The sequence below is a fragment of the Lepidochelys olivacea genome, assembly GCF_965140295.1.
Source record: "Lepidochelys olivacea isolate rLepOli2 genome assembly, chromosome: 2".
Lineage (NCBI taxonomy): Eukaryota > Metazoa > Chordata > Testudines > Cheloniidae > Lepidochelys > Lepidochelys olivacea.
This window is the reverse complement of record NC_140412.1, coordinates 266,893,799-267,176,383: the sequence shown is the minus strand read 5'-3', so window position 1 is coordinate 267,176,383 and position 282,585 is coordinate 266,893,799. Positions and strand designations below refer to the sequence as shown.

The window sequence follows — 282,585 nt, the reverse complement described above, 5'->3', positions numbered from 1 at the left end:
TGCAGTAAGCAAGGAGGTGGCTGCGTGGCTACAATCCAGCAAAGGATAAACGATGGGAGACAGAGGTGCAGGAGAGCCGAGAGGTAATGCTGCGTCTGAGACCACACACGGGACAGGAAGGGGACAGACCTTTCCCCCAACGGAAACCCCCTCGGGAGAGCAGAGACCTTCAACAGACAATATTATTCCAAGCCTGGCTGAAATCCTGCCAATGAGCCGGCTGATAGGGTTAGAATGAGGCTCGGCAGAATTTGATTGTTGTTTTTTATCATTTTGATGGATAATATCAGTGTTTGATTTTAAGCATTTTGTTGTATTGATTTAAATGTTCACAGCTGTGGGAAATTGCGAGGGAGGATCAGGCAAAGGGGGGGTCTAGACAATAATTGGTTAATGACTGTAGGTGCTGAGATTCAAAACATTCAAGTTCTATAACCATTCAAACACAACCTGTCAACATCACACGCCAAAATATACCAAGTAAAAACCCTTAAATCAAACCCTGCTCAGTTCTCCAGCAGATTTTTCTTACTTTGCCTACTATTACCAATGGAAAGATTTTGGACGTTGGCTTGTGTGTTTTACGGTGAAATGGACACATACCAATAAAAATCTAACCCTCCCAAGCCTGGTTATAATGTACAAAGATCTTATGATTCCAAAATCCCCACGGGAAACAGATTATAACTTTATCTGTGTGACAAAGTGGGACTGTTCTTAATGTTTTCTCTGAATACTGTATGGGTGCCTCAGTTTCCCCTCTGCATTTCTTAAGTCTCTAGGTGGTGGGATAAGCTGTGTGATTGTTGCAGAGCCTTACAGGGAAGTGTGAGGCTGTCTAGGGAGAAAATGGCTGACACCCTGCCTCCTGGCAACTGATGGCCTGAGCCCCTCCTCTGCAAAGGTGAGAGCTAAAGGATTGGAGAACAAAGGAATCAGATGACCTCCTGATCTGGGAAAGGGACAAAGCCCAGAGGAGGAGGGGCTGGAGGGTGAGTCAGTTTGGGCTGGCTGGGGACGAGGAGTGAAGGGCAGATGTGGCTGTCTGGCTCATGGCTCCCCAAATGGACCCGGCTGAGGGGTCCTGTTCTCTGTACCTACAAGCTCTGGTTTAGACCATGTTCCTGTTGTCTAATAAACCTTCTGTGTTACTGGCTGGCTGAGAGTCACGTCTGACTGCGAAGTTGGGAAGCAGGATCCTCTGGGTTCCCCAGGACCCCGCCTGGGCGGACTTGCTGTGGGAAGCGCACAGAGGGGCAGAGGATGATGAATGCTCCGAGGTCAGACCCAGGAAGGTGGAAGCTGTGTGAGCTGTTTGCCCTGGAGACAGGCTGCTCACAGAGAGGAGACTTCCCCAGGGTCCTGACTGGCTTTGTAGGGAGCAATTCCAGAGCTTCGCCCGGGGACACCGTGACAATCTGTTCCTGTACTTATGTCCCAATAATTACTGCAAAAATAAAGCTGTTTACAGCCTTTCACAGCTGTATCGTCAGGCCTCTACAATGGGTAGAGCCGCCACAGTGCTATGCAGCCAGTCCGTAATGAAGGACAAACCCAGCTTGGCATGAGGAGATGCACTGGGAACTCCACCCTTCCTTTCCTGGGAAAGAATCAGAACCCCCTGACCTCTCATGTGCTCCTGCTCATGTAACGGTAGAATTTCTCTGGGATGTTTTGAGAAAAACACATCTGAAAGGGGGTGGGGTGTGTGTGTGTGTCTAAGAAAGAGTGATCATAGCTCCACAACAGCCTGGCCTCCAGGGCTGGCTGGTTTTTTTGGCCTTGCTGCAAAGCAATGGCCTTTTAGTGGGTTTGCTGGGGCTAGCATGACGAATACGTCTCCTACCCCTCATCAGAGCAGGGGTATGAGAGGAGGCGTGTGAGCCTGGCCCCTCCACTCTGGCACAAGGAAGACCTGGCCAATTGAGCATGTTACTGTCCCAGCAGCATACAGCTCCCAGCGGACTCTGGCAGAGGGAAGCAGGCAAGGGAGCATGGAGGGGAGGCAGTGGACTGCCAAGAATGGGGAAGGGAGGGCATGGTGCAGTACAGGCTACCAAGGAAGGCACAGGGGGTTGGGGAAGGGTAGGCACAGATGGGTGGGGGGTACGTCCCACGGCACCGGGTCTCAGAGCACAGCCCAACTGACTCAGGCTCGCGGGGCTAAGACTAGCCGTACAGACGGCTGGAGCCTGGCCTCTGAGACCCGCCCCCACAGGGGGTTTCAGAGCCCAGGCTCTAGTCTGAGCTCCCTCCTGCAACCCTTCCGCCCCAAGCCCAGCTAGGCCCCTGGCTCGCCTTCAAGAACCAGGGGTGACCCACAGGAAGCCGAGTCCGTAGGAAGAGCGTCCGTGGAGCCCAGCTCTCCCCGAAAAGACACAGGGCCTGAGTGTGTCTTTGCTGAGTTGGTGGAGCACCACTGACGGCCAGGGCGCCCCACCTGAGTTCGAGTGGATGGAGGCCCCGCGGTCCTAGAGCACAAGCCCCCCGTGGGAGCGAGGGCGTCCGTGTCTGGCTGCCAGAGAGCTCCGCACGTACAGGCCAACTGACAGCCCCTGACACAAACCCTCCAGCACCCTCACCTCACCATGTTTCGCAACCCCCAACCGCATCCAGGCGGCTGCTTTGACTCCCCCTCGCCTGGGGAGCAGCTGCAGGGAGCTCTGGCCAGACTCGGTGCAGGACTGCAAGCCTCGAGGGGCCATCGGCGCCACCCTGGCAGGGCGTGAGGGCCGCTCATGGTGACAGGCCCCGGCGGGGAGCGGAGCAGCGTGTGGCCTGCCTGGAGCACCGGGCAGTGACTCCGTGCTCGTTACTCGCGCGAGCTAGCTCTGGTGTGTCTACACAAGCTGCAATCACGCCCCGGGACTGCAGTCTAGACGTGCCCTTCCAAACCAGGTGACGCACTCAGGGCCAGATAAACCACCTGGAAGGATCTCTTAGGCCTTGTGTACATGGGGCAGCCAAGGCACCGTGAGCTAAACCCGAAAGGCCCCAGTTACGCCGCCTGGGCCCGGAAGCGTCCCAAGCAGCACGACGGCACCGTGCCCCGTGCAGACGACGGGCCCCCACTCTCCATGTGGGCCCGAGACGGGACTGTTCTGACCATCTAGTGAGGGGCTGGTGGGGAGAGGAGCGGTTGGGCTCGGGGCTTTGAGTCACTCATCCATCTCGGAGCACGTTCCCCGGGGCCAGGCCTTGCCTCTCCCCACCCCGCCGTGCAAGCCGGCCTGACAGCTGTCGCTTTTGTGAGCCCACATGCTGCCACCTGGAGAACAACCCTGGACCCCGGCGTGACCCGCAGGTCGAGTGTGTCCTTTCAGAGCGGGGAACCAAGCCCTGGCACCAATAGCTATGCCAAGGCCCCTTCTGGCTGGCTGGGATCGGACGAGGGGCTAGGAACTGTGGGGGAAGGGCTCCTGTCCCACGCCTTTGATCCCGAGAGCCAGAGTGCCGGGGCACTGTCCCTGGGGCAATGGCTCACGACGGCATCAGCTCAGCGGGGGCAGGAAAGGGCTAATCGACACTGGCCCCTGCGGGATGTCCCCCGGCGTTCCCCTAGGGCAGTGCCAGCCCCCTCATCACAGGCGTCGCCTGGATATCAGGCCCCCCCAAATCTCCCTGGGTTCTTAGCTCCGCATTCCTCCCCGCCCCGTCTTGGGAGTGCCATGGCTTCCTGCCCCCTCTCTCTGGCCTGGCAGCCCCTCCAGGGAGCAGGGCAGGAAGCCATGAGCTGGTGCCATGGAGGCCATTGCCCCGGGCGGCTCACATGGCTACTCACTGGCACTGGGGGAGCTGGCTGGGAAACAAAGGGGCCGTTTCTTCGACGCTGCGGGGACAGGGCAGCTGGTCGGGCGGCTGCCGAGGCAGCCCTATTTATAACCCAGCCAGCGGAGGGAGGAAAGGCAGCTCGCAGCAGTCTCCCCGGGGCGAGCTGCGGCTTCAGGGATCGGGTTGCACCCAGGGGCGCGCTCGGCCAGGGATCTGGAAAACAGCTGTCGGTACGGATGCAGCACCCCCCTGACCTCAGCTTGCTGGGCAGGGGTTAGCTGATCCGAGAGGGGAATTGTTTCCAGGGGGGAACCAGCTCTGGTCCCAGGGAACAGATCTACTAAAGGGTCATCTCCCTGCTCCTCCCAATGTCCACTCACGGCCAACACCACATTCCCCCTGGCATAATATGGCTTCATCATATTCACATGGTACACCCGGCGGTGGTGCGCCCGGTTCGACAGCTCCACCACATAGTTTACCTCGTTTAGCTGCTTGACAACCTTGAAAGGGCCCTCCCAGGCGGCCTGTAGTTTGTTCTTTCTCACAGGGATGAGAACCATCACCTGATCCCCAGTGGTGTAGGTGCGGGCCCGCACCGTGTGATCATACCAGACCTCCTGCTTCCTCTGGGCTCTGGCCAGATTCTCCTTGGCCAGCCCCATGAGTTCAGCCAGTCTCTCTTGGAAGATCAGGACATACTCCACCACTGACTCTCCATCGGGAGTGGCCTTCCCCTCCAATTCGTCTCTCATTAGGTCCAGGGGGCTCCTCACCCTCCTTCCATATAACAGTTCGAAAGGTGAAAATCCGGTAGACTCCTGGGGCACCTCCCTGTACGCAAACAGCAGATGAGGTAAGTACTTGTCCCAATCCTGTGGGTGCTGGTTCATAAAGGTTTTCAGCATCATCTTTAGCGTCCCATTGAACCTCTCCACCAGCCCATTGGACTGGGGGTGATAAGCTGAGGCCCAGTTGTGCTGCACCCCACATTTCTCCCACAAGCACCGGAGCAGGGCCGACGTGAAGTTGGACCCTTGGTCTGTCAAGGCTTCCTTGGGGAACCCCATTCGGCTGAAAATAGTCAGGAGCGCATCGGCCACGGTGTCGGCTTCAATGGAAGCTAAGGGCACTGCCTCGGGGTAGTGGGTGGCAAAATCTACCACCACCAGAATGTATTTCTTCCCCGACCGGGTCGTCTTGCTGAGAGGCCCCACGATGTCCATGGCCACCTTCTGGAAAGGCTCCTCTATGATGGGCAAAGGTCTCAAAGCCGCTTTCCCCTTGTCCCGGGCCTTCCCCACCCTCTGACAGGGGTCACAGGATCGGCAATACTGCTGGACTGTGGTAAAGACCCCAGGCCAGTAAAAGTTCTGTAGCAACCTCTGCCGGGTGTGCCGGATTCCCTGGTGCCCTGAGAGGGGGATGTCATGGGCCAGGTACAGTAGCTTGCGGCGATACTTCTGGGGGACCCCCAGCTGCCTCCTGATCCCACAGGACTCTACTTCCCTTGTGGGAGCCCATTCTCGGTACAGGAACCCCTTCTCCCACAGGAACCTCTCCTGGCAACCTCTCCTCATGGTCTGTACCGCACTGAGGTCAGCCAGGTCCCTGAGCTTCTGCAAGGAGGGATCTTTCTGCAACTCGGCCTGGAACTCAGCGGCTGCGAAAGGGATGGGGCCCGGTTCCCTCTCACTGGCTGGGTCTGATGCCATAGCCTCTCTGAGCCGTGCCCCTCGGCGCTCCCTCCCCACCAGGGTAGAGTCCTGCGCCTCTGGTGTGGTACCCTCCCCAAGGTCAGGGCGCAGTGCCCCTCACCAGCTCTGGCTATGGGTCACAACCAGGGTGGTCTGGGGGTTGCTTGGCCAGTCCTCTAGGTCCCCCCCCATCAAAACCTCAGTAGGCAAATGGTGGTGCACCCCCACATCCTTGGGCCCCTCCTTGGCCCCCCATTTCAGGTGTACCCTTGCCACGGGTACCTTGAATGGGGTCCCGCCCACCCCTGTCAGGGTCACGTAGGTGTTGGGCACCACTCGATCTGGGGCCACCACCTCGGGCCGGGCCAGCGTCACCTCCGCGCCTATATCCCAGTATCCACTGACTTTCCTCCCATCCACCTCCAGGGGAACAAGGCACTCCCTCCGGAGGGACAACCCTGCGCCCACCCTGTAAACCGAGAACCCTGAGTCCAGAGCCTCCAGCCCTCTGGAGGAGCTGGCCTGGGGTACTCTTCCCTCCTGAGCAGGTGGTAAGCTGGCAGCCCCCCTTGCCTGGGCCGTCTGCCCCTTGTCAGGCTGGGTCCCTACCCAGTTAACCCTGGGTAGGTTGGGTCTGCTCAGTCTGTCCCTGAGCCTGGGGCACTGGGTCCGTACGTGGCCTCTCTGGCCACAGTGATAGCAGCTCAGGTCACGTTGGTCCCCTCGAGCGGGTCGGATGGTCCGGACGCCAGGCGTTCCCCTTGGGAGGGGGTTCTCCATATTTCCCTACTGGGAGGTCCCATGGTGACTCTCTCTCTGCATTGTGGGGGGCCTGTTCTTTTGGGACTCCTCCCTGCTACCCCCTGACCGACTGTTCACAGACTCGTCGGCCAGCTGCCCTGCGTGCTGGGGGTTCTCTAGCTTTTTGTCCACTAACCACAGCCTCAGGTCGGAAGGGCACCGTTCATACAGTTGCTCCAGTACGATTAGGTCAAGCAGGTCCTCTCTAGCTTGGGCCCCAGCTGTCCACTTGCGGGCATATCCCTGCATTCGGTTGACTAGTTGTAGGTAGGTGACCTCAGGCGTTTTACGCTGACTCCGGAACCTTTTCTGGTACATCTCGGGGGTCAGCCCAAACTCACGGAGCAGGGCCTTTTTGAACAGTTCGTAGTCCCCTGCCTCCGCCCCTGTCATTCGGCTGTACACCTCCACGGCTTTGGGGTCCAGTAAGGGGGTGAGAAACTGGAGCCTGTCTGCAGGGTCAACCTGGTGCACCTCACAGGCATTCTCAAAGGCCGTCAGGAAGCTATCTATGTCCTCCCCCTCCTTACGCTGGGCCAGGAAGCACTTATCAAAGCTCCTTGCAGTCTTGAGTCCCCCGTCACTCACCACAGCCGGGGCCCCACTGCTCCTCAGCCTGGCCAGCTCCAGTTCATGCTGACGTTGCCTCTCCTTCTCCGCCCGCTCATGCTGTCTCTGTTTCTCCTTCTCCTCCTGCTCATGCTGACGTCGCTTTTCATTATCCTCCAGCTCCCTCATTTTCATCTCCCTCTCCCATTCCAGCTGCCTCCACTTCAGGGATGGGGAGCTCCGCCGGGAGGATCCCCTGCTGGCTGCTGGGGTCAGGATGCCCTCAGTATTCGCTGGGTTTCCCTTAACCCCTTCCCTAGGCATAGGTAGGAAGGGTCTTGGGATGTCCTCGGCAGCAGTCTGACCCCTCCCAGCCCGGTCAGGCCCCAGGGCCCACGCTGCATCCATTGGGCGGCTTCCCTCAGGGACGGGGATCGGGTCATCCAAGCGATCCCTCTCCTCCAACTGGGCAATCAGCTGTTCCTTGGTGGACCTCCTGATGCGCAGCCCCCTCTGCCTGCACAGCTCCACCAGGTCACTCTTAAGGCGTTTAGCGTACATCTCCCTGCTGGCCACTCACAGGCCTGGGCAGCTTTCCACGGTTTCCAGGAAGAACCCCTAGTGTGCCAGTCCTTCTTGAGGTCACACCTCTTTGCCAGGGTCGAGCTGCAGACTCCTCTGGCCCTGGGACAGCTCGCTGCAATCCCCTGGGGCACCCTGCTACTGCAAAAGTCCTTCTCTCTGGTCACACACTCCCAGGGGTTAACCGCCCCCTGAAACCGTCTCTCTCTGAATCTTCAGCACGCCTGGTCCCCGTCAATCCCCCTTCGTTTTACTGCTCCCCAGTCACTTACTGCAGGAAGCGCCGTCCATGGGGTGCAGTAGATCCCACCTCTGCCACCAGTTGTCACGGAGTGTGGGGGAGTCCGGGCCCTGAACCCCTCTTCCTGGGATTCACTGAGACTCTCAGCCAGCCAGTAAAACAGAAGGTTTATTGGACAATAGGAACACAGCCTAAAACAGAGCTTGTGGGTACAACCAGGACCCCTCAGTCAAGTCCTTCTGGGGGGCAGGGAGATTAGGCCCCAGCCCTGGGGTTCCCTGCGTTCCACCACGCAGCACAAAACTGAAACCAACCCCCGCCCCCCCCTCCCCAGCAGGCTCTCTCCTGCAGCCTTTGTCCACATTCCTGGGCAGAGGTGTTACCTCCCACTCCCCTTCCCGGCTCAGGTTACAGGCTCTCAGGTCTCCCATCCCCAGTGAAAAAAGAAAAGGAGTACTTGTGGCACCTTAGAGACTAACCAATTTATTAGAGCATAAGCTTTCGTGAGCTACAGCTCACTTCCTCAGATGCATATCGTGGAAACTGCAGCAGGCTTTATATATACACAGAGAATATGAAACAATACCTCCTCCCACCCCACTGTCCTGCTGGTAATAGCTTCTAAGCTTCTACGGAGCCACCTTTTCTCCTCTCCAACTCCTGCGCCTTTGCAAGGGACTGAGCAATAACAGAGGCAAGGGCAGCCCGCCAGCGTGGCAGGCTGTTGGCTCCCAGCCTTCACCGTTCCCACCTCCCCCCAGGGCTGGCACCTCCTCCTCCCTCGGGCTGCCCGGCTGGCTCAGGGGTTACCCCTGGAGCTTGGCTGCTCTGGGGGTGCTTGTCCAGGGGAAGGGGACTGGCAGGGGGGTTTCCAGCAGCTGAGAGGTGAAGCAGGCTGGGATTTTTGTCCTCCCCCAGACTGCCTACCAGGAACCCTTCCTGAGTTCTGAGACCCCCCCCCACCTGAAAGCCCCCCCCCGTGGATCCCTCCCTGAGCATGACCCTCTCCCCAGCTGCCTGTTCTATCTCTCCAGGTCCTCATCACCATGGTAACTAAGCCCCTCCCACAATCCCTCCAGAAGGTAGTGCATTCAGATCCCCATCTTACAGAGGGGAAACTGAGGCACAGGCTAGGTTAAGTGACTTCATTGTATGGCGTGTGCGGCTAAGCCAGGAACTGAACCCTGGTCTCCCCACTCTTCCATGCACTAGTCCTAGCGCCCACCTCTCTGAGCCTGACCTGTCTGCCAACACAACCCTCCCCCCCTTGCTCTGGGGGCTGCTGTTCCTGTCAGCAGAGTCCCAAGGCTCGTCTGGGGGGTGCGAGCAGTGGTGTCCTCTGCTAGCTTGCTGGCCGAGGGATGACCAAGTTGGGGTTTGCCCGCTCTCGTGCCCCTAGGCATCCGTGACTGCAATGTGTCTGTGTGTGCGAGAGACGGGGGAAGGCGTTTGTTGCCCCCTAGAGGCCATCCCGCAAAGGGGAAAACAGCCTTACCACTCGCAGCAGCTGAGGGAGATTCTCTCCCCTAGCTCCTGCGGCAGAGACCTGTGCTGTCGGAGCAGACGGCCCCATGTCCTCTCCCAGGGGCTGTCTGTGTGTGCGTTGCCGAGTGGACAGGTGCGGGGGCTGTTTCTGTACGGGCTGTGCTCACGGATTCCTTACCAACACTTGGCACCCGAGGCACGGTTGCCCTCTGCCTCCAATCCCCACAGGGCCAGCATCAGACCCTGGGGGGGGGGCCTGACCAGGGCTGCTCCGCCAATTCCCCCTGACGCAAGCCCTAGAGGGGCTAGGGCAGCACGTACACTGGGGGTCACATCAGCCCCTGAATAGGGGAGATGCAGGCTGGCTGTCCCCTCCCTGCGCCAGCCCTAGGGCTGGGGCAGTGTGATTTCCCCCTCGCTCTCTGGAAATGCTGGAGGGTCGTGCTCACAGCCCAGCCAGGAATAAATCATCACTCTGGCTCGGTCTGCGTCAGCACCACTCGCACTGCGGTAAAATATTAATAAAAGCCAGACAGATCTGGGGCAAAGCAGCCCTGTGGAAGTGATTATCTGCGACGAGGGAGCCTCGCGCCCCTGCCCGCTCTGCCCAGGGGGCTGGGATTCGCCCTTCACCCTCGCACAGACATGCCCGTCCCTGACCCCTGCCTGTCCTTGATCCGTGCCCAAGAGTGCAGCGCGCGGGCATCAGCAGCTCTGAGGATGCCGAGCAGCAGCCAGCCGGCTCTGCACAGATGCCTGGCCCCTGTTGCCATGTCCGAACCCCACTCGCCGGAGCCGAGAGACGCAGGGCAATTGCCACAGAGAGTGGACCAGGCTGGGCCTGGGGCCGAGGACATGGTCTGGAAAAGGGGATGGGGACCTGGCTCCAGGCAAAGAAGAGAAACTGGTCTCCACTGGTGGGACAGGCCCCAGGTGCTGACCTCCCACTGAGGAAGTGCACCCTGGGCACAAGCTCTGAGCTCCAATCCCCACCGAGGTATCAATGTCTAGCAGAGAGATTGGCATCAGAGCCGAGATCCTGAACCCCATCCATGGCACCAATCCGCAGGCTCAGGGGAACGAGCCCCACAGCAGGCCAGGCATCTGGCCTGCAGGTATACCACCCTTCAGCAATGGGGGGCCCATGATGGGCTGGTCACCTTACAGCTCCAAGGCCTATGGGAAGGAATCACTAGGGTGGGGGGCATCCTCCCCATGGGATCACAGCATACTGCCCTTAGGGTTCTCATGCAACAGCGCCGCATGGTGGCATAGCTGCAAAATGCCCCCGGCAGACTCCTATGCATCATATGGTCTCCCTTTGCCTTTCTTTCCCTGACACGAGGAAGCCAGCCAGAGTCAGACGTAGCCCCTTTGTAGAGGTCAGAACCATCTCTCCCTGAGCTTTGCCCCCATGCCTGGCCGTTCCCGGCAGGACCCCCCACTCTCTACCGCAGAGCCCTCTAGGCCATGCCCACCTCTCTCGCGCCTGGCTGAGTTCGGGAGCTGTGCCTTCCACAATGAGTCCACAGAAGTTACTTGGCGGCTATAAGCAGGGTCCCAGTCCAACTAACAGGGTGGCTCACTGGATCCCTCCGGGGGTCACTGATCCTGTTTCCATAGCGCTTTGTACTGTCCAGACGCTGCCCTGTGTACCCACCATTGTCCTATGGAACTCTCTGCCACAAGACACCTTCCAGGCCAAGAATGTAGCAGCACCCATACAAGGGCTGGCCGTTTATATGGGTAATAAGAGCATTCACAAGTCAATGAGACTGATTACAAGGGATATTGACCCTCCTGCTTCAGGGCAAGCCAAGCACTAACTGGCTGGGGTTAGGCAGAAACTCCCTCAGAGGTATGAAGTTCTGGCCCCGCCAGAGGCAGGACGAGGGGATAGAAATCTCCTCCACTGGAGGTGCTGCATCTCCTGCCAAGAGGGCTATCGACACTCAGACAAGTGTGGAAATCAAAAGTGGCAGCGACCGGGGACGGGGCCAGGAACAGGAACAGACTGCGTCAGCATCGCTGCACTTGGCATCAATGCCCGTGCCGCTGTCACCCTGCAACCGCTCAGCCAGGAGCCCCGGCGCTGCCGGCGGCACTCCTAGACCGCCACTGCGATGGACGGAGGCCTGGCCGGGTGGCAGGGCTCGCAATGGGCACAGATGGGAGCCGTCTGGGACACGTCTGCACCAGACAGCGAAACACCCCAGGTACGTCCACCCAGACGGTCTCCTGAGGGCAATGCAGGACCGCCAGGGCCTGGCCTGATTCAGCGTGAATGTGGCTCCCGCCGGTTCCCCCGATCTACCCCACTGGATCAAGCCACTTCCCCTCCCCCCTCAGGAATGAGCATCATCTCCTCCTGCTGCACCGCCAGCCCTGGTGAACTCTGGATTACACCTGCCATGGGTTTGGGCCATCTAGCTCGGTCCCTTGAGCGGGTTCGTTGCATTTCTCTGAATCCCTTCCAGCCTCTTGGTGCAGCGCTGGCTGGAGCTGGATGCAAGGGGGCCAAGGAGCCAGGTCCCTAGCGCCACACCTTGGCCACTCACAGCCTCAGGGAAGGCTCCCTGCCACCCCCAGCCCTGGGGGCCCCCTGTTCCCAGAGCTCCACGCTGATATCATCACAGGTCAGAGCCAGGTCTGATCCCGCTGCCCTTGAAAGCTCCCGGCGGTGGGACCTGGAGCGGGCCCCAGAACCAACGCCGGGGCCCATGGCAGAGGAGGGGTGCAGCGGCAGCAGGTGCAATGCCCGGCTCTGCCAAGTTGCCACACAAACACGGTCCCTGCAACAGCCAGCCTGTGCCTCACAGCTTGTCTGCCTGCTCCCCCGCCCCTGCCTTCCAGCTAGTGGCATCCCAGCAGGAGACAGGCTCGGGGCTTCTCAGGGCTCTTCCCAGCCAGTGCTGATGGCACCAGCCCCCACCTCTGCAGCCAGCAACAGGTGAACCCCTGGAGGGGGGCACGCCATGACCAGGTGGGAGGGGAGCACAGGCTTCCTGGGTGAGCCCTTGGCCTTGCTGCCAGGTTGCCAACCTGGGCTGGGACCTGCCTGACTCCGCCCTGAGCCTCTGGCTCGCCTGGGCAGTCTGGCTGTGCCCATCACGATGGCCTCTGAAGCCTCTTTACTCCTGCGTCCCCAGTGGCGTTTCCCTGCACCCCGCGAGTGACAGCGCCAAGCTGGGAGAGCGGCTCCTGTGCTGGGCTGCAAACTGGGCCAAGCTGGCAGTGCCACCCGTGGCGTTCTCCCCTCTCCTCTCACCTTGACACCCTCCCGCTCTCCCTGCTTTTTTCTTCCCCAGCTCATTAGTTAGTCTCAGCTGTTAATGAGCTTTCCTGCAGTTACCTAGCAACCATCGCTGGGCTCAGAGCCATCTGCAAAGTGGGACACCAGCTAGGCTCCTTCTGCTGAGTGTGCAGGGTGCCAGTCTGGCCCACCCGGCTGGATCTCGCTGCAGCCACATTCTGCTCTGACAGGTTCCTCTTCCCTGCCCTGCGGGGTGCAAAGCCGTTGAGCCCCGATGCACCGAGCACCCGAAGTGCTTCTCAGCCATTTCTGTACCAGGATCCCACATTCACCGCGGTGGGAAACCTGAAACCTGTTCACGACCCCAGGTTGAGAATCCTGGGCTCGGGCCTCCCGGGAGACCCCAAGGCCAACATGGGGCTGGGGTGCAGTGCTGGGTGAGCAAGCGATCCCCGTGGCCTCTGGCCTCTGGGAAATACCCTCCTTGCTGTGGAACATCTCCGGCATGTGGGGGCTGTACCACGCAGAGCAGAGAGTGTGTGGCCGGGAGGTGATGGCTGGTACAGGCCAGATACGGGGAGCCAGTGGACTGGGATACAGGGCCCTGGGTTCTGTTCCCAACTCTGCTATCAACATGATCTGGAGCTTTGGGCAAGCCACTTGGCTGCTCCCTGCCTCAGTTTCCCCATCTGCTCAAAGGGGAGCCTGAGACCTGCCCTCACAGAGGTGCACTGAGGCTTAGCTGGGGCGCCATACAGTGCTCTGCAATCTTCGGATGGGAGGAGCTGCGTTTCTCAGACTGTGGGTCCGGACTCCGAAGTGGGTCATGACCCCATTTGAATGGGGTCGCTAGGCCCAGCATTAGACTTGCAGGCACCCAGGGCTGAGGGTGAAGCCCCAACTCCACCCCTACCCGAGGTGGCGGGGCTCGGGCTGCGGCCCCCTCTCCCCTCACTGGGGGCAGCGGGGCTCGGGCTCTGCCCACCCCCACCAGAGTCATGTGATAACTTTGTTGTCAGAAGGGGGTTGCGATGCAGCGAAGTTTGAGAACCCCCGAGCTAGAGGAATGCGCCGCGTGAGTTCTCCAGCCAGCCAGGACAGCAGCAAGCATGCTCTGCCGCCTGAGGGCCAGACGGAGGCTTGTGACACTGGCAGCGCCAGGGAAAGCGTGCCGGGGTTTGCAGGTCGGTTAGTGAGCTCCTCAGAGCAAGCTGCTCATCATTTCAGGCAGCAGCCACACGGACTCCCAGCCACCAGGCCAAAATCATCTCAGCAAGGATGCTAGCGCCACACTGCTGCCCCCTGCACTCCCCCGCCCTGCAGAGTTTACGGATCCTGCCATGCTGGGCACTGCTCCCTGGGGGACCCTGCCTTGGCCTTACGGTGGGGTTGCTGGCGTCTGTAATGGCGACCTGGCCTGGAACCAGCCCGAGTTGGCACTGCTGTGGGGTGCGGATCAGGGGAGCCCGGCCTGGGGCAGACACCTACAGCGGGCTAGTGCTAATCACAGAGTGTGTGGGGAGACGCATGGAGACGGGTGAGAGCACTCTGGAAGGGGCTGTTTCTCTGACCCATCTAGCTTTGCAGGGTTCCCCGCAGTGACAGAAGGCCGCAGTTCCCCCACCCCAGCCGAGTGCCCTGCCGTCACACCGGAGTTTGCTTCCCTCTGGGACTGGCTGGCTTGGGCCCTGCAGTGCTCTGGGAGCCAGCAGGCCTGGAAGCCCAGCATGTTGTTTATGGCTAAATGTCTTGGCTCGGGGTTGGAATAAAACCGGCTGAGGATGCTCAGGGCTCAAGCACTCCCCAGCTATAAATCTGGTGGAGCTGGGAGGTGCAAATTCCCTGTGCTCCGTCTCCCAGACATCCAGCGAGGAGAGCGGGTGATGGACGCTGCTGGGGCTGTCCTCCTGTGAGCACCTAGGGGCCAGTGGGTTGGGTGAGGGGCAGTGGGGGAGGGAAACCAGTTACAAAGAGAAGATAATAAGAGTAGTAGCTTGTGTCTCCATAGCCCCTTTAATCCCAGGGTGCTTTACAGACGGGTATACGAGGCTGAAATGCAGCCACCTCTGGGGTGGAGGATGACAAGCAAGCAATAGAGCATGCTGCACGACAGCTGGGAGCGGGCACTTTGAGCCAAGGGCGCTGGGGCAAACCCCAACTCAGCTGCAAAGGGCCAGGGCCTTCCTCTGCCTGCATGGTAGAGGCATGTGAGGTCTTGTGGCTAGTCAGTGGGGTGGCTAGTAGCACGGTGCTCATTTCAGACAGCAAGTCAGAGGCAGGGCCAGGAAGAGAACCCAGGAGTCCTGACACTGTCTCCAACACTCAGAATAAAAGGGCCATGGGAGCTTTAACTTCCAGCCCAATAGTCATGCCCAGCTTGAAGGGGCCTTGTTCTGTCATCGGACCTGAAGGCCTAAAGGAGTGTGGCATAGTGGCTGGAGCATGGGGCTGGGATTTAGGAGACCTATGGTCAAACCCTGGTTCGGCCGCTGGCCTGCTGGATGACCCTGGACAAATCACAGCCCCTCTGTGCCTCAATTTCCCCACCTGCAAAATGGGTTTAATGACACTGCCCTCATTTGAGCAGCGCTTTGAGATCTGAGCAGGGCATTACTAATTATGCCCATCAGGGAGGGAGCCCTTGTGGAGGGATCGAACTCCAGCGGGAGCTGCAGTGGGGATCCAAAGAGACGGGAGGCAGTGGGACACTCGTATACCGACGGCGAGGATTATTATGGGACACACGGCAATTCTGTGTGTGCCTGTGTCTGGGGTGGGGGGGGCAGGGGCAGTGAATGGAGCAGCAGCTGTCGCTGGGTTAAGAAGACATGAGCGTGGGGCAGGATCAGCCCGTTGCATTGAGCAGGGAAGGCTGCTAGGTAGCTATTAAGACAGGACAAAAGAGAGCCAGGACTGAAATGCAAATGAGAGCCAGGAGCGGAGCAGCTGTGGGGATTCTTAAAGGGGCAGCCACCTTCTCGGGGCGGGGGAAGGGGAATACTGGGGCCTGGGGAAAGATCTGGCTCTGCACACCCCCGTCTATGGGGAGCCTAGTGCAATGTCAGTCCAGTTGGACAGTTATTTCCTAACCCCCCCCCCCAGCACCACACATGCAGCCAGGCAGGGGCTGTGGTAGAATGAGAGTTCCCTGCCCGGGAGCAGAGATCACCAAGGATGCTTCACATTCCGCCAACCTTGAGGCCTTGGCTGGGCTGGGACCGAAGCCGGTGGTGTGGCTGCTCTGGTGAAAACCCCTCGTGTTGACATGATGAACACATGCCCCGTTTGATTTGCACTAGTGCCGCTCTGGGGTTAGCTACACCAGTGTGCATAGCGCCTTCCCTAGGGGCTGGCACCAGTGGCTAAAATCCCACTGGGCACATGGCCTGAGATTGCTCAGACTGTGGAAGGGACTGGAGGGAAGAATAACCCTGGGACCCATAACCCTAGACTGTCCTGTAGGGCACAGTCCTGCACTGGACTCCTGGGCATGGCCTGGAGGGTCTAACAGACCCCTCCTATGGTGATGCTATAAACAACAACTAGCTACATTCCCATTTCACAGATGGAGAAACTGAGGCACCAAGCAATTAAAATGGCTGGTCCAAAGCTACAGAGGAGAATAGGTGTCAGAGCTGGGGACAGAAGCCAGACAACCCCGGCTCCCAGTCCTACACTCACCCCACACTGGCAGGGGGTGGTTTAGCCACTGCAGTCTTCAGAGCATCCCGTTTTCTTGGGAGACAAGGCAAATATTTAGCCATTCTCCCCCCAAACTGGGATTAGGAGGAAGGATGCTTCGTTCAGGGGCAACCCTCCCACTGCTAGCCAGGCACAGTCATGGTAAGAACGTACACAGTCCCTTTCTTCTGGGGATCTCAAAGCCGTTCACAAAGAGGGAGGGAATGGAGGTCTGTAAATTAAGTGACTTGGCCAAGTCTATGGTCCCAGCTCCAAGCCTGGTGCCCTGTCATCCATCCCACCGTCTGTCCATCCATCCTGTAAAGCCCCAGGCAGGAGGGGGATCATGCAGGGAGAGGCAAGGGGGGAGTGAGAGAGGCACTTCAGACTGGAGAGGAGGTAAGCCAGGGAGGGAGACCTCAGCCTGGGGAATGGGCTCTCCAAAGGGGTGGAAGCACCTTCGACAGAGCGGGGCTGTAGGGAATAGTCCAGCCGTGGACCCCACGCACATGGGCTAGCCGGGGCCAGTGCGACATTTCCATGCCCTGCTGCTGGTCCCTCTGGACCACATCGACCTGCTGGCTCTAAGGGGGCACACCCGGGACAAGTCTGTGCCAAGGCAGCTACAATTCCCTGCTGCCACCCTTCAGCACCACGGCCAGCTCCTCAGCCACCAGCTGATCCCAGAGCACAAGGCTTCCCAGGAGGAACCCCCAGCTCTGCCCAGCCCTGCCTGCCCTTCCCCAAGGCCCCAGCGCCCCAGGGAGCTGACAGATCCCTGCCCGGAGGCCAGCTCCTGGGTGAAGGCCCCACCAGTTCCAGCACAGAAACCAGGCTGGGGGTCCCCTGGTCTCCGCCAGCATGTTACCGGCTGAGCTCTTGACCCACCCAATGACAGCTCGGCTCACTGGGAGCTGCCAGTGAGCTGTGTGCGTGCGTGTACGCGTGTGCATGTATGTGTGTGTACACATGCACGTGTGGGGAACTTTCCCCTTCTCCCAGCCCTGCCGTGGGGGCAGACTCATGCCCGCTCTCCAGTGTGCCATGCCACATCGCTCTGGACGGGGCCAACTGGGCCTGCGGTGGAACTCACACCCAGGGACCAGAAAAGCCACTGGCTCCTGGGCCAGCTGCTCCAGGAAGGTCTCTGGGTTACAGGGCATGTAAGGGGGGTGCGATGGGCAAGAGCTGAGTTCCGGCGGGGCGGGGCAGCCCAATCCTGGGCACACGTCTGTCCCAACCTGCACCAACCGAGCCGGGGAGGGAGAGGGAGCGGCTGGGTGCTCTGGGAGTGGGGCAGGGGCGGGCTGGGGATCTGCCCTGCTCACACTACGTCAGTCTGTCTGCGTCCGTGCGAGTTCGACAGCATCCGTCATTCTGACCCGTCTGTGTCTATCTCCCTGCAAAGGGCGGTCGCTGGCCCTTTAAGAGGGCCCCACCCTGGGAGGGGCGTTACCATCTGGGGGCTCATGTGTGGGGCGGTAATGCCCTACAATCCACTTTGTGACAGTGCTCCGGGAAGAGGGGGGGCCAGCGTACAGCCCCTCTCCCCCCCATCCCCAGCTCTTTTCTTCCCTGCGTCTGGGCAGACCTGTGCCAGCAGCTGCCGAGAGCAGATGGCGCTGGCTCGCCCCAGATCCCTCTCTCCTCCCTCGGTCAATCCTTCAGGGGCTCCGGCAGACAGACATCCATCTGGCACCTGCTGCTCCGCAGGGACTGCCGGCGCAGAGCCAGCCCTGTGGGGGTCAGCAATGCCCTGTCCACCAGGCTCGCCCTGCAGCGGGCACCGTGCTGCCCTCACCTGCACACGCTGCGCCCTCTCCCGCCTCCGCCCCACGGCCCGGCCCCCACGCATGCTACCGACCTCTTTTGCAGCGACACAAAGCCCCTGTCCGTGGCACCGGGCACAGAACGTTGCCCTGCCAGTACTGGGCAAAGGGCGAACCAGATCCAAAGCCCCTGCCTGCCCCTGGGCTCCTCACTCAGCTCAGCTGGGGTGTGCCGCACAAAGGGGGCGAGCTTCCTCTCACGACCCCCCCAGGCATGTACACACCTACACACCCCTGCCCTCCCCCACCCACACATGGCTGTGTTCTGTCCCCGCCCCGGTGCACACCCTCACCCAGCCGCTCTGCAGCATGGCCACACAAACGCACCCGCTTGTGGAGACCCACTCTCCACGCTCGGGCCCTTGTGTTCCCTGGAGGCCAGGGCGGGGAGCAGCCCGCAGCCTTGGCGAAGGCTCGCTAGCACCCCTGGCTGTAACCTGCCGAGCCTGGGAGCTCTGGAGCTGGCTTCATGCCCCCAGATCTGGGCTCAGCCCCCTCCCAGCCAGCTCCCACACCTGCTTTGCATCACAGTGGCAGGGGAAGCAGCAGGGTCAGGAAGAACTCTCTAATCCGGCCCAACCCCCCACCCCAGATGGGAGCTCGTGGGCAGGCGCCCCTGGCCTTGAGGCTTGCTGCCGTGACAGCTGGAGGCTGCAATGGGCCCGCGTGCCTTTGCACAATGCCTGATTAGGAGATTAGGCTGCGAACGAGCCTTCCCGGCCGCACGGCTGGTTCTTTCTTGGCCTGCACGCCCCCCGCCTGCCCCCAGCCAGGAACCAGCGCCAGCAGCATCCTCAGCTCTCCACTGCCCAGGATCAATACCCAGCATCCCTGCCAATGCAGCTTCTCCAGATTGGCACAGGCTCCTCTCCCTGCCAGTGCAGACACACTCCCTCTTGTACGGGTGGTAATGGGCCGTGGAGCCTTTCGACTCCTGTTTGTGGGGTTGAATCCATCCCAGGCGCCGCCGGTGTCTGAGAGCGGGTCGTAGACTACAAAGCCAGAAGGGACTGTTGGGATCCTCTCCTCTGACAGCCTTTATAATACAGGCTCAACCCACTAGGAGCAGGGTTTGAATGCGTGGGGGGGGAACCCTGGTGGATTTCAAGCCCAACACCTTAACCGCTGAGCCACCATAGCCGGATAATTCGCAGGCGTGGCTCAATCCACTAGCCACAGCCGGTCACCTCGAGCCGCCTAGTGACAGTGACCAGTTGATAGTTGTCTGGTGGCCTTTGTCTGGGGAGCCAGAGTCTGAACGGGCCAGTTGGGCCAGAGCTCCTGTCACCCAGCCCATCAAGAAAGATGCCACAGGAACAGCCCCCCTGACCCACCACTGTCTCGTGCAGGCCCTTAGTACTCGGGAAGAGGCTCAGGCTGATCAGTTCCTTCTTCCAAGGGAAGCTGCTATCAACTGCAGGCTTCTTCAGGGCTGAACCAAGTACTAACCCCTGCCCTAGCTGCCGTTATCCTCTGCAAGGGCTACGCCCCAAAACTGGAGTCATGCCACTCCACTCAGAGCTGAAATGCTGCCACCTCTGGGGTGGAACACAGCAGCTGCTCAACAGCACACAGTAACAGCTACACTGGAGTTTAGGAGAGAAAATCTGGACTATAGCATTCAGATGATACCTCAAGGGAAATGTAATTATTTGGCTGGACTGTGGGGGACAGAGCCCTAAAACACCACAAGATCTGTAATGGTCGCAAACAGTCAAGGTCGCACTTTACAGCCGATCTGCAGGACAGCACCTCCCTCAGCACCATGCCAAAGCCTTGGGTTCATCTCTGACTCCCAGGGAAGAACACCAGCACCACCATGGTTTTCCCATCCACACCCTGACCCAGCTGTGCCCGGACCCCTTGCCCCGTCCCTTCTTGTGTCTTGCACCAATGCCATCACTCACGTTTTGAAGTGGTCCACCAGCACCCCCACCAGCTCCCCAACTCGGTTGTCCTCTTCCGGCTGCATCTTATGGAAGCAGATGACCAGGTCGTCATGGGTCTGGGTGTGAAACACCACCAGCTGGTCTTGGCAGCTGGTCACGCTCACCCCCGTCACCTGTACAGCACAAACACACTCCGGGTTAGTGACACGCCAGGCCCCCTAGCTGAGGCAGGGTGCGATTCCCCACATGGCCACCAGGGGGCAAAAGGCAGGGCGGTAGCTGGGCGTCTACGGTCTATTGCTATTGGTCTTTCATTTTCTAAGCCCACCCACAACCAGACGCCACATCAGCCAATGAGATGGCAAATTGGCTAGTGTTTGTTCAGCACGGAGATGATTCTGTATTCTGATTGGCTGACGGGAGGAGATGTGGCGGGTCCAGGTGATGTCATCCCCGCCAGATCACATGTTCCTCACTGCCATGGGCCAAGGGGTCCATCATGCCCAGAGACTAGGCATCTCCCCTCAGATCTGCCCCCTGCGCGGCACCAGCTGCTTTCCCGGAGCGCCACAGAGAGGGGAATTTCCTCCAGGGCACAGGAGTTAAAAGGCCCAGGCGATCTAACCAGTCTCCCTGCAAGTTCAGGACTATTCCCTGCCCCAGCATTGCCAGCTCTTGTGCCTTTATCATTAACTTTGCGGTACCTGGTGTTTCTATAAATCCCCAGCTCCCGGAGTCATGTGATTATGCAGAGAAGAGGAGGGGCTGAGGTCCCTGCGATGGCAGGGAATTGATTTGGTGAGCGATGCCTAGATGATCCTGCCAAGCGACCCATGCCCCAAGCTGCAGAGCAAGGCAGGTGTTTGACGCCTGTCTCGTGATTTTTGACCGTTTGGGGTGGTGACGCTGTTGCTGCTGCGTCCTGTCCAGGTTTAATGCTGTAGTAGCATGGTGCCCTCTGCCCCTCAGTGCTATTCACTGTAACACCACAGAGGTGGCTGCGGGAAGGAGCAGCAGCTAATGGTTAGAGCAGAGGATGAGGCATTGGGAGTCCTGGGTTTAGTTCCTGGCTCTGTGGGCAAGTCACTGCATCTCAGCTTGCTGCTCTGTTCAGCGCTCCTTAGAAGAGCACCGGGGTGTTATGGGATCGCAGTCAGGCGGGACATGGACTCTGAAGAAAAGGACCTTCAGAGATGCTGTGCTGAATATCTTGGGAAGGGCATTTGGGATTCTGCCTCATTACCCAGGTCTTGGTTTTCCCCATGAAAGGACATTTTCCAGCTGCTTCGGGATCAACTTCCAGCAACGCTGCCCCTAACCACCCTGCTTGTCTGCACTGGGGTTCAGGAGTCTCAAGAAATCCCACTACTGCCCCCAGCCAGCACTGGAAGGGGGACAGAGCAGCTGAGCCTGGTCTTCTCCATCTCTGCTGTGCCCACTTGGCTTCGATCAGGGCTGCTGGCCGTGGTACCCAGCCTGCTGATGATCCACCAGAGGAGATGGGAGGGCTCAAGCCGCCCCACGAGCTGTGTGCTGGTATAACAGACCCCATGCTCTCCCAGCGTCATCCATGCCTTCCTTGGGGGGAGATCCCATGGGCACCCCCTGCTACTGCTGTCTTCTCCCTTGCATGACTGACATAAAGATCCCATTGTTCTTGTTTCCACATTCAAGTGTCCACGCCTGTGAGACACTCCCTGTCCCCTGGCCGGCAGCCTTGGCAGAGAGCCCCAGGACTGAGTGGGTCACGGAGGCTCAGCTCCCCTCTCGGCCTGGCAGGGGTCCCGGCAGGGCACAGCTGTGGGCTGTATCAGGGACCCTTGCCCTGCTGTCCCCGCTATGCAGACAGGGGCCTTGCTGTCAGAGCAGCCCCTTGCATCGGACCAGTCCCTGAGGGTTACGGCACCCCCTGGCCCAGCTCATGGGGCACTCACCATGCTCAGAGGCAGGGTCCGCATCACCTTGTACTCCTTCTTGGGCTCCAGCTTGTAGAGGTGCTGGTCCGTGACGAGAATGGCCCGGTCCCTGCTCTTGTTAAAGCGGTTGATCTGCATGGCAGGGGAGACAAAGTTACCTGGAGTTGGGGGAGAAACACAGCCAGGGCCCTGAGTAAGAGGCAGGCAGCCAGGCCAGCCTGCAGGCAGGACTTTGCCCAGGGGTCCCCAGCTCCCTGCCCGCTCCCATGTGCCCCAACCCTGCTGGGGAGGGGGGCTCCCTCCTACCCTCCCAGGAGCAGCCACTCAGTGCTCCACTCTCACGGACACCCGATCCCAAACCTTCCTCACCCCTGGCTGCTTGGAGAAACAAGGGTGCTGAGGACCAGGCAGAATGGGGTCCCCATGTGTGTGTGTGTGTGTGTGGGGAAACGGCCCATCAGCACTATGGATGCAGGTGGGCCCAGAACTCCTGCTGGATCCTGCCATTCTCCGGGCCGGCGGAGAGGGGGTCTCCCCAGGCTGGAGGGGCTGAGGCAGGCAGTGTCCAGCACACAGTGCAGGCCATGGCAGGAGGGAGGGGGGCCCAGCCCCCCAGGGGGCCCTGCTGCACCAGGCTCCTCACCTTGCGGACATGGCAGGAGAACAGCACCGAGCCAAAGTGCACTTTGTCCTTCAGGGCCTTCACCCTCCTGGCGAACTGGGTGGCCATGACAGGGTTTTCAGCCACCTGGAGAGCAGAACAGAACCGGGGAGAGGCTCCGTCAGGCAGAGAGGGATCTCCCCATGCCGAGGGGGAGGCAGAGCTACCTGTGCAGGAGGCGGGCTGATTTGGCACGGAGCAGGAAGGGGCTTTCGCTAGCTTGAGCGCGACTCTGCCGGTAGCACGGCGTGCTGCGCGCTCAGCGGCTCCCTGGAGCTAAGCAGGGCAGGAGCTGCTCGGCACTCGACTGGGAGACCCGCGCAGGGGGAGCCGAGGAGTCAGCTGCTGATGCTCTTCCCTGTTGGTCAGCACTGAAGTGATACCCGTGGGGAGGAGAAAATCCCACAGCAGGCCCACTCAGTCTCCAGCCCTTTGCCCAACCATGCCCAGCTGGGATCTGTTGCCCCGTGGTAGCACTCTCCGGGCCCATTCCCACGGCCTTGATGCCTCCCCAGCCCTGAGCTCACTCCTCTCCCCCAGCCTGATAGGCCCCTGGATGGCCCTGGCTCCGTGCCGTGCTTTACAAGCCCTTTGAGTTAAACTGGTACCCCCACCCCATGTGTTCACTCTCCATGCCCAATGGGCAGCTGGGATGAGAAGGCCCCCGTGCCTTGCTCCCATACCGGTTTGGAGCCGGTTTTGTCGGGTTAGCTGGCACTTCTGAGCTCACTAAAGCCAAACAGGTTTAAATCCAAGTGCCGGTGTCCACCCTGGGAGCCTAGAAACTGGGTCAGGCCAAGGACAGTCTAGTCCGGCCTGCTGGCTCTCCTAGGGGCCAGTGCTAGGTGCTCTGGAGGGGAAGGATTCGGAACCCACAGGAGCAGATGTGCTCCCCACAGTAGGTCTCACCCTGATCACTAAACACAAGAGGTTGGTTCGAGCCCCAAAGCAGGAGTGTGTTAGCATTAACAATGGTCACTCTGGATAGTCCTGTTAGCCAGATAAACAGCCTTTTGGAATCTTGCTCAGTTCTTGATGTCAGTATCATCCTGTGGCAGTGAGTTCCACAGGCTGATTACAACTTAAGTGAAAGTGTTAGCTCAGCAGGTGCAGCTCTGTATGTAGAGCCAGGCTATGCATCCAGTCTGTGGGCCTGGCTACTCCCTTTGCCTCAGAGCCCACCGACACATTTAACAGCCAGCTTCCTTGGCTTCCTCTCCTCCAACTCATTCCTAAAGGTCCCAGAGGATACAGGATCCTTCACGGCCTGACCTAAATTACGCAGCTGCGTGTTATTACAGTGGCTGCATTCTAGCGGTGTGCACGGAATTTGTGGAGCACTCTGGATTGACGGGCCCAATCAAAGAGCTGTTATGATCCAGTCCTATGGCAAACTAGCATGAAACCATAAACAGCAGCAGCCACCCGCAGAGGCGTTTACTCTCGGCTCAGACACAAGGGCCTGATCCTGCTGCTAGCCACAGCAGTGTAAATCAGGAGGGACGGCGAAGCAGACAGCGTGAGATCAGAATCAGGCCCAAATCAAACTCACACACGCTCCTCTCCTGGCATGAAATGACCGGAAGGGGTTTGCAGGGTATCTGCTCCGCTGCCTTGTGCTTCCTTGTGGGGACCATCCCAGTGTTCAGAGCCCTGCCGGGGTGAATTCACTGGTGGGGCCGGGAGATTTCCACCACACAGGCCCTGTTTGACCAGCAAGTGCCATGTGGCCATGGCGGGGCCAGCTGTGGGGTTAATTCAGCCCCCATGGGCAGGGTCCCGTACAGCCAACGCTTTCAGCCGGCAGCAGCGTGGGGCTTTGTCGGCTGGAGAGGAACAATCTAGCCTCTCCGAGTGCCCGAGCGAGAGCTACTAGAGACAACCTCCCATTCCTGGCGAAAGGCAGGTGCATCTGGAGATGTGGATGCCCGCTGTTCAGGGAGACGCAGCACTCAGAGTGCGGGACTTGGAGAGCCAGGCACAGCCCCAACTCCCCGCCCCATGCACCCCCGGACACGAGTGGCGCACATGGGCCCAGACACACCCAGAACATGCCCCGCACGCTCCCACGGAGCCACACACTACACGCACAGAGACGCACACAGGCATAGACAGACGCCCAGCATATGCACACAGGCAAACACAGAACTCCTGCTCTCACTCACACAGACACACACAATGCCTGCCCAAAGCACACCGGGCAGACATCCCCCACAGATGAACACACAGCCAGCTAGTGTAGGTCTCTGGCCACACACAAACACAGCCAGACCCGTGCCCCCCCCTCCCCCCATTGAGTTCCCTGGAAACATGCTGGCTTGGATCCTCCCGGGGGAAAGGAACACTGGGGCCCCTCTGGGGAGCTGAGCCACAGCCCAGGGAACAGCTGCCAGAGCAGGAAGTAGGCAGCAAAAGGCCTCTCAGTGTAGCAAGGAGGCACCTGCTCCTGGCAGGCTGCTGAGCCAGAGGAGAACAAGAGGCCAGTCAATGCCCAGCGTGGGCAGCGTGGTGGTGGGCAGCTCTTGGTCCAGGTTGGCATAATTGAAGGGATGACCCTGATCCCCAGGGGAGACCTGTCACCCCACTGCAGCCTAGTTGCCAACTAGCCTGGTACATGACCCTACCAAGGAGGGATGGGGAGTTTTGTTTCCAGATCCAGACAAGTGGGGGGCGGGTGAACCCCCCCACACACTCTGCCCACAACCCAGTGACTGAGAGACACTGGAGCTCAGAGTCACCCTGGCAGTACCAACCGGGGAGGCAAAGAGAAGGACTTGCACACTGGCACTCAGCCTGGCACTAGGCAGAAGGGAGCCGCACCACACAGTGGGCTGAGGCGGAATGGAGATGGAGTAGCACAAAAATGCGGCCACTTCTGGGGTGGGACGCAGCTGCCGTTTAACATTCCGCAGCAACGTGGCCAAAAAAAAAAAAAAAATCAAAGAAAACGTTGCATCTAGCTGAAGCCACAATGGGTGCCAGAACGTACCTCAAAGCTGGAATCTGGCCGGGACCCCTGATAGTTACAGGAGCGCCCAGGCTCCTCAGTGTCAGATGGGCACCACCTGCGGGCGGCCCCGCGCCCCCTGCACTGTACAGGGGTACAGACTCACAGAGAGGAACGCTGTCACTGGTACCGCTCCTGGGGTCTCCTCCCAGCCACACGCTGCTTGGCTTGCGCGAGCCGAGGGACCCCCAGCCATTCCTTCTCAGCTTGGGCATGGGAGGGGCGAGGGGGCAGAGCCAGGAGAGCCCAGAGGAGGAGGGGCACAGGGGACCAGCCCGGGAGAAACAAAGAGAGAAACGGGGCTGTAACGAGAGCCTGTCGCTATGGCAACTGGAGCCTGGCAGCAGAAAGCACCTGTGGGCGTCGAGAGCAGATGCTCGGGCGGGCAGCTGCCTCCCCCGCCCCTCGCCCAGCTGGGAAGCCCTCTGAGCACAGCACCCACCTCCCCCAGTGCTGCTTTCACAGCATGGGAGCAGGAGGATGCCCTGCCCCCTTCCAAGAGAGCAGCGCCCCCTGCTGGATCACCGAGGCCACGCCAATTCCCCACCTGCCTCCCATCCCGAGCCCACTCTGCCAGCGTCACTGGCCCAGCAGCTCCCCGGGCCAAAGACTCACCGACGACAGGTAATCCCGGCCCCAGTTCCTCTGGCAACCCCAGTCTTTGCGCAAGCCCTGCAGCACTTCCATGGCCGCCACCTTGGCCTGGATCTGCGCCATGTCCGAGGGAGGGATGTTCTTCACGATCTGTCTGGCTCGCCACCTGCAGCGAGGGGAGGGGGCTCAGGGATCCTGGCTGCCCTGCTAGGCTCCTGGTCCACCCCTGAGCGCAGCGCCCTAGCCTCTAGGGGGCAGCCTCGCGCACAGCATCCCCCCCGGGCAGGCTGCGAGCCGGGGGCCTGCATTTGCTCTCCTCGGCTTATCGTAAAGCATCGTGCCCGGCTGCCACTGGGCATATCCCGTGGGGATGAAGCAATCACTGCCTACTAGTCAGCTGGGCACGGGCCGAGGCGTGGGGTAGCCAGGGGGCTGTGGGTCAGGAGCGAGGGGCATGGGCTGAGCTGGGGTGGCGGGGGACGGTTGCCAGGCTGCACTGTGGCTGATTCTAGCCTCGTCAGCGAGGGGCCCAGGGGGAGCAGGGCGTGCGTCCAGGGTGCCACCCCCCGGCGTTACCTGCGGAAGAGCAGCTTGCTGTTCTCCTGGAACTGCATCAGCACCGCCGGTGGGTCGGGCCACTCCACGCTCTTGCCATAGTCGGCCATGCTGCGCACCGCCTGGAAGCGGTGCACCAGCTCCAGCAGGTATGTCTTCACCTTGAGCCGCTTGTAGTAACCCATGATGGTGTAGATGGCACGCAGGTACCGGCAGCGCCGCCGGGCCAGGGCCCCCCGCCACGCCTGGGACAGACACACAGACCCAGTCACAGCTCTGCTGGCAGGGCCTCACATGCCAGCCCCCAGGACCCCACACCCAGTGCCCTGCGGCCATCAGGAGAAAACCCCACGGCCAGCCACTCTTGCGTTCAGAGCCACACAAACCATGGGGCCATCTCCAGCCCCACACCATGTCTCCTCTCTCTGCCGCAGGAGGATTCCAGAGCCCTTTACAAACCAGGCACATGGGGATCCCTCCACCCACCACCAAAGGGCAGCCACCTCTGGGGTGGGATGCAGCAGCTGTTTCGCACGTGGCAATGTCGCACAACCATTTAGAGCAGGAAGTGAAGGAGCTGTTGGCATTGATGTGAAAACGCAGAGGGAATGACAGCAGGAAAAAGGCAGCCCATAGCACAGTGGCTCTAGGGCCTGGGAGCCCAGCCTGGGCTGGCTGAAGAGTTTTGAACCAAACCTTCTACTATCAGAACCACAGGTGGCTCAGTCATGGGGAGAGGCTGTGGTGCATCATGGGAGATGTAGTCCGGGCAGAGGCACGGTCTGTGGAGTGGGGCAAGCACAGTCAGGGGACTGCACCCACAGGGCACAGCGAGCACCTGGGGCCCAACCTCAGCACTGCGCCCCTTCATCGGACCTTGCCTGCCAGCAACCCAGCTCCATTAGGTACCTGCCGGATCACGGGCAGTGCCCGCCCTTCCCTGCCCTCCCCTGTGCCCATGTCCTGTCTCCCCCTGCTCTAACTCCCTCACACACACGGAGGGGATCACTTCTCTTTGCCTGGGGGGGGCGGGTAGAGCAGCTCAGCAACACCCCTCCAGCACCCCCTCACCTTCTGCAGCAGGAGCACGATGATGGGGATGAGCTGGGCCCGCTCCTGCTCCAGGCAGAAGAGGGTCTGGGGCATGCGGATGAAGAGCTTGGTGTGACCATAGGCCACGTCATCCTGGAAGCCGTGCTGGTTGATGAGGGCCTGTGTGGCCTCCTGGTCCGTGGGCATGAGGTGGTTGGGCCACGTGTACTCGCAGGTCATCTTATACCTGAGCATTGAGACAGCAAGGTCCTGAGCACAGAGAGCAGCCGGGCTGGCCTCCGGGGAAGGGGCAGCTCTGACCCATGGTGGGGACCGGGGTCAGGACAGAGCGGGAAGGGGAGGTGCAGCACAGGGCAGCAGGATCATAGAAGATCGGGGTTGGAAGGGACCTCAGGAGGTCATCTAGTCCAACCCCCTGCTCAAAGCAGGACCAATCCCCAACTAAATCATCCCAGCCAGGGCTTTGTCAAGCCTGACCTTAAAAACCTCTAAGGAAGGAGATTCTACCACCTCCCTAGGTAACGCATTCCAGTGTTTCACCACCCTCCTAGTGAAAAAGTTTTTCCTAATATCCAACCTAAACCTCCCCCACTGCAACTTGAGACCATTACTCCTTGTTCTGTCATCTGCTACCACTGAAAACAGTCTAGAGCCATCCTCTTTGGAACCCCCTTTCAGGTAGTTGAAAGCAGCTATCAAATCCCCCCTCATTCTTCTCTTCTGCAGACTAAACAATCCCAGTTCCCTCAGTCTCTCCTCATAAGTCATGTGTTCCAGTCCCCTAATCATTTTTGTTGCCCTCCACTGGACTCTTTCCAATTTTTCCACATCCTTCTTGTAGTGGGGGCCCCAAAACTGGACACAGTACTCCAGATGAGGCCTCACCAACGTCGAATCGAGGGGAACGATCACGTCCCTCGATCTGCTGGCAATGCCCCTACTTATGCAGCCCCAAATCAGGATGGGGTGGGATAGCCAGGAGCCGATGGTGGCAGGACGGGGAGGTGCAGCTGGGCCAGCTGGAGCGGGAAGGGGAGGCTCCGCAGAGGGCAGCAGGGAGCTATGGTGTGGGGCCAGGGTGGCTGGGCCAGGGGAAGCAGGATGGGGCGGGCGGGCCAGCGGGGGCAGGCCGGGGCGGGCGGGCCAGTGGGGGCAGGTACCTGAGCAGGAAGCGGCCGTAGGGCTGCCGGTAGGCGAAGCCGGCCCGCCGGACCCGCACGTTCTCCAGCAGGCCCAGATACTCCACCTGGTGGCGGCAGCGCTCGGCGTCGAAGAGCAGCGGCGACTTCTGGTCGTTGGGCTTGATGCAGCGCACGTAGTACGGCTCCTGGGGGGAGAGGGGGGGTGCCACTGAAACCGTGGGAGGGGCCCTCGAGCGGCTGCTGGGACCGTGGCTCTGGGGCAAGGGACTGAGGCTCTGGAGAGGGGATGCCAGTGCAGGGGGTGTCGGGAGGAGCCCCCAGGATGGCTGGGTAGGGAGCGGGGGGAGCGGTGCCAGGCCAGGTCGTATGTGGGGACGAGTGGGGAAGGACCCCAGGGCTGGCGGGAGGGGAGAGGAGGGGTCACCTGCTTTGGGAATGAGTGGGTGCCCCTCGAGGCCTCTGTCTCCAGAGACCCACCCACGAGAAGCCTGGGAAAGGCAGGGCGGCCCCAGGGGATCCCCCCGCTGCAGGGTGAGCCGAGGGGCGCTGACGGGGCTGGCTGCCCAGGGCCAGCCAAAGAGTGGGGCAGGGGGCTGGACTTGGGGTCTGCCAGGCGCTGGGAAGTGGAGGTGCAGGCGGAAGCCCCGCAGGGCTGGGACAGCGGCAGGGTGCGCTTGGTGCCTGGGTGTGAGCCTTGCCGCCCCAGAGGGGAAACGTGCCCCTCCAAGGGGAGCGACAGGGTGAGCCCAATGGCTCTGTGGCTCCACAAAGAGCGCCTGGCCTGGGCTCTGCCGGCCACACCGCCAAGCCCAGGGCCAATCGTGTGCCGCAGCACACACACTATCCAGCAGGGGGCGGTGACGCTCACCCCCCCACACCCCCACATGTCTCTTCACAGGGGCACAGCGCAGGCAGCATCTATCTGGGGTCTGGGCAGCCGGGTAATTTCAGAGCTTTGGGGCCTGAGAAACAACTATCACTGCTGAGGCTGCAGTTTGGCTCCAATAAGAGAACCAGCCAGGCCTGGCCCATCCCCGCCCCCTCAGCATGGTCCATCCCTGTCCCCTTGGCATGCCTGGGCCACGTGTGAGCAGGGAAAAGGGATGAAATGGGAATTTTCTGTAATATTTTTATGATGCCACTGCGTGCCTCAGTTTCCCCTATAGCTTGCGCAGTTACCTAGTGGGCAGAAGGGACTGTGTGCTCTCAGGACAGGCCGGCAGATAGAGGTATGACCGTCACGCAGCTGTCTGAGCCGGGCTGGGGCGTTAAAAACGACTGGCCAAGGCTGACCGATGGAAAATCTGAGAAGACGACGGCAAAGCCAATCACCGGGCTACTGAGGCCTGGTGACCAAGGACCCAGACGGAGTGGGATTTCCCCACCTCTCCACAGGGAAGCTGGAGAACAAGGCCCGGGAAGGTGTGAGCTGGAAGGCCTCGGTGATCTCAGCTGGGAGCTGACCATGGCGGGCAGATGGAGACAGAGCCGGGGCTCAGCACTGGGCTGACCAAACTGGTCTAGGCTTTAACCTGCAGCTCTCTGGGCTGAGCTAAGGGTTGCTAGGCTGCATGCCAGGCGACCAGTGCCCGTTCTGACAGCGCCATGTAAACGGCACTGCCCGCGCTTGGCCAGGCATGTTAGCCCCTGCAGAGTGGGCAGGTCTCCCTCAGTTCAGCTTGGCTGGACTCACTGAGCAGAGCTCATGGGGGTGCTGGAGTCTCAGAGGTTCAGGCTCGAAGGGGCTGAGGGTGCATGACCAACCCTGGCGGAAGAGCGAGAGCCCCGGGGTGCGGCACACTGAAGGGTTCCTCCTAGACACCGCTCCAAAGCTAGGGGTGTAGCCCCGACCCCGTGGATACAGGCCCCGGGGACTGTCACAGCCCCAGCCCCACTCAGCTCCCCACGAGCATGGTTCAGAACTCACTGAGGGGGAGGGGGTAACCAGAGGAAACTCATGAACCTGGCCGTGGGCAACCAGGGGCAGTCCCAGGGAAGCCGCAGGCAGTGCCTCACCTGTGTTCCCCAACTGAAGTGCAGCCCCCCACTCTCAAAGCAGCCAGGTGGTGCCAAGAGAGATCTGGAGAGGACGGGTGCCCGTGAGGGACAACACTCCCGTCCCTAGGGCAGTCAGGGCCGGGGGAGAGTGTCTCCCCTAGCCTTTCGGGGTGCTGCTGCAGGGAGAAGAGGGGCCAGCTGAGGGCACTGTGAGCTCCTGCGAGCCCTGCCCACCCCACCGCTCCGGTCCTGCCCTGGATGCACAGTGCCAACCTGCTCCGAATGTCCCATGGGAGCTCCCTGGGCAGGGCGGTGGGGGCATCGTCTTGGGGCAGGCTGTGCTGTACGCGGCTGGCCAGTGTGTGTCACCACTGCCCTCTGCTAGACAGATCAGAACTGCTCAGCTGTGTGTCATAAGCCCCACACTGCTGGAAGGGATTCTCCTGTAGCTCAGATGGTAGGGGCTGTGTTATGGGAGCAGGGGGGCCACTTCACAGCTGTCCCCATGGTGCTCTCATGGCTTACAGTGTGCAGCCCAGTGCAACATGCTGTTACAGTATCAGCCGGGACAGTGTTTCGTTCTGGCCCGATGGATGGGAGAAGTGCTGCAGCCATGGGACAGGGACAGGCGGCTCCTCCGCTCCAGCTGGGTCGATCCAGGAGACATAATCACGGCTCTGAGCCTCGCTGCAGCTCACACAGGAGCTAAATTTGGTTGAGACATCAGCTTGCCAGTGACAGCATCAGCAGCAGGTGCCCAGGCAGAGCTAATGAGCAGCTAGAGAAGCGGGGAGTGAGGAACACTCAACCCAGCACCGCCCAGGGCTTGTGTTCTCCAGTGCCAGGCTCAGCCCAGCCCTCCTCCCACACCTGTGCCACAAGCCCGAGCCAAGTCCCATCCCCACGGCCAGCCCAGCAGCCAAACAAGTGCCGGCTAGCTAGGGGTGTCTCCATGCATGTGTGGTCTGCTTTAGTGTGCGTACATGGATAGTGTGCGTCCCTGTGTGCATCCATCGCACATATACACCTCCATGGCTGTGTGTCTCTCGCTCTAAGTCTGCGTGGATCCATGCAGGTATGGCTGGGTGGCCACGTGTCTACATGTCACGTCTATGCATACATCTCCGCCTGCCTGGCCATGGCTGGCTGGGGATGCATCCAGGCATGTGCCTCTCTCTGCATGCCTCTGCCCATGGGTGTCTGGGTGGCTCTGCGCCAGCCTGGATCCACGTGCACGTCTGTCTGGTCCAGCGACACACATCTGGGCTCCCCGCCCCCAACTCTCTCCTTGGCTCCCTCCCCCACCTCTCACTACTTCTCTTCCTACCTAGGGCTAATTTTAGCTGCTGCAGCTTCTGGGAGCAGGTTCCCGATCAGAAATGGGAGCAAATGCCAAATGATTCATGGGTATTATTCACTGCTGCCCGTTGCCAAGGCAGCTGGGGTCTCCGCGTGTCTCCACTCAGCCAGACACACGCGCTCCCCTTTAAATCAGTTCTTTATCCTTGCGGTGAAACAACCAAAGGAAACAGCTAATTGAATGGAGCGTGTGCAGGCTGTGGCCGGGGCAGAGGGTCGGTGGAGGGCAGGACCGGGTCAGGGCTGGGGGATGCTGCTGTTCAGAATTGGCTACACTGGCCAATCTGCCACTTGGCTTTGGCTAAGAACCAGCAGGCAGCCTCTGTCGGGGCCTCTCAGGGGCCCTCAGCTGCTGAGTGAGCCAGGATTCGCACTCAGACCTGGTTGACCTGCAGGAATCAAACCCACAGGTGGCTACACTCCAGGGGCTAACAGTGCCCTCTTAGGAGCTGGCCCTTTAAGAAGCCCGGGTGGAGCTACTCATCAGTTAGCCAATCAAATGACCCTCAGGAGCAGCGGGCCAATCCGGGGAGGGAAGGGAGCAGCCTCAGAGGGCAGAGACAGGTGGAGGACCTGGTTCCTGGGAAGGGAGGCCCTCGTGGCACTCAACAGCTCCCCCTCTGGCAGGAGCAAGCATGGCATGCTCCCAGACCTCATCCATCCGGGGCTCTCCCACCGTCACACGGGGACGAGGGCAGAAGGATGGGGGGAACCATACAGCTGTCTCGCCCCTGCCCAATCACCACAGCACCCAGCCACCAAGCAAGCTCACAGGCTGCCGGGGAGCAGAGCGGGTGGGAGATGTATGGCTGGGTGTCCTGCCGGCCAGCCATGCTGCCACCCGTGGGGGGTGGCTTAGAGAAGCTGGGCAGGGAGGGGGCCGCGAGGTGGCGGCTCTGTGACTGGAGGGGTCAGTGCAGGACGGGCGAGGAGCAGGGCCTTGGAGGTGCACTAGGGGCAGCCTAGGCGTGTGGGGCTGGAAATGCCAGGAGGCCTGCCCCTCTCCTGGGATTTGGGCCCTTCGGGGACAGGGCACTCCAGGAAGCGCCCAGGTGGCAGACATATTTGGGAAGGGAGGTGCAGGGACACTGTTACAGCATAACCCCAAATGCCAAGCCTGGATCCAGGTTCTGGCCTGAGAGCCGGAGCCTTCCCCTCCGAACGGCTGTTCAGAACTCCCTGAGATCTGGGAGAGGCTGGATCCCGAACCTCAGCCTGCCTGGGCTTGACTCTGCCTGCTAAGGGACACAGAATCCAGCCTGGAACCGGGGGGAGGCCCCGGGCCCAGACCTATCTCGGGGTATCCCACCTTTGCCAATCTCCCATCCCTACATGCAGCCAGTGGCCACCATGGACTTAGGCAAGCTCTGTGGCTGTGTAGGGCCCTGCTTGCCGCATGACACTGGCCCCAGGAGCCGAGCGCCCCGACTCCCCTGGGAAGGTCCTTCCAGGCTCCCAGTCCAGACACAGGAGGCAGCTAGAGGCCAAGGAGCATCTCCTGTGGGTGTACGGCAGGAGGTGGGAGGAGGCAGCCCAGGGAGGGCGTTGGGGGGGGAACCCCCTTGCAGGTGGGGTATCCTATTGTTCAGTCACATTGGACACTGTGGGACCTCTGGCCAGCCCTGCTCACTGCCAGCAGCAGCCAGAGGGGTCCTGGTGAAGCAGATGACCAAGGAGGAGCCGGGGTGGGGTGGGGGGTTACCTTGGAGGCCAGGTTCTCCACCAGTGCCACCATGGAGTTCTTGAAGAGGGTGGCAGCCGTCAGGGGGCGCTTGGTCACCTCGGTGATGCTGACCTCGCCCTCTGGCCACATGTCCCTTAGGACAGGGTCTGTGCTGGGGAGAGATCGTCAAGGAGCATGAGGGGCCGGGAAGCCGACGGTCAAGGACGGGGACACCAGGGTGAGGGGAGAGCACGGGCCCCGTTCGTCTCTGCTGTCCAGGGAGTTACTGCAGGCAGAAGACTTTTGTGGGGAGCTCCCCTCCCGTCCCCTATATTCCCTCCAGCCTCCTGGGCCTTTGCCTGGACCCAGAGCAGGGGTCCCTGGTGCCAGGAGAGACACAGGGGGAGCAGGATCCTGAGATGGAAACGGGCCACAGGGCCCAGATCCTGATCCAAGGCTCCCCAGGTAGAGCCACTGAGGTGGTTCGTTTAAAGGAAGGGCGCCACCCGGTGGCACAGAGGAAGGTGCAGCGCTGCCCAGGAGTTAGGAAGCTCCATAAGGCTGCTGTTGCCCTGTGCAAAATTGGCCTCCCATGTACGGCTATCAACGGCGAGGGAACCCAGCCAGGGTTTGGATCCTGTCCCAACTGCCCCCAGGCTGTTCCGGCTCCAGGAGCTCCCAGCCCATTATTGCTCCCCTCTGCCTCCTGGATTCAGTCAAGGGAACAGGACTCAGAGCCCCTCCCGCTGGACAAAGCCGGCCCACTGCTTGCCAATGGGTGGCCTGCGGGAGACGAGTCAGGGCTGTTCCTGGCTCCGGTGCCCATCCTCACAGTTAGCCCCCTCGTTGGGAGCCTCGGCAGGGAGCCTGAGGGCTAACTGGCCTCGAGACCGAGGTCCCCGCTAGGTCATGGCCGAGACACCCTGGTGGGGGCAGCTGCCTGCACCGTACCTGCTCTGTGGCTCGACAGGGGAGGCATGTCTCAGGGCAGCCAGGCTGAGCCCCTTCTGCAGCACCAGACCCCCTGATCCCGCAGAATCTCTCCTGCTGCGGCTCTCGCTCCCTCTCCAGAGCTGAGGCTCGGAGGCCAGCCCCATGTGCCCGGTGAGGCTCAGCCCCCTGGGCGTGCAGCAGGCCTCCGGAGCCCTCACCTGTTGTACATCAGCCGCTTGAAATCTTGGAAGAGGGTGTCCTTGTTCTTGTCGATAAACCCCTCCACCGAGTACCTGCAATTCAGAGCAATGGGGGCACGGTCACCTCCAACCCCAGCTGCTCCCCTGTGCTATGGGGAGGCAGGTGCTGTCCCTCCACTCGGACCCCTCAGCCCAGGATGGGCTGCAGCTGGGATCCTGCTAGGGCAGACACGGGGAGGGGAGGAAGGGGCTGGTGGTTATCGCATCATGGGGGTTTTGCCACTAAAAATTATTGTGGCATCCTTAAGGCTTAAAAGGAGCAGTGTCCTCACAGGCACATTTTGAAACGGTGGCACCTGGGTCACCTGGTCATGCAGGGAGCGTCCGGTTTTGCATCCTGCCACACTTGGTGTCCTGAGCATGCACCCATAACCCCCTTGGTCCACACTGCAGCCTCCCCCCACACACACACCCTGGGGATGGGGAGGAGGCTGCCCTCACCCTAGAGAGGTGGCTGACTCGAGCTGCCCAAACGGACGCTAAAGTCCCCGTGGGAGGTCTGCAAAGAGTCAGAGAGGACCCCGGCGTCCTGGAAGCCGTTCCCTCCCCCCGACCGAGCAGGTTCCAGCAACCCAGGGCCGTGCATGAACGATTGCTGATTGCCTTTGCCCACGCAGAGTCAGAGCTCCGGGGAAGAGCTGGACGGGGCTGGAGAGAGGGTGACGTGACGGGACTGACACTCCCCAATGGCCGAGGGATTCCCCTGAGACCCTCCTCTCCTTTACCCTCCCACTGCATACACACACGCACACTCACCCACGTACAAACACACACACACACTCCTTCCAGATCCCCCCCGATGTGCAATCGCGCACACACATGTGCACATGCATAACCCCCTCAGGGAGACACTCGTGCCCACACGCACACCCCCAACATATCACACATATGCGTGTGCACAAGCACGGCCCCTAGGGAGACGCACTCCCCACAGGTGCACAGCCAGCGATGCCCGCTCCTGCCCAGCCCTGCGTTCCCACCCCCAGGGAGCCAAGCGCACATGGCCCGGGGCCTGTGCTTGCTCCCCGTACCAAAGCTGTGGGCTTGACTCCTCTGCCTGACTCAAGATCCCCTGACACAGGGTGCAGGCCTCCCCCCTGCCCAGCTAACAATGAGCCTTGAAATCTCTGAGCAAGCAGCCCTGCGGAGGCGGCTCTCCTTGTGAACGGCAATGCAGCTCCGCAAGGGGCTGTGGGGGCAGCCTCCCCCATGTGCCTGCGTCAGGAGGCTCCTGTGCCCCAGCCGGCTCCTCGCACACTCATCTCCCCTTCTAGGCTCGGAGTTGAAGTCCACCCGGGCACCCCTCTCCCCGAGAGACGCCTGGTCCGGGCTAGGAGGAGGCTGGACTGTGAGGGCCCCTGGGATCAGCGGCGGGAGGCATTTGGGATCTGCCCAGAATTTCACAGGACAGTCCCTCGCCCGGCCAGCCTAGCTCCGGGCCCAGAGCCCAGCACATCCTGGCACAGGGAGGGGAGAGGCCCGGGGAGCCTGCCCCCAGAGCAGCACACTGGGCCAGAGACAAGACCAATTTCAGTGGGGCCTGGAAAAGAGCCGCACACGAGCTGGGGAACGCGGGCCTGGGGGAAAGGGGCTGAGAACTAGCTGCAGAGCGTGGCGAGGGGCTAGCGGCGGGGTCTGCTAGCGAGGGAAAGCCACGAACCTGCCGAGAGGGTCATGTAGCTGCCGAGAGCCGTGGAGAGAAAGAGCAGAACATGTCAGCGCTTGCTGCCTGTGAGCCCAGCCAAGCTGGGGGGAAGTCTCCTGAGGGGGCAGGGGGAGCCCCTGGCTTTTACTGGAGGATACAGGCCAAAAGCTTGCCAAGGGGCCGCGGATCTGAGCTTTGCCTGGAGAGGCCTCAGAGGGGCCAAATCTGGCCTGGTTTCCAAGAGGGCTGAGCAGTCACCTGCTGAGAAACCAACCCCTTGGGGGCGTCTGCAGGTGGAAATCCTGTCCAGTGTGCAGGGCACAATCCTACCCACCTGCCCGAGTGGGGTCCCTCCTCGGCCTGCCCGGCTCAGTCTCTCACCCCCTGCAGACAGGTACTAAGCCACCAGCCCTCTGGGTCAGCAGGGAGTCCCCTGCCTCTCCAGACAGGGCCCCTATTGGACAGAGATGCCAGGCCGCCAGGTGGGACCCCGCTGGGCGTCACCCTGACCCCGGGGGTCAGGGGCAGGACTCACGTGACGTTCCCGGCGTAGTGTTTGATGCGGAAATCCCGGCCGAACTCCATGGATTTGTCGGTGGTGCAGAGCTGCGAACACACGGTGGGCTGAGCCGGAGGGCACAGGCAGCCAGCGTCGGGTGCCCACACATCGGCGGGAGGGGGGTAACCCACCACCCCCCTGGGCACCACTGCAGACACAGGCCCTGTCCCCAGTGCAGGCCAGTACCCCATACTCTGGTATGCCTGCCCTGGCATGGGGAAACAGCCCCCGTCCTCATGCCCTGCACCCCCCCTTCTCCCCTGCCCCAGCAATCCCCCCCTCCCAACTTCACTCCCACCCAGTGCCAGGCCAACGAACCGGGCAGCCCCACGAGGTGCCAGCATACCCAGAATGCACCAGTGAGCGACCCTCTGGCCCCCACTCAGAGGAGAGGAACCTCCCACCCCTCCAGCCAGAAGCGCTGGGGATTGTGGGGGGTGTGTGTGTGTGTTAAGGTTACAGGGAGGGTAAATTTGTCCCGCTCCTGCAGAAGCCAAGGAGCTCCCTGAGACAGCGCCCCCCTCCCCCAAAGGGCCTTTCCCACCTAGCAGGACCCAGTCTCCCTCCCACTCCTGAGCCCTTTGTCTTCCCCACAGTGGGTGGCCTAGCCCCCGCCCACCTAGCCGGTGGGGCTCAGCCCTGACCCCATCTGAGCCCGGGCCCTGAGGTGCCCGTGTGTGGGGCGTTACCTTGCGGCTGGCGTAGTGCGGGTGCTTGCCCAGCTTGGTGTTCATGGACTCTAGGAACATGGCGTCGGTGACCTGGCCCCCGGTCAGGCAGGCCTCATCCAGGATGGAGATGATGCCCTTGTGCGGCTGCTCCACCAGGTCCACGATGATCTGGTTGTTGAAGTACTCGATCTGGGGGGGCAGGGCAGAGGTTACCGGGCACGGCCCTGGGGGAGCTCTGGGGTTGACCCCCACGCTGGGGGTGGTCACAGCCTGGCCTAGGGTCCCTCCGTGAACAATGGAACCCCTGAGCCGGGCGCGGGAGAAGCCTGTGTCGGGCCCCTCGGGAGACAACGTCGCTGGCTCAGAGCAAGGGCCGCAGCAGGCGGGAGTTGATTCCCCAGCAGGCGAGAGCTCCCTGGGGCAGAGCTCCTGGCCCAGTGCCCCAGCAGGAGCGGCTCTCGCTGTCCTGCTCCTGGGGGAGCTGTCTGCCCCTAGCCCTGGGTGAGGGTCACACAGATCGCTGGGAGGAGCCCTTCCGCATGGCCCTCTGGGCAGGGACCCCTCGCCCTTCCCCATCACGTGGGGTGCTTCCGCCCCCACGCTGCCCTCCGGGCAGGGACCCCTCACCCTTCCCCATCACGTGGGGTGCTTCCGCCCCCACGCTGCCCTCCGGGCGGGGACCCCTCGCCCTTCCCCATCACGTGGGGTGCTTCCGCCCCCACGCTGCCCTCTGGGTGGGGAACTCCCACCCCAATGGGACACTGGCACCCCCACGCTGCCCCCTGAGCAGGCGCCACCCCCCCATGGGGCTCTGCACTCACATGCTGCCACTCAATGCCTTCCCGCTGATACTCCTCCTGCTCCTGCCTCAGGATCAGCTCGATGAACAGCTGCTGCAGCTTCTCGTTACAGTAATTGATGCAAAACTGCTCAAAGCTGCAAACCAGCAAAGTGCACAAGTCTCACGGTCTGCACCCCTCACTCCATACCCCCTTCCCCATCCCTCCACCCTACTGTACGCAGCACCCCACCTCGCACTCTGGAGAACACACTGGGCTCCCGGGCCAGGGGTGGCTGGATGTGCTGGCTACCCCATGCCCAGAGCCAAGGAAGGATTCAGTTCATGGGGGCTGGACTGAAGGATCCACTCCACGCTAACCCCCCGTGCTGCACCTTCCGAACAAAGCACTTTGCATGCCGTGACATGTGAAGAGTCACTGCAATGCAGCCGCCTCTGGGCTGGAATGCAGCAGCTGCTGCCCAGCGCACAGAAACGCGTTGCAGGAGTTTAGGGGAGCAGTGAAGAAGCAGCCACAGCAAATCAAAACGCGCAGGAAACGTCTGGAGGCTACATCGCGACCCCGGCTGAAACTGGGTCCATGTGAACACCTCAGCTCTCACCAGGAGTGCCCCGGGCCCTGGGTGGGCAGCACCTCTGCATTAGCCCCCCCCCAGGAGGCACAGCAGCCCCCAGCCCCACCCACTCAGATCAGCACAGCCCCTGACCCACCGACACCTGCCATCCAGTGACCCAGCCCGATATGGCCTTGCATTGGGGGGAAGGAGAGGGGGCCAAGCCTGTGATCAAGCTGTCAGTGGAGTGCACAGTCCGCGGCTGTCCCCTGAACCGGGCCTGGGAGCAGCAGGCAGTCGGAGCCACCATCCAGCCCAGCGGATTGGTCCCTTGGCCTGAACCCCTGCGGCCAGCGACCCGCCCTCGCTCTCCCTCTCCTCCACGCATGTCCCCAAGGCCCTCTGCACATCAACAGCTGCGTGCTACCTGGAGCCACTGGCCCTGGCAACCTGCCCTCCTCCCCCTTCCCCACCGTTCCAGGGTCGAGCCCCAGCAAATCAGCCCCAGGCGTGACCCCAGCCCTGGTGCATGCTGGGAGAGGAGGCGGTGGGTAGGTCTGGGTCCTGCTGGGCAGGCCTCCGGCTGGGCTGGCTGCATTGCCCGAGGTGGCTGGCTGGGCTCTACCTGTTGCTTTTGAAGATCTCGAAGCCGTAGATGTCCAGCACAGCGATGACGGTGTTCTTGCCGTGGAGCCGGGCGTCATAGTTCTTCACCTCGATGACGGTGTTGATGCGCCCCACGATCCAGCAGAAAAGCCGCTCGTAGATGGCCTGGGGGAGGGGCGGGGGGAGACGCCATGAAGCGGAAGGTTCCCCCTGGCAGCTAGTCCCAGGGACTGGTAAGGGTGAAACTCTTTCCACCAGGTGTGGGGCATTGTACCTTTCGGAAGCAGGCGATGCTTAAGCCACGCCCTCCGGGGGCGGGGACAAGTTTTTGGCACTGGGACATGTGGGGCAGGCTGATGTGCAGGTTTCACTGCTGCCCCCTGCTGGATGAAATGTCATGGCTGTGCAACTCTACTGCCACCTAGTGGCTGCTGTGGATCTAAGCCTTAACCCTACTGCAGGATGGGGTGCACCCCTTTAGCACAGGGGCTGCGGGGTTTTTGCAGCTGAAGGCTCTGGGTTTGATCCCCACCGGTGCCCCAGCGTGGTATAACCAGCCACGTCCACATGGCTGCAGCCATGGTGCTGTCTGGAGCGGCTGACCCCAGGAAGGGCTTTGAGCAGCTCCTGGCCTGTGACCCTGGCCTGTTTCTATCCATACTCTTCCTCCCAGGCTCCCTGACACGGCAGCGTGGGTGCCTTGGATGGAGACGGATGTGGGGCACGTCAGAACAGCCCCACTCCAGGCTGCGGGGCTGGCTGCTGCCAGTTTAGTGACCTAATTTAACGCATGCATAGTCCCCATCAGCACGGGATGGCAAACTAGCCGGGGTGCCACAGGCCCAGGGCAGAGCAGCCAGAGATGCCCAGTCTCTTGTGGGCAGGGTGACCGTCACAGCACAGGGTGAAGCCTGCCCCACAGCTGCCTGGCCTGGAGAGAGAGAGAATCCAATATGTAGCTGGGGGCGAGCTGGAGGTCACAAAGGGGCACTGCCCTGCTAAAGGATGGTTCCTGCAGCGGCTCAGCATGGGGGCTCGGCAGGGCCCAGCTCCCAGGTCCTCTACCCCTTTACCTTGGCGCAGGCGTCCCTGGCATAGTTGGCTTCCTTGGCACTGTGACCCTTCTCGATGACCTCCCCGCCGCCCGTGGCCACTGCACGGTACAGCAGGGTTCTCAGCAGGCTCTCCGGCCGGGTGGAGGTCAGCTCCGCCAGCTGGGAGACCAGCTCCCTGTTCTCTATCTCCACGGCATCTCCCTCGGCGACGAAGCTCACGTTGCCCTGGAAATCCAGCGAGAGAGACGCAATCAGCAGGGAGAGGGCACTGGCTTCCCACTGCACGGGCCTGAGCTGGGGGAAGCCACCGGTGCCCCATGGACACTGGGACATAGAATCATTGAATCATAGAACTGGAAGGGACCTTGAGAGGTCATCTAGTCCAGTGCCTTGTGCTTGTAGCAGGACTAAGTATTATCTAGACCATTCCTGACAGGTGTTTGTCTAACCTGCTCTTAAAAATCCCTCATGATGGAGATTCCACAACCTCCCTGGGCAATTTATTCCAGTGTTTAACCACCCTGACAGGTAGGAAGTTTTTCCTAATGTCCAACCTAAACTTCCCTTGCTGCAGTTTAAGCCTATTGTTGCTTGTCCTCTCCTCAGAGGTTAAGAAGAACAATTCTTCTCCCTCCTCTTTGTAACAACCTTTTATGTACATATCTGCTCTAAGCCTTGCGAACGGTCCTGAGTGGGCATAGAAAACACACCGTGTGCAGAGACGCTAATGCACACACCCCGCACGAGGACACACAATGGACAGACGTCAGACAAACATGCACAGACCTGATGCCTAGAAACGCAGGGCCCGATTCTCCGCTCCCTTATGCCTCGTGTTGTCCATCCCGAGGGTTAACCACGAGGGTGGTTCACACCGACCAGTACAGGTGTGACCGGTGCCTGGGTACCAGGCTCAGGGCCCACAGAGGGGCAGCCACAGGAGTGGACCCAGCATGTTGTAGGGCAGGCAGGTGACGAGCCCGCCCTGTGTCATGTCAGAAGTGGCACAAACTTCACCCCTTGCTGCAAGTCAGCTCAATTTCCCTGCCCAGGGTCAGCCGGCACCAGCCTGCCCGGACGCAGTCACAGGCTAGAAGGGTGCACGGGGCCACATGGAGGTGCACGGGGCCTGGCTCTGCAGACTGAGAGTGAAGGCCCCATCGCCAGGACTTGGTCCTATGAGTGGCCACTTTTAAGGCGGGTCAGGTCACTGCACTGCCCGAGGCTAGGGTGACCAGGTGTCGGGTTTTTGACCAGAAAGTCCGGTCGAAAAGGAGACCTGACAGCATCCGGTCAGATCTATGGACCGGACACTCAACATCTGGTTACAGCGGGTGGGGGAGGTGCCAGGTCATCACCAGCCATCCCCTACTCAGCTGGGGCTGCCTCCTACCTGCGTCAGGGGCTGCAGCTCCCAATCCCAACTCTGCAGGCGGGTCCTTCCTGACCCAGGTGCGGGGCGGGGTGGAGGGGGAGAGCAGCGAGTGACAGGGAGAGGACGAAATGGGGAGGGGCCTCGGGGAAGAGGCGGGGCAGGGGCAGTTCCTCGGGGGGACATGTGGCACCATACGTCTGCGGGCCCGTGTCTGCGTGCAATCAGGTTGGCAGCTGGACCCACCCCTCATCTCTGCTATGGGCCCCACCAGCACCCTACCCCAAATTGACCCCACCACTATCTGTGCTAGCCGGGCCGGACACGGCACAGGGGAAGGGATGTATCCGCCGACCAGGCCATCACTTACCAGGTGTAAAATAGTAGCTAGGATCTTGTAGACCGAGTCAATCTCCTCCGGGCTGAAGCCGATCACCTTCATGGCATCTGCCACAGCCTTGAAGTTGGACTGATCACTGGCCAGCAGCTGGAAGAAGCCGGGGGGTGGGGGGGAAGAGCAGCAGAGAGAGATGAGCCAACGGTTTCCAGCCCTGGGGAAGGTGCCAGCTGCATGGCCCTGGAGTCCTCCATCTGGCCACAGTTCACACTGGGCCTGGGGAGCTGCAGGGCGAGCATCCTGCACCCACAGCCCCTCCCCGGGGCCTGCCCCTGCCCCAGAGAGACCATCTCTACCAGCAAGGGGATCACTCAGGCGTCTTGGCCCACTCAGTCCTTGCCAGCAGCTAGTGCCCACGGGTACAGAGCCCCTGGATCCACTGAGAACTGGGCTGAGAGCCAGCAAACTCATTTCACAGTGGCCACCAGGCAGCCAGGAGGTGAGAGTGGAACTGATGATCTACCTAGCGCCCATCACTGCAGTGTCTGGCCTGGAGGTGAAAGGCTCGGTGGCCCTCTGCCTGGCACCCGGGGCCCCCTCTGAGCTGTGTGCAGCAGAAGCCATGTCCAGCTGGATTTCTCCAAGTCCTTCCTGTCCGCCTGCCCTGTGGCTCCTCTGTGCGATGGGGGAACGGGACGCAGAGAGGCGCCCAGCGAGGGGCATGGCCCACATTCAAGGCAGGGGCTGCAAGAACTGTGCTTAGCACTTAAGACAGGGCTTTCTCCCTTCATAGTGCTGGATGCACACAAACCCTTCACAGGAACCATGATTAGCCCCCCATGGGGAATGGGACTTCAGCCTAATGGGAGCCCTGGTGGAAACTGTGTGGGTGCATTAGACAGCAGGTGGCTGCAGCTCCCACTGAAGTCAACGGGATTTGTGCCTGGTTACACCAGGGATACGTTTGGTCCCGGAGCACCCCAGCAGCTCCCTCCCTGCAGAGTGTCGAAGCTGCACCCTGCCCGGGCCAAGGGAAGCCCACTGATCCGATCGCCCAGCCGTGAGGCGCCTGTCGGGAAGCCAGGGCTTTGCTGCACTGACAGCTGGCTCCGCCCGTTCCCGTTCCTGTTCCCCATGGCGAGCCGCCCACCCAGCCCCTGCCTTCCCCATCCCAATGCTCAGGCACAGGAAGATCCCTGGGCCCAGGTTTCCAAGGGACCAGTGATTTGGGGGGCCCCAACTTGAGACCCGTAGAAGGGCCTGATTCTCAGGGTGGGGGCTCAGCACTTTCCACAAACCGGGCCCGGGTCTCTGGGTGGGTGCCCCCAATCACCAGTCACCCAGGGAACCCTGAGGAGCCTGGCGTGGTCCCCCCGGGCGTGGAACCGGGACTCACGTTGTTGCTGGCGCCCTCGCTGGTGAAGCGGTAGGCTGCAGGGTCTCTGCAGAGATGGAGGGAGGCCAGCTGAGCGTCCGAGGTCCCGAGAAGCAGCTGAGGGGGAGAGACAGGGATGAGACCCCCTTGTACCTGGGGCATGTGACATTGCGCCCCCAAGCTCTGGGGGATAGCGAAGACCTGGCACTTGCTGCCCGGCAGCTGGGCTCTGGCTGGCCTCTGAAGGCAAGGGAGCTCGCCCAGCAGAGCCCGGGCAAGTGGGTGTTCCCAGGGAAGGGGCAGCCGGAGAGGAGGCAGGGAGCTGAGACCCAGCGAAAGGACGGGGGGTCAGGGTAGTGAGGTGTTGGCTGGCGAGGAGGAGGAGCAGGACTGTGGTGCTGAAAGTGGGAGGAAACTGGCCTAGCAGTCGGGTGACCAGATGTCCCAATTTCATAGGGACAGTCCCGATATTTGGGGCTTTTTCTTATACAGGAGCCTGTTACCCCCCACCCCATCCTGATTTTTCACACTTGCTGTCTGGTCACCCTACCTAGCAGCCTCAGCTCTGCCCTCCCAGCCCAACCTGTGCGGGGGAGCCAGGAACGGCTGGGCCCCATCCTCAGGGCGGCCGACTAACGTGCTTCCTACTGGGCCAGGGCTGAGCGAGAGCCAAAGGAGGCGGGCGGCTGCAGCGTGCCACAGAGAGTGTGGCTCAGCAAGGTGACGGCACTCACTTCCCTGGCTCCTCTGAGTCAACGGCCTGCGGTTACCCGCCTGGGGCCCGGCGCGCTATAAATAAGGGACACGCAGCAGCAGCGGAAGCCGCCGGGGCATCGCCGGCAAGTCCCTGCACCCAGCACAGCCCCGTTCTGCACTGAGGCCTCTGCAGCACCCAATTCCCCGGGCGAGCGGGATCCTCCTCTGCCCCCAGCCGGGCGGCAGCCGGGGGCCTGAGCGCATAGGACTGGGGCTGACCTGGGAGCAAAGCTTCCTGCCTGGGCACAGTCGGCAGGAAACCCACAGGATGTGCCTCTGTGGCTGGTGGGGTGGGAGCCCATGAACCTTCCCCACTTCCCCCTTGTTCTCCCTCCCTCTCTTTACTGCGGCTGGCTGGGCTGCTGCCAATGAACTCATCGCAGGCTGGCTCTGCCTGGGCACCACCCCCAGCCGCTCCCTTCTGCCTTGGCACCTGCAGCACACCCGGCCAGCTCTGCCAGGGCATCCTGACATTCCTGCAGCTTGCGCCCAAGTTTACTGCTGGGGGCGGGAAGCCTAGAGGCCCTGGCTGAAACCAGACTGGCATCGGGCCCCACTAGAGAGACCTGGGTGGGTTCTGGGGGGCATTTCCCTGTTCTACTGATGAGCGCACTTCCCATCCATCAGTCATCTTTATTTAGTCACCTCCTTATCCCCTCCCCTTCCCCTAGGGAGCCAAGCCCTGCAGCCTCCCGGGGATCCCCCCGCACCACGGACTGCACCGTTGCCCCAGGATTCCCCCCCCGGTTCACCTGGTAGAAGGAGTGGAAGTTCCTCTCGCCTGGCTGCTGGTGGAGGATGCGAGACTGCAAGGGAAAGCCCAGAGGAAGTCAGTGCCTGCGGGGGCCGTGTCTCGCAGCCCCAGGCCGGTCCTTGCCACGCACCATCACTGTGGGTCCCATGCTGGCACACATAGCCCAGCCCCGGTTGCTAAAGAGTCACCACCAGCTGCCAGATTTGCTCCAATCAGAGACAATGGGCTGGTGAGACCAGAGAAATCCCCTTGTCTCAACGGACACACCAGTCCCTGGTAAAGGAAACTCCACACCCAGAGCGCTGGCAGCTGGAACAGGGTCGGTCACTCCCTATGCCTCAGGGAGCCTCTCCGGCAGGACGGCCATTGTCTGCCCTGGGCTTCCCACCTAGCCCCCTTATTTTGCTGCAGGATGAAACCAGCCCTTCGAGGTTCATGCAGCAATGTAGCAGCCATCCTGGCCTTCTGGGTGGGAGGCCCTGCTGAGGTCCTGGCCACCGGGGACTGTTCAAGAGCTGGTCCTCTTTTTCAAGAGAGCAGAGGCGTTAACTCCAGTGTCCTGGCTAAACGCCAGTAAGTTGCTACAGCCTGTCCGCCTCAACTCTCCCTGCAGCATGGATCCAATGGCCGTCTTCCCTTCCTGCCCTAAGCTGGGGGGTACACTAGTAAACAGCTGCTGCGTTGCCCCCAGAGGTGGCTGCATCCCAGTGAGGGGTGAGACGATTTCTGTGTGTGCAGTGCTTCGGGATGAAAGGCATCCTGGGAATGTCAGAGACTAAGGGCAGGCCTGGGAGGCAGTGGACCAGAACTGAGCCTGTCACTGAGAGGGGCAGAAGAACCAAACAGGAGACTCGCGAGCCAGCTCCAGGAGAGCTCACCAGAAGGGCTTGTTGCCCTTCGGAATGCACGGGGTCTAGGATACTTCGCACTCGGGGAGCGCATTTCCTGGGGGGATCTCAAAGCACGTGACAAAGGCGGGTCAGCGTCCTTCTCTCCAGAGGGGGAAGTGAGGCCCGGACATGATAGGGTACCACAGCACCCCAGCGCCAGGGCCTGCCTCCTGACCCCCAGCCCACACCACTAGACGACACTATCTCTAGCGTGAGATCCCCTAGGAGGGCCGCACGACCTCCAGGCCATTGGATGCTTAGAGGTGATGGCCACTGGGCTGTCTCCCAGCCCAGCAAGGACTGGTACCACGCCTGGATGCAAGGCCCAAAGGCCACTCCTCCTGACCACAGCAGGCCGCAGGCCCCAGATGCCTTTCCCCTGCCATCTCTTCCCTTGCTCCGGGGCCAGTCACAGGAGCTAGCCTCCCTTCCGGCAGCCTCCTCCATCTGAGATGTCAGAGCCCTCCTCCATCTGAGATGTCAGAGCCCAGATGTCAGAGCCCTTTCCAGCCGGGTCTGATAACTGAACAGGGCTGCCCTGCCCGGAAAGGGGCAGGCCGCCCTGTGACGGGAGGGCACAGGGACCACGCTAGCACACCGCGATTTCTAGGGTTTATCAGAGCCGACTCAGGCCAGGCGGGAGCTCTCAGCCAGTCCAGAGAGGAAAGCCCAGCTAATGCCCCCCAGGGTAGAGCTGTGGAGTACCAAGGTCCCTGCTCTCCTTCAAATACAAACAAATGACAGAGGAGTTGCTTGCTCAGGAAGACGTGCTGAGGAATCTAGGGAGGGTCCCCGTGTTCCTGAGGCCTGGCCCTGCCTGCTAGGTACTTTCCAGCACAGCTAGAAGAGGGCCGATCTGCTTGGAAAACATCCAATTATCTCCCCAGAAGGCACCTCTGGAAGGCCACGTTCTGCGTCTGCTCCCCAGACATGGACCTGCCCCGGGCACAGCCCACTGGGCCTCTCAACCCTGCAACGTTTCTGTCCCCCACCAGGGGGGGGAGGGGTGATTTGATCCCAGCTTCTAAGTCCCAGCATGGGGAACAGGTATTTAGCAATGGGCTCTGCAGTCTAGCAGGCAAAGGTCTCACGCCATCGGATGGCTGGAAGTTGAAGCTAGACACAGTCAGATTGGGAAGAAGGTATCAGTTTTGGACGGTGAGAGTAATTAGCTATTGGAACAATCTACCAAAGGCCGGGGTGGAGTCTCCATCACCAACAATCTTTCAGCCAAGAATGGAGGTCTTTCTAAACCATCTGCTCTAGGAATGATTGTGGGGCAGTCTCTGGCCTGGGCTAGACAGGAAGTCAGACCAGATGATCATGATGGTCCCTTCTGGCCCTGGGATCTATGAAGGACACTGAGCAAATGGTGCTTCATTTAAGGAGGAACTGAGTCCTTCCTCCCCTTACCACAGCCCGGGTTAAAAGGAAAGGGGCTGCCGGAGAGGGGCTCTTCCAGCCCAGGGTGAAGGTGCCTTTCTAGCGAGGGAGGAGGGGGCTCGAGGCTCATACCCCATCTGGAGGCATGGCAGGGTGAATTATGGCAAAGCCCGAGCTTTCCATAGCCACGACTTCTCAGCCTCTTCCACCCAGACCCCGCGACCTTCCTTAGAGGTTTTTAAGGTCAGGCTTGACAAAGCCCTGGCTGGGATGATTTAACTGGGAATTGGTCCTGCTTTGAGCAGGGGGTTGGACTAGATGACCTTCTGGGGTCCCTTCCAACCCTGATATTCTATGATTCTATGATTCTATGACCTGACCCGCACGCGAACCAGCCAGATGCCGTGCCGCAGGGGTACTGCTCTGAGCACTGGGCCCGTGGTGCCCACCACCATCCTCTTCACCCGGGAGTGTACATTACCCGTCCCCCTGCTTCCCTTCCCCTCCGCAGCCCCAGAGGCAGGCCCAAGGCCGTACCTTCTCCAGGAGGTAGTTGTTGATATGGCCACCGGTGGGGTCCCCCTTGAAGTCGAAGTTGATGTCCATATATTTGCCGAAGCGGCTGGAGTTGTCGTTGCGGTTGGTCTTGGCATTGCCGAAGGCCTCCAGGACGCAGTTGGACTTGAGCAGCACGTTCTTCACCCTGGGCCAGGCGGGAAGCAATGAAGGGAACGTCACAGGGGGCCAGGCTGCGTTACCCCCCAGAATCGGGATTGGCACGTCCATAGGCTTGCAATGAATGAGCCCCCCCGCTCCTATTTGCACCCAGGGACAATCCGCAGCACTTGCCACCTCCTGAGGGTGGTGGCAGCTGTTCACAGGGAGGAAGGGACTTGACCAAGATCACCCAATAGGTCATGGGTAGAGCTGGGAACAGAACCCATGTCTCCTGAGTCCCAGCCCAGTGCACTGGCCACAGCCTCCCAACCGTGCCAGGATGCTGCTGTGACCTCTCACCTCTCCACCTCTTCCCTCTGGCTGGGGTTAGTGATGGCCGCAATGTACTGCATGATGTATTTACTGGCTTCCGTCTTCCCAGCACCACTCTCCCCTGCAAGACAAACAGACAGGATGGGAAGAGGACAGCAGGACGGGCGAGGCTTTGCTGCCCTAGGTTACTGCCCACCTCCCCTGGCACACGTCTAGGAGGTCAGAGGCCACTTGTTAGCTCCCAGGCACCATGTTGGTGGTGGTGGTGGGGGGTTATGACCCCGGCGGTTGGTGAGCTCAGGGCTGTAGCACAGAGCCTTCGGTACCAGCACAGCCTGCAGGAGGACAAGCCTCTACCAGCCGTCCCTTGTGGCCAGCCCTGGCCGGGCAGGGCCCTCTCCACCAGGCCGGTTCAGTCCTTGTTCTCATGCAGATTTGCTGGTGATGGGCTGTCAATATTATGGACATTAGGAACTGCCCTGAGGCTGCTGAACTCAGCTCTCGGATGGCCAGGCATGGCCATAATTGAACCGCTGATCTCGCAGGGAAAGGCTCTGGCCCCCAGCTGAGCAGGCAGGGTGGGAGCAAGGTGACGCCTGGGGGAGGAGGGTGGGCAATGCCATCTCTGCACTGCTGGCTTCCAAGGTGCCCTGTGGGCAAGGAGGAGCGGGTGCAGCGCTGCCAGCCCGATCCCAAGGGGACGTTTGTTCACAGCCTGAAGCCCCAGATGACTCCAGCTACTTGGGGGTTCCAGCTCAGGAGGGACCCAAGACTAGAATTACAGGAGCACGTGGGGTCAAGGGCTGGTCTAGCTGGGGCTGCTGCAGAATGGGCATCAAATCACACCAGGACAGGGGCAGCAGGGGGCTGTGGACCGGGACGGAGGTGCCTCGGCAGAGCTGGGTGGGAGCCCAGCATGTCGGAGTGATGCTCCATGGGGTGGCGCTGACAAAAATCAGAGGAGGAGCCGGGGTACTTGCTCCTCTTCCCCTTCTACGTGAGTCCGTGTGTGGGACGGACAGACAGACAGACAGACAGAGGGGTTCTGGCTGCCACTGCCCACTCCAACCTGAGATGACGATGCAGGTGTCTTTGGCTCGGCGTTTCATGGCCTTGTAGGCGGCGTCGGCCACGGCATAGAGGTGCGGCGGCCGCTCGTACAGCTCCCGGCCCTGGTACTGCTCGATCACGTCCTTCCCGTAGAGCTGCGTCTGCTTGTAGGGGTTCATGGAGACCACCACCTCACCGATGTAGGTGTAAATTCGCCCCATCTCGAATCTGCAGGGACCAAACCCGCTCAGGCTACAATGGAAACGCGGCAGCCACATGGCCTCACGCATCGCCCCCGAACAAGGACTGTCCCTGGAGCTTTGCCTTCCAACAGTCCATACCCCCACGGAGCGGCACTGCCTGCCAGACTATGGAGCAGGACCCCTACGACACAGCCACCCCGCAGGGCGCTGCCCGTCTGATCCGCAGAGCAGCCACCCCTATGGCACAGCCACCCCGCAGGGCGCTGCCCGTCTGATCCACGGAGCAGGGCCCCTACGACACAGCCCCCCCGCAGGGCACTGCCCGTCTGATCCACGGAGCAGGGCCCCCTACGACACAGCCCCCCCGCAGGGCACTGCCCATCTGATCCACGGAGCAGGGCCCCTACGGCACAGCCACCCCGCAGGGCACTGCCCGTCTGATCCACGGAGCAGCCACCCCTATGACACAGCCCCCCGCAGGGCGCTGCCCGTCTGATCCGCGGAGCAGGGCCCCCTACGGCACAGCCCCCGCAGGGCACTGCCCGTCTGATCCGCGGAGCAGGGCCCCCTACGACACAGCCCCCGCAGGGCACTGCCCGTCTGATCCGAGGAGCAGGGCCCCCTACGGCACAGCCCCCCGCAGGGCACTGCCCGTCTGATCCGCGGAGCAGGGCCCCCTACGACACAGCCCCCCGCAGGGCACTGCCCGTCTGATCCGCGGAGCAGGGCCCCCTACGACACAGCCCCCCCGCAGGGCACTGCCCGTCTGATCCGAGGAGCAGGGCCCCCTACGACACAGCCACCCCGCAGGGCGCTGCCCGTCTGATCCGCGGAGCAGGGCCCCCTACGGCACAGCCCCCCGCAGGGCGCTGCCCGTCTGATCCGCGGAGCAGGGCCCCCTACGACACAGCCCCCCCGCTTGGCACTGCCCGTCTGATCCACGGAGCAGGGCCCCCTACGACACAGCCCCCGCAGGGCACTGCCCGTCTGATCCGAGGAGCAGGGCCCCCTACGGCACAGCCCCCCCGCAGGGCACTGCCCGTCTGATCCACGGAGCAGGGCCCCCTACGACACAGCCCCCCCGCAGGGCGCTGCCCGTCTGATCCGCGGAGCAGGGCCCCCTACGGCACAGCCCCCCGCAGGGCACTGCCCGTCTGATCCACGGAGCAGGGCCCCCTACGACACAGCCCCCGCAGGGCGCTGCCCGTCTGATCCGAGGAGCAGGGCCCCCTACGGCACAGCCCCCGCAGGGCACTGCCCGTCTGATCCGCGGAGCAGGGCCCCCTATGGCACAGCCCCCGCAGGGCGCTGCCCGTCTGATCCTAGGAGCAGGGCCCCCTACGACACAGCCCCCCCGCAGGGCGCTGCCCGTCTGATCCACGGAGCAGGGCCCCCTACGGCACAGCCCCCGCAGGGCGCTGCCCGTCTGATCCGCGGAGCAGGGCCCCCTATGGCACAGCCCCCGCAGGGCGCTGCCCGTCTGATCCGAGGAGCTGGGCCCCCTACGGCACAGCCCCCGCAGGGCGCTGCCCGTCTGATCCGAGGAGCAGGGCCCCCTACGGCACAGCCCCCGCAGGGCGCTGCCCGTCTGATCCGCGGAGCAGGGCCCCCTACGACACAGCCCCCGCAGGGCGCTGCCCGTCTGATCCGCGGAGCAGGGCCCCCTACGACACAGCCCCCGCAGGGCACTGCCCGTCTGATCCGCGGAGCAGGGCCCCCTACGGCACAGCCCCCCGCAGGGCGCTGCCCGTCTGATCCGCGGAGCAGGGCCCCCTACGGCACAGCCCCCGCAGGGCGCTGCCCGTCTGATCCGCGGAGCAGGGCCCCCTACGGCACAGCCCCCCCGCAGGGCACTGCCCGTCTGATCCGAGGAGCAGCCACCCCTATGACACAGCCCCCCGCAGGGCGCTGCCCGTCTGATCCGAGGAGCAGGGCCCCCTACGGCACAGCCCCCGCAGGGCACTGCCCGTCTGATCCGCGGAGCAGGACCCCTACGGCACAGCCCCCCCGCAGGGCACTGCCCGTCTGATCCGCGGAGCAGGACCCCTACGGCACAGCCCCCCCGCAGGGCACTGCCCGTCTGATCCGAGGAGCAGGGCCCCCTATGACACAGCCCCCGCAGGGCACTGCCCGTCTGATCCGAGGAGCAGGGCCCCCTATGACACAGCCCCCGCAGGGCACTGCCCGTCTGATCCGAGGAGCAGGGCCCCCTATGACACAGCCCCCGCAGGGCACTGCCCGTCTGATCCACGGAGCAGGGCCCCCTACGACACAGCCCCCGCAGGGCACTGCCCGTCTGATCCACGGAGCAGGGCCCCCTACGACACAGCCCCCGCAGGGCGCTGCCCGTCTGATCCGCGGAGCAGGGCCCCCTACGACACAGCCCCCGCAGGGCACTGCCCGTCTGATCCGAGGAGCAGGGCCCCCTACGGCACAGCCCCCCGCAGGGCACTGCCCGTCTGATCCGAGGAGCAGGGCCCCCTACGGCACAGCCCCCCGCAGGGCACTGCCCGTCTGATCCGAGGAGCAGGGCCCCCTACGACACAGCCCCCCGCAGGGCACTGCCCGTCTGATCCGCGGAGCAGGGCCCCCTACGACACAGCCCCCCGCAGGGCACTGCCCGTCTGATCCGCGGAGCAGGGCCCCCTACGACACAGCCCCCCCGCAGGGCACTGCCCGTCTGATCCGAGGAGCAGGGCCCCCTACGACACAGCCACCCCGCAGGGCGCTGCCCGTCTGATCCGCGGAGCAGGGCCCCCTACGGCACAGCCCCCCGCAGGGCGCTGCCCGTCTGATCCGCGGAGCAGGGCCCCCTACGACACAGCCCCCCCGCAGGGCACTGCCCGTCTGATCCACGGAGCAGGGCCCCCTACGACACAGCCCCCGCAGGGCACTGCCCGTCTGATCCGAGGAGCAGGGCCCCCTACGGCACAGCCCCCCCGCAGGGCACTGCCCGTCTGATCCACGGAGCAGGGCCCCCTACGACACAGCCCCCCCGCAGGGCACTGCCCGTCTGATCCACGGAGCAGGGCCCCCTACGACACAGCCCCCCCGCAGGGCGCTGCCCGTCTGATCCGCGGAGCAGGGCCCCCTACGGCACAGCCCCCCGCAGGGCACTGCCCGTCTGATCCACGGAGCAGGGCCCCCTACGACACAGCCCCCGCAGGGCGCTGCCCGTCTGATCCGAGGAGCAGGGCCCCCTACGGCACAGCCCCCGCAGGGCACTGCCCGTCTGATCCGCGGAGCAGGGCCCCCTACGGCACAGCCCCCGCAGGGCGCTGCCCGTCTGATCCGAGGAGCAGGGCCCCCTACGACACAGCCCCCCCGCAGGGCGCTGCCCGTCTGATCCACGGAGCAGGGCCCCCTACGGCACAGCCCCCGCAGGGCGCTGCCCGTCTGATCCGCGGAGCAGGGCCCCCTACGGCACAGCCCCCGCAGGGCACTGCCCGTCTGATCCGAGGAGCAGGGCCCCCTACGGCACAGCCCCCGCAGGGCACTGCCCGTCTGATCCGAGGAGCAGGGCCCCCTACGGCACAGCCCCCGCAGGGCGCTGCCCGTCTGATCCGCGGAGCAGGGCCCCCTACGACACAGCCCCCGCAGGGCGCTGCCCGTCTGATCCGCGGAGCAGGGCCCCCTACGGCACAGCCCCCGCAGGGCGCTGCCCGTCTGATCCGCGGAGCAGGGCCCCCTACGGCACAGCCCCCCCGCAGGGCACTGCCCGTCTGATCCGAGGAGCAGCCACCCCTATGACACAGCCCCCCGCAGGGCGCTGCCCGTCTGATCCGAGGAGCAGGGCCCCCTACGGCACAGCCCCCGCAGGGCACTGCCCGTCTGATCCGCGGAGCAGGACCCCTACGGTACAGCCCCCCCGCAGGGCACTGCCCGTCTGATCCGCGGAGCAGGGCCCCCTACGGCACAGCCCCCGCAGGGCACTGCCCGTCTGATCCGCGGAGCAGGACCCCTACGGCACAGCCCCCCCGCAGGGCACTGCCCGTCTGATCCGCGGAGCAGGGCCCCCTACGGCACAGCCCCCGCAGGGCACTGCCCGTCTGATCCGCGGAGCAGGACCCCTACGGCACAGCCCCCGCAGGGCACTGCCCGTCTGATCCGCGGAGCAGCCACCCCTACGGCACAGCCCCCGCAGGGCACTGCCCGTCTGATCCGCGGAGCAGCCACCCCTACGGCACAGCCCCCGCAGGGCACTGCCCGTCTGATCCGCGGAGCAGCCACCCCTACGGCACAGCCCCCGCAGGGCACTGCCCGTCTGATCCGCGGAGCAGCCACCCCTACGGCACAGCCCCCGCAGGGCACTGCCCGTCTGATCCACGGAGCAGGGCCCCCTACGACACAGCCACCCCGCAGGGCGCTGCCCGTCTGATCCGCGGAGCAGGGCCCCCTACGGCACAGCCCCCGCAGGGTGCTGCCCGTCTGATCCGAGGAGCAGGGCCCCCTACGGCACAGCCCCCCCGCAGGGCACTGCCCGTCTGATCCACAGAGCAGGGCCCCCTACGGCACAGCCCCCGCAGGGCACTGCCCGTCTGATCCGCGGAGCAGGGCCCCCTACGGCACAGCCCCCGCAGGGCACTGCCCGTCTGATCCGCGGAGCAGCCACCCCTACGGCACAGCCCCCGCAGGGCACTGCCCGTCTGATCCGCGGAGCAGCCACCCCTACGGCACAGCCCCCGCAGGGCACTGCCCGTCTGATCCGCGGAGCAGGGCCCCCTACGGCACAGCCCCCGCAGGGCGCTGCCCGTCTGATCCGCGGAGCAGGGCCCCCTACGGCACAGCCTCCGCAGGGCGCTGCCCGTCTGATCCGCGGAGCAGGGCCCCCTACGGCACAGCCCCCGCAGGGCGCTGCCCGTCTGATCCGCGGAGCAGGGCCCCCTACGGCACAGCCCCCGCAGGGCGCTGCCCGTCTGATCCGCGGAGCAGGGCCCCCTACGGCACAGCCCCCGCAGGGCGCTGCCCGTCTGATCCGCGGAGCAGGGCCCCCTACGGCACAGCCCCCGCAGGGCACTGCCCATCTGATCCGCGGAGCAGGGCCCCCTACGGCACAGCCCCCCGCAGGGCGCTGCCCGTCTGATCCGCGGAGCAGGGCCCCCTACGGCACAGCCCCCGCAGGGCGCTGCCCGTCTGATCCGCGGAGCAGCCACCGCTACGGCACAGCCCCCGCAGGGCGCTGCCCGTCTGATCCGAGGAGCAGGACCCCTATGACACAGGCCCCCGCAGGGCACTGCCCGTCTGATCCGCGGAGCAGGGCCCCCTACGGCACAGCCCCCGCAGGGCACTGCCCGTCTGATCCGCGGAGCAGGACCCCTACGGCACAGCCCCCCCGCAGGGCACTGCCCGTCTGATCCGCGGAGCAGGGCCCCCTACGGCACAGCCCCCGCAGGGCACTGCCCGTCTGATCCGCGGAGCAGGACCCCTACGGCACAGCCCCCGCAGGGCACTGCCCGTCTGATCCGCGGAGCAGCCACCCCTACGGCACAGCCCCCGCAGGGCACTGCCCGTCTGATCCGCGGAGCAGCCACCCCTACGGCACAGCCCCCGCAGGGCACTGCCCGTCTGATCCGCGGAGCAGCCACCCCTACGGCACAGCCCCCGCAGGGCACTGCCCGTCTGATCCGCGGAGCAGCCACCCCTACGGCACAGCCCCCGCAGGGCACTGCCCGTCTGATCCACGGAGCAGGGCCCCCTACGACACAGCCACCCCGCAGGGCGCTGCCCGTCTGATCCGCGGAGCAGGGCCCCCTACGGCACAGCCCCCGCAGGGTGCTGCCCGTCTGATCCGAGGAGCAGGGCCCCCTACGGCACAGCCCCCCCGCAGGGCACTGCCCGTCTGATCCACAGAGCAGGGCCCCCTACGGCACAGCCCCCGCAGGGCACTGCCCGTCTGATCCGCGGAGCAGGGCCCCCTACGGCACAGCCCCCGCAGGGCACTGCCCGTCTGATCCGCGGAGCAGCCACCCCTACGGCACAGCCCCCGCAGGGCACTGCCCGTCTGATCCGCGGAGCAGCCACCCCTACGGCACAGCCCCCGCAGGGCACTGCCCGTCTGATCCGCGGAGCAGGGCCCCCTACGGCACAGCCCCCGCAGGGCGCTGCCCGTCTGATCCGCGGAGCAGGGCCCCCTACGGCACAGCCCCCGCAGGGCGCTGCCCGTCTGATCCGCGGAGCAGGGCCCCCTACGGTACAGCCCCCGCAGGGCGCTGCCCGTCTGATCCGCGGAGCAGGGCCCCCTACGGCACAGCCCCCGCAGGGCGCTGCCCGTCTGATCCGAGGAGCAGCCACCCCTATGACACAGCCCCCCGCAGGGCGCTGCCCGTCTGATCCGAGGAGCAGGGCCCCCTACGGCACAGCCCCCGCAGGGCACTGCCCGTCTGATCCGCGGAGCAGGGCCCCCTACGGCACAGCCCCCCGCAGGGTGCTGCCCGTCTGATCCGCGGAGCAGGGCCCCCTACGGCACAGCCCCCGCAGGGCGCTGCCCGTCTGATCCGCGGAGCAGCCACCCCTACGGCACAGCCCCCGCAGGGCGCTGCCCGTCTGATCCGAGGAGCAGGACCCCTATGACACAGGCCCCCGCAGGGCACTGCCCATCTGATCCGCGGAGCAGCCACCCCTACGGCACAGCCCCCGCAGGGCACTGCCCGTCTGATCCGCGGAGCAGCCACCCCTACGGCACAGCCCCCGCAGGGCACTGCCCGTCTGATCCGCGGAGCAGGGCCCCCTATGACACAGGCCCCCGCAGGGCGCTGCCCGTCTGATCCACGGAGCAGGACCCCCTACGACACAGCCCCCCCGCAGGGCGCTGCCCGTCTGATCCGCGGAGCAGGGCCCCCTATGACACAGCCCCCCGCAGGGCGCTGCCCGTCTGATCCGCGGAGCAGGGCCCCCTACGGCACAGCCCCCGCAGGGCACTGCCCGTCTGATCCGCGGAGCAGGGCCCCCTACGGCACAGCCCCCGCAGGGCGCTGCCCGTCTGATCCGCGGAGCAGGGCCCCTACGGCACAGCCCCCCCGCAGGGCGCTGCCCGTCTGATCCGCGGAGCAGGGCCCCCTATGACACAGCCCCCGCAGGGCACTGCCCGTCTGATCCGCGGAGCGGGGCCCCCTATGACACAGGCCCCCGCAGGGCACTGCCCGTCTGATCCGAGGAGCAGGGCCCCCTACGACACAGCCCCCGCAGGGCGCTGCCCGTCTGATCCGCGGAGCAGGGCCCCCTACGGCACAGCCCCCGCAGGGCACTGCCCGTCTGATCCGCGGAGCAGGGCCCCCTATGACACAGGCCCCCGCAGGGCACTGCCCGTCTGATCCGCGGAGCAGGGCCCCCTATGACACAGGCCCCCGCAGGGCGCTGTCCGTCTGATCCGCGGAGCAGGACCCCTATGGCACAGCCCCCCGCAGGGCACTGCCCGTCTGATCCGCGGAGCAGGGCCCCCTACGGCACAGCCCCCGCAGGGCACTGCCCGTCTGATCCGCGGAGCAGGGCCCCTACGGCACAGCCCCCGCAGGGCACTGCCCGTCTGATCCGCGGAGCAGGGCCCCCTACGGCACAGCCCCCGCAGGGCACTGCCCGTCTGATCCGAGGAGCAGGGCCCCCTACGGCACAGCCCCCGCAGGGCGCTGCCCGTCTGATCCGCGGAGCAGGGCCCCCTACGGCACAGCCCCCGCAGGGCACTGCCCGTCTGATCCGCGGAGCAGGGCCCCCTATGACACAGGCCCCCGCAGGGCGCTGCCCGTCTGATCCGCGGAGCAGGACCCCTATGGCACAGCCCCCGCAGGGCGCTGCCCGTCTGATCCGCGGAGCAGGGCCCACTACGGCACAGCCCCCGCAGGGCGCTGCCCGTCTGATCCGCGGAGCAGGGCCCCCTATGACACAGGCCCCCGCAGGGCGCTGCCCGTCTGATCCGCGGAGCAGGGCCCCTACGGCACAGCCCCCGCAGGGCACTGCCCGTCTGATCCACGGAGCAGGGCCCCCTACGACACAGCCCCCCCGCAGGGCGCTGCCTGTCTGATCCGAGGAGCAGCCACCCCTATGACACAGCCCCCCGCAGGGCACTGCCCGTCTGATCCGCGGAGCAGGGCCCCCTACGGCACAGCCCCCCCGCAGGGCACTGCCCGTCTGATCCGCGGAGCAGGGCCCCTACGGCACAGCCACCCCGCAGGGCGCTGCCCGTCTGATCCGCGGAGCAGGACCCCTACGGCACAGCCCCCCCGCAGGGCGCTGCCCGTCTGATCCGAGGAGCAGGGCCCCTACGGCACAGCCACCCCGCAGGGCGCTGCCCGTCTGATCCGCGGAGCAGGACCCCTACGGCACAGCCCCCCCGCAGGGCGCTGCCCGTCTGATCCGCGGAGCAGGGCCCCTACGGCACAGCCACCCCGCAGGGCGCTGCCCGTCTGATCCGCGGAGCAGGGCCCCTACGGCACAGCCCCCGCAGGGCACTGCCCGTCTGATCCACGGAGCAGGACCCCTACGGCACAGCCCCCCCGCAGGGCGCTGCCCGTCTGATCCGAGGAGCAGGGCCCCTACGGCACAGCCCCCGCAGGGCGCTGCCCGTCTGATCCGCGGAGCAGGACCCCTACGGCACAGCCCCTGCAGGGCACTGCCCGTCTGATCCGCGGAGCAGGGCCCCCTATGGCACAGCCCCCGCAGGGCGCTGCCCGTCTGATCCGCGGAGCAGGGCCCCCTATGACACAGCCCCCGCAGGGCACTGCCCGTCTGATCCGCGGAGCAGGACCCCTACGGCACAGCCCCCGCAGGGCACTGCCCGTCTGATCCGCGGAGCAGGGCCCCCTACGGCACAGCCCCCGCAGGGCACTGCCCGTCTGATCCGAGGAGCAGGGCCCCCTACGGCACAGCCCCCCCGCAGGGCACTGCCCGTCTGATCCGAGGAGCAGGGCCCCCTACGGCACAGCCCCCCCGCAGGGCGCTGCCCGTCTGATCCGAGGAGCAGGGCCCCCTACGGCACAGCCCCCGCAGGGCACTGCCCGTCTGATCCGCGGAGCAGGGCCCCCTACGACACAGCCCCCCCGCAGGGCACTGCCCGTCTGATCCGCGGAGCAGGACCCCTACGGCACAGCCCCCGCAGGGCACTGCCCGTCTGATCCGCGGAGCAGGGCCCCCTATGGCACAGCCCCCGCAGGGCGCTGCCCGTCTGATCCGAGGAGCAGGGCCCCTTACGGCACAGCCCCCCCGCAGGGCGCTGCCCGTCTGATCCGAGGAGCAGGGCCCCCTATGGCACAGCCCCCGCAGGGCGCTGCCCGTCTGATCCACGGAGCAGGGCCCCCTACGGCACAGCCCCCGCAGGGCGCTGCCCGTCTGATCCGCGGAGCAGGCCCCCTACGGCACAGCCCCCGCAGGGCACTGCCCGTCTGATCCGCGGAGCAGGGCCCCCTACGGCACAGCCCCCGCAGGGCGCTGCCCGTCTGATCCGCGGAGCAGGACCCCTATGGCACAGCCCCCGCAGGGCGCTGCCCGTCTGATCCACGGAGCAGGGCCCCCTATGGCACAGCCCCCGCAGGGCGCTGCCCGTCTGATCCGCGGAGCAGGGCCCCTACGGCACAGCCCCCGCAGGGCGCTGCCCGTCTGATCCGCGGAGCAGGGCCCCCTACGGCACAGCCCCCGCAGGGCACTGCCCGTCTGATCCGCGGAGCAGGGCCCCCTACGGCACAGCCCCCGCAGGGCACTGCCCGTCTGATCCGCGGAGCAGGACCCCTATGACACAGGCCCCCGCAGGGCGCTGCCCGTCTGATCCGCGGAGCAGGACCCCTACGACACAGCCCCCCCGCAGGGCGCTGCTAGGCTCTCTGATGGAAGTATGCTGCCAACAGGGCTTCTTGTACCTTCCTGTGAAGCAGCTGGCTCCGGCTCCCGCTCCGGCTCTGCTGGAGACAGGGTTCTGGGCTGGCGGGACCCCGCTCTGATCCGGCCTGGCAATTCCCTGTTCCCCTCTCCGGAGCTCCGCCCCCTTCATTGACCAACTCCCCCACCCCCTGATCAGCAGCGTTCCTCGACCGAACTCCAGAACCAGCACCTGGCTCACACCGGGCCATTGCACTCACGGCTGGCCCCTCCATCCCTGCCCTGGAAACAGCTTGTTCACCAGCGACCTCACTGAGTCAAAGCAGGCCACTGCGTCGAGACTGCCCCAGCTGCCGTGGCTGGGGTTCTGTGGGGATTGGTACCATGCTCCCTGTTTGGCACCTCGGTACCACTCATTCCTGGGTTACTGAACACCCCGTGTCCCTGCTTCTAACCCAGCAGTGGGCAGTGCTCCACTGGGCATGCAGAAGGGGCACCCCATTCCCATGGGACCTGAGCTTGTCTTTAAAAATGGTTCTAGCCCTGCTAGTTGGGGGGGGGGGCCTCTGAGCTGCAGTCACTGGGCAGATGGGGTACATGCTGGAGGTGGGGAGGGCTTTAATCCAGGACGTTAACAATCGACAATTGCTGGTACAGCTAGACGAGCTCGCTCCATCACAGTGGCAGGGGAAAGGTTGGCATGTACACATGGAGGACTGGCAGCCACACGCCAGGCAAGGTGTGGGTGTGTCATGCTGTTAGCTCTGTGCTCATAGCTGCTGGTTGGGGGTCCCTGCAGGGCCAGTGAGATGGGTGGCAGGAAGAAAGGGGTGAGAGAACAGAGAGGGACAGAGGGATCGTGCGCTGGCCTCCAACTGAGTCAACTCACACCCACCACGAGGGCCTGGGAGGAGGGGACCGGCTGATGAGGGGCCTGGAAGTGCTTCACACTGCAATTCTCTGGTGCCCCGGCTGCCTCCCTCGGCGCTCGGCCTGCCTCGCACGCGGCCTTTTTGCAGCCGTGACCTCTTGCATTTGAAATTAGCAAGGCATCGGCAGGGTGTCCCATTCGCACTTCTAACCGCATGGCGTGGCCGCGGGCGCACTTCAGACACGAAGCCAGCCTCCAGCCACCACCAGCATGCTCCTGGCCCCAGCTGCAACCCCATCTCTAACCGGACCTAGCCATGGTGCACCAGGCATGCTCCTGCTCTCCCTGGCCCCCTGGAGCCATCTGCTGTCTCTCGGTTCTTATGGGGGCCCGCCACCATGGCCTCTGAGCCCCTACCTAACTGAGTTCTGCTGGGCCCCATCTGCCTGGGGTGCGTCTGTGTGGGAAGGAGGGAGTGGACTATCGCTAAGGGTGGGCTCCACGGGTGAGGTCCCAGGAGACACCAAATCCACCCAAGGATGAGGCCGTCCCACTTGCAGACACTGAGAGTCAGTGCTGATCTATCAGGGACAGGGGAAAGCTATGCAGGGGTGGCTTATCCCACATCCTGCGACTGTGGCTTCTCACTCCTTCCTCTGAAGCAGCTGGCGCCAGAGACACGAGCCCAGACTACATGCGCCTTGGGTCTGATCCAGCCTAGGTCCCTGTGGCCTGGCCCTTGGCTAGCACGGACAACAATCAGCACATTCTGATGGACTGCAGCATCTCTGGGATGCGTAGGGGCTGACAGAGTGCAAAGGCTTCTGGGACACGGAGGGGGGCAGAGGATTCGGGGTCACAGGAGAAGGATGGCTTGGGGGCCCCAGCAGCGGCAAAGCCAGCTCTCCCTGGGACGGGAGAGGTGTGTGTCGGGAGGGGGAGCCTACTCGGCAGTGGTGAAACCAGCTCTTTCCTGTAAACAGGCAGAGAACCAGGAACTCCCTCCCCGTGAGAACTCGGCCAGCCCGGAAGGGTGTGACTCAGAGCAAACCTGGCTGCTCCCCACCTGCTGGCTCTGTGCTTCAGCAGGGGGACATGCACTGGGAGATAAGTGAGAGCCGGGCGAAGCAGGCCCTGATCTGGATGTCTCGACCAAGGCCACAAGCAATCTGGAGAAGGGCCCCGGCACTCCACAGCCGTCACTGTACCCACACGCTGCCACCATGCAGGGCTAGCTCTCCTATGCCCAACTCCAGAGACACGGGCCCCATAGTCTGGGTAACAGATCTCCTTGTCCCAGGTCCTTCACCTTCTGTCCCTTTATCCAGGGAGCTCACCGGGTTGCCTGGTCCAGCACTCCCCTTGCCTCCCTGCTGTGGGCAATTCCTCCTGATTGCCCACAGGGCTCTTCCTTTAAGCTCCTTGCCGGAAGCCCACCTCCTGCTCCCGGTGTGTCTGGTTGGTCTGAGTAGCCCCTTCCTGGCTTGCAAACCTCATTATCTCCTGACCCCAGCTGCAATTCCATCTCTAACCAGATTTAGCCAGGGTGCACCTCTTCTGCACTTAAAGGGGCTCAGTCCCCCTAGGCCAGGGAGGATCTCCTTCAGCTGCAGCAGTATGAGGGGCTTGTGATCCGACACACAGTTGAGTGGTTCTTGTGTCCCACCCAGCAGCATGTGTACACGCTAGCCAGGACATAAAACAGTGTGGCCGTTGCGTCCCACCAAGTCCAGCCCAGCACCGAGCTGTTTTTCCAGGGCTGGCTGTCCTTTGCAGAGCTCCCAGCCCCTGGAGTGCCTCTCACTCAGGATGGCCACACAGGAGTCGTGGCTGGCAGCCAGCCCCGATGGAGCTGGTGAGATATCGGCACAGACAGCAGTGCCGGTTTGGTGCGGGAGCCCAGAGAAGAAATGAAGGCATCCCAAGGGAAGTCCCTGGTCCAAGGAGGAAAGCACAAGGATCTGGCTGAGTTTAGAGGAAGAGGATGAGCAGATGTGTGTGTGGGGAGGGGGGAGTTGGAGGGAAGGAAGGGAGATAATCTGTCCCCAAAATCCTAAAGCCGGCCTGGATGGGATGATGACACGTTACTGACACCTGGATTCTATGGTTGGAACATTCCAGTCCCATGGTGACACTGGAATCTTAAGTAGTTGGGACGATCAGCTGCCCAGCGACTCAACTGGAGCATCCGGCAGGCGAGGAGCCGCCCTAGCGAAACCCACAAGCATGATGCTTAAGGCAGTGTCAGTGGTGGTGCCTTTGAGCGTGTCATGTCTGGCTGGCCCCCTGGTATGGGGGGAGGTAGAGGGGAAGCTGCTGTTCTCCCTGCCTCACAACACAAGAGCAAAGGATTGAAACGTGGCCAATCCAAAACGGACACGAGGAAACACATGTTCACGCAAAGTGTAATACGCTAGTGGAACTCATGGCCACAGGAAGTTGTTGAGGCCAAGAGCTTAGCACAGTTCAAGGAGGGGGTTTTATGGAGAACAGGAACAGCCAATGTTATCACAGTGCACCTAGGATCAGACTGGAGCTTTTCCAAGCTCAGCTCCCAAAATCAGCTCTGCCCATCAGTATCACCAAAATGAGACCCCATTTTCAAAATCCGGTCATGGACTCACAGCACCACTGGGCTCCATGGGCCTAGCTCCCTGAGCGGGGAAAAGCCAAGCTGCAGTAATTAACCAACACTACCCAAATGAGACACTGTCACTCAGCGAATCATGCTGCCCTGTAACCCTCCGGCTCCATCCTTACACAGGTGATGAAATAGTTAACAGTGTTGCCATATCAATTATCGTCACTGGACATCTGAGTTATCCGCTGCCGGAGATGAGTGGGAAAGTTCACACCTCTCCGAGACGGCATCTGCCAGACTCAGCTCTGCACGGCTTGTGTTCGGGTCACCGTCTGGAGGGTTTCTTTGCAGCCAGATCAGCTTGAGAAGGCCTTTGTTTAAAAAAAGGAAAGCACTGATTCTGGAGAACCAGCCTTCCATTTCAGAGCAGGGCCAGCGGGCGTACGCTGGCTGTTTTGAAGCCTTGCCGTTAATGCTTAAAAAGAGATCTGGAAGGGATTGAACCCCTCCTGCTCCAGGGTCGAAGCCAACCTGTAACTAACAGAGGTCAGGTCTGAGACCTGGCAGGAGGGAGAGGGAGCAGATTATCCCATCTCAGCTGCTGCACTGTTCTTACACCTTCCTCTGAAGCAGCTGCTGCTGGCTCTCGCCAGAGACAGGATCCTTTGGACTAGCTGGACCTTGGCTCCGATCCAATTGCTGGGGCTGCAGAAGCTACTCAAAGGACACTTCACCAGAGATTGGGAAGACAGAGTTTACCGAGAGCTCAGCAGGAAGCACCAGACTAGGACACGTGAGGGGGGGTTCTGAGCTCACCTGTGTTCCTGACACACTGTGGGAGTGTGGGCAAATCCCTGCCCTGCCCCCTGCCTCAGTTTCCCCATCCATAAAAGGGGGATCATGATACTGAGATACATCCCCAGGGGAGGGGTTAGAGGATTTGTTAACTGCAGCTGCGATGCTTTCTCAGCCAGCTGCCTTGTTGCCAGGGCTGGGAGAGCTCAGAGCTGCATCTCAGAAACACTCCCGAGGGGGACACCGAAGGGAGGGGACATAAAGGAACACGCTGCCGACAAGGGAGCTCAGTGCCGGGGGTTGGTTAAAGTCCCAAAGGGACCAGAAACAATGGCTGAGAGACATACAGCCAACAGGCCCACGGCCCGGCCAGTTCAGCCGACGATGGGGCTGTCGGTTCACGGCACATGTACAGCTCCCAGCACAATGACACCCCAGTCCTCAGTGGGGCCAGCAGACACGACCACACTACACATAACAGGCCACCCGTCCTGCTGGGGGCTCAGCTCAGCCCAGGGCGATTGCAACCTCCTGCCTGCCCAGAGGATCCTCTGTGTCCTGGAGAGCTGCTTTTGTAGCCCTGTCCCTGTGCAAGGGGATGGGGCAGCTGAGCGGAGGTTAACCCCTTGTTCACCAGGGACTGGGTACAGTCCCTGTTACCACACAGGATTACATGGCCTGATCTGGAAAGGGACTGTCCCCACCTTTGGGTGCTCAATGCCTTTGGAGACCAGCCCATGGCAGTTTCTCCTCCTCGCTCTCTCTGTCCTTGCAATCACGGCACCCTTCGGCATGCGGCTCCAGCACCGCCCGGCCTATCCCAGCAACTTTCCTCCCTTCTGGACTCTCAGCATCTCCTGAGGCCCAGCTGGCTCCTCTGGGCCGCCCTGGCAACCACGGCTGGACAAATTCATCTTCACAGGCTCCAGCTTAGGTGTCACCCCCTCCCCAGCCCTGGGACAAGCCCCCCAACCCCACCCAGCTACCAGTCCTTCCCCCATCTGCTCTGAATGGCTGCCTAGAGACGACAAGATTTCTGCTTTCGCGCATCAGAGGCAGTAACATTTAGGACACCCCTCCCCCTCCTGGAGTGTGTAACATCCCCTACGAGGAGAGAAAGACCAGTCCAGACCCAGACCGGAGCTTCCCCAGCCTTCAGGGGTACGTCTGGGCCCACCTCTTGCTGTTTTTCTGTGTTGAACAGGTGCTCGGCGCGGTACAGTTCTCGCAGGCAGCCCGGAGTATAAGTGACTACTCCAAGCACCAGCTGAGGGAGCTCTCCTTTTGCCCCCACGGCAGGGATCTATGGGTGTGAAGCTGTAGCTGCAGGGCTCTAATCCGGCCGCCCTCTCCACCCCACGTGTACAGATCGACAGGACCCCACAAGCCCTTCAAGCGCCCCACCTGCAGAGGGGCTGCTTTGCTCCTCTCTGGGGGGGTGGGGGGGACGCACAGTCCCGGATTAGCACCACACCGTGACCTGGCTAAAAAAACCACCTTGAAACGGGGCGAATCAAAAGGGTCCCGCATCCTGCTGGCACGGCCGGGGGACAGTCCGGCAGCACAGCGCCAAACCCCACGCTGGAAGTCAGCCCGGACGCCAGGGTTCGCCCGCCGGAAAAGCACCACGGGAATGTTACTGCCACCCAGCCAGCAGGTTCTAGGCATCCGAGCTCCCCGAGGAGACGGTCCCACCGGCATCACAGCGCCCCCTAGCGCCAGGCTCGGTGCCGCCGGGCTGCAGAGCGCCTCCCGCTGACTCACCCCCGCGGCTGGCTGCTGCAGCTGGGCAACCTGCCCCCCCCGTACCCTGACCTAAAACAGATCCAGGCCCGGGCGAGCCAACAGCACCCGAAGCCCAGCTCCCCTCGCTGCCCCGCCTGCCCCCTTCCCGCCAGGGGCCTCGGACCCCAGCGCCCACTTACCTCAGCTTCAGGTTCTCCATGAAGTGCTCCATGGTCACCTGGTCCAGGAGGACAAAGTCGGCCTTGCCGAACTCCAGGCTCTCCTGCTCGGCCATGCCGCTGGGAGACGGCGAGAGGAGCGAGCACCAGCCTGAGGAAAGATGACTTTCAAAACCCAGCCGCGAGCTGCCGGGGCTCAGCTTCCTGTGCGGAGGCTGATTGAGCGACGGGGCGTGGCGGCAGCCAGGGGGGTGGGGTCACGTGGTCGGCCCTGCTGAGCGGGAACCGCACGTCGCCCCCCCACCCCGTGGCCCTGGGAAGGGTGGCTGGGAGCCCCTCTGCCCATCTCCCGCTGGGCTGAATCCGGCCCCTTTCAGTGTGATGTTGGGGGGGGGGCAGTTCCCCTGCAGACAGGGGGCAGGTCCCAGGACCCCACCCAGGGGCGCCGTGTGCCATGGAGCTGCGCTCTGCAAGGGGCAGGGCTGCCCAGTGTGCGGGAAGTTGGGGCAGGATCCCAGGACCCTGCCTAGGGGCACCATGTGCCATGGAGCTGTGCTCTGCAAGGGCAGTGCCCCCCAGTGTGGGGGAATTTGGGGAGACCCACCAGCCAGCTCTCCTTGTAGGGTGGGCGTGCAAGAGTCCTGCAGGATGGCTCCCACGTTCTTTCCCAGCCCCCAGGAGCTGGGATGGCAGGGGGCCATGGGTCAGGAAGCAGGGCTATGGGCACAGCTGGGAGGGGGGGTCAGAGCTGGGATAGCAGGGAGCCGTGGGTCAGGAGGCAGAGGCAGAGGCCTGGGCACAGCTGGGTGGGCCCAGGGCTGGGATAGCAGAGGGCCATGGGTCAGGAGGCAGAGGCCTGGGCACAGCTGGGTGGGGGGGTCAGGGCTGGGATAGCAGGGGGCTGTGGGTCAGGAGGCAGAGGCCTGGGCACAGCTGGGTGGGGGGGGTCAGGGCTGGGATAGCAGGGGGCCGTGGGTCAGGAGGCAGGGCCATGGGCACAGCTGGGTGGGGGGTCAGGGCTGGGATAGCAGGGGGCTGTGGGTCAGGAGGCAGAGGCCTGGGCACAGCTGGGTGGGGGGGTCAGGGCTGGGATAGCAGGGGGCCGTGGGTCAGGAGGCAGGGCCATGGGCACAGCTGGGTGGGGGGTCAGGGCTGGGATAGCAGGGGGCTGTGGGTCAGGAACGAGATGCCCCCCCACCCATTGCGGGGTGTTGGGGGCAGCATGCCCAGACTAGGCCCTGTGCACTGCAGTCAGAGCCGCGGGTTTTCGCACTCACACGGCTACACTGAAATGGCTGCAGTGGAAACTGTCCTGGGCTGGCTGCTCATCTCTCACTTCTCGCTGCTTTGTCATCATGCGACTCCTGGGCCCAGCCTGTGGCCAGGTGACATCACTTCCCCCCAATGCCCAAGCCGCTCACACGTTGGGATGGGACACAAGGCATCCTGCCTGCGCGCCCCAGGGCCAACTAGCCCAGCTGCTGCAGCCTCTGCCAAAACCCTCCTGGAAGGGGAGGGGAGCACGGTCCCTGGGGGTTTCCTCGGTGGTCATGGAGGCTTTGCTCACTGCCAGATGGGTTTTTCCCTTGGGGATGTCACACCAGTGATGAGAAATCGCCCTGTGCCCACCTCTGGCTTAACATGCACGACCATCGTCTTACATTCTCACCCCTTTGGGGCCACGCTTACCGCTTACCGCACACACTATGGCCTTCAGGGGGCGCTCCTGAGTCACACAGGTGGGCAGCACCCTCATTCCAGACGCCATTCTGAGTGCCAGGTGGAGCAATGGGTTCTGTGGTAAGGGTCGGCTTGGCGAGCGAGATCCTTGGGGGCGAGCGTGATCCTTGGGGGCTAGCGCAGCACGTGGGTGCAGGGACAGAGGCACCAGCCCATCCAGGCGAGACGCCGCCCTGGCAGGTCCATGGGAACGACAGAGCTCTGAGCATCAACTGGGGGAATCTCCCACGTAGCAGGACAGCCATCGTTCGCCCAGTTCCGCTGACCCGGAGTTGCTTTGCCATCCCCCTGCATGCAGCCGTCCGAGACCTGCACCAACCCGGAAAACGGAGCCCTGACCAAGTCAGTGCTGGAACTCAGCCAGCAGCATTTGGGAAGGGAACGTCCTGTTTGCACCATACCTCACTGCCAGCAGCAGCAGTGGGCACCCAGCCCTGGCACTGCATTCAGGGACCGAGTAACCCCATCACTTTGGGTTCTTCATGCCAATGGCCAGGCTGGCTAAGCCACCTACCCAGGCCCTCAGCACAAGGGCACTGCCAGCCAGCCCAAAGCAGTGCAGTGTCCTGCCCTGCCTCTCCGCCTTCCCCTCCCTCCTGCCTGCTAGCTCCCCCAGAAAGACCGGCTGAGTGGGTGGCGGCAGAGGGCACCATACACTAGTGGCGACTGCAAGCGGCCAAGTGGCAGGGGCCCAAGAGAAGCGCAGTGGCTGGGGTTCACGCTGCTTTGTCCTTTCCCCCTCTCCCCTCGCAGGACAGCTGCAGCTGCCCCCTTCCGCCTTGCACAGCAGAATATCCCAACGGGGCCATGCAGCAGGTGGGCCCATTGCTAGAGCGCTGGCTTACAAGGGCTTGTTCAAACCTGAGGCCATGCAGGGCTCTGACAGAGGGTAGCTGACCCTCGGAAAGGGGCAGGGGCCCAGCCTACCTCAGACAGGCTCCACAAGGGGAAAGGAGGCAGCTCAGGTTCACCAGGGACTCGTTAACTCACTGAGTTACTGGGGGGCACCTAATTAAACAGGGAGGCACCTGGTTAGGATCAAAAGGAAGCTACGCCTTGGGGGGCAGGGATCTAAGAGGACAGACGCTCCTGGGGCAAGGAACAGTCCCCAGGCCACAAAAAGAGAAAGCTCCCAAGGGGAGGGTGTCTCAAGGGGGCTCCCCAGGAAAAGTCCCCAAGGAAGAATGCTGCTGGGGGAGACGAGGGCTCCGAACAGGTGACACTATGAATAGCGAGTCTCAGCGGAGCCTGGCCCCCCTGGAAGGCCTTCACCAGGTAGCAGCAAAAGCCCCAGAGCACAGGAATCAGGGGCTGTCTGGAAGGTCGTTGCACTTTAACCTCCGTAGGGACTCTGACCCAAGAGGAGACCCCTCCCCCTCTGATGACAAGAGGGGCCTGCTGGTAAGGGACCTGGACTAAGGTTAACTCAGCCCCCCACCCCTTCCAGCTGGAGCTGCTGTGGGGATGCCTATTTGTACAATGCTCCACCTGGCGGTTAAACAAAGCAGAGCCCCCAAGGGGCACGGTTCAATATAAATAAGCCTCATTGGACTTACTGAGGCCCATAGGGGAAACTGAGGCAGAGATGCAAAGGTGGCACTGCAGTGAGCCATGAGGGGGCACCCCAGGACTGAGGGTCCCCATTAGAGGTTCCCATAGCTGCAGACCCTGCAGCAGCTACCACTGCTACCCCGCAAACAGTATTTTTATTTACAGTAGAGCTTATGGTTAAGACATCTGGAGCAACTTCCTCTTTTGGTGTATTCCCTGCCTGCGCTCCCTCTGCCGGCAGGTCTTCGAATCCCACTGCAGAGAGCAGCATGGGTGTAACGCGTTCAAAGTGCCAGGGAAGCGATTAGACACATGACCTAACAGCACTCGGGGCCCTTTCCCACCTTGGGTCTGAGCGGTGTCATTCTCCTGGCATGCTCCGCGTCCATTCCCACCACAGAGGGAGAAGCCAAGACAGGGAAGCAAGGGGCTGCCTGCCAGACGTGCTGAGGCAGCCGCAATGGGAAGGACAGGCCCCCAGGGACTGCCCATGGAGGGAGGCCCCAGCACTGGGGCTCAGAACCAAGCAGGGGTGAAAGCAAGGTGGCACGGCGGACTGGTAAAAGTGGCCACCTGTGGCAGCGCTTTAATGTCGTTGCCCCTTTTGCGCTGGGGGAGCCAAAAAAAAAGAGCAGCTGCCCCCAGGGCCAGTGATTTTAAAGGGCCAGGATCTCTGGCCATTGCTGCTGCTACCATGGAGCCCCGGGCACTTTTAAATCACCGCTGGAGCCCCAGGCGGTGCGGGCCAGGTAGCACGGATGGGCGATGCTAACCCCACCCTGCCCCCTTCCGCCTGATACCAGACCCCTTCCCGGGGGTGGAGGCGAGCCAGCCCCCGTACCGGTAAGAGTTCAATTTTACTTTCACCCCTGGAACCAAGTCCCTCTTTCCGCGACTGCACTCAGTCCATGCTGCTTGCTTGAGGCCCAGCAGCCCGGACCCCAGCGTAGTGAGCGATCACTCCTGTTCACCGAGTGGCCTTCAGCCAGCTGCACCAAAGAACAAATCACATCTCATCAGGATCAGTACTTGCCCATGTAAGGAAACTCTGCAGGCTACATTAGCAGGGGGAGAACTGTAACCACACACAAGTCTGAAATGCAGCCAACGCTGGGAGGAAGAAAGCCACCCTTCTGGGCCAGTTATAGTAGGGCAGGAAGCTGTCCAGAGCGGTGATGCGGAAAGACTTTGGGAGAGCAGGTAGAGAACAAGAAGTGCATTAGCCCATGGCGTGTTACTAAAGCAGCCGGGGACGATGCCACGGCCCATTCCTTGCAGAGCACCCCACAAAGGGAACCGAGAACATCCACTGACTGAGCCCTTCAGGGCTGGAGCTCTGCTCTCAGGAGCACTCAACCTGAATCCCAGTACTCCCTGCTGAGTCAGTGCAGGAAGGTAACTTCCCAGCAGGTGGGCAAGGCGTATCAGATCAGTGGGTGGAGCCCCCACAGTGAAGCATCCCTCGGCCCTCCACAGCACAGCAGAACCAGAGGAAATACTTGTAAGACAAACAAGCTCTTTGTGTATCCCCCTCATCTGAGTGCTGAATCCCAGGGCCAGGCACCGCCTCAACGCAGCAGGGCACAGTGGGAGTGGGACCCCAGCACAGTAGCATCGTCTAGAGAGACTGTGGGGCGCTGGTTTTCAGTGCTGCTGAGCACCCACAGCTCCCCTTGGGGTCGTGGATGGTCAGCTATTGGACCCCTCTCTCCAGACCAGCTACCTGGGAGCATTCGCTGATGGCAGCAGGAAAACCCTCCCCACCTTGGCGCAGTTCCGGAGATATTGACTCAGGAAATCAAGAGGGCGGCTGCTAATCCAGGATCACTTTTGTTTATTGAGGTTTGTACAGGGGGTGGGGGGAAAGGGGGTAAGGCAAGGCTGTAGGTGCAGCTGCCAAGACCAAAGCTACAGCCCACCTCCCTCCCCACAGGACTCAGCCCCCTTCAATACCCTCCCCCAGGCAGAACAAACTCCCCATGGAGCCACCTTGCAGCGGGCCCTGAAGGCTGACACACACACAGGCCACCCTGGATGGGGACAGTTATCGCAGCGTGAAGAGCCCCCTCACGGAAAACGCTGTTGCCGGCCCTCTCAAACTGAGGAGAATCCAGCTCAGGCCCCGCGGCCACTGGCAACCCAGCACAAGGTGCCCTCCCCTACAGGAAGCGCCCAGACTGTTGTGGGCTCCATCGGTCACCCCAACCCCTTAAATATCACCGATCAACTTCAGCAGGAGGCCAGGCCGGGGAACACTGCAGCTACTAAAGCTTATGCTCAAATAAATTGGTTAGTCTCTAAGGTGTCACAAGTCCTCCTTTTCTTTTTGCCCTCCACCAGCCCCTCTTGCCTATTTTAAGGACAGCAGCAGGTGGCATAGGCTAAGGGCCCTCCTGGAAAGGCTCTGAATGGGAGGGGGGGGGTGGTCTAACCCCAGAGGGGCAGCGTCACAGTAGACCCTCACCGAGAAGAGGCTCAAAGGTGGCCACTCACCATGTGCAAAGGGCTTTAAGAACCACAGATGCTGGCCATGCCCTCCAGAAAGAGCAGGGGCCTTCCCCAATTCTCATCCAACACTATGGAGAAGGTTATGACTAAGCCAGGTGCTTTAAGCAGGGACCTCCCACACCTCAGAGGATCCCCTGGCCGAGGTCACTCCTCCTGGCATCTCACTCACTAGACAGATCCAGGGCCAGCCTGATTGATGACGGTTCCTGCTCTCTCCTTGGCAGACATCTGCAGCTTTGACCAGCAACAGGGTGATCTTAACTCACTGAACAGGAAAGACCAACTTTCCCCCGCTGCTCCAGGCGGCCACCACCAGGCAGGCCAGGACCAGCGCTCCCTCTCACTTTTTGTGTCCATGTGCAGAATTCATTTTGTTTTGTGCACCACTTCCTGTGGGGGGACCGGGACTGAGGGGTCTGGAGTGTGGGAGGGCGCTCAGGGCTGGGGCAGAGGGTTGGGGGCACAAGGGCTCTGGCTAGGGGTGCAGGAGGGGGCTCAGGGCTGGGAATGAGGGGTTTGGTGTGCAGGAGGGGGCTCAGGGCTGGAGCCAAGGATGAGAGGTTTGGGTGCAGGCTGTCCCAGGGCTGCGGCGGGGAAAGAGGATTCCCCACTCCCCTCACTGCAGCAGCTCGGGGACAGGCTGCTCTCCCCGCTGGCAGCTCTGTCGGGGCTGGTGGGCGGGGGGGGCGGTGGCTCCTCTCCCTGGCAGCTCCAGTGGGCCTGGGCCAGGGTTCCTCTCCCCTGGCGGAGGCAAGTCCAGGGCAGGTCCACGCTGGAGCCTGCAGGGAGGGGCACCTCTCCCCGCCGTGGCACGTCTGCACTGGGGGAAAGAGACATCTCCCCGCCGCAGCCCTGAGCGGGGCTTAACTGGCAGCTGTGCAGCGGAGACGGAGCTGAAGCCAGGATGCCACAGCCTCTCAATGCTGCTCTGGCAACAGGTCAGAGGGGCTGCTACAGCAGGAACAGCTGGTGCTCAGCGGGTGTTCCATCTTCCAGGGGTTGTAGATGACATCAGGTAATCCCCACAACTCCCCAGAAAGGCACTGTTATCCCCAGTGGTTCAGAAAGGGAAACTGAGGCACACTAAGAGGCCTGCCCACAGCCAGCCATGTAGGTGGGATTAAAATTCAGAGGTTCCTGGCTCCTCACCCCAGATCTATACCAGTGTGAGGGAGGTGCTGCCCCCACAACATCGCCCCCCTCAGGAAGCAAGAGACAGGTGATCAAAGGCAGATCTCCTGGACTGCAGTGCAGAGACCTAGCACCAGCTCAAGCTTCTCAGCAAGCGGCCTGTCGAATATCTTCCTCAAGGGAAGGGGCAAGCCTAATTACTTCAAGTGGAGGGAACAATTTCCCACTAGATCCCAACTAACCTAGGACCTGGGGCCCAACTGATCTTTGCCATCTCTAACCTGCCCCATCTCTTTCTGGAGCAGGGGTTCTCACAACAAATGCTCTGCGGGCCTCCGAGTGCAGCTCCGATTGCTCTTGCTGATGGCCACTCTGACAATTTTTCCTAAAATACTTAATTAACTTTAGGAAAAACATGAACATACATACGTCCCAGTCATTGTACATTTATTTAAGAGGGGTTTTTCCCCCTCCTTCTTCAGACTCAATAATAAAAATAATGCAGAGCTGCCTCTATCCTTTACTGGAGCTGAACACAATAGACCACTGATAAGGTGCTTGGTGCGTTCTTTTCTTTTTTGTTGTTGGGACTGTGCTTTTTTGGTAAAAGGTGGATGTTGGTACAACAATTTGGAACCACATTTAAAAATGCTTTTACATAATAAACTTCCAGATAATAATGAAAAAAAATCTGCAAGTGTGTCCAAAATTTCTCTTTCACGGACTGCCGCCCCCCCCAAAAAGCAACCCAATCTAGCACTAATCATAGTAACAAACGATCCTGTTATATTATGCTTTACCAATATAGGGTGATAAACCCCAGAACTTTAATTTCATTAATACAGCCATTGTGTGGATCAGACTACCTGCAAAAGTTCAGGGGCTCTTGGAATGGAAAGTCTGCAGGATCTCGGGTCTCCTGTTAAACTAGAAGGGAAGCTTCCAGATTAGCATCAGTGAGGCCGTTTTGGTACTTGCTCTTCAGACAATGGAGTGCACTAAATGCCCTCTCACACAGCACAGTACTTGAAAACAGGGACAAGAAAAGCAAAGCAACTTTAGCTAGAGGCTTGTAGGCATCCTCAGACAGGTACACTTTGATCCAGAACTGCTGCACTGTAACACCGGGCTGACTGAAGTAGGTTTTCATTCTTGCATTATTACGCATGTGCACCATGAGATGCTGGAGATTCCTTAAATCCAAGGAGGCAAAGGAAGCTAATCTGTCTTGCAAGGCCGTTAGTTTGTCTGCAGCCAAAAACCCCAAATGGGAATTGCTGAATGGGTCTGTCACAAAAGTGTACTGATGGAAAAAGTTTCCCTCGCTGAAACAATTTTCAAGATCTTCCAAGATGATATGCAGGTATTTGGTTACAGCTAAGCCGACCTTTCGCTGCACGCTCTCATCCTGACAGCTGAGAAACCCACTAAGCTCAGAAAAACAGAAAAGTCCCGTTTCTCTTGTAGCTGCTGGATGATGTCAGTGACGGTCATTTGGAATGTATGAATTACTTCAATGCGGTCAAATATTGTTAGCTGAGGTACCTGAAGCTCCAGGTTCAAGGAAGCAAGCTTTGGTGAAAACTCTTGCAAAAAGAGCAAACAACCATGTACTCCTGGATGCTTTTGGGACAGTCGCGGCAAAACTGTGTTCAAAACCTCAATGAGCTCTCCCCAGAGCTCAAACAGCCACTGTACACTGCCATTCAAACTAAGCCAATGGACCAGGTTGTAATTCAGCAGCACCTTGTGCGTCTCAGAGTCTGTTTCACACAGCGTTGCGAATCTCTCTTTATGGACACGGCTGACGTTCACAGCACTCATACACTTTTCCACTACGGATTCAACCTCATCCATACTTTCCACTGAAGCCTTGCTGGCAAGTACTTCTTGGTGGGCAAACCAGGGAAACAGAAAAAGTTTCTGAGGGCAGCTTTCTTGGAAGTAGTTCAACACCTCTGCTTGAGCACCTTGCATAACTGCTGCCACGTCAGCTGCCAAGCCGCACAGATTGTCGAATCTAACCCAGCACTCCTGCAATCTCCCCTGAACACACTGAAAAACCTGTTTGCCAGTTGGCCTATCAGTGAGGCTCACCTGACATAAAACGCCTTCGGTAAAACAACAGTGAGCACAGTCAAAAAAGTGAACGCATACGATTATCTTGGGATTCTTCACGACGTCAGGGGTCTCAACCAAGCACAGGCTGTAGAAAGGGCTCACTGAGACTTTCGCAGCTATTTCGTTTTGTAGAAAGTTCGCTAGATCTCTTGTGCTTCTCTGTAACATGTCGTTGCTCAGTGGTAGCTCTCTGAAAAGCGTATTTTCTGGTTGAACGGCCAGAACAATTTTCTTCACGAGTTCTCCGTTGTCGAAAGATTTCCTTGCTTGTCCCAAAAGTAGTGCCACTTTAAAAGTAGTCACGTCTATCTGATCCACTTTCTTCAGAAAATCTCTGGGCCGTCGCTGTTGTCTTTCGAGCTCGGTTTTTGCATCATTTAACAGCTTGCGCCTCTGAAACTCACCATGATAATTCTGTTCAACTTCCCCTGCATGAGCGTTACAGTGACGTTGCATCGCGTACATTTTAATTTGATGAATTTCTTTCTTACAAACAGCACACACTGCAACTTGCTCAGAAATGGAATTGGATGGCTTCAGAAACACAAGAAACCATGTTTCCCACTGCACCTGAAATTTTCAATTTTCTTCCTTCCATGTTCTGCTTTTCTTTGCAGCAGGTTGTGCCTCTGGGACCATCTCTGCATCACATTCAGGGGCATTTTCTGGCACTGATTGTTGGATATCAGGAAGGTTTTCAATTTGCATTTTTAACTCTTTCGCCATTTGCCACAAACAACCTCAACCTACCCAAACACCTCGCAGTGATCTTGCCGACGAGGACGCTGGTCAATAGCTGCTTATGGAGCTACAGTAGTGCGAGATGTAAACATAGTGATTAGCCAATAAATATGCTTTGTTACTTGAAAGAAAACCACCCCATGTAGTTCAGTGCTCCCTGCACTGTACTGTAATATTTAGAAGGGCATGAGTGTACTTTATGGCATTCACAAGGCAACTTTAATACTTAACATCTCAGTGATTGTTGGGGCTCTTTGGAGGCTGTCATGGCTGCAAAAAAATCCCTGGTGGCCACATTTGAGAAATGGTGTTTTAGAGGATCCTTTCACAAGGAGCCATCATCTAAGGGTTATAACTCCATCAGACAGACTCAATCCGCAGCTTTACAAGCACTCTAAAGAATATCACCCTCCCTTTGCTTTAGGATCTCCACGCTCCTGTGCGCCGGCCTAGGAGTGTCTGAAATTTCTATAACCTCACTCCGAAGGGGGAGCAGAACAAGGCCTCAAACCATCTCAGGTCTGCTCTTGCAAGCTCTACAGGAATGAGCAGGGTCACAATGCAGACCCAGCCATGCTGGAAGGCTTGCGGGAAAGAACTTAACCTGTCATGCACACAATAGATCCTCTTATTCAAGGAAAACAGCACCATTTAACAATAGAAACAGATGCCGTGGCAAGTGGCATCAGCCAGCCATACACTCTCACAAGCGGATATATTTATTCATATGGACATTGGTACAGATCAGTGCATACATAACTAAGGCTGCAGTCTCGTGATTCCTACTTCTATTGATCAACAGCGTTTATGCTGCATCATCTGAACCCCAAAGACTCAAACATGGGTGTGAATTTTATACAGGGACTACGAGCAGCACTGACATGCAGCAGCTAATTTCCATCAGCAATACAATACTTTGGGGGAAGAATAACTTCATTGAAATTACAGGCAGAGTTACTTTGTGCCTTCCCAGAATTCCCCATGGTGGAATTTGGCCAGCACACTGGGGTTATCACGTACTCCTGAGGGGAGTGCCATAATGGAACCCGTTACTGTATTGTAACCGGTCAAAGCCTTAGATCCACATTTTATATGCAGCAAAGTATCACTCAGTCTGTGGGGCACTGTTCAAAACCAATTCAAGAGTTCTGACTGAGCTGACGCCATTCTGGGGTTTCTTTTGGACATCTCCCGTCCAGCTACAGTCCAACCCAGCTATGCTTAACTTGTAAGATGCAGAGATCAGACTTTGACAGTCTGACCAAAGACAATGTGCTGAATAGAAATGCCAGCACCAAACACAATGGCTGGATTTTAGGCCTACTCCTTGCATGGCCTTGCCCTGTTTTCTGGCAGGTATCAACATGCAAGGCTCTGTTTTGTTCAGGGGAATCCAGCTCCCACAGATGGCCCCATCTCTGCTCATCGAGCTCCAAGGGTTTCTTTTTGTTTTTTTAAAGTGGGTGTTGGGTTTGGGACACTCTGGTTTCTCCAAGGCAGGTCTGGGAATAGGGTTGGGGTGTGGAGAAGAACAGACATTTCAGCCCAGAACTATTCTGGTTTTTAGCTTACCTAATAATTCCACTTTCCATAGCATGAGCACTTCCATGTGACCAGCACAGAGACAGGGAAGCCACAAGCTGCAGGCAGGAAGACAAGATATGGTAACACCGGAAATGCAGCTTTAGAAATGGAAATGTATTAAGTGTGAATGTGGAGCAAAAAATAACCAGCGCAAGGTCCATCCTGTGAATCCTAACACAATAACCCAGAATGAAAGGGTTATGTGAGACTAAAGGAGGGCTTAGAACTATGGAATAAACATTGCTCATGCCTCACGGCTTTTCATACAACTTATGCTCACAGATCCTTAATGGGTTGGGAAGAAACCGGGAAGCCAGGTTAAGGGCTTGTTTTGCATATTTTAGGGAGAGGTAGTCAATAGGTGGACCACAGGTCAAATCTGGACAGCCAGACACTTTTGAACAGACCCAAAAATATTTCTATTTACTGGTGGTGGTGTGTAGTTGCTGCTGGGATTGTTTTGTTGTTTATTACTTTCCTCTGGAGTCTAGACATTGACCAAGAATTTTGACAAAAATAATTAGCTACCCCTGTTTTAGGCTCTGTGTGGTTCTGCCTTGATGCGATTTGGACTCCTGATTCAGCCTGTCTGAAATTTCTATAACCTCACTCTGAAAAGGAGCAGAGCGAGGCCTCAAACCATCTCAGGGCTGCTCTCGCAAGCACTACAGGAACGAACAGGGTCACCGCAGACCCAGCCATGCTGGAAGGCTTGCTCATGTGGGGCAGTCAAAGGAACTGGGGAAGACTGATCTGGCAGGTTTAATTTCTTTGATGCAGTTCAAACCCACAGAAATTTTTACCTTTCTAGCTCAGCAGCATTGTGCACTCCTCAGGCCCAGCCACTCCAACCACGGACTGGAGATCATTTCTACAGGCAGGAAAATGAGAAGAGAAAAAAAACAATCAGATTATTTAGTGGAAGACTATGGAGAATCTACTTAACCAGACAGGTCAGTCATAGGATGCTTCTGGGATATTTATACCCATGTCATCTCAAAGTGTTTTATAAGCCACACATGCCTCACTCACTCCTAAGGCAGGCAGCCACCCTAAAGCGAGTGAGACTATGGAACAGGCAACAGTAGAATCAGAGCAGCCCCGACCTGTTACCAGGAGAGGGTTAGTTCTGTGGCACTGTCTGAAGGAGGCACACATTAACCTGTACAGAGATCAGCTGACCTGCCTGAGAGTAGGGAGCGGAACCCGCTCTGCTGGGATTTGCACAGTAACAGCTGAAGTCTGACGCTTAGAACATGATCCCGCCCCTTGAGGACATGCCAAGCGGTCAAAGTCTCAGATCCACATTTTATATGCTGCAAAGCTTCATTCTGCGGCACTGTTTAAAACCTACTGAAGAGTTCTGACTGAGCTGACACCATTCTGGGGTTTCTTTTGGACATCTCCCATCCAGCCACAGTCCAACCCAGCCATGTTAACTTGTAAGATGCAGAGATCAGACTTTGACAGCCTGGCCAAAGACAACGTGCTGAACAGAAATACCAGCACCAAACGACAGCTGGATTTAGGCCCACTCCTTGCACTGCCTTGCCCTTTTTTTCTGGCAGGTATCAACGTGCAAGGCTCTGTTTTGTTCAGGGGAGTACAGCTCCATCTCTGCTCATCAAGCTCCAAGGGTTTGTTTAGGTTCTTTTAAAGTGGGTGTTGCGTTTGCGACACTCTGGTTTCTCCAAGACAGGTCTGGGAATGGGGGTGAGGAGAGAAGATCAGACATTTCAGCCCAGAACTATTTTGGTTTTTAGCTTACGTACCAATTCCACTTTCCAAAGCATGAGCGGTTCCATGTGACCAGCGCAGAGACAGGGAAGCCACAAGCTGCAGGCAGGAAGACAAGATGTGGTAACACCATAAATGCAACTTTAGACATGGAAATTTATTATATGTTATTGTGCAGCAAAAAATTACGAGTGCAAGAATCTGTCCTACAAATCCTCACACAATAATCCAGATTGAAAGTGGCTGCAGGAGACTAAAGGAGGGCACAGAACAGGTTTTGCTATGGAATGTTGGGAATCATTAAGAAAAGGACAGATAATAAGACAGAAAATATCATACTGCTGCTTTATAAATCCATGGCACGCCCACACCTGCAATACTGCGTGCTGACGCGGTTCCCCCAACTCAAACAAGTTATAGTGGACTCGGAAAAGGTCCAGAAAAGGGCAACAAAAATTATTAGGGGTCCGGAACGGCTGCCTTATGAGGAGAGATTAATAAAACTGGGACTTTTCAGCTTGGAAAAGAGACGACTAAGGGGGGATATGATAGAGGTCTATAAAATCATGACTGGTGTGAAGAAAGTAAAGAAGGAAGTGTTATTTACTCCTTCCCATACCACAAGAACTGGGGGCCACTGAATGAAATTAATAGGCAGCAGGTTTAGAACAAACAAAAGGAAGTATTTCTTCATACAACGCACAGTCAACCCATGGAACTCTTTGCCAGAGGACGTAGTGAAGGCTAAGACTATAACAGGGTTCAGAAAAGTATCAGAGGGGTACTTGTGTTAGTCTGTATCCACAAAAACAATGAGGAGTCCGGTGGCACCTCAAAGACTAACAGATTTACTTGGGCATAAGCTTTTGTGGGTAAAACCCCCCCCACTTATTCAGATGCATGGAGTAAAAATTACAGATACAGGCATAAATATACTGGCACACGAAGAGAATGGAGTTAAGTTGACAAGGTCAATTCAGTCAGAGTGGATGTGGTAGACTGAACTGGCCTTGTCAACACTGGTTCTCCGTTTGTAAGGTAACTCCCTTCTCTGACCTAAGTATGACCATCCTTATGCAATAAACATTGTTCATGCCTCACGGCTTTTCACACTACCTTATGCTCACAGATCACCGGGTGAGGCAGACACTGGGAGGCCAGGTTAAGGGCTGGTCATGCATGTTTAAGGCTCTGTGTGGTTCTGCCTTCATGCGATTTGGACTCCTGATTCGGCCTGTCTGAAATTTCTATAACCTCACTCTGAAAAGGAGCAGAGTGAGGCCTCAAACCATCTCAGGCTGCTCTCGCAAGCACTACAGGAATGAACAGAGTCACCACAGACCCAGCCATGCTGGAAGGCTTGCTCACATGGGGCAGTCAAAGGAACTGGGGAAGACTGATCTGGCAGGTTTAATTTCTTTGATGCAGTTCAAACCCACAGAAATTTTTACCTTTCTAGCTCAGCAGCATTGTGCACTCCTCAGACCCAGCCACTCCAACCATGGACTGGAGATCATTTCTACAGGCAGGAAAATGAGAAGAGAAAAAAAAATCAGATTATTTAGCGGAAGATGATGGAGAATCTACTTAACCAGGCAGGTTTCAGAGTAGCAGCTGTGTTAGTCTGTATTCGCAAAAAGAAAAGGAGTACTTGTGGCACCTTAGAGACTAACCAATTTATTTCAGCATAAGCTTTTGTGAGCTACAGCATCCGATTCAGCTGCAGCTGAATGAATCCGATGAAGCGAGCTGTAGCTCACAAAAGCTTATGCTGAAATAAATTGGTTAGTCTCTAAGATGCCACAAGTACTCCTTTTCTTTTAACCAGGCAGGTCGGTCATAGGATGCTTCTGAGATATTTATACCCGTGTCGACTCAAAGTCTTTTACAAACCACTCATGCATCACTCACTTCTAAGGCAGGCAGCCACCCTAAAGCGAGTGAGACTATGGAGCAGGCAACAGTGGAATCAGGGCTGCCCCAGCCTGTTACCAGGAGAGGGTTAGTTCTGTGGCACTGTCTGAAGGAGGCACACATTAACCTGCACAGAGATCAGCTGATCTGCCTGGAGAATAGGGAGCGGAACCGCTCTGCTGGGATTTGCATCGTGATCGCTGAAGCCTGATGCTTAGACCACGATCCCCCCAGGCTGGGCGATGCCTTTGAGTGAGACTATCCCTTATACAGCAGCAAATAGGGCGTGAGGCCCATACAGCTCACGGGCCACGCTGCTCACGGCGGCTGGGGCACCGATCCGAGCCACCCGCTGCCCCAGATCCCCCCGCGGGTCCCTCGCCAGCCCCGTGCCCGGGGCCCCCGGCGCAGCAAGGTCCATGCTGCACAGCCCAGGGCGTGCCCACCCGGAAGGAAGGGTCAGACCCCGCGGAGACGGGCGCGCTGCCCTGCCAGGGGTGCCCTCACCGGCAGCAGCACACGTGCAGCCGCCTCTCCAAGACTACAGCTCCCGACATGCACCGCGCCCCCAGCTGCAGCGACAGCAGGGCTCAGTACGGAACGCTGTCTCCTGGGACTTGTAGTCCCCATATAGCCCCGGGGGTGGGGGGGGTGGCACCGAATCTTCTCTCACCTCCACGTGGGGCTGAACCCCGGGCACAGCCCCCGACTTCCCCACCACCAACGCAGCACAGCGGGCGGCCACAGCCTGCGCCCGCCCGGGGCTCCCAGGGCAGCGCAGGCCCCGGATGGAGGCGGATTAGAAACTCACCAGCGCCGCCGCCGCAGCCGCGACGCCCGACCTCGGCCGCCATGTCTTCTGCGTCTGCGCACTAGTCTCCCCGGCGCGTGTGTCGGCTCATCAGCGCGTCCCTCCCCCAACTCCGCCCCCCCAACTTCCTTTGCGGGGCGATGGTGTCACCTAGCGGCGGGGAGGAGGTAGGGCTCGGGCGAGCAGCGAGGCACATAATTGATGCACCTAGTAGACTGGGACTGGCTAGGTCACTACAAAAAATAAGTATTGTGCTGGAAATCACTTTAGATAAGCTATTACCAGCAGGACAGTGGGGTGGGAATAGGTATTGTTTCATATTCTCTGTGTATATATAAAGCCTGCTGCAGTTTCCACAATATGCATCTGAGGAAGTGAGCTGTAGCTCACGAAAGCTTATGCTCTAATAAATTGGTTAGTCTCTAAGGTGCCACAAGTCCTCCTTTTCTTTTTGCGAATACAGACTAACACGGCTGTTACTCTGAAACCTACAAAAAATAATTTTCCCTCTGTTGATACTCACCCCTTCTTGTCAACTGCTGGGAATGGGCCACATCCACCCTAACTGAATTGGCCTCGTTAGCACTGACACCCCCCGCCCGCCACGCACAGTGGTGAAGTTAGGCACCTGACCTGTGCAACTTTTTGCAGGTTTGTGGCTGAATCCTATAGGGTGGCTTGGGTTAAGAAAGAACTAGAAGTTAGGTTTTGAGGTCTAAGTTAGCCCAAGCGTGCAGGGGTATGCGAAACTGAAGTTGCTAGTGTGAGAAAAGTTAAAGATAAATTGGGGACAGAGTGTTATGGGAAAGTAAGAGTTAGCAAAACCATGATCCAGGGTTATGTTACCATTTTGTTTTGGTTATAACTGAGTTAAACAAGGTATTTAATCAGTATTTTTGAGAATTGTGAATGTTTCATTAAAATATCTATATTGATAGTATGGGAAGGACATTGGTGCAGATGTTAATTTAAATAATGTGTAATGTAAAGAGCCAATAAGAAGGCGGCAGAAATATAATGATGGTAAAGGGCAGTTTAATGTTAATTAATATTATAATAAAGTATAAAAGGAGTAGTTTTGCTAAATTTCAGGAGAGCTTCAATGAACATGCAAAGGGTATTGTTAAGTTCCTGGATATGGCTGTACATCATTCTGTTGTCAGTGGACGGATCACTCATTGATACAACATTTCATCTTTGAGTGTGAGTATAATCATAGTACTGTGTAAGTAGTAATTGCGTGCTTGCTTAATTAATTATTTTTCTTTTTTATAAACTTTGATTGTATCATTCAAAGTGTCGCCTGGTGGTCCTCTATTAAATAAATGTTCTGTAACCAAACTAGAAGCTTAAACCTGAAAACTGTTAGGTTTTATTACACTCTTATCTTTATCAACTTAATCCAGCATTTCAATGTACAGGTTACAAGAGGTCTACAAACCACCTAAGATAGCAAACAGCTACAAAGCTCTGTTTTTTGCCCCTTATACAATATTGCCAAACTTAAGTGAACAAAAATCATGACACTGGTTTGCAAATTGTGAGATTGGCTTAAAATCATGATTTTTTTAACAATGAGGTGTCTTTGGTTTTTTGAGCTTTCAGGGTTCATAGTGGCAAGCTTTTATCTGCTAGACTTTTAAAAACAAAAGCTGAAATTCTCCCATAATCACATGCCATCGAATATCGTAAGACTTGTGATCAAAGTGTGCAAATTGGAAACAGTTCCTATGTGGCTTTGGCTTGGACAGTTGCTGGGCCATGCAACCCATCACATTTACTGAAGGCAAAGGGCAGTACTCCTGTAAACTAACTACCCGGGGTCACAGGGTGGCTGGCTCTGTAATAGGAGCTGGGCCCAGCCTCACCTTGAGAGACAAACTGCCTCTCAGCTGAGACTGAGATCAGTGAGAGAGCAGGTGATTCTAAAAGCCAGCAAGTGGCTCAGTTGGAGAAAGAGATGCAAGGAGGGGGAAGGCTCCTGCAGGAGACCATGGACAGGGAGGATGTGGGGATGTGGACAGCTGGAGCAGGGTGATTCAGGTGAGCAGCCAGTAAAGTAGCTGCCTGTAGGGAATTAATTTGCAAACTGGATACAATTAACTTAGGCTTGAATAAAGACTGGGAATGGATGTGTCATTACACAAAGTAAAACTATTTCTCCTTGTTTCTTTCCCCTCCTACTGTTCTGGTAAAGTGCTGGAAATGGCCCACCTTGATTATCACTAGGAAAGGTCCGTCCCCTCCTGCTGGTAATAGCTCACCTTAAGTGATCACTCTCGTTACAGTAAAAAGAAAAGGAGTACTTGTGGCACCTTAGAGACTAACCAATTTATTAGAGCATAAGCTGTAGCTCACGAAAGCTTATGCTCTAATAAATTGGTTAGTCTCTAAGGTGCCACAAGTACTCCTTTTCTTTTTGCGAATACAGACTAACACGGCTGTTACTCTGAAACCTCTCGTTACAGTGTGTATGGTAACACCCATTGTTTCATGTTCTCTGTGTATTTAAATCTCCCCACTGTATTTCCCACGGCATGCATCCGATGAAGTGAGCTGTAGCTCACGAAAGCTATGCTCAAATAAATTGGTTAGTCTCTAAGGTGCCACAAATCTTCCTGTTCTTTTTTAGAGATCCTTGGGGCAGGGATGCAAGGGGGGGTACTGATGGGCTGCCCTAGTTTTCTGGGGCAGGTATAAAGCTGATGTGCTGAGCCAAGGGCCTGGCTCAGACTCTGGGTTGGCGTTGCGCTGGGCTAGGCCGGGGACCCACGCCCTGCTCTCTGGCTGCAGGCCACCGCACCAGCCCGCAGAGCTGAGCCTGCTCCTCGCGCCCCTGCGGCTTTACCCAGCCCCCTGGATTCTGTGGGGCCAGGCTAAGGGGCTGCAGCCAGGGGGGGGCGGGGGGGCACTGAAGCAGCAGCTTGGGGGGTCTGGATGGGAGTCAGGGGAGAAGGGCCCAGCCCCCAGGTGGGGGGATGGGTGAAGGGCTACGCTAGGCATGGAGGAGGCAGGGCAGGGGTGGGTGTGTGTGTTGGGGGGTGTCAGCCACAACAGCCGCCCCTGCGGGGGCGGGGAGGAGTGAGGATATAGCGCATGCGCATCTCTGTTGACTCCCTCCCTCTCGACGCTCCGCACATGCGCTGTCCCCCCCCCCTTCCTTTCTGGGAGGACTGACGTCAGCCCTCCGGCCGCAGGGAGGGGAGCGCCGGCCCCGCGCTGAGCACGCCGGGAAGTCGACGCCCAAGATGGCGGCAGGATTGAAAAGTTGTTGCCGCGGCTGCTGAGTCGGCGGCGGTGGCGGCCGGGGCTGGCGGGAGGGAGCGCGGCTGGCGGGGCGCGGGCCGTCCATGGCCGCCCGGTGAGGGGGCGCTCGGCCGGCCGCCGACGGGGCGGGGATGCCCCCGGGGGGCCGGGGCCGCAGGAGGCAGCAGGAGCCCGGGGCCGCCCCCCGCCTGAGACATGGAGGATGAGGGCAAGAAGGGCAAGAAGGTGAGAGCGGGGCCGGGCCGGGCCGCGACCCTCCCCCAGGCCGCTCTAGCCACCCGTCCCGGGCCGCGTCCCCTGCTCCCCGGGGGCTGTGCCCAGGTCCGGAGCCCCCAGGCTGCGCTGACGCTTCCTCCTGGGCTGTGGCTGGACCCGCCCTGGCCCTGTCGCCGGCCCCCGCGCAACCCAGAATGGAGGGGCCGACACTGCTGCCCCTCCCCCTAAGCTGTGATCTCCTCCACGGCGGCGCCCCCCCCCCGGGGGCTCTGACTCGGCCGCCCTCTGCCCCATGGCGGCTGTATTCCCTCCTCTCCCCAGGCTGGCGCTGTCCTCCCGTATCTCGGGTCTGCTAACCCTCCCCTGACGCTGCCCAACGTTATCCCAAGGCTGCTGTATCCTCCCTCTCCCTAGCCTGAGGCTGCCCCCCCTACCCACCCAGCCCTGCTCCTGTACCTTTCCCCTCCCCATCACTGCCCCTGAGGCAGCAGGGATTAGTGCCTCTCGTGGAGGGTGCACTTCCTTTCTCTCTCTCTCTCTCCCCCTTAGTCTCTCCAGGCTGTCCCCCCCTTTCTCCAGTGCATGAAGCCTATTTCTCACTGCCCTCATATACCCCAGGCTGCTCTCAAGCCCGATCTGGCCCTGGCCAGGCTTGCTCCATGGCTGCACTCCCAGCTGGGGCCCTATGAATGACCCACTGGTGGGGATGAGTGACCTAAAGCCCCCCAAACTTGTTCTTGCAAAATGGAAAGAGCTAAAAATCTTCCTTTAAATGAACCTTGCTTGTGGGAGTCTGTCTCCCAGGTGAATGGGACTTGTACAGATGCTTGGACAGAACAAAGCAACAAGTGGATACATAGCAAAATCACAGCTAAGAGCTGTCACATGCCTGCAATGGAAGTAATCTGTGATGGCACAGGAGACTGCATGGGACCCTTACCTGTTTAGATTACAATACCTTATATGTGGCTGAAATGCCATGTGAATGTTACACCTTTCTAATGGGGGGTGTGTGTGTGGTGGTTTTTTTCTTTCCCTGTGAAGTGCCTTATGCTCTTGAGACTGGTACTTCCCAAGAGTATGGTGCTAGCTAACACTTGCAATTAATAATTTTCCTAATTGGATTTAATGAAAGAGCTGGAAACTATGCCACTATTCTTGCAAGTCTGTATGTTTGAGTTAATGAGGTAGATTGACCTAATTATTGTAAATACCCAATTCAGCATTTTCATAAAACCATGACTGCTCATAGAGGGCCTTGTCTATGTAGTAGTTTTAGAAGGGTCTTCTTTAGAATACAGCATTAGATTTGTACTATGACTTCCATTTTTCATGGTCTCTCTAGATAAAGTCTAGACTCAGACTTGCAGTTCAGTTTCAGAAAAGACATGTTTTCTTTCTGTGTGGCTATAGTGCTCGTGAAAGGTGCCAACTTGAGAGCCCTGGAGAATGCAATCCTCTAGACCAAGTACAGCAGCAGTACAAGTCTCTCCACACTGCTTCACCAATGTCACCAAACACCTAGAGACCACTTCTAAGGGTCAGAGGATAGCTTAGTCTTTGTGCCTCTTTGCTGAAACTGCCAACAGGACAGTCAATTAATGCCAAGATGTCTTAAAACTGTATTATCCTACAAGAGCACTGTACTTCATCTGTGTTGTAACCTGTTACTGTAACTCCCCATACCTTTAAAAAAAAAAAAACGGGGAAAAAAAACTAAGGGTGTAACTCCCACAAAGATAGGGTGGCTGTTTAAGTGAAACCTTAAGCAAACCTAACTTAGCACTGACTTGGGATGGAAAGTCTTGGCTTTTAATGCTGTCAAATTAGCCCAGTGTTTTGGGGTGGGAGGGTGAAAGAGATCAAACTTTACTTGTATTTAGCTATGACACTCTTAGTACCTTTCCCAGACCTGAAGAAGAGCTCTGTGTAAGCTGGAACACTGGTCCAATAAAAGGTATTGCCTTACCCATCTTGTCTCTTTAATACTAGCATATGTGCTGTTCAGAGCAATAGTGAAGACCCTGTTGACCATGGCATCTAAGTGACCAGGAAGAGGGAAACAATTATGCCTCAGGCTTGTGATGTTTTTCCACAGTTATGACAAGTTATTGAGTGTAGATACCTGCAGTAACCATTATTTCAGAAGGTGGCAGCAGAGTTTCCCAATGAAATATGCAGATGCTCCTCATTAGTGACCAGGGTGTTAACGTGTCTAGAAACTAACGTTTCCTGCCAATCTGGAATTCTAAAGTCATTCCAAACTCAAATCAAGTAATATTTCACTTTACATTCTGCACTAATAGGTCATTTCATTCTAATCTAAAAGCATTTTACAAACAAACCTCATGACATCCCTGTAAAATAGAGAGATCTTCCTTTCAGATGGGGAAACTGAGAAACAGGTTAAAGTGACTTGCCAAAGGTCCTACAGAAAGTAAGTGGCAGAGCTGGGAACAGAATCTGAGCCCTGTCTCCTATTTTTGTGCTCCTGCCACTTGATTGCTTTCCCTTTATAGTATTCTATATGTAACATTAATACTCAAAGGCTGAATATAAATTATTTTGAGCTTTTCTCCCCCCCCCCCCCCCAAAAAAAAAAAAAAGCTGTTTAAAGCACAGAGAAAACACCTCAATCTGGTCACTTCTGCACTTGTTAAAACTCTTCTGGTGAAGAGGGAGAGTGAGGAAAACCTTCGCAGAAATAATCCAGGAAATGATCAGTGCTAGCGCAAGACTCTTAATGTTACAAGTCACATGCTGTCTTTCTAAATGGGGGTACTTGTAGTGTCTGGAAATGCTCTTGAGCTGTATTCAGTATTTTAACCCCCCAAGGTAAGGTTATTTCTTTAGAGATCATAGTGTTGGTTAACAAAACTAGTGTTCTGGTCTGTAGGGTGTTGTCCTATGACCATATTGTACCCTTCTGAAGCTACATTCTGTGTGCGTTCCATTGCCTTTTATCAGCTTTACTATTGCAAGGTAGCCACTCAAGCCTAGATACAGTAGCGAGGAACTGAGTAGGATCTTAAGGACAAGAGAGGATGCACTATAAAATCTCATTACAGCATATGAAGCAGCTTTAAAATGCCATAAACTAGGGCCCCTGTAAAGTTGAAATGGTACTAGATGCATATTTGGTTGCTAGAATGGCTTCCTTGACCAGCATAGACAGGCATCTTATGACCTACTACACATCTAGATGGGATTCTCCCCGACAAGAAATTTTAATGACCTTTGCTCCAACATTATGTGGCAATCTGAATTTCTGGGTTTAAACCATTTAAAGTCTGGTTGGACTTTAAATGGTTTAAACCCAGAAATTCAGATTGGTCATTAAAATTTCTTGTTGGGGAGAATCCCATCTGAGTGAAAACAGGCTGTCTTGTAAGCACACAGCATGCAGTTGAAACATCATACTCATATTCGTGGAACAAATGGTACATTTTCAAAATGGAAAGCTTGAAATGCTGTAGAAAAGCTAACACTCCCCAGTTTGACTAGCTAGACCTACAGCTTTTGTTGCTTATTTGCTTTTTTCAACACTTAATTTAATTCTGAATATCATCCACAGCCATCCAAATATGATGGATGTTGAGTTGGTTGCATAAGGGTTCAAATCTTGTAAAAAGCTGACACTTGAATGCAACTATCTTGTCTTGAGTGACTTCACAATCTTCCACCATTTGGATGGCAACAAAATGTGACAACCTCCTTGGCGAACAGATTTGGGTAGATATCTGGATCTCCAGTTAAATGCTAGGAGAAGGGATGACCTCAGGCTTGGATTCCAGCAGCTATGTTTCAATGGCCTCTTTCTATTTTGGGCTCATCAGATTATCTTTGTGTTTAGGATCATAGGAGCAACTGGAAGAAAGGTTCTGTTGCTCCTCTCCTGTCCTTGTGGTGGTCCAGTTCTTACTAGGTCGATCTAGATTTTACCAATACCGCAGCAAGTGTTACCAGCCTGTACTCCATTAAGTCTGTTTGAACCCTTCAGTTGCTTTTACAAACTTCTCTGCAGAGCCCCTCATGCTGAATGTGTGCTGTATTTTGATCAGTCCTCAGTGCAAATATTGATACTTATGGAAGCTTTGAGGATGGAAATGTAGATACTCTGAGAATTCTATAGTCCTTGGGAAGTTCAGGCATCAGTTCTCTTCAGTCCCACAGCAGGTAAGCTCCTGAACTTCCAAAACATGCATTAAAACTGTTCGGTGGTATTATTTAACCCTTCTTGGAAAAATGGCTGAGAACCTGTCTCATGCTCAGGATGATTTCACCTGAGAAGTTTTGTTTGAGTAAATTTAAAGACCTTGTGATATGCTCACATCTTCAGAAACTGACACTTTGTAGTTTTGTTTGCTGCTGGAGAAGCAATAGTACAAAATGGGAATGTTTCCTCTCCCCATGTATGTGCTTGTAACATTAACTGTTTCTCATCTATGACCAACCATTTTGCATTAATGCCAGTGTTGATTCTTCTAGCTCTGACTTTTAATATTTCCTCTTTAGTCACTTGCAGCATCTGGTTTTAATAAACCTGCAGGTTGTGTCTGAAGAAATTATATTCCGGAGAAAGTACTTCAATCTTTCCTTATTAAATAACCCATCTTGTGCACCATTTGAAGGTGAGGTTAGGTTAAAAAATTTAACTTTCAGTTCAGTTATTTGCCTTTCAGTTGTTCTTATGACACAGTCATTGATCTTTGCACATCTTTTTGACTCCCCAAAAATGCTCTTGATTAAAACTACTGTATAGTTGCAGGAAGGCCTGGGACAGGAGTTTGTTTTTGCAACAACACTGCCCTTGCAGTGATTGAAAAGACCTCTCACTTGCAGGATCAAATTCATGCTCTGATTTCCCACTTCAATAGACAGTATCATTCAATAGCATACCGTGACACTGTAGAATTTACACACATTTTCTGGAGCTGGAGAAGCAGGAATCCTTTTTATCTTGCTACCTAAGTCTTGACCATGTTTACAGTTTAAATGAACTGAAGTAATGAAATGCTTTCCCCTGACTACAACATGAGATGTGTTGATTCAGACATTCATCCTGTCTAATCACTCACTCCCGATATTGATCAGCAGCCTTCACATATATTACATTTTAGATGGAGAAACTAATGGATTCTACACTCCAAGGACTGAAAAATAAGCTAAGCTAATCATTTTTATGTAGAACTGTTTTATATAAATGTCTGTGTGACGTGAAAGTTACTCTGTTTTTGCTAGGAGAAAAAACACATCTTGAAAATGCAACCCTGCTCAAGAAATCAAACCACCATCATGATCACCCTTAAGTACATATAGAAGCATCAGTTAGACTGCAATATGAAATGTATTGACAAGGAAGGAGATGCAAAAACAATTCTAGCAGGCAATCTAACTTAGTCACATGGAAAAATCTCCTTGATGATATGCAATTTTGTTGTATCAACCAGGCAAGGTACTAACAAGCTTCACCAGGACTTTATTTTCAAAGTGGAAGCCTCTTTACCAAGCTGCTGCTGCACCCTCTGTAGCTCTCTCCCAGCCTCTTAACTCCCTCCCCCTTCCTTCCTGTTTCCTGTCCTTTCAGACTCCCAACAGCCTGTGCTCCCAATTCTAATAATTACAAGCAACATCTAAACACCACATTCCCTCCTCTCTTAAGAAACTCTCCCAAAATTAAAATAAACATTATTGTTCTAACCACAGGAACAAATATGAAACAAGACACTATACTGTTGGCAGAAATATTACACTGAAAACACTGTAGATACTACATAACAGTCTCTAGTCCAGACAGGTGGTCATCTGGGTCTGACAGGCTGTCTCACAAGTCCCAGTTCCAGTGCAATGTCTTGTTGTGTTGGTACTATGGTGAAGTCATCCAGTGCAGACTGGGTGTTGGCATAATTTTCTCTTGGTGCATAGGCAGGTGCAAGATAAGAAGCATTCCATACCCACCTATCAGAAAGTTGATAGGTGTAAGGTCCCTTCTTCTCTATGATTTTAAGAGGAGCTGTGAATTTATGGTCCCCTTTGTGTAAAATTCCAGGTTTTTGTATCCTAACAAAGGAACCACACTCAAACTTTGGTTCCTTTGCACCCGCCGCTTGTCTGTGAAAGCCTTAGACTTTGCTTCGTTCTGTTCAACTTTTTTTCCTCACACCATCCTTGTTTGGGGCATCAGATCGTGCCTTTGACAATCAGCAATGTTCAGTTTAGTATTCATCTGTTTCCCATGAAGTAACTCTGTGGGTGATCTTTGTGTTGTGGCACGTTGTGTAGCCCGGTATGCTTGCAAGAAATCGGTACAGAAGGCTATCCACAATCGCCCTTCCAGTTTAGCTGTTTGCAAACTTCTATTAAACCGTTCGATTTCCCCATTGGCTTGATGGTATTATAGGGATGACCTTCTGTGTAAAATGTTTCTCTGTGCTAGAAAAGTTTCAAACTCCAGGGAAGTAAATTGACTACCACTATCTGAAACCAGTTCTTTGGGGTTATCTTCCCTGCTAAAAACTGAAGAGAGGAACTTAATTACTGTAGCAGAAAAGATTTGCGATGTAAACTCCACCTCAGGCTATTTACTGAAATAGTCTATTAAAGTGATGGCATAATGGCAGTCAATTGGAGCAGTATCAAAGGGTCCTACAATGTCAATCGCCACTTTTTCCCATGCAGATTCAGGAAGAGGAACAGGCTGTAATACCATGCATTTGGCAAGTGACGCAGGATTTTGAGTGCTTTGGTTTGAGAGTCCATCCCTGGTCACCAATACAGATCCCATAGTCGTTTGGTTTGGACAATTCCTTGAATATCATGTGCCAGGTGTATGAGTTTTGACTGTAATTCTTCTGGCACAAGGAGCCGGTGTGTACCTCGTAGCACACAGCCAACAAACAAAGTTCATGCCAAACTCTAAATTAAGGCGGCAAAACTGGGTCAAGGTTTTTAGCGTGACTGGGCCATCTCTTTTTCATAAATTCCTGTAGTTTTTGTTGAATTGGACATACTGAACAAGCAGCTTGAAATCTGGTTTCTTGTAACTGCAGTGAGAGCGCTTGTAATAAGCGCAACCACTACATGCTCATCCTCTGGTGGACCATCTGGTGAAGGCGAAGGCAGGCGAGAGGCAATCGGCGACCACGTTCTGGTTTCTAGGCTTATATTCCAATTCATAACTGAAAGGGAGTAGTCTTGCAGACCATTGAGCAACATGGTATCCTGCTGTTCCCAGTCCTTTCGGGGTGAGCAACATTGTCAAAGGGCTGTGGTCTGTGCACAACTTGAACGTGCGGCCCCACAGGTAAGTGGTTTTTTTTTTTTTTTTTTTTCAGTAGCCCAGACACAAGCAGGTGCTTCTTTTTCGACTGTATAATATTTTCTCTCAGCATTATTTAGTGTCCTTGAAGCAAATGCAACAGTCCTCTCTGTGTTGTCCTCATATAGTTCTGTGAGAACAGCCCCAAGTCCATAATCAGAAGCATAAGCAGTTACACTATTCACTCCTGCATTGCCCACAATTGTAAGTACTGGACTATGTACAATCAAGTCTTTCACCGTTTTGAAACTAGCTTGTGCATCCGTTGTCCACACTAAGGTTGAACTTCTCCGTAGTAATTCCTGTAATGGTTCAATGACAGAAGCATAACTGGGAATGAACTTTGCATACCAGGAGGTAAGACCCAAGAAAGAACGTAAGGTTTGCAAATCTGTTGGAGGAGCATTTGAAATTGCCAAAATATGAGCTGGATCAGGTTTTAGTCCAGCCTGTGAAATTGTATTCCCCAGAAAGGAGAGGTCAGTTTGTCTAAAATTGCATTTGCACCTATTGAGCTGGAGGCCTGCTGTGCTGATGCAGTTTAGTACAGACTGCAGGTTATTGTCATGCTCCTCAGAAGTATTTCCAAACACGATAATATCATCCAGATAGCACTGAACTCCATATTGATTCTTCAGAATCAATTACATCTTTTTTGAAAGGCACTTGGGGCAGATGCGAGACCGTATGGAACATGTTTAAAACGAAATAGTCCCTCGTGTAGTAAATGCTGTGAGGTCTCTGCTATCTTCATGCAACATAACCTGGTAGTATGCGCTCTGCAAATCAAGAGTAGAAAACATCTTTGCTCCACGGTATTCTGCAAATACTACTTCTGTGTGAGGAAGAGGATGGCTGTCAATCACAATAGCTTTATTTGGCTCCCTTAAGTCCATACAAAGGCGAATGCTTCCACCCTTCTTCTGCGTCACTAATGTAGGTGAAACCCATTCTGAGGAGTCTATCTCTTCAATAATGTCCTTTTGAACAAGTTTTCTAAGTTCCTTTGAAACAGCTTCCCTGACTGAAAATGGTAAGCACCATAACTTCTGCTGTACAGGCATCACATTATTCCGCATTTTAACTTTATGCAGAAACCATAAGCACAGCTGAGTTTCTCCTCAACCTGGTGTTGGGTCCCAGCTGAAAGTGGTGTGTGTACCACAAGAGTGCTTTGCTGAGGAAGAGCAATTCGTCCATTAACTATCCTGAGATTTAAAGCAGCCAATAAATCTCTGCCAAGTATAGGAGTGCCTTTGTGGACAATGTAGAACTCTGCAATTACACAGCAATCACCAAAAGTAACTATTACTGGCAGGCGGCCATGTACTGGAATATGGTTTTGCAAATAGCACACCAAGTGAAGTTTGGATTCAGTAAGAGGCACATCTTTAAAGTAATGCAAATAGATGGAGTCAGGTAGTATAGCTACTGCTGAGCCAGTGTCTGACATTAGCTGAACAGAGTGTAGTTTGCCTGAGGATATGGCGGAAACATTTACAGTGCACTTTATCTGTTCTGGAATATGCGCAGTAGTGATTTTTTTTGTCCATGCTCAGCACAGTAACATCTGGTATTGTAACTGCATGCACCTGTTGATTGAACTGGCTATTGTGACATACTTTAGCAAAATGTCTAATCTTTTTGCAATGATTGCACTGAGCTACTTTTGATGGACATCCTGTGTAGCTTGCAAGGTGTTATGGGGATCCACAGCAAAAGCATGCTTTTACTGTATTTTGAATTTGCTGATTTGGTGGTTTTTCATTAGTTTTCCTCTTGCAGTTGTATGTCTGCAGTGGTAGTGAACTTTTCTGCAAAGGAGTCACAGTCCGGACTGTGCCTCCTGTATCCATGCTCATTATTTTGGCTTCAGCTGTAGCTGACTCAATCTGAGTAGCAATGGTTATTGCTATTTCTAGTGTAAATTGTGGTTCTAGAAGTAAGTGTTCTCTTACATGAAGCATGGTTGTTTTCTCAATGAGCTGGTCTCTAATCATCTCATCTGCCATATTCCCAAAGCCACAACTTACAATCAGACTCCTCAGGGAAGCAATATACTGCATTATAGTTTCCCCTGGTTTCTGCTCACGCTGGCGAAATCTGTAGCGATTACCTACTACATTCACTTTTGGCGCACACATTCTTTAATGCAGTGATTGCAGTCTTATATTATCTGCAAGGGGAAAAGTGTAAAATATATGCTGCCCTTCTGCTCCAAGGCAGTGGATTAGCAGAGTACGCTTTCTTACTTCAGAAATCTCTGTAGCAGTGATTGCAAGCAGATAAGTCTCAAACATATGGATCCAGGTAGTAAAAGCAATTGGAGGCTTACCTGGGCTTTGCAGAAAGGGTGCAGGTGGGTTCAGAGGCAGAAGATCCATCCTTGTCACCAAAATGTTGTATCAACCAGGCAAGGTACTAACAAGCTTCAACAGGGCTTTATTTTCAAAGTGGAAACCTCCTTTACCAAGCTGCTGCTGCACACTCTGTAGCTCTCTGCCAGCCTCTCAACTCCTCCCCCCCTTCCTGTTTCCTGTCCTTTCAAACTCCCAACAGCCAGTGCTCCCAATTCTAATAATTACAAGCAACATCTAAACGCCACAAATTTCTTCACTAGAGAACTTGGTTGCAACCTTCTGAACGGGGAAGGAAAAGAGGATGAAAATGACATGATTGTGGTACAGAATAATATATGGTATTTGGAAGTTATGTCGTGCACTTGTATTTATTTTCATAATATGTGATATTGAGAGGCATTAATTTTAAAACCAAGAAATGCAATGCATAACCACATGTGGAACTCATTACCACAAGACACTGAAGCTAAGAGTTTAAGGACTTTTTTTAAAATTTGCCATTTTGACTACATTAGATTTCTTTGTGATTGGCAAAGATTAAGCTTTTAGGAGCCACTTTGGTTAGAGAACAAAAAATACTCAACTACAAAGTGGACACTAAGGGCAGGTCTACACTTAAAATGTTGCATTGGCTCAGCTGCACCGATGCAGCTGTAAAGCTTAAGTGAAGATGCTCTTACACCGATGGGGGAGAGCACTCCCATCAGCATAATTAATCCACCTCCCTGAGAGTTGGCAGCTATCCTGACAGGAGAAGCTCTCTTGTCAGCATAGCACTGTCTACACGGAGTTAGGTCAATGTAACTGCAGGCAAATCTACGCTACAAAATTTAGTTGATGTAAGCTGCAGTCTGTACGTCTGTGCAATAATTAAATTGCTTTTGCATGTCCACATCACGCTCTGTGCCAGTGGTGTGCGTCTTCACCAGGAGTGCTTGCACTGATTTAACTGTCCTTGTGGGACGGCTTCTGAAAGGCGGTAACAGTCGATGTAAGCAATGCAGTGTCTACACTAACACTGCATTGACCTAATTGCTATGCATCTTGCAGAGCTGGAGTTAAGTCAGTGTAGTGGATGAGTTACATTGGTGGGAGTTACATTTGAGTGTACTCTTACAGAGTTAGGTCAACATAAGCTGTCTTTTGTTGACCTAATTCAGTAGTGTAGACCATGCCTCAGTTGCTCAGAGGTGTGGATTTTTCATACCCCTGAGCAATGGAGTTATATTATTTTGTCTGTAGCGTCGACCAGATCTAAGGCAGCTGAAACTTGTGTGCAATCTCTGTATGAAGTGTTGTAGCTATGTTGTCCTAGGATATTAGGAAGACAAAGTGGGTGAGGTAATATCTTCTTTTGGTGAGAGAGACAAGCTTTTGAGCTTACACAGAGCTCTTTTTCAGGTCTGGGAAATGGACTCTGTGTCACACAAGGTAGAACAGATTGTTTAGCGTAAGTAGTTAACGTGCATTTCAAGGGACCAATGAAGTTGAAGTAGCCCATTATTACCTCTCCAGTCATGGGTGGAAAGCTGAGGGAGTTTAAGTGGGTTATAGATTGTTGTAATAAACCATAAATCCAGGGTCTCCATTCAGTCCATGACTTTCAGTATCTAGCAAAATTATGAGTTTAATCTCCCAGGCTCACCTTTAGAAGGTGTTTGTGAACGTTTCCTTTGAGGATGAGGACTGAGAGGTCGGATATAGAGTGATCGCTTTGAGAAAAGTGTTCACCCACTAGTGATATGGTGGCTTGTCTTTTTTATAATTTTTCTATGCAAGTTCATTTGACAGCATAGTGGTTGTCTGGTTTCACCTGCATAGTTGTTGGGACACTTAGTGCACTGGATGAGGTGTACACTACATGTTGTGATAGACATGTGTAAGAGGATCTTGGAAAGGTGTATTGTGGGGGTGTTGATGACTTAAGAAGGAATAGTAAAATTGCACAAATACAAAATGGGAAATGGTTGCCGAGGAAGGAATATTTCAGAAAAAGATCTGTGGATTGTAGTGGATCACAAACTAAATATGAGTCAGCAATGTAATACTGTTGCAGAAAAGTGATCATCATTCTGGGATGCATTAGCAGGAGCGTTGTGAGACAGAAGAAGAAGAAGAAATCTTCCACTCGGCTCAGCACTGATAAGGTCTCAACTAGAGTATGGTGTCCTGTTCTGGGCACCACATCTTAGGAAAGACATAGACAAATTGGAGAAAATCATTTGTTGCTCTCTTCTGGAGTAAAGGTCTAGAAAACATGACCTATGAGGAAGATTGGGAAAAAACTGATTTATATAGTCTGGAGAAGACTGAGGGGGGACAAAACGGTCTTCAAGTATGTAAAAGGTTGTTAGAGAATTGTTCTCCGTATTCACTGAGGACAGGACAAGAAATAATCGGCTTAAATTGCAGTAAGGGAGGTTTGTTAGGAAGTTTTTCTAACTCTAAGGGCAATTAAGCACCAGAAAAAATTACTTGGGGAGGTTGTGAAGTCTCCATCACTGGAGGCTTTTAAGAACAGGTTACACACACCTGTCAGGGCTGGTCTAGAGATAATACTTAGCCCCTTGTCTAAGTGCAGGGGACTGGACTAGATGACATGTTGGCGTCCCTTCCAATCCTACATTTCTATGATTCTGTGCTCCAGACCAGGGCTGAACAGGACTTTCCCTGCAATTGCAATTCCTTGCTGTTCTGGACTGTGCTGGGTCTGTGCACCAGAACTATCTGGGAGCCTGTCTCTCCTGTCCTCTCATTCCCCACCCCCACTGGGCCCAGTTGGCATGGAGGAGGAAACTGCCTGAATCATGTGCAGAAGGGACAGGACCTGGGGAGTTGGGGCAGGAGTAATTTGAGGCAGAGTTGGGAGGGGAAGGGAGAAGAGGATTAGTTGCCCAAAGAATCTGGGATTAGGAGCCAGAGAGGGAAATGGTGGGTGTGGAGAGACCGAAATCCGATGGGGAGCCTGAGTGCAGGAGAGAACTGGGACTGGCTGGGCAAAGAGATTGGGACAAGAAGCTGGGGGAAGGGGAAATGCAGAGGCTATTTGATGGAGTTGGGCAGGGAGTGAGAAGACTGCCTGAGAACTGAGGAATGGGGAGACTGGGAGTCTAGGACTGGATGGACAAAGAGAGTGGGGCAAGAAGCCTGAGGAGTGGAGACTGGGACTGGCTAGGTGAGGGGATTGAGATGAGGAGCCATGGGTAGGGAAGAGGTGGTACAGATTTGTGGGGAAATGGGCAAAAGAATGTGTGTCCACTAAAGCAAGCACACTCCCCTCCAAAGCTTGGATTGGAACCCAAGAGTCCTGAGTTTCACCATTCCTCTGCTGTCAGGAAATAGCTGTGAAACCTTCTCTAACCCCTGTCCACATACAGGAAGACAATCTGTTACTGCTGTCAGTCACTCCATTAGTTCAAGTGGCAGAGGACTTAAGGGTGAATCTAAATGTTCAGCCCAGCTGATGGTGAAGCATGTGGGTTTTTTCCAGTTTGCTTTTTTAAAAACCTAGGAAATCATAGACAAATCTACAAGAAGGTTGCTTGTACAACCTGAATTTGGCCCCTTTGTGTGAATGCATTATACTCTCTTTAATTACATGATCAGACTTTTTCCCACAGGATCCTGGGTTCATTTGGTGCACAAGCCTATTTATATCCTGGGACGATGTGGATTTAGGCTCACCCAAACCCGAAGGCCTGCCTCCTTAACCAAGGAGAGGAACCACTAAGTCCAGAAAACAAGAGTATGTATGGGGTCAATGAATAATGAAAAAACAGGGATGGAAGTGAGACTAATAGGCTTATAAGAAAAATACTGCAGGGAGATACAGGATGAACCTGCTTTGGGGATGAATCAGGGTTGTGTAATGGAGAGAGTGTTGTCTGTAGGACTCCTGCCTCATTTGTTGCAGCAGTCAGAAGGTGTATAGCAAATGAGATGGGACTGCAGGAAGAGAGAAGATGATCTCATGGTTAAGGCTGTTGAATGCTGCCCTGGGGAACTCGATTCTATTCCTACTTCTGCCACTTAGTTCCTATGTGATGCTGGGTATATCACTGAAATCAAACTTTTCACAGCTGGTCACTAATTAATTATTTCTCACTTTTTGGGTGCCTGAGTTGATACCTGGGGGTGTGATTTGCAGAAGTGGTGAGCACTCACAGGTGCAACTGAAGTCACTGGGAGCTGTGCTTTGAACCTGCAAAGTGTTGTATTACGCTAAGTACTCTGAAAAATCAGGTCTTGCGTGTCTCAAATTGGGCACCCAAAAAGCTGAAGAGCTCTGTGTAGCTCAAAAGCGTGTCTTTCACCAACAGAAGTTGGTCCAATAAAAGATATTACCTCCCCCACCATGACTCTAGTATCCTAGGACTAACATGACTACAGCAACACTGCAAACAAAAGATCACAGTATGTTAGTTGTGGGGCCTAGAAGTGTCTAGGGTATTTGCTCTGATGAAAGTGGGACTTTTCTGTCATATTTTTATGAATGATACGCATGGCAGAATGCAGGGCTGAAGAGCTCTGTGTAAGCTTGAAAGCTTGTCTGTCTTGTGATCAGAAGTTGGTCCAATAAAAGATACTACCTCACCCACCTTTTCTCAAGCATGGCACAGACTTACTTGACTTGGGATTGCTACCTATTGAATATAGAAGGGTTAAAATGCTGTCCTGGAGCACAACTGGAGATAATGAAGGGTTTGTGTCATGGAACTGTCTGGGGTGGCATAAATGGGTTTTCTAGGACTGGCTTAAACCAACCTGTATCAATGGAGGTTCTGGGAAGACCATTGGAACCCCAAGGTCTGAACAGCTGACACCTCTCAACAGGAAACGTGGGCGGGTGGAACAAGTGAACTCAGCATGGGCTTGCAGGAGGAAGACAATGGGCTGAGAGGTTACGGGAGGCTAGGGTAAGAGCAGAGCTTGGGAGAGATACAGTAGCTCTGACCTGGGTCTGACTGACGACCGAGGGGCAGAGAGAGAGGAAACCAAGTGATTCCTAGAGAAACGTGGCTCAAGGGGGCTTTAGCCAGCATGGACCATGTCTTTGTGCTAGCCTAAGGAATCCCCAGTGTTACGTTCCAGTTGACTAATAAATCCTATGCTGTTTAGAAAAGGCTGCCTGGTGTCACTGCATCTATTTGCTGCGGTGCTTTGATCTCTGAAGAGGGCAAAAATTCTCTGAACAGGAGTCTTTCTCTGTCGGCCTTGCTGGGCAGAGTTCATGGCGTGGAGCCTAGATGCTAAGTCTGAGACGTTGCGGCTGGGTGGTCTCCCCTTGTAGAAGAGTGGGACCTTTTGTGGGTCTAGCACACTGAGGGGGCTCCTCCAAGAGACTGCTGAAAAGCTGGGACACGACACTGATCCTGTGGATGTGAGAGATACATTCACAGCTCTATACTGAAGCTTTCATGTATGTTTTTGGAAGGTATATTAAATCTCATTCTTCACAGCTTAACACAAACCAACCAATCTTCAACCAACCTGTTAAATTAGAATGAGAGGTGTGGTGGGGGTACAGATAATCCCACATCTGCCTACTGCAGGGTTCTTGCACCTTTTTCTGAAGCTTCTGGTTCTGGCCCAGTTAGATAGACCTTGGGTCTGACCAAGAAATGGTAATTCCTATGTTACGTGTATGGTCTTAGCCACATTGCAGCTGGAACTAAAATAACTACATCAGTTGTAATTCATACCTTCAGTTATTTCAGGGCCAGTCTATGTGAAGACACTTATTTCTAAATACAAGCATTCTGTTTTGGTAAATAGGACAATCATTCAAAAATGTGTCCTTGCAGAGATTTACAATCCTAATGGAAGATGTAAGTTAGTTTCCGTGTAGCCAAGCCCTCAAACATGGCTGAAATTTTCTTATAGTGTGGACCCAAGAAGAGAGTTCATGCAGTAAAAAGCATCACCCTGACAGCTATGGGACAGTCACAGAAAACATTGTTGGACTTTATGTACTTGGGTACCTCTGAGTTTGGACGTGGCTGGTAGGATGGTGATCAGCTGTCGCTTGGAGCATTCCACAGATTTGCATGACTATTACTGGTGAGCTCTCAGGATTTGCTCCTTTGGAGGTAGTCAGCATTTCTGCTGAGCCAGACTCTGTATTTACTGTAGGCAGAAAGCCGCAAAACTTCTGAAATAAATGTACTTTGGCTGTAAAACAGTGAAAGGAAGTGAAAGGATTCATGAAAACTAGTAAGAGTGCCAAGTATATTCCAGCAGTTAAAACATGTGAAGCACAAAGGTCAAAGTGTAATCGACCCATCCTTAGACAGTGTGTAATAAGGGAGATGGATTGTCTTTTTGAATCCCCTCAGAACTGAATGAACTGGCACAGGAACACTGATAGATTTCCAAACAAACCAAAATAACTGGTTTCTCTAACTCAGGGAGAGGCTTTCAGTACAAAAATAAGTTCCAGTGGTTGGTTTATAACTCAGATTGACCTTGATGTTGCCTCCAAGTGGTGGCTGTCATAGGACCTCGACCTGACAGAAGAAGCTATTCCAGAAGTGCTGCATAGTACCTCTTATCATTAGTGTCAAGGGGCTTGAACCTCACAGTATCTGAGGTATAATACTTCATTTAAAGATCACATTAGCCACCTCTGCAATAACCGATAACTCTGGGATTCCAGGGTAGAACTAAACAGGCCGTGTCTACTCTTAAACTGCTACAGTGGCGCACCTGTGCTGCTGTAGCACTTCAGCATAGACATTACAGCAACAGGAGGGGCTCTCCCATCACTGTAGGTAATCCTGTGAGAGTTGGTAGATAAGTTGATGGAAGAAGTCTTCTGTTGACCTAGTGTTTATGCAGGGAGCATAGCTGTGTCTCGGAGATGTGGCTATTTCGCACCCTGAGGCATGCTGGGTCGATCTTATGTTCTAGTGTAGACTAGCACCACAGTTAAGGACAGGAGGAGAATGCTGTATCCATTTGAAATGGTAAGTTTAACTCTAGGATGCAGAACAAAACTAGCAGAGTTGGAATTTGGCTAGCACATCAGACCTAATGTCCCATCTTTGGCAGAAGGTGCCTTGGAATATTAAACATTAAAACACTCTCCACCTCCCATCCCTGCATTTGTAGAATGGACTGAATGATCTACTATACACGGAGACCTAATTTCTATGATTGTGATGATACCCTTGAGATGTAGCCTCTTGTGATAAGCACACAAACAGGACCCCTTTCCTCCCACTCATCTGAAAGCCGCTCCAATGGGCCAGTGCTGACTTACACAGAAGGGTTCAATCTACTGAATCACTAACATTGTTTGTGCATCACCAAGGTGTTCCTTGGAGATCTCCAAGGCTAGGTCAGAACTTTGACAGCCATAACAATATGCTATCTTTCTTCGGAAAGGTTAGGTGGGTTTGAAGTGTCTTTTGGAAAGCTGAAATGTGCAGATCTCAAACTTGGGTGATCCTTTAGTTTAAAAGATCCCTTTGGTAGCTCTGCCCATAGCCTATTTGTTGGCTCTGGGATTGTCTAGTAAAGAGAGACTGGCACAAGAAAACACATATCAGACTAAGCAAAGAATCTGAAGTATGTGCAGACATACAGTCAAAGCCTTTTTGTTTTTTATCTGCCCGAGTATTTTTAGCTTAACCATTATTTAGCCAACCACTAGCACAACAGCAAAATCTTCCAGATGTTCTTAACTAAAAATCCACCAAGCATATTTTCCCTTAACAAAATAGATCCAATAAATACACAAGTTCACTAATTAAGATGGTTTGCATAATGTCACTAATTGAGGTTAATTCTCTAAGCGATCTCCACAAAACAAGTGGAGAAGTGCTGTCAAAATACTAGGGTCAGCTGAATTTAAGGATTGTAGATTCTGGGTTTTTCCCCCCTCTTTCCTTGGAAGTAGAGATGGGACACTGAATGGGGTTGGTTGGTTGATGCTCTGAGGTGGTACTGAGAATTCTCAAGTGCTTGGCTGTTGTCTTGGTCGGGGTCTACCTGATCTAACCATATTCTGTGTTGCAAGAATTTTCCCCCAGGTGGGATTGGCAGGGATCTGTGGTAGGCGTAGGGAGATTTTCCACCTTCCTCTGCAGCATGGGGCATGGCCATGTGGGTCACTTGCTATGATCATCTTGTATCTCACTAATTAAATTTCCTGCCATTGCAAGGGCCTCAGGCTTTGTGCACTTTGATACCTCCTGTTCTCTGCCTGTGGTGCACACAATAATTTAGTCTGGAGGGCTGCGATACTTTGGTTTAATTCTGATAGTTGGTCTTGGTGTCGGGATGGCTGGATGATGATGATTAGTGGTCTGTGATATGCAGGAGGACAGAGTAGATCAGGGGTTCTCAAACTTCATTGCACCGCAACCCCCTTCTGACGACAAATTACTACACAGCCCCAGGAGAGGGGACTGAAGCCTGAGCCCTCCTGAGCCTCACTGCCCCGGGAGGGGGCGGGGCCAAAGCTTGGGGCCCATCACCCACAACTGAAACCCTCAGGCTTTGGCCCCGGGTGGTGGGGCTCAGGCTTTGGCCTGGGCCCCAGCAAGTTTAACACCAGCCCTGGCAAGCCCATTACAATGGGGTTGCAACCCACAGTTTGAGAACCGCTGGACTAGATTGGGTAGTCCCTTCTGGCCTTAGGCTATGAAACGACCATCTTGCTGGCTTTTGCACCAGTAACAGCAATGGGGCATAGTGGCCATTTTGCATAAGCAAAACTTCATGACAACAAGAGGCTGGAATAAGGAAAGTTGGTTGTTTATTTAAAAAAAAAAAATCCCCAAATATTGCCAGTCTTGTAAGAGCAAGGAAATAAAGGCAGTGTTTTGCCATCACAAGCAGTTCAGACCCAGAAAGTTGAAGATAGTGGTCACATTGGGACACTGGTTTGAGACTGTGTCAGGTAAATGACACTTCTCCTTTTACAGATGCCTTTAAAGGAGCTTGGGAAAGGGAGGTGATGACCGTTGCTTTGGGGACATGTGTGATGGGAGTGGGAAGACACAGGTCATTAGGATGTACTGCTTATGGAGATGTGCTTGGTGAGACAGGAAGAGCCTTTTAACCCCCGTGTGTGTCAAGGCTGAGATTGGTTGGTTGTCAACTAGTTGATTGCCTTGCCTCCTTACCCACAGCAGCATGTTTTCCTCACCTGCTTCACTCCTACCTTCTAGCCGCATGCAGGGAACCTCTGGCGAAAATGAAGTTTGTCTGTCTGTGGGAGGATGCCTGCTAGCTGCCGGGTTTGTCCTAAACTACTCCCTTGGAGGAACCTCAACTCCTGCGATGTCCCAACATGGCCTCTCTCCGCTCCCTAAGACTGACCTCGTTGGAGGCACAACCCTGTCTTCGGTCACATAGCTTGATAAGAGGATGCAATCAACGTTAACTATAAACTCAACCCCATTTGAACATTAAGACCTGGTCTATATTTATAGCTATGCCCATCTAAGTGTTGTCACTTGGTGTGAAAAAAACCATGCCCTCTAGTGACATGGCTATGCCGACAAAACCCCCTGTGTAGACACAGCTATGCTGACAGAAAAGGGCTTCTGCTGATGTAGCTAACGTTCTGGATGCAGAGTTCTTATACCAGCAGAACATCGGGCTGGCTGACCCTAGAAAGTTAGGTCAGTCTAACTACGATGCTCAGGAGTGTGAAAAACTCACAGCCTGAGAGACCAAGTTAAGCTGACCTAAGCCCCAGAGTAGACGGCACTCGGTTGATGGACAAATCCTTCTATCGACCTAGCTACCACCTCTCGGAAAGGAGGATTTACTACCCTTCCGCAGCTGCAGTAAGTGTCCGAACAGTGCTGCAGCGTTTCTACGGCAGACCTCTCCAGATGTGCGCATATCCCGTCATCGTGTGCTGCAGCTACGCTAGGAGGCTGTGGAGGCGTGGGCTCTGTAGTGTTGACATAACGTAGAGCTTTGTGAACTGGATTTTGAGTGGATGCCATAAATAGCTAGTTACATCAGTATTTATTACTATGAGCAGTACAGATCCTACCACTGCTGAAGCAGGATTTACCTAAAGCAAGTGGCAAGTCTAACACCAGCCACTTCAAATATTGGTGTGCGAGAGACATCTGGCCTCACTCTGTTCTGTCACCTTCTGCTTTATTGCTAAGACTTCCTGCCTGTAAGAAAGGAAAACCACACCCTGTCAGGGTGGAGTCAGTCCTTTTTTAAAAAAAAAATCTTTCTCTAAATCCTGTCTGAGATGGGGAATTTGAAACTGTGAATAGAATGGACAGTTCCTGGGAATGCCTTTTCCCGTTAAGCACTGGGAGGGTCTGATATTTCAAATGCTTGCTATAGGTTGTAGCAAACCAAGCCCTGGGTGTTTCACTGATTTGCAGATGATTAGGAGCATTGCAAAGGCTGAAGGCTGCTTTGGCATGGGAATGCTTTAGGAGTGTGTCATCTCTACCATGGTATGTATAGTTGTACTTAAGTTTGTTTCACTGCATTCTGCCAGTGGAGTGGCTTAACGTGCTTTATGCTGGAAAACTTTTGATGTAACATTGCTTTATCGGTTCTTGCATTTTCTTGTGCAGAAGCAAAGAAATTGGCACTCGGTTAAATGTAGCTGTAGTGTGTAAAGCTCACAAGATTTTTTGGGACTCAAGTTTGAGCTGCTTTCCTTAGATTGAAGTCTGTTCAGGTTTTTAATTTGTTAAATTTCAAAACCGATGAATAGCTTGAGTCTGACCTTCGGGGCACGGCAAAATTCTTCCACCTAGTAAATTTAAGGGAGAAGTGGAGCAGTCTTCCTTGCCAACTCTCATATATGAGCGTCTTGCAATATTTGGTGTTTTTTCTCAAAGCTCCAGCGGCTGAAATCAAGAGATTGCACAAACATCTCCGCTTTCATTTTTGAAGAATACTGATAGTCTTAGCTTGTGGAGACAAGCTTTAAAAAAGTGAAGTGTCCCCTCCAAATTCAATGACAAACCCTCCATCTTAAAAATCAGAATTTCGGGGGGGGCCTGACAATGATTTTTTTGAACACTTGAGATTGGAAAGAATGTATTTGTGTACGCACTTTATAAATAAGACAATAAAGTGCTCCTTATAAATCCCCATGACAAGCATCAACTCCTTGGTGACTGACTTAATGCAGTGGTTCTCAAGCTTTTGTACTGGTGACTGCTTTCACATAGCAAGCCTCTGAGTGCAAACCCCTCCCCCCCCATTAAAACCACTTTTTTATATTTAACACCATTATAAATCCTGGAGGCAAAGCGGGGTTTTGGGTGGAGGCTGACAGCTCGTGACCCCCCCATGTAAGAGCCTTGTGATCCCCTGAGGGCTCCTGACCCCCAGTTTGAGTACCCCTGACTTAATATGTATCATTTGAATTGCTAATTTTGAGAAGAGTTTCTTAAAATTCAAATTTAGCTATTCCAGTGATAGGATGTTAGATCTCACACTACAGTTACTAATAAAACCTGTGTGGTGGTGCTGGTGGAAGAGGAAACTGTTTTCCACTTGCACTTGTCAGTTATTTGTGACAAGGACTGTGATGGAGATTGCAAGGACTCAAAACAGCTTGGCATAGGGACTGCATTCTCATGGTATCCTACAGAGTTCTCTAGAGTTTGGAATCTGCAGTCAGAGTGAAGTTCAAGGAAAGAAATGTGTTGCTTGCCTTCCCCCCCAAACCGAAATGGAAAACACAGTTCTAGAAGATGCAATTTAATATTTTGTGTGACTAGTCTATTTTAGCACTTTCTAGTCTTGGTTTCAAGGACTCATACTGTTAACCAGGGACCCTTGATTTCTAATAGCTGGCAACACCCACTGGCATTCCTGCAGAAACCTCAGTACACTTAGACTTTCAGGAATTGGCATTTGAGCACATTCTGGAGTTAGTAAGGCTCTAGTTTAGTAGCGCTGAAACTTTTTGGGAATAGCTGTAAAAGATAAAGATTAGGACCTTCAGCTGTTAGTTATATTACGGTAACACCTAGACAACCCTTTCTGGGATTGAGGCCCCTTTATGCTTGGTGCTTGTCTATACATGTAGAAGGACAGTTCCGGCCCCAGAGAGCTTACAATTTAGAGTTGATGGATAACAGATGGATGAAACAGGCAGCAGGGGAGGAGTGGTAAGAGGAAAATTAGCATGTTTTTTGCCTAATAAGAGAAGTCTGTTTACCAGTTGCTTAACCATTGTCAGATGGCACTTTTTTAAATTCGACGTGCAATACAGGACACTTTGGAGGTAAATTTGGTAAACACATCTATGCAGTTTCTCAGTCTAAAATGTGGCTTATAGCTTGTTGGCTAACAGACTTCCTTCTGTCAGTGACTGATTCATGTTGAAATCCAACCTGATTTCTTAAGCCTGGCTTACACCTTCAGTACTGCATGCAGTTCTGGTCACCCAGATATATTAGACTTGGAAAAAGTATAGAGAAGGGTAACAGAAATGATTAGCAAAAAGAAAAGGAGTACTTGTGGCACCTTAGAGACTAACCAATTTATTTGAGCATAAGCTTTCGTGAGCTACAGCTCACTTCCTCAGATGCATATCGTGGAAACTGCAGCAGGCTTTATATATACACAGAGAATATGAAACAATACCTCCTCCCACCCCACTGTCCTGCTGGTAATAGCTTATCTAAAGTGATCATCAGGTGGGCCATTTCCAGCACAAATCCAGGTTTTCTCACCCTCCACCCCCCCACACAAATTCACTCTCCTGCTGGTGATAGCCCATCCAAAGTGACAACTCTTTAAGCTATTACCAGCAGGACAGTGGGGTGGGAGTAGGTATTGTTTCATATTCTCTGTGTGTATATATAAAGCCTGCTGCAGTTTCCACGATATGCATCTGAGGAAGTGAGCTGTAGCTCACGAAAGCTTATGCTCAAATAAATTGGTTAGTCTCTAAGGTGCCACAAGTACTCCTTTTCTTTTTGCGAATACAGACTAACACGGCTGTTACTCTGAGAAATGATTAGGTGTATGGGACAATTTGCATATGAGGAGAGATTAAAAGGATGAACTTTTCAGCTTGGAAAAGAGACGACAAAGCAGGGGATGTTACAGGTTTATAAAATCATGGGTGGCATGGACCATTAGTCTGACCCAGTGTGGCTATTCCTGTGTTCACTTAAAAATTACGTCAATGTTGCTCAGGGGTGTGAAAAATCCATACACTGGTGCGACACACTATGCTGACGTAACCCCCAGTGTAGACGAGATGAACAGATGGACAGAAGCATTCTTCTAGCAACGGTTGCTCGGGGAGGTGGTGGTCCAACAGTGACGGGGCTAAAAACCCCTTCTATCTCTGTTTGCTATGGGGTTGTGCTGGCATAGCTATGATGCCACAGCTGTTCCGCTATGCACCCTGTAGTGTAGACATGGCCTTAGGTTAATTGCTTTGTTGGCCTGATTTAGTCCCCCATAGAAATTCTCATTTCAAAACCACGATGCATAATTAGGCATGGATGTTCAGAGGGCCAGGACAAAGTTCAGGATACATGCCAGTTCTTACTCCTAGGATGTGTAACTCCTATGGTATTTAGCTGTTTCCAGACCCAACCAGAGGCTGTAGTGCAGTTCTGTAGTCCTGTTAGAATGTTGTTTGGTCCCAGTTATTCAGGCGAGACCAAATAATGGGTTAACACCTGGACTGCTTGTGTTGCAATTGCAAGTATGTGATAGTACTCCAGAGTTCAGTAGAGGGAACCCAAATTCACTGGGTGGATTTTAGAAGGGAAGGCATTTTTTAAAGATTGGTTAGAATATCTTTATTCCTCCCCTCTCCCTGCCACGCCCATTATGCAGCACCGGACAATTTTAACTTGTTTTGCAGTTCCTGTCTAAAGCCATTTCAGCAAACCTCATTCATGGGCAAACCTGACATCACAAATACTTTTGTTTCGTAGTTTCTCTATGTACGAGTTCAGCCTCACTTCAGTATTCCACAGTCTAAAATAAAATGCTGTGGGTAGAGAGAGCTAAGTAGGGTTATATGAATCTTTAAGGCAGGGGGGATTGGGGGGGGGAGAAGAGACTGTTCTAAAAGTAGTAGTCAGGGAAATTTCTTTTCCTTTTGCCTTAAAGGAAAATCCTGTTGGCTTTGCTGGAGCCCAGCTAGAGCTGGCAAAGCAGACTTCAACATGGAAATACAGGAGGGCTGGGCTTTGTCTTTCACTGCGCTTGGCTCTTCCATGTAGCTTTTTTGCTTTGTTAATCTTGGAATGTTTCTTTTGAGACCTGTGATTTGACCATAAGATCACTTTTACGGAGCTGGCAAATGAAGCCTTTCTGCATCATTTACGTATTAATGAAGCTCTATTGTGTACAGAAATAGCTTTAAAATATAATGTAGCCTGCTTCTGGCAGTCACCTGTGAATAACTCAGGTTTTCAATCTGTTGGTATCTATATTAAACACCATAGACAACATGAATGTAGATTCTACAGACAGTCTGTTGGAAGCATGTTAAAGTGAGAAGGATGCAATTAATGGGCCACTACCTAGGCATAAACTATTTCCCCATGTTTATTTTCCCCCCCTACTGTTCCTCACACATTCTTGTCAACTGCTGGAAATGGCCCACCTTGATTATCACCACAAAAGGGTTTTTTTCTTTTCTTCTCTCCTGCTGGTAATAGCTCACCTTACCAGCAGGAGAGTGAATTTGTGTGGGGGGGTGGAGGGTGAGAAAACCTGGATTTGTGCTGGAAATGGCCCACCTGATGATCACTTTAGATAAGCTATTACCAGCAGGACAGTGGGGTGGGAGGAGGTATTGGTTCATATTCTCTGTGTGTATATATAAAGTCTGCTGCACTTTCCACGATATGCATCTGATGAAGTGAGCTGTAGCTCACGAAAGCTTATGCTCTAATAAATTGGTTAGTCTCTAAGGTGCCACAAGTACTCCTTTTCTTTTTGCAAATACAGACTAACACGGCTGTTACTCTGAATCTTGTTAGTGTGTATGGTAACACCCATTGTTTCATGTTCTCTGTGTATATAAAATCTCCCCACTGTATTTTCCACTGCATGCATCCGATGAAGTGAACTGGAGCTCACGAAAGCTTATGCTCTAATAAATTTGTTAGTCTCTAAGGTGCCACAAGTCCTCCTTTTCTTTTTACCTAGGCATAATGAGTAGCTGACTCAATTACAAGTACTTAGGTTGCAGTACCCATCAAGGAAAGTCTTATGCAACCAGCAGCAGACTTGCAGGAGATGTTCCTACGTACAAAGAGGTGGACAGGATGACAAGGTCCCTTAGATTGATTTGAATTCTTCCAGCACCTGCAACCAAATCCTTTAGTGGGCTTTGTGGCTTATATACAGAGTTTCTCAAACTGGGGGGCACGGAATGTATTTTGGGTATGTGTGAGAAGCTTTTTGCGGGGGGGAAGAGACGTAGTGTGCACATTTTACCTACAGCACTATATAGCCCATGCCACCTTTACTTCTGTGCTGCCTTCAGAGCTGGGCACCCAGCCAGCAGCTGCCACTCTCTGCTCTGCCTTCAGGTGAAAGGACAGACGCTGAAAGGCTCCAGCATAATCCTAAAATCACAGGAGCTTTAACAGCCTTCTTCTAGTAGGACTCCCTCAGCTTCTAATGCCAGGCCCAGCATCAACAGCCCTCTGATGCAAACAAAGGCACTCGTTTGGAAGGAGGCAATGATCCAGAGGCAGAAGTCTGTCCTCTGTTTCTACTGCAACCTCTCTTGTTTCATCTTCTAAACCAGTGGCTCTCTTTTTTTTTCCGCGGACCACTTAATGTTCTTTCCAAATGTTTGTACTGTTAGCTAACTATTGTAAAGCGCTTTGGATAGAAGTGCTATACAAAAAAACCTTAATGTTTTTTTTCTACAAATAAAAGCACACAACTCATATTTTAATATCAGTAGTCTTACCTTTCTAATGAGATGGATGTGCCCTCTCTCCCCCGCCGCAGCAGCCTCTGAGCTGGGAAGGAGTGTGTGTGGGGGGTCTCTCCTCCGCCTCAGAGCTTGGGCTGGGAAGGAGGGCATTCTCTCCATGACAGCCACAGCCCTGGAGCTGGGAAAAGTCACCTCTTTCTCTGGCTGCTGCAGCCTTGCACATCCCAAATTCCTCCCACCTACCCCCTATTCCCCGCAAGGCCACCACCTCACTTTATTTGCCTGCATGGCTCCACTAATTAGGTGGGTGGCCACCCAGGCACACACCTTAGAGGAAACTATCTGCGGACCACCTGAATGGAGCTCGTGGACCACTGGTGGTCTGTGGACCACCGTTTGAGAAGCTCTGTTCTAAACAGCATTTATTATTATACACAAGGATTCTCATGGACACCACTTTCCCTTCCCCATTCCTTTTCCCTGCTGACATGAAGTCAGATTGCTTCAGACACACAAAGTTTGGAAAACTTGCCAGGAATACTGTTCCATAAAGTTCTTGTGGAGAACCTTCTGCAAATATGCAGTGGCATGAAGTCTTCTCCCTACTATGGCAGCGATAGAGGTATTAAAGCTTATCTGGGAAGGAGGCTCTTATCGGTGCTATATGCTCCCCCCATCACCAACTCAGGAGGGACTATCCCACTTCAGGTCTGAGATTACTCAAATTCATCTGTAGATTAAATTCAGAATGGTAATTTTTAGCCTCTAGTTCCCATTCTCCCCACCCCCACCTTCCAACAAAACAAAAACTCACCACACTTGGTTTGGAGCCATCTTTGATAGCCTCTACGCTAAGGAATCTTACAAAAGAATAGCTATTTCAGCTGAACCATCTTTGGCACCAGAGACAGACCACATATAGATAAGGCTGCGTGTCTGTCGCAGATTCTGTGACTTTTCATGACCTCTGACTTCTGCAGCAGCCGATGCTGGCTCAGGCTGCCTGAGCTGGGCAGCCCCTGGCCAGCAGCAGAAGTTTGGGTGTGTGGGAGGGAGTTCAGGGCTGGAGCAGGCAGTTGGGATGCAGGGTGGCGCTTACCTCGGGGTGCTCCCCGGTTCTCATCGGTATGTCCCTGCAGCTCCTAGGTGGAGGGGCCAGGGGCCTTTGTGGGTTGCCCACAGGCACCACGCCCGCAGCTCCCATTGGCTGCGGTTCCTGGCAAATGGGAGCTGTGGAGCCAGCGCTTGTGGTGGGAACAGCATGCAGAGCCCATCTAACCGCCCCTCCCCCTAGGAGCTGCAGGGACATGCCAGTCCCAGCTGGGTAGAGAGCCAGCACCTGTGGTGCCCCAGACTGCCCCCCCAGCACCAGCAGGGGTCCCAGACTGCCCCCACCTGAGCGAGCATGCGTGCACACACGCGCACACCCCAGAGTGCACACATGCACTCTGGCCCAAGTTTTAGTTAGGGATATATAGTAAAAGTCATGGACGGGTCACGGCCGTGAATTTTTGTTTACTGCCCATGACCTGTCCATGACTTTTACTAAAAATATCCAGGACTAAAACAGCCTTAAATATTGACAGTTGTGTCCTGTGTTTGCATCACTGTGTTAATTACACCCCCCCACCCCCCCAAAAGAGCCTCTGTACATCACCCAAATGCCCAGGAGGGGTTAACTACTGCTTGTTTTTAATGGATTAGCAGAAGGGCCAAACACTGGATATTCTCTTCCTGGCGTTTATCAAGAGCTTCAAAGCACTGAACTTAAATGTCGCACATCTTTGGTGCGGTGCCTAGAGCTTTGTTCTTAATTACTTCAGAACTTTTGCGTGGCAACATCATTCTTTGGAACCATGCTCCTAAAACCTTTTATAGCATTTTTATCAACTTGATAAAACATGGTTGAGCATTTTTCACTCCTCTGGCTTAAAAAGGGAAAGAAATACAGGATTTATGCTTTTACTGACATACAATTTTTTTTAAAAGGGAAAATTTTGGGGAAGGAGAGCAAGTTAACCACAAAAAAAACAACTCCCAGACTGAGATGTTAAGTGCCAAATTTCAGCCTTCAGCCGGAGCTAACTTAGTTATAAGTTTCTCAAACACATAGTTTGAAGCAAATGCTGACACACCCTTATCTAGAGCTGGCTGTATGCACTGGTATAAGTGAAAAAAGCAAACTGAAGGTAGAAATAGACACCTTTCAATCCAGGTTGTTCGCTGATTGCTGCCCGCTAGCCAGAATAGAAGGGGCTTTCCGAATAAACTGTCTTAAAGTTCAGTTCATGCAAAATTTTGTGTTCTGGTTTTGCTGTGACGTCTCTGCCACCGGCAAACTTTGGTGTGAAAATCAAGGCAGCCAATAGGGATGAAGGTACATGGCATTCTTGTAGTGGATGTAGTTTTCAGTTAAAAGTATGTGCTGTGGGTTATAAGGTTTAAATATCTTTTTAGAGATCTTATAAAACTGCCTGGTTCTCCACCAGGGTTTCCAGATAGCTGTGATGTGTGAAAGATATGATGTTCCCGAGTACAAGTAGGGTATGGGAAGGACTGCAAAGTTCTGTTCTTAAAGGTTCTTTCTGAATATGCTTTACTCTTCTCCTCCCACTACTAACAAGCCTTCCAGTGCCCAGTACTGCAGCAAATCGCACTTTTACAGTGAAGCGTCCACTACCTGAAACACCTATAATTAACCTAAACAAGGCTGTTCCTTACCTTACATCTCCAAATTATACTCATAATCCTCTGATCTGAAACTTTGTTAATCTGTGGTCCTCTCACCCAGCCTGGGGAGTTTAAATACCTGGAGAATCAAAGGTGGTTCTGTATCTGCAGCTCACCAAAATAAACCGTAAATTTGAAGTCCCACTTCCATCTGAAAACTTTGAACCTGCTGTTACAGGTAACCATTAAAGTTGGAATTGTTCTTGTACATCTAACAGCATTTTGGGTAGGGTCAGTTTACTGTTCGTAAGTTGCATCGAGTGTCTCCTGCACTCATGGAGTACTCTGGGTTTATTAGTGACTGCGGCAGCAAAATTGAAGAGGCAACAGGGAGGTACATACGTGGAGGAATGAAAGAGGTAGGAGGGGGGAACCTGAGTTTCCTGTTGGGCCTTGATTGCCCAAAAGAAAAACTCCTTATACTAAGATTTTGAAAAACTTCTGGATGTACAATGCTATTTAAATACCACTCTTTCAAAAAACCTGATTTTAATTTTGTTTCCAAAACAAATTGATGGAATCTCTGTAAAGAGCAACCTTTCTGTGCACCAAGTTCAGTATGGAAAAGGCCTCCGTTCTCCTAGGGAAAGACAAGTGAAATCAGTGGAAGTTGCAAAGTGCTGTGATTTGAGGAGGATTGGTCTTGCTGGTGCAAGTCGGTGGTTGTGATAAGCAGAGCGAAGTCAGCTTTAGTGGTCAGGGTACAATCAAAACAAGCCGGAGCTCAGGTTCTGAATGTGCTCTGCAGGTTGCAGGCTGGCCTTACTGTACCTTTGATCTGCTGCTCAGTAGGCCTGAAGGAGGAAGCTGTGGGTGAAGTGGATTGTGAATGGCATGATAGCTTAGGATCCTGCAAATAGTAAGGCCACCCTACTTTGGCCATCCTTAGCTCAGTATACCCCAGGTGCCTGTACCATGCTCTGTTTACAGTATTTGTCTGTTTAAGGACATATGTTCAAACTACGCAAAAAGAAAAGGAGTACTTGTGGCACCTTAGAGACTAACCAATTTATTTGAGCATAAGCTTTTGTGAGCTACAGCTCACTTCATCGGATGCATACTGTGGAAAGTGTAGAAATTTTTATACACACAAAGCATGGAAAAAATACCTCCCCCCCACCCCACTCTCCTGCTGGCAATAGCTTCTCTAAAGTGATCACTCTCCTTACAATGTGTATGATAATCAAGGTGGGCCATTTCCAGCATAAATCCAGGGTTTAACAAGAACGTCTGGGGGAGGGGGGTAGGAAAAAACAAGGGGAAATAGGTTACCTTGCATAATTGACTTAGCCACTCCCAGTCTCTATTCAAGCCTAAGTTAATTGTATCCAATTTGCAAATGAATTCCAATTCAGCAGTCTCTTGCTGGAGTCTGGATTTGAAGTTTTTTGTTGTAATATAGCAACTTTCATGTCTGTAATCACGTGACCAGAGAGATTGAAGTGTTCTCCGGCTGGTTTATGAAGGTTATAATTCTTGACATCTGATTTGTGTCCATTTATTCTTTTACGTAGAGACTGTCCAGTTTGACCAATGTCCATGGCAAAGGGGCATTGCTGGCACATGATGGCATATATCACATTGGTGGATGTGCAGGTGAACGAGCCTCTGATAGTGTGGCTGATGTTATTAGGCCCTCTGATGGTGTCCCCTGAATAGATATGTGGGCACAGTTGGCAATGGGCTTTGTTGCAAGGATAGGTTCCTAGGTTAGTGGTTCTCTTGTGTGGTATGTGATTGCTGGTGAGTATTTGCTTCAGGTTGGGAGGTCTGTCTGTAGGCAAGGACTGGCCTGTCTCCCAAGATTTATGAGTGTTGGGTCATCCTTCAGGATAGGTTGTAGATCCTTAATAATGCGTTGGAGGGGTTTTAGTTGGGGGCTGAAGGTGACGGCTAGTGGCGTTCTGTTGTTTTCTTTGTTAGGCCTGTCCTGTAGTAGGTGACTTCTGGGAACTCTTCTGGCTCTGTCAATCTGTTTCTTCACTTCCGCAGGTGGGTATTGTAGTTGTAAGAATACTTGTTAGAGATCTTGTAGGTTTTTGTCTCTGTCTGAGGGGTTGGAGCTAATGCGGTTGTATCGCAGAGCTTGGCTGTAGACACACACCTACAAGATCTCTATCAAGCATTCTTACAACTACAGTACCCACCTGCGGAAGTGAAGAAACAGATTGATAGAGCCAGAAGAGTTCCCAGAAGTCACCTACTACAGGACAGGCCTAACAAAGAAAACAACAGAACGCCACTAGCCGTCATCTTCAGCCCCCAACTAAAACCCCTCCAACGCATTATTAAGGATCTACAACCTATCCTGAAGGATGATCCAACACTCTCACAAATCTTGGGAGACAGGCCAGTCCTTGCCTACAGACAGGGCCCCCCCCGCCCCCCGATGTTCTTGTTAAACCCTGGATTTGTGCTGGAAATGGCCCACCTTGATTATCATACACATTGTAAGGAGAGTGGGGTGGGGGGAGGTATTTTTTTCATGCTTTGTGTGTATAAAAAGATCTTCTACACTTTTCACAGCATGCATCCGATGAAGTGAGCTGTAGCTCACGAAAGCTTATGCTCAAATAAATTGGTTAGTCTCTAAGGTGCCACAAGTCCTCCTTTTTGCGAATACAGACTAACGCGGCTGTTACTCTGAAACCGTTCAAACTACGGAGACTGAAAATGCCTGTTAATTTAGCCCTATATTTTGCTGGAGCCCGGCTTTTGGCTCCAGGAGACACCATCACATCTCATCAGGGTCATCCACTGAGTCTCCTGTTAGGGTCTCATACTCCCATTTTAGCGCTTCTCCCTACTTCAGCTCTGATTGGCTCAGTTCTCATTTTAGGAATAGTTATAACTCCACCCATCAGTCACCATTTTCTGACATACTACATATGCACAATTAATAAAAATCAAAAAATATGAAACTGGATAATTGCTTAAATAAATGTATATTATAGTGTACCCTCCTAGGTAGCAAAAAGATGTACCAAACGTACTGTAAAGGTTTTATTTAGTTTGTAAATCAAAATATTTTAGAGGTTATATCAACCAGTGAGAGTACACCTCTTTTTTTTTAAGAAAATAATTGAAGTGCAAATGGAAAAGTTGATGTAAATCAAGGCTTTCCACTTTGTTTAAATCAGTCCATCCTGCTCACAATGCTACTTCAAACACTGACTGATCACTCTCACCCCTGGGAGTTAAACAAGTAGCCTCATTTTACAGACAATCCCCCCTGTGAAGGAGTTCTTAAGGGGTTTTAAATCTGTCAGTGTGTTAGAATTTGGGAGTGCCTTTAGCTTCCAGTGCTGGCCTTGGCTCACTACAGATGCATTACCTTTCATACTGCCAAAGCTACTTTTTACCATGTCTTCTGCCAGGTAGTATTGATTTCATTTGATTATTGTTAGTCACCCAGTGTACACTTGAGTCACAAAAAATAACCTCCTTACAGTTCTGATTTGCATAATCATATTATTAAAATTGATTGAAGATCCTCTGTATAGAGCTCAACAGAATTAGACATGGGCCTCCACTGGGAGAGTGACTGTCTCTGTCACACAGTGCAGTGTTCAACACTTCTGGGGAAGGGGAAGGAAACATTCCTACCTTCAGAGCAGCATCTCCACCCATCTGCTTGTGATAACAGCACATTCTAACAGTAATGTGAAACATGCGGTAGGAGCTAATGATTGAGTGTCTCATTCCATTGCCTGTTAACTTTTACTGCTGCTTCACAAATATAACCACTAAAGGCTGGAGAGCTAGAAAATACAGCAGCTGCAAGTTGTAAAGGGGATTGCACTGCGGCATGTTCTGTGCTGAGCTAGGCTTTTGTGGGGTACATCTGGCTCTTTGATGATGCAGAGGTGTTTTTTAAACAGCCACCATCTGAATGAGGACATGTCTTAAAGCATCAGTTCTCCTTTCAGTTTTTTAATATTTTGAGACTAGTGAAAACTGCTGAAGAGACAACCGGAGAAACTGATCTTCTCTAACAGCAAAATACTTTACTAGATGGTGTGTAAGTTGTGACTGCTGGCAGCAAAACAAGACCATTTTGATTTCACTGTTTCAGCAGAGTATGTATAGGCAGTAACTGAAACGGACCTACACTTGGCATCAAATAGATACCACGATACATTCTGATGTTGTTTACCTCCTATATTTACAATTTGATATGTGCATAAATCTGACAGAATCCAGTGCAAGGATTGGTGTAAAGCAAGTACATCCTTTTGACCTCCTTTTCTACGTGCGTTTCTCTGCAACTGAGCAATGAAACTGCTGCTCTGTGGTCCAAGAGTTTAGTGTTTGTTCCTGAGTCTGTGGAGCAAGCAGAAGAGAACAGTCAATTCCTGCGTCTGTCCAGTGATATACATTCACACTAAGCTCCTTTGAGATACAAAATTGTCCCTATATGTACTGGCCATGCATGTCTAGAGTGAGACTAGCTTACTGTTTAACAGCCACTTTTTCTAAGGGCTCTAAATTAGCACTAGTTGTCATAGGGTATGTCTATACTGGTGTTATCCCATAGTATAGACGGAAGGTTTCTTCCATCACCTGAGGGACACCACCTCCCCGAGTAACAGTGGACTAGTTTGTTTGAAATGCTACAGTGGCACAACTGTAGTGCTAATCTGTGTAGCCATTCACTACAACGATGGGAGGGTTCTCTTATCACTGTAGTACAGGGGTTCTCAAACTGGGGGTCAGGATCCCTCAGGGGGTTGTGAGGTTATTACATGGGGGGGGGTCATGAGCTGTCAGCCTCCACCCCAAACCCTGCTTTGCCTCCAGCATTTATAATGGTGTTAAATATATAAAAAAGTGTGTTTAAGTTAGATGGGGGGCTTGCTATGTGAAAGGGGTCACCAGTACAAAAGTTTGAGAACCACTGCAGGGTCTACAGAAGAATTCTTCCGTCGATCTAGCACTGTGTACACTGGAGGTTAGGCCAGATTAACTACATCATGCAGGAGTAGGGATTTTTCATCCCCTGAGCAATGTAGATGGGTTGGCTTAACTTTTCAGCATAAATCTGGCTGCCCTCTCTCGATAGCGTTTACCTTCATTTACCCAGTTCTCACATTGACCATAAGATGCTTGGAGCTACTTTAGCATTTGTTTTAGCTGCTCAAGTTTTTACCTGTTGCACTGCTGCTGTCATGTACTTGGTAACTAATTCGAAAACTTTGCTACTGCAAATATTTGCATCCACCGGGCTAACGCATTACCCATTAAGTTACTTCAACGTAGTCAAGAATGAGTCTCTGCATCTGCCCAAAAATCCTGTCGGTATAGTCCAGAACTGTGGAGGCAACCTCCAAATAGCTAATGTAAGCATGCTAGTTTTAGGGCTAGTCTACGCTGGCAATGCTTTAACGTGGCTCTACAAAAACCACCTCCTCGGCGCTGAAACCTGCGCTCAGGTGTGTGTTTTTTTCACACCCTCGAGCAAGATGGGTAGCTCAGTGGTTTGAGCATTGGCCTGCTAAACCCAGGGTTGTGAGTTCAATCCTTGAGGGGGCCATTTAGGGATCTGCTTTGGGCAGATTGGGGATTGGTCCTGCTTTTGAGCAGGGGGTTGGACTAGACCTCCTGAGGTCCCTTCCAACCCAGATACTCTATGATTCTAAGAAAGTTGCAGCGCTGTAAATTGCCAGTGCAGACAGGCCCTTATACACTGGTAGTACGGGCACATCCTACCCTAAGAACCAGGATACTTGTACGTGAGACGTATGCTGTGACAAGAGGGGGAAAAAGCAGGACGCTGGGTATCCATGGCATTGTATAGCCTAGATAATTCACATGCAGAACACTGCCTGGCCCATGCTTCATCATGCCGTAAATGAGAATTAGTCCCATTAGTCTGCATTAAAGTTAATCTACTTCTTGTTCATATACAAATCCAACCTGCATTGCTTTTAAACTGGGCTGCATTTTTTGCCGCACTTCACTCAAAGGGCTGAATGGCCTTTAATCAGGCTGTCCAAAACAGCATTCGCTCTTGGACTGACAGGAATCACAAAGGAGTGTGTGAGAACAGGCTTACAATAGGCGGGGCAGTGAGCAACCATAACTACCATGTTCATAGCCCACAAATACCATAATAGAAATTGCATCGTCCACCATGGCTATGTAGTAAGTGTCGTGTAGTGTAGCTGTGCAATGGGTAGTTGGGCCAAGATGCTAGCAAAGCATCCTCTCCCCAAAATACACATACTGAGCACATTGGTCAAGATCCAGGACTGAGGCTCTTAGACTCTACAGTAATACAAATAATAAATGATCAAGACTTTTGTGTAGCTCTTTCCAATGTAGGAAAGGATGGGTCTTATGATTAAGTATGGGGTTTGGGAGATCTGGGTTTAATTCCTGGTTCTGCCACAGATACACCGAGGCCACAGTCCCCCCGCACTACCTTATCCTGGAATAGAGGCGCAAGATGAGAAAAACAAACAACCCCTCTGACCTTGTTCATTCCTCTGGCTTTCCTGGAGGATCTTGTCTTATCTGTGTCTGCATCTTAAATCTTGTTTACACTGGCACTTTGCTAGCATGCTTTCCGGTGTTGGACTGGCACCAGTAACCTGGGGAAGTGCTAGTGGAGACAGGGCACAGGCATCTTCACCACAGTGCCTGACCCCACTCAGCATTAGCAACATGGTGGTAATGACACCTGCACCTTGTCAAGGGTTCATCTAAACATGTTGTACCTCAACCCTACCACCAGCTAGGTCTACACTACACGCTTCTGCCTGCATAACTTTGTCAGTCCAGGGTGTGATGGGGTGCAATCTCAGGCTAGTTTGTGAGAGGTGTGACATTTATAACCAAAATAGTGATACTGGCACAAAAACTGTGTGGGGACCTGCCCCTCGCATTTGCACTGGTGCTAGACCAAAGGTGGGGCAAAGCACTGAAAAGTCTATGTCCAGACTTCTCCTTTCTGAATACCCTGTCAGTGCTTTACAAATCACTTTCTGACCGAAAATCGAAGCTACCCCTTCTGCTTTGTTAAACCTGCTGCAAACATTGAAGGCGAGGGACTGTCACTCTGGCCGATGCTTTTTAAAGCTTGGCATTACACTTGTTTGAATAAATAATAACTTAGCCCTGGTCTACACTAGGAGTTTAGGTCGAATTTAGCAGCATTAGATTGATTTAACCCAGCATCCATCCACACAACAGAGCCATTTTTGTTGACTTAATGGGCTCTGAAAATCAATTTCTGTATTCCTCCCCGATGTGGGGATTAGTGCTGAAATTGACATTGCCAGGTCGAATTTGGGTTTGTGTGGACGCAATTCAATGGTGTTGGCCTCCGGGAGCAATCCCACAGTGCTCCATTGTGACTGCTCTGGACAGCACTCGCAACTCTGATGCACTGGCCAGGTACATAGGAAAAGCCCTGCAAACTTTTGAATTTCATTTCCTGTTCTGCCACCGTGGCGTGACCACACGCAACTCATCAGAGAGATGACCATGGAGTCCCAGAATTGCAAAAGAGCCCCAGCATGGACCGAACGGGAGGTACTGGATCGGATCACTGTATGGGGAGACAAATCTATGCTATCAGAACTCTGTTCCAAAAGACACAATATTTGTAAAAATCTCCAAGGGCATGAAGGACCGAGGCTATCGCAGGGACCTGCAGCAGTGCCACGTGAAACTTAAGAAGCTCAGGCAAGCCTACCAAAAAACCCAAGAGGCAAAAGCCCACTCAGGGTCAGAGCCCCAGACATGCCGCTTCTATGATGAGCTGCATGCAATTCTAGGGGGTGCCCCTACAACTACCCCACACCTGTATGTGGACTCCCGCAAGGGAGTCTCACGCAACAGGGATGAGGATTTTGGGGATGAGGAAGATCGCGCACACCAGGCAAGCAGAGAAACCGTTCTTCCCGACAGCCAGGAACTGTTTATCACCCTGGAGCCAATACCTTCCCAACCCGGGCTCTCAGACCTTGAAGGGAGAGAAGGCACCTCTGGTGAGTGAACCTTTGTAAATATAGTACATGGTTTAAAAGCAAGTGTGTTGAATGATTGATTTGCCCTGAAGACTTGGGATGCATTTGTGGCCAGTACAGCTACTGGAGAAGTCTGTTAACATGTCTGGGGATGGGGCGGAAATCCTCCAGGGACATCTCAATGAAGCTGTCCTGGAGGTACTCCCAAAGCCTTTGCAAAAGGTTTCTGGGGAGGGCAGCCTTATTGCATCCTCCATGGTAGGACACTTTGCACAGCAGGCCAGTAGCACGTAGTCTGGAATCATTGCATAAGAAAGCATGGCAGCATGTGGTCCCGGTGTTTGCTGGCATTCAAGCAACATCCCTTCTTTATCTCTCTGTGTTATCCTCAGGAGAGTGATATCATTCATGGTCACCTGGTTGAAATAGGGGAATTTTATTAAGGGGACATCAGAGGTGGCCATTCCTGCTGGGCTGTTTGCCTGTGGCTGAAAAGAAATCATCCCCGCTGTTAGCCACACGGTGCGGGGAGGGGTGAAGCAATCATCTCAGATAATTGGGTGGTGTGTGTGTGTGTGTGGGGGGGGGTTAGTTGGGTTTGTGCTGCACATTAACCCAAAAACACCAGCTTCTCCTTTTAAATGGCCAATGTGTCTTTCAATTTTAATCTCCCTTTTTTCCTCTCGCAGCTGCAAATGTTTCAACGCTGCCACTAGCATCTTCGTCCCAGAGGTTAGCGCAGATAAGAAAGCGACAAAAATGCACTTGCAATGAAATGTTCTGAGTTCATGCAGTCCACCCAAACTGAAAGAACCCAGCAGAATGCGTGGAGGCAGACAATGGCAGAGTCCAGGAAAGCACAAAATGAAAGTGAGGACAGATGGCTGGAGCAACAGGAGAGGTGGTGGGATCAAGAGGAAAGGTGGTGGCAGCATGATGAAAGGAGGCAGGATGCGATGCTGAGGCTACTGGAGGATCAAACTGATATGCTCCGGCGTATGGTTGAGGTGCAGGAAAGGCACAGACCGCCACTGCAGCCCCTCTGTAACCAACCGCCCTCCTCCCCAAGTTCCATAGCCTCCTCACCCAGATGCCCAAGAACGTTGGTGGGGGTGGAGGAGGCCTCCAGGCATCCAACCTCTCCACCCCAGAGGACTGCCCAAGCAACAGAAGGCTAGCATTCAATACATTTTGAAGTGCAGTGTGGCCTTGTCCTTCCCTCCTCCCCTCATCCACAACCCCACCCAGTACTTCCTTCCTCCCCCACCCCTCCCAGGCTACCTTATAGAATCATAGAATATCAAAAGGGTTGGAAGAGACCTCAGGAGGTCATCTAGTCCAACCCCCTGCTCAAAGCAGGACCAATCCCCAACTAAATCATCCCAGCCAGGGCTTTGTCAAGCCTGACCTTAAAAATCTCCAAGGAAGGAGATTCCACCATCTCCCTAGGTAACGCATTCCAGTGTTTCACCATCTTCCTAGTGAAAAAGTTTTTCCTAATAGCCAACCTAAACCTCCCCCACTGCAACTTGAGACCATTACTCCTCGTTCTCTCATCTGTTACCACTGAGAACAATCTAGATCCATCCTCTTTGGAACCCCCTTTCAGGTAGTTGAAAGCAGCTATCAAATCCCGCCTCATTCTGTTCTTCTGCAGACTAAACAATCCCAGTTCCCTCAGCCTCTCCTCATAAGTCATGTGTTCCAGTCCCCTAATCATTTTTGTTGCCCTTCGCTGGACTCTCTCCAATTTATCCACATCCTTCTTGTAGTGTGGGGCCCAAAACTGGACACAGTACTCCAGATGAGGCCTCACCAGTGCCCAATAGAGGGGGAACAATCACGTCCCTCGATCAGCTGGCAGTGCCCCTACTTATACATCCCAAAATGCCATTGGCCTTCTTGGCAACAAGGGCACACTGACTCCTATCCAGCTTCTTGTCCACTGTCACCCCTAGGTCCTTTTCTGCAGAACTGCTGTCTAGCCATTCGGTCCCTAGTCTGTAGTGGTGCATGGGATTCTTCCGTCCTAAGTGCAGGACTCTGCACTTGTCCTTGTTGAACCTCATCAGATTTCTTTTGGCCCAGTCCTCCAATTTGTCTAGGTCCCTCTGTATCCTATCCCTACCTTCCAGAGTATCTACCTCTCCTCCCAGTTTAGTGTCATCTGCAAACTTGCTGAGAGTGCAATCCACACCATCCTCCAGATCATTTATGAAGATATTGAACAAAACCGGCCCCAGGACCGACCGTTGGGGCACTCCACTTGATACTGGCTGCCAACTAGACATGGAGCCACTGAACACTACCTGTTGAGACTGACAATCTCGCCAGCTTTCTATCCACCTTATAGTCCATTCATCCAGCCCATACTTCTTTAACTTGCTGGCAAGAATACTGTGGGAGACGGTGTCAAAAGCTTTGCTAAAGTCAAGGAACAATACATCCACTGCTTTCCCCTCATCCACAAAGCCAGTTATCTCATCACAGAAGGCAGTTAGATTAGTGAGGCATGACTTGCCCTTGGTGAATCCATGCTGACTGTTCCTGATCACTTTCCTCTCCTTTAGTGCTTCAGAATTGATTCCTTGAGGACCTGCTCCATGATTTTTCCAGGGACTGAAGTGAGGCTGACTGGCCTGTAGTTCCCAGGATCCTCCTTCCGTTTTTTAAAGATGGGCACTACATTAGCCTTTTTCAAGTCGTCCAGGACTTCCCCCGATTGCCATGAGTTTTCAAAGATAATGGCCAATGGCTGCAATCGCATCCACCAATTCCTTTAGCACTCGGATGCAGTGCATCTGGCCCCACGGACTTGTGCTCGTCCAGCTTTTCTGAATAGTCCCAAACCACTTCTTTCTCCACAGAGGGCTAGTCACCTCCGCCCCATGCTGTGCTGCCCCGTGCAGCAGTCTGGGAGCTGACCTTGTTTGTGAAGACAGAGGCAAAAAAAGCATTGAGTACGTTAGCTTTTTCCACATCCTCTGTCACTAGGTTGCCTCCCTCATTCCCCATACTTTCCTTGACTTTCTTCTTATTGCTAACATACCTGAAGAAACCCTTCTTGTTACTCTTAACATCTCTTGCTAGCTACAACTCCAGGTGTGATTTGGCATTCCTGATTTCACTCCTGCATGCCCGAGCAATATTTTTATAGTCTTCCCTGGTCATTTGTCCAATGTTCCACTTCTTGTAAGCTTCTTTTTTGTGTTTAAGATCAGCAAGGATTTGACTGTGAAGCCAAGCTGGTTGCCTGCCATATTTACTATTCTTTCTACATATCAGGATGGTTTGTCCCTGTAACCTCAATAAAGATTCTTTAAAATACAGCCAACTCTCCTGGACTCCGTTCCCCCTCATGTTATTCTCTGAGGGGATCCTGCCCATCAGTTCCCTGAGGGAGTCAGTCTGCTTTTCTGAAGTCCAGGGTCTGTATTCTGCTGTTCTCCTTTCTTCCCTGTATCAGGATCCTGAACTTGACCATCTCATGGTCACTGCCTCCCAGGTTCCCGTCCACTTTTGCTTCCCCTACTAATTCTTTCCAGGTTTGTGAGCAGCAGGTCAAGAAGAGCTCTGTCCCTGGTTGGTTCCTCCAGCACTTGCACCAGGAAATTGTCCCCTACCCTTTCCAAAAACTTTCTGGATTGTCTGTGCACCACTGTATTGCTCTCCCAGCAGATATCAGGGTGATTTTGAAGTCTCCCATGAGAACCAGGGCCTGCGATCTAGTAACTTCCATGAGTTGCCAGAAGAAAGCCTCATCCACCTCCATCCCCCTGGTCCGGTGGTCTATAGCAGACTCCCACCACGACATCACCCTTGTTGCTCACACTTCTAAACTTAATCCAGAGACTCTCAGGTTTTTCTGCAGTTTCATACTTGAGCTCTGAGCAGTCATGCTGCTCCCTTACATACAGTGCTACTCCCCCACCTTTTCTGCCCTGCCTGTCCTTCCTGAACAATTTATATCCATCCATGACAGTACTCCAGTCATATGAGTTATTCCACGAAGTCTGTTATTCCAACCACATCATAATTCCTTGACTGTGCCAGGACTTCCAGTTCTCCCTGCTTGTTTCCGAGGCTTCTTGCATTTGTGTATAGACGCTTGGCAGTTATCCCCCTATTTGTGTGACGAATTAATAAAGAATGCATGAATTTGAAACAACAATGACTTTATTGCCTCTGCAAGCGGTGATCAAAGTGGGGAGGGGAGGGCAGTTGGCTTACAGGGAAGTAGAGTGAACCAAGAGGGCGGGTTTTCATCAAGGAGAAACAAACAGAACTGTCACACCGTAGCCTGGTCAGCCATGAAACTGGTTTTCAAAGCTTCTCTGATGCGCAGCGTGTCCTGCTGTGCTCTTCTAACCGCCCTGGTGTCTTGCTGCGTGTAATCAGTGGCTGGGCAATTTGCCTCAACTTCCCACCCCACTATAAACGTCTTCCCCCTTAAGCTCTCAGATGTTGTGGAGCGCACAGCAAGCAGTAATAACAGTGGGAATATTGGTTTTGCTGAGGTCTGAGTCAGTGAACTGCACCAGCGCGCTTTTAAATGTCCAAATGCACATTCTGCACTTGCTCAGCCTGTAGTTGAACAGCTCCTGACTACTGTCCAGGCTGCCTGTGTATGGCTTCATGAGCCATGGCATGAAGGGGGAGGCTGGGTCCCCAAGGATAACTATAAGCATTTAAACATCCCCAACAGTTATTTTCTGGTCTGGAAGGTAAGTCCCTTGCTACAGCTGTTCATACAGACCAGAGTTCCTGAAGATGTGAGCATCGTGTGCCGTTCCCGGCCATCCCACGTTGATGTTGGTGAAACGTCCTTTGTGATCCACCAGTGCTTGCAGCACCATTGAAAAGTACTCCTTGCGGTTTACGTACTGGCTGCCTTGGTGCTCCGGTCCCAAGACAGGGATATGCGTTCCGTCTATTGCCCCACCACAGTTAGGGAATCCCATTACAGCAAAGCCATCCACTATGACCTGCACATTTCCCAGAGTCACTACGCTTGATAGCAGCAGCTCAGTGATTGCGTTGGCTACTTGGATCACAGCAGCCCCCACAGTAGATTTGCGCACTCCAAATTGATTCCCGACTGACTGGTAGCTGTCTGGTGTTGCAAGCTTCAAGAGAGCTATCGCCACTTGCTTGTGAACTGTGAGGGCTGCTCTCATCTTGGTATTCTTGCGCATCAGGGCAGGGGAAAGCAAGTCCCAAGATCCATGAAAGTGCCCTTACGCATGTGAATGTTTTGCAGCCACTGGGAATCATCCCAGACCCGCAATACTGTGCGGTCCCACCAGTCTGTGCTTGTTTCCCGGGCCCAGAATCGGCGTTCCATGGCATGAATCTGCCCCATTGCCACCAGGATGGCCAGGGCCTGTGCTTTGAGAGAAGTCTGTGTCCAAGTCCGCATCACTCTCGTCACTGCGCTGCCATCGCCTCCTCACTGCTTTTGCAGGTTCTGCATATTCCGCATGATATTGCGTGAGGTGTTTCCAATGCTTATAACTGCCTCGGTGACCTGAGCGGGCTCCATGCTTGCCGTGGTATGGCATCGGCAGGGGGACAGGGTTGCAGGGGAAGCGGTGGTTGGATGATCAGTTTTGCAGACCTACTGCACCATCTGCTGCCAGGACACAACAGCTGAGCGGGCTGCATGCTTGCCGTGGTATGGTGAGACAAGAGCAGCCGAGCAGAATTGCAGCAGAAGCAGCCCTGCAAGACCAGCAGGAGAGCAGAGTGCCAGAAGAAGCGGTGGATGACAACGATCATATTATAGAGGTCCTGCAAGGTGGATTCATAGCATCAGGAGAGCAGAGTTGCAGCAGAAGCGGTAGATGACGGTTAGCAGTCCTACTGCACCGTCTGCTGAAAGCAGTATGGCACCCGCATGGAAAAAAGGCGTGAAACGATTGTCTGCTGTTGCTTTCGTGGAGGGAGGGGCAACTGACAACATGTACCCAAAACCACCATCAGGCATTGGGAGCTTAACCCAGAATTCCAATGGGCGGCGGAGACTGCAGGAACTGTGGGATAGCTACCCACAGCGCAACGCTCTGAAAATAGACGCTAGCCTCGGTACTGGGGATGCACTCCGCCGACTTAATGTGCTTAGTGTATTAGTGTGGGGGGACACACGGTCTACTGTATAAAATCGCTTCCTAAAAAATTGACTTCTATAAATTCAGCCTAATTATTACATTGGAACACTACAAAATCACTAGAAAAGGGAGGATTAATACCCTCTCTTACTATGGCTATTTTGTCTAGTATTTCCAGATAAAAGGCAGTGAAAGAGAGGGCATACAGACAGGGTGGGGTGGGAAGTGGAAGAATGAAGCTAATAGGTGACATTAGCCAGAAGTTTGACTGGTGGAGGCTGGGAGTAGGGGAAGGTGTAAGGGAGGTCAGAGTGGGACAGTGTACAGATCCAGAGGCAGGATTATAGAACAGGGTCGGGGGTCTCTTGTTTGCTGTCACTTTGATGACAAAAGGAAGGCATATGTCTTCTGATTACACCTTGAGAGTAACTGAGTCTGCCTGGTATGGAATTAACAACTAAATAAGTGTAACTCTTTTGTGTAAGGTTTCAGAGTAACAGCCGTGTTAGTCTGTATTCGCAAAAAGAAAAGGAGTACTTGTGGCACCTTAGAGACTAACCAATTTATTAGAGCATAAGCATCTGAGGAAGTGAGCTGTAGCTCACGAAAGCTTATGCTCTAATAAATTGGTTACTCTAAGGTGCCACAAGTACTCCTTTTCTTTTGTGTAAGGAAACTGGATCACTTTTCTTATGCTATTAGGGCCTTGATCTTGCAACCAGAACACACAGACAGACCCTTACACCCATGAGGAGGCCACGAAAGTCATTGGGTTTTGGCCCCAGCTTCAAGAGTCCACCACACGGATCTGATTACCAGCTTGGGGCTAAGGTCTGTGGTGTGCAGGCTGTAATTGGCAGTCGCCTGCTCATCACAACACCAAACAATAAGCTCTTCATAAAACCCACAAATCCGGTCTGTAAAGCTTTTTCTTCTGTAACTCTAAGTCAAATCTCCCTAAAATAAACAGGGTGAAGGGTGGGGGACGCTTCCTATGGGACTGGAAATAAAAATCTCTGATCTGAAATGCTGGGAAAGCAGCAAAAGCTGTAAATACTTCTGAGTTCTGATGACGCTGCAAACCATGTTGGCTTAACTCCTGCAGTTACCATGTATCTCTGCAACCCATGGAGGGGAAGAAAGCACAGAACTTTCTGGCTTGGTTATCTGTTGAATTCTATGTAATTTTGTTCTAACTTGGAAAATAGTTTGATCAGTTTACTGCACGATCACATATTTGCTTAAACTCACCCTCCATCTCCTTCTCCACCTCTTGGGCCTTATCTATACTGAGGATTTTCAGCTGCTGTGGGGTGGGGTGAGGATGGCAGCCACTGGTGCAAGCCCCCTAGTGTAGACAGACAAAGCCACAATTTGGCCCCATTGCAGCTTAACCCTGGCTTGAAACCAGCCTATCTGCACTGATGCAAACCATAATTTTGTACAGTTTTCCTTGTTTTCACCTGGAGTTTGCAACAGTACAGCTACACGAGTGGCTGGACAAAAATGGCTGCAACCAGGGTAAATAGCCCAGTGTAGTAAAGGTCTGAACTGAATATTCATATACACCAGTGATGTTTGTTTTATTGCAATGTTTCTCAGATGGAAAGAGCATCAGATTTCTCCTCTGAGCCAGACAGATATGCAGTTCTATTACTAATAGAAAGAAATCAGTACCAAGAGTTGTTCATCATAAAAGTGTCTAGCACAGTTTCCCTCACTAGGGTGAACGTGGCTTTTTTGGAGGTCTGACAAGTCTGAGTAAGCCATGTGCACTGTAGAGTCTATAGCCTCCTTTCCTTCCCGCCCCACAAGTGCTTAGCCTGATATGTATGTGGCAGCGGTGCTTCGCTTGAATCTGTTTTGGCTTCTAAGAGCAAAACTGCAATTGTGGTTGATGCTCACAATTAAATGTGCGCACCCTGTTATAGCAAATGGATTAACGTACAGATGGTGGCGACTTTGTATAATACTATGCAGAAATCCATCAAAACGCTCAGCACCTTCTAGAGTCAAAGGCACAGCACCATCTGAGGGCTCGATGTGTCTGGAGGAATGAGCTTTGCTAGTTCATTGCTGTGGGTAAAATGTGTGCAGAGAGGTCCCCCTATCCCTTCCCCCCACCCCAAACACATTCCACCCCACCCCAGTTTGAGAACCTCTGGTCTGTAGTAAAGTTGGGCTAGCACATCTCTGATCTTCCTGTAGTGGGACCTGTAGAAGTGATGCACACTGATGGAGTGAGGCTGTATAAGCAAACCACTAGCTGCTTTACAGTGCTGTGCTAGTATCTTTACCCTCACGCATCAGGTATGCCAAAGGAGCTTATAGGTAACACATCCAAGAACAAGGTCCTGATTCTCTACCCAGCTCTTGCTGTTTTAATGGTCCATAGCGGATTCTTCCAGCAGAGGGCGCAGTGTTTGCTTAAATCACTTAAAGGGAAAAGTGTTTTTCTGGTAAGATTTTATTTCCGCTGCAAAGTGTAGAAGGTCATCACACAAGTCACCGCCCAATTTCTCATCAAAAGGAAACAGCTGGGAGGAGGGTTTAACTCAGTCGCTGTCATAAAAAACCAAACTGTACTAAGGATTTGTTTAAACACAAAAGTTATACCAGTATAGTGAACGTGGCACAGTTAAAGTGAGAGAACACTCCTAGTCTGGATGCAGTTACACTGATATTTAAAGGTGTCTTATACCAGTATTGCTTATTTCTGTATGGAGAGGGTATAACTATGCTGCCATAAGACACCTTTATATCAGTATGACTGTCAGTAAAAAAACAACAACAAAAAGCCAAAAAAATCACACCCATGACAGATTAGTTTTATGGGTACAAAAATCTGTGTGCATAGTAGGCATTAGAATTAACATCTGTGTCGAGCTTGTTGGATGGAGTAGAGGAGCTGCCACTCCCTATTACTGCTGTGGTGGTCTTGATGCTGGGTGTTGCATATTTGTCCTTCAGCTCTGGGGAGGTGTCACAGAGTAACGTTCTTTTGTAGTTTTTATGTTGCATTCCTCCTCTAATCCGGGAGAGCAATACTTTGGAAGTGTTGGATGCAACTTTGGTTTTCAGTGACTGTAGTTCTGTCCTATGTAGATTGTGGCATGTCGAGGTTATACAGGTGTAACCCTTCTGCCCATCAGAGTTGGCAACAACAAGGGCCGGGTTCAGTATCTAGGGGTTCCATTCCAATAACACAATGTAAAACCAGCTCAAGCCCCCACTCAGTGACCTGGGACAAATATATACCACCCCCGCTGAGCGCCTCTAAGAGGCAATACTTCCCCTCTCGCAAGCACAGAGTCTGAGTGTAGCAAAAGCCTTTTAATAACAGAGAAAAAATGTGGCATTATGTTGGGGAAACACCACCAACAGGATTCATAACACAACCCATGAGCAAAAAAACCCACCCCCAAGCAAACTGGGGTGTGTTCTTTCCCTTTGGTTCTTGAGTCCAGGAACCCAAAGTCCTAAAAGTCCAACAACCCAAAAGTCTCTGCCCCGGTCAGTTTATCTGCAGAGTTTTACCTCCCAACCTGGGTGGAGATGGGGTGGGGGTTAAGGGGCACCTTACATGGTCCAAAGTCAATCGTCCCACCTCTCCATGGGGCTCCACTCTGCTCCACCAGCCGTCCCACAAATCGCTCCGCTCTGCCAGCCGCCCCCATGAGCTGCTCCAGGCATTCCACAAACTGCTCCACTCCACCAGCCACTCTGCTCTGCCAGCCGTCCCACAAACTGCTCTGCACTATATCTTCAGGCTCCCCCACTACTTAACACAACACTCAGTGATTTCAGCTCTTAGTAAGTTTAGCTCTTTTGTGATTTCAGCTTGTAGTAGGGGAGCCTCAGTGCTGGTGCACCATTGGCCCAAAGTGAATTCAGCTCAGGAGCCTCTAATGCTAATGGAATCAAAATTAGCTTTGATATTCCACAGTGGAGAGAGGAGGAAGTGCAATTAACATGTAAGGCCCTAATCAGGGGACCCATACCACCAGGTATCAATAACTGTCCCCAGCCTCTCTCCATTCACTGGGTTTTGGAACCCATGACCCTTGCCTAGCGAGTGCTGCTTAGTTGATGGTGAGTCCCTCCATCATAACAAAAGGCCAAGTACAGTTCCACTGTCCTTGATTCACATAATCAGGATAATAGTTTATTCCTTCCCCAATAACAGAGAAACTGGGTCCTACAGCAGCCAAAGTGACCATCTAGGCAGGGTGGGTGTGTCTATGCAAATGAGACCAGCCCCTGAAGTTCTTTTCCACAACCCACCATAACTCGCCACCAGATGTCAGGGTAGAGCTCATCCTGACTCTGCTTACACAGGCAACCATTTCTAAATGAGGATCCAGTGTTTCCATTCAGTCCCACATTCATGGTTTGCCAGTTCCTGAGCAAATATGCCATGGATAGTTCATTTAATGAGTTCCTAGGGTTTGTGGGCCCCCCACTCCCACCCCAATAGACCCATTCCAGTATTTTGGCTGGAGCATCTTTCCTTGTTATCTAGATTCTATACTGAGTCACTTAAGGAGTTTATTGTTAGAAGTGTCTAACTTTTGTCTGTCTTGATGGTTTTGGCCTCTGATCAATCAGTAATGATTTTTAATGAGCCTTTCATAAGAGGCTCATAGATGAGTTTATATGCTGCTAATATTTTTGATAAGTACTTTGGGGTCAGCTTGACTGGAGACTGAACTCTCACCAAGTGCGGTGTCTGTCTTCTGTTTTTTAGATGAATATGGCAGTGTTACACTTGTTTTAGGTAGTTTCTGTGCTCAACTGGAGAATCTAATTTAGTGAATGTAAACTCTTGTACTGATGGCTGCACTTAGTTTACTTAGTAGTCTACATGGGACTTTAATTGAAGATAAATTGCTGATTAGTGTACGAGGAGTGCTTTTCATAACAGATATCGCAGCTTAAAAATTCTCTGACCGATGGTACATGGGAAGCTTTCCTTCATGAGAGGGGATCCTACCCGCAGTTCTTGCAGAATGTCAGCTTGTATTTAATTGGGAGTGAAGAGAACCAACTATATGTGAAGCATTTCATTGCTGCCATCCTGAGTCTGCAGTCAGATGGCTCTAGTGCCTCAGCTGGTGTTTCCTGTTTTTCTCCAGCCACAGAGTGATTTTGACAAGACTTGGTTCACTTCACTGCTGCTAATTGGACCCTTGTGGGCAGCTGTGTGAAAGTGACTGCCATTATGTCCATGCTGCTGCCACTTGGTAAAGCCCTGCACAGTTAGGAGGCTGTACTTGAAGCAAGTATATGAATGTTGCATTGTCTGTACCAAATCTCCAGCACTCAAGGAATTGAAATCATGTTGGGTTCAGTACATTTTATGGGTTATTTCATATTGAATGGTTCTAGAGGGCAAATCCAAGACGTATTTCTGTATATTACCGGTGATGTTACTGTAGGCAGCTGAAGGATAATTTTCCTTCTCTAACCCAAACTGTGTTATTTTTCTTGTGTACAAAGTCACGAATTCCTCAATGAGAGCGTTCATCATAATGCAACTTAATATCTGTGCTTCAGTCCGCCCCCACCATAAAATGGGAATGAAACATAACTACCTTTCGTAAAGTGCTTGGAGACTTTAAATGAGAGATGCTACAGAAGTATGTAGTCTGCTTAGTTTCTGAACTGACTGCCTTCCACTTAAGGGAGGGGAGAGGATATACAGGGCAGAAGAATGTGCTTCGTGTTTTTAAAATGGATGGTAAACTCATAGCGCAGGAGACTGTCTGTCTTCTTTTGTGTTCATATTATAGTGCCTAAGGGGGTCTTAATTCTACTGGGAGCTTCCTGGCACAGCTGCAGTACAAACAATAGGAAAGCTTTACTCCAGCAGCCTTTGAGGCTGCTCATGGAAATGTTCATCAGTTAGGAGTTTTATCTATAGCTGTATAGGACATTGACAAAAGAGCAATTTTCCTTAGATAATTTGAGTTCTGTCTGTGCTAAATCAGCCAGACTGGATATCTTTCTGATGTTAGGTAATGTCAAGCAGTGCTCTCAAAATCAGTGTAGACTGTTTTTAATGTATTCCCAATGTTCACTAATACAAGCTATTTGTGATATACTCTGATTGCTCACCAATCTTCCGCTGTTTCCCTTGGCAAAACTTGTTTGCATATGTATATTATCCAGTGAGCTGACTGTTTGCATTTAAAAAACAAAACAAAAAACCCCACAACTACTTTAAAAGCAGAATCGTTCTTCTGATTGGCTGCGTGCCCCATGAATTGTTTCTGAATGAATCTGGCTTAGTGTGCTAACTCCATAAATAAAATGTTCTCTTCTCTATCAATTAAAAGCAGATTGCGGTTTGAGTCTAAATGATCTATCTGGTAGATGGAATTACTGTTGCAAACCAACCAGATATAACAAACTGAATTGGAACATGCTAAAACTAGGGAGAAGGGGCCAAGTGTGCCAAATCCAGGAGGCTTGGCTAAACGGCCTAGACCTTTGGAAAGGGAGAAGTTTGTGTGGTGCCTTTCATCCCAGAATCCCTCCAGCTTTCCGCCCTTGGCTCCCTTCACCATCACTAAAGTGCAGCCCCATGTGGGGTGACGTCAGCCACTGTTTAACAGCACAACAATGGTAGACACAGCAGTTCAGGAAGTGAAAGAGGCTTTTCCACTTCAAGCTGCAGGGGGAATTCTAGATGGGTAGAATGCAAATATCTATTTAAAATTTTTCCATGATCACTGATTTCATTGTGGTTGGGTGAGTTACTTTTTCCACTAGCAACTCTTCCATCACCCCTTTAACGGTGTCAGTGTTGCTGAGTGTGAAGAATTTGTCTGAAAACAATCATCAGATTGCTAGGGGGCAGCTCTAAATACAATCCATCCCGTCCTTTCATTACCAGTAGCTACAGATCTCTGCAGCATGCCGAGTCTGAAACGCACAGTGCCACTTGTCTGACTGCTTCCCTTTCTGTCATGCTCTTGGTTTAAAAAGTGAATGTGTTTTAAAACGGGAGCCATGGAATGGCTTGAACTCTCTGGAGAGTGAGCTGTAGCTCACGAAAGCTCATGCTCAAATAAATTGGTTAGTCTCTAAGGTGCCACAAGTACTCCTTTTCTTTTCACTTTATCCAGAGTCTATGAAGCATCGGCTGCTGGCAGGGAGAACTTCCTTCCTGCCTACTTCCCCAAACATGCAAGCCCACGAATGGGCCACAGGTCACCAGGTGTGAGCTGGCAGGACAGTCCAAGGACAAGAGCATATATTGTTCAATCTCCCAAAGCTTCTCTACTGAAAGTGGCAACAATGATGTAAAGTGAAGGCCCAGATTCTCAAAGATATTGGGAGTTAGGTGCTTAAATACTTCTGAGGATCTGGTCTGAGATGTTTTCAGTGGGAATACCTGACTTATTAGGAGTTGCACTAAGACAACCATCTCTTTCACACAAACCACCAGCTGGCCTTTGGAAGTTGCCATCTAACCTGGTTCCACATTAAAACTAATTACCTAGAAGTAAAATGCTCCATATTTTGTATTACTAATTGTCTGAACCTTAGACTCCTGGGGGGTGTGTGTGTGTGTGTTTCTTTGATTCTTATTAGTGCCGTTGCCAGTTTTAATTTTTCCAAGAGTAAACACAGCCTTTCAAAACTGTTGTCATCTCAATGATTGGGTGTTCTCAGCAGATCTCTTGGTCCCAGTCCAATGCCTTTTGTAACTGACAATTGAATTCCTTTCTGTTGCTACACCCTGACTCATCTCAGGCTATGCCACAGCAATGATCAGGAAGGAACAAAGGGAGGAGGACTAGGAAATGACACCTCAGGAGATTCTAATGGCAGAAGATGCGGAAAGAGTGTTCATTTTGTAATAAAGACTGGCCACATTGGCTGCTTTACAAATCTCAAGGAAAAATTATGTCCCACTGCCCCCAAAGTGTGTGTGCTTCTGCTATATCTAGTCTGACACAGGAGGAGAAGTATTGCATCTAATACTTAGAAATTGCTAATTGTATCCTGCAGGAGTGGAGAATTGGCTTCATTCATGTCCTGTACTGGCTGCAAAAGGCAACTTGACCTGCTGAGTCCAAATGTAAAGGTAACCTCACTGGGATCATAATCCTCATCAGTTTCCCTGTGTACCTGGCTACACCTATTGAAGCACAGCTGCTGGCAGCCAGTTATCCGTCACCCCAAGATACACCCAGTTAGGAAGCCAGCACAAGGTGTTTTGTGTGAATGGTCAATGGTCCATGACTACACATAAACACTTAAGGGAGTATAGTTTTCTGAAGCCTAACAAATTTGGCTGATTAAATAAATTGTAAAATACTTTTCCCTTAAATTATAAATTGTGTTGTCCCTGTTTAACAAGTCTATCACATTAGGGAATAATCGTGTTGGGCTTTTTAATTTGTTTATTGCTGCATGTGAAATTGCTTGCAGCTAATTCTAATTACTCTTCTGATACCATATTCTGCAATTTATGTCCAAGCCTTGCAAAGCTTATTTGAACACTCCTTTCATTGTCTTCTTTGCCGGCCTGTCTTCTGGAATGCCTTGTCAGGCACACTCTTCCTGACCTGGTTTTCAAGGGCTGGCAATTTTTTGTAACTTAGACCCAGGCCTTATTTAAAGTCCTCTTGCCACAAATTATGAATTAGTCCCTGTCAGAACTTTCCCGGTCTTGATTTTAAAAAGCTTGGTGTAGGGTCTAAAAGTATTAAGCGGCTGTAGCACAGCTGAAAGTGGGGAGGGGAGCTGGTGTTTAAACGTCTCACATTTTGGGGAGCATCTCCATTTACAACTCCTTGCATAAGTACCTATCTACAAATGTAGGGACTACTAGCAAGAGTTCCTCAGCTGATTTCCATTGTCTTGGTGGCACAGATCGAGGAAAGCCACAGGTGACTGATGGTCAAGGAGAGTTAGTGCTGGAAATGGATCCTGAACAGATAGTGCAGTGTGGTTTCTTTGCTGTTTCTAGTATTTCCTTACTCCATGCTAGACTTGGGAGTCCCTCAAACTATGAGTACCTGCTAAGTGGAAAGCACTGCTTTGCTGAGTCATAGATTTCCTAGATTCATAGATTCCAAGGCCAGAAGGGACCATCGTGATCATCCAGCCTGACCTCTAGAACATAGGCCATAGAATTTCCCCAAGAGAATTCCTTTTGAATGAAATAATTCCTTTTGATCAGTGGCAGCACTGAAGATGCTACTGTTAAATGTTCATCTGACTTTTTTCCACTGGGAGCTTTTTTGTTCACATCAGCTAGATTTTTTTTCACGGTTTTTCAGTACAAGTGAGCCTAGCAGCAGGAAACGGTGGTTACTCCACTTCCTGCTCATATTATTGTTGAAGAGTGAAAACTTAACAGTTATGCCTTGCTCCTCCACTTGCTCCAACAGCGCGTTGAAAGCCTGTAAGGGTACAATAACCAGCTGCACAGCAGGTGAAACGGGACTTTTTTGGAGCTTCCAAAGTAGCTCCACAACACGTTTCCCTTCTGCTCTTCCTGGCTGGGTTCAGAAATGGAGAACGAGGTAGGTGTAGGTTTTGTATTGACTCTTAACATAAATGGCCTTCAGAGTTCAGTAGTTCTCGGTTCTGCATTGTAGGTCGCTGTCTTACTTCTGTTTCTCTAAGGCTTTCAGAAAGTAAACTCCAGACTCTCTCCGCTGGTAATGAATTTTGTAGAGCTCTGAACTGAAAAGAGAGGGGAATCAGTTCACTGCACTGGGATGTGCAGGTTCGTTGGGAACAAGCATGTTTCCTGCATGTCCTCATAGCTTTCTGAGGCCTGAATGAAGTTGTGAAGATAGAACCAAAAATCTTTTCTGGGGTGTTTGACGTAGTTTGGGTCAAATGGCCATACGTGTCACGTAGGAGCTCTCATATTTTCAAAGCCACCAGAGCCCTGCATGTGGCAAGGGGGAGGCAGGGAAATCCATGTTCGTCTGAGAGATCGTTTTGGGTGCCATATTGAAACTGACTTGCGGATTTTTGTATCTCTTCCCTTAAGTTTACTTTCTACTGTTATTTCTAAAGATGCAGGTGTAGCTAGATCTCTATAGAGTAATCTTGGGGATTTTTTTCTCATTGCACCAAAAGTCAGCTGTGGAGACCAGCTACTCTATTTCTGGTGTCTTATGTAATTTAATAGAATCAAAGTGCTAAATCCTGCAGTCCATACTCAGGCAAAACTGCTGACTTCAGGGCTCTAAACCTCTCAGACTCAGAAAGCATAGCTGGTTCCTTCTGATGGGCTCTGCTCTACTTCTTGCTGGCGAGGGTTGCTGTTCCCCTCTCTGAGTATAGTCAATAGAAAAGGGGGGGGGGAATAGTTTTTTTTTTAAAGTCATGACTAGCTTGATCACATTGTGACATTAAACTCCATATTCTTTATGAAATATGCTTATGATATGGATATGACCTAACTAAGATGTACTTTATGCAAGATAGCTCATGTAAGATATAATTGGAAAGGTTATGATTTACTGAATGTGATTATCCAATTTGTATGCCTGTATCATTTCTGTATCTGGAGTTAGGAATATTGACTATTTATCTGTATTTCAAATATGTTACTTTGGGTGTCACCCCCAACTAGCCCTTCAGATACAACAATGGAGAAACCAGACAGGGCTAATGGCCCATTAGCAAAGATAATGGACTGTGAAAGAGCTTAGACTTCCCGTGGATGCTCCAGACAGCCTAGGAGTAATGGCTGCCACAGCCCTGCAGAGACATGGATCTGAGTCACCTGGTGCTGAACCTACCCCTTGGAATGCTAGTGTTCTTCCACTGGGAGATGAAGGGTTCTCACCATACACAAGAGCGATATAAGGCAGGGGAGTGACATTCTCGTGGTTCTCCTCTGCCTCCCCACCCAAAGAGACACTGAAAAACACCTGGAAGTAAGAACTGAACTGAGGGGAGAGGGTTGAACCCAGACTGGGAGGGCATCCAGTCTGTGAGTGGAATTACCTGAAGTCTCAAGCTGCAGGCCAGGGCAGCTGCCTTTCAAGACTTTCTGTAATCTACCTGTGACAATAGTTAGGGTGAGAAGTTACATTTTGTAACCTGTTTCTTTAGTGAATCAAATTTAATCTGTTTTGTTCGGTTTGCTACCCCTTTAACCACTTAAAATCTGCCTTTTATAGTTGTTAAACTTATTTCTTGTTTATAATATAACCCAGTTTGTGCAATTCATAATTGGGGGGAGGGGGTGTAAGAGGCTGTGCATACCTTCCTCCACATTGAGGGAGCAGGTGGATTTCATAATATGCCTTCTAAGTCTGTACAGGAGATGGACACCTGAGTGCTGGAGCAAGTCCTCAGAGCTGATCTCGGTGTCTTTGTCGTTCTGCAGTTGAGTGCGGCCTGACTCTGTGTGTGCTGGAGGAGGCTTATTAGCCTGGCTCAGCCAGAGAGGTAAAAAGGGTGCCCAGGCTGGCAGAACAGGTGGGCTCAGTGATACTCAACACATCAGGTGGCACCTTAAGAGGTCCAAACTGTCACACACATTCACCCCCGTGTTTGCTACTGTTGGGAAGAAAGAACAGGTTTGTGTGAATCCATTGAAGCAGACACGGTCTTGTATTTGTAACCTTTGTCCCTATTTCTCCTATCCCCTCCCTTTATATTTATCTTTCCATGGCATGTCCATGGAGAATACAAGCCCTTCAGGTCAGGGACTATATCATATCTTATGTCTGGATAGCACAATTTGGAGGCTGGTAAATAATATAAAACATGGACTTTCTATAATTGATCTGGGGGATGTTCTTTTAAATGATTTTGGATCTCTATGTGATTGTGTTAGGAAAGAGGTACTAAAACAAGTTAGTCTATCAGTCTAAAATGAAAAAAAGGAATATAATGAAGTCTACAGACGCTAACTTCCAGCACGGTTTGGTAATCTTAACCACAGACTATGCACGTCAGAAAAACATGACAGACTGACTATATACGGTAAACATGACAAATTAGCGCAAGGGTCAAAGAAATAAGAGACAAAATCTGCAGCGTACAATCCTAACGACCATGGCTTCTGAGAAAAGAGGCTATGAAGCTGGACACTGCTTGTGTCAGACAAGTGGAGGAATGAACGAGCTAATGTTGCTGTAGCAAGATGTAAAGTGCTGTATAATATTTTGCTCTGTCTCTGGTGCTGGAAGTGCTTTGGAGCACTCCTGTGATGTAACTAAGCATTGATATTTGAGCTAATAATTTCTACTTCCACCTAGGGGTGTGTAGTGCTTGGCAGAAAAATAAGGGGAAAACCCAAGCCCTCCCCCTGTTTGTTCTTCCCATTTTAAAGGTGGAGAATCAGAAATTAAGTGACTTGCCCTAGGTATCCCAGGAAGGCCAAGCACTCAGAGGTCTACTGTTGGGAAACAAAGCTTCACTGCTGATTACCATACAACAAAACTGAAACCTCAGTTTGCTGAGCCAGTTGGAACTCATCTGACCTGCACTTTGAGGCAGAGGACAGAGGGAAGCCAGAGTGGAAAGCGTGTGCTGTTTCTGAGGCTTGGTCCACACTACAGACACAAGACGGCTTATGTTGAGCTAACTACGTCAGTGTCTACACTACAGCCTTGCTCCCAGTAATGCAAGTGCTGTACCACGCCGACATCATAACTCCACCGCCACGAGAGGCGTAGGGCCTCTGTCAGTGTAGTTAGGTGTAGACGCTGCCTTCCTTACTTTGGCTGTTGGCTCTCACTCTTGTCAAGATAAGAAAGCCAGCTTGTGGCTCTTGGCTTCCAGCTGCCCAGTCTCCCCTCCAAGCCAAGCTGCCACCCAGGCTCCTGCCTTGGGCTGCCGCCTGGGCTCCCCACTTGGAGCCCTGCAGTCCCCCCGGGGTTCTGGCTCTGTGCTGGGAGCATGGCAGCCAGACTCCAGGTGCAGATCTCCCCGCTGGAGGCAAGAAGCTCTGGCCAGCAGTCCCTCCACTCCTGGCAGGGAGCTGCACAGAGCTGAGAGCCCTGGCTGTCAGCCCCCATGTTGCCCCTCTTCAGTCAGTGGAAGTGCTCTTGGTGAATACGCACGTCACTGACAGAAGGAGGGTAGTGTGGACATCAGCCAGCGCACTAATTACTGGGATGGCTGTAAGTTGACCTAACATAGGTTGATTTAAGATTGTAGTGTAGACATGCCCTGAACTGCAGACCTAACCAAATAACTTATTTGGTCTACACTAGGAACTTGCCTTAGCATAGCTACATCCCTCAGGGATTTGGAAAATCCACATTCTGAGAACGTAGCTTTGCCAACTTAACCCCTGGTGTAGACAGTGCTAGGTCTACAGAAGAATTCTTCCCTCGACCTAGCTACTGCCTCTCAAGGAAGTGGATTGCCTACACCAGTGGAAGAACCTCTCCCATTGGCATAGGTAGCGTCTACACTAAAGTGCCATAGCAGAGCAACTGCAGCTGTGCCGCTGTAACGTTTCCAGTGTAGACGTACCCTGAGAGAGGTCGCAGATCAGAAGTTCTTCCCTTCTAATACAAACTACAGAAATGGACACTTGTGCTGGTGCAGACGCTAAGTGCTGCATTTATAAACTCCAGGACCGTTTGCTAAACATTTTAGTTAACAAGTTTTGTATATAAAGAAAAGGAGGACTTGTGGCACCTTAGAGACTAACCAATTTATTTGAGCATAAGCTTTCGTGAGCCACAGCTCACTTCATGGGATCTGTGTGCACCCAGTGCCTTGCTATCTGGCCTGTTGCGGTGTCGGTATTGAAAACTCAGCCATTGGACTGTGTGTTCAGGGAGACTTTCAAAAGCACCTCAGTGACATAGGAACCCAAGTCCAATTTTCAAACATGAATTAAAGGTTCTATTTGACTCCTTAAATTGGGGCTGTATTTACTTTGAAGACGCTTCTGCTTCCCTTCCTTTTTTTGCTAGATTAAAGCCTTTGTCGGTAGTAACTGAGATTACTAAAATTGACATGTATGTGTGTGTATTTTGCTGCTGAGAAGATTACAATATGGGTGAAATTACGGAACATGGGGGTGAGACTGTCTGTTCCTAGCAGTATATTGACTATATTCATGTCCTGATGTGTTAGATTTTTTTTCTTTCCTAAAGCAGTAACTTTCACAGTTTTTGTGCAGTTTATTTTTCGACTGGGTTCCTTCTCAAACTATTGATCTGAATTATTGGCTGGCACATTCATATTTTAATAGTGGCAACTCGGCAGAGAACACAAGAAGGAAGAAAACTAAATTTGATCATAAAAGCGTGTTGCTAACAGATGGTAGGAAGTTAAAGTGCCATCAGAGTCTGCAAAGCTATTTTGTAAAATAGCACTTCCTTACTTTGCATATCTTCTCACTGCATCTCTGAGGCAGAGCTGTTTACTTTATTGACAGAAACAACTCATTAGCCCTGCAGTGTGTTACAGCCTTGAAAGAACAAGCTGGTTTCTGTTCTGCTTTGCACATCTTCAGTGTAATTTAGGTAAGCTCTGATCACAGAGCCTCTGTTATCGTTAGTGACTTCAAAAAGCAGAAAGAACTCAGCTAGGTTGTTTTTTTCTTTCCAGACCCCAGATTGAACTTGCAGAACTACCTTCTGATATTTTCAAACCTCCGATTTCATAAGGAAACCGCTGAGAGCAGATAAATATTGAACCTCGTAATGTTAATTCTCTGATCTCATTAGGACCAATTCCTTACTGTCAATGTGAATCATAAAGTTCCATACTTCCTCATACAAATTTGAAGGGACACATTTTTTTCAATTGGATAATTACTTCTATAATAATTTTAGTGTATATATTTAGATACTTTGAAGGGGAAATGCATTAGTAATTTATCACTTTGAAGATAAGTGGTCAATCATGATAAAAAAAAATGCTGACTGATATCTAGCACTGTAAATTTATATTGTACTTTACAAATGAAAGGCAAGACCAAAAAAAAAAAAAAAACTAGGATGGGAAGGACATGGGACAACAATATAAGGTGTGAAGATTGAGAAGTTTAAAGTAGGAAGGATTCCTGGAAGAAATGGGTTAGGAGGAAAGTATGTTCTGAGTTGTCTATGACTTGCTTCAAAATGCATTAATGAAACAGTTTGGCTGTGAAAGCCAGACACTAATGAGGTTTTGGTTCTGTTTGAGAACACAACCCCTCTTTGGTTGTTCCATAAATGTTATATACCATTATATGTTACCATTTATAAAATATAAGGTTTATATTTGTCATATTGTATGTAGCTCCATTCAGAATGTTGGTATGAATGATTGACTGTGAGGTTGCCATCTGTTATTGGGAAGATAATTTCTCCCATATTTGACTCTGACAGGGTAACTGATTTGGTGGATGAGGGGAATGCAGTGGACATATATACCTGCACTTCAGGAAGGCTTTTGACATAGTCCCACATGACATTCTGATAAATAATCTGGAGAAATGCAGCCTTGACAGAACTACCATTAAATGAATACATAATTGGTTAAACAACCACAAACAAAGAGTAATTATTAATGGAATGTTGTCAGATTGGAGGGAAGTTTCAAATGGGGTTCCACAGGGATCTGTTCTGGGTTCGGTGTGGTTTAACATCTTTATTAATGACCTGGATGTAGGTATAGAGAGCATACTGATCAAGTTTGCAGATGACACAAAGCTGGGGTGGTGGTGAGGGGTTTGCCAGTACTTTGGAGGATAGAGCTAAAATTCAGAGGGGGTTCACGGTGCAATGAAGTTTGAGAACCCCTGGACTAGGTGACCCTTGCAGTCCCTTCTAACCCTGTGGTTCTGTGATTGGCAATAAAGTCTTAGATTTGATCCAGAGCTTTAAAGCCACACCGTAATTTGCAACGAGGAGCTCTTGTGGCAATAGAGACTAACAAATTTATTTGGGCATAAGCTTTCGAGGGCTAGAGCCCACTTCATGGTCTGTCTTGTATTCATTCTGCCAATGGTTACGTCCTCATCTTGTAAGAGGACTGTGGGCAGTTCAGTAAACATTTATCCTGATCCCTTTTTTTGACTGTTGTGGAGTTGATAGGTATCCCTGCACAGAACTGTAGTGGTCAGTAAGGGGTGGGAGTGGGTGGGTGTGTGTGTGTGTGTGTCTGTCTGAGGGAGAAAGAGGTGCCTCTTGTTGGATGGAAACATACTCTGCACACTTGGGAGCAGCTTTTTGCAAAAGTGGAACATAGCCTTGACATGAACCAGGCCCCTTGAGAAGTGTTCACGGTTTGATGGTGGAATTATCATGGATTTCATGCAACACTGTGAAGTCAGTGGAGTAACTATAGCTTTATGCGTAAGTAACTGAGGGCCGGAGCAAGCTATTTATTTACACAGACTAATCCCATGCAGCCCATCAGGTGAATAATGAGCCCTTTCAGGAGAGAGACAGTGGCACTAAGAGCTGCAATGCACATAATCACTGCTCAACACAGTGAAACAGAGCGCACATGTTCCACTCTTGTACTGCTCCTGAATTCTAACTCCTTTAATTGCACAGTAGTTGATTCACCTCAAACTCTCTGCCTTGCTTTTAACAAGACTCCTTCATGTGTGCATTGATGCTACATCATGCCGAACATAACCCTAACTTGCCACTCTTTCTGTTTTTGCCAGCAGCCTGGAATAGTGTCCCCTTTCAAACGTGTCTTCCTAAAAGGTGAAAAGGGTCGGGATAAAAAGGCCCAGGAAAAGGTTACGGAAAGACGACCTCTTCATACAGTATTGCTCTCCTTGCCTGATCGAGTTGAACCGGACATATTGTTGAATGACTACATTGAAAAGGAAGTCAAGGTAACTCTTTTGGGGCTGGAGGGGGAACCGTCTCTTTCATTCACCTTTAGTCTCCTCATCCTGTCCAATTCGTGGCCATGTTCAGTAAATGATTTGGTCAATTACGTTGCTGCAATGCACATTGCAGAATAGGATCCTCAGCGTCAAACTGCGTTTGCCATCCTGCCTGAATTCACTCGCGCAGCTCTCCGCGCTTTCTCTCCGCCTCTCTTCAAGGGGGAAAGATGCTCACATGTCCGTAAATTGTGGTGTTCGATGTCTCTCTCAGTGCGCATTGTAGCTCCTCAGCGATGAGTGCAGTGGGCACAGGAAACGCAAAGGAGCACAGCAGCCTCGTTCCAGTGGCTCCCCCTTCATTTTAGGGTGAAGTTCAATATTTCAAATCCCTAGGGAGACTCCTCTGGCTGACTTAATAGATTGCGTGTGCGTGTCCCTTTACGTGATCTCAGCACTCTTAATACAAGACTTTTCTCTGCAGCTCCTGCCATCTGGAACAGCCCTCTTGTGTATTTCCTCCTCATCAGCTGTCTGCTCTGACATTTCAGCTGAAAACGATCTATTTTTGGTCACTAGTTAATTCTGTAACTATATTTAACTCATGTAAAGCCTTTGGGATACAGCCTGTATGAAAGATGCTAAATAGAATATTGTATAATCTGATCATACAAAAATCTAGTTGGAAGGAAGTTGATGCTTCGCTGGAGAATGACAGCTGTCGGTAATGTTTTGCTAGATCAGTGGTTTTCAAATGGGGGTACATGAGTTCTCATTGAGGAGTATGTTAGAAAAATCCTATAATGGCAGACAACCTATTTTATTTAGTAAGACTTGGCAATCTAATCATAGGGTCATACTACACCTATCTCATGTGGGGGTACGTGGCAGACTACATTATTCGGGAAGGGTTATGGAGCCTAAAAAGTTTGAAAATCTCTGTGCTAGATTATGCTCCACTAGACTTAAATGCTCACCCTTTGACCAGGTGAAAGAGGCAGAATTTCAGCTCCTAGAAGCCAGCCATGTAAATAGCAACCACCCTGTGTAGCTTCATCAATTGTCTTCTGTCTTGAGTGGGTTTCAGGTGACTACTAAAGGTGGCATTGAGGCAACAGCCAGGCAGTATTTCTCTCCAGACCGGGCTTAAGAAGTTATTTCCAACTATGTATTTTTCTTTCAATTTACCCCAATTTCTGTGAGTACAGATGGAAGGATTTCAATGTGTAGGTTTATATATTACATGGTAATGGACCTTTTTTTTTCCTTCCCAGTATTTAGGCCAACTAACATCCATCCCAGGGTACCTGAATCCCTCCAGTCGTACTGAAATATTGCATTTAATAGACAATGCAAAGGTGGGTACCAGTCCATTCCAGTACTGTATCCCAAACCCTTGCTGAATGAACTATACAGTTGCTACTGTTCTTATTCAATATTTGCATGTAGGACCGTCGATATGGATGGTGCTGGGCAGAGAGGTTAAAGTCTTGATCCTTGTTCTGAGAAGCCTTGCAGCCCAAGAACTAGGATGCGATGTAATGCAGGGGTAGATGTAGATGACTGAAGTCACAAGAGTGGAGGGAGAAGCTTAAGCAAAGAGGGTTATTGTGGGATTGTTTGAAATGCATAGTATATATCATGTTGGTGTCTATTCTCAAAGGATCTTAGTCCTTGTGTTTTAATAGTGAAGGTGATTTGTACGTGACCAATTATCAGGAGCCCAGAAAATCTGAACTGGAGATGGGTGGTCTGTGGGTGTTCCCCTCCTCCTCGGGGAGATGTATTGCCATTGTGATCACCTGGGGATAATGAAACAGGAAATTATTCTACCTTTTTTTATGAAAGCTTTTTTGTTTGCAGAGGGCACATCAGCTCCCAGGGCAGCTGACCCAGGAACATGATGCTGTGATTAGTCTGTCTGCCTACAACGTCAAGCTGGTGTGGCGGGATGGAGAGGATATCATTCTCAGGGTCCCCATCCATGACATCGCATCGGTGTCATACATCCGTGATGACTCCTCACACCTGGTAGTGCTGAAAACAGGTAGGTTGTGGCCAGAACAGGGATTGTAATGCAGGTTTCATTTGTTCTCCGATTTTGGAGTCCAAGGGCCTGAGTCTCATTTACACTAAGTTCTTTTTACACCACTCTGGTAACGTAAAGGGACCTTAAAGTGAACATACGTCATGCTTACGCCCAATTTAAGGCTCTTAGGTCTCAGATCGGCTTAGTGAAGTGGGAACAGCCATTCATTTTCCCTGTGCATGTGAACAAGATATTTCATCAGTTTAGAAGTACCAGTAAGTTTGGATAGAACTGGTGTTTTGTTTGTTTTTTTCTTTAACGTAGGAGCATAAGGCTGGAAGGGATTTCCTGCTGTCACAGTCAACCCTGTCATATAATCCCATTCATAAACTAGTTAACTGTTTGCCTCCCACTACTCCTGTTAGAAGGCTGTTTTGAAAGGTTTCCGTTTGTATCAACTATAGCAGTGTGTCCTGCAGGTGTCACTCCCTAGAAGTGGTCACTTTGCGGATGTGGAAAATGTGCTCTATTTAGTGCACTTCAGTTAGAATCGACCTACCCATATCCCAGGTTTCATTTAGCATTAAGGAGAAATGCGCGCAATGCATGTCCATTCTGGATCTGCATGCGAGACTGCTGTAAAAGTCAGGAACTGCTCAGGAATCTCTCCGTCAGGTCTGGTTAAGACATTTAAACCTGTCTTTTGGTATAATTATTTCTGGGAGCTGTTACTTTTTCTTCCTGGTGAATCTAATGGCAGTGATTTGTTGTTTGACAGTGATAGATAATGTAGAGAATAAATTAATAACTCCACGATGAGGCTGTAACTCTACTGGTGGTTCTTGTAGCTGCCTAAACCACAACTTCACATACATGAAGTTGTCGGAACCCTTCATTGGAATAAGAGCCTCATAATTCAAACATTTTCTGTTTTGTATAGTGCATGGATGTGAGGTTGGGATCCATGCTCAACACTGGCTACTGCTGCTCCACAAGAGGAAGCTTTCTTCTTCTTGCCATTGACTGTTGCCTTCCTTCTCTGGCCGCTTTGCAGTCCCCATAGCCTGACGGAGTTGGCTCCAGGTTTAATTCACTCAACCTTCCTTGCACTCTTACAAGACACTTTACTGTAAGCGCATGATATAAAGGGGCTTAGGAAGCTGTGGAATTATTCCTCCGTTCTCACAGTGTAATGGTCCAGTTAAGCTCAGCTACAGCTGACATGAAAAATAGTCGAAGCAGCTTAGCCCATCTACCATACTTGGCTGATCCGAATTGAAATTTCTTATGAAATACAGGAATGGGTAATACAGTGGCAAAACTTGAACGGTTTACACTTTTCAACAGTCAAAATCTGATTTGCTCTGAATGGACTGAATTGCCAAACGGACAAGTTGGTTGCCAGACTCTAGAATGAGAATGGGGAACTGATCTGTGTCGCCATCTCAGACCTATTCCTAAAGATGGAGGAAATACTGGCAAATCAAAGGCTGCACGCATGAGGGGATAGTGCATTTGAAAAGTAAACTCATTCTGTCCTAAACAATGGGAATCCAATTAGGATAGCAGCTGGCCACATGCAATGCATAGGTCTGCATCAGTGAGCTAATTACTTCCATATCCCCTCTTCTCCTTTCCTCTCACTATTCATTAATCGCTTCTCTACTTCTCAGCTCAGGACCCTGGGATTTCCCCAAGCCAGAGTCTTTGTGCAGAAAGCTCCAAAGCACTTACTTCAGGATCGCTGTCCGAGAGTGGAGTGGTGCCTGTCGAAGCTTGTTGTTTGGTGGTCCTGGCTACAGAGAACAAAGTAAGACTTAATTACCTTGTAGATCAGGGGTTTCAAACATGCGGCCCGTGGAGTTATTTCCTGAGGCCCACCATAGGCGCCGACTCCACCGGCAGCCAAGCTCCCGTCCCTCCCAACCCTCCCTCCCCCGAGTGCACTGCGTCTCCACTCCTCTGCCTACCTCCAAGCGCTTCCTGCCACCAAACAGCTGTTTGGCAGCACTTAGGACTTTCCAGGAGGAGTGGGGATGTGGTATGCTCAGGGGAGGAGGTGGAGAAGAGGCAGGGCTGGGGCGGGAATTTGGGGAAGGGCTTGGAATGAGGGTGGGAAGAGGCAGGGCGGGGCCTCATGGAAGGGGTGGAGTGGGGGCGGGGCTGTGGGTAGAGTGGGGGCTTTAACTGAAGTAATTCTAAAAGTAAATGCGTGTTTTGTCATTTGAGTGAGGTGCATTATTGAGTGTTAATATTTTATTAAAACCCCTCTTCGCCTTACAGTTTTAAAAAAGTTAATACATTAACTTTTAATAGCTTGCTGTGTTACTCTTCATTTTCATTTTTGACTATACTTTTGTATTGTTGTCTGTAAAGGTTTCAGTGATGCGGCCCTCAGGCCAATGTACTAGTCCTCATGTGGCCCTTGTGGTGATTTGAGTTTGAGATCCCTGTTGTAGATCCAGATAGTCTTAATTTTGTGTCCTGATATTGTAACTTCAGTCAAGATCCTATGGAACAATAGCTCTTTGGTTTGCTTTGATGCTGCTACCTGTGAAATTGAGTAGCAGGAAGCTGATGGGCTGCATGGGATTATTCTGTGTAAATAAGTAGCTTGCTCCCGCCCTCAGTTACTTACACATAAAGCTATAGTTACTCCACGGACGTCACAGGGGTTGCTGCAGACTGCGCAGTATAACATAAGATCAGAATCCATCCCAATGTGAACCGTAAGGTGCTCCTGTAATAGCTTGAGATGGGTAAGCTTGGCACGCAAGAAAAGTAGTATACAACGTAGTTATTCAATGAATTATTAAGGCTTCATCAGTGTGTTAGGCACTGTACAAATAAGGAGATATGGTCCCCATCTCAAGCGTCACAATCTAACTCGAATGCACTAGAGAAGAGCTCTTTCTTGCGTATGCTGTCTGCTGCCCAGCTCACACTTCTGCAGTCAGGAATCTGGGAAAGCAGCTGCTTGGCTCCTGCATCCTTACAGTGCTGCTGAGCTTGCTGCTAAGGGGGTGTAATGATAAGCAGTCAGATTGTTCTCTCATAGTCTCCTCCTGCCCAGGAAAAAGAGAGGGTGAGCAACAGCCACAACATGAATCCACTACCTAAAGGGCCTCCTTTGTCTTAAACTCTGTTATTTGTACTGTTGCCAAAAGGATGCTAGTGCCTTGCAGAGGGGCACAGGTTGCTGCCCTCAAACATTTACCGTCTAAGGTGACATGTGACAGATGTGGCAAGGTAGCTGCAAACCCAGTGGGCTGAGGGGGAGAGTAGGACAAGGTAATAGAAATAAGACCATAAGGTACTTAGTCAGGGGTACCTGAATATTCAGATTTTGTTTTCAATATACCCCACATTCCTATCATCAAATGGCCTCAGGTTAGATCTGTGAAACAAAGATGATGAGTGTATCTGGGTTGCAGGAAATCTGTCAGTCTTTATGGATTGGAGACAACCATGGGGTATAAAATAAGAGAACTGGGCACACATGGCTGTGCTCACATTCGGGGGTTTCTTCTTTACCAAGCCTTTTTACTAGCATAGGTACTGAAATCCCCTGAACAGCCTCCTTGGGTCTGCAGTGTCTTGAGTAGTCAGTCCAGTGGCTGCGGTAGGAGGCACCCCCAGTTCTGGAACCATGGGGTTCTCTCTCTGTGATGTAGTGCCCTTATAAATACAGGTGATGCAGATAAATACACCTGTGCTCCCTGTGGTGCAGCTCCTTTGGGGGATGAAGAAGAGCAAGTGCTGTCTCTTTTGAAGGCATCTTGCACCGTAACCTCCCTGTCGGACCCTTCTTTCTCTCCCTCCCCAGGTAACTGCAGAGGAACTCTGCTCACTTCTCAGCCAGGTCTTCCAGATCGTTTACACGGAGTCCACAATAGACTTCTTAGATAGAGCAATATTTGATGGGGCCTCAACACCAACGCGCCATATGTCCCTACACAGTGGTATGTCAAGCACCATTTCCTTTCACCCTTAGGAAGAATCTCCGCCCCCCCTCCCCCCACACACGCGCTCTCTCTCTCTCACAACCCAGGCTTGTTCTGCCTCAGGCTCTCACCCTAACCGCAGCACTTGGTGTAGCAATACCCTTTGCTTCCCTTCCCTGTTCATGCTCCAGGTTCTATGACAGAGAAACTGGATCCAAACAGAGGCCCAGGTCTTAATAATCATAGGCCTCCCTGAGGTCCTGTCTTACCACGAAATGTATTGTGAACTGCGAGTGGGCGATGCATCTCAAATGCCACCAGCTTTGTGATAGCTGCGGCCCTGATCTAACCTTTGTGTGGAGTTGAATGGCCCAAAGAACCCTCCTCCCTAAAAAAACAAACAAATAAAAAACGAGGAGTCCTTGTGGCACCTTAGAGACTAACATTTATTTGGGCATAAGCTTTTGTGGGCTAGAACCCACTTCATCAGATGCATGGAGTGGAAAATACAGGAGCAGGTATAAATACATGAAAAGATGGGAGTTGCCTTGCCAAGCGTTGCAGGGTTTGGTTCCTGGGTTGGAGTTTTTATTGCAACGCAACACAAAAAGTGGCAATTCTTCAACAGAAAAAACTACATTACAAAAGTTATTTTTCCTCCCTTGGTATCCTGCTGTTAATTGAATTGTCTCGTTAGACTGACCTCACACTTGGTAAGGCAACTCCCATCTTTTCATGTATTTATACCTGCTCCTGTATTTTCCACTCCATGCATCTGATGAAGTGGGTTCTAGCCCACAAAAGCTTATGCCCAAATAAATGTGTTAGTCTCTAAGGTGCCACAAGGACTCCTTGTTGTTTTTGCTGATACAGACTAACACGGCTACCACTCTGAAACCTGTCTCCTCCCTGATCATCATCATAATTTGGAGTTGTCACTTTCCCATAGCTAAGGGGCAAGGAAGGCTTTAGGAGATTGAAACACGGTAGCTGTCCTGCATCTTTCCACAGATGTTCTGTATTTTGTTTCCTTTTTAATCAGTGGAGGCAGTTTATTAAAGTGGTGCTTTGCAATTCTGCATTGTACAGCTCTTGACCTCCTGCTACTGTCTTAAGTGACAGAAGACTTCCCTCACGACCCCTGTCCTGTATGTCTTATTTTTCATACTCTAGCCCTGGACGCTTAGATTGGAACTATACGTGTCCACGACCAACAGGTTAGGAAATAGGCAGCATTCGTGACTGTAAATCTCTTGACTGGATTATCTTCCTTGCAGATGACTCTTCAACAAAAGTGGACATTAAAGAATCTTACGAAACAGAAGCAAGCACTTTGTAAGTTGATAGTACTCACTGTGGAAGGGGGTGGTTTGGCTTCGATGGATGATACCTTATTTAGATAGCCATGACATCGGGTTCACAGTCTAAAAGGGGGAACTTTTACAGTACATACACTGAATGTCTTTTGGTAATTACAGCTGGAATACTGAACAGTGATATCACTGTCTATATAGCTCTCTGTCCCTGCCTGCTCAAATTCCCTTGCTTTGTAGCTACATTAGTACAGTATTCCAGAGAAGTCCATAGAATATGCTTCCCTCCCATGTAGCGGTTGAGTACAAGAGTTACGAGGCAACTCTTCCCTCTGAGCTGGCTAAATTTCGTGGCGTCCTAACACCTTATCCAAGTTTCCAGGATCCTTCCAATACAAGAAGACAGCCTCAGCTAAAATGAAAAGGAGTACTTGTGGCACCTTAGAGACTAACAAATTTATTTGAGCATAAGCTTTTGTGAGCTACATCTCACTTCATTGGATGCATAAAATGAGTTTCCCCAGGATACCCTTCCAATGTGTCTCTTTGCTAGACATTAATGGAGCTCTCAAGATGGCTCACAGATCCACTTGCATTTCAGCTCCTTTCCGGAATCCTTGGATACAGGTGGCAACTCGCCTTCTTCCTTCTCCACGCCTCAGTCTCCACATGTTAAGACGGTCAGTGAAAGCGAGCTGAGCACCACGGCAACGGAGCTGCTGCAGGACTACATGATGACGGTAGGAATGTCTGCGCTGTTTGTTCGTAGCAAAGAGTGGCCATGCGTGCAAGGTGACGGGATCTCTTTACGGTAGTGTCAGCCAGGCCAGCATTCTTGGGAATGCAGCTATGCCCTTAGCGTGAAGTCAGAACCCCATGGCAAGCTCTGACCGCGGGTCAGAAACACAGCACCGGTCCTATAAATGACCTTGGTTTGTTTTCTCTCATACAACACTGCTTCATGGTCACTTAGGAACTGTAGGGATTCGGGTCAGATGCCATCAAGCTAATTTCCACTTGGAGCCTAAATGGGGTTTGAACATAAGCGGGCTCTGGAGGTAAATGGTTTGAGCACAGTTTCCCCGGGGCTACTCCCTCCCTCCTTCTAGCAAAGGCTCTCGTGAATGGGAACAGTCTTAAATAAAAATTCTCTGATTCCTGTGACGCACAATGCTTAAGTGGTGATGCTGCCAGAATGGGTAGGACCTTAGAGCATGCTATTAAATTGACATTTGGAACACTATTGTAAGAGCAATCACTGAAGTTGGTCCCTGAATTAGTAGGGTTAGGAATAACCTAAGAAGGATTTAAACAAAGCGTATTAATCGGTTGCCTCCTTTCTGAGAGTCCCTGTGTGAGCAGTGGGGTTTTTCCCCTACAAACTAGGTACAGTTTGCAAAATATGAATCGCTGTTGCTGTTAGGACCTGTACACAGCAGGAGACTGACACTCGGAGCGCAGCTCCTGGCTGCGGTTGCCTGTGGTATTGCTCTCTGGCTGAGTCCTCTGGAGTGCATCTGGCTGTCGCCATGGCCTGCCGCTGCCTCCTCCTTTCTGGGGGATACACTGAGCAGTCCTGAGTGGAACCTGTAGGAGAACACTGCTGCCAGCCAGAGGACTTTGATGTTTGTTTGGGAAGGTGGGTGCACGAGAGCTGTTTCTGCTGGGTTTTGGTGAAGTCAGAGGGATATTGGTGGCTTTGCAAAGACAGATGGGCAAAGTCTCAAGACCCCCACCCTGCTACTTGGGCCTCAGCTCCTGTTTCTTAAACACCCACTTATAGTCAGCCTAAACACTCATTAGCTTGAGCTCATAAGAATGGCCAGACTGGGTCAAACTAAAGGTCTATCAAGCCCAGTAACCTGTCCTCTGAGAGTGGCCAATGGCAGGTGCCCCAAAGGGAATGAAGAGACAGGTTATCATAAAGTGATCCATGCCCTGTCACCCAATCCCAGCTTCTGGCAAACAGAGGCTAGGGACATCATTCCCGCCCATCCTGGCTAATAGCCATTGTTGGACCTATCTAGCTCCCTTTTGAACCCCGTTATAGTATTGGCCTTCACAACACCCTCTGGCAAGGAGTTTGAGAGGTTGACAGTGCATGGCATGAAAAAATACTTTCCTGTGTTTGTGTTAAACCTGTTTCCTATTAATTTCATTTGGTGGCCCCTTGTTCTTGTATTATCAAAAGGAGTAAATAAGACTTCCTTATTTACTTTCTCTATACCACTCGTGATTTTATAGACTTCTATCATATCCCCCCTTAGTCGCCTCTTTTCCAAGCTGAAAAGTCCCAGTCTCATTAATCTCCCATTTTAGGGAGCTCCATATGAGGAAACAGCATTTCTAGGTTAACCCGTGCCACTAGGGGGTGGATTTCTTACAATATTGTCTCCCTTTGCCAACGAGGACATGGGCTATGTCATTAATGTGATTAAACAGTCAGTTTATGTTTGGGGAGTGTCAGTCCCTGCTTTGTCCACCACTAAGTGACCCTTACTTGCTGTATTTAACAGAGCCCATTGAATGTTTTGTTCCTCACAAGCCATGGCTTCTCCACTATTAGAAATAAGGTTGAATCATGCCTTGTGCTTCTTCTCCTTAGCTAAGAACCAAACTCTCTTCCCAAGAGATCCAGCAGTTTGCAATGCTCCTGCACGAATATCGCAATGGGGCTTCAATACACGAATTCTGCATCAACCTGAGACAACTCTATGGGGACAGTAGGAAATTCCTGTTACTAGGTAAGTTTCAGCTGAGATGGAGTAACATAAAGATTACAGACCTGGGAGGGAGAAGAAAGATGGCCTGTGGGGATCAGACTCTCATCCTGAGCCCCTTGAGGCAAGTTGCTTCTGGGGTTGCTGTCAAGTCCAAGGGAATCATGCGCAGGCCTTTTCAGAAGTATGATCTGATGCAGGATCCTGGGGGCAGCGGAGGAGTCTGGAAGATACAACCTTCCTTCCCCTCCCAAGACTTGGGTTTGATATGCTAGACTACTACAGTAAAGCTGCAAATGCTTTGTGGTTCTTGCTCACTTTGGTTTAGTAATGTTCACTGACATCAGTAGTCTTCAAAGTTCAATGTGAACTTGTCTTTCTCTTGCTTTCCCCATTGATCAGAAGTGCAATGGGAGAAGTCTGTAGCCAGCTGGTGATGATCCTATGCTGTACACGCTGGCCCCCAGCAGTTCAGTGAAAAAGTGGTGATCAAGCTTAGTTCCTCCTGCTCCAAAGTACAGGTTTCTACCATGTGAACTATGGGTGGGATGTTTTGCTGGTAGCAGTACAGGGTCTATGACACACATTTGAACAGTTCTGATGTGATTCTGTTGAGGGCTGTGGGGCCACATGCAGATCAGCCTGTCCCTATTAAAATGATGCCTTGGGAATGGATCCAGAGCAATGTTTCTGTGAAACATTTTTAAAATTCCTTCAGAAAGCTGGTTTACATTCAGATGTCCCCTTGCATTGTCTTCAACCGAAACACTGCACCATTGTTCACCGGACAGTGAACGGACTACTTAATTTTCATTATTCAAGCTAAAAGAAATGCAGACATAAATGATGAGTAGCAAACTGCATTGTCAAAATTATTTGAATTTTAATAATCCAAGCGTGGTGTTAATCAGACATTTAGTCCTGCCTCAGCTGCTGTAGACTGCCTTAGCATAATTAAAATCGGTAGAGTAAGGCTCCAGCGACATCAGCTGGAGATCCGACTTCTTGTTTTTTAAAAAATGTGTGTTTTAACCTGACGGAGCCATTGGAGACCGTCTGGGCCATGTCATGCCCTTGTCACCTTAGTGTGCGTCGTTTTCATTAATGTCTGTGTAGCTCTAGGAATAACGTTGGTTCTGCTAATGAATAAACAGAGGAAGTAAAAGAGCATAACTTCCCTTCCGTTGATCCAACAGAAATAGCATCTAAAAATGTCTTGGTAATGTGAAGTCGATATATTTTTAAAGCTAGATATTTAGAATCCAAGGACTTTGCCCTCCCTCTGTGTTGGTCTACGCCTTTAAGTCAATCTGGAAACTGAAGCTGGTGCAGAGCTCAGCAGCAGCCATGTGTCTTGGAGAGCCTATGACACCAGTGCTCTGGGACCCACACTGGCTGCCTGCCAAGTTCCAGGTGGAGGTTGCTGGGGAAAGAGTTTTTGACCCATAAAGCCTTGAGCAAGCTGGGTCCTGCTTGTCTGAGACATCGCCTCTCCCCGTGTGATACTGTCCCAGTTCCAGTCAGTGGAGGTGCAGGAGTGGGAGCCCCTCAGTATACAAGCAACAGCTGCTGGCAGAGAGTTGTGTGAGGGGCAGTCAATACAGGAAGTCAGGCTAGATGATCCAGCAGTGCCTTCTGGCTTTAAACTCTATGTAGCTGAATGCTCTCTTTTTCAAGTGCTGGTCCCTACACACATTCCATGGTGAGTACACATTTGCTCCATGCACCTGAGGCTGGAGAATTTTGAAAGCAGTGTCCTTTGGTCTGCACATTACACCCTGGCTCACCTCATGCCTCTGAGTGAGGAGGTAAAGGGCAAGGTGGACTTGACCACCTCTCCTCCAGTTCCTTCTCAATGCTACTTGGCCCAGGTTGTAACCTCCAGTGTCCCAAGCTTCAGCTTTCTCCTTTACCTGAATATAGTTAATATTGGTAAATAGTTTTTATAATTCTAGAGCTTTACGTTTTTTATGTGATAGTGTTAGGAGTTTATAGATAGATAATTCCCCCAGCCGGTACCCTGTGTGTGGACTGAACTATGCCCAGGACCCCAGGCTTCAAAATTGGTGCTTCCTGCCTGGTCAATGACGACCACCACCGCTGCTTGTACTGCCTTGGGGAAGCCACATCGCAGCGAGGTGCGGTGTCTGCCATTCGTTCCCCAGCCATACACGGGAAGGGCAGGAAGTTTACCTTAGGAAGCACATAATGGAAAAGGCCATGAGGCCACAATCTGACTCAGACTGGGGGACCCCCCTATACATTGGCCTAACTCAGCAAGGAGCGCGCCTGGGGAGTCTGCCCCACAGATCCCTCGGTAGGGTCTTGTCAGGAGACCAGGGAGCATTCTCATAAGCTTCTGGTACCACTTCCCTCAAACCCCAGGATCCACCAATGAAGACCGATCACCGAGAGCTTCGGTTAGCCATGGTTCTGTCTTTGTCTTCAACAGCAGTGACACATACTGTCTCTACTGCGGCTCTGGCCTATCTGGGCACATCAAAGATATATACCCCCTGAAGCTGCAGATATTTCTCTCATTCTAGACAATATTCTTTCCCTAAATACAGCTGGTTTGTCTCTCAGCTCCTTACAGGTCCACTTGGCAGCAGTAAGTGCACACCATCCACCTTCGCAGGGCTACTCGAGCTTCGCGAACCCACTCACCTGCAGATTCGGGAAAGGCCTAGTCAGAACCTTTCCGCCTGGACAAAAAAGTCTATTCCTCAGTGGGGCTTGAACCTTGTTCTCTGAGTACTCACTAAGCCTCCATTTGAATCATTAGCTTCTTGATCCATGTCTCCCCTATCCATGAAGGTTGCATTGCTGGTAGCCATCACCTCACCCAGGAGGGTTGGTGAGCTTGGAGTACTGATGGCAGATCCTCCTTACACTATATTCCATAAGGACAAAGTTTCATCACTGTGGGGGTGAATTTAGGGTGTACATATAGTCTCAAGAGTTTCGCCTGAACCAGTCTATCCACTTACCTGTGTTCTTCCCAAAATCACACGCGTCTTCTGAACAGAGGAGGCTCCGTTCCCCTGACGTTCAGGGAGTCTTAAACTTTTACTTGTAGAGAACAAAACCAATCAGGAAGTCTCCTAGACAATTTGTTGCTGTGGTGGAAAGGTTCAGGGGTCAGGCTATAGACTCTCAAAGAACCTTAAAGTGGATCTCCAGCTGCATCTTACTCTATCAGTTGTCTAATCTTCCCCCTCCTCTTGGGGTAAGAGTTCATTCCACAAGAGCGCAAGCAACATCTTGGCATCGTTTCAACAGTTGCATTTACTTGATATCTGCAAGGCAGCTGTGTGGTGCTCAGTCCAGACATTGGTGAGACACTATGCCTTGGCACACAACTCCTCTGCATCTTTTGGAGTGGTAGTCCTTCATTCAGGTCTGCCATCTACTACTTCGCACCTTCTGCCAATTGAGTGCTGCTTTTTCATCACTCACAATGGAATACACATAAGGACCAGCACTTGAAAAAGAGAAAGTTACTTACTCACAGACTTTAAGGCCAGAAGGGATCATCGTGATCATCTAGTTTGACCTCTTGCACATTGCAGGCACAGAACCTCACCCACACCTGTAATAGACCCCTAACCTCTGGCTGAGTTACTGAAGTCCTCAGATCATGGTTTAAAGACTTCAAGTGACAGAGAATTCACCATTTAAACTAGTTGAAACCTGCAATTGACCTTAGCTTACCTTATGGTAACTGGAAGTTCTTGAGATGTGTGGTCCCTGTGTGTATTCCACTACCTGCCCTGCTTCCCCTCTGTTTTGGATCTTCTCTGATTCATGGTAAAGAAGGAACTGGGGAGGCAGTCAGTCCACTCTGCCCTGTATCTCCTTGGTCAGAGTCTTGAGGTGAGCCAGGGCACGTATGTGAACCAATGGATGCTGCTTTCAAAATCCTCCAGGTCTGGGCACATGCGTACTCAATGGAATACAGATTGGAACCACACATTTTGAAGAACCCCCAGTTACTATAAGGTAAGTAACTTTCTCTTCCCCCAACATCTGACATAGCCTTAATTTGTAGATTCTGCAAGGCCCATCTCTTTGCCCAGCTTTTGGGTTTGGAAGGGCATAAAAGGACTGGTGTTTGGGTCTCTAGTCCATCTCTGGGTAGCTATGTTCTGGGTCTGAGATGAGGAGCAGCTGTTGGTTCAATGTATTATGTGACTGTGTTTTTTAACCCTATGCAATGACCTTTATCCTAGGCTCCAGGGAACTTTAGAGCCCAAGGACCTTTTGAGGATCTGGGCCTATGGGCATTATAAATAAAAACAAATACATTTAAAATGGGTCAGATGTGGAGGATAAATTTACAGGAATGCAATGCTTAGTATACTCAAGAAAGAGCGGTGTGACATTTGTTCTCTTTTGCTGGGTTCCAACCTCAATTTCAAGTGGCTTCTGTTACCTTTTGTTCTTACTGTGCCCGGAAGTGAAGTCAATTAGAAAAATTAATGGTTTGACTCCTAATCCCCAGCACCTCTTGCCTGTTTAATCAATGTCTGCAACTCATTTGCATTTAAGTTGGATGTTAGCAAACCTATTGGCTGGAGAAAGTCCTTGTCCTTTAAAACGTTGGGAGTGATTTGATATTGTTTGGACAGCATCATTGAAGGCCAGATCCTGCTTGCCGTTACTATCCGAGTACTCCTGTGGTCTGTGAGTGTTAGAAAACATTTTCTAGTGCAAACAAGGAGTTGGAAAGAACAGTTTGGCGCCATAAAAATATGCTGACAAGACACACAGCTACCACCAGCTGCATACTTAGATCACTGAAGACTGTTCCTTCACCATAGCCTTTACTAGATACCCCATCGTTATGTGGCTAAGCTCTCTTTAGTTTTGTGTTTTTGTGTATGTTTTAGGAGTGAAATTAGAGGTCATAAAAAGTGTCTGATAGACCAAACCACAGAACCGGTACAGCACAGGAAGTGGCAGCTTCCCTCATGCTGCCTACCAAAGTGCCTCCATTCTGATCTCTAGAGACGGGGCAGTTCAGTCTCCAAAAGCCATTTTAACCTTTGGCTTCTCTGAAACCTGTCCTGCAAGAGGATGAAGGGAGGCCACTGGTGGTGTTTATGATATGGATGCCCATTTTCTGGACTGACACCCCTCACGCAGCCCACTGAACAGCCCTGGATGGTAATGACTTAAGCTGCCACTGATCTAGGTCATAGTCAAATTGGTGAAATGCTCTATAGCTCATTACCAGTCCAGTCCCCCGTGGCAGATATTCAACTGGAGATCTGTCTTTGTTTTCAAAGTCTGTCTTTTCTTTGCACCAAAAAAATGGCAAGAATTACTCTATCCACATGATTACAAATGACTAGAGCTGTTATGAATACCTAGCACCAATGAAAATGGAAGTGGGTGGGGACTGGCAGGCCACTATATATTCCACTCAGTTCCTTGAATGTTGCATAAAGATTCCTGAGGAGTTCCAGACAGTCTAGGAGCATATTGCCAGAGGTGGTCTGTGGGTTGGTTCAAAATAGCCCAGCTGCTGAAGAGGGTATAATATCCCCTTATGGGTTAATGAATATCAGTGGGACTAAAATGAGAATGGACTGCAGGACTGAGCCCTGTGTTGAAAATGTAATGATCAATCTACCTGAGGTACTTGTATGGCCTGCATGACCATCGTGTCTGGGCCTTGTAATGTTTAACATACTTACCCTCACATCCCTCTGTGAGGCAGGGCAGTGCTACTACCCCCTGTTGTTCAGGCGGGGAACTGAGAACAGAGATGCTAAAGGCCAGATCCTCACTGGTATTTAGGCCTCTGACTCATGTTTAAATCAATGGGAGTTTGGCACCTAAATACCTTTGAGGATCTGGGCCTAAGTGGCTTGCCCACAGTCATTGAAGAAGTCTGTGTCAGAGCAGGGAATAGAACCTACATCACCAAAGCCCTAGGCTACTGCCCCGCCCACTGGATCATCCTTCCTATGGTATGACAGCAGGGTTGGGGGGGAAGAGCCTTGCAACAAGGTACAACACCAGTAGGATTGGAACTCAACAGGCCTGCTGCTGTACCCATTGACTTCAAAAGGATCAGGCCTGGGCTCTTTTGCTCAGAGCTAGGAGGCAGGACCTTTATCTGCTCTGTTAAACAGACTTAGTTTAAATGAACCCTTCAGCGTCAGAAGGTTCTAATCCCTACATCTAATTACTGTTAGAGGGCTTTCCCTTCACCCTCTCCCCTGGTTCTCCTCACACAGACAGAAAGATAAGGAGTTGAGGCAGTCTTCAAGTGTGTGCTCATATATTACATTCCCACCATGCCCAGTAACACTCTAGCTGTATCCCTTATCTTTTCCCATTGTACTCAAAGCCCCATCTGGTTGTGGGAAATGCAACACACCGTCTTTGTTCATTGTTCTTCACACTTATTAGTATAAGATACAAGAGTATCAAAACGTCAAACCCAAAATTCTATCTCAGGCTGGCAAACAAGCCTATATACTAATACTTACAAAGAAGTGCTTTAAAGAATAATTAACAATCAGACAGGAAGCTGCCACCCTGCCATTTGAACAATGCACCATTGGACTCTGCTCCCACTGAACACTGGGACTTGTAAGGAAAGTTCTGTTTTTAGAACGAGTTTAATTTTACCTGGATTAAACGAGCTATTAAAAGAGAAACAACCCACATTCCTAACATATAGCATAGCACCTCTGAAAGTCTTGATTTCCATTGCTTTAAAATGACATCTGTGGCCTCAGTCTTGCAGGCAGAGATGCTTTGGCTCCTGGTGGGAAGCCTGTCGCTTTATTGTAGTCCCACTGCAAGACCACAGCCCCACTCATGGAATAGGGAAGTGAATGGTGACATATGTTCCTAGAAGCAGCTCTGAACCTTTTCCTCGATGTGCTTTAATCTGCATGTTGATGCTGTTAACGTATTAAGATCTGTAAAGCTGCACAATGTGTCTCAGTGCTGAGCAATCCTTTGGGCTTTTGGGCTTTATCTCCACTCTTTGTGTTCCTTCCACATCCATGGGAATGCACATGTGTTCTCCTGGCCACCAAAGGGAGCCCATGTTGTCTCCTGTGTGCAATGCTGCCTCACTGAGAACTACAAGGAAAACATTAATAGTTTGGGAGACGGGCACGTATTCCGTGGCAGTGCATGCCAAGGCTGATGCAAAAACCATCCGGAAATCAGACCGCTCTACTGCGTGTTGCTGCTCTGCCAAAGTGAAGAAGAACAAAAAGCTGCCTACGGTTTGGATATAATTAGCTCCATAAATTAGATATTTATTAAAGATAGTTGAATAATAATTGATTATGTTAATAGATGGAAGTAAGGTAGTTAAACCCTAAGCCTAACAAAGTGTTAAGGAGGAGATATTTTAGGTGAAGCCCTACCGTGTCGTGCCATATACCTGCTGCTATGGTGAGAAATGAGATATATTAGAATTGGACAAAGTGCAAAGAAGGGCAACAAAAATGATTTTAGGGGTATGGAACAGCTTCCATCGGAGGAGAGATTAATAAGACTGGGACTGTTCAGCTTAGAAAAGAGACGGGGGGGGTGTGTGGATATATCACATCACAACTAGCGTGGAAAAGCGAATAGGGAAGTGTTATTTATCCCTTCAGGTAATACAAGAACGAAAGGTCACCCAATGAAATTAATGGGCAGCAGGTTGAAAACAAACAAAAGGAAGTACGTCACACAATGCACAGTCAACCTGTGGAACTCGTTGTCAGAGAATGTTGTGTACAAATGGGTTGAAAACAGAATTAGATAAGTTCATGGCAGATGGGTCCATCGGTGGCTATTAGCATGGCCAGGGATGTAACCCCATGCTCTGAATGTCCCTAAATCTCTGACTGCCAGAGGTTGGGACTGGATGACAGGGGATGGATCACTCGATAATTGCCTGTTCTGTTCATCCCCTCTGAAGCTTCTGATACTGGCCACTGTCAGAAGACAGGATACCGGGCTAGGTGGCCCATTGGTGTGTCCCAGTATGGCTCTTCTTATGTTCTTAATTCTTCATGAGAAGTTTGGGTATGATTCTTGATCCTAGCCTTGACAGTCAGATTCTACCAAAAGGATCAATGCAGGATCATTAATAGATTCCAAGGCCAGAAGGGATCACTGTCATCATCTAGTCTGACGTTCTGTAGAACACAGGCCAGAGAACTTCCCCACAATAATTCCTAGAGCAGAGCTTTTAGAAATACATCCAGTCTGATCAGTGATGGTGAATCTACCATGACCTTTGGTAAAATGTTCCAATGGTTAATTACTCTTGCCGTGAAAAACTTATGCTTTATTTCTGGTGTGAATTTGACTAGCTTCAGTTTCCAGCCATTGGACTGTTATAACTTTCTCTGCTAGATTGAAGAGCCTATTATTAAATATTTGTTCCCCATGTAGATACTTACAGACTGTGATCAAGTCACCGCTCAACCTTCTCCTTGTGAAGCTAAATAGCTTGAGCTCTTTGAGTCTAACACTATAAGGCAAGTTTTCCAATCCTTTAATCATTCCCGTGTCTCTTCTCTGACCCCTCGCCAATTTATCAACATCCTTCTTGAATTGTGGACACCAGATCTGGACACTGTGTTCCAGCCGCAGTCGCGCCAGTGCCAAATACAGAGGTAGAATAACATCTCTGCTCCTAACCATAATCATCTAAAATGTGAAATCTCTTCCCTGTGAATAGTCTTCAGAAGCACGAACAGCCACTGAGGCTGCCAGAGCTGTTTGCTTTTAACTGTAAATTGCAGTTTTTTGGAGGGGTTAGGGAGGCTGCATGTGATGAGTAGGTCTGTCTCCCTCCTCCCACTGTTCTCTGTGTAACCTGCCAGATTCCCCTCCAACAGTGAGAGACCAAACTCAGAGAGACCTGTAATCATTCCACAGGATCCACAAGTAGTCTTGCAAATTACAGAGATGCCTTAAGGACCTGAGTGTGCCCCTTGGGAGGTTTGCTGCAGGATCGTGACCCTGAGGTGAACAAAATGGGGTTTCTACTGCCAGGACCCAGGAGTTCATCAATATGTTCCTCCTTGCAAGATTTGCTTTCACCAGTGCCTACAGCAGAGCATTCCCCACACTGATCAGGCTGTTGGTGATGCTGTTAACTCTTGTCCATAAAATAAACAACCCCAAACTCTGGTCCTGGCTGGGGAAACTGCTTTGGAAATAGTCTTAAAATGCATGGACCTGGTTCAGTGCTGACTTCTACCCCATTGCAGCTCCGCTGGAGCCACTGGGACTGCCTCTGAATCAGTGATGAATTGGGCTGTTGGACTCGTGATTTGGGGGATCTTGGCTTTCTGTATCCTCTTTTAAACAGCCTTTTGGTTCCTGTTTGTCTCAGGACCTCTAGCTGTGGTTGTAGAAGTGCTTTTAGGATGGAGTCATGGTTGGACTCAATCCTGAACCCTGTCAAAGGGTGGGACCTTCTTTTATATAGAAGGAATATATTGCCATGAGCTCATGTTGGAAGACCCACCAAAAAATCAACTGTGATGGAGAGGCTGCATGGCAGTCACAAACCATTGATTTTTGCTTTAAAACAATTAAGATGCCCCTGAATGAGCCTACAGCATGTAACTTCATGATCTCATTAGTTTACAGTGTTGGTCCCAGGATATTAGACAGACCTGGTTGGTGGGGTAATATCTTTTTATCGGACCAACTTCTGTCTCTTTCACCAACAGAAGTCGGTCCAGTAAAAGATACCACCCCGCTCACCTTGTCTGTCAACTCTCCTTAGCGTTCTCCTCCTCCCTCCTGTGTCTCGCATTTATTTGCTTGTGTCCGGTTTCAAACTAGATTGTAAGCTCTTTGGGGAGGGCACTCTACAGTCTCAACAATAAACAGGGGTATGCTGTTAAGCGTTCTTCAGCTGGCAAGGGGTCAGAGCTGCTCCCTTTTGGACTGGATACCCCAAATCCTGGAGGTCAGGCTGGGAGAGATGGTTAACAGCTCCCTGGGGGCAAAGGTGGAAGTAATGGGTGCTGGAGTACCTCTCTCTGAACCTGCTGGAGATAGCAGCACTGAAAGGGGAGCCTTCTCCTGCAGACTGTGCCTGGGGAACGGAAGAGCGTGAGCTTGGGGGCACATTGTCTCATAGATAGAGCAGTTGCTCTTGACTTTTTTTTCACTCCGTAGTTCTCTACATTCCTCTGGTCCCTTGAGTCTGAGGATCTCCTTGTGCTTTACGAACATGAGCTAATTAAGTGTCGCCGCCTGTTTTGTGAAGTAAGGCAGCGATGGGGAAGCTGTAGCGCAGGAGGTGATGTGACACCGTCACACACAGTCACTAGCAGTTTGGGTGACTTGAGTTTTAGTTAAAACACAAAACTCTGCTACTTGAGCCTCAGCTATTGGGGGAGAGGAGACGGGATGAGTTGAGTTGCTGCATCTTGACTTTCATGGTGTCCTACAACCAAACCCTGAAGCCTTTACGTGGGCAAAGCGCTCACTGATAAGAACATCGCAAATATAGTCTTGATCAGTGTAACGTTGTCATTCTAAATGTATTGAATGACTAATTTTTCCTCCTTGTTTATTTTCTGGGGAAGGCCTTAGACCATTCATTCCTGAAAAGGACAGCCAACACTTTGAGAACTTCCTAGAAACCATCGGGGTGAAGGATGGCCGGGGAATTATCACAGACAGTTTCGGGAGGTACAGACGGACTCTGAGCACTACCTCCAATTCAACGACCAACGGGAATGGAGCTGCAGGGAGTTCGGATGACCAGTCTGCCCCTTCCGAGGGAGATGAGTGGGACCGAATGATCTCTGACATAAGCAACGACATTGAAGCTCTTGGATGCAGCATGGATCAGGATTCGTCATGAGACACAGCTGCGGGAGGGAGGATGAGAAGACAGCTCCTTTCAAAGGGGCTTTATTGCTCTCTTTCACCCCCATGTAGCGAGTGCAGCAACATTTGCTGCTGTCTCCCTGACCTTCCAGTCTGAAAGAGGCTCCAAGGATGAATCGGGATTTGATTATTTTTCCCCCAATGTCAATGGCTTCACTGGTGCCCATTTTGTGATGTCGGCTGGTGCCCTCTTACTGTGAAGGCATGTGTGTGTCTTCGTGCAGGTGAGCGTGCTGTGAAAGAGGATCCCGGGTTGGGTGATGGAACCAGAGTCCCTTCCTCTGACTTCATAGAACTCTTTGGTTTTGTGTTTTCTTTGCTGTCGTCGCTCTGGAGCGATGCAACGAAGCTGGGGCAAGAAACTTGCATTGAGCAGTAACAGCTCACTGGGACCCGATGGCGGGTTTACAGTTTTGCACATGATATTCCTATTGTAACTCAGACTTTTTTTAAAAAAAAAAAAATGAAGTTTACCACAATGTGAATAATTTAAACCTATTGTTGGTGTTGTCGAAACATTTCTAATCCGAACCTGAAGGCTGTCTGCTGCGATACTGACATGATTGTTTTGTAGCGAAGTCCAGTGTGGGCTCTTCTTCATTGGTCACAGAGGGAACTCTGCCAATGTGACCTCTGGGCTGTCCCCTTGCAGGAGGGGAGTTGGTTGGCGTGGGTAACCTTGGCCTTTCGCCTCTAGCACTCTGGTTCAAATTCAGCCCATAGTGCAGAGTGGGGCATGAGTGTTGGCACATTTAGTGCTGTCCTGGTGGACAGTCTAGGTCTAAAACCAACCCTGCCATTCAGCGTGGCTGGCAGTCTTTGCTCAGGAAAAGCCTAGGGCCTGAGGGAAATAGGAGATGGCACCACATTTTTACCTCTAGCAAAGTCATCGGTTGGGCTACTGTGCGTGTGTGTGTGTGTGTGTGTGTGTGTGGTGAGAGCTCCTGTTGTGGCTCTGTGAGCTCTCTGGCCTGGGGCTAGGTGGATTCACGTTTCCAGTGCTGCTAGCTCCTTAATCTTCACAAGCACAACTGTTCACTCAGTAAAACCCGATCTCAATTCCAGTCCAGCACAAGTAGACGTGACAAGTTTCCTGCTCCTCCCCAGAGGGCGCCATGGTGCATATATACCTCCCCAGCACCCGTAGCATCTGACCCTGCAAGGTGCGTGGGCACCTCTTGCAGGACGGACACTTTAGGGAGTTCAGGGCTCTGAGCATCTAGCAGGATTGACCCCAAAAGATGGCGGTGAATTCAGACAGGAAGTGACAGTAAATTTATTCTATTGCTTAGAATTTCCCCTTTAAGGTTACAATAACCAGGAAATTCTCAGCCAGGCTGAGTTTAACATCCGTAGCTATTTGCGTGGGGAGTGGATTTTGGTCACCCTTGAAGGGTGAGATGGTAACAAGTTAAACTGATACAGTAAACTTTCTATGAAATTAGCAGGGGATGGATGTATAGATATATAATGTACAGGTTGTATATATTATACAGGCAATTATAAATACACTTATTTTTTGTATCTGTATTCCATGCCATAATATCTATACTGGCCGCTATAACTGACCTTCAAAGGAACATATTGGTTGATACTTCAGCCCTTTCAGTAGCAAAACCCTATTTGTTCATGGACTCCAGGGGTTTCTTTCTTCACTCTTTTGATATAATTTAAAGTAAATTAAAATTCTGTACTGGTGGCTGGGCATGTTAGTTTGTCAAGAATAGGACATCAATCAGAGCTGGCATTCTGTTCCCACGTGTTCTGCCCCTGAAACAAGAGAGATCCAAAGTCTGTTTTTCTGTGTTCAATACAGGACCCTGTGGCACAGTCATAAATTGACCTGGCTGAGGGATCTTTTCCTCTTCAAGACATCAGTTAATTTCACCTGGTTGCAGTGTGCAGTCCTCCTTACCTACAGTGCTGTAGGCCTGAAACATCACTGGAATTCTTTACATTTTCAGTAACCGCCACTGCCTGGTATAAGGAAAAATGCCCATAGATGATAGTTCATTTTTATTCTTAGATAATATTCTTAGTCATTCCTTTTACCTCAGTGTTGGTGAAATCAAAAGATAGGACCCTAGGATGACCATTTTAAAACCAAAAACCCAAAGGAAAAGCCATCCATGGTTCACATTGAAATATGGATGGTTCAAAATTTCATTTTTTCTGAGATAGAATAGTACTGTCCAGTGAAGCTGGAGTGACTAATAGGGAATCGACAAAAAGCAGTGGCTGAATGAAGGGAACTTTTGGTAAGAACAGAATTGTGCTTGGAGAATATGAGCAGCTTCCTCTCCTAGGAGACCACGCCAAAGTATCCTCAAGGATGGTATCTTGTAGGGATTCCTTACATACCTTATGCTTGCTTACTCTTTTTTAAAAAACCCCTTCGGCAGTGCATAAACCACGAATGCGTTGGTGGGAGTTTTTTGCTACTGAAGTTCCCCAGATGTCTGGCCTCAGCATGGAAAGAGACAGTCAAGCACCACCGAGGTTATTTTGCTTTCTGCCCCTGTGATAAATACATGCAGCTCTTCCTGCAAAACAAGCCTTTGGCTCTAAAAGGTCATGACCCTAGAAACTAGATGGAAACCTTTCTCAATCAGCATGCCCATCCAATGTAGTGTTGTTCCCTAAAGTACATTTTGATGATTTTGTCTAGTCCAGTTTTCAGTGATCTCCCCAGTGATATCAGTTATTGTTCCAGCACTCCCAAGACACTTCTCCCCACCATTAGAAAGTGTTCCCTGATTCAGCTAATTTCCCCCCTTTCCCCCATTTGGTTCCCATTACTCCTTCCAAAAACACCTTAAACTATTCCTCCAACTCCATGTTTCTGTCTCTCCATTACTCATAGACAGTTATCACACCTGCCTTCCCCAAGCGCTATTCATCTAGCCAAGCTAGTTACTCTTATTTTTCCCCCTGTATACCAGTCACTCCAGCACTGGAATCATTTCTCTGCTCTTCTCTCACTTATGTCCTACTTGTTGACCATGTTTCTGGCTCTGCAGTGCCCCAGAACTGGATTCAGTCTCTCAAGGCCGCCCGGAGGATTCAGGGGGCCTGGGGTCTTCAGCGGCGGGGGTTCTTCCGCTCTGGGTCTTCGGGGCACTTCGCCGAAGACATGGAGCGCAAGGACCCCTGCCGCAGAATTGCCACCGAAGACCCGGAGCGGAAGAAGCAGCGGCGGGTCCTTCACTCCGGGTGTGTTCAGCAGCAATGAAGAACCCCCCGCCCCCGAAGTGTGGTCGAAAACTCTCGTTGGGGCCTGGGGCAAATTGCCCCATCTACACACCACCACCCCCTCCCCCCCCGTGTGGCCCTGCAGTCTCTTACGGACAGCCTTCCCAGAGCCTGCTGGCAGGGGCACTAAGATCTCCCTGCTCAGGGGCATTCTGCACATTGCCTAACTTTTGCCTCCATATCACACTGCAAGTTCCTATCTAAATTGCTGTCCACTAGCAGCCCCATGTCTCTGGGCATTACTGCTTTCTAGTGCATCTCCAGTGGGGTTTCCCCCACTCCCCACATGTTAGCTTTGCATTTGAGCAGATTCAATCACCTGTCTCCTGCAAACACTCCCACTATGCCTATGCTGTAATTAGACACCCATGGCTGCCCCATGCTGCCTGACTTGGGCTCGTGGGTCTCGGGCTGCGGGGCTGTTTAGTTGCAGTGCAGATGGTCAGGCTCAGAGAGTTCTGGGACACTTCCCCCTCACAGGGTCCTAGAGCCCAGGCTCCAGCCCAAGCCCAGATGTCTACGCTGCAGTTAAGAGCCCTGCAGCCTGAGTCAGCTGGCACGGGCCAGCTGCGGGTTTTTAAGCGCAGTGTAGACATCCCCTCACAAAGCACAGCCTGTTTTAAATAGGGGAGTTGGAGCAGGAAGCACATTGCCGCTCCCTAAGCTGGCTGCCTTCAATTACTTGGTTTCTGCTGCCCTTGGCACTCGGAATACATTACAGCATGGGTGCCCTGGAGCCCTGTGACCGACAAGGGGAGGACTGAACTCCTCAACAGCCGGTTTGTATTGCTGGGGAGTGTCTAACCAACAGGAACATTAGTCACCGAAGAACATGTCAGATCCATTGTGTGCAATTTTTATTTGGCTACAAAAATGATGGAAATCTTGTGTGCGGCAGCTTCCGCTCTTGGGCTCCTGGTTCGTGAGCAGTGCTGCCCGCCAGCCTCTCAAAGCTTGGCTGTCCTTGGAATACGACCACCGCTTGTCTGTCAGCCCCGCTCTCCCCAGCACACACGCACGTACACACACGGATGCCGAGGAGAAAGGCGTGTTGGAAAGAGCTGTTCGCATAGCACCACACTGTCTTCCCGGTGTTGGTGCGCTTTCCCCTCAGGCCGCGCTCCTTCTCTTTTATGCTGAAAGCCTTTATTCTGGTGCTTCCGCCCCCCTCTTTTACGATTGTGTTTTTCTGGGAAAGAAATGGATAGGAAATTGCAATTTCTGGCTGAATTGTCTGTCCAAGAACTGAGTTCAAATACAGTATTGACGCCATGTATAACTTTGAGAGGCAGACGATGTCAAGAAAACATGCTACACCTAGGCTGCTTAGTATGGTTGTACCCTTGAGTTTAGGTGCGGGGAAGAAATTGTCTTGTTGCTACACCCTTAAAGCCCTGCTTGTTTTATCTTACAGAACAGTATTAAGTCTAAAACACTCTCTCACCTCTGTCTTCTCTCCGTTTCCAAGGCTCTTCTTATGCAATTGGGACTAAGTAGAAGCCATTGCTGGCTTACCTCAGGCTAGTTTTCTGTACAGAAGAAGAGAACCTTTCTATTCTTTCTATTCTAGTTTTCTGTACAGAAGCCCTAAGATGACCGTGACGTGATTACTTTCTACATGGATCATTCTTACGGTTGCCACCAACTTAAGAGTCAGGCTTTCAAACCCAGGAGCCTAAAGTTAAATCCATATATTCGGTAGGCACCTAACAAGGGGGCTGCACTTTCAGGAATACTGGGCACCAAAATTTCCCATTGACCTCCTCTTGGACTGCGGAGTGCACAGCTCTCTTGAAAATCTTGCCACTTCTTCAGGAGTCAAACTTCTGATTTTTGAAAATGTTGAAAATCATCGGAAAGGTACTGCCCTAAAGGGGAATTGACATGAGATCTTGCAGCAGAGAGATGCTTCCTCTGCAGACGGTAAAACGGTCAGGTGACCAAGACTGCAGTGATATCTATCCGGCACGATAAAATTGCAGCATGACATCTGTGGCTTGATGCATAGTTACATCAGTCCATGACCATCATCAGGCCATGACACAGCAGCTTTGCGTATTGAAGTGAAGCCAGGACAGCATGTTGGGATGCCCCAAATTTGGGACAGTTAAAGTAGCATCCTGCAAATTTAAATGCATAGGACAAATGAATGGAAGCCGGAGGCTGCTGTGTCCTGTTAGATGAATTCCTGGACATCTGGCAAGTCCCACAGCATGCTCCCAAACTACCGGAAAGCAGGCTTCTCTTGCTCTGCGCAGCCTATGTCTTGGTGTTGGATTTTCCAAACTGTTCTATTGGGGAAACATTTTAACTGGGTCAATCTTATCCCTGGTGTAACTTTATTGTCCAGTGGAGTTACTCCATGGATTCATAATTCCCCTCAATTTTTGTACTAGTTTCCAAGATTTAGGATATTTCATTCAAATGTGATGCTTTTACATTCTAAGCTAACTGAAATATCAAGAAATGTGTATAGCTTTGTCACAGGCTCAAGAGCCAGGCCTCAGTTTCCCCTTTTGGCTATATCAATCAGTCCTGACTCACTTTGCCGTCAATAACCCCTTATTCAGGGGTAGCTTTATTCATTAATAGTCCCAGGTCTCCATTTCCTCCTTACCAGAATTGCCATTGTCTTTTTGCCTCTGCTCATCAGCAAACTGCCAGCAGCCCCCCTGGCCTTCCCTGACTCAGCTGCTTCACCCTGTCCATGCTGGGCTTCAGTCTCTGCTTGCTCCCTCTGTGGGGTGTATGTCTCCTGGTCAACATGCTCTTCCCCTTACTACTCCCTTCCCAGGAGCCAGGCTCAAACTGCAGGCCTCTCTGCTCTTGAGGCAAACACCAGCTCTCTTCTGGGAGCTTCCTGACAGGAGCTCCCCATGGTGTCCCTTCTCCTGGGACTCTGACAGTTCTCTTGGGACTCTCACTGTCAACTCTAAGTGCTTGTTCAGGGCTTATTCCCAGGGAGGCCTAGTCTGCCTCTTGTGGGTTCATCCAGACTGCATCAGCTGCAGGTCTTCTCTAGAGAGAGCATTTCCCCTCCCTGGGTGACTTCCTGTTCTAGTAGTCTCCTCCTAAGACAGCTGCTCCATTTCTAATTAACTAAAGGGGCCCACCTGGATCACCTCAGGCTCCCAGGTGTTTCCCACAGGGTCATCATGGGTAAGTTAGGCCCTGATACTTCCTGAAGAGCCTCTGGCCCCATGACAAGCTTCTAATGTGACCTCTATGAAGTGTGGGGGAGAGATTTTTATATCCCATGCAGGCTGCTCTGTGCCTAGCACATTCTCCTGCGTCAATACTGTCTTGCTTGCCACCATCTTCTGACTAGGCAGGACATCCTCCAGGCATTGTTGACTTTGGTTCTTGATCGAGAGACACTGCTCTATCCAATTTCAGCTGTCGCTGGCCTGGTGGAAGCTCTCCTGTGGAGCAGATGGAGTTACATGGGATTAAACTCTTCCCCGGTGTGTCTATAATGTCACGTAAGTTCTCACTGAAGGTCTCTTTGGAGTGGCTTAGTCCTCTCTGCTGTGGCACTGACATGCTACCCTGTGGAGGGGGGTGGGGGAGCCTTGCATCATTGACTGGCTTCCTGTAGAGGCTTTCTGTGATGTGGGGTCTCATGAGGAGAGTTGCACTAAATGGGGCACGTCTGTCTGGGGTTCATTTTGGGGCACAGCGAGTGTGACGTGCCCCAGGGAGGGAGCAGGTGGGAGACCGTTTGCCTGAGCTGAATGACTGACTGCATTTCTCCATTAATCCGCCTACAGTGCATTTATTTTAGTTCAATACCATGATGCCGTAAGTTGGGATTTCCCCAGTGCTCACCTGTTGATGCTTCCTGTGTTGGCACCTTAACGGCAGAGCCTCCAGACCTGCTGACGCCAAAGACGTGTTAACTGAAAAAAATATGCATGTTCTGAATGAGTTCTTAAATTGATCAGGCAGCTTTGTTTCCCCCGTTTGGCTAGTAACTAGCCGGCAGGCCCATGGCCGGGTGGAACAATACAGCAGCCCATATGTAAAGCCACCAAGTTCTATGCATGACTCTCCGAATGTCTGAGATGATCAACTGGGCAAAACAAAAATTCATATCCTCGCAATTAAAGAAGTAAGATGCCAGAAGGTGCATGAACTTGGAGGTTGAAATTAAATGTTCTGGTTTCTTTTCAGGTTAACAAATTCACCTTTTGCCTTTCTTCTGGTTAAATTGGCATCATTGCGAGTTTCAGCTATGTGTAACCCAATCTTTCCTATGCCATGGGGGAGCGAGGGGTTGTAGCTTCTTAGTTAGTGTTGTGTTGGAGAGCACTGCTGTTAAAGGGGACACAGTTGGTCTTCCTCAATGGATAGGCGTGGGGCAGGAAACCCATGCTAACAACATGCTTTTAACCGTTCCATTGGATGCAGGCCTCTTGTGGATGCCTGTTAAATATTCCTGCAGGATTTGTGCATTGGAGTCCAGATTTTTTTTTAACAGCACAAAACAGCGGTACAATGCTAAATCCATCCGTTCTTCAGAAACGGGGGGATGAGAGCATTTATCCAGAGTCTTTATGTAGTTTGAGTTCTTAGTGCCTTTTTATATATTCACTGTTTGGAAAGAAATGAAGTTTAACCGTCATTGAAGATTTGTGAAAATAAAACCGTATTTTTGAAACAATTGTATAATGAAATCTATAAAAGACAGATCAGCTGCAGTATTTTTTTATACTTTATTCATTGGGAGGCTTGACTTAATTCTGGTATTAACTGTGTTAATTGTAGCTTTCAGTTTAGCCAGTGAGCGAGCTATTTGGTGCTTCGTCCCAGACGGGCCCGGAGTGATTCTTAAGCACATCAGACCCTCCGTCTACCAGGAAAAGACATGTCTCTCTCCCTTTTCATTCAAAGCTTTTGGCTGGACTATGAAGCCAACCAAGCTCCCAAAGATCCAGTCGTTTCATAAATGAAAAACGGGGACTTTGCATGTTTGAAGTGTCTGTTTTACGTTGTGATGATCTTTGCCTTGCTTTTTATGCTGGTGGTTTTGTATGTATGCTTTATGTAAGGAGTATTTGTTACAGGTAAATATAATTCTGCACCTGATGTTTATTCTGGTCTTTCATGCAGTGTGCACTGTCCTCTGTCTGAATTCAGTGTTTGTCCTGGACTATGATACACTTCGGCGAAATGTTGTTTCTCTTTGGCTTCCTGGGTTTAGTAGAAAGCACCTTTGTCCAACTTCTGCCCAAAGAGTCACAGCCCTGGTCCCATCCAGAGCTCCTAGAAAGCTGCTGTCCTATTGACAGAAGTGAGCTTTGGAAAAGACCCCGAGAGAATGAGCTGTTTTACCTGGATGGCTGCAGTAGACAAGTGCAAATGACTGGTCCTCGTGGGAAGAGAACAGCAGCTCGTTGTTACTAATCTAGTCCCAAAGCTAAACGCTCTGCACCTAACTCCTCATGCTATGCAGATATCACCACACACAGCATCAGTGACCTAGTGGCCTCTTCCCTACCGCCTGCCTTTATCTAATATAATAGATAAGAACTTGTATAGAATGGAACGAATAAAATACAGATTCCAGGTGCTCCTGGGTGATAGCTGCCTGTCCTGCCCTGTGGGTTCCAGAAACCTCTGTGAGTCTGGCAACATTCTCCTCCTTTCCCCCAGGGCTGCTGCTGCTGCTCTCTCTGGTGAGCTGCGGAAGCCCTTAAGTCACGGAAGTCTGAGAAAGAAACATGAGCCCATCCAGTCTGAGAAAGAAACATGAGCCCATCCAGTCAGTTTCTGCCAAAGAAAGCTAGTTTTTCGAGTGCTTGGTCTAATCTTAACACTCAAGCCATTGAGCTTCTCCTGATGCCTGTAATAGACTATTGCCCAGACTGGTGTGTGGTGGCATTGTAGTTTCCCCAAGATAATCTGCCTACATTTTCATTCCTATGTATCCCAGTATGCATACTTGTTCCATTAGTGAAATCCTCTTCCCCTTTTGGTGTCCACACCTCTCAAGTAGTTGCAAACTGCCCTCAGATTGCCACTCTCTACAGGCTTAGCTCTTCGTCTTTCTTCAGAACTCAGTCCCCTGAGCCTCGTTGATGCTGTTCTCTGTCCAGCTTGTCAGTGCCTTTCTGCTAATGTAGGGCCAGAGCTGAATACAACATTCCCCCCAGGGGCTGCTGCAAAGCAGCAGAGAGAGGGTCAAGTCCCTGTCACCTCTGTGCTACAATGATTTTACCTCCACGCCGCACTGGCTCCTCCTGGAGCTGTTTGCAAACTCCAGTCCACCTGCTATTGGGTCTAGCTCTATCCCTCCTGTTGGGCAGGGTTCTGCTGATTTCCCCTGCTGTGCATTTTCTTCCACGCTGGATTCCATTTTTATTTTGTGCCCCCTGCTTTGAAATCCTGATGAATCCGTCCTCACTACCAGCTGCACCTCTTCTCGCTGTAGTATTGACTCTGGGGTCTAATGGGCTGCGTTGTTCCTTTTCTAAATCAGTAGTGCAGATCTAAAAGAAGGGTCTGATCACCCAGCTGTGGTACCCAGCATTAGCCACTGTCTCGCTTCCACTTGCCACGAGCCATTAATTTTCAGTGTCGGCCAGTTTTTTGGTCTATCTAACTGTTTCTACCAAGCCACTGGATTAAGATTGTCAGAACCTGTGGCAGAGTTTGAGTAAACCTACGTATTACCTGCCCAGTGTCCCCCTTGTCCACTAACTCTAATTGTGTCCAAGCAAGCGAGATGTAGCCGTTATCCACCTATTCTGCCTGCTGCTCGCCCTCCAGACGTCCAGTGAATTGTGACCTAGTGAACAGAGCCATGCACTGAGATTCAGGAGACTTGGCTTCAGTTCCTAGCTCTGCTGCTGACCTGGGGCAAGTCACTGTCCTGACCTGTGCCTTGGTTTCCCCATCTGTGAAATGGGGATAAAGGAGGAGGTATTCTTGAAGTGCTTTGAGCTCTGCTGATAAGAGCTAGGGGTTGTTGTTTATTCCTCTGTCTTTCCAAAGTATGCATGTGTTCTGTTATTTTACTAGCAATAGAAATGTCAGAAGCCCAGCACCAAGAAGCCTAAGTCCCAGCTCCTTCTGATGTTAGAGCAGTTATGTGATAGTCAGTGAAAGCTGGCAACCTAATTCACTTAGGCTGGATTGTCAAAGCAGCCTTGAGCCTTCCAGGCCCTCTAGTGCCAGGATCATACTTCTGATCTCAGTGAAATTTACTCTTTTCAGTGGCTTTTGTGAAAGTGTTTCCTAATATCCAACCTAGACCTCCCCCATGGCAACTTGAGAACATTGCTCCTTGTTCTGACATCTGCCACCAGTGAGAACAGCTGAGCTCCATCCTCTTTGGAACACCCCCCCCCTTTCAAGTAATTGAAGGCTGCTATCAAATCCCCACCCCCACCCCCCACTCTTCTGCAGACTAAATAACCCCAGATCCCTCAGCCTGTCTTTCCTGTGGCGCTGTCCAATCACTGCGGGGACATGTGTATGGATAAAGGGCACTAGCTTCACCATGGCAGCTGTTTTCCGGGAAGGGGAGAGAAGAGGCTTGCTTCAAACATGGGCGATTTCTCAGCCTGAGCTGCATCGTGCAAGGCTGAGGACCCAGAGTTGCAGCTTCTGGGAAGAGTACAGAGCCAAGTGCAAGCTTTGAGCAAAGGAGCTAGTGACTGGTCCATATTGTACACTGATTCCAGGATAGGTCTGTTCTGGCAGCTAGTAGCAAGGCTAGTGTAAATGCTCAGTGAGCTCCTAGCCTTGCTCACCCTCTGGCTGGCCCAATCCTAATGCCCACTGGACTTCTGGACTTCAGCATTTGCACTGCAAGTTCCTCAGGGTGGGGGCCTTGCCTTGCTGCAGTGGGTACCCGCTCCGGGAGTCATGTTCACTGCTTTACTGCAGGACCCTAGGGCTCAAGGTGGCTGTCACCAGGGTGCCCTTGGTCAGGAAGTGCCTGGGCACAGGGAAGGGTAAGGATGCTCTGCCTTTCTGGTCCTTTCCCCTGAACACTAGGGCTGCAGTGGGGATACACTATGAACTGACCCAAATCTTCAACCAGATCTTTAATAGTCAAAGAAGTTTCTCCAGCCTAGACTGAGTTAGATCTATTCTAGCACCAACCTTTCTTCAGTGCACTCATGGCTACTTAACCCCTCTAGGTACCACCGTTCACGTGCTAGAACTAACCTTTTAAGGCTAATGTGTGTCCTATACCCAAAAGCAGTACTAGGGGCCACCACACATCTGCCAAACAGGCAGGCATGAGAGGGGTGATTTCTTTTAAAGGGAGAAGTCACAGGTGAGGGGGGAGAGGGGTATGATCTGGAAGAAGCTGGGTCTGCTGCTGAATATGGAGAATCCTAAGTCTTGCAACTTAAATGCAGAAGCCTGGAGCATGGATGTGGCCGGTTAAATTGCTGCTCTTCTCACTAGCAGCATAAGAATGGATCAGACCAAAGGTCCATCTAGCCCAGTGTCCTGTCTTCTGCCAGTAGCCAAAGCCAGGTGCTTCAGAGGGAATGAACAGAACAGGTAATCATCAGGTGATCCCTCCGCTGTTGTCCACTCCCAGCTTCTGGCAGTCAGAGTCCAGGGATGCCCAAAGCATGTAGCTGCATCCCTCACCATCTGGGCTAATAGTCATTGATACTCCTGTCCTCCATGAACTTATCTAGTTCTTTTTTGATCCCTGTTATACTTTTGGCCTTCATAACGTCCCCTGGCACCGCGTTCCCATAGGCTGACTCTACATTCTGTGAAGAAGTGCCCATCGCTGCCTTCCGTGTGTGTTAAACCTGCTGCCGACTAATGTCACCAGGTGCCCCCTGGTTCTTGTTTTGTGAAGGGGGTAAATAACACTTCCTTACGTACTTTCCCCTCAGACTTCAATCATGGCCCCCTTTATTTGTCTCTCTTCCAACCTGAAAAGTCCTAGTCTTATTAATCTCTCTTCCTAACTTGTATGCAACTTTGCTAGCATGTTTGGCAAGCCGGAGGGGTGGGACATAGTTAACTCCTGTGGGTAGCAACAAAATTAACCTGTTTTTCTACTTCCAGGAGAGGCTGTGCCATATTTCCCAGTAAGGGAGACTATGTTAGGGGGGTCCAGCAGACAGGACCCTGGCCTGGGCAGCGGCAGTTGGGGGTTCTAGTCCCACCTGTGTCTCGTGTGTGGCTCTGGAAGTCACAGCGTAAGGCAGCACTAACGCTGGACAGATGGAGGTGAGGATCAGCTCTTCTTGCTGGCCGGGCAGAGGGGGTGGATTATCAATAAATACAGTTGCCTTCCCCTACCCCTGTGGGCCACACCATTGTCACACTGGCTAGCGATCAGTCAGGTGCACAGAGCCACAACTTGCTTCTCAAGAGCCCGCCCAAGTGCCTGTGAAAGGTGCTGCCCGGCTCTCTCGTATTTCCAAGGTTCCTAGCTCTCTTCTTTGGGACTGACTTAGCCCTACAACAGGTGCAGCTGAACAGCAAGGCCCAGCCTCTTGCTATGTTTCACTTTGAGCATGACAGAAGCAGGTGGAGTCCAAACCCCTTCAGGCCTGGGTCCTACTGCGGGGATGGACTGGGACATTGGTTCCCTGTGAAATGCATTTGAAAATCATTCTAATATCTAAAGGAGAGGGCCAGAGTCCAGCCAGTAACTTGCTGCTTGTGTGGACTGGACTTAGTGACAGGGCCTCTTTCATGGCCCCTGGCTCATGTAGCATCCAGCAACCACCCTCCTCACTGATCCCCACACCAGCAACTGGGGGCTGCCCTGAGTTCCTCTCAGGATGATCACTGATCACCTGCACTGCTAGAGACTGCTTTCCCAGCCTGCAAAAATTCAAGCGTGGGACACATTTTCCCATCCCAAATTGGGATGAACTGCAAGGAACATTTTCATGAGCTGAAATCCAAAAAAAGTTTAAATGGTTTTGATTTTAACTATTACTTTTAAAAAGGGGCGGGGGGGAATTACCATAATTAGCTTTAATTTTGAAGCAAAAAGTTCTCAAGTCAGGAAAAAAAAACCCAAGATTTAATTTTGAAAGTATAAAAATAGAAAGGGGATTTTTGACCATCTCAAAACTTTGTCACAAAATTCTTCAGAACCAACCCTTTTGGTTTCAACAGGTTAGAAAATTATTTTTGTTTTTAAAAAATGCCCAACTCTTATCTGTAATGTGGTGGAGAAGACGGTGGCGGGGGAAGAACCTAGAGCAGGCATGTTCCCCCTGCCCCTGGCGTGGCCTCTACTGGCAATGGCAGGCTCAGCAGTTCTGAGGAGTGTGGAGTCAGCACCCACCCACCCCAAAAAGCCTTTCATCTCTCTGAGCTGCAGAAAAAGCTGTTTTTGCAACTAAACAAACTTTCAGGCCTTCAAAAAACCACAGCCAGCCTGATCCAGGGAGAGCAGATGGCCAGTTTACTTACTTGGGGCTCGAGATGGGAACTGGCACATGAAGCAATGTGGCCTGGGGGATAGAGCACTAGACTAGGACTCAGACCTGGGTTCACTCACAGCTCTACCACTGGCCTGGAGGGTAGCTTTGGGTAAGTCACCCCTGTGCCTCAGTTTCCCCACCTATAACTGGGGATAATGATCCTGACCCTGGGAGCAGAAAACTGCTACAGCAGAGCTACTTCCTACAGTGCTCTGGAGGTACAGGCCCCTAGGGGCTGGTACGGGGTAGGGGGGCAATGCCAGGTGAGGGGTAGAAGAACTCAGCTAGTTAAGCATGGGTGTGAGCGGGGTGAAATTAGAAACAAGCCTCAACTGCAGAGGGCAGCTCTGGGCTGCCCCAAAGCACAAGCACCATGGGCTAGTGTCCTTCATGTACCCCTGTAGCTGTACTGGGCTCTTGGGACCCAGTGTCAGCAGGGGAAGGTGGGGGGTGGCATCTGCCACACTGCACAGGGCTGCCTCCTCCCTAGTTGTTGCCTGAGGCAGGGGATGAGCCTGCCAGCTCTCTTTTTGGGAAGAAGTCCTCCTTGCACCATGGAGCAGCTCCTGAGCCAGGGGAGGGGAAGAATTCTGGAGTCAGCTGCTGGGTTCCATGAGCCCCAGCTAGCAGGCAGTGGAGATAGAGCAAGCCCAGCTAGTGCCCCCATGTCTGTTCAGTTCTCACTTGCACCCCCTTCCCTGGAGGAAGATTTATACTAGAACTCTGGCAAGGAGGCGGTGGGGAGGACACAACTCTAGGTGTGAGGGCCCCGCAGCTGGGAGCTTCAACCAGGTTACAGCTCATTGACGTCCCTGTACAGCTCTACTGGGCCTGCATCCAGCTACTAGGCCTGCAGGCCCCTGCGTAGAGGACCCAGCTCACTGCAGGGGCCATGGGGGAGAGGAGAAGTCCCTGTGACTGTGGAGAGGGGAAGCTGTCCTAGTTGCTGTGGCCTTTAAACCGGATCCCACCCTGGCCTGGGGCCCTGTGCTCAGCCTTGTCATCATTGCTGAGGGCTGGCTCCACCTTGCTACTGACCTGTGGGGTTGCCAACTGTCTAATATCATAACTCCAAACACCCTTGCCCTGCCCCCACCCCTTCTCCAAGGCCCTGTCCCCCTCACGCCATCCCCTCCCCTCACTCACTTTCACCCGGCTCTTGGCTGACCTTGGGGCAGGGGGTACAGGAGAGGGTGTAGGGTGCAAGCTCTGGGAGGGGGCTCAGGGCTGGGGCAGGGGGTGAGTGGTGCAGGCTCTGGCCAGGCAGCGCTTACCTCTGGCAGCTCCCAGTCAGCGGTGCAGAGGGGCTAAGGCAGGCTCCCTGCCTGCCCTGGCCCTGCACTGCTTGCAGAAGTGGCCAGCACATCCCTGGCAGTTCCTGGCCAATGGGAACTGCAAGGGTGGTGCTTGCTGGCAGGGACAGCATGTGAAGACCCCTCTGCCCTTCTCCCCAGGGGCCGCAGGCCACTTCCCCAAGTGGCATGAAGGCAGGGAGCCTGCCTCAGCCCTGCTGCGCCTGGATTGGCTTCTGTAGCCTCCAGGAGATAAAGCCCCATTCTGGGAGACTCTTTGCAAAACCAGGAGGATTGGCAACCCTACTGAACTGGGGATGAGGGCCCAGCATCATGAAGAGACCCCCTTCTCTGTAGGGCAGTGATATCCCTAGATTAGCCCCGTGGAGTTAGGGTATTGTGATTTCCCCACGCTGCCCCTGGGTTAGTCCCTCCCCGTCATCTGCAGACACTGAGTTGTCTTAAGTGCTCTGTGGCTGAAGCCCCCCCTGTACGCACTCTACCCACCCTAGGGTTGCCAGGCATCTGGAACACCTAGCCTAAAAGGGACCCTGGCGGGTCCAGTCGGCACTGCCAACTGGGCCATTAAAAGTGTGGTTGGCGGTGTAGTAGGGGCCTGGGGCTAAGGCAGGCTCCCAGAAGCTGCTGCCAGGTCCCTGCAGCCCCCTAGGCAGCCAGGGAGGCTCCATGCCCTGGCCCTGCCCCTGCCCCAGGGGCCGGCTCCGCTGCTCACATTGGCCAGGAACTTTGAGCAATGGGAGCTGCAGGGGCAGCACCTAGAGCCTCCCTGGCCCCCCATGTGCCATGGGGCTGCAGGGACCTTGTGGCTGCTTTGCAGGAGCTGCAGTAAGTGCTGCTGCAACCCCACACTCCAACCCCCCTGCAACTCCCTGCCCCAGCCCAGAGTCCTCTCCCACACCCAAAAGCCTCATCCCCAACTGGAGCCCTCATCTCTTCCTGCACCCCAACCCTGAGCCCCCTCCTGCACCCCAAACCCCTCATCCCTGGCCCCACCCCAAAGTCTGCACCCCACCCACCCTGCCTCAGCTTGCTAAAAGCAAGTGAGGGCAGGGCCTTGGAGAAGGGGCAGGGCAGGGGCATTTGGTTTTGTGATGAGAAAGTTGGCAACCCTACCCCACCCATGGGCACTGGCTGAGGCCAAGGGGGTGAAGCCTCTCCCTTAGCTGGGAAGGGAAGGTGGCTGATGTGATTGCAGAGCCATTGGCCATTATCTTTGTAAACTCGTGATCGGGGAGGCCCTGGACAATTGGAAAAAGGCAAATATAGTGCCCATCTTTTAAAAAAAAAAAAAAATCTGGGAAGCTACAGACCTGTCAGCCTCACCTCAGTCCCTGGAAAAGCCATGGAGCAGGTCCTAAAGGAATCTATTTTGAAGTACTTGGAGGAGAGGAAGGTGCTCAGAAATAGTCAATCGATTCACTAAGCGCAAGTCATGCCTGACCAACCTGATTGAGATAACTGGCTCTAGATATGGGGAAAGCAGTGGACATGATATATCTTGACTTAAGCAAAGCTTTTCATACAGTCTCCCACAGTATTCTTGCCACCAAGTTAAAAGAAGTATGGATTGGATGAATGGACTACAAGGTGAATAGAAAGCTGGCTAGATTGTCAGGCTCAACAGGTAGTGATCAACGGCTTGATGGCTAGTTGGCAGCTGGCATCAAGCAGAGTGCCCCAGGGGTTGGTCCTGGGACCGGTTTTGTTCAACATCTTCATTATGATCTGGATGATGGGATGGACTGCACCCTCAGCAAGTTTGTGGATGACACTAAGATGTGTGTGGGGGAGGTAGATATGCTGGAGGGTAGGGCTAGGATCCAGCGTGACCTAGACAAATTGGAGGATTGGGCCAAAAGAAATCTGATGGGGTTCAACAAGGACAAGTGCAGAGTTCTGCACTTAAGATGGAAGAATCCCATGCACTGCTACAGACTGGGGCCCGACTGGCTAAGCAGCAGTTCTGCAGAAAAGGACCTGGGGATTACAGTGGACGAGAAGCTGGATATGAGTCAGCAGTGTGCCCTTGTTGCCAAGAAGGCTAACAGCATAGTGGGCTGCATTAGTAGGAGCGTTGCCAGCAGATCGTGGAAAGTGATTATTCCCCTCTATTAGGCACTGGTGAGGCCACATCTGGAGTATGTGATAACCAGTTTTAGCCCCCACACTCCAGAAAGGATGTGGACAAATCAGAGAGTCCAGTGAAGGACAACAAAAATGATTAGGGGGCTGGGGCACATGACTTTTGAGTAGAGGCTGAGGGAACTGGACTTAGTCTGCAGAAGAGAAGAGTGAGGGGGAGATTTGATAACAGCCTTAACTACCTGAAGGGGGGTTCCCCAATGAGGATGGAGCTTGGCTCTTCTCAGGGGTAGCAGAAGACAGAACAAGGAGTAATGGTCTCAAGTTGCAGTGAGGAGAGGTCTAGGTTGGATATTAGGAAACACTTTCACTAGGAGGGTGGGGAAGCACTGGAATGGGTTCCCTAGGGAGGTGGTGGAATCTCCTTCCTTAGAGGTTTAAGGCCCGGCTTGACAAAGCCCTGGCTGGGAGGATTTAGTTGGGGATTGGCCCTGCTTTGAGCAGGGGGTTGGACTAGATTACCTCCCGAGGTCCCTTCCAACCCGGATATTCTAGGATTCTAGAAGCTCAGCCCAGTTCTCTCAGCACTCAGCAGAGCTAGCCAGGGATATCCACCCTGCAGCCCAGGGAGAGACATGCCAGTGCCTCAAACTCGTGTGGCCATGGCAGAAGGGGTGCTAAGCCTCCCCAAGCCCCTGGGTCTGAGCTCAGGGGGCTAGGCCAGGCCACAGCATCCACTCTGCTATTCTAGCTTGAGAAGAACTAGCACCTGCCCCTCTTGCCAGATTGGGAGGACTGGTCCCAGCTGCAGTGTAGACAGGCCCTGCCCTCCTTTCCAGCTTCCACCAAGCTGAACTGGAGCTTCAGCCACAGGGGCCCTGCAGCCCTGCCCCTACCCTGTCTGAACCAGGAGCTGCCTGCTCCTGGGTGACCTAGATTGAAGGAGAAGGAAGGAGACCAAACCAGTGTGCGTTTCAAGTGAATACATGAGGCCATTTTATTGAGCAGCATTAGAGATGCAGACTAGTAGGAATATTTGCAGTTCTAGAGAGTATTTAATACCAGCTGTACTGTATAGGAGTAACTGTGCATCTATACAGAGGGGTGGGTCTGTTTGCACATCCGGGCCAGCAGCTACATGGTCAGCTCCTGTAGGAGAGAGCAGAGGGTTGGATGGGGACTGCAGAGTACAAGGAGGGGAGCGCAAGGGGTTTTCCCTTGCATTGCTACAGGAAGGCCCTTGCTTAGTGCTTTTATGCTTTAAGTCACCTGTTTTCAGCATTGTTGCGCAGGACAAAGCCTGGCTGGGAGGTGAAAGGGCCCCTGGTGCAGCTGTATCCATCAGATCTTGGCCTTGCCTTGGAAGTACCTCCCCCTACAAGCCTTCTGCTCAGGAGCAGAGCTTCTCTAGGCAGGGGAGGTCTAGTAGGTCAAGCACAGCACTGAGAGCCAAGAGGTGTCAAGTTCTAATCCTGGCTTGGCCAGCTACTCCCTCCTTGGAGCATGTGCTGCTCTCTGCCTCAGTTTCCCCCGCTGAAGTTAGGGCATCACTTCCCCTGATGGAGACTAGTCTGCGACCGTGTCCCCACCAGCAGGGCAGGATCTCATGGCGGGCAGCCAGGCACAGCCTGGGCCCTGGGCTCTTACCATGATGGCGTTGACGATATCATTGTTGTTGTGTCTGAGAGCCCGCACGGCTTTGGGACGCGACACGTTGGCCTGGGCCATCACCAGCTCAATATCTCTCACCTCCAGGCCGGTCTCATCAACCTGGGGAGGTGAGGAGGAAATAGTCACGCTCCAGACAGGGAGGGGGCACTGCTGGGAGTCTCTCTTATAGCAGTGCCCCCTTGCCCAGGGCCGCCCCCTTGCCCAGGGCCACCCCCAGACCCTGCTCACACACCCCCAGCACTGGAATTCATTTGGAAGGGGAGCTGAGGAATTTCTCCGAAGGCAGGATTATTACCACTTCATCCTGCTGGTCACTTGTACAGATCTGCCCTGGACAAGGGTTGGCCATTGCCCAGGTCTGTATCCTCAAGCCGGACCAAGCCAGCTGAGCCCACTCCTCGGCCACCTTTCTGCCTCCAGTCCTGTCCTGAGGCACAGCTACGCAGCTGTCTTGGAGGCAGCAGGCAGACTTGGGCTAACGGATGCGAGTTCTCCGGTAGCTCAGTAGGGGAGAGATCTTCTCTCAAGAGAAGAGAATCTGGTCTTTATACCCTGGGGTCCACTATGGCACTCAGTGCTGCTCTCTAGTGGCTGGTGTGGCATCCTGCCTGCTTCCCATTGACCCCTGACAATGCATCTGTCTGCGCTGACCAGTTAGGTCTGTTCCCCCCCCCAGGCAGAGACTGGACTATTTTCTCCCCCTGCTGCTCTAAAGAAGTGGTCCTCACCCCAGCTGGCTACCTAGTAAACTTGGGTAGCTTTCAGCACCCAGGCAGGGCGAAGGATAGACTGTAGTGCACAGACAGCATCTGGCCGGCCGAACGAGTCTCCAGGCCTGGCCTAGCCACCCGAGCTCAGACCCAGGGGCTCAGGGGGCTAGGCACCCCGAATACAACCAAGAGATGGACAGAGTTCTCTGCCTTGGGGCTGGTTCACATCTCCTCCTAACCTCAGCCTCCCAGCACAGGGCCAGCTCAGCAGCTCACCACAGGCCACTAGGGATGGGGGTGGAGTCCAGGACCCGACAGCGGACTGACAGTGAGCAGCGCTGCAGCAGTCTCCTTCCCTCCGCTGTACGGGCTACGCTGGAGGGCCTTAGGCCCTGGAGAGGGGCAAGGTATCAGCGAAATCTCTTCTGCCCTCCACCCCCAACCTGACTCGCAGCACTGAAGCTCGTGCCCAGGTTGTGTGGAACCAGACTGCTACTGCCCCCAGCTTCCTTCCTCCAGGCCTTACCTCCTCCTCTTCCTCACTCTCCTCCTTGATAGTGAGGGCCGGGGCTGTTTCTGTGATCAAAGGAGAGTGCTCCATCGGCACCTTGAACTTCTCCGCAGCCGCCTTGTGCACCTGCTGCGACAGGTCTTCGATCTGCCGGGACAGACCCGAGACGGGGGGCAGTGGTTAGCGTGGGAGGCCGGTGGAGATGCTGCCCACTGGGGAGTCCCTGCTGTGACTCCAGGGAGCAGGCTTGTGATTTGCCAGCCACACCAGGGGCTGGGTGGAGAGAGCAGGGGAACCTGTCTGAAATAGATGAGACGGCCCTCCTGCCTCCAGCTCCAAGGACACGGAGGAGGGTATGTCACAGGGAATGGTGCTCCCAGGAGCAAGGGTGGGCAGGAACCCCATGGTGCAGATCAGGCAAGGAGAGAAGAGTTGTTCAGGATGGGGGGGGGGAAGAGGGGGTCACAGCAGGAAGACACTCCTGTGTCCAGACTGGTCTCCTAGAGGAGGGGGAGTCCCTGCCCCATGGGTGGTCTAAGCCTAGACTGAGCAATGCACTCTTCTAGTGAGCGACCCTGCTGACCCAGTTTCCCTTCTTTACAGCTCTGAGTTCAGCCTCGGTCCCCCCTGCAGAACAGCCCCATCGGGGATGGGGCATGGGAGTGAGCAACTGATGGCCAGGCTAGTGCCAAGCCCGGAGCAGAGGCTAGTGGGGCTCCCATTTACGCCAGGCACTAGACTCTGGCCAGCAAGAGCTAGTCAGATTCCAGGCCTCGCCGCAGGACCTGAGCGGCAGCTCATGGGGGTCACTCACCAGCTGGAATCTAGGATTTGCCCGCCTAGGTAAGTGACTAGCTCTGGGCCATGGTGTGCGGGGAGCAGGTGAAATACAGCAGGGCATCTAGGACACACACAGTAGAGGGGTCAGGGTGCCCCCAGCTCTGCAGAGCCTCACCTTGGCCTCTCCAAACACGATGTAGATGTCAGAAGCTGGGCTCTTGAACACATCCGGCTTGGTGATCACAAACAGGATGTTCTTGGACTTCCGGATTGTGATCCTGGTGACACCGTGAATCTGACGCAGCCCCAGCTTGGACATGGCCTACAGGGAAGACAGATGACATGTTACAGCGGCCTCAGGCAGCACCAGCCACTGCAGCTGGAGAGATGGAACGAGGACCCTGGAACAAAGCCTCACGGACAAAGGCACGGGATTGGCCCTTGGCCTTTGTGCGGTGACCTGTCTGAGGTCTTTGGCTGGTGCAGTGGAAGTGCTGATGCCAGGACAATCACCACGGCTGACTGGCCATTAGTTTGTCTCTGATCAGCTGGGTCTCCAGGGATGCTGGATGGCCTCCATCTCAGAGTGTGGGCTGTGTTGCCTGGAACAGCACAGGCCTGGGACATCCATGGGCAGCGCCTGCTGGCCCATTCCTGGTTCTGCTCCTTGGAGATGCCAGACTCGAATCTCACACAGACCAGGAGCAGGGGATGTTGTGCTGGAATGGGCTGTTGATGGGTGGCAGGAGACACCCACTGCTAACAGTCACAGGGTGTTTCTCCATTTCCCATGCAAGCTCTGCCCTTCCAGAGAACCCACCCTCTGAGACTTGCATTACACCTGGTGCCACTTCCTTGCACCACCAGGGATTTTACAAGCCAGTGTTTGGAAGCAGAGGCTGGGGAGAAGTAGGTGTGACCCTGCCCTGGCCAGGAGAAGGGCTGGGCAGCCTGGTGAGCGTTCCCTATCCCTAGTTGCTGTGATGTGGCATTGGGAAGCTCCCTGTCCAGCAAGACCAACCATCCAGACTGTCAAGGGCCTTTCTGTGCCCAGTGGTAGGTTAGCCCTGACTCCCACCCAGCCCCAAGGAGTCTGGGGACAGCAGGACAGGGCTAATTGGGCAGCTTCTCTGATGGGGCTCTGTGCGGACAGGACACACAAGCGGTTGTACCAGGTGTTACACTGGAGCCACCCCCAGGCACATGCTCCACCCCCCAGATCCTCCCTGGGATTGGCCCAGGATCTGATGCGAGTAGGCACTGCCAGAGGGGACCTGGGCTTGGGCTGTGAGCCCAGCCTCTGCATGGACGGGGCAGGGGGCTGCAGAGATGACAGGCCTGGCCTTGCATCACAAGCCAGAGCTCTAGGAGTCCACAGGCTCCTTGGGAGCACAGCCTACCCCTCACTGCCTCCACCCTGACCCCTGTGCGCTCTCCAGCTGTGGGTAGCTCCAGGGGCATCCTGAGCTATCCTGTCCCTGGGGAATGGTGCCAGAGGCAACTCAGACAATCCTGGGCAGACCCAGCAAAGCCCCATGCCGCAGACGCCTGTGAGCGGCCTGGAGACCTGCCCCAGGTCAGAGGTGCTTTAATCAAGGCTAATCTCCAGAGCCAGTGACGAACACAGATAGGCTTATCCAGCCCCTAATCCCCCCTTACACCTGTGGTGAGTCAGCCAGCCTGGGTCTCATCTCAGCCACAAGGGGCTCCCTGTTTCTGCAGCCCCTTGTGCCATCACACAGCTGAAGGGGTGGGACAGTGTTTCCACTCCAAGAGGTCCCTGCTCGCCATCCGGCTCCAGGGCCCGGCCTTGTGTTCAAAGGCTCCCCACATGCGTGCTCCCCAATCGCTCTCCACCCAGCCTCAGCCTTCCCCTTGGCAGCTGGCGTCCCCGCTGAGCCGCCTTCTGTCCCTCCAGCGTTGCCCTGCAGATGGAGTGGGACTAGCTGTGCCCCGAGGGGCTCTTGCACGCTGGGCGGTTTGAGGGTTAAGGCGTCACTCGAAGCCAGGGTCAGTTTGTGTTTTGATCATTCTTTGGCCCATTCAGCAGCCCCCTGCACGAGCTGCTGCACTGGACGCAGCATTGGCTGCTCCAAGCCCGAGTCACTGCCCAGGCAGATGGAAACAGTTGTTAGATGCAGGCCTGGCCTGGGTCAGACCTTCCCACCTTCTCTTCCAGCCCCCAGCAGGGCCCTGTCCCTGTTAGCAGGCTGGTAAAGCCACCGACTCCCAGCCCCTGCCGCTAGAGACCCCGCCCTGGCGCAGAGCGGGTGAGTCCTGCCCAGAGACCTGACATGGCATTGCCAGGAGCCTGCAGTCCGAGGCCTCCCTCTCCCACTCCAGCACCAGATGGCTGCTCTGAGCACCGCAGCAGGAGCTCACCCAGGGAGCCAGACCAGCTCTCTGTGGTCCTGGGGGCAAGGGGCTGGCTCACCTGGCCCCTTCCCTCGAGCAAGGGGTGGCACCCCCATGTTCCCCTCATGCCACACTGACCTTTCTGGCTTTCTTCTCACTCCGGCTCTGCTTGGCTTTGCTGATGGTTTCCTCCCCGGTGCTCAGCGAGTGCGTTAGCTGTGCCTGCAAGACACAAGTGCCCTGTAATGTGGCTCCCCGACATCCTGGTGTCTGGAGGGAAGACTGGAGCCACACGCAGGGGCAGGACAGCTGTGCATCCAGCCACAGCCTGACTGAGGCCTGAGCGGTGCCAGAATATGGCCCCTTCAGCAGAGCGCCAGGCTGGTTAGGCCCGAACGGTTGCCCCCTGGATGGTGTGTCCAGCAGGGGAAACAGGCACAGATTAAGTCATTTACCCCACAGCCAGAGACTCAGACTAGACCCGGATTGTCTGGGTGTGTGTCGCAGTCCCCATGGGATCTGAGTGCCATACGAATGTACCAGACACCTGTGCCAACATCCCAAGTTCTCCCCCGCCTCAGGGTGGGTAGGAATGGCCTCAAATGTCATTTGCCTTCTTACACCCCTCCCCAGAGAGGGGCGCAGTAACCCTAGTGTGTCTCATGCATTCCGGGAAGGCTCTTGCTGAGAGGTGGGTCTAAAGCCACCATGGGAAGAAAGCTACAGCAGCTTATCCCTGCCCTGCCCCCATTGCTGTTAGCTGGGAGTTGGGTGCCGGGTTTGCAGAGTGCCTGATGCCGCTGCAAATCACTCTAAAGCACTAAGCATGTGCCTGGTGCCTTAGCCTGGTTGCTTGGCTGGTCCTCAGTCTGAGCCTCCAGCTGTGAATTTCACCAGGAGAGCATTCCTCAGGTGCTTTCCTCCTGGCAGCCAGCCCTGACCCCAGACTAGTCTGGAGCCCCACCCTGAGGTGGCATCTGCCCGGGGGAAGTGGGGGGGGAGAAGAGACCGTTCAGCTGCGTCACACACGGAGGGGCAGATGCTGCTCCTGCTGCAGGATGGCCATTAGGTCTGCATGTAGTGCTAGGAGAGAAGCTGCAGCCCCGTTCTCTAGCTGAATCAGAGTGAGCCTGTGTCTCCTTCATGGAGAGACCACCCTGCCGGGCTCCAGCTGAGCCTGCCCCACTTGCAGATCCTGCCTCACGTCACTGTTTCTGCCTGCACCCCTGGCCCCACTCCATGGAGACAGGGCACAGTCTGCAGAGCAGGATCTCCCCAGCCCAGCTGATCCAAGCCGGACCCCCAAGGAGTGATTCACAAGGGAGGACGCTGCCCACTGGACATACTCCTCTCCTGGAACAGGACAGCATTGGAGGGAGAGGGGAGGAAGCTGGCTGTGGCTCATTGTCCTTCTGCATTGCCATGGGTGGGGACACTGCAGCACTGTCAGACACTGCTCCTGCCCCAAAGGCCAGAGACAAGGATTGGGAGATGGGCATACTGCAGCCAGGTCACCACAGGGCACAGCTAGGGACAGCTCCCAGTCCAGGGACACCTGGCAACTCCAGGAGCTGTAGGAGGAGTTCCAGGGCTACAGAGGCCATCTTCCAAGGTCTCTTTGCTCCAGAAGGGTGCTCAGATACCAATGGGTGGTGAAAACACCCATTGGTAAGCCCTGGCACACACACACCCCCCACCTGCCAGATTTACCCAGGCAGAGGGAGCCATACAACTCTCCCTCCCATTTAGTTCTATAGCTGGGGTGGGCCTGATGTGGAGATCTGTTCACAACCCCTTGCCATGGACTGGGGGTGGTCTTTCTTGGATGCCAGGTACTTGGGCTTCACCACCATCTCCCGGGGCCTGTTGTTTCTAGAGCTCAGCCTGTCTGCAGCCCTGTACCACAGGCCTCCCCTTTCCCAGCAGGGGGCTGGGAAAGCAAAGGGCCCCCCAGGGAGCTGATTATTCAGGCATTTACTGTGCCCAGCCCGTGCACTGGGACCTGCAGGCCATGTTGGCTTCTCCCTGGGCAGCCCTGTACCTGAGTCTGAGCTGTCCGGGGTTCTGAGACATCCGGCTCCTCCAGCTCCGGAATAGACTCGTCGTTGCTCTCCGAGTCGTTACAAGAGCCTGGAAGAGAGGAGATGACCATCAGTGCCAGGACTTGGGCGCCTCAACTGTAACCTGGCCTATCAACTGCGGTGAGGACACTCAATCCCTTCCCCTCTCAGCACTGAGGCACAGTCCTGATGTCTGTGGAAAGGCCACTTGCACATGCAAGTTGTTTCCCAGGTTGAGGCCACAACATGGCTTCCCTTTCGATAGCAGCCCTGAAACCATCTCTCGGCAGGAGGGGCATGGGCATCCGAGGGACAGGAATGCAGGACAGTGGGTGGGACGCACCTGGCTCTGTTCCAGGAGGGACTCATCCCTAGGTGCTGGATATATGTAGCCCTGGAGCTTATGGCCAAGCCAGACAAGTGGTGGAGGGGAAGGGACACACCCAAGGTCACTCAGTGGGTCAGTGGCAGAGCCAGGAGACCTGTGCCCTGTTCATGGGCTGTGCTGTGCCTTGCATTTACACAGCCCTTTCCATCTCTGATGGATCCTGACTACTTTAGAAGTGAAGTGCAGCAACCTCTGGGGTGGAAGGGGAAAGTTATTTACCAGCAACATTAGCTCATTGTCACCTGTCTTCAACTGAGACATTCCACTTCCCTCAAGTCCTGGGACACCTCAGGTTGGAGTTTGGCCAAGATGACTGAGAAATAACCCTGCCCCTGGGATCTTTGCTACCCAGAGTGCTTTGCACCTCAGTTGTAAGCCTCATTGAGGGAGGCCATGTGACTTCCTGGCTCCACCAGCGACCTTGGGCTGCTCTCTTCCCCTCCCATCCTTTGTCTCATCTGTTTAGACCCAGTCCCTTGGGGTCAGGAGTAAGACCCAGCCTTCCCTTACAATGCAAGATCTGGCATTCCTAGTGTGGAAAATCCCACTTCCGAGTGTCGTGCCAACCTAACCCCAGGTCGGGACCTGGGTGGGCGGAGGAAGGAATGTCCCTCTTGACCCAGCTACCATCACTCTGGGAAGATGGTTCCTACCCCAATGGCAAACCCTTCGGTCACTGTGGTCTGCATCTCCACTAGGGTACCTGTAACGCCTGGCACTAGGGCCCCTAAGCCGTTGGGCCAGACATACCATGGCCATGTTGCTAAGCTGGGGCCCAGCCAGCAGAATAGCACTTCAAGGCCTTGGTTTACCAACCCAGAGGTAAGAGCACCCTGCCCCCACGAGTCACTGACAACGTTGGGGGACAGATGGATTCCTGGATGTGCCCAAGTGCTGAGAGCTGCTCTGGGCAAGACCTAAGCCTAGAACCTGGGAGGATTCTAGAGGCTCCGTCCTGGCCAGGGAGGGCCCAAGGGTCTCCTGCCACACTTGGGCTCACCACATTTGACACCCAAGGCACCATCTCAATTCTTGCCTGTCCCAGAGGGCTCATGCCACAGCTGCCAGCCTCTTCACTGAGGGGGACGGGATGGGAGCCACTGCTCAGAGTTGCAGCCTCCCACCCACACTGGGCCTCTGCCCCAGCTTTTGGTTACAGGCACTTACTGCCCTGGTCATGTCCTTCGTGGGGCTGCAGGCTTCCACCCCCCAGCATGGAGTGGGATGGGCACATGCCCCATGCTAGGTAGGGACACAGGCAGTCCCATCCACCCTTGTTTGCTTTATATTGCACCATCCTAAATTGAGCCCGCCAGCCTAGAACCCCACCCACCGCCAGGTATTTAGTGGTTAACAGCACCACGGTCCGAGCAGAGAGATTGGATCCTCGGCACAGGCACCAGGCCCAGGGAGCCCTTGGTGACCAGACACAGCAAGCCCGTGGTTTGGGACTAGGGAGGGCTAGCAATGCAAGGCTAAGGCAGACCTGGGTTTTCACTGGGCCTTGGAGGCAGTGCCAGGAATCGCCTGGCGAGGAGCTCTGAATCCAGCAATGGTTCCCTCCCCCGGTTGTGTTTTGGTTCCCACTGGAAATGGGACGGGCCTGTTTGCGTAAGAGGGGAAACAGAAAGCTCTGAAAGCCCTGCCGTGCAGCTGGTCCGTAGGGCAGCGCAGCCAGCCAAGCTGCTCTCCTTTGTTAGCTGCACTCAAAAGGGTTCGCTCTGCAACAGCTCCAGCTGGAGACTGCCTCCCCCGCCCCACGGCGCACACTGAGCTGTGCAACGCAGGAGGCCGCGCTGGGCAGGCAGACCCACTAGAGCTCTGTCAGACGCTGTCCAGCAGCTATTACAGGAACCCACTGCAGCTCTGCCACTTGGCCTGGTGACAAGGATTGTATCAGCCTTCCTGCTTTGTGGGCACCCACAAGCCAGCTCCTAGGGCAAGCGCCATTCCCAGCAATAGTCCACTGCCCCCTTCCTCCCCCGCCCCGATCCCTGGGCCGTAGCCTGGCAGTTAGTCCTGGAGGCTGGCTCAGGTACACAGTAGTCCCGAGTGCCAGGGGCTGGAGTAGGGTAGGAGAGCTCCACTGAGACCAGCATAGGCTCTGCCCCAGGATTTGTAGGGTGCTTTCCCCAGAGGTTCTGCTGAGACACCCGCCTCTCTGAAGCGGGCCTGCAGCAGAAGAGCTGTCAGGCTCAGGCAAACTAGCGGAGGGAAGGCCAGGCCAGGCTTGCCTGGAGCTCAGTAGAGTTGGGGAGGAGGCCTTTCCCCTTCCTCCCACCCACAGCATGTGTACCTTTATGGTTAACTTCACAGCTTCTCTGCCCCACCGGCAGCTTGTCCTCCAGCAGTGTCATGCCAGCTGCCTCCCGCAGGCTCTCAATCTCTGGGCAGTGGTAGGGCAGCTCACTCTCACTGGAAGAGCTTGACTCCGACTGGATGGAGCTGCGGTGGGCTCGCCTCTCTTCTGCGGATGCGGAACCCCTCCCTCTGGCATCTTTGTTCCCCGGGAGCTGGGGTCTCCCTCGGGAATCTTGGCCGCTGGGGAAGGGGTCTCTGCATGGGACTGGGGATGTGGAGCTCTCCAGAGCTGCAGTGGAAGGAGGAATTTCATTAGGCTGGGTTCTTGCCACCCCCAACATAGATTAGTGTTTCCAGAGCAGGGCCCAGTGGAACCCACTGCTGGGCCAGCTGCACAGGGACATGTTTCTCCCATCAGTGGCAGCACTGGGACCGGAACCCAGGGGTCTTATTCCCAGTCTCCTGCTCCACCCAGCCTTCCAGCTCATTACAAAGAGAATCCAGGCCAGAGCCCTCGGGATGGGTCCACTCTTCAAGCAGGTGGTGTGAATTCCTGCTCAAGGAGATCTACCCATGGTGCTCTCATTGAGCTAGTATGTAGCCATGGGGGCTAGCCAGCTCAAGGATGATCCATCCAAGACACTAGGTATGTACTTGGGCTGACTAACCCCTCATGTAAGGTCCAAAGCCTTTTAGTAAGGCAGCGGCAGCCACATTAGGACAGCAGCAGCCCTGGGCTAAGAAGCAGAGAGTCACATCCTCACATTCCATCTAAATTGCATCAAAACAATGAAATATTGGGCTGTTAAGGAGATCCTGTCCTAATAGACCCCAGCGTCACCAAATTAAAGAAAAGTTTCTTTAAACATTTTAAGATCTTTGTTTGACAGTATTCTGTCAAGCAAGGAATCACTTAACAGCTGTGTGTGGGAAATTTACTTCCATTGTTTTGCTTTTTTGGGCCCCACTTCTCTATTGTTTGTCTGGTTCTTGGATTGTTTCGGTCTATGGCATAACTAATTTTGCAAGATTTAAGTCAGCTAAGGTGGTGGGGTCTGATTGGGTAAAGAATTGCTTTGTAATGGGCTGCGATTAGTGAAAGATACTGTTTGGTTGGACTTTGGTTAAGGTAGAGCTAAGCAGGACTCAAGTTAACTATAACTACTGGGGTCCAAAAGGAAGTTTTTTGGAACCTAACTCCAGGACACAACCCAAGGTCAGAGCTGCCAGACCTCAACACCTTGCCAACCATATTGTGCAAGAAGCTGGAGGAGCTCCCTCCCGCCTCAATCCTGACTGGCCACCAAAACGCATCTGCTTTATTGGGAGTGGGAAGCGTTGTGCGCTTAGCATGGGCACTCTGTTTGGTAGCTGTTAATAGAGGTAAAGGAGATTACTGTGTAAGGCCACTTCACTGATAAGAAGCCCTGTAAACTCCCAGCCCTAGGAACTATGTCAGGGGGGCGGGCCTAAATTAACCGGGTTCCACCTTGAGCCCATGGAAAGGTAAAGGTGAGGTGTCCTAGAGCAGGGGTTCTCAACTGCTCCTTGAGGCCCCCCCCACTGCTAACATGCTATAAAAAACTGCACGGCCCGTGTGTGCTGTAACAAGTGGTTTTCTGCATATAAAAGCCAGGGCCAGTGTTAGGGGGTAGCAAGCAGGACAATTGCCTGGGCCCCCATGCCACAGGGCCCCCTGTAAAGCTACATTGCTCAGGCTTTGGCTTCAGCCCCAGGTGGCGGGGCTGAGGACCCCTGACTTCAGCCCCATGCAGCGAGGCTTTGGCTTTCTGCCCTGGGCTGCAGTGAGTCTAATGCTGGCCCTGCTTGATGTGCCTCCTGAAATCTGCTCGCAGCTCCCCAAGGGGCCCCAGACCCACAGTTGAGAACCACTGCCCTAGAGTGTGGGTAAGACTCGCACTGCCGTAGCTACACTTGTTAAGCCCACTAGCACTGCTCAGGCTAGCGAGGGTATGGCCCCTCAAGCTGGGACTTGCACGGACAGTTTGAAGAGTAGACAAGGTGGCAGAGCTCCATGGAGATCAGACGGGACAGTTAACAGCAGCTGGAGATCTGGCCCTTTGTCCAGAGACTAAGCGTAACTTTTCCTGCAGCGCACGGCATGGTCATCCAGCTGGGAGGACAGCCAGATCTGCCCCCTTGGGAAGGCTTCAAGAGCAGTGATTAACTGGCTAATAATTCCAGCTGTTCCACCATGCAGTGGTCTAGTTAATTTTTAGCAGAGCAGGGCTGCCTGCCAAGAGGCTAAGCTGAAAGGGCTGCCACCTTTGGGAGATGCCGGCATCACCCAGCACTTTAACAGAGTTCAGAGATTTGCAGAGATCACCGACATGGCAGAGGGGACATGGTCGGGGCAGGAGATAAGAGCCTCAGGGTCTGGGACTCCCTGGATGAGGAATGCAGCTGTTTCTGTTTGAGAGAAGCTTCCTCCCAGTCCAAGAGCCAGTGACCTTTGCAACGCATACTTGAGACTGTTCCCTCACCATAGCCAGAAATGCAGTTCTCTCTGGGGTGGAATGAGGTGTCTACTAGCACCAGCATGAGAGTGTGTCAAGGACATTCTCCCAGCTGAAGCTGCAGATTAATTCAATTGGAGCTTGGCTAACCCATCACCTACTCTTGCAAGGAGTGTCATGAGATCCTTCGTGGCCTAAAGAAGTCAGGACATTGAGGTCTTGAGGAGCATCAGTTAGGGGCAACCAACAGCAGGACAAGCCCCTTCCCCTGTGCTTTGGATGGATGCTGATTCAGTACCAACTTGGAGGGAAGGATGCTATCTGCTGAGCCGTCTGTGTGTGAGACATTTGAGGTAGTAGTGTGCTAACCATTCCCACCACTGCATCATGCCTACCTTGGGGTAGGTGGTTCCTGGCTCACATGAAGTTTACAGGATGCAAGTCTAGCCTGCTCAAGAGAGGAATGGGAATCCCAAGTCCAAAACACAGGACTTGGGCAAGAACCTGAGAGGCATTGCATGAGCCACATCCAAGCAGAACTGGGGGCCTTCACACTTCACCCATTCCCCAACATGCCTAAACCCAAACCCTGGCCATGGGGCAAGGTTAAGGGCTGGCAACAAGGGAAGCTGGAAAGCTCTTGTTCAGCCCCCAGGAGCTGTACGTTTGGTCAAATGCACTGCAAGCTTCTCCCTGCTCTTCTGACTCAGTGATGCTTTCCCAAGGGAGCAGGTCTGATGCCATGTGCTTTAGAGAAACATCTCCATAGGAAAGGAGTACTTGTGGCACCTCAGAGACTAAAAAATTTGAGCATAAGCTTTTGTGAGCTACAGCTCACTTCATCGGAAGAGTACTTCTTTTCCTTTTTGCGAATACAGACTAAGCGTATTCTGAAATCTCCATAGGACTAGGCCAGATATGCTGGTGTATGTTCATGTTGGAGAAGCCTATCCTCGGAGTGCCCACCAAGATCACTGGCACTAGGTCCACTAAGCCTACGCTGATATTAGCCTGTTCTATAAGGGAGAGGGTTAGAGAAGCACCTGCCTTCTACCCTCCCTGACCTGGTCAGACCAGGTCATTCCTGGCAGATGTTCCATCCCCTAATACAGGGAGCAGGAGGGGGAAGAAGGGATATTATGAAGGAATCTGATGAGGTTCAATAAGGATAAGTGCAGGGTCCTGCACTTGGGACGGAAGAACCCAATGCACAGCTACAGACTAGGGACCGAATGGCTAGGCAGTAGTTCTGCGGAAAAGGACCTAGGGGTGACAGTGGACGAGAAGCTGGATATGAGTCAGCAGTGTGCCCTTGTTGCCAAGAAGGCCAATGGCATTTTGGGATGTATAAGTAGGGGCATAGCGAGCAGATCGAGGGACGTGATCGTTCCCCTCTATTCGACATTGGTGAGGCCTCATCTAGAGTACTGTGTCCAGTTTTGGGCCCCACACTTCAAGAAGGATGTGGATAAATTGGAGAGAGTCCAGCGAAGGGCAACAAAAATGATTAGGGGACTAGAACACATGAGTTATGAGGAGAGGCTGAGGGAGCTGGGATTGTTTAGCCTGCAGAAGAGAAGAATGAGGGGGGATTTGATAGCTGCTTTCAACTACCTGAAAGGGGGTTCCAAAGAGGATGGCTCTAGGCTGTTCTCAATGGTAGCAGATGACAGAACGAGGAGTAATGGTCTCAAGTTGCAGTAGGGGAGGTTTAGACTGGATATTAGGAAAAACTTTTTCACTAAGAGGGTGGTGAAACACTGGAATGCGTTACCTAGGGAGGTGGTAGAATCTCCTTCCTTAGAGGTTTTTAAGGTCAGGCTTGACAAAGCCCTGGCTGGGATGATTTAACTGGGAATTGGTCCTGCTTTGAGCAGGGGGTTGGACTAGATGACCTTCTGGGGTCCCTTCCAACCCTGATATTCTATGATTCTATGATTACCTTCTAAGTATTTCCTGGAATCCAGCAGGAGAGATGGCTGGTCTTCAGCCTGAGCGTCCTCTGCAACTGAGAGCGCTTCAGATGCGGGGAGTCCTGAGGTGTCTTTTTGGCCTTGGATAGGATCCTCTGAGCAAGGTGGTGGGAAGGATAAAGCAGGAGGCACTTCTATGAAGTCAGAGCAAGGAGGAGGGGAAGGCGCAGCCTCCACAGCTGCTTCAGGAGAGGCAGGCCGACCTGGCTGGAGGGGAGCTGCCAGAGGGATGGGGCAAGGCTCCGGTGGAGGAGACTTGGGAGGCTGGGAATCACTAGCCAGGGAAGCTGCTGAGGACTCAGGAGAAGGAGAAGAACTGAGTATCAATGGACTGGTTGCTTCTGTAGTTGGAAGTGTCTCATTCTCTCTGCTGCTTTCGGTATCTTCCAGTGGGATTTGGCTTTGCCGATTACCCTCATCTGCTGGATGCTGTGGACTCTGCAGGTGTCCTGCTTGGCTGGCCTCTGGCATGGCAACATCTACACCTGCCTCCCTGGGGCTCTCCCAGGGCTCTTCCTCCCTGGGCAAGATCCCCAGCTCTGCAGGTTCCTCCAGGCTCAGTGACCTCTGGTCCTGGTCTTTGGCATGAGTTCCAGAGGAAGCCTGGACTGCCTCTTCCTCCAAGGGCCCTTCACTATGCAGGCCGGAGTCTTCCTCTGCTGAGAGCTCCTGTTCCTCTAGCACAGGGGTCACTGACTCGCTGCTGCCCACAGAGGAAGCGAGTCGTACAGGGCTGGGCATCACCTCCGCGGCAAGCAGCATCTCACAGATGCTCTCCAGTTGCGCTTGTTCTGAAGCGCTCTCTGCCTCAGAGGGCTGCTGAGCACCCTGGTCCTCACTGGGCTGAGGAGAGATGGTGCCAGTGGTGAGTTCGAGAGTGGGCATTTCAGGTTCAGGCCGAGCTTCGGCCACCCCCTCTTGTGCTTCGCTGGCCTCCAAGGAGTCTGGGGTGGCCTCTCCTGAGGGGCACTCCAAGACCCTCTCCTTGAGGCTGGCAAGGACACTTTGTGCTTCTGTCACCATCTGGCTGCTTGCAGGACAAAGAGGCCCCACTTTGAGCTGGGAGGCCTGGAGGTTCCCGAAGGAGCCTTGTAACATGGCGGTGATTTGCTGCCGTTCGAGAGATGCTGCTGGTGGGTCAGCAGGGTTCTCTACCAAGGCACCAGATGGCTCAAGCAATTCAAGGCTGACTGACAGGCTCTCTGCAACAATGGCTTTGGATTCCATCGAGTCAGGGCCTGTTTTTGTTGGCCCTGAATATTCAGCAGGACCCTCTGCTTCCAGGCTTGCGCTGGGACAGCTGTCCCCAGCCTCTGCGGGGGGCTGGCCAGGAACAGCAGGCTCGCCTATGAAGATCTCCTCTTCAGAAGCAATGAAGAGCAGCAGCTGATTGCTAGGCACCAGCATGTCGGCTCTTAGTCTGGTGCGCTCTGAGCGAGTGGAATGTGGAGCTTCTTGCAGGGAGGAATAGTGCAAACACAGAGCCAGACTGTGCTCAGGGGACTCTGGGGCCAGGCTGTGCTCAGCTGAAGAGACCCCTGAGGGGCTGTGCACAAGCAGTGATGGAGAGTCTCTGCTGCAGATGCCCATGTGGCGATATTCTGGTTGTAGGACTGCTTCCTTCAGCTCCGTTGGAATGTCACCCTCTTGCCGCTCTGTCAACTGGCTCGCCGCTTGGTCGGGAGCGTCCAGTTCTCTCTGTGCCCCAGAGGATTTTGGCTCAACCAGCCTGGTGATCTCTCCTGTGCTCTCCTCAGAGAGCAGGAAGAAGCTGGAATCCGTGTGCATGAAGGACTGTGCAGTGTCCGGTGGCTCTGGGGAGGATCCTCTGGAGGAAGCGGCCTTGTCGAGTTCCTCCCATGTAGAGTCCGCAGTGGTTGTCTTGTCATCAAGACCAATTGCTGCACAGCTTGGTGTTCGTCTGCCTTCCAGCGAGTCTCCACTGGGCAGGTCATCGCTGACTGCAGAAGAGCTGCCTTCGGAAGCTGCCTCCACACTCTCTGCCAGCTCCACCTCCCTCTCTCCTTTGGGCGGGGGAGTTTCTGGCCAACTCTCTTCGGGCTGAGCCTCGGCCTCCCTCTCCTCGTCGGTGAGGCAGACCCCTTCTTCGGATGTAGCCTCAGAGCCAAGTGCTTCCTCTTCCGGCATGTTGCCGAGTCTCTCGCTCTGCTGCGGAGTGGCTGGCTCATCTTTTGCAGCAGCCTTTGCTTCCTGAGGAAGCTGGGTGCTATCCACCCACTCCTCTTGGTTAGAGGTCCCCTTCCCACCAGGCAGCTTGTTGTGGCTGGGCTGGTCTCCAGTTTTCTTGGTTGTTTCTTCTGCATCAGTGTTCTCCATTCCCCCCTTGAGCACGACATTCTCGCTGCAGCTTGTTGACACAGACCAGTCTTGATCCTCTTCAGCACCACACTCAGGCTCCCAGGGAGACTCTGAGCCAGCTGTTTTCAGTAGATTCATGTTGCTGTCCCTCAACTCAGGCACATCTGGATCCAAGCTGCAGACATGTGGGGCCTGGAACACTTGAGCCCCTGGTTTGGGCAGGGTTTGGCCCGGAGCAGCTACAGTGGGAGATACCATTTCAAGTTGATCTCCTAGGGGGCAAACCAGAGCCAAGACAGAATCTGTTTGGCTGTATGCCTCACTTCCTGATACAGATGCATCGGTGGCTTCCTCAGCAGCTCTGGTCTGCAAGTCATGGTTGACTGTGCCTGAATGGGGAGCTGGAGTTACCATTTCCACAGGTTCTCCCAGGCTCTCCAGTGCCTGAGCAGCTGCCTTTGGCTGGGTCTCTTCCATCGCAGTGACAGGTGAGGCACCAAACTTGGATTCCAAGTCAGATTCTGCAGCCTCAGTGGTGAGCCGCTTCTCTGTGCTCGCCCCGAGCTCCTCTTGATTCTGGTCTGTTCTGCTGTTCGTTTCTGCTGGCATCCAGCTGCCAGGAGAGGCAGGGGTGCTCTTGTCCAGTTGAGGTTCTCTTGAGTTGGAGTCTTTGGTCTCTCCTGTCCCTGAGCATAGCCAGGCTGGCTCCGGGATGCTGCTGTTTGCCAGGGCCAGCTCCTTGCCTAGGGCTTCTTGCCCCCAGGTTGGTTCAGTGCTCTCTGGAGCTGCTATGGCCTGAGGGAGCAGTGAGAACTCTGTTGTGCTGAAGTACCTTTTCACATAGGTCTCTATCTCAGACTCTGAGCTCATGTCCAGCTCCCCACACTCCTGCTGCCTGAAGAGCTGGCTGCTCCCATCCAGCCTCCTCTGGAGTTCCTGCAGGCCTTTCTGCATTGCGTGGAGGTCCAGGCTCCGGGACTCAGCATCCCCAGGCGGGAGAGGGGGCTCCTGTTGCTGATCCGCCACCACAGCCAACATGGGCTCGTTGTGGCTGGCTGTTTCCGTGAGCACGTTTGGCTGCATGTCATTTTGTCCCAGAGGTGGCAGGGAATCCAGGTTGGCTTCCAAGAACAGCTCCCCTTGTTCCTCATTGTTGTTGACTTGATCGAGAGAGGAGGCTTCCTCCAGATCCTCCTCAGAGGAGGAGAAGCAGGCAATCAAGCACTCTCCTGCTGGCTCACTGTCAGCTCTGGCCACTTCAGGCTGTTCCAAGCTGGTGTCAGAGGCTCCCAGTTGGGCCTCGAAGTGACCTTCCATCCTCCCTCCCAGAGGAGGGCTGTCCTGGTCTAGGAGCTCCAGGAGATGTGCTTCAGACTCCTTCAGCTTGGTGCCTATCTCAAACATAGAGGCATCACTGGCTTTCCTGGCAGTAGGCTCAGCGAGCTCGGTGGGAGCTGGCTTCTGTTTCCATGGCAAGGGTATCACGGATCCCCTTCCATCCCCGCCTCTCCATGGTGCCCCACACACTTCAGCAGTAGCTGACTGGCTTATTGGCTCTGTGTTCTCCAAGACTACCTCCAGCCCAGGGAAGGCCTCAGTCTCCTCGTCTGTATCAAAGCAGGCAATCAGGCACTCTCCTGAACTGGGGAGCCCTTTCTCCAGGGCCTCCTGCATGTCCGACAGTGAGGACTGGTGCTCTAGGGAGCTCTCCGAGGAGGAGCCAGTATTCCCTGGAGAGTCATCTGCCTGGTCAGATTCGGCTCGTGGAGCAGTTTCCCCGGATGATGTTGTGCTGTCTGGTTTCAGAGAGGGGCTCCAGCTGTGGCCTGCAGCCGAGACACTGCTGCTTCCTGGACTGTCTTCAGAGTCGCTGTGTTCATCCACCGGCACTGCCTTGGGTTCGGCGAGTGCCTCTGATTTCGGCATCCCCTCGCTTTGGGCTGGTGGCTGCTGCTCTTCTGCCTCCCCTTCTTCCTCCTCCATGGTTCCCTCCAGCTCATCCTGGTGAGCCACGTTGCCCTCTGGCTCAAACCCGACCTCCACCTCTGTGTGGGGGACTGCGCCCAGCTCCATGTCCAGAGCCGAGAAAGCTGCGTATTCCTCATCGGTGTCAGAGGCATCTGACGACGTCTCCATCTCGCTCTCACTGCCTGAGCGGGAGGCCCCTGGCTCAGAGTCCTCCACAGCTGGCTTCTCCCCTTCCTGAGCCGAGGGGGTCACCACAGCATATTGCTCGGTGCTGTACAGCCGCTCATCTGCCTCGCCATTGTAGGAGGCAGAGTCGGAGGACTGGGAAGTGTCGTCGTGGTAGGCAAAGGACTCATCCACGCCCTCATTGATGGAGTTCTCCGACAGAGAGTGCAGGAAGGAGGCGGAGGTGCTGTCGTCTTCCTCTGCCCCGTAGACGACATCGTTCTCCACGGACTCCCCCTGGGGGAAGAGTGTTATCTCCAGTGACTCAGCCTCAAAGATCAGGCTCCCCTGAAAGGGCAGCAGTGTGGCAGGGATCATCTGGTCATTGTCTGTGAAGTCTGACGGGAGCTCTGCCGAGGAGCCGGTGGTCTCGGCCTGCAGGCTGCTGGGTGTCTCTGCATCTGATGAGCAGCTTGCCCCAGACACGCTGCTGGACTCTGACTGGAGGCCTGGCAAGGGGATGGGGGAAAAGGACAACAGGCTGGACTCCAGAGGCTCTTTTGCTGCATCCATGGGCCCCAGGTTGGCACCAGCTGGGTTAGAGGTGAAGACATCCACTTTAAGGAGCTGCCTGGCCACCGTGCTTTGCAGTGGCTCGGTTTCATCCCCAGAGTCTCCTCCTGGCTGGGGCAGGTCCTTCTCCTGACCTGGCAGCAGCTCACCTGGATCCTCCAGTTCTGTGGTGTGAGGGACCCATGCAACAGAGGTAGCAATTTCAGAGTCCCACTCTTCTGGCGTGGTCTGACCATCCCCTTCCTCCTCTGCCGGCACTGAAGGCAGAGCTGTGTTTCCAGAGGAGAGTCTGTCCAAAGACAGGTCATCTTCCTCCTCCTCCAGCTGCTCAGGAGACAGACAGGAGCTCCTGGCATATCGAGCCGGCTCCTCAGAAAGCTCCAGCTCCGACAGGGATTCCCCATAAGCAGTTGGGGCGTCTGTGGTCTCCGACTCAGCGATCAGGTTGGGAGAACAAGACGGGGATGTGCTGGAGGTGCCTGAGGAGGCCCAGCTGCCCCCCTCGGCGGTGATGTAGGATCCCGATGGAGAGGTGGGCGGGGAGCACAGCCCTTCGTTGTCCATATCGCTCTGCTCCTCGCTCAGGCTGTCCTTGGTGTAGGGGAGGTGCTTGAGGTGGGAGTAGACTGTTTTGATGGGTGTTGACGGGGCTGTGAAGTACAGGTCTGGATCCAGGACTGATTTGACCTGTGGGGGTTGCAAGTGCCCTGCCTCGGCCAGCTCATCAGGGGGGTCTTTGGCAGGTACAGGAGATGGGGAAGGCACATCAGCCATGGTTTCACCCTGAGAAAATAACTTCTCCTTTAGCGTCACGCTCGGCTCTTCGGGCTCCCAAGGTAGCGGACAAGGAGGACTATAGAGAGAGACTTGCCTGTTGTCTCTGGGTTTCGGGCAGGGAGATTCCCCTGGTGTGGCCTGGGCAGAGAGTTTCCCAGCAGCCTTGGAGCTGCTCTCTAGGATCTGATTTTCCTCCTCACTCGACTTCTCTCCAGCATCGGCCACGAGGCTTTCAGCGCCGGCTGCCTCAGACACAGGAGCCTTGGTGTCCAGCAGAGAGCTGTGCGGCTCCACCCCTGTGTCCGTCTCGTCACGGCTGCATTGGGTCTCCTCCCCCATCACGATCCTGGTGTCCAGCATATCCACACTCAGTGCTTCCTGGAAGCCTTTGGGGGCTGCACAAGCTTTGGGAGGAGTTTCCAGCAGGACCTGGCCACACTCGCTCAGTGCAGCCAGGCCAGCGGGGGAGCTTCCAACAGCCGTGTCGCAGCTGGCTCCTTCTGGCTGGGGCCTGTCCTCTTTCTTGGCCGGCAGGAAGGCCAGGGCTCCTGGGCTGCAGAGGGTGGGGTCCATGGCAGCAGGGCTTGTACAGTCAGGGGCTGCTGTCGGGGAGACCTGCAGCGGAGTCAGGGCGGAGAGGGGTGAAGAGGCACCACTAGGGGTGGAAGTGCTGGAGGCATTCCGAGAACCATCTGGGGAGAGATCAGAAGGAGAGACATTGAGTCTCACACTTGCTCCAGGACTCCCCTACTCCACCCAATGACACAGCAGGGTTAAGCCTGCGGAGCTGGCAGGGAGGTAAGGACTTGGAGCTATAGCCTTGGATTAAAGCATTACAACCCAGATTTACTTTTCACTAGTCATGGGGGTCTGCACGTCACTGTAGCCTTTGAGTGGCAGTTTTGTTTTCTGGTTCCCATGCACCAGCTCCAGGGAGGTGGGGAGACTGAAGTCTAGCTAACGGACACCTCCTCCCACCCCAAAAGCCTGTCTCAAGTGCTATTCTACTCTGGAGAGTGACTATGCCAAGCTGTCCCCTTCTCATTCAAGAGATCCAGCCCCATTCATATCCAGTCACAGCCAATCCCTTTAGCAATAAGGCATGGATAATGTTTCACAACCCTCTGCAGAACCTGCCCAGCTAAGGAACAGCAAGCCAACTTGATTCTATTCTCCCTTGTGCATGAGCATCGTTCACAGAGTTCCAATCAGTTACACTCGTGCAACCTCTGCCTTCAGCAGGCTTGCACAGGTGTCCCCAGGAGCAGGACTTTACTTCCAGAACATTTGTGACGGTGCATGAGAGGCAAATGCCAGCTGGATGGTTAGATCCCACAAGGGTTTGCAACACTGGCAATTCAAAAAGCACCATCTCCCTCTTGTGCAGTCACCCATGATCTGGAACTCTAGAGTAAACAATGCCATTTACAGAGTCACTTTTTGAAGTAGAGAGTCACAAATGCTGAAGTACAACCCCATTCAGCTGTGCAGAGGGTAGATCGCATCTTCTACTAGCTAGAAGTACCATTTCATTAATTTCCTTGCTGTATAGACTATACAAATAGTGCATGAGCCTGAAGTTTAGTGTTTCCTTTAGAAAAGTTTAGCCTATGGTTTCAGTTTGATTAGTTCTAGTGTCTGATTTTAACCAGGTTTCTGTTGATCAGAAATCAGTTAGACTTGACTGTGGACAGTTTCAACATAAGCACCCGCTTAGCGACCAAACCAAGCTAAAACATGGCTACCATTTAAAACGTCTGAAGTTCTGTGTGAACACAAGACAGCATCTCTCAGCAGCGTGTGATAATGTAAGTGTAAGACAGTCAGATACATGAGTAAGTAAGTACTGGGCAAGGAGTGCTTAATTTGATTGTTGGGCAAGCCATGAGTGGCAGATCCATGCTAAAGAAACTAAGTCAATTGTGTGTTGTTGAAAGGAACCAACAGAGCCTTGGAGACCCAGATGTTCTTTCTATGGAGCAAGCTTTTCCCAGCTATTTGATTAACATCTTGGTCAAATTATTTGTTGTTTACAGTGTTAACTGGGAGTTTAGCTCTTTATGTTGTTCATGGATTGATCCCAGTTTGCATAAACCACTGGCAAATACTCTACAAACATTTCAGAAAGCTGTTCACTTCAGACCTTTGCACCTGGCTCTTCATGGTGTCTGTCATTGGTAGGGAGATAAATCATGAACATGTTTCCTGGACACCTTTGGGCAAACACAGTCATTGTGAAACCTCAGGCTTGGACGTTTTCACCCACTTCCAGCACCCAGCCAGGCTAGGGGAACAGAGCAGGACCTATAAGTAGCAGGATGGATTCCCTGCTTCTGTTCACTTCTTTATGCAGCTGTAGTCTCTGCCCTGACTGGCACCCATAGTTTAGGTCTATGGAATCTGTCAACCAACCCCACCACTGCTGTCTCCTGTATTGGCAGACTAGGAACAGAGTGGAGATCAGCAGTGTGCCTCACGCTGACAACCAAACAGCCATCGGATGGTGAATAGCTTTAAGTCATAAGAACGGCCACACTGGGTCAGACCAAAGGTCCAGCCAGCCCAGTATCCGGTCTGCCAAGAGTGGCCAATGCCAGGTGCCCCAGAGGGAGTGAACCTAACAGGTAATGATCTAGTGATCTCTCTCCTGCCATCCACCTCCACCCTCTGACAAACAGAGGTGAGGAACACCATTCCTTACCCATCCTGGCTAATAGCCATTAATGGATTTATCCATGAATTTATCCAGTTCTCTTTTAAACCCTGTTATAGTGCTAGCCTTCACAACCTCCTCAGGCAAGGAGTTCCACAGGTTGACTGTGTGTAGTCACTACATCTAGCCCAGATGCCAAAGCAGCTGTTGGGTGAATGGCTCTAGATCCCATTTCCAGTCCCTCCCCCCCTCAACTCCCCATCCCCTCAGATGGGCTTCCATTACATCCCCCCCACCCCAACCCAGTTTTGCAGTTAGAGATGGTGCGTCAGGTCTCAGCAGCTCCCTGGGCAAGGTAGGAAGAGGAGCAGAGAAAGTTACCCGTAAGCGTCCAGAGAGGCTAATGCAGTTTCCTTGTTTGACTGGAGAGCTGCAGCAATTAGCTACAAGAGAGATTTCTCAGTGCTACAGCACTTGGTGCCCTCACATTAAACTCACCAATTCCTTCTCTTTATAGTCAGTCACTTTCCCCAGCACTGGCGTGCGGCAGCTGTGCCAGGATGCCATGCACTGCAGGACAGATTGGACCAGGACACAAAGGCTTCCTGACCCACCTGAAGCAGTGCCATCCCCCAGTGTGCAGTCATTCAGCTATAAACCAGTGTCCTGGCTCAATTTTAACGCCTCAGAATAGCCTGGAGTCTTGGACGAAGCCAGCAGACTCTAGTTTCAGTCTCACCCGAAGAGCACAGCCCATGGAGCAGCTCGTGGCATGGTGCCAGGGCACTGACGGTACCAGTGCAGAAAAAACACTGCCACTTTCTGGAGTCAAAGCCTGGCCTGCAGCGTCCTAGAGGTTTCCTATTAAAATGGTGACTCACCCCCATGCCCGCTTAGCTGATGCCTGGAAAAGAATCCCGCTGGAGATGGCCAGGCCTGCAGCCAGAGCACACACAGTGCACACTGAAGGGGCTGCAGAGTGGCATTTCCTTAACTCCATAAGGCAGTTACCTCTCCAGGGGGAGAAGGGGGCCGGATGGACTGTTGACCCCACCCAACTGAACCTTCAGGCATAGCCATCAGGTCAAGTAGCACTAAGGAATGCAGCTTCCCCTTGAATGCACGAGACCAGGAAGTTTTCCAGGGTGCTGGGAAGTAGTGTGGCCTAATGGGGAGGGCTCTGGACTGGGGCTCCCTTCCTAACTCTGCTACTAATCTGCTGGAGAACTTTAAGCCAGAGAAAGGTGACGTGATCTCCCATTTTCCTCCCCCCACATTGTTTAGACTAAGTTCTTTGGGGGCAGGGACTGTATGTCCAATGCCTGGTCTGTTGGGGTCTATAGGGTCCTGCAGTGTACAAGAGAGGCTGCTGTGGAATAGATAGTAAAATGGGAATGGCCTTCCAAGGCCTGCTGCATCCTAGACTCCTGATAACAGCTTCCCATTCAACCACCATCTCCCCATGGCTTGACTTAGTCACAGAGCGACCGAGCGGAGAAGCCACAGACCTGGAAAGCCAAGTTACCTCTTCCAAGGTTCTCCCCAAAGCCACCATCCTCCTCCCCCCTTTACCTGCACCCCACACGGGCCTTTACAGAGCTCTTTTCCTCTCCAAGTACTGCACATCTACATGTGTGCAGCCTCAGTTGCATGCAGCCATCTCTGGGGTGGGGGGGTAAGAGGGAAGTACAACTAACTGATGAGACAGGGTTAGCCAATGACATCAGGAGAAGCTACTCCTGATAAAGTGCCAGGGGCATTAGGAAGCTCAGACAGGACTTGATTAATCCTCATCCTGTCAGCTCCATTTAGCCAAATCAGAAGGATTAAGGTCTGGAGATGACCCTGGGGGGTTGGAACTGGTGGTTCCAAGAATCCAAGTGTTTCCAGCCTGGGTCCTGGCCTAATTCATCCCTTCTGATTACCTAGCACATTTAAGGGAGCAAAAGACAATTTGTAAGAAGGCAAAATAAGGGGTTTATTCCTCCGTACTCAGGCTTGAGGTTAAGGCCTGGGACATGGCAGACCTGTAGCCTGAGAGACCTTGGGCAAATTGGCCACTCTACGCCTCAGTTCACCCCCTCCACAATGAGGGCAATGCTTCCATGTCCCAGCGGTGCCGTGAGGCTGTAGCTGTGACGTACGCATAGTACTGCCCATCCCAAGAGCTCCATTACCACCGCAGAGCATTCTGGTTAAAAGACGGGCCCCGGGGTTCTGTGGCCAGGACTGCCGCAGACTCACTGGATCTGTTCCTCCAATCACCTGTCTAGAGGGGGGGTCGTACACCCTGACAGTCTGAGCTGGACTGGTGTGTCCCAAGCACACACAGCTGGGGGGTGGGGTGGGGGGACAAGAAGTGGAAGGGCACAGGCTCCATTCCAACTACGCCCTGGAAGTTAAGTGAGAGGGAGGCAGGCAGCTCAGATGGGACATTCCCCTAGTTGGGGACTGCCACAAGCCCACCTCCTTTTCAAACTCCAAAACAATGGAGTTGCTGGGTGGATTAGTGCGTCAGAAGGTGAGACACAAACTAAACCCAGGGATTACAAGGTAATTGGCAGGACCGTGAAGCACGCAGACTGCAGGAGCTACCTGCAGCTAAGCCCACTTAAGCCCCTGCCTCAGTATTTGGAAGGTATTAAAGTTAGATGAACAAGAGAGGAAGGTGGCAGGGAGGTCACCATTTAACACACAGCCCCTTTCATCCAGAAGGAGTCAGCTATATTAATCAGACATCTTAGTTCACGGAGAGGCAGCGACCCCTGGGGTGGAGTAAACACCCTGATCCACCTCTAGCTTCCATTAAGGGAGCTCAGCCCGACGAGCCCCGGACTGGATTGCTACTCACAATAGAGTCTGCTCAAGGCCTTCTGGTCTAGCTGGCATCTCTTATTCTAGTCCCACCAGCAAAATATCAGACTGTCGTTCAGCCAATAGTCAAACCTAGATGTTCTTTTGCTTAATCCCTGCAGGCACAGTGATATGCTGCTAAGAACCAGTGGGCTTCCACGAGTACCGCGCCCCTTCGCCTGATCCACAGCCAGGAGCAGCGCTGGGGCCATCTAGCTACGGGCCTCCCCAGAAAGCCAGCGAGGGAAGGAGGCTGGGTCACTCTGAAGACTGCTCCAGCGGAAAGCTTTTACCCTTCACTCCTGGGAGCGACAAAGTGCCTGTCCACGTTCAGCCCACGTCACTGGAAAGGGAGGGACTTCGGGGGCCAGGTCTCCTCTCTGGAGGATCTCTTTGGGAAAACCCCTGGTCAGGTCCACCTTAAAACTAACTTGGTTGCCTTTATATAGATTTTTAAAGCCCTGTTAGTGATGGATAGTAGCACAGAGGCCGCCCTCCTCCTCCCCATTGTGCCTGGCATATGTCCAGCGAGGGTCTGCCCCCAAAGTGGCTCTTTTGATTGCAACACAAAGGATGATCCTCCCCCACCCCAAAGGGTGAGGGGTGAGCCACTGAGATTCAGTAGCTTGCTCAGGAAAGCTGTGGCAGGCCTGAGACCAGAACCCTGATCCAATAGGCACCTGGACAGCCAAGGAGAAAGCCACTTCTGGGCACTCCAGCCCCAAATGGTGAGCGGCTTTGCAGCCCCTTCCAATCCCCCAGCCAAGCAAGAAACACCACTGGTGGTGTCCGTCCTGTAGCACGGACTCGGCTTAGGGCAGTTCTCCTGCCTGCCCTGTCCCAGCGGGATGATGGGAGAGTTTGGTTTGACTCACCATGTCTAGGTATCACTCGTGCCTGGTGTTAGTGACACAGGACCTTTGTTGGGTTCCACTGGCAGATGCCCAGTAATGTAACTGTCGGGTATTTACACATTGGAAGGCTAGAAGCTACCTAGGGAGCCTGCTCTCCTGCCCTTACCCTGTTGTCCTGTAATAGTGTCGTTATTACCAAGATTTTGCTGCTTACATTCAGCTGCTCTCCCATGCAAGGTGAGGTGCATTTGGCGTAACTAATATCTGTCAGGGAGGAGAGGACAGACTATTTTCTCTACCACCATTCCCTAAGCTCTCTGGGCAGGCAATACTGAGCCATGAAGTCCTGCTTACCTCCAGGCTTAGCTTCCGAGCAGCCCAAGTTACAGAGCTCAGCGTTTCCCTCGAGGGAGGATGCAAAGGGAGTTTAAATCTATGCCCAAATCAGCACTGACCAGACTCCCCGAGTTCATGCCAAGCACTGATGGGAGCAGCTGCTGGAACTTCCCCTGCCACATTCGGCTTTGCCCCACACCCAGCGTTACTCCGACTCCAGCTCCATTTTGCTGAGCAGGGCTTGACGTCTGCTCTAGATTCCTGAGCAGGATGTTGTGCTACGAAAGCCTCCCCAGAGAGCCTGCACTGAACCTGGCAGATGCCAAGCTTGGGAGCGTGATCAGCATTACAGGAAAACTTTGACCCCAGAGACAAATGATCGTTTCGGTCTTCGCTATGGAGACCACGCCCTGACTTAAAAGGTATTCAGCTTTTTTTGTTTTAAATGGCCTTATAAAAAGCTTGTACTGGGGAGTCGCCAGGTCTTTCCCCATCTAGCACTGCAGTAAAGTGCCCATAAGGAGCTTTCCTGCTCCCCAGCTGAGATATCAAGGTCTTTTCAGAGAGGGAGAGCAAGTCCAGGAGCAGCACCCAGCTCACAAGACTGGTGTGCAACAGACCAGAGACAGCTACCATTACCAGAGCAGAGACACTCGGCAGGATCAGGAGCTGCATGGAAGGTAGGGCTGGAGGCAGCCAAAGTGACAAGTGACCCCATTAGAGGAAACACCACTCTCCCCCCCACCCCTGCCCCAAACTTCACTCGAAGGTAGCTCTCCAGAGCTTTTTGCTGGGGAGTGACCAGTTTGAACTGGTTTGGTGGCCTCTGGCAGGAAGGAATGGTCTTCCAGCAAGATAGTTATTTGCCACCAACTGTCAGTGGCCAATTAGAGCCAGCTCCTGCTGTCAGGCCTTTAGTCATTAATTTAATCCAGGGTACTTCTCTGCCTGCTCCCCCCCTCCATTTCTGTAACATCCAAGCACCTCACAGTCCAGTGTATTTATCCTCAACCCACTGAGGAACAGGGCAAGGCTGTTCTCCCCATTGCACAGATGGGAAACTAAGGCACAGACTAAGGGACTTGCCCAAGGTCACAGGCACAGCAAGGACTTGAAGCCTGTTTTAAGTCCTAGGCTAGGGCCCTGACTATTGCTGGATCACTGGCTTCAGCCTCCTGGGGGCGGGAGAACAGATTTACTTGGGTACCTTTGAGAAGCCAGGTTGGTTTCTTTCACTTGAGTCACTTCTGCAGCTAAACTGCATGACCTGCTGCCTGTTTATTGCTTGGCTGGCATCTCCCCAGAGCCCCACAGCTGTGATTCGGCCACAGCAACGCAGCCAAGAGCGTATAGCAGGAGCGAGAAACCCAGTCTGTGCACACATCCCTTCCTGGGCTTCGAGCATGCCCACGGGGGCTAGGCCTTGCACCAGTCCCTCTCCTGGGGTGACGGTCTGCAATTCTACCACGTGGACCAGGCCTCCAGCCCCCTCTGTATCGATCAGTCGCCCAGGGGGCTCACCTGCGTTCAGGCGCCAGCAGTTCTCCTGTGGGAGCCTGACCAGCCACAACCACCAGCTGGCCTTCTGAAACCAGACTGGCTCTTCCCACAGGAAGAACAAAGCATATGAGAAAGTGGATTGTAAGCTTGAGAAACTTGTGTTTAGAGTAACCCTAGGCTTCCTAGGCCTGATGGTAGCAGAGGCAGGTCTAGCCTCTTCCGACCTTCCCCCACATGCAGATACCTGGAACGGGGGGTTGGGGAGGGGGTGTCAGTCTGAGTTCCTGGACCGCCTGCGTTAAGCTGCTGTGGTCTTTTTGATTGGGAGTTGCCAGGTCTTTGCCCATCCAGCACCGTCTCCTCACAACTCCAGTGTTTGAGGTGTGGGGGATCCCGAGCCATTGTTCTCCTTCCGGTTTGGTTCTCATAACAACCCCTTATTCCTAAAGGGGCATATTCCAGCAGTACCATCCCCAGGTCAATACATAGCATCTGCAGGTTAGTGTAGAGCAGCTCCGCATCCAGCCCAAGCAATCAGGGAGACACCGGGCTAAACGCCTGCATGTCATTGCAAAGTTCTCGCTGCAACAAGTGGATATTCACATATATCCTTTCCCCGGCAACTAACGGGTCATGAGTAAGATCTTAGTCTTTTCAGCATCCTAGCAGACTGGATGAGCTGATACTAACTCAGAGAGACAGCTTTTAGGACAGTTTGCAATGCTGATGCTTGTCCCATTCAGCACCGTCTTGTGTCTATTTAGATAGCAGAACACAGGAATCACCACTTTGTATTGGACTAATGGCCCCTCTAGTCCAGTATCTCATCTCTGACAGGAGTCAGTACCAGGTGCTCCAAAAGGCACAAGAAACAGCATATGAGACTACTGTGTATTCCACAGTAGTTTTCCTAATCCCCATCCATTAGTAGCCGTTTTATGCCCCAAAGTAGAAGGTCGTAACCTCTCCCCTGAGTGGTCCATCTCAGTGTAAATGTCTAGTCTCTTTTGACACTAACTTCAGTTGTAAGCCTGCCAGGGCAGGGGCCATGGCATCTCGCCTGTCTGTAAAACTCCAAGATGCATTAGATCGCTGCATGTTTAGAGAGCGGTGTGCACCCCGAGAACACTTCACCGCTGAAGGAACAATCAGCGGCCCAACTAACCAATGGGGAATACTGGGCTAGGCAGTAGTACTGCTTAAAAAGAATCTGGGGATACAGTGGATCACAAATTGAATGAGTCAATATTGATCTTTTTGCAACTGCATCACAGTGTGTTAACAGGAGTGTCACAGGCAAGACTCAGGAGGTAGTTGTCCCATGCTACTCTGCACTGGCAAGTCCTCAGCTGGTGTAGGGTGTCCACACCAGAGAGAGAGGCACAAATTGGAGAGACTCCAGAAGAGAGCAACAAAACGAAAGGTCAGGTTTTCTAAGCTTTCTATGAGGAAAGGTTAAAACAAATGGGCATGTTTGGTCTTGTGAAAAGATGACGGAGCAGGGGGACCAGATAACAGTCTTCAAATATATTAAGGACTGTCATAAAGGACAGTGATCTATTGTTCTCCATGTCTATATAATCCCTAGTCCTGCCATGAGTGCAGGGGACTAGATGACCTCTCAAGGTCCCTTCCAGTCCTACGATTTACTTCTAGTGGACATGCAGACAAGGGAGATTTAGGTCAGATATCAGGAAAAATTTAACTCTCAGGGTAAACCCTGGAACAGGCTTCCAAGGGAGGTTGTGAAATCCCCGTCACTGGAGGTTTTTAAGAACAGGTCAGACTAACTTGTCAGGCATGGTCTAGGTTTACTTGGTCCTGCCTCAGCACAGGGGGCTGCATTAGACCCCTCAAGGTCCCTTCCAGTTTAAAATTTTAGAAGGAAAAATCCCAAAAGCACTTCAGAGTTACACAGATAGAACTACCACCCCCATGCAGCCACATCACAGCAATCACCCCGCACTAGCAGCCCTTCAGCCTGTGGAGAGGTGGTGACAGGTGCCTTACTCAGCTGAAGCCCCAGACAAATCTAGCTGGACAATTATTGCAGTGTCTGCCCAAGATACTGGGGACAAACCCCATTGTGTTAAGTACCATGAGCTGTCAGAGACTCGTGGCAGTCATCACCGCAGGCTCACACAGCGGCTCTGACTTGACCCAGAAAGAGAAGGCGACCTACCGAGTCATTAGCCTCACTCCCTGCAGAGCCTGCATGGAGGGTTCCCACCCCAGTGCCAGACCAATCCCTGCTTCACTCCAGAGTCTCTACCCTCGCAGCAGGACGGCCCCAGGATACTACAGTGCACCTACAGTGCTTTGAGGTATATAGGGGGGTAGGAAGGCCAGGGACAGGCAGGGCTGAGATGGTGCTATGCTGCTCCCAGTAGCCCTGGCCTAGCTTCACACCCCCTGGATGGCAAGGGCTGTGGGGAGGAGTTTCCTCCCACATAGCAGCTCAGAGCTCCAGCCTGGAGGCTGCCAGGCCAAGTCACAGCCAGCCTGGGAGGTTTATTAAGGGAGCCCCACTTCTGAGGTCTCCTTGGGCTGTTTGTGCCACTCTCCAGCACCTCAGCTTCCTGCCCAGACAGGCTGCAGCGAGCACGGGCCAGCCAGCTCCTGACCAACAACAGAGCAGCATGTGTATCAGCGTCAGACTCTGGTGGTCGGGATCGAACCTGGGACCTCTGGAGCTGAGTGCGTGAGCCTCGAGTGCGTGAGCTAGAAGCCAGCTGGTTGTTAGCGACTAATGAGTCTGCTACAGCCTTAGCTAAGTGGTGCCAGTAGATGGGACAGAGCACCACACCCAGGAGGTGTGGGTTACACATGCAGTGCACAGCGCCGGGACATGCAGGAGTCGGCCATCGAGCATCGCCCCATACAGACCCCCCCCGCCCAGGGCTCCGAAGCAGCTGGGCCACCTAGGACAGGCAAAGCGGGAAACGGACATGGCTCAGAGAAGGAGCTTAGAGAACCAGGGATGCCCTCCGGAAAGCAAGGGAGTCTAATCCTCTGCTTGCGGCATCACCACAGGAAGGTCACCAACAAGGATCATGCCTTGGACGGGGCAGTGGGAGCTGCAGGTGTGAACTCCTGATAGGCAGGCAGCCTACGTACTGGAGCACTGGCAGCCATTGGGGCTGCGGAGACACCTTGGTTCCCAGACACCACAGGGCAGATGGAGGGCCCTTCCGACAGGCTCAGGGGCTCTTGCAGCGACAGCTGATCCTTACCCTGAATTCCCCACCCCGCTGGCTGAGGAGCTGCCAGTCACTCCGAGCAACACCCCTAGCTCCAGCGGAGTACAGCTGGATTGTCACAGGTGCAGAGACTCTCCAGCTCCCAGCACAGCCCCAGGGGTAGCAGCACCAGGGCATCACCCCATTAGCACCTGCAGCAAGGACAGGGCTGGGAAAAGAGCATTGGAAGCCTCTGGCCCCAGTTCAGGGCTGGGCTCAACAGCCAGCAGCAGAGACCACTAGGTAGGCATCCCCCACCCCAACCCCTCCAATGCAGGGCCCGCTGCCAACTTCCTACAGGGCAAGGCCGACCCCCAAGACCACTAGAGAAACAGTGAGCAACACACTTCCACTGAGCAAGAACTGGGACCAGCCACTCATTCCAGAGCCCATTCAACAGCCACAAATTGTGGCATCTGCCCAGCCGACCCCCACCCAGCCCCATAGGGGAGAAAGGCAAGACTGCACAGCATAGCCCATTAACTAAAACCAGTTAACTCCCAGCACCCACCTCACCCCAGTGCTTTGGGATTACCTGTGACTGGCTGCAGCTGATTCACTCCTGAAGACATTGGGGAACCAAGCCCAGTACCCTTGGAAACTCAGAGAGCCTTTGCCTTCACCAGTCTGGAAGAAAAGAGCCCCCTCCAGCCAGAGCTGGGCTAAAGCAGTGAAGTCCCCCTCCCTCTAACAGGAAGGGTAGGGCCCCACAGTAGCCTCAGCACAGAATTGGGCTGTGGATCCCCTTTATCTCTCTAAATCAATAGCCACTAAGAGGAGTCAATCATCCCCTAGAAACCTCCAGGGCCAGCCAGGACACCAGCTTTTATCAGGTAGGAGAAGGGGTGGAGCCTGAGGGCTGCAATGACTTCTGGGAGGCAGGGGGCATGGTTTAAAAATCCTGCCTTATATAAACCGTGTTGGTAGCTTTAAGAGGGAAATTTTTTTTATCCCTTCCTGCTGCTTTTAGGTCCTTTCAGGCCTGGCTATGCTGCCTTTCTCCCTCTTGCTAGGCTAGTTCTAGTGTTGTGGGATGTAACCACAGCTTATTGGGTTATTATTAAGGGGAAGAAGAGGGGGGCTGCGGGGGCACAGTGCAATGGAGGGAGGTGGCTAGCTGGTTTGGTGAGAGTCACCTTGCTTGGGGGAACTGGGCACCGGCACAGGCGTAGAAGGGAGTGAGGATGTTGAGTTACTGAGGGGAACAGATAAGTGGGAGCAGGCAATTGCCCTTTTCCCCAGGAGTTGAATCCTTGCTGTATTTCCTTCATGCATGGCTCCCCCAGCACATGCCTTTTGGTCAGAGGTGGTTCCAGAGACATGCTCTGAGGAAGGAGAGCCAGGCTCCAGACCCCTGCAGAGGGCAATGGGGCTCCTCTAGCTCGGCCTCCCCAGGCAGTCTGAGCGGTGTGAGGGTGGGGTTGCTGGAGCCTGGCCCTGTTCCAACACTCAGCAAGCTTGGGCTGGGGGAGGTGGTGGATGGGCCACCAGCAGCAACACCTGAGAATGGCTTTGTTGCTACTCTCTCTCTCTGAGGCTGCACTGCACTGAGCCCCCAGCCCAGCCCAGCGCAGGGTGGTGCCATGGCTAACCTGGTGGGTTTTTTGGGGAGGGGTCTTGAAATAAGGTTCTGACCACCTGTGGCATTGAAAATCCCATGAGACTCCTTGTAAGCATTGCTTCAGTGTCTTGCCTAAACTTAATGTAGGTAATTCCATTCTCCCTTGTGAAGTCCCCGCTCCCCATTTCACCATTACATCATGTGGGCTGTTAGACAGCTGCCTGTTCCACCCCAGAGGTGGCTGCATTTCAGTGATGACTGGACTAATCTTTCCCTATATAAAACCAATTAATGGTGAGGCTCTACCTACATAGCTAGCTATCCCTGTGCGGCTGAATTAAGCCTTATTTCTGGGGCCTGTTTAATTGATAAAGCGCTCTGAGATCCTTGGATGAAAGGCGCCATAGAAAAGCTAAGTCACATGGGTCACTTCCATAGAGTATTACAGTGCATGCTGCTGAACATCCCATCCCCGTGGCTTGGGGCTTGGAATGTGGTGACTCTTGCATTGCATCCTGGGAAGAGGTGTGTTGGGCACAAACCCCTGTCACACCTGGGAAGCGGAGCTGCGGGGTGAGTGCAGATCCATGGGAACAGCCAGAGACCTAACCTGGCAAGGAAGACTTTGGGCTGCCCCATTGCCAAGCCTGGCTCTTTAAGAGGTGGGCGTTGCCCAGAGCACTTGGGAGAGGGGGTACGGGTGTCCCCTCCAAACCAGAGAGAATGGACAGCTCTGGAACCAGCTCTGACAGGTAGGTTTCCCTGGGTCGCTGTGGTGAATCTGTCTTGTTCGCTCAGCAATGCTCCCTGAGGCCCAGGGGGTGTCCACGGGGGTGCCTGCTATAAACAGCCTGCTCAGGTTTTCGGAGCCATGCACTAGTAAATGCAGCCAGCGCTGTGATTATGGCTCAGATTCAACCCTGCTGTAGCTCCGTCTATGAGCCGAAGTCAGCGGTGGTGGAGGTGAGACAAAAAATGGGTGTGAGCAGCAAAGGGACCTCCCTTTGCACCCATCTGTGATGGGGTGGGTTTGCAAAAGAGTCGCAGCTCATGCCGACGGGTTTAGCCCGGAGCCTGCCCCTGCTTACCTTGGGCTGCAATTTGGCCCATTGCCGCATGAGCTTCCAGCTAAGTTCTGCCCACCTCCCCAAGCTGCTTGTCAGTGCAATAGGCTGAGCTAAGGGATCGGTGAATCTATACGCCTGGCCTCAAACTAGGCAAACAGGAGAAACAGCCCCTTTCCAACCAGCATCATCCACCTGGTTGGCTGAGGATTTTAACCTACAGCTGGGCCCAGTCCTAACCTCCCTTTGTCCTGGCAAGATTGGCCCCAGCTCAAGGCTTTACTTAAACTCTGGGTTATCTGATGCAGGTGGGAGAAGAATGAAGCTGTACCATCTTAGCCAATGACCTGGCTCTGTACTTATTGGAAAACCTACGGAGACACCCCTCACCTGCCTTTATCCTGATTAGCTTTGTGCATTCAGAGCTCCGTCATGTCTTTCTAGCCAGTATTTGGGCTGATGTGTTCATGTCAACCTTAACAGTCGCAAGGGTCAGGTTTTCATCTGCCGTTCAGATTTCCCATACCAATGCCACAGATTTTACAGAGGGAACTAGTTAAAGGGCATCCTGCCAAGTTATTTTCTCTGTTCCAACTTGGGTAACTACATTCTGCCTCCCAAAATTCCCCTGTGGTTTTTATTGACTCAATTATTCTGACCGAAATTGTCATAGGACGTGGCTGCGTGTTGTCATTCAGCTACTGCCTTTCTCCTCAGAGGTGGCTGCCCTGCAGTGGGGACTGAAGTGACTCTTGAGCATAATTTCGATGGAGTTCCCTTGTGCTGAAAGATGTTGGCAGAAAAAATAATACCCAGCCCTTCTATAGCGCTTTTCATCTGTAGATCTCAAAGTGCTTTACAAAGGAAGGCAGTATCATTATCCCCATTATACAGATGGGGAAACCGAGGCACAGGGAGGGGACATGACCTGTCCAAGGTCACCCCGTAATGGGTCTTGGGAGCATGGCACATTTCAAAAAGCAAACTCCAGTTCTGTTCTACCTAGATTTTTTTGTACCGTTCCTATCGCTGAAATATCTGCTGGGGCTGTAGCCCAGGGTTCGCTTTGGATCAGGTGTATACAGCACTTTATGTCATATACATTGCTAGGCAAAACACAGGGGCTGGGGTGAAGGCAGTCAATATAGTGCAGGGACTTACAGGGAAAATATGAATGTAGTTTAAAGAAACACAAGCTGAAAACTGGCCTATTCAAAGTGAGGTTCACAATTTAAAAAAGAACATCTGTGAATGCAGGGTAAGGTACCCAAATCAACTTAACTCTGACCTCGTACCCCTGGCATCCTCCACGAGACGGAGAGATGTGCCTTTGACAAGCATGTCGGCTAACTGTCAGCCGCAGCACTGGTACGTACCTGGGCTGCTAAGGGTTTCTTAGAATCTGTTGCTATGGCATTGCGCCTGGTGATGCAACATTTCAAACCACCTGGCCTCTGGTTTCCACAGCAGCGTGTATGCAGCCTGAGCTATGGGGTATGGGGGGGCTTAAGAGGTTTTCAGCACTAGCAAGCCTGGCTGCTGGGGAAGGGGAAGGGTTACAATGGCTGCAATCTTTCCAGCCCAGGAATAAATACTAGGAAGGTGGCAGCGGGGATGGCCAGGCCTTGGCTTTGTATTTCTAGAACACCTTCCATTCACAGGTCTCACCATAGCAACTGTCGCCAGAGAACCGGAGCAGGTGACGCACGTTAGTTAGCTCAGCCTCTCGAACGCCGGTGAGGTCGGCCAGTATCATTATCCCCATTTTGCAGATGGGGAAACTGAGGCAGAGAGGGGTAGTGAGTTGCTCAAGGTCACCTAGTGAGTCAGTGGCAGAGTCAGGAATAGATTCCAAAGCTCTGGATTCCTCGTCCTTTTCTGTAACCACAAAACCCTGCTTCCTCTCACACACAAGAGGGGCCCTGCCAATCTCCTGCCTGGGGCTGTGCACAGGCTCCATCAGTGAATGGTAACATCACCTCCCTGAATCACACCTGACCCCAGTGTAGCTAGATCCTGTCACAGCCCCAGTCACTGCGCTGCTGCCCTTCGTCGGGGGTCAGAATTAAATGCTGTTGTGCTCTAGCAATTCAAGGTATTAAGTGACAGCAGTGGGACTAGTCCTTGGGGATTGCTAGCTCCCAGCCACATGCTCATTTCCCAAGGCCGGGGAGTGGCCAGCCAAACCCCACCTCCTCTCCTGATACTACAGGGCCGAACCAAGGGCTTCCCTGGCCTCCCTCTGGCCTCCTGGGGCAGGGCAGTCACCTTGACTTTGCCGTTAACCAAGCAGCCTGGAGCCTGTCACAGGATCCCAGCTGTGCAGGTCTATGCCAGAGCTGCTGCACTTGCTGCTGGGATCCTGTCTGCCCAGCCATGGCTGCCCACTCAGACACTCTATACCTTGCCCAGGAACCGAGGAATAAGCAGGAGCAGAGCTAGGCCAGATATGGCCGGCCTGGAGCCGGGCAGTGGGGCCTGAAGATCCCGAGCCTATTTCTGGGCGAAGCAGGGAAAATGGTGCCGGAAAATGGGGGCCTGTTCAGAGATGGGGGCTCTCCCAGCTGCTGGGGGTGAGACAATCAGGGCAGCAGATCCTAGCTCTGCTCTAGGAGTTATTTGGGGCCAGTTCTGTGGCCTGGGCTGTGCACGGGGTCAGACCACATGATCACAATGGTCCTTTCTGGCCTTGGAATCTAGGAAACCCTGGGGTCAGAGGCACAGAACAGGGGGTTATCTTCAGGCCCTAAAGCCATGGATGGCTTGGGGGGGGGCAGGGTTATGACATGAGGGGGCCCCTCTGGAGAACCCAAACTGGCTGGGCTAGGCAGGTGGGCTTGCCACAATCCCATGGGGCCCCAGAATGTAGAACCAAGTTGATCCTGCTTTTCTCTTCCCACAACTAGCTAGAGAACCGGGAACAAACGGGTCAGCCGAAACAAAGATGGGGCTGGTGCAGCGGCCCAGGAATATCCGTAATCCCAGCTTGCGCCACCCTGTTTATTTGTATTGCCAGTTCTCAAAGCGCTTTACAAAGGTGTCATGCTCCCCATTCGACAGATGGGGAAACTGAGGCAGAGAACGGGGAAGTGACTGGCAGTACTAAGGCTAGAGTTCATGTCGTAGTCCAGTGCATTACTCACTGCACCAGGTCTAAAACAAGCAATGAGCCAGCTAATCCACCACCCCGCCTGAGAGAAGACCATCTCTAGGGCTGAGCTAACCCATGCTCTGCTGCTGGGCCCAGTTCTATGAGCCACTCAAGGCAGCATCCTGCCCTGGGGACCAGCTGCCGTCAATTTAAGCAATTAGGTCTCAGCTAAATCTGGCCTGGCTGTCAGGGTTTTCCCCGTAGTGGCATTAGTGTGATCTAGCATGGAGCAGCCACTCGAAGAGCTGCCCAGCACAGAGCAGGGAGAGGCTGGGATGCGTTTGTAAGGCGTACAGCGCCGTGCACATTGCAGGAGTGTGCTCAGAGCAATGGCTGCAGCAGAGCAATGCCCAGTGGTGCCCTCCCCTTGCACTCGTAACCATGGCTCTGTGTCCTTGGGAATCCACCAGGCCAGCAGTTCGCTTTCTCCCCAAGGAAGGAGCCAGTAAATTAGCCCCCTCCGTAGCCAGACGCTCACCTGCTCTCAGGACCGCGGTCTCCCCCATCCATTCAGGGAGGAGGTGGATAATCCAAAGCAGGCAGGGCGGGAGGATTAATTAGCTAATGTTCCCAAAGCGCTTGGGAGACGTTACCTGCTAATTATTATTATCGAGGGCAGGCTGCTGGGTTCGCTTCCCCATGGCTTGGGGGGTTGTTCCTCAGCCATGTGGGGACTCGGGGATGTCGCTTTCTGCCCACACCTCAGTCAGGGAGCGCAAACCCCCTCTGTTCTGCCTGGACCTTGTGTTTCGCTGGCCAGTAAAATACCCTCTTCTGCTCTGCTCCAGAGGAAAAGAGGCTGCTAAAAGGATTAGGTTACAGTGCCCCTCCCCACAAGACAAGCTGCGAAGCCATATGGGCCCTGCTAGGTCAGTTGCCATGGGGAGCTGCCAGGCCGGAGGACACCTGAGCCTGGCTATGGACTGCGAAGGTTCACCCCTGACTGCCTCTGTCGTTCCTGTCTCGAGGTGGGCGTCGGGAAAAGGCTGGATGGGCCAAGGCAGCTGATTAGCCTCCGGGGCCCCATGTCAGCTGGCCCACGGGGATGGGGGGGCTGAGGACACGCAGCCGGGCTGGGGCTGCAGGATGAGGGCCAGGGGAAGGAGAGATGTTAGGGCTGATGGGGTGCGTTAGCTTGTACTGTTATGTCTGTTACATGGCAACCTCCGCGTGCACCCAAGGCCAAGGCCCCCATGGCGCTGGGCACAAATACACAGCGAGAGACATGCCCTGGCCCGCCAAGCCTACAGCCCAAATTGATTAGCTCTGCATGTCTCCCAGCCACCGTGCAGGGCAGCTGGCTGGGTGGAGACACACTGGTGCAAGGTGAGGCTCAGCAGTGAGGTGAGTGGCGGTGCAAGGGGCCAAGCCTGGAAAGCAGAGGGGGCTGCGGGTCAGAACTGAAGGGCATCAGCAGAGTTATATGGAGAAACTTTCCCACCCAACTTCTTATGCTGCTCCAGGCCTCTAAAGCAAAAGCAGATGGAGAGGAGAACTAGCTTATGCTGCTGTGAGCAAGCAGCGCAGCCAGGCTCCTTTGCACCCAACTAGCTCAGTGGGCGGCTAGCTCTGAGCCCTGCTAACCCAGCAGGACTCCCTGCCCCAAGCTAGCCGGCCACTGGGTCGCCCTATGCTCACCCCATCAGCAAGGCCATTCCTTTCCACTGCTGACATGGCCCCTGGGAAGATGGGGAGAGACAGGGCCAGGAGCAGTGGCAGAACCCTAAAAGTGGGGGGCCACAGGTGCCCAAACCATGGTCTCGCCCCCCTGCGCTGCCCCTCCCCCTGAGGCACTGCCCCCCATGCCGCTTCCCCCCAAGACCCCATTCCCATGCCACCTCTCTCCCCTAAGACCCCGCCCTCCACTTGCTCCTCTCCGCCCCCTCCTGCTGTGGCTCGCCCTTACAGCCAGTAAACAGCGTGAGGGCCTAGCCCTCCCACTTTTAAAAGTAATGGGGCCATGGCCCCCCTGTTCCAGCACCCCTGGGAAGGGCAGCCTGGATGTGACCCCCAGTTGCCTGTGTCCCAGCCTGGTGTCATAACCACACAGCTAGCTTGCCTTTGGACCCATCAGCCTGCTTTGTTAGAGGGATCACACCCTAGCCTGCCTGCAGCTGCTTATCTCATGAGTCGGTCTGCGGGTCAAATCCCCCTCTGGTGCAACTCTGCAGCCTTCAGTGGTGTAAAAGCTGGAGGAGCCTGGCCTTACTCCCATTCACCATCCCTGAGGCCCCCTGTGCAACTATAATCTGGGGTACCAGCATGACATCTTCTTGCTCCCTTCCCCTAGGGTGCGAGGGCTCTGTGGGACCAGTTGCCTTGACTTTAGGAACCAAGGGCCAGCAGCAGGGATGGAGGGTGTGGGGAGCCCCGTCAGGTTCACCAGTGCGCTCAGCTTTTGAGGGGGCATGAACCCTGCAGACACTGGGGTAACCTGGCAGAGGGGCTGCTGTGGGGGGCTTGCCACCCCTGTCCTCCAGCCCAATGCAGGAGTTAACGCTGCTTGGAACTCTACTGACCTCACCAAAGGCTGTGTCCCCAGCGGGGTCACTGGGGCTCGAAGCTGGGGCCTCTGGATCTTGACGAGTGAGCCGCTGGTGCCTGAGCTCCAAGGCCCATCCTCTATCTGCGAACCAGCCACCCACAGGGGAGGACAGAGCTCCTCGCGGAGTGAGTGGGGCGTACGGCTGCCCACTGCACTTATCAGCTTGCATAGCCGAAGCCTGGCTGGTAGGAGGGGAGCGTGCCCTGGTCCTAGACTCTGGGCCCATCCACAACTGGCTCAGCCCCTCTGCTGGGCCGGGAGAGGTTTCCAGGGAACCAGGGCGGCATGCTCGGGAGGTGCGGCTCCTGCCTGTGCTCCCCACCCAGCTCCTGCCGGGTTTGGGTTCCCTTCACTCGAGTTGCTGGGGGGAACAACCAGGCCCATCCCAGACGGCGCCCTGCAGAATCAGTGCAGCGATGGCAGACCCAGCTGGGCTCTGGGCTGGCTCCTCGTTAAAGGGACTGCCCATCTCTCTCCTCTGGGCTGCTCGCCACTTTCCTGTGCCGGGGCATAGATCTGGTGATCTCCTCCCACACTCCATGGCCCCTCTCCCCAGCCTCCATCCTGCGCCCCACATTCCCCGGTGCCCTCTCTGTCTCCCGTCTCCTCGCCGCACTCCCCTGCCCCTCAGTTGTCTTTCTTCAGTGCCCCCATTTCCCTCACTCAGTTCCTGCACCTCCACATTGCTGTGGCCCCTCACTGCCTCCTGCTTCCCACACAAGGCCATGGGCAGTGGCCATCTCCACTGAGGGCAGCTTGGCTTTCTGCCCACTGAGGACAACAGGAGATGGCAGCCATCTTTACATGGGGGGAGGGGGAGAGGAAAGAATGGTGGCCATCTTGGCTGAGGGCAATATGTGGCTTCAGTCCTGTTGAGAACAGTGGGAAATGGAGGCCATTTTTAATAAGGGCAAAACCATGCCAGGGAAAGGCCTCAACCTGGCTTTACATTGTGAGCTGCTTTAGAAAAACCTCCCTATTTGACTGAGCCCTTGTGATACCCCCAAACCGGCCCCTTTGCTGGCAGAGAGGCCACGGACTGGCTGGGCCATGGAGACTGAACCCCACTCTCCCTGGAGACGAGCCCCTGGATTGAGACCCCTTGAGCAGGGGCAGCGTGTGGGGGAAGCGAGCCTGGCTGCTGTCTCTGGGGCTAATGAGAGCTCCAGGCCAGGCAGCCAGGCATCTCCACCCACCCTGAATTCACCCCCCGGGGATGTTAGGGAAAAAGGGAGGGTATCTCGAAAAGAGGCCAAGGCTCAGCAGAGCCCGGGCCCCCTTCAAGCTGCCCCCAGTTGCAAAGCGAAAAGTCTGGAGCGGAACAGAAGAAGAGCTGCTCCTTCAGCCTTTTCCCATCTCCTGGCTGCTCGCCGGGGAAGACGCGGTGAAACCCAGCTGTGGACTAGCCGGGGGGCTGCCAGTCAGACACCGCTGCATTGGCCGAGCGGGTGGGAAGCCCAGGTAGGTTCGTTACTGATCTGAGCTCTTTGGAAGACGCCGAGGCGATATTTCCAATGCCTGGCTCCCGGGCTAGGGGACAAGAATCCCACAGTAAGCTTTTGGGGAAGGCGGAGGAGATTCCCCCCCCACCAAATTGCCCCTCCCCTCAGCACTTCCCCTGCCCTTGCCATCTGCGGTGGAAAGCAGCCCCTGACTAATGAATGCGCCTAGCTCTGGGCAGAACTGGAGCACTCTCTCCTTGCTCCCGCCCAGCCGTTCCCCTGCTGCATAGGCACCGCCGGGCCTGCTCGGGATCCTCTCCCTGCCGCTGGCAGCCAGGAGCAACGGGCCTGCGCTACAAATTGGGGGCCAGCTCTGAATTCCCCCAAGGGGGGCTCCGATCCAGAGGCCTGCTTTGTGCCATCCCTAGCACCATCTGGGGCGTAAATGAGGATTCGCCCAGCGCAAGGCCGGGCGGAAAGCGACTCCCTCCCAGGAGAGCGCGCAGGAGACGCAAATCCTGGGAGGACGCACTCGCGCCTTCGCCCCTCTGGCCGAGAGAGAGGTGGGTGTTCCCGCTGGGTGTCAGCGTACCAGTGCCCTCTCTCCTAGCTGGAGAGGCAGGCTCACTCGCGGGCCAGTGAGCAGGCAGCCCTCCCGCGAGCTCACCTGCAGCCCCACCCAACAGCTGTGGCTGGTGGGTGCTGAGCTCCCACTACTTTTTTTCTGGAGCCCCAGAGCACTCACGGAGTCGGTGCCTATGCCTGTGGGTCTGGAGCAGAAGGTCCTGAGTTCTGCTCCTGATCACGGCCATAAACTCTTCTCCAGCCATGGAATGGTTACTAGATCTTTCAGCTGAGACCTTACAACCACGATCCCCATGCTATGCTTGGTCATTGCCAAGCCCTCAAGGCCTGTCACAACACAACAGGGATTTGACGTCCTTCTATAAATATTGTGGATCCTACTTCAGCCATCAGAGGGCCTGGAAGCTGGGCTTGTCAAGGCTGAACAGGTGAGCGGCTGCTGCCTGAGCAAAGGAAGTAATTCCCTGGCCGGTTAGCTCCCTCTCTAGTCTCCCACGACCTGTTGGAATGGTGTCCTCCACCTTAGAGGTGGCTGCATCTCAGTGGGGAGTGAAACGATTGCAGCCTATTGTATATGCAATATGTGGGAATGAAGAGCGATACGTGTATCTATTTTGAGTGCCCCAGGACCTTCGAGCATCCTCCGCCAAGGGGAAAACAACCAACAATATCACAGAAGATTTTAGAGGCCATTTGTTTTGCAAATTCTTCCGTGGATTTTTGTCCAACTTATCGACAACCTTAACCATGCTGATTTTAGAGGCAGGCCACCACTGAGGGTTGAAATGGGATCCTGCTGCAAAGCTAGGGACCATGGGTTGCTTGCTAAAGAACTGAGCTCTCCGGCTGAGAGATAAAACAGCCTCACATTCTGTGTGGCTCTGGCACACTCAGGCCAGTGGGTTATGCTTTATTCTTGGGCAAACTCGGGGTTTTTTACCTATGAGGCTGGAAAGGGGATGGGACAAAGATCACTCCTGGTTTGAGATCATTTAACATAGAACACAGCTGTTGGGGTTTAACAACATTTCCCCCTTCAATGGCATCTTGGCATGCATTAAGGTTTGGGGATGGGGTCTTTAAATCAAGAGTGGGTATCTTTAAAAGACACGCTCTAATTCAACCCCAAGGGATTGGGCTCGATGCAGGAGTGACACGGTGAAGGTCTGTGGCCTGTGGGATACAGAAAATCAGGCTAGATTATCAGAATCAGCCCCGCTGGCCTTAAAATCTGTGACTCTATGCAATGGCCCCTCTTTGTCTATGCAGCACCAGCCATATCGCCTGATGTTGGAGTCAGCACTGCTCTGGGATGGGGCTTGTGATTTTAGTTAGTTGCTTTTGTTGCAAATCCAGCAAAGAAAACACTTTTTTTTTTTTTTTTAGGATCCACAAAAAATACAAGCTATTATGTTGCTGGTTGTTTAAAATGATGATTGTTTTTCAGCAGAAAAAGTGGCAGGTTTGTTTTTTCTCTTTTAAAGAGGCACTGTCAGGTTAAAACTCCGGGCCCTGCAAACCCTTTCTCTTGCAAGTAATCCTTATGTGCGTGGCCCTGCTGAGGCCAGGGCGGTATTTGCGTGGGTATTAATCTGGTGAGAAAAGGTTGCAGCATTGGGCTCCACATAGTTAAAAGCCCATTTCCTTATCTATGTTGCAAATAACATGAGATTGTTGAAGCAAAAAGGAATTTCTCCCAGCTGGGACAATGAAACTAGGCTAGTCAGTTTCATGTTTGTTTCTTGTCAGTTTCACATCCAGGCTCTGGTGCCTTGTCCCAGTTAAGAGGAGGTTTGTTATGTTATTATAGCTCTTCCCTTTATCACTTTGTTACAAATCAGGATCTTTCTCCAGCTCGGAAACTGTCCCCAGATCTACACTGTGAGCCTAGGCAAACCTGACAACGTCCCCTTCAACTAGATGTATCAAATCCAGCGAACCCCCCTCACATACCTCTGGTTAGAATCATTTAGAGCAGGACAAGTGGGGCCTAAAATCTCCAGAGTCCTTTTCAGGATGTATTTCAAATTAACCCCTTCAGTGCTGAACAACGCTCTTGCACACATTCATCGACACACGTTACTGATGAACTCACTAAGGGCCTGATCCAAAGCCCACTGAAGTCTAAGCCAGCCTTTCTGTTGATTTCATTGGGTTTTGGCTCAGGGCTTAAACCCTTGCAGGCCCTGTCTGTGACCAATACACAGAGCCAGGCTGCCCCCACAGTACACTGGGGAACGGTTTCCAGGAGAGGAAAAGGACACTGCCTCAGTTCTAAGCTAGCTTACTTCAAGGCCTAGTGGGGATTTAAAGCCTGAAGTCCTCTGGTCCACCTGACGGGCCCTCTCTGCCTTATGTTCCACTATGGCAGGTGTGAGGGGACGTAGAAGCTGCTGTCCCAGAGGATGGGAGATGGGGCTTCTCAGTCCAGAGCCCCTGGCTTTTTAATGTTCTCTTCTCTTAGCTGCTTTTGTTGCAAGACGGCTGCTTGCCTTTCTCGCCAGGAGCGGGTTTCCTCCATCTCTCTCTCCCGCCCCGTGCCCACCCTGGCAATAATTGGGCTGTCAGGCTTTTTTCAGTGGTGGGTTTGTAGACATTTTAAATGCTGTGTCAGATACCCAGATAACCCAGACAACTGAAATAAACACACAGGTGCCTCCAAACCATCCCCTGCCGATGCACACACACACACACTCCTCCCTGGCAAGAACACACACACACACACACACAGATCTGTGCACACCTACCACACCGGCAGAGACAAACACACACATACGCATCAGACAGGCAGAGACAAACACACACACACAGAGATCTATACATACCCATCAGACAGGCAGAGAGACACACACACACCACACACACACAGAGGTGTACACACCCACCATACACACACACACACTTCTATACACACCCACCACAAGGGCAGAGAAATACATGCACACAGATCTATACACACCGACCACACAACCAGAGACAAACACACACACACACACACACAGAGATCTGTGTACACACCCACCACAAGGGCAGAGAAACAGGCACACACAGATACATGCACATCTGTACACACTCCCTACACAGCAGGAGACGTACCTGGAGCTCCTCGGGGCAGGGATCATATGGCCCTTTGTGTTCCACACAGTGCTGTACACACCAAACACACAATACGTAGCCTCAGGCCAGAGGCCAGTAGATGACACTCCCCTGAGCCATCCCATCAGGGAGCGGTGAGCACAGCTCCACACGGAAACATACAAAGCTATGCCCAGTGGTTTGACCTTTGCCTGCCTGCTAATGGGGAAAAATCCCCCCTCACGTACAGCGGGTATGTAGCCCTTACGGTACTGGACAGGCCGATCTGGTGGGTCCCGACCTCCCTGTCACTGGATGAGTTGTCCTGGCAGCCCAGACACGGCTGGGACATACGTGTGTGTGTGCGCCATTCAGGGCAAGGCCCAGAGCAAACACATCATGGTGTTGGGTCCCCGGAGGAAGGGGAGGGAGCTGCCAGGTCCAGGTACAACTGCACTGCTCAGGCATCCGGGGCTGCCCCTGCTCAGCCCTGCTCAGCGAGGACGTTGGAGGGGGGTGAGGAAACGCCCCCCCAGGCCCACATACAGGGCAGGAGAGAGATCCGGTGCCGCTGGCCTTTCCAAGGAGACCAGAGAGAGCTGAGGAGCAGGCGCTGCTGGAGACTCTTATCCGAGCCTCTGACAAGAGGCAACGTGTCTGGGAAGGGAATCCCCTTGTGTCAGCTCTGCATGGGGCTGTGGCTTCAGGAGGCCCCTGGCACAGTTTTGTAGCACCTCTCCCCTGTCCTCAGCTCTGTCACGCAGCCCCGGACCATCCCCTCCCCACCCGCTTCTGGCCCCTTGCTGCTCTAGGATGTGGGCCAGGCCTGGCAGCGGTGACCTGTGTGCTTTGCGTGAGTGAGAGCTCAGTGGCTGCAGGTCCATGATGGGGCGGGTACTGTTAGCACCGGGATCAGGGCAGGGAAAGGCGTAGGGAGGGATCACAGTGCACAGCTTGTCCCAGGGCCACAACTGCCCTGTCACGAGGGAGCGTGGTCTAGCGGTTCAAGCCCTGGCCTCAGACTAAGCCAGAGCTCCTGGGTTCTTGTCCTGTCCCTTTTCACTGACTGTGGGCATGTCACTGCACTGCCTGGTGCCTCAGTTTTCCCATCTATAAAATGGGGCTAGTGATCTTGACTGAGCACCCAGGATGGAGCTGGGTGCCTGGGTCCACTACAGGGTTCTGAGATCAGTGGGTGGAAGGTGCCCTGGAAATACCAGCTGAGTCAGCGGGGCTGGGAATGACTTTCAGGCTCACTGGACTGAGAAGGGCTCAGACAGGAAAACCCACTGACTGACCCCATTCAGCGGCTGTCATGAATGCTTGGACGCAGCAGGAAGCTGGGCCTGGGCGCTAGTGAACAAGATGGGAATGGGTGGGAAGGGCAAGAGGGAACCCGGGGGTCTGGCATATTCCTTTGGTGTAGTCCAAGGGCCGGACACTGGCTCCTGGGAAGCATCTGACGGAGGCTGAATTCCCCCCCCTCCCCTGCAGGATATGGAAAAGCCCTCCAGCCCCACCCCATGTTCCCTTCAAATACTGACCTCAGGCCTACACTGTGCTGGGGAGGCAGGGGAGTGTAGTGGGCAGGTGCTGGCCTGGGAGTCAGACGAGACCCAGCCCTGTCGCCGACCAGACTTTGCCATCTCCCTGTGCCTCAGTTTCCCTCTTTGCACAATGAGGATAGGCATACCGAGGGCCTGGAGATCTAAGGAGGGAGCATGGGTGCGGAGGGCTGCCCTGTGAGACATCTGCCCCCATGTTCTCAGCCCAGCAGGAAGGTCAGTGCAGCCGACAGCTCGGCCGTGCTTGGGTCGAGAGGGGGGAGCATCACGTCAAACAGCTGAGCAGTGTGTTCTGCTCTAAGTTCACAGGGTGCTTTGGGTCCCTGGTGAGCTCCCCCAGCAGACGGGGAAGGGGCTGGGCCCATATTGTCACCCGTGTCCCCAGAAAGGACGTGTATGACAGCCACCTCCCCTGCCTCATAACTGGGCTCAGCAGAGACCCCCAGAACACAAACTCTGCTGGCCCCCCATCCCCAAGCTGGCTGCTAATGTCGGTGTTAAGGCCCCAGGTCCCCGCCACATTAAAGCCCCTCTGATCTCCCCCAAGACAAACACAAGCCCCTCTGTTATCATCCTGCTAGGTAGGTTCTCTCCTCTGCCACTCTCCAGTTTGCTCACTGCCTTCTCCCAGCTCCTCACTGCTGGGTTACAGCCCCACATCATCTTCCCCCCTCCACCCAGCCCCTTCTCCTCTGCCCTTTCTACACCCAAACCATCCTCCCTCCCTCCCACCCCCCTTTTCTCTTGGCCATTCTGTCTGCTCCGGGTATTAAGGGTGGGGAGCTGCTTCCACACCCAGGTCAGGGACCCCCCGGCCCCCAGACCTCTTGGCTGTTCCCCAATGGGGCGCGCGTTCACTTCGCCAACTCCCGGCACCAGGAGAGATGCCCAGGCTTCCCTCCGCACTCACCTGCCTCTGCCGGGCGCAGGCCGCCGGGGTCCGTCTGCAGCAGAGCCCCTTCAGCCTTGGCGGATTCTCCAGGCATGATCTGTCATCCAGAGGGAAGGCCCCGTGCGCGTCTCCGGCTGCAGCCAGCGCTCTCGCTCTCCGGGCCAGGCAGGAATCCCACGGCTAGTCAGCGAGGACAGTGCGTCGGTCGCTCGGCAGCCCAGAATGGGCTCTGTGACCTGCCCCCCTCCTCCCCCCCCAGCCCCAAGATGTGGCTGGAGGCTGCGCTGTAGCGGTCCTCGAGAGCCAGTGCATTAGTGCAGCGCGAGAGGGGGGGGACGGGGCTGCTGCTGCTCGAAGAGCCCTGTCATGCTGGATGATGTCAGCAGGATTTTTTCTCTCTCTTCCCCTCTCCTCTCTGTAGAGAGGCAGGGTGTGTGCCAGGCACTGCAGAGCCGGGCGGGGGGAAGGAGGGAGAGACGGAGGAGAAAGCGACTGAGCGCGCTGGCTGCACCGTGCAGAGCCGCGGCCTCCCTCCAGGGTAATTGCATCAGCCGGGGCCACAGCAGCTCCCTGATGCTGCCCCCTCCTCGGAGCGCAGGAGGGCTCGGTGGCCGGCTGGGGCCCGGTGGCTGCCCTAGGTCTGGGCACGTGGCCTGGCGGAGGCGAGAGGGCTGTGCGGCAAGGAGCCGTGGAAAGGTGACGCGCCAGCCCCGAGGCTCACACCTGCGTGGGCCCGCGCTGGCGACCCCGTCACACCGCTGGGGACACGCTCAGACACACGCACGCAGTCACAGGGCCACGGGCCTAGGCCCACTCCAGGAGAAGGGCAATGGCGGACCAAGTGCGGGAGGTTCCTCCAGCAAGGCCTGGAGCAGTAGCCCTATTCCCTGGGGCACTCCAAGGGGGCCTGGCCATTACAAACGCCAGGCCGGTGGTAGCAGCAGAGAGGCCCTCCCTGGGGCCAATCATCCTGCCGGGGTCCCATCCTCTGTGAAACTCCTCCCATTGCTGACCCCTCTATATACTGCGGGGAATGGAGTGGGAATCCCTGCCTGGCTCCAGGGTTAGCTAATGTTGTGGGGAGGGGCGTTGGCTGTGTACAGGCCTGGGCATCACCAACACCCACGTTCTGACCCTGGGTATTGCACTATGCGACACTGGGGAAGTTGGGGACCACCATGCCTCAGTTTCCCCATCCATGTGATGGGAATAATAACACCAGCTTATTTAACACAGTGGCTGTGAGGCCAAATCAATGCCTGGGGAGTGCTAAGTACACATGGGTGAACTTGGCAGAGGAGGGGCACTGTAAGGGCCAGGAGCAGGTGAACTCCAGGGGAAGGCAGTGGGAAGCGACCCACAGATTTCAGATCTGGCCCACAGAGAAGAAGTGGGGACCTAGTCAAAGCCCTTGGTTACACAGTATTGCCCAGTAGTTTGTTCATGACCAGAGGAGTCTGTCTCCGCATTGGAGTAACTCAGCTAGATGCTCAAGATGGGCCCTTCTGCCCGTAAAGTCGATGAGCCTATGACCCACACTGTGCTGAGGCTAAACTCTCTGGTAGACCCGTCTTCAATCCACTCACAGCGACATTCATATCAAATCAATCTGATGAGGTTCAATAAGGATAAGTGCAGGGTCCTGCACTTAGGACGGAAGAACCCAATGCACAGCTACAGACTAGGGACCGAATGGCTAGGCAGCAGTTCTGCAGAAAAGGACCTAGGGGTGACAGTGGACGAGAAGCTGGATATGAGTCAGCAGTGTGCCCTTGTTGCCAAGAAGGCCAATGGCATTTTGGGATGTATAAGTAGGGGCATAGCGAGCAGATCGAGGGACGTGATCGTTCCCCTCTATTCGACATTGGTGAGGCCTCATCTGGAGTACTGTGTCCAGTTTTGGGCCCCACACTACAAGAAGGATGTGGATAAATTGGAGAGAGTCCAGCGAAGGGCAACAAAAATGATTAGGGGACTGGAACACATGACTTATGAGGAGAGGCTGAGGGAGCTGGGATTGTTTAGCCTGCAGAAGAGAAGAATGAGGGGGGATTTGATAGCTGCTTTCAACTACCTGAAAGGGGGTTCCAAAGAGGATGGCTCTAGACTGTTCTCAATGGTAGCAGATGACAGAACGAGGAGTAATGGTCTCAAGTTGCAGTGGGGGAGGTTTAGATTGGATATTAGGAAAAACTTTTTCACTAAGAGGGTGGTGAAACACTGGAATGCGTTACCTAGGGAGGTGGTAGAATCTCCTTCCTTAGAGGTTTTTAAGGTCAGGCTTGACAAAGCCCTGGCTGGGATGATTTAACTGGGAATTGGTCCTGCTTTGAGCAGGGGGTTGGACTAGATGACCTTCTGGGGTCCCTTCCAACCCTGATATTCTATGATTCTATGATTCTATGAGTGGTCCCCAAACTTTTCAGGATCACACCCCACCCCTTACCCCTGTTCTTGCCTCCCCTGCCTCCCTGGAGCCAGGGCCAGGAGTGGGGCCATGGCTCCCGGGGGGAGGGGGTTACGCGGACAGGGGAAAGGGGGCCAAAACTGGGGCCGCAGCTGGGGGCAGGGCCAGGAGCCGGCGCCAGGGCTGGGGGTGGGGCCAGAGCAGAGCTGAGAGCGGAGTGGGGCTGGGTGGCACTCCCTTCCTGCCCCTGTGGGGACTGGCCCAGGCCCCATTGCGCCCCCGCAAATGTTCCTCCATGCCCCCTTAGGAGGGCGCGCCCCACAGTTTGGAGACATCGGATATAAAACTAAAAGCCACAGACAAAACGCACTGGAGCTGACAGCAAACAGTCCAGACAACGTTATTATCGCAATCACAAGGAAACAGTCAACAGGGCCAGATCCTCTGCTGGTGTCAATCAATGTAGTATTATTGACTGCAATGGTGCTACCCCAGTTTACACCAGTCTGAACCCATCTCACAGGAGCAGTTCAGGTGTGGTCGGAAATGCGTCTGGAAGCTCACTTGGGCTCCAGGCTCTGCTGCGTCCAGCTTCCTTGAGCAGGAAACGCGAATGGCCAAGAACTCGCCCAAAGCCGTCCCTTCGCTGTAAAGGGCGCGATGGTGGAGCCCTCACACTGCTTACAGGAGACTTTGTTTTGGTACCAACTTGTACATGTCACAACCCGGTATTTGGTGGCTGACTTTAACCCAGCGCTCTGATCCCCAGCTACCTCCTGCTCTGATACACCCAAAGGCTCTTCATGAGAAAAAACTCTCCCCGGATCTGCTCCCCAGCATGGTTTACGGTATTTTCCACTGACTCGGGCCCACTGAGGTGTCCTTTGGCTGCTTGCAGCTCCCAGTACAAGTGGGATGGGCCATCTGAGCTGAGCAGGACTTAAGAGGTGAGCTCTTAGACTTCTCCAGGCTCCTCTAGTAGATTTTAGTTGCTTCAGAGAGGTTCCTTTCTGGTCAGAAGCCCATAGTGTCACTAAACGGTGGCCAGCTTGATGACCAAGAGCCTTGTCCTCCAACCAGGAGGTTGGTCTTTCTTAGCCTCAGCACCCTGCAATACTTCTCACCACGGTGTGTGGCTTCCCTTTCATATGTCAATCGCTATGGTTACTAGCTTCATGTAGCTATGCCAGAAAAACTTTAAACACCTATGGTAGAGCGAGACCCTTCTTGTTATGTTCACGGCATGTTCACACTCAGAGACATTAGGTAAAAACATAAAATACTCTTGCTGGAAGGTTGCAACATAGCATGACTTTATTTCTTAGAATCCAGAACTCTAACACACAAGATCCCAAACCAGAGAGAGACAAAGCAGGCTGCTCCCTAAAGCAGCAAGGAACAACTCACCCCTCCTTACTCTAGGCTGGCTCTGCAAGCTGCTTGCAGATGACCCAGATCTCAAGCTTCCCTACAGAGCCCTGTAGCCTTCAAGCAGGACCAGGAAACAAAGTAATACAATACAATAGCTTGTAATTTTAACATAGTTTTCGGTACACTACACTTGTCACCAGCATGTCTGTGTTCCTGGACAGGGATGATTTTCTAGACCATTGGGTATGTTTCTTCTTTGTTGGAGGACGTGGAAACCTTCCACTTCTAGAGAAACTGGTTAGTGGCTAGAAGAGCCAATGACCATTGGATGGGAACGTGACACCACAGGCCATTGTAGGTCCACAAGAACCAAAGCACCGTTCAGTTCTTGAACCCACCTTGGTGAGGTGGGAAACTCACTGATACAGCTCTTTGGTGACACTTTGATCAGAGATGGAAATCTTGCATCTAGCCTTGGCTACATTGTTCAGGACAAGACAATTCCTGTTGGTTTGCCGAAGGCTGGACAGCTCACAAGAGCGGAGAGCCATCCTGATGGCGCGTTCACTGGTGCACTCACTCGCACCAGCGCTTCAAGGAGTCCTCTTCCAATTCTCATTGACCCTGCACAGCTACACTAGAACAGAATGGGTGCCTTCATCCCCTGAAGGAGGCGTCGCCTGCATGTGGAAGGGTGCTCTTGGGGTAAAGCACTGGGCTAGACCTCAGGGGCCCTGGGTTCAATTCCTGATTCCGCCACAGAGTTTCCACCAAGTCAGTCGGCCCCAGATCCAAAGGTATTTAGGTGCCTAACTCCCAATTATTTCAATGAGAGTTAGGCACCTAGATCCCTCCTCAGTTTCCCACCTGTAAAATGGGGCTAATAAATCTTCCTTTGAAGGTCTTTGTCTATTCCACGCATCAGGGTGGAGGCAGGCCCTTGCTATATATCTGTATGCTGTGTTGTCACTGTCCCATGTGCATGAGGTTCTCCTAGTATAATGCACCTCTAGATGCTACTGGACTACATGCAATAATCCCTTATTGTTAAACGGAATGATTCTCCATTTCCCTGGTTTCACACCTCACTTGTCACTGAAAATGCCTTATTACTCCATAGCTTTTCCAAGACCGTATCAGTGATGTCTTTCCCACAATCCTCTCTCACTTTGTGTGTTCGCAGTGGCTTTTCTACATTGTAGGAGAGCGTCTCCCACTCCCCTTGGTGGGCAGAGACATATAATCCCCAGAGAGACTTGTCTAAGGTCACACAGGAGAACTGGTGGCCAAGACAGGAACTGAACCCAGATTTTGTGCATTCCAGTCCAGCTCCTTACCCATAAGCTTACCCCTGGCATAGGCTTTGCCACCCCGGTGAACTCATCATGTTATTTGAATAACTCTTCATCTTCAACAGTGCAAATCCTCATTGGCTTCTTCGGCGGGCACTGGACCCACTTCCAGCCACCCGTTATGGAAAAGCCCCATAGAACTGAATTGAGAAGGGACAAACCAGCGAACAGAACTTGAGAGCGAGGAGATCGCTGGCTGCTAAACACCGCAGGTGGAATCCTAGCCCTGTTTGAAATCAATGGCAAAAGTCCCACTGACTTCAACAGGAACCTTCATCCGCTAGGTTTGTACAGAGGTGAATTAAGATTTATTGGGGTCCTGGGCACAAAGCACATTTCGGCCTCCCACACCCCAGGGAGGGCGGCCAGATTGGCCAGGGCCCGTGGGCCCGTGTGTTAATCCGCCACTGTGCAGAGCACGTTCTTTAGCTTTGACGGGGCCCTGCTGGGGTTCATCCCTGTTCAACTCCATTGGACTTTCTGACAAGGGATGGTGAGTGATCCCAGGTTCAATCTCCTCTGCCGACAGCCCACCCAGGCGGACAGGGTCCCACGCTGCCTGTAGGCTGGATGCATTCAATAAAGCTGTAAATGCTGTAATTCCCACTGCGCTAGGCTCTGCCTTGCTCTGGCTTCTGCCGCCCAGCTAGCCGCCTCTGCAGCAGCCGCTCCTGCAATCCAGAGCTGGAAGCCAGACATTCGAAGGGGCGGTGTGATAGTTATGACCCAGTTCTGGTGGCTCGGCTGTACCTTGGTTCGGCTTTTTCCTTCGGCAGCTCACCCAGAGGTTGCAATGCAACAGCCGCCCCCGTACAGAACAGTGATGCTGGCGGCTGAAATAACAAGGACACGGCCTCCACTTCACAGCGACAGTTTGGGCTCCTTCGCACCGCGATCGTGTCATGTCCAGTGTGAGCCGCTCCTCACCAAACCGCACCCGCTCGGTCGCCAAACTGCTACCTGCCGTCACAGCGTTCCTACGGGTCATGACTGAATGATTAATAATGAAACTTGGCACTTACACCGTACGGCGCCGTTCAAGATGCTTCCCAAAAGTGGGTCAGTATTCTCATTTTACTGGGGGGGGAGGGAAACTGAGGCACACAGCGTCGAAGAGACGTGGCCACGGTCACACAGCAGGTCAGTGGCACAACTGGAAAGAGACCTCAGACCTCCTGCAGGAGTGGCAGAAGTGCTCCCAAAGTTGGGGGGGGGCACAGGTGTCTGAACTGTGGCCCCACCCTCTGTGCTGCCCCCCCCCAGACCTTGCCCCTGTACCGCTTCTTCCCTCGAGGCCCTGCTCCTTCGCTGCCTCTTCCCCCCAAGACCCTGCCCCATGCTTGCTCCTCTCTGCCCTCTCCCCGTCGCTCGTCCTTACATCTGGTAAAAGAGGCGGTCTGTTCCCCCCTTGTTCCGGCGCCCCAGCCTCCCGGCTCCCCGTGCCATGCTCTGACTGCTAAACAACGCTTGCCTCCTTTCATAGCGCGTCGGGGCAAATTCCCAGCGGGCGTAAATTGATGTGACTTCACTGACTTCTGTGCTGATTGACACCAGTTAAGGAGCTGGCCTGCGCCACTAACAAGGGTGGGGGTGGATTCTCCATCGCTGGCCATTTTTAAATCAAGACTGGACGATTTTCTGTGAGATCGGCTGTAGGAATTATTGTGGGGGCCTGTGTGACACCGGGGGTCAGACCTTGGGATCTGTGAACTCAAAATCTAGTCGCTTCCAAGCACAAGTTTATTGCTAGCGTTTCTCTGACAAGGGCGCCCTGCAATCAGGACTGGGGCTGCGGTAGCGTGGTCATTGTGGGGTTAGCTGGGTTGCCACAGTATTAGAGGATGGAGCCACGTGCCAACCCTCCCCACTGCCTGTGGGTCAGTTGTTGGGATGCCATTGACCACAGCAGCAAGGCTGAGCTCCTCAAACGGAGTCAGGCCCCAGGCTCCCCTTGAAGCTAGCGGAGGATCTGGGCCCTGGTTCCCCAGTCCTGTGAGCAAAGGGTGATTTTTGTTGTGCTGAGCGGCCCCTTTACAAACGGAGCCCTGCAGCATGCGGGGCGTTGCCCATACCCAGGAAATCACAGTCCTTGCCCCACGGAATTTAGGGCTACTACAGCCCTGAGCCTGGAACGAGCTTAGCCCAGATGGAAGCCAATTCAAGGCAAGGGCTCACAGATCTCATTCTAGGCCAAGAAGCAAGGAGTGCATATGGCAACAACAGGGGGTCGTAGAGGAGGGAGGCTGAGGGTAAGAGCAATACAAGAGTGTAGTTACATAATAATACGTGGCTTTTACCCCCTGCTTTCCATCAGCAGCTCTCCAAGTGTCATTATCCCCATTTTTCAGGTGGGGAAACTGAGGCACAGAGCTTTGCCATCACTCAGAAGGCTAGAAGCGGAGCTAGGAACGGACTGCAGCTTTCCTGGGTCCCAATCCAGTGTGCTTCCCAGTAGGCTACATTGCTGCCCTGCTGGGTAGTGCTTACTGGCCCAACTTCAGAGCCCTGGATCATTTACCATTCCCCTTCTTCATTAAAAATGAATAAACATTAGCCACGCCCCTGCCCCGCTCTAGCCCAGGTGCCACGCCTCCCCTGGCTGCTCAGGGCCAATTTTTGTGGCTTTCTAGTCACCTTTGGCAGTACTTTCCCCTCTCCCCTCTTGCTGTGCGAAAGACGGTCAAAGACCCACCCAACCCACAGGATTGGGCAGGGGAAACAAAACCACCAACTGCTGCTACATGTACAGAGTAAAGAAACAACTGAAAAAAATGCATCCCCCCATCCCCCGTCTCTTTCAGCTCTGGGCCTCTCCGGCGCTGCCGGGCACGCTGGGTGGTAACCAGAGAGGAGGGGGATATTCGATGTTGATGGAGTCCCTTTAAAAAACATGCCACACGAGGAGGAGATGCAGAGGCAAGGGCAGCGTTCGGGCTGGGAGAAAGCTGGGGAGCTGACGGAGCAGAGAGCGAGGGAGGCCGTGCTAGGTGCCTTGGGCTGCAGAGGAGCAGGACCTTGTGCCAGCCGTGGGCAAGGAGAGGCAGCTGATTCTTGATAGACCGAGGGAGTTGGTGGGGGCCTGGTTCGCAGTTACACCAAGGCCCATTTATAGTTCTCTGGCTGTGCAGAAGGAGCCTTCAAACGGCCCCCGATAACGCCCCCTGTGCAGGTGGTTTCTCAGCCCATGGGAGGGCTCTTTTCTGGCCGCGCTGCCAGTCCCTGGGTTGAGGGGGGCCTCAGGAGGTGGGGCGAGAGCATGTTGCCCTGCGGCTGTGCTGTGAGGACGGCACCGTTCAGCTGCACAAAGGACGCTGCCGTCCCACTAGAGATCTCACGATGCACTCCGGCGGGCGGGGTCCACCCCCAGTGCTCTGCCAGCAGGGAGAGGATTGGTTCTGCCTCTTCGCTCCCCGCAGTGGAGTCTGCTGCAGTTGAGGGGCTGATGCCACCATGGGGGTCGCCGGGGGCCTGCCCTGCCCTGATGTCAGGAAACCCAGGTGGGGAGAGTTGGACGGGGCAGATTCTCACCAGACAATCACACCGGAGCTGTTTCCGTATGGGGCCTGGAACCTTCTCTCCCCCCATCTGCCCAGCCTGTGGTACATATCTTAATGTCAGGGCTGAAAGGGGGTGCAGGGCTCTGGAGACTGGTCATGGTACCTCCAGGACTGTGAGTCTTCACCATTTCCAGACTGTGGCCTCCTTTTCCTTACTGGGACCCCCACCCTGCTGCTCCCTTCCATCTAGCCCGGCCCTCCTCCGAGTTCATGCCCCCCGGGGTGCGAGCCCTGCTCTAGGGCATTGGGTCCAGCCCAGCCCTGGCGAGGTTGTTCCCATGTGACCGGCTGTGCCAGAGCCGTTATTAAACGAGTGGGTGGGTCTCCATCCAGGCCCAAAGGCCTGATCCAAAGGCGGGTGCCCACCGGATCAGTCCTGGCCTGAGCAGGTACTCACAGCTCCAGCCCATGCTCACCGGAGCACTGCAGCAGCCTTGGGATGGGTCTGGCTTGGGGTCGGAGCTTTGCTCTAGAAAGGGGTCCCTCCGTCACAGCGGCTGTGTCTGTGTCTAGGGCTTTATTCTCCAGGGCTGTTAACCTGGTGGAGTTCACCAAGACTCGCTGCATCTGCCCCCGCTCTGGTCCCACGCTGCCGCCCCAGCTCAGCGACTGGGGGATTGCTCTCCCCCGGCATTCATCAGCTCACTCATCTTTTGCATCATCCAGGGCCTGCAGCTGATGTCAGCTCTCTAGCTCAGCTTGGGTTTCTCTGCACTCTGTTTCCCAGAGCGTAGGGCCTGTCTTTTCCCTTTGCCTCTGGCTGATGCCGTCCTATTGCACGGCAGTGTTTTTTACCCTGGCTGGCTCGGCAATGGGGCGCCTCCCTTGCCACAGCTGAGAGGGAAAATAGCTTTAGGAAGACTGTGGAGGAAACATTTCCCTTGGGTGGAGGAGGGGCAGGCTCGGTGCCCAGCGGCTCCCTGAGGCTGGTCTCTCTCCTTTATACAGAAAGGTACAGTCTTTGGGCAAGTGAAATAGATGGAAACGCAGCCTTAAAGGGACAGTGTCAGGTGAAAAATGAATGTCTTTTACAAACCCCAACTCCCTAGCCTGTGTCACTAACACCCTCGGGCTAGCCCTGCGTAAAGGGTTGGAGGGATCTGATCTGATTGTCACTGTTTTTTGCTGCAGCTTAACTCTGAGTGTCAGCCAGTTTGGGATCCAGTGAAGAGACTGGTCAGTTTCCCTTTTCTGAGGGGTTACCTTCCCTTTCCTTCCTAGTCAGTTTCACCTGCCAGTTCACTCCCATTGGCAGGAGGCTGCAAGCAGAAAATGCAGGGGAAAGTTATTCCTTACGAGGGCCAGAGCCTGCTTCCAGTGACATCAATGGGACAACAGAAGGCCTGGTATATGGAGCCTGAGATCTCTAGTTCCACCGAAGGCAAGCCCACCACCTCCCCCGGCAGTACGCGCCATGGCCAAACTGGCCCGGGAGTTGTTACAGGGCCACGCTGCACCCCACTAGAAGGGTTACACAAGTTCTGCTATCGAGGCCCAACTGCATCGGATAACTTATCGCTGGTTGACGAGCTTAATTCTTGCATTGGAAGGGCAGCTACCACATTCGGCCAACTGACCAAGTGTGAGTGGGATAACAGGATGAATGCCGCGATACGGGTCTACCAGACGTGCATTTTGAGCTCACAGCTCTATGGTGGCGACAGCTGATCCATCTATGGCACCATGACAGATGGCGAATCATAGAATCATAGGACTGGAAGGGGTCATCTAGTCCAGTCCCCTGCACTCCTGGCAGGACTAAGTATTATCTAGACCAGGCCCGTGAGCCAGATCTGGCCCATCTAACATTTCTGTCCAGCCTCCTCTGCCCCCTTGCGATCTCCGAGTCCAGGTCACTAAAAGTCCCGTGGTGCAGCAGGGCTCAGGGAGGCTGCCTGCCCGCTGTGGCCCCATGCCACTCCCGGAAGTGGCCGGCCCTGGTGGGGGGGAAGGCAGGTCTGTGCACTGCCCCCGCCCCCAGCACATCCTCACAGCTCCCATTGGCCGGAAACCAGCCCATGGGAGCTGCAGGGGCTGTGCTTGCGGGTGCGGGCAGCTCACGGAGATCCACTGCCCCCTGTCCCCCCAGGGGGCACGCAGAGACATGCCAGCAGCAGCCAGCCACAGCCACTTCCAGGAGTGATGTGGGGCCACGGCATGCAGGCAGCCTGCCTGAGCCCTGCTGCACTGCCGGCCTGGAGCCGCCTGTGGTAAGCACCTCCCAGCCAGAGCCTGTACCTTGCACCCCCTCCTGCACCCCAACCCCCTGCCCCAGGTCAGAACCCCTCTTGCACACAAACTCCCTCCCAGAGCGCACACCCCTCACTCTCTCCTGCACCCCAACACTTGGCACCAGCCCAGAGCCCCCTCCTGCACCCAAACTCCCTCCCACCCCCTCCATTAACATAGTAGAAATGTGCGGCCTGTGACGACTTACCAAAATTCGTGGAGTGACCCCCCTGCAAAAATTATTGCCCACCCCTGATCTAGACCATCCCTGACAGATGTTTGTCCAACCTGCTCTTAAAAATTTCCAATGAGGGAGATTCCACCACCTCCCTGGGCAATTTATTCCAGTGCTTAACCACCCTGACAGGAAGTTTTTCCTGATGTCCAACCTAAACCGCCCTTGCTGCAATTTAAGCCCATTGCTCTTGTCCTCTCCTCAGAGGTTAAGAACAACAATTCTTCTCCCTCCTCCTTGTAACAACTTTTTATGTACTTGAAAACTGTTATCATGTCCCCCTCAGTCGTCTCTTCTCCAGACTAAACAAATCCAATTTTTTCAATCTTCCCTCATAGGTCATGTTTTCTAGACCTCTAATTATTTTAGTTGCTCTTCACTGGAGTTTCTCCAATTTGTCCACAACATTCCTGAAATGTGGCACCCAGAACTGGACACAATACTCCAGTTGAGGCCTAATCAGCGCGGAGTAGACTGGAAGAATTCCTTCTTGTGTCTTGTTTACAACACTCCTGCTAATACATCCCAGAATGATGTTTGGTTTTTTTGCAACAGTGTTACACTGTTGACTCATATTTAGCTTGTGATCCACTATTACCCCCAGATCTCTTTCGGCAGTTCTCCTTCCTAGGCAGTCATTTCCCAATTTGTATGTGTGCAACTGATTGTTCCTTCCTAAATGGAGTACTTTGCATTTGTCCTTATTGAATTTCATCCTTTTTACTTCAGACCATTTCTCCAGCTTGTCCAGATCTTTTTGAATTTTAATCCTATTCTCCAAAGCACTGCAACCCCTCCCAGCTTGGTATCGTCCGCAAACTTTATAAGTGTACTCTCTGTGCCATTATCTCAATCATTGATGAAGATATTAAACAAAATTGGACCCAGAACCGATCCCTGCGGGACCCCACTCGTTATGTCCTTCCAGCATGACTGTGAACCACTGATAACTACTCTCTGGGAACAGTTTTCCAACCAGTTATGCACCAACCTTATAGTAGCTCCATCTAGGTTGTATTTCCCTAGTTTGTTTATGAGAAGGTCATGAGAGAGAGTATCAAAAGCTTTACTAAAGGCAAAATATACCACATCTACTGCTTCCCCCCATCCACAAGGCTTCAAAGAAAGCTATCAAGTTGGTTTGACACGATTTGTTCTTGACAAATCCATACTGACTTTACTTATCACCTCATTACCTTCTAGGTGTTTGCAAATTGATTCCTTAATTATTTGCTCCATTATCTTTCTGGGTACAGAAGTTAAGCTGACTGGTCTGTAATTCCCTGGGTTGTCCTTATTTCCCTAGTTATAAATGGGCACTATATTTGCCCTTTTCCAGTCCTCTGGAGTCTCTTCCATCTTCCATGACTTTTCAAAGATAATCGCTAATGGCTCAGATATCTCCTCAGTCAGCTCCGTGAGGATATCTTCCATACCCCTTGTCTTCACTTTATTCTAAATATCAAGTGGGAAGACAAAGTTCTTGAGACAACAGAATTGCTTATTCACTATTCTCCAAAACTGAGGTCACCATTGGCTCAGTTGTCGGCATTGGACGGAGGGTGGCTACATTCCAAAGCATCTCCTGTATGGAGACCTTATGGGTGCTCCAAGGCCACTGGGTGAGGTTCAAGGCTATTTGCAAGAGGTATCTGAAAACTGTCAGCATCAGCACAGCAAGCTGGGAAGAGGCATCTGGCAATGGGCCACAATGGAGGGAATCCAAGAGGCTGAAGAGAGGTGGTTGAGAAAGGGAAGTGAAGGGGAAAGCGCAGCAGCCCTCAAGCACCGGTGCTGTGCTGGTTTCATCTTCTGACCCTGCGCCGTCCTCCTGCACCATTGGAAGCAAGGACGGCTGCTCAAGAATTGGACGTTTTAGCCACTCGTGGTGCTGCCGCGTGACCCACAGTAACTGACCCACTTTGACGCTTACCCCATGGTCTATCAAGATGGACGGTTGCCATCTAATGACATGCACCCAATGTGAAACGTGCATCTGAGCCTGCAAATCAGATTAGAACATATTTGAAGTACCCGGCTCCCATCAGTTAAGAGCAGCTTGCTGTAGTGGGAGTCCATGGGGCCTTGACTAGGGTGCAGTGGTGTTAGAGTAGCACCCACAGCCCTCCAATGAGAGAGGGGCCCCATGGTGCTAGGCGCTGCACATTCTCGTAGTAAGAGACCGTTCCTGCTGCAACGAGCTTACAGTCTGAACAGATGAGCCAGACAAAGGAAGTAGCATCCCTATTTACAGATGGGCAGCAGAGGCCCAGAGAGAGTAAGGGCTTGTCTACACAGTGCCATAGTCCGCATCGAGGCAGCGTAAATTCTAGTGCGCACCAACCGGCCCATGTGGACCCTGCTGGTGGGCACTAAAAGTCCCTAGTTCCACATTAACATGCACTAGGGACCTTTTAATGCACACCAGTGGGATTCACATGGGCCCCAGTTAATGCAATACACTAGTGCACCCTAGAATTCATGTCCCTCTGATGTGAACTAAGGTACCACAGGGACCAGACCTTAGGCCCAGATCCCCACAGGTATTCAGGCTTCTAAGGGACTTGCCCAAGGCCCACCAGAGTTGGGATTTGAACCTAGTTCTCCAGAGAGCCCGGCTCTTCCATCCCCACAATAATCACCTGCCTCTTCTTTAGCACTTGCCAACAGGAGTTCTCCAAGGAGGGCAATATCATCAGCTCCGTTTTACAGCTGGGAAAACAAGACCAGTGCAGTTGCGCAGTTAATGAACCGTATTTTGTGTGCATTAACGTGGCCCCATTGTTCGACCTTCCGGCCCACACGGTTTCCCATAATCTCTACCCTGTGGCCCAAGCCAAGCCTGTTACTTCTCATTTCGCCTCCTCTCATGGGGATACCTGGTCCCGTCCCCCTTCATAACATCCTTCCACAGCTCGTTAGCCTCTTGGGTGTCTCCTCCCCACACTGCATCAGGTTTGCCTCCAGAGCCGTAGGTTCAGCTCCTCCTCTTAGCCCTTCCTCCTGGGGAGGCTGAGCGAGGTGAGTGTCCTTCAAGCCCTGAAATCCACGTGGCCTAGGGAGTGTAAGCATTCTTCAAATTAAACCTGAAACCTCTGGGTTCTGTGTATTCTGCACAGCCATGAAAGTCTCCATCACAGCCGATGAAAGACCAGCCGTTGGCCCTGGTGTAGCTGACTAAAGTGTCTGACGCTGACCGGTCTGCTCTTGAGCTATGCTGTGCAGACAATCGCATTTCACTGGTGTGACATATATACACATACACACGTGCAGTTTGTTGGACAGATGGACTCAGGCAGAAGCCTCAGATCTGAGGTCCTTTTTGGAGTGAATCCTAGATCTGAAGCTGGCTTTGGCTCTGGGTCCGGTGAGGGGGCTCAGTTTCTTGCCAGCTCGGCTGATTTTGCAGACTGAATCACCGGGCCCAAAACCTGCTAGATCAGCTGCTGAAACTGAACCTGTCCCTCATCACAGATCTAGAAGCCTGCGTCACCCCCCTGAGCCAGATCCTGATGTCAGCCCTGCCTTTGTGGCCCCTCCTGGAAGGTGTGGCCTGTGCCCTGAGAAGCAACGCGTATCCTTGCTTAGCTCCCACTGATTTCGTTGGGCCCTGGCAGAGATGCTCCTGTACTGCTCGGTCTCGTCCGGGAGATCTCTGCGGTTGGTTCTCAGTTTAAGCAGGAGCAGGCCAGGATCTGAACAGGAGTGGGAAATGTAACGATTCTCTTAACATAGCCCGGTTCCTGCGCATGGGCCACTTAGAATCATAGACTATCAGGGCTGGAAGGGACCTCAGGGGGTCATCTAGTCCAACCCCCTGCTCAAAGCAGGACCAACCCCAATTAAATCATCCCAGCCAGGGCTTTGTCAAGCCAGGCCTTAAAAACCTCTAAGGAAGGAGAGTCCACCACCTCCCTAGGGAACCCATTCCAGTGCTTCACCATCCTCCTAGTGAAAAAGTTTTTCCTAATATCCAACCTAGACCTCCCCCACTGCAACTTGAGACTATTACTCCTTGTTCTCTGGTTTATGTTCCACGAGGCATTTCCATTTCTTTCTCCCATCCGAATCTGGCTTCTGTTGAAGTGATTGGCCAAATCCCATGGACAGTGGGTGGGTGCAGCATCAGACCCTGGGTCTAGCCTGCCCTTTGCTTGGGTTGTTCCCTGGGGCGCTGTGTGTACCCATCTCCAGGGCAGCCTCACGGTAATAATGCTGGTTCATAACAATGGAGGCCAGGGTGATGAGTCAGCAGCTGCAGCCAGTGGGGGATGATGTTCATAACAAGGAAGCAAATCAGTTAAAGTACGCAGGAAAGGAAAGAGAAACTACCCAGCCTGGGGTTCACCCGGGCCCTATGATCCTTTCCAAAGGCACCTTCCCCTCGCCCTCCCCACTCCTAAACCCTTTGATCACTGGGGTCTGGATAGTGCCCATGCCCAGATAATCAATGTAGGGCGTAACTCCCCCCTCCCGCCCAACCTGGAGTCTCGTGGTTTGTGCTACATGCCCGGCGTGCAGGATTTGTAATGATCGGTTTGGCACCCACAAGCTGAGGGGGGCTCCACGTGTGATTAGAAGTGGATTCCTTCCTCGGCGGGCGGGACTGGGGGCACCGGGGGCTGTGTTATCGGGGCGAGAGAAGCCCAGCGTGGCATTTTCTGCCCTATATGGCAGCACAAGCCCTTCTCATTTATTTATAGATCAGCCTCCAGCTGCGCGCTTGAGCATTCTTGAGTGCTTGGGCGGCTGGGGCACTCACCACCTCGCCCAGGGCTGGAGACTGCCACCTCCCCGCCGTGGCAAGTCTCCGATCCCCTGGGGCCTGCTGGATGCTTGGCATTTTCCACCTCCCTGGGAGGCCCTTATCAGTTCGCCCGAGTGCCACCAGCCCCTGCTGTCGTGGGAGCGGCTCCGAGCGGGGGGAGCGGCTGGGATCAGTGGAGGCGTCAGGGCTGAGCGCCTGGAGTGCTTCCCAAAGCACCTGCTGGCTACGAACGGGGACGTGCTCCACTGATTGATAGACAGGGATGGACCCCGGGGTTGTGCTGGGCAATGCAGAGCCCTGGCTGCCAGCTCCCCCACCAGCCCTGCACCCGGCCCCGAGGACGCAGGGAGCGCGCAGCCTTTCAGCGCTAGGCTGCTGGGTCAAACCTACCTGCGTCCCCCTCGGTCCTGGGGCTGGCAAACGGGTGTCGGGGGCAGCCACTCTGCCCGTCCCATATTGCCCAGTAGGGAGGGGCTCTGGCGAGGTTGAGAACCGCTGCTCTACCTATTGGTACCAGGCCCGGCCCCTTAGCCTCCGAGCCCCGGCCCCCGCAGCGCATGGCGGGAGCTGCTGTCTGACAGCAGCTTGGTGGCCCTTGTGGACCATGCGTCTGGTGGCTGTCAGTCCAGTGCCTGTTGCACGGGTGGCTACATCACAACCCTTCCCCCCGGCCCCCAGTCGCCTTCCTTGCTGGCTGCCTCCACAGAGAGGCCCTGCCGGGCTAGCGGAGCTCCCCCTTTAGCTCAAGGGGCTGGGCCCCGAGCTTTGGGAGCACAGGGACAGGAGTTCAAGCCCTGGTGCCGCCACGAAGCCCTCGCTGGCCCTGGACTGCTTAGGGGCCTTGCACGACCTGCCTGTGGGGGTGGTGAATTTTGACAGGCCGACCCCAGTCCGAGGCGTCCATCGCAGCCGGGAGTGGGCGTGTAACGCGAGCAGGGAAAAGAAACAACAGGCCCTTCCCAGTGTCAACCCAGCCTGTAACCATAGAAACCTTCCTTTCCTGGTCTCCATGGCGACAGCAAGTGAAATCAGGCTTCCAACAGGCCGATTACATAGCAACGAGGGGAAGATGGGAAATCTTTATGATTTTCTCCCCCGCCCCCCGCCCTTCCTCCCATCAAAAGGGGCTCTGGGGGGGGCGGGGGGTGGAGGTCCGAACCATGTGGCTGGCACCAGGGGACACGCACACGTGTAGGTCAGGCGTGTCCTCTGGAGCCCACAGGAGGCTGTTGCACCAGCCGGGGGTTTCCCCACCACTTGGAAACCAGCTGGTCTGTCTCAGGGGTGCCTGTCCCAGCACCTGTCAACCGCTCCCGCTCTGCAAAGGGCCAGGGCGAGGCTGGGGGTAGCCCCTGTGCACAGTTACGCTCTGTCTCGGGTCCCGTCCCTCGCCCGGCCCAAAGCTCAGCAGAGGGGAGGCAAATGGGCTGGATTTCTCCTCTGCAGCCTGGAAAGGAAAGGCCCCCGGCGCTGTCCAGCCTGGGAGCTTTCCCTGGGCCGTGTGAGGTCACGACTGCTCCAGCCGCGTGGGTTCCGGTCCCTCCCCAGCATGGCTCCCTGCTGAGGACTGTGCTTTTGGGGTCCCTGGCTATGACCTGGCTCGTGGTGACTAGCAGACTGAGCACGGGACTGGGAGCCAGGAGGTCCTGGTGTCGAATGCCAGCTCTGAGAGCGAGCCCCATGTGGCTATGGCAAGTCACCTCACTGCTCTGCGACTCGGTTTCCCTGTCTGCGTGCTGGGCATCCTGACCCAGTTGGGGCTCACGAGGGGGGAGGTAAGCCTTCCCCCAGACAAGCCCTCTGAAGATAGCAAGCACTAGGTAAGTTAGAGGGTGCACTCTTTGGGGAGCCATCCACATCCCAACAGGGCCCCTCACTCCCCCAGCCAATTCCCCACCAAGCTGGCCCCTTGCCCTCCTCACTCCAGCTAGACCCTCTCAGATGGGCCACTTGCCCCCGAACTCCAGACAGCTCCCTCCCCAGCAGGGCCCCTGACCCCCCAGCTCCAGCCAGCCCCCCCCCCAGCTGGGTCCCTGGCCCTCCCAACTCCAGCCAGCCCCTCCCAAGTTGGGCCCCTGGCCCCCCAACTCCAACCAGCCTGCTCCCAGCCGGGCCCCTGACACCCCAACTCCAGCCACCACCCCCTGCTGGGCCCCTGCCCCCCCCCAACTCCAGGCAGCCCCACAGCTTGGCCTCTATTTGCACGGAAAAAGTTGGATGCCACAGAGCTCAGCCATCCTATCTACACATGAGGACCCTGAGGAACCTGACTCACCTCAGCTCAGTCAGTCCAGTGTGGACATAGAGAGGAGGAGAGTGGCTCGAGCCAGAGCTTGGAGATATGCTCATTTACGCCAGCTGAGCATCTGGCCGGGTGCATTAGAAATTAAGATGCAGCAAAGGCCTGTGGATTATCCCGTTGCACAAGAACAAGAGGGCATGTGACTAAATTCATCTTGTGTCATGGAAAGGGCTTTGTCTCTCTGTGTTCTTCTGTGGAACTCACTGCAAGTTACTGAGGCAAGTGAGGAGTCTAAGATCCCACAGAAGCCCCCAGCTCAGGATTGCAACCCAGCTGTCTCAGAGCTGGGGCCCCATCTCGCCCTCATTTATTTTCCAGTTGACTAGGTTTGTAGAATTGTCTGTGTCCCCATCCCCAAGAGCCTCATGGGGCCCCCCCAACCTTTCTCATTATGCCATCCCGTGCCTCGGTTTCCCCATCTGCAATCTGACTACACTGAAGGCTAGGCCTGGTCTAGATCCCCCAGGCACCACATGGCTGGCCTCTTTGCATACAGAGAGTGGCTGTTTATTCATCGCTGTCCCAGATCCTATAGCCAGGTTTAATCCACGGCTGGGCATCTTTGCCCCATCATTACTACGGGGATATACAGAAAGTGGCCACCGAAAAATGTCTTCCATGCACAGAGCGGCCCCGTGGGCGCACTCAGTCCCATCTACTGAGTGTTGGGCAGAGATATATGGTGGGTCTCCTGTGGGGGGTCTCTGGCCCCCTCATCTGCTGTAGCCCTCGGGATCATTGCAGGTGCACCATGGCTGAAGCATACACAGCTGGCCCTCGGGACTAGCGCTGGTGAGTGGCAGCATGCACTCCCCAACTGGTTTCAGTGCTGTGCATCTCCTCCCATGGTAACCCGGCCACCCAGCCCTTGTGGCTCCCTGCTGGCTACGGCTCGTCCCCCTGAGCAGCCATAGTCACCCTGCTGCCCCCTCCCTGCTCAGCAGATTTGCCTCACCCTGCAGAGCCGCCCAGCTAGGTGACAGGGGGCCAGACTCTGTTCTGGCTCAGGCATCATCCACAGGGCATTCGAGCGAACATAAGGACGGCCGGAGTGGGTCAGACCTACGGTCCACCTAGCCCAGCATCCTGTCTTCCGACAGTGGCCAATGCCATCTGCTTCAGAGGGAACGAACTGAACAGGGCAATTATTGAGTGGTCCATTCCCTGTTGTCCCAGCCCAGCTTCTGGCAGTGGGAGGGAGGGCCAGCTGCACGGCTGAGTAGCTTCCTCAGTCATCCCCTTATGCTGAAAGCAAGGGGCAGAATCACAAGACAATGGGGCTGAACAGGTGTGACAGGGGGTGGAATTGATGCTGCAGAATTTTTTTACTGCCAGCCACGAGACAGGCTGAGCCCAGCTCGAGCCTCCAGGACTGGCCCAGTTTTTCCTTTGGAAGTGCCTGGCTTTTTGGAGGGGTTGTCAGAGAAGAACAGCATGTGAACCGCCTCTGGGGAAGGGCTGCATCGAAAGCCTTAATAAACAGGAGCTACGTGTTTCCCCTTGTGCACTCTCTCGTGAAAGGTGAGCTGGACAGGAAGAGACGCAGGTCTGGGCCCTTGATAGTGTCTTTAGGATACAGACAGGTGACACGAAAGGGTTGGTTTTTAACTGAATTTCTGCCTCCCGCCCTCTTTCAAAGACAATTTGTGCTGGGAATGAGCAGCCACCAGCTCCCTGCTCCTTCTAGCAGGGCTTTCATTTGAGAAAGAGCAGGGCCAGCTGCTACGAACGCAAGCGGGAGACTCAGTTGCAAGGAAAGGGGGCAACTTTACCAGGCACGTGGCTCCACTGCACTTGGCTGGCTGCCTCCTCTGTGTAAGCGTTGGCAGGGAGCACAGATGGCGAGTCTATTTTACACCATTGTATCCAGTTAAGGATCGAGGCTCCTGACTCCCACTGGGGCTAGCGGCCTCGGTCATTTTTGAAGTGCTGTGAATTGTACCGACGCTGGAACTGCAGGAAACAGAGCTCTGTTGTCCAGCACTCGCCTGCTTCTCTGGAGTGAGGCTGGCGGGACCCAAAGCTCCAGCCATCGTTCTTAGGCCCTTTCACAACACCCCTCTTAACAGGGCCCCTGCAATGCAGGATTGGCGCCAAATAGCCGCAGGGTGTTGTCGCTTCCATGCCAGACCTGCAGCATCCAGGCCAGTGCCACTTAGTAGCACAGGCTGTTGGACCCTCCTCTGTGACTCCTAGCTGAGCAATTAGGGTATTTCTGTTTGTAACGGGCTCTTGTGAGAAGGGTCCCTGAAGAGGGATGGGGCCGAGGCCTGGGTGGTGGGCACAGAGTGGAATTGGATGGTGGGGAGCGCCATGGATGATGATCTTTAGCACTCCAGTGGAACGCAGTGACCGGATCGGCGGTGGTTCCCATTTGCTGGTGTTGTGTAGGTGCGATTGTGCATTGGGGAAGAAGGCTAGCACCCTCTGCTGTATCTTGGCCTGGTGTTCACCTCCCATGCTGTGGTATTTGGGGGGCAAAAGGGTCAATGACTTGTTTGCTTGTTTTAATTTCAAAAAGCCCCATTTCCTGTGGGCTTTCAAAAGAAACCCAGGGTGAGATTTCTACTGAGCAGAGGGGTCATTTACAAGTGGGAAGTTCTGGGCCAAATCTAACTGGACCAACGTCCCTTTAATTGATCTCAGCGGGTGTCAATTCCCCCTGAGCTCAGCAGGCTGGCCTGAAGCCTAGACCCACAGAGACCCATATAAGCCTATAGGGAAATGGGTGGCCAGTCTGGTTTGAATTGCTAGGTAGATTCCTTGTCTGGGCTCACCCCTTCCTTAGCTGCAATTGTGCCTGGATCCCTGTGTTCAAACACTCGCTCATTCTAGTGTCTCTCGTCTCTTCCCTTCAGCGTTCTTAAATGAGGTCACCCCTTAGCGAGCCAGCCAGCCTGGAGCAGCGCTGCAGCTCCCCATGTCCCTGAATCACGCTAGCCCCTTGGGGCCTGCTGTGCCCATCTCCTCCCTGTGGTTTCTCCATCTTTCCGCTTATTGCCTCAGAGCAACCCCCCACCCCCTGCTTGCTGCCCTACCCCCCAAACAAGAGGCCCCGCTACTCCCCCAGTAGCTACCAGGGTGCTATGGCAGGCTAAGCACTTTCCTTCTGGAATGCAGCGCTGGGGGGCACCGGCCTTTAACGGTCTCTCCTCGTTGAATCCACTTTCCAACCCCGGGGCAGGCACATCCCAACAGCCTCGCTGCCTGAGGCATTTTGGAGGAAGCCTGGAGGGGTAGACTGCTGGGGACAGCCCTGCACTGACCCCTGAGGGAGGGACATCACCCACCTCCAAAGCCCAGGCTGCCACCACCACACCAGTTTGTGCATCACTCCTCAGCCCCGCTGCCTCCACATTAGCAGCTTTTGGACCACGTTTGTGCATCCGCACCTACCATGTGGCGTATCTGTGGGATACCTGTGTGGGATACTCTGTGGTGCCCCAGAGTGCCTCAGCAGGGGATGTAGTGTGTGACTGACAGACAGACAGAGCAATGCACACAGCAGAGAGCCGGAAGCCAGGAGGCCCCGTGTCCACTGCGAATTACAATGTGTTGGACTGGTCTCAGAGAGACATCCATGGGGCAGCCCGGCACAGCGGCAGGCATGGAGCACGGTCTGCAGCTGGGGTTACTATCAGCAATGCTGCGACTGGACACGAAGGATGTTTAGAGCCATCCAGGCCACTAACTGGCTCCCAACTCACGGTAGTGGGGTCAGATGGCTATAGCGATTCAAAGGGTGAAATGCTCAGACAGAACCTATTAGCTCGTCCAAGTCCAGACAGACAACTCCCTCTCGGCTCAGCTGATCTGAGCACATTGGAAAGGTTTCCAACCCAGGCCTCCACGGAGCCCAGGGTCCCTGCAAACTCTCCCCTGTCACTGCGGCCTGTTAAACTGGGCTCCTCTCATGGCACGGACAGCTCCCCAGGGATACGAGGCGGTTCCTGCTGCAGGCTGGCAGTGGGATATTGGTGCGGAGCTCTGCATTCAGCACCGAGGCCCCTTTGCGAAAGCATGGGGGTTTATTGTGCTCCAGGCACACAGGAGCAAATGTGCACCCTGCACTCGGTGCTGATCCGACCCAAAACCAACACGGCAGCAAGGAAAGGATCCTGGATCTGAACGCAGGGGAGGGGGGATAGAGATGTGCTGCTGGGCAGTCAGCTGGAAAGTGACAGCAATGGGCAGTGATGCTCAGCAGCCCACAGGAAGCATGCTAGGTTATATAAGCCCTTACAAAGAGAGCAGCTGGTTTGGTATTTCTTGGGAGCATGAGGATTCAGAAGAGCCGGCAGCTCAGGACACAATCCACAGCAACTCTAATGCGTGACACTGGGGAGAAACCACCACCCTGGCTGCTGCTCCATACCTCCTACACTAAAGTGTAACCCCTTTTCCCCCCTCACAATCACACACAACTCCACTGGCTCCCTGGTTCATTTTCAGATCCAGCTCAGATTTATTGTTACACATATCCCCCAAGGCTCCTGGGAGCACAGGATTTGGCCAGGGCACTGTGGGCCACAGCTCTCATCTGGTGGAAAGGGCCAGGGGATCTGAGTGACCACCTGAGCTTGGTTTTGCACTTAATCCACAAGATAGAACCTGCCTCTGGATTCAACTCAGAGGGATGAATGCCACATGTGTCGGGCTACTGCTGGAAACAGGCAAGGATCCTCCTTAGAGGTCTGATCTCCCACTAATAACGAGCCCAGACCCTGCTCAGTGCATGAGATCTGCCAGCCCATGGTACACATTCCTGCAGGCGTTATCAAAGGCGCACTGATTCTTCTGAGGCACACTGGTTCAGCGAAAGCTACTGACCCTCAGATTGATGAGAAGAGCACCTCTCTCACCTTTGGTGGACTGGGTTAGGCCATGCGGACGCCGAGTGTAGATAGCTCTATCCCCGCCGCAATGCTCACAAACACATGGCTGCTGCTGCTGTGGTAGGTAGAGACCTTGTCCCAGCTGTGTTAAGATGACCCAAGTCAGCCTGATACCACAGTCTTGGCTGAAAAAGAGATTCCAGGGAGAGAAAATACCACCTGGAAGCCCACCCTGCTCAGTTCATGATCTTCAGGGCCTTCCCCTGCTTGTGAGCGGGAGGAGGAGAGCACTGGTTAGCAACTAGAGCAGCTAATGGGCTAGGAATCCTGGGTTCTAATCCTAGCTCCTGCCCATGACTTGCTGTGACCCATGGCAAGTCACTTCACTGCTCTGCAGTTTACCTCAGAGAGATGAGGCTCAGTTAATGTACATAAAGCTGTGAGATTGTCACATGAAAAGTGCCATAGAGCTGTCGGGCTCCAATCCAGCTAGGGGCTTCTAGGTCTCCTTGTAATATACTCAGTGTCTGGGATAAGCCACTAACAGCAGCCCAGGAGGTAAATTCACTTCTTCTGAGAGCCTGCGTAGGACCTCATGTTCCCTCCCCTTCCCCCAAACCCTCCCGCACTGGAGAGAAGCAAGGGAGAAAGCCCAGCTGGGCTACCAGTGGAACTGCTCTCAGGCCACAAGCAGCTTCTGCTTCCATTCTGCACCGTCGCCCGACAGCGCTGAGAGGGCAGATAGTTCCGGGCAGCCTCCTCCAGCCAGCCGAAGAGGAACAAACAAACAAGCTTCCAGGCAGAAGGTAAAGAGAGGAGCTCTTCAGTGTCCACAAGCCCCTCCCCCTGGCCTCTGCTGACACCAGCCCCGTTCACCTCCTCCTGCCAGGGACGAGCACCCACACCAGCCTTGGTGAGCACACTGCATGCACGGGGAGCAACCCGAGGGCTAGCCGGGCATGCAGGCTGTTACATGGGCCCCCCTCACTGGTGAATGTGCAGTGGGGCAGCGGTGCCCCATGCAAGTTGGCCTGTACAAGAGGGAATTTATTCCAATACATATTTATATACACAACGCTACCCACACCTCTGCCTTCCTCCTCCCCACTCCCGGGGAGCACAAGGCCCGTTCACAGCAGCTGCACTCCAGTCGATTGAGGCAATCCTCTCTCTGTCTCACGCTGGATGCAAAGACTAGAGTCCGTCCGTCGTCAGGTTCGGGGTTCATTTAGCCATCTCTGCCCCCACGGCTTTGTTCATTTTGTCCTTGAGGTAGGCTTCCTTCTGCCACTCCGATTTCAGCTCCAGAAACTCATAGTAGGGAACCTGCAGCAGAAGAGGGCAGGGAGCGGGGTCAGGACTGACAATGGGGCGGCCATGCTGATCTCTCTTGGGGCTGGGCAGTGCTGCGGAGCCAGCTTGCTTGGCCCCGGTGGAGAGAGGCAGGAGTGATCAGCAATCAGCCAGGTGATATTGACCAGCCCCCAAAAGAGAGGTGGTCCCTGCGGTGAGGTGTCTAAGGGATCACAGCCCCAAGCCTGCCGGGGACGCAGAGCGACCCTTTGGACAACACTTCCATCATGCCCAATCCCACTGGCATGAGACTGCCTGGCTCTCCTCCAGGAGCGTGGTATTAGCACAGACCACGGGGGCGGGGGGGTGCGTGTGTGCGTGCGTGCTACAGGAGGCAGCCTCAGCTTGAAAACAGATTCCCTCTCCCTAGCTGCCTCAAAAACCACGTGGAGCAAAGATACAGCCCTTGAGAGTCTCAGCATGAGACTCCAGCAGAACCTAACCTGCCTGGAGAGGCAGTTACAATCAGCCGGCGTCTCCAGCCCACTCCAGGGAGGGAGAGCTCTCTGGCCACCTCGCTGCAAAATGCCCGATGGGACCCAGCTTGTGTGTGGCTGGCCTGGGCTAACAGTGGACAGTATCTAGAGCACTCAGCACCCTGCAGCTCTGCAAAATCTCTGATCCCAAAAGCAGTCATGCAACTAGACAGTGCATGGAGGACTAGTGACCCCACATCTCACCCCTCCAAGGGGTGGCAGCCGCACCAGCTAAAGTCATGCCCCGTGACTGCAACACAGTTAGCTCAGCACATGCTTTTAAAAATGCTTAGAAATAAATAAGGGTAGTTGTGGACGGAGACGCTGGAACCCTGGTGCATATGCGGAGCCGCTCTGCGCCAGCCAGCAGGGAGCAGCCTGCAGGCAGTCCTTGGCCCTTCTGCACCGAGGGAGCTGCTGTCGCGGGGAGTTTCTACAACGCAGACGTGGGTTTGCTCGGAAAGGGGCTCAGACACCCAATCTCCTTTCATGCAGGCCACCACACAGCCGTCACAGCTGCCATGTGACGCAGTCCTCCGCCATTCTGGCAGCTGAAGGAACATTTCCTTATTTCAAAGCAAGATCAGTACGGTCTCCTAGCCCGCACTGGGTGGCTGTAGGGTATTTTTATTCCCAGCACACAGTGATAGAGATGTGGGGCCCAAGAACTTACAGATGTTGCTGTGGCAGCTGACTGGGTCGGTACCCACCAGGACAGAGGCGAGTACTGAATTTGACAGGGCTGCAGGAAAGTGACATTTCCTGGCTAGCCCTGTGTAGGTACTATGTTACTGTTCACTGTAGCATGGGCGCATCGCCTACTGCTGGGGGGGCGGGTCCACGCCACAAAGGTGGAAGAGCAGCTTGGGAAGCGTGCAGAACAAGCAGGCAGTTCACTGGCAGCTCCACCAGTGTTGCTGGCAGCTGGCCGCCCGCTATTATTAACGGAGTACTTGGGTAGCAGGGCCTCTGGGGTTGCCAGTGGCTCTGACGCACATTAAAAAGCTGCCAGCCTCCGCCAAATCAGACACGCTGGAGCCTTTCATATACCTCTCCACGCCAGGTGGGGGCAGCGTCTTACACGGACGTTTGAAGGTTGTGTCTATTCAAGGCTCTGAAGTAGTTTGTATAAATGGTAACTTGCAGGAGGCCTTTATAAATCTTCAGCGCTTTAGAGGCATGAAGCGCTACAACCAAATACCAACTATTATTATTAAATGGATAGGCAAACTCACTGCAGCCACTTCTGGGGTGGAGCACAGCCGCTATTCAATGGAGCACAGCAACAGTACAAAGCTAGTAGCGATGAATACAACACCCCACCCAAATTAACATCAGAGAGGCAACCATCTAAAGCAGAGGAGCTAAGATGCTGACTCTCCGGAAAGAATCAGGGGAGCTTTAATGAGCACAGGTTTAGCTTCTGATTATTTTTTTATTGGACACACAGCATTTCAAATGTTAATGGTCTAGTTCCTTCTCTTCACCCACCCACTTTATTATCACTTCCCACTACCAGGGCGTGGAAGGCAGACAAAGCACTGATTTAGAAATGAGGAATAAGGAGATGCTTGGCAACAAGGGATACTTAAGCTTGCAGCCGTGTGGAGAGGGTGCGATGTGTAGCCCATGGAGAAGGCAGCTGGGCCAGGCGGGGAAGACCCACACTAGGCAGAACGTAAGTCACTGGTCTATAGATCCCACAAGAAAGCCAGGGCCCCAAGGCAGCACCGCAAGAGGCAGTGGGAATTCTGGCACTAGTTTCAGATCAGGTCCTGCCTCAGGCTGTCGATATCGGCCACAAACTGGAAGGAAGCCGACTCTGCACTTGCTTGCTCTGGGATACGGTCTACTCAGCTGGCTTTAGTAACAAGTGAAGGTGGCTGGCGGGCCCAGGGAGGGTGGACGAGGGGAGCTCCGCGTCTTGCTTTCCTGAGCTAACGTTGCTGCAGTTACCAACAAGCCTCAGAGCGCAGGCTTCCGCAGAGCCTACTGCTTTCTCAAGTGTGGGCTGCGGATTGCGGTCCATGGAGCAGTGGTGGGGAAAGGCACTGGGCTGGGACTCCAGTTCCTGGTTCTGCCACAGACTTTTTGAGAGCCCTGGGCAAGTCCCTTAGTCCATGTGCCTCAGATGCCCACTGGGGCGAGACTCCCTGGCCTGGGTCCTGCAGCAGCTCAGACTCCACGATCAGTATGGTTCCTTCTGGCCTTAAATCACGGTCTCTCTAAGATGCGGGATGATGCTTTGCTGCCCCCCGGGGGCTGAGAGAATAACGAATGACTGAGGAGAACCAGCACACCGGGGCCAGACAGGCACCTAGATAGAAAGGTACTGAAAAAACAGAATCCTATTGTCTCTGCCTTTGGATCAGCAGCTTTCCCTCCAGCTGCACTGGAAGTGTGGGACTAGAGCCGTCCCTGGGAAAGAGATCTAGTCATTTACACCAGGAGAAATCATTACAGCTTGGTACGATTCCCCCTCTATATATAGCTCAGGGGAGCCAGAAGCTGCAAGGAGCTGGAAAGCCCTCCAAGGACCCACAGTGACAGCGAGTGGGCAGGGCGAAGAGAACAGGACAGGCTGTGGAGAAATAGCAGAGGGGGAGTTCCGTTGTGAGTGTCGTCTTGCTCCTCAGATACTTAGCGTAAGCGTTGCACCGAACGCAGGTGCTGATGCAGTGCCTAGAAACTGGGGAGCTTTGACAAACGCGAGGAAGGGGGAAAGGAGAGGAGGTGTTGGGCAGGAATGAATCTGCAGAGAAAGAGGGAACAGGCTAATGTCTGGTCCACAGAAACAGTAACACCTTGTATTGAGATAGCACTGGAGGATGGTCAACCCCGCGCTAGCTAAGTCACACAACAGCCCAGGGAGCCAGGAGCAGTCCCACTGATTCCCGGGGGTTATCAGCCACCATTGTGGGTAAGAGGCACAGGCCCCTTGAGCAGATGCAGCGTCCTGGATCAGGCCATGGCTGACAGCCGCATGGGGTGTCTGCACTAGGGCTTTGCACTAGTAGCGCAGTTGCACGGGAGGCTGAAAACGCCCGTGGAAACAAGGCCCAAAGCAGAGAGCCAGCGACTCACCCAGCAGCACCGAGGGAGAGAAGTCAGATCCAGGGTTAGACCCTTGGCGTTTCTGGCTCCCAGACAAGGCTGATCAATGGCCAGATACTTTGATGGGCTCTCAGGTAAGTGCGGTTTATAGACTAGATTTTCTAGACAAGGACCAGGACCCCATTTCTACGGCACCTGGCACCTCTGCTGTGCCCAATCAATCCCCTAATAGCTTCCTCACGCACAGGCCCATAGGTGATGCCCAGCAACCTCTGCTGGCCAGAGTTAAAAAGGCAACGCCCCAGCATTCAGCCTCATTCGAACATGGCATATAGTGTCGCCCCTCTGCTTCCAACCTCTTTGCTGGACATTTACACCTGCCTCTCCAGAGAGGGGTGCTACCAACCACCTTCCTTCAGTACAAGCCTGAGCTATTACCCACAGGACGTGAAATAATGAATGACTGGTCCGCAGGCAGGCCTCCTGCCGGATGGATCAATGGGCAGGAAGAGGCAGGGCTGACATTTCACTTCACTGTCATCCCCCCCAACTCCCCCATCTTTGGGGTCTAGATCAACGGGTGGTCAGGAGAGGATTGTTTGCTGATCCCAGGGGGTTTGAGCCCAGGTGACCTACAGACCATCTCTCTGGACACGCAGGGACGGAGACAACACTGGGTGCCCCACCCATCCCTCCGGTTGCCTTGACAGGCTATGCTTAGGCTGTATGCTCAGAGCTCTGCCCCTCCTCCGTACTCTCTTGCCACACTGAAATGTACGGGAGTCCCAGCTGCTGGGGCCAGAGGCAGCCCTTGATTATGGCTATTAAAGTGTCTTCAAACCAACAGCAGCTGCAGAACACACAGCAGCTAAGACGCACGCTGGACCTGCACAGCAGAGTCTTCTCGTCACAATGCAAGACCCTTTAACAACTGGCCCCCAAGCTGAGCCAAAGCACCTCCTTGAACCTGCTCAGAACAGGGGGTCCCCAAGATCCACGACCATTGGAAGTGGGGGGTATCTTTCAAGCGACGGTGATTTTTGGGTGCCCAACTGGAGACTCCCTGCAGGGACTTCATTCTTCAAGGGCGAGTGCTCAGCACTTACTGGGAAAAGGCCCCATAAATTGGACATTTGAAAAAAACCTGGCCAATCACCTTGGCAAAGCGTTAGACTGAGCTAGGGATGGTCACATATCCCTAGAGATGCAGAAGAGACAACCAACAGGGCTGCTCTCCTTTGGATGTCAGCCCCTACTGCTGATCTGGGGACCACTTTAATATCAGTTACAGGAAGAGACCCACTAGGCCCCTTCCTTAGTCACCATGTGCAGGACGACTCCCCACAGCCCAGTCACTGGGCTCTGGCTACTCCAGTTTGCGGCTCCTCCCTGTTTGCCCGGGAAAACTAGTCCCCAGCTCTCCCTGGCAGGAAGTTCTCTCCTTCATCTCATCTCATCGCATTAGACCGACCCCCTCTCCTGCACCAACCTAAATAATCCCCCCCCCCCCGGCCATGCTCATTCTGCCAACCTTTGTCCCCGTAGTCAGCTCTGAGGCCAGGTCTCTTCTGTTTCCAGCTCATAGTCCCCTTTCAGATCAGTCCCTCAGTCCCAGTGATGGTTTTGGCTGCTGCCTTTCAGGTAACTCATGCAATGAATTTGGATCACTGAGCGAGGCCACATTCCTCCCAAGGGGAGAGGGAGACTGGAAGGGCTCCTGGCCATGTTTATTGGGCTACCTTACACCACTAAGGTGCATGCTGTGCTGTTCGTCAGCTGTCGGGTAACGGAGGTCGAGCCCCAATTCATTCTAGCATTGGGAGCAGGGGGAGAAGGCCGTGGCCCTCGCTGGCTACTCACATCCACGATCAAGAAGCCAGCGGCTTGCAAGTGTCGTCGGGCCATGGCGAAGCGGCCCAGCAGGTCCTTGCTTCTGCTGCTGAAGTTTGGGAACTCCCACCTCAGGAAAGCGATCCTGTGAGGGAGACGCACACAGAGGGAAGGGGCAGAATGACTCAGGAGCAGGCGCACGCTCAAACCTATCACAATCGAGAGCGCTGGGTACCCTGGGCTCTGCAGGCAGGACGCTTTGCTGGCTCTGAGCAGCTGCCAAAGCTCCACAGGAACAAGCACTTCGCAATGCTACGAGGAGCCGCTCTACCCAGCTGCGATTGCTGCCTGCTCTGGATCGGACAGGGCACGAGCGCTGGCATGCTGGATCAGACCCCCGGCCCACTGACTGGCGTCCATTATCCTGCATGCAGCAGTCACCAATATCTAATGCTTCAGAGGACAGTAACAGGAGCATCGCAGCCTGTTCAGTTGTGCAGGGCTGCACGTTTGGGGTCAGGAGCAGCAATGCCAGGGGCCAGGGTCCGGGAGATTAGTTCAGGTCCTGAGGCAAGAGATCCGAGGGCCCCTGTCTGAGCATTTACAGGCACAAGTACTATGCCCAGATTACTCAGCCCTGCGATTTGTTTGGTGTGTGTGTGTGAATATGAATGCTGGGGAAAGATGCTAGAACAATTTAACCACAGAATAAGTCCAGCAACAATGTGAGAGGGCAGTTTAGTCCCCACGGCCTCTGATGAGGGGCCAGTTACAGTGGCAGATTGATGTGGACACTGCTCCACCCGGAACTAGACCGAGATCGAGCCAGCCACTACTGACGGGAGTAGTGCTTCGTAGGTTTCAGTCTCAGCATCCATGCCGTTGCCGAGCAATGGGGCGCTAAACCTTGAAGGCCCAAGCAGGTTAATAAGGAGAAAGAAAGGGGCCTTGCTGGCTAGGGAGCCTGCACTGCCCAATTAGCATCAGCATCTTCCCATACACCCCCTCCCCCTTCCCTAACTAGTGGTTCTACTCACAGCTGCTTGGGCTGAGTGTGGACATGAGCTGGGGGCTCACTCATTCCAGCCTGAGCAGGGGAAAGGGGTATGGGTCCCCCCATGATCCCCAGCTGAACTTCTTTCCCAGTGGCTGGCTAAGGGAACTTTTAGATGAAGATGCTGGTTATCCCGATCAGCTTGTATCCTGTGTGTCTGTGGGGACTTCTAGGGAGGTGGGAGAGGTAGGGAGGGGACTCTCAGGAGCTAGGCAGCTTGTGGTTACCATTCCCCAGAGTCTGCTCACAGCGCCCATCTTCCTTTGCCCGAGTTTCAGCGGTCATGATGCAGCCGTGGCATTGCTGGCAGCGGGTCTGTGCCATGAGCTGCCAGGGAGTTAATGCACTTGTTCTGCTTTCACTACTGCAAGTGCAGAAACATCTCACCTCATCCTGAGCACTTACACACACGGCAGCCTTCCTCCCCTCACTCCCACAGGGCTGGGGCGGACTTAGACCCTTCATCCTGGCCTACATAGCGCAGCAGGGCCTGATCTCTGGTGTGGCTAGGCACTCACCTCCTGGTGCCGCGGGGTGGGGGTTTTGTCCCTTCTGACTGGAGCAGGTAGGGGGCAGCAAAGTCCTTTATGGGGAGAGGCTGGTTGTCGCTGTTCAGCATCATCTCTGCATCTACACAGGAGAGAGGGGAAACCACAGGGACTCCTGAGGCCTGGCTGGCTCCTGATTAACATCAGTTGTTCTACTGGGCCACATCCCCAGGGAGATCTGATGATGCACAAAGACTTGCCTAGGCCCACCGGCTCACCCGTGAGAGGGTGACACTAACTGGCCAGCTGGGGTAGTGCCCGCCATCAAGCACCTGCCCTGCTACCAACCTACCCCCTGGACAGAGTTGCATTTTGGCTTTGATTTGCTAGCCAATGGCAGTGGGTCCAGCAGGGCCATTCCACTGTGTCTTATGCTCTGTGTGGATGGTGGGGAGCTGCAGTCACACACAGCAGCCACCTCTCCTAGCTCATGGCGGGTGTCTGTAGCATGTTTTTATCCCCAGGGTCCAATTAGAGGGACGTGGGGCCCATGAACTACAGGTCTTGCTGTGGCAGCCAGCTGGGCCAGTACCCACCACGGAGAAGACAAGTACTGAATTTGACATGGCTGCAGGGGGAGGGGGGAAGCTGCAGAGTTCTTGGGTGGACCTGACAGCTGCTGTTCACACAATGGTACGGGAGGACAGGGCGTTTCCTCCCCGAGGTCTGCCTAGCAGCTCTGCAGGCTGGGACATAGGGACTGGTCTAGCCAACCCAGAGGGGAGACAATTTTCCATCTGCCTTGTCACTTCCCTGAGACAGTCAGGCATATGTCTGAGAAACAGTGTGTTCCACTCTGTGCTAACTAACCACCAGTGATCCAGAGCCCTGGAGCTGGGGAGCACGGCAGGACAGAGCCTGTCACCCCTGGAGCCAGGGGGTAGAAAGGTCAGGTGCACGGGGTTCACAAAGCCAAAACCATCTGGCCCCATGAGCTGTCTCTGCTCAGGACTGGAATAGCAGAGGGGTCAGGAGGGAGGTGCACTGGCAGGGCAAGGAGGCACCTCAGACTGATGCACACGTCAGGAGGGAGGTGCCCTGGCACAGCTGCGGTGGGAGCCAGGTGATGGATCAGTGGGTGAACAGGAGGGCTGCATCAGGACTGCCATGCAAGTGGGTGAATGTCAGGAGGGAGGAGTTTACACGCCATGTGCTCTCTGGACAACGCAGGAGCTCCCCAGTTCATTCACATTGAAGTCACTGCAGCCCTGGGCTCGGGTCCCCAAGAACACACTCACCAAGCTGCCAGCCATAAATGGTGTGCACGTTGAACCGCCTGTTAACCTCGTCTTTGGCCACCCTGTTCAGCACCTCCTGCAGGCTGCTCTGTAGCGGAGAGGCCTTCGTGTCCCTGGTTGGCTCCGTGGCACTCAGGGCCTCTGGCGGAAGGAAGGGCCCCTGGTAGCCCGGGCACTCCAGCCTGGCAGCAGCATTGATATGCATCAGTTTGAGCCTGTAGTTCTGTCCTCTGGGCGTCTGGTCGGCTGTTGGGTAAGAAGGGCAGCAATGAAGACCTGGCCCAAGGGAGGGGCCTGGACCGAGGGCTCAGCCACTCAGATCTCCTAAAAGTTCAACTCAGTCCACTTCATAGCAGGACTCGGGGCTTGTGGGCTCTAGCCCCACATCTGCCACTCAGGACCTGGTCCTGCAGGGCCCACAGTGACGAGTGGGATTATACGCTGGGGCTTGCCCATGACAGCAGGGACTGCACTCAGTGACCCAGCAGGTCCCATCCAACGCTATGTCCCATTAGACATAGGTGCTGAACAACCTCCCACTGATTGCAATGCACGCTCAGTACCTTGAGGGGGGCACCTACCCCCTGCTGCATCTAGCGCCTGATCTCCAGGGACTGGGCAGTTGCAGCTTTGGCAGCACCAAGCCTGTGAGGCAGGCTTTGAGGGAGAACGCCCAGGAGCACGGGGAAGGGACATGCGCTCTGCCCGGCACAGGGTCCTTGAGGTGTGTGGGGTAAGATCCCTGTGCCCAGCTGCGATTCAGTGGCACTGGCATGGAACAAGCGTTATCACTACCCCGTGGGTCTCCACGTCAGGAGAAGCTCTGTGCTACAGAGACGTGAGCACACAGACCCAAGCGTACCCGGCCATAGTCACTCCAGGAAGGAGCGTGCCCAGTGTTTCACGTCATCACTAACAGCAGAGCCAGCACCACACGGGAACCCCCGCGGGCAGCACCACCCAAAGGATGTCACTCGGCTAGACAGATGCCCCCTGTGGCAGACTCCGGAAGTGGCTGTTCTAACCAGAGGCCGTTGCCAACCCCCTCTGTGGTATACTCATGCTGAGAAGGGCTCACGGCCTTTCAGATTGCTGAGCTGGCAGAACAAATCTCATTCCCTGCCCACTAGAGCAGCTTTGCAAACCTCACAGAGGCTGGGTGTCTGTAGCACGGTTTTATCCCCAGGGTCCATGAGTGGGACGTGGGGCCCATGAACTACAGGTGTTGCTGTGGCAGCTGGATGGGCCAGTACCCACCAGGGAGAAGACAAGTACTGAATTTGACATGGCTGCAGGGGGAGGGGGAAGGGGAAGCTGCAGAGTTCTTGGGTGGACCTGACAGCTGCTGTTCACATACGCACTTCCCAGACTTTAGAATTCAGCAGGAATGGGTGGGTGAGTGAGGAACAGAGCAGCAAACTAGCCTTTTCACATTACAGAGCTGTGCTCAGACTCCAGCTTCCAGGACAAATCAAAAATCCAAGGCTGGTGGCATCAAACCACTCCTTGGTGAAGAGTTACCCACATAAAGAAATACACAGCGCCAGCGTGCCCAGGGCTGGGAGAGCAACGGGGGGCAGTTAAAGTGCATCAGAAGGGCTATGTGGGGCCAGGACTGGAGTAGCTCAGGGCGGTAGATGAGCAGGGATGCCCTCTGGAAGAACACTGTGGGGGAGGACACACTCAAGTCAATGCTATTGGCACTTCATTTTCATGAGCATTACACTCACTTCCATCCGGGGCCCTCTCCATCACACCCACAAACCCAAACGCGAATGCCCAGCAGAGATTAGGAGCTAGTGCTGCTGGGTTAGCCACAGCCCCCATGCCCCACGGCCTGGCTGCTGAATGATTGCTGTGCTTCCCACTTCCAGCCACTTCAGGACTGTCCTGGGGGTTATAACAGACAGCAGCGAGGCCAGCTCCCCATACGTGACCCAGCCTGTGTGCCTCACCCGGGGCCTGGACAGACTGATACCGTCACTCATTCAATCCTTCACCTCTCTGCTGCAACTGTTACAACAGGGCCACCTGGTGGTGGATTTGTGACATGACATCTGTCGGCAATGGAACTGAGACTACATTCATCTCACCCATCATGGGATAGGCAACGACCCCGACCGTCACCTGGGCCAGACAGGAACTGACAACCTGGAGGACAAAGGCGCAATACTCCCATTCCCAATCCCTTGAGCTGTCAGGTTCCCCATGGTCTTAAAAGGCTCCCGCTCTCTCCATCTCCACTGGCAGATACAGGCACATCCCAAGTCCTTGATACATCTACATTTACCCAGAAGCTGGCTATACAACTGTGGGGCCAGCACCCTTTGCAGGTAGGGAGTCTTTGCCTGTTGCAGCACGCACAGTGACCACACCAGATCTGTCAGCAGGTGCAGGTCCAGACTGTCCAGCTGGTCACCAAGCTTCTCATGGACCTGGGGAAGGAAAGTCACAAGCTGTCAGATGGGTTTCCTGGGCTGGGTCTTCCTAGCTCTGCTAGGAATTCAGAGGCCACTGGACCGATACCTGGGTGGCTTGGCCTGAGCACACCTAGTGTGAGACATCTTAGCTAGAGAAACGCTTCTCCCAGCAGAGGGGGTATTTGCAGTCAAGGGATTTTTCTCATTTTGGTTCTTCAGAAATGTGAAAGTGGGTTGCCCAGCAAGACTCTCTCTGAATGGTACCTTCTCTCTAGGGTTTGTTATTGCAGGGTTGCTACGACAGAGGCAGCACACACCGTGCTCATTGTACGCTTGCTGCTCTCTGAAGGGCCAAGAACTCACTAACAACCGGATCACTGTGTTTTTCGTGGGCCAGAGAGCAGCGAGGGCTGTGGGATTGCTTCAAAGTCACACGTGTAAAGAACACGGCCTTTGCCTAGGAATGAACGGGATGAGAAGCCTTGCATGCCCTCCCTGACCGCAGTGGGATGCCAAGTGTCATTATCATCCTGAGAACACCTGGATCAGTGTGTGCTGGCAGGATGTCCCTCTGGGTCCGCAGCAAGCAGCTGGGCAGCTTCACCACTGCAGGGCCTCTTACCATTATACAGAGGATTTGTAGGCAGAGGCTTTCATGGACTCACAGAAATGTGGGGCTGGAAGGGGCCTCGAGAGGTTGTCTAGTCCAGCCCTCTGCACTGAGGCAGGACCAAATAAACCTAGACCACCCTTGACAGGCGTTTGTCCAGCCTGTTCTCAAAACCTCTAGTGACAGGGATTCCACAACCTCTCTTGGAAACCTGGTCCAGAGCTGAAGTACCTTTAGAGCTAGAAAGTATCTGCCTTGCTGCAGATTAAGCCCATTTACGTCTTTTCCTGCCTTTGGTGGTCAGCATCCTCTTTATAACAGACCTTAACATATTTTTAATAAGCCAAAGTTGGTAGTTTATGGCTTAACAAACCCCCCCTTTAGAGAGAGCTTCTAATTCTGGTGTCTGTGACAACCCTGCAGACCAGGGCCCTCGATGAATGCATACAACAGGCATGGGGCGGCAAGGCAAGGTGCCCCAGGCACTGCCCAGCCACTGTGCCTCCCCCTTGCCCTGGAGAGAGACCCCATAAGGGTGAGTGGCCCCATGGAGACCAGGCAGAGGCCCCAGAGGCTGGTAAGTGAATATGGAAGTGGAACAGACCAGAGGAGGACTCCTGGAACTACGGACCTCAGACCATCCCTGCACTTTGCCTCCAGGGAGCTGGTCACTTTGGTATGCAGCCGATTAAGTGAGCTGTAGCTCACGAAAGCTCATGCTCAAATAAATTGGTTAGTCTCTAAGGTGCCACAAGTACTCCTTTTCTTTTTGCGAATACAGACTAACACGGCTGCTACTCTGAAACTTTGGTATCGGACAGCTCAGCAGATGGTACAGAGCAGGCCAAAGGACAGTGGGGGAAACTGAGGTGACGGTGCTGCAATGCCACATCCAGCCAGGAGGGGCTGTGTTGAGGCAGCAGCTTTGCTACAGGGTGGCTTAATGAACTAAGCATCAGGTCAGAAAGGCCAAGACGCACTGAAGCCTCTGGCTCAAGCCCCAGCAGAGCCATCTCAGCTCTGTACCTTCTGGGATGAGGAACTACACATCAGGCCGGTTGCTGCAGAGGTGATGGGACTATGAGGTAGCTGAGCTCCTGCCTGCTCTGTGTGAACAGGTAGAGAACACGTTGCCTAAAATCTATACTTCTGCCTGCATCTAACCAGCTCTCATGGTGCACCTGGGAGATGGGCTAGATTAGCCAGAGAGCTGGGTTAGATTAGCTCTGGGCTAGATTAGCCAGAGAGCTGGGCTAGATTAGCTCTTGCTCAGAATGCTACTATGATCATCCATGCCTACCTAGCAAATGAATTGCGAGCACCGTGCGGCCCTCGCTGCCTGGCTTGAGGTGTGCGGCTGCCCCAGCTCTGAAGGGCACAAGCAGGCATAACAGGCAAAGCACGGCATGCCAGAGACCGGCAGGTGAGTGCACAGGCACTGAGGCCTGGTCTAAAAGCTCCAGTCCCCCCAACCCAGATGTGCCCCTCTGGAGGGCTGTCATAGCCCCATTGCATTAAGTGATTATATGCCTATTGTCTCTGGGTGTATTACATACACTGGTCACCAGTACAGGCAGCAAGGAGAGCCATTCTCCTTCCCAGCCACCTGTGTCAGGATGACATAGCCAGGAGAGGGTTACGGCCTACCTGCCTGTCACGTCTCAGCAGGCAATTTAAGGGAAGGGGGAGTCTTACTGGGGGGGCTTTTCCTTGCCTCTCTCAGTCCCCAGACACACCCTTCCTTTAAATCCCTGGCCCAGTCCTGACAGGCAGGTTTGCCCATAACCCTTTCCTGATAATTGTTTTACCGTATCACATCATCCATAGTGTAGGGCCTCCAAGTCAATGCTTGACTGAAAACACTGAGCCTGGCACTTTGCCACATGCAGCAGGATGGAGCGAGTGCCGGGGCCCTGCTGGGATGCCCTGCTTCCTGTTCTCAAGAGCTCAAATCCAAGGACTTCACTGAGCAAACATGAGCACTTACTCGAGATGAGCTGCGGTGCCCCCCAGGTTTGAACAGATTGTAGATCATGCATGTGTTCTGGGAGATGGGTGTGTAACTGCGGGGCTATGGCATGGCTGTCCTTTTCCTACAGAAGTCAGAGCTGGAGATATTCTGGACACCCCTAAGTCTGCAAGCTCAGATGTCTTCAGGAGATCTGCAGCCTTGGCAGACCTCACTTTGGTTCTGATGTAGCCCGAGGGCATGACGGGGGACGGGATGGGCAAGGAACGTTACCATGTTAAAGTAGTTCTCGCTTCTGCTGGGCTGGAAGTTCAGGCGGGCGAAAGACAGGATGACGTTCCACAGCTGCAGCATGGTGAATCTGTCAGCTTTGTCCAAGGTGTACTGGAAACCAGAGAGGGAAAGCATAAGTGTAGACCCGAACTGCTCCAAAGCAAACACTGACGCTTACAAAATCCAACCCACGGACAGCGCTGCCCCGATGACACAGGGCAGAAATAAGCCAAATGGCCCCTATGGACCTGTTAAGGATTTTGTATTAGCATCCAGCACTATATTCAAGGAGCACAAAGATATGGGTGTGTAAGTATAAACTGAGATAGACAGAATACACCAGCTGCCCGATGAGAAACGGAAGCACAGACAGGATAGTCGGGGATGAATTGGGATTAGTTGCCAAGCAGTCCGGGGCTCCCCTCAATGATCCCCTCTCAGCGTAAGCTGCTACCACACCAGGCAGCCATCTGCAGCAAGCCAGCTATGATGTGCCCCATACTGTAACCCCCAACATAGAAGAGACATTGAAGCCATTTTTACTGACACATGCTGTCTTGCACTTAGCCAAGTCAAAGAGCTGTATGTGCTACCACTGAGCAAGGTATCAGCTTGGTATCATAGTGTTTAGACTTTTTAGACTTTACAAATACATCTCAGCATCATTACCCCATCTTACAGCTTGGGAAACTGAAGCAGAGGGGCCCAACAATGGCTGTTTCCCCCTTTCCTTCCCCACTCAAGTCTCCTCACCTGAGCGAAGGCCTCAAAGAGGGGCAGGTTGAGCCACTTGAGGTAAGCAAAGGACTTGATGCAGCGCCCCACGTCACCATGAGCCATCTCGGGCACGCGGGCGTGCAGGTCTGATGCCATCTTCTGGAAGACCTGGGTCTGGTGGAAATTCAGCTTTCCTTAAAGAGGCAGAAGAAATCAGCACCTGCTTAAGAGGAGTCAGCCGGGAGCTCCGAAGCATCAGTGGGAGCAGTGCAAGGGGGGAGCGGGACGTCTGGGGGGGGGGTAAGGCACAGGGGGAGACAAGCAAAAGCATCAAGCTGTATTCCTGGAGAGGAAGAGGCTCTGGATGAATGCTGTTCCCTCCCCACCTCGAAATCAGATCTTAGCCACAACCATACTCTTGCAACTACAGAGAACCAGGCCAGGCCTCTGCCCCAAGCCCATCAGCCTCTCTCGATCACCAGGCGGTGCTGAGAAGGGATTCAGACTAATGATGCTGGCCTGTGCTGGGTGCCTGTGGAAGATTTTTATCCCCTCTCTAGACAGACATGGCATGAACTACAGGTGCTTCTGTGGCAGCTATTTGGGTCAGTACCCATCACTGAGGAAGAGAGCACTGCATTTGACAAGGCTGCAGAGTGCTTCACACCTGATGCTAGCCTGACTGTAGGCTCATTAACTAATACCAAGGGGCAGCCTAAATCCCATAGGAGTACTCATGGTATCCACATTAACGCTGAGCCAGCCACCAGGTGAAACTTCCAAGGGGAAAGTCAAACACACAGCCCCAGATAGGCGCATGGGGCCCTTGTGTTTGAAATGATCAAGCAGCACCGTTACACTGATGTTGAAGTAATCAAATCAAAGTACTAGTGGGAAGAGGTGTAGTGACAAGGGCCAGGAGGCAGGAACTTTGCAGTTGCTAGCTCAGCTTTCTCTGACTCCCTCTCTGGCATGTCACTTAACCTTTTGGGGCCTCAGTTGCACCAACTGCGTAATGGAGATAATATTCTATTTCCCCAGGGCTGTTGTCAATGTACTTAAAATGTCTGCAAGATGAAAATAATTTGAGAGCAAAGCGCTAGCATGTTCATTTGCCTTCCTAATCGTATAAACAAACCCACGTGCACCATTTCAGAACGCAGAGCTCCAGATATTCCCATTCCACTGGGTGCATGTCCCTGCAGCTCTACACCTAGGGATGGTACTTATTTTAAAATCTTCATTAAATCCGAATAACTTTCTTCAACACACAAAGGAGCTTGTCTTGGCTGAGGAATAAATTCGCTACAAGCTTGAAGTTAATACTAAGCTGTATCCGAAAACAAAATTAGGATTTAGGGTGATGGATGCTACAGAAAACAGGGAACTAAAGAACCATCATCATAGGTGAGGAGTGTTGTGGGCAAAAATCCCCAGAAACAGACAATACCAAGGGAAGTGAAACAGTGTCAGATGGGCCAGGAGGGGAGAAGAAAAACCTGTGAAAGTCCATCGGAGTAATACTGAACTACTGAATTCTGCCGAGTTTAGAAGTTTGGAAAAGAACTTAAGTTCAGTTATGGTCAGGGTAACAAACCTGTGGCCAACTGGTACCTAATTACTGAACAGATCTGCTCCAGGAGTTCAAGTCGTACGTAAGCTACATTTGTTATCGCTGCAGAACCACCGCAGCTCTGGGAGCGCGAGCAGGACTCTCTTCTGGCTCACGCCAACAGAACCTTTATCTCAATACATTCTAATGGCAGAATTTCTGTGGCGATGCACGAATCAGCAAGAGCCCAGTAAGACTCTAAGACTATAGGAGTCCTGGGGCTGGCAGTCAATAGATTGTTCAATTCCTCATAGATGTTAAGGTCAGAAGGGGTTAATCAATCACTCAGTCTGACCTCCAGTATAACACAGGCCAGAGAATTTCAACCCATTCCCCCTGTACTGAGCCCAGTAACTTGTATTGGACTAAAGCATCTTCCAGAAATGCATCCAATGTAGCTCTGAAGACATCAAGAGATAGCGGCTCCACCACTTCCCTTGGTAGTTTGTTCCAGTGGTTCATCACCCAAATTACAGGAGAGATGATCTAGTCTAGATTCACTGAGAGAAGCAGGGAATGCTCTGAATGCCATTTCTACTGTCGCTTTTTAGAGTATATAACCACCCCATCTAGGTAGTCGTAGTTCAGCCAGTTGGTCACGTGCAAGACAGACAATGAAGTGGACTGCTCAGCTGGAATCAGCCAGTTTAACAGAGGGGCTCATGTCACTGTTCTACCTGGTAGGAGGATACACTGCCCATTTGTCTGGACTGTTGCTAACAAGAAAGCAGCGTTTGTGATGTCCTGCAGAGGATGAGAGGCAAAATGTCTGCAGAAACCAGCAAGGAGGGGTCAGAGAACTAAGAAACCCATTATTATACCAATGGGTGTGTTACTTTCTGCTCAAATTAATGTTGTTTATACCTAAGCATGCTATGACTAGGTTCATTATTGTGATGGATCAGAAAACTCTGATCTATGCTGTAGCTTGCAAACAGAGATATCTCCGAGTTAAGACTGAAATACATTGGCCCGCCACACCCAAGAGCACAGGCAGAGACCTACTGTACTATGTAGTATATTAGTCACTGGATAAAATAGTATCACTTTACAAATATTCCTCAACTAATACTCTGATGGAGAGAGATCAAATAATTTTGTAACATCACCCCTTTACGCCTAATTCCATCTGGGCAATCCAGTTCATTGCCAATCCCACAACCACAGCACTTCTGGCCTGCTGAAACAGGCAGGTAGTAACACCTACCTTTTGCAGGTGGGGAAACTGAGGCACATAGGTTAAATGACTGCCTTTGGTGACAGAGGGAATCCGCTGCAGAGCTGGGATTAGAATTTGGGAATTTCTGCCACTCTGCTGTGTGCTCAAAGAAGGTCTCTTTCAAACTGTGCAGGTTTAAGTAGTTTTCTTTGAAAGCCTTTGCTGCTAGAAGTCCGTGGTAGATGTGGATGGTGACACTTAATGCACTATTGGAAGGTGCTTTGATATGAGGCTGATGAGCATGGTAAGAAACTAAATAGAATAGAATGCAAAAGCTGAGGGCACTGTAAGGTCTGCATTGTAACTGAGAAAATCAATTCCATTGTGGGTGTGTATTAGAGGTACCAAATAACTCGACAGTTAACTCTCCAAAGCAGGGTCAAGAGAGATTTCAACCCGCTGGGTAAAGTTATTTGTACTTGAATGTATGAGCTTAGGACTCAAGGTGGTCCTCCTCTTCCTCAGCCAGGACTGCATCATCATGGTACTGATGCTCTGAAGTCCTAGTTCAATGCAAAGACTGTGCTGCACTGGACTCTGCTGGTGTGATACTTGACTGAGTAGTTCAGGGGACGGCTGGACTCACTTACCATATGCAAAGGCCAAGTCCACAAGAACACTAGTGCTGAGGGTAAAGTGCTTCTGAACCAGATGGTAGGAAATGGCCCGGAGCAGGGGGACAGAGCGCCGGTTCTGGAGAGCTAAAACCAACGCCACTTTCCGAATGTCCTCAGCAGTGAATTGCTCGGCTAATTCCAAAGCCTGCCAACAGACATTAAGCACAGAGAGTAAAGGTGGGATAAAGCAATTTACACGATTAACTGCTTACATATCTCACATTTCAAAGTATCTTACAAAACATACCCTCTCAAAGATCATCCAGCGCTGAAATGCTGGAGCAGAACACAGCAGATCACAGTAATAAACAGTATAAGAAATGATGTCAAAACCATTGTATCCAGAGGGGAGAATTAATGGAGGCAGGGCGTAATTACTTCTGACTGAATTTGGTCAGGATATCAGTGCTACATTGAATACTATTGCAAAAAATACTGTGGGATCTATTACAACCACAAGTGGCCAGTATGGGCTCAATACAGGAGTAACTGGGTGAAATTTAAAAACATAAGAATGGCCATTCTGGATCAGACGAATGGCCCCTTCAGCCTGGTATCCTCTCTTCCGACAGTGGCCAATGCCAGATGCCTCAGACGGAATGAACAGAACAAGTCAATTATCTAATGATCTGTCCCGTTGCCCAGCCCCAGCATCTAGCAGTCACAGGCTTAGGGACACCCACAGCATGGGGTTGCATCCCTGACCATCTTGGCTAATTCCTCGGAGACACTGACCATTCATTCCTACTCTTTGTTTTCTGTCTTTTAACCAGTTAGTGACCCATGAGAAGACCTTCCCTCTTACCCCAGGACTACTTAGTTTGCTTAAGAGCCTTTTGTGAGGGACCTTGTCAAAGGCTTTCTGAAAGTCTAAGTAAACTATATCCATTGGATCCCCTTGTCCATGTTTGTTGATCCCCCTCAAACAATTCTAATAGATGGGAAATCATGCCTCGCCCTTTACAAAAGCCATTTTGACTCCTCTCCAACAAATCGTGTTCATCTATGTGTCTGATAATTCTGTTCTTTAGAACAGTTTCAACCAATTTGCCTGGTACTGAGGTTAGGCTTATGGGCCTGTAGTTACTCGGACTGCCTCTGGAGCCTTTTTTAAAAAAATAAATGACCTGTCCTATGCAGGAGAGGAGACTAGGTGATCGAACGGTTCCTTTTGGCCTTAAACTCTGAGCATCTCAGTTTACATTTCATCCAAAAGATTACAGCGCTCTAACATTAAGGGTTTATGTTGGGCTCAGCCCCATGGGATCTGAGCTTCTAAACCAATGCACCAGCAAGGTGAGTACTGACAGAGGGGAAAGAGTAACCCCTACTGAATCATTAACACCATTTCCTGGTGTTTCCCTTGGCATCTCACCTATTACTAACCTTACCCCACTGTGTTTAATTTGCTACCTGGCAAAATCCCAAGCCAATCAGTCTAAACTGTGGTATTTTTATTAGCATGTACCAATGTCTGCAGCAAATATTTATCCCCAGGATCCAGAAAGAGAGAGACGTGGGGCCCATGAACTACAGATGTTTCTATGGCAGCTTTTTGGGCTAGTACTCACCATGGAAAAGGTGAGTACTGAATTTGACATAGCTGCAGTCAAACAACCACTTAGAGACCTCACTGGTGGTTTCAATCTGGGGAGCGTTTCCTCAGCCCAGATCACATGCCTGAAGGACATCTAGTAAGCAATGAGCTAATCCACGGGCACAGGCCTGCAGAGCTGTGATTCACAAGCCATCTGATTCAGAACCAGGCTGAACTGGAAGGAGAAAGGAATGGAAAGAGAACTAAGGTAACATTCCTTTTCTCCCCATCTGTGATGACTTAAATGGGGGAGTCTCAAGGCAGCGTGCCCCCACAATGAGCAGATTCTGCAACTCTGTGCTCAGATCTCAGTGGAGCTTGGCCCTGGGGGTGAGGCAGGCTCTTTACAGAGTCTCACTATGGAGCCATTTCAGTAAACTGTAAAGTAAACCACAACAGTTCTCTCCTTAACCTCAGACCAGATGTGGGTTGTTTGGCTTGTCAGATTCAGGATCACTGCTTTAAAAAAAACAACAACATTCTTGGGGTGGTGGTGGGAAAACATTCCAGATCAGAAAAGACCCAGGAGGCCCCTGAGGGAACATGCTGCCATGCATGCCTGACGTGCTGTATAAATGCCTACGAGCCCTTATTTGTGAATAGATTTTTTTAATCACTTGACAGCCCTAATTTTGCTGAACTTTTTTCCCTTATGTATCCAGCACATTTAAGGTACTTTATTTAAATAAAACATGTAAAGTTCTGTTTTTGTGCATTTGCAATTAAATGTGAATTTCCATCCAAATACAGCTTGACACAAACTGCAAGTAAAAAATTGATCATCTAGGAAGTGAGAAATGCATCATTCATCATTCTCTTGTAATAAATGTAAAAATTAAGAATCTAAATAAATGTAAGTTAAGCTATATCACTGGTTCAATATCTGTGTATAGATACAGTTTATCCTCCTGGTTAGCAAAAAGAAGCACCAAATTTGACGTAGAGGCCGTATTTAGTTGCAAATCAACATGTTTCAATAATTACTAGCCAAAGAAAATAACTAGAAAGTACAAATGGAAAGCACAATTAAAATTACTGATTTAAATCAAGGCTACCTGCTTGCTGATTTAAATCATGATTCAAATGGGAGATTTAAAAGGATTTATTTAAATCAATCCACCCTGCAGAAGACTCACGCATGTCCTAGCTGCTGCCTATACCTTGTCCTCCAGCCGGTCCATCAGGGTCTGCGAGAGGTGCCCGACCTTCATCATCAGTGCCACCACAACTCTGGTGTCCCCAATCTCCGTCCAGCGCAGCTCCAGGTGCTTCACCACGTCGCTCAGCAGCTCACTCTGATCTTCCGTGTGCTCGCTGGCTGCTATGTACTCTGCCAGGGAAGCAATCTGCCTGAAGTTCAAGCGTCTTAACCGCCAGCGTACCTCCTGCTTCACCGATCTCAGCTCCCTTTTATTCCTCTCCAGTCCCAGACGGTAGAGGCTCTTCAAGAGGGGCAACAAAGAGCTATTCCAGACCTGGGAAAGCTAGGCAGCAAAGAGGAAATATGGGAATGTTGTTAGGCACAAAGGAGGCTGTAACAGAGCAAGAAGTGGAGTTAGAGACTAGAGGATTTATCAGATGGGATCAGTCATCCAGCATTGGCAAATGCCAGACGCTCCAGAAGGCACCCCCGAAAGAGTGGTTTTAGTGCTCCCGTGTCTACACTCCACATTCACTGCCCCTTTAACTTCACTCACAGCCTGCAGCTTTCCCAGCAGCATGAGCAGCTGCTATGTCCAGCCCTGGTCTGGAGACAGAGCAGTGGTGCTCTAGTTTTCCCAGGGCTGAGCTTTCATTGCCTTTAGTGTCAGTCAACATTTCTCTCTCTTTTTCCTCTATGTTCAGACCAAACTCCCCTCCCGCCCCCGTGTACATTCCACAACTGCCTCATGAAGGCACAGGGCACTTGCGGCTCTTCTCCAAGGAGAAACTGATGATGAAGCTGAAAGGCCATCATTCTTATGCTTCCAGATCTTGACTATATGTGCAAGATCCAATGACCCAGGTCACCCACAGGGCAGCGTAGGGCTATCGCTGCTGGGCAATGGGGTCAACTTGGCAGTTCCAGTGAGAAAAGCTAATATGCAGCTGGAAAAAAAAAACCAGAAGCCCAAAGTTGCACAGATGATAGTCTAGCTTCTAAAGCACCTTTCATGCTGAAGAATCCCCACGGGTTGTGCAGAAAACAAAGAAAATATCACCAAATTGCAGCCACCTCTGGGGTGGAACATGACAGCTATCTAACAACATGACAAAACAGTTTAAGGAAACGGAAGAATCACTTTTCAGCTTGAAGCTGCAGAAGGTATCAAGGGAAGTAGACTGTAACGGCTCAGATAGAATGTGGCCAGGGTGCTCTACTAGTGCTCTGGCAAATGGTATCACAGGCACCATAATAACCAAGACTTCGGTCTTAAGACTTGTCAGAAACTTGGCGCTTCAAGGAGCACAGCAGCCTCTCAGAGCCAGGCTTGGACACTGACTCAGGCTGATGATCACCACTGTAGAACAGTAATTCTTAGAGATCTCAGAGTAGATTGCAAAGGGTCTGTAAACAAGTATCACCCATTAGGCAGCTGAAGAAACATATCATGACCTACCAAAGATCACACAGGTCACTGGTAAGCCAGGAACAGAACCTCAGTATTCCCACTCTCAGTCTTGTGCCCCATTCAGTCTTTCAATACAAATCACCAACACTATTTCCTGCAGCACTTTGATACCAAATTCCATTGAGAGACTTCTGTCCAATTGCTGGCCTGGTCCACCCCTACCTGTCTTTTGATATCTCAGGGCTTGTCTACACGGGGTCTTATATCAGCTTAACTTTAGTTTGTTTGAATTAGAGTGTCTTGTGCCCACACTCAACTTCTTTTTAAAATCAAGTTATTTAGTAACTTAGATGGCAGCAATTAATCCTCTTTGGAAGAGAAGTAACTCCTCATTGCAGTGAGTTTATTTGCTTTAAGGTTCATGTGGACAAATCCTTAACTATTCTGCTTCTGGCAATCCTCCCACTGCCATCCCACAGTGCACTGCTTCACACCTGGATCATCCTGTCTATGGATCTGTCTGTGCACCTTCACTGCTCCATGGTCATCTCAACCAGATCCCCATTTAAATGCTAGCACACAGCTAGGTATGGCACTTTCTGATAGCAGTATTGAGTAGCACAGAGCAGCGTGGCATAACAAAGTAGTGTGAATGCCACTCAGTTCATTTACATAAGAATGGCCATACTGGGTCAGACCAAAGGTCCATTTAGCCCAGTATCCTGTCTTCCAACAGTGGCCAATGCCACATGCTCCAGAGGAAACGAACAGAAGAGGTAATCATCAAGGGATCCATCCCGTCACCCATTCCCAGCTTCTGGCAAACAGAGGCTAGGGACACCATCCCTGCCCATCCTGGCTAATAGCCATTGATGGACGTATCCTCCATGAATTTATCTAGTTCTTTTTTGAACCCTGTTATAGTTTTGCCCTTCACAACATCCTCTGGCAAGGAATTCCACAGATTGACCGTGCGTTGTGTGAAAAAATACTTCCTTTTGTTTTAAACCTGCTGCCTATTAATGTCATTTGGTGACCCCTAGTTCTTGTGTTATGCGAAGGAGTAAATAACACTTCCATATTTACTTCCTCCACACCTGTCATGATTTTATAGATCTCTATCCTATCCCTCCTTAGTCGTCTCTTTTCCAAGCTGAAAAGTCCCAGTCTTATTAATCTCTCCTCATATGGCAGCCGTTCCATACCCCTAATCATTTCTGTTGCCCGTTTCTCAACCTTTCCCAATTCCAGTATATCTTTTTCGAGATGGGACGACCACATCTGCACGCAGTATTCAGAATATGGGTGCATCATGGATTTATACAGAGGCAATATGATATTTTCTGTCTTATTATCTATCCCTTTCTTAATGATTCCCAACATTCTGTTAACTTTTTTGATTGTTGCTGCACACTGAATGGATGTTTTCAGAGAACTAACCAGAATGACTCCATGATCTCTTTCTTGAGTGGTAACAACTAATTTAGACCCCCACCATTTTATACATATAGTTGGGATTATCTTTTCCAATGTGCATTACTTTGCATTTATCAACACTGAATTTCTTCTGCCATTTTGTTGCCCAGCCACCCAGTTTTGAGAGACCCTTTTGTAGTTCTTCGCAGTCTGCCTGGGACTTAACTATCTTGAGTAGTTCTGTATTGTCTGCAAATTTTGCCATCTCACTGTTTACCCCTTTTTCCAGATCTAAGTGCACCAAATTGGTGCACTCAGAGCAAACAAACGAATCCAATTTAACATCCCCGTGTATGCATGCTCTTAGGGTGAGATGCTTCAGTATTTCTACTGATCTATACAAGGTGTCTGTAGCATTCTTTTATCCCCAGGGTCCAGTAATAGAGACATGGGGCCCATGAACTACAGATATTGCTGTGGCAGCCAGCTGGGCCAGTACCAACCACAGACAAGGACAGTACTGAATTTGACATGGCTGCTGTAGTTTAAGAATAGATAGTGGAGAACATAATGTAACATGTGAAACCCACTCTCATTATCATCATTTTACTGAGATTTCATTGGGCTAATCCAGGGTTCCATGTGGCTGTTGAGAGCTGGGTGTGGATTCAGTGATATGCCCAAAGGGGGAAACTAAAGTTCTTAACATGGGTACAACACTGCTGCTGGCAGAATTCACCAACGCTCAGTCCAATTCAAACTTTATTAGTCCTTGTGCTGCTGTTCACCGCAGCCCCTGTGAAGACAACAGAACTTAGCAGGGTTCTCTGAAGCACCATTGCCTCATGTCACCGATAGGGGAGGCGCAGCAGCATAATCTCAAAAAAAGAGACTGCAAATTGGGAAGGCAATGTTGTGTGTGCTAGGCTATCACCTCAATCCCTGCCCGTGCCCATCCACTGGGACGCATAGCACCCACAGCCACTACAGCCATTGAACACACAGAAATGGAATAGCCAAGTAATGTTGCGTTTTTAGTTGTTTCCAGTGCAGCAAGTATTCTGCCTTTTGTGAAAGCAGTCGGTCACTCTCTCTCTCCCTTCCATGGGCTCTGTCTCTCTCAGCTGGAAGTTAGGAGAACCAACATCATGTGACCAGCCAACTCTGCACAGGCCACCAGCTAAAAGCAGCTGGGAAAGGGGACTTTATCTGCTTGTTCTCCCGTCACACTCCTCCCTCCAAGAGCGCCCATCCGTGGCATCATGGGAACATACCTGGCTATTTAGAATGTTGAGCACTTGCTGGAAGCGACTGTCCTGCAAGATGCTCTCTGTTTCTAGTTTCTTGTCCACCACGAGTCGGGAGAGTTGGATGACTACTGCAGAGGCCTGGTTCCCATTTAGAGGGTGATGTTCACCCACGTTCAAGAGATCTTCAGGGCTAGAAGCTGATTCAATGAGTTCATCAATCTCTCTATGCTCTGGATGTCGGCTGTACACTTGCTCCTTGACTGAGAGTTTGTCTGTTTGCCTGGAGAGGCTTGAAGTGTGTAATGAAGCAAGAGCTGCCTGAGGTAGAGCTCTTGCTACCACTGTCTTGGATGCTGGTGCTAACAGAGAAGTTGGGGTCGCCAGGGGTGCGAAGATGGAGCCACAAAAGAGCCGATGACAACAGCGTTGCACCAGTCTGGCTGCCATGACACAGCTAGAGCTATTGGGAGTGAAGAGGAGGGGGACAAAACTGAACTGGGGTCAACTCCACATTTCAGAGGCCCTACAAAAGGAAAAAAAAAAAAACACTTTAACAAAAGCATATTTGAAAGTTAAAAAAGAAGAGGGAACTGGATGACTCTAGGGCATAGAGTTTTCCATCAATAGCCTGGTTTGAATCTAGCCCAGGCTGGTAGTGACTGAAAATCATGTGTCACATAGGCTATGCCTACATTTGTAGTGGTGTGTAGTGTAGACACACTACACACCCAGCTAGCATGGGTATAAACAGCAATGTAGACAGCGAGGCACTGCTTAGGTAAGTAGAGTACAGACAAGCCAGAACCTTGGCGTCTGTACCTACATGGCTCTCTACACACCCAAGCAGTGCCTCCCACCTCTACTCGGCTCTTTTTAGCAGTGTAGCATCCTTGCTGCCAGAGCATTTCACTGCTGCCTCCCCTTGGCCAAAGCCTTTCACAGCCACGTGTAGCTACACACCACAGTGAGGAAGCAGCCCGTTTTTCACTCTGGCCCATAGCTACGTCTACCCCACGTGCTGCCACAAGCGTAGACAAGGCCTTACGGACACTCAACTGCTCTAGAAGATAAAGTGTAGTCTCATGTTGGGAACTGTCAATGAATTTCAGCCCTGTTTGTTTTACATTCATTCATGATATTTATATAGCATCACTAAGGTCTGGGCCCGCAAGAAACACTTCCTTCCACTTTCACTCATTTATTCACAACAATCAGCCTAAGTCTTAGGCACATTATCAGTAACTTAGTTGAAATCGAGAGCAATTGTGGGGAGGGGGAACCCATGAAAATTTAAAACTCCCGCTTAGAAGTTACAGTGAAAATTGAAGGTTGGTATTAACTCCCATTTGTGACCACTGACATCCATCATAGGGTTGTATCTACTTCCTACCAATCCCGGCAATACCTGAGCACTGCCACAGCACTGCTGAACGGTTTGGCTCTGAGCCCGCTCATGTAAGTACCCTGCTCCGTCACATGCACCCTGCAGGCACAAAACGCGGATGGTACTTCTGGGTAGCCTCTCCTAGTCCTGCCGAAGCCAGTTGTGAAATCACCGAGAACGGGCCTCTTCTCCCCTGACCCACAGGCCAGTTCCTCTGGGGCAGCAGCAGCACATGGAGGGACAGGAGGCCCAGCTCTGATGGACCCCACCCCCTCGTCTGCACTGGATCGCCCGCTTCCCGGCTCCTACCGACAAGCGTCCCGCCGAGGCCACCTCTGCACGACGGGCACTTTGCCAGCGTAGGGAGCCCTAGACGTTATTTACCCACAAATCAGCCCCAGCTCCAGGGGGGAAGGTGCCCGCCCTCGGGGCTTCTCCCGGCGCAGCGGTGTGGGGGCGCAGCGGCCCGACGGGGAGGCCCCGCCCGCGAGCAGCCGCTCAGGCCGAGACAGGGAGGGAGCCGGGGGCAGGTCAATGTCACCAGGGCGAGGCCCAGGGCCCGGCACGCAGGGCGGGCGCGGGGCGTTGAACGGCCGCCCGCCCCCGCCGGGCGGAGAGGGGAACCGGCTCGGCCACAGCCCGGGGCCCCCCGATTTCTAGGCCAGGCCCCCCCCGCGGCCCGGATACACCCCCCCCCTCTCTCGCGGCCGGGAGCCGGAACAGCCCCAGGCGCGGCGGGACACGGATCCGGGCCGGCACGCGGGGGAAGGGAGGGGGCGGGGGACCACCCCTCTTCCCGGCGCCGTGACTGGCCCGGCCCGGTCCGCCGCCCCTCCCCCAGAGCCAGGGAGGCCTCCGGGGCCTGGCCGCCAGCCACTCACCGCCCCGCCTCAGCAACCGCCGGCCCCGCCGAGCTGACCTCGCCCGCCCGCGCCCGGGGAGAGGGACAGAGCGCGCGTGAGGGGGCGCGGGCCGGCCGCGTCACTACCCCCGCGACGCTCCTCCGCCGCGCCCATTGGCTGCCGCTGGGGGGAGAGACACGCCACGGGCGCCATCTTCACTGAGGGCGGCGGCGGGCGAGGGTATTTCCGGGCGCCGCCTGGGCGCGGGCGGATTCGGGGGCGGGCCGCTCTGCGCCGGCGCCATTTTGGGCGGGGTGGAGGCAGGGAGGGGCTCGGCCGGGCTAACGGCAGCCGCAGCCCCCTCAGATGGCGCTGGGGGCGCCTTGGGGAAGGCGGGGGACAGCCCCCCTCGCGGGCATCGGGAGCGGCGCCCGGCATCTTCTGCTGAGGGGGTTGCCAGGGCCGCTTCCGCGTGGCCGGGCTGCTGGGGGGCCTACGCGGCCCTAGGCCGGGGGGCGGGGTCGCCCCCGCCCCTCTCTTGGGCAGGGAGGGGGGCGAGTGTCCAATTCGGCCTGCCCCAAAGCTCTGGCACGCCGCAGGCCCGATGCAGGGCCCCCGCAACCCCCCTGGTCGAGGGGAGGCGCTTCAGTGAGGGCTGTATCGAAGGCCGGGCCGCCTGCCCGACGCCTGTCCCTGTCGTGTCTGAACGGCCGCTCCGGTTATAGGTGTTCCAGGCCTGGGGACAGGCCCCTCCACCTTCTGCTGAAATAGGGGGGATTTGGGGTGGAACGCTAGGGGGAGCTGAAAGAAAAGGAGGCCTTGTGGCACCTTCGAGACTAACCAATT

At 53.3% G+C, this 282,585-nt stretch overlaps 5 protein-coding genes across 11 annotated transcripts in view; 1 reads left to right on the top strand and 4 right to left on the bottom strand.

Annotated features, from left to right (window-relative positions):
- The window catches only part of MYO1G (myosin IG), a 67,819-nt gene extending 1,795 nt beyond the window's left edge, over window positions 1-66,024 (bottom strand). Inside the window, exons 1-21 of the mRNA XM_084619847.1 lie at window positions 65,892-66,024; window positions 49,735-49,943; window positions 48,693-48,786; window positions 48,213-48,378; window positions 45,401-45,454; window positions 43,914-44,009; window positions 42,551-42,667; window positions 40,827-41,033; window positions 39,773-39,918; window positions 38,616-38,730; window positions 37,813-37,983; window positions 37,100-37,170; window positions 34,878-34,952; window positions 33,766-33,898; window positions 28,725-28,891; window positions 27,583-27,790; window positions 26,533-26,756; window positions 25,978-26,122; window positions 22,338-22,442; window positions 21,713-21,826; window positions 19,797-19,951 (exon numbers count right to left, since the gene is read on the bottom strand). Coding sequence (XP_084475973.1) covers window positions 19,797-19,951; window positions 21,713-21,826; window positions 22,338-22,442; window positions 25,978-26,122; window positions 26,533-26,756; window positions 27,583-27,790; window positions 28,725-28,891; window positions 33,766-33,898; window positions 34,878-34,952; window positions 37,100-37,170; window positions 37,813-37,983; window positions 38,616-38,730; window positions 39,773-39,918; window positions 40,827-41,033; window positions 42,551-42,667; window positions 43,914-44,009; window positions 45,401-45,454; window positions 48,213-48,378; window positions 48,693-48,786; window positions 49,735-49,943; window positions 65,892-65,986 — 2,867 coding nt within the window. The 5' untranslated portion in view covers window positions 65,987-66,024. The remainder of the gene's footprint in view (window positions 1-19,796; window positions 19,952-21,712; window positions 21,827-22,337; window positions 22,443-25,977; window positions 26,123-26,532; window positions 26,757-27,582; window positions 27,791-28,724; window positions 28,892-33,765; window positions 33,899-34,877; window positions 34,953-37,099; window positions 37,171-37,812; window positions 37,984-38,615; window positions 38,731-39,772; window positions 39,919-40,826; window positions 41,034-42,550; window positions 42,668-43,913; window positions 44,010-45,400; window positions 45,455-48,212; window positions 48,379-48,692; window positions 48,787-49,734; window positions 49,944-65,891) is intronic.
- A 4,954-nt stretch (window positions 66,025-70,978) lies between these two features.
- Window positions 70,979-81,789, bottom strand: LOC311516415 (SCAN domain-containing protein 3-like). 2 transcript variants are annotated; one of them, XM_084620453.1, is made up of 6 exons: window positions 81,709-81,789; window positions 80,435-80,502; window positions 79,019-79,082; window positions 78,050-78,117; window positions 77,235-77,302; window positions 70,979-75,729 (listed from the first exon to the last, which is right to left on the bottom strand). In XM_084620453.1, the coding sequence occupies exon 6, from the start codon at window positions 75,384-75,386 to the stop codon at window positions 74,178-74,180; it is 1,209 nt and encodes a 402-aa protein (XP_084476579.1). In that variant the 5' UTR covers window positions 75,387-75,729; window positions 77,235-77,302; window positions 78,050-78,117; window positions 79,019-79,082; window positions 80,435-80,502; window positions 81,709-81,789; the 3' UTR covers window positions 70,979-74,177. The 2 variants fall into 2 exon arrangements, with proteins under 2 accessions (XP_084476579.1, XP_084476580.1); XM_084620454.1 differs by lacking the exon at window positions 81,709-81,789 and adding an exon at window positions 81,571-81,695.
- Window positions 81,790-84,959: 3,170 nt separating this feature from the next.
- Window positions 84,960-210,728, top strand: CCM2 (CCM2 scaffold protein). 4 transcript variants are annotated; one of them, XM_084618987.1, is made up of 10 exons: window positions 84,960-85,200; window positions 144,172-144,348; window positions 145,617-145,700; window positions 146,206-146,389; window positions 148,045-148,181; window positions 150,198-150,333; window positions 151,593-151,650; window positions 152,230-152,368; window positions 154,234-154,372; window positions 208,966-210,728. In XM_084618987.1, exons 1-10 carry the CDS (start codon window positions 85,171-85,173, stop codon window positions 208,983-208,985), a joined length of 1,104 nt encoding a protein of 367 aa, XP_084475113.1. In that variant the 5' UTR covers window positions 84,960-85,170; the 3' UTR covers window positions 208,986-210,728. The 4 variants fall into 4 exon arrangements, with proteins under 4 accessions (XP_084475113.1, XP_084475114.1, XP_084475111.1 ...); XM_084618988.1 differs by lacking the exon at window positions 208,966-210,728 and adding an exon at window positions 162,770-162,887; XM_084618985.1 differs by lacking the exon at window positions 208,966-210,728 and adding an exon at window positions 164,929-173,581 and having other exon boundaries at window positions 84,966-85,200.
- On the bottom strand, window positions 183,282-231,011 carry LOC311515725 (uncharacterized protein). Of its 2 annotated transcripts, none has more exons than XM_084618983.1 (9): window positions 230,671-231,011; window positions 197,505-204,029; window positions 193,081-193,374; window positions 190,378-190,466; window positions 188,475-188,558; window positions 186,157-186,303; window positions 185,217-185,348; window positions 183,957-184,079; window positions 183,282-183,458 (listed from the first exon to the last, which is right to left on the bottom strand). In XM_084618983.1, the coding sequence occupies exons 1-9, from the start codon at window positions 230,744-230,746 to the stop codon at window positions 183,444-183,446; spliced, it is 7,485 nt and encodes a 2,494-aa protein (XP_084475109.1). In that variant the 5' UTR covers window positions 230,747-231,011; the 3' UTR covers window positions 183,282-183,443. The 2 variants fall into 2 exon arrangements, with proteins under 2 accessions (XP_084475109.1, XP_084475110.1); XM_084618984.1 differs by lacking the exon at window positions 230,671-231,011 and adding an exon at window positions 215,308-215,391.
- A 22,303-nt stretch (window positions 231,012-253,314) lies between these two features.
- On the bottom strand, window positions 253,315-281,939 carry TBRG4 (transforming growth factor beta regulator 4). 2 transcript variants are annotated; one of them, XM_084621520.1, is made up of 11 exons: window positions 281,779-281,939; window positions 279,538-280,036; window positions 275,456-275,779; window positions 272,672-272,843; window positions 269,287-269,444; window positions 268,534-268,644; window positions 265,552-265,696; window positions 263,262-263,507; window positions 261,994-262,105; window positions 260,452-260,566; window positions 253,315-255,034 (listed from the first exon to the last, which is right to left on the bottom strand). In XM_084621520.1, the coding sequence occupies exons 2-11, from the start codon at window positions 279,958-279,960 to the stop codon at window positions 254,933-254,935; spliced, it is 1,908 nt and encodes a 635-aa protein (XP_084477646.1). In that variant the 5' UTR covers window positions 279,961-280,036; window positions 281,779-281,939; the 3' UTR covers window positions 253,315-254,932. The 2 variants fall into 2 exon arrangements, with proteins under 2 accessions (XP_084477646.1, XP_084477647.1); XM_084621521.1 differs by lacking the exon at window positions 281,779-281,939 and adding an exon at window positions 280,919-280,937.
- Window positions 281,940-282,585: the final 646 nt, after the last annotated feature.

Excerpts from the sequence above, each read along its gene's own strand:
- LOC311516415 (XM_084620453.1), bottom strand. The coding sequence starts at position 75,386 with ATGTACGCGATGCAACGTCACTGTAACGCTCATGCAGGGGAAGTTGAA.
- CCM2 (XM_084618985.1), top strand. The coding sequence starts at position 85,171 with ATGGAGGATGAGGGCAAGAAGGGCAAGAAG. Across the intron at positions 144,349-145,616 it reads ACATTGAAAAGGAAGTCAAG|TATTTAGGCCAACTAACATC; the intron begins GTAACTCTTTTG and ends TTTCCTTCCCAG. Across the intron at positions 148,182-150,197 it reads TCCTGGCTACAGAGAACAAA|GTAACTGCAGAGGAACTCTG; the intron begins GTAAGACTTAAT and ends CTCCCTCCCCAG.
- LOC311515725 (XM_084618983.1), bottom strand. The coding sequence starts at position 230,746 with ATGCCTGGAGAATCCGCCAAGGCTGAAGGGGCTCTGCTGCAGACGGAC. Across the intron at positions 193,375-197,504 it reads TTCCAGGAAATACTTAGAAG|CTCTGGAGAGCTCCACATCC; the intron begins GTAATCATAGAA and ends CTTCCACTGCAG. Across the intron at positions 184,080-185,216 it reads AGAGTGAGGAAGAGGAGGAG|GTTGATGAGACCGGCCTGGA; the intron begins GTAAGGCCTGGA and ends TCACCTCCCCAG.
- TBRG4 (XM_084621520.1), bottom strand. The coding sequence starts at position 279,960 with ATGGCAGCCAGACTGGTGCAACGCTGTTGTCATCGGCTCTTTTGTGGC. Across the intron at positions 275,780-279,537 it reads TCAACATTCTAAATAGCCAG|CTTTCCCAGGTCTGGAATAG; the intron begins GTATGTTCCCAT and ends TTTGCTGCCTAG. Across the intron at positions 268,645-269,286 it reads TCTTTGAGGCCTTCGCTCAG|TACACCTTGGACAAAGCTGA; the intron begins GTGAGGAGACTT and ends TCTGGTTTCCAG.